This window comes from Micromys minutus (genome assembly GCF_963924665.1).
Source record: "Micromys minutus genome assembly, chromosome: 1".
In the NCBI taxonomy this organism is placed as follows: Eukaryota; Metazoa; Chordata; class Mammalia; order Rodentia; family Muridae; genus Micromys; species Micromys minutus.
Genome location: NC_137969.1, coordinates 255,362,946 through 255,651,303, shown reverse-complemented (window position 1 = coordinate 255,651,303; position 288,358 = coordinate 255,362,946). Strand labels below are relative to the sequence as shown.

General features: G+C 37.0%; 3 pseudogenes and 1 gene segment (V, D, J or C); all 4 read left to right on the top strand.

Annotated features, from left to right (window-relative positions):
* Positions 1-70,208: 70,208 nt before the first annotated feature.
* Positions 70,209-270,939, top strand: LOC308437885 (protein O-mannosyl-transferase TMTC3-like; annotated as a pseudogene). The gene is made up of 2 exons: positions 70,209-71,314; positions 269,681-270,939. The product of its transcript is annotated as a protein O-mannosyl-transferase TMTC3-like (transcript).
* On the top strand, positions 90,050-91,290 carry LOC308437195 (pyruvate kinase PKM-like; annotated as a pseudogene). Its single transcript has one exon. The product of its transcript is annotated as a pyruvate kinase PKM-like (transcript).
* Positions 122,677-124,227, top strand: LOC308437903 (pyruvate kinase PKM-like; annotated as a pseudogene). The gene has a single exon. The product of its transcript is annotated as a pyruvate kinase PKM-like (transcript).
* Positions 270,940-279,935: 8,996 nt separating the features above from the next.
* On the top strand, positions 279,936-280,247 carry LOC308418220 (Ig heavy chain V region 3-6-like). The segment is given in 1 exon: positions 279,936-280,247.
* The last annotated feature ends 8,111 nt before the right edge of the window (positions 280,248-288,358 follow it).

The following is a 288,358-nucleotide window of genomic DNA, read 5'->3' as shown; positions in this document are numbered from 1 at the left end:
TCCTAGTATCTTAGACTCTCACATTCCCACACAAAGTTCTACCTATTGTATTTTTCCTTAAAAGTTAAAATGTTTCTGTACTGAGGTCAAACTCAGCTGATTTCATATCTCAGATTAAGTGTTTCAGAGATGATTGATTGAGTCTGTCTCCACTGAGGTTTACTAAATCATGCTCTTGCTTGTAAAGTGATTAACATTTTTTGTGACAGGAAGTATTTTTTCTTTTATATGTTTTAAGTTAGTTTTTAAAAGTCCCCCTTTGAGCTTTCAGGTCCAATAACATTCATAACTCAAATCTCTACGTATAACTTAAACCACCTTTTCTGACCCAAAAACATATTCTCAGATCCCTCACAAATTAAGCTTTAATTACTATGTACAGACATTACATAAACATTGTATTTAATGTCTTTATATTGGATATTTCATGTACTTGCATTTAAAATGTTATCCCCATTCCAAATTTTCTCTTCTCCCATCATCTCCCATTTTTCTATTGAAATGCTCCCCCTTTTACCCACTAACTACAACCTCATCCTGCTTGCATTCCCCTACAGTGGGGATCAAACTTTCACAGGACCAAGGGCTTCTTCTCCTATTGATGTAAGTCAAGGCCAGTCTCTTGCTGACTGTTTGAAGTTGTCTTTCATTGTCATGATCAAGAAAGGGGTTGTACTTGTCAAAATTATATTTAGAAACTATCACCAGTGTCAAACATTTTTTTAATGATAGTAGCCCCTCAAAAGTTTATTCAGTTATCATAAATATCATTGGGAATGAGGATTAAAAAAACAGTTATTTAAAGCACACAACTTCTTGTAATCTGTAGATATGTTTTTTTTCTGAATAAGTTTTAGGAACCTGCATGCTATACAATCAATAATGCAGTGATGTATTCAACCCCTCCCCACCTACACACTCATATGATTCACAGATCAGAGGTATACACAGCATTTCTCAGTTTTCTGTTTATTTGCTTATGGATAATAGAGATATGACATGTCCTAAGGATATGTTTCTTTGATTTTGTTTATGTAGTGGATGACATTGATAGATTTCCATATATTGAAACACCTTTGCATACATGGTATGAAGCCTACATGATTGTAGAGAATGATAGGTTTGATGTGTTCCTGGATGTGTTTTGCAAGATTTTTATTGAGCATTTTTTCCATCAACATTCCTGTGGGATAATGGTTTAAAGTTCTCTTTCTTTGTAGGGTTTTTTGTGGTTTAGGGATTAGCATAATTGTGACTTTGTAGAATGAGTTGGGTCATATTCTCTGTTTCTAATCTGTGGATTAGTATGGTGAGTATTGTTACTAGGTCTTCTATAAATGTCTGATAGAATTCTGCACTAATCCTACGTGTACCTAGACTATTTTTTTGCTTGGTTAGGAGGTTATGGGGATTTTCAGATGGCATATTTGATCCTGATTTAAATTTTTACCTGGTGTCTGTCTAGAAAATTGTCCATTTCATATAGATTTTTCCAGTTTTTTGGTATAGGTTTTTGTAGTGGCATTTGCTGATTTTTTTAAATTTCCTCAGTTTTTTTTTTTATTATACTTTCCCTGTAATTTCTTATTTTGTTACTTGTTATACTCAATCTGTACACTCTAGTTAGTCTAAATAAGATTTTATTGACTTTCTTGATTTTCTGAAGGAACCAGGTCCTACATTTTAAAATTATTTTATAGTCCTTATTATTTTTAATCAGTTGATTTCTTCTCTGAGTTTGATTATTTTACTTTTCTTTCTACTTGATTGATTTCAGCTATGAGTTTGATTATTTTATGCCATCTCTTCCTTTGAGTGCATTTGCTTCTTTTTATTCTAGAGTTTTCAGATGTTTTGTCAAGTTGTTGGTGTATGGTCACTCTAATTTCTTTTGTAGACACTTGGATGAGTTTTCATCTTAGCTTCTCTCATTTTATCTCATATATTTGTGTACTTTGTTCCTTCCTTTTCACTAAATTCTAAAATGACTTTAATTTCTTTCTTTATTTCTTCCTATTTCAAGTTGTCATTGAGTTGAACATGGTTCAGCTTCTAAGCATGTCTTGCCTCTATCTAGTTTTTGCTGTTATTTCAGACCAGCCATAGTCCATGATTATCTGATAGAATGCGTGGATTTTTTTCAATATTCTTGTATCTATTGAGTTGTGTTTTGTGACCCATTATTGATCAGTATTTTACCATGAGGTACTGAGAAGAAGCTATATTCTTATGTTTTAGGATGAAATGTTTTATAGATGTCTTCTGTTAAATTCATTTCATTCATAACTTCTCTTAGTTTCCTTGTGTCTCTGTTCTGTTTTCATATCTATGATCTGTCTGTCCCTTCATGAGTGTGGGCCATTGAAGTCACCTACTATTATTATATTAGGTATAATGTATGCTTGGATCTTTAGTCAAGTTTCTGTTATGAATGTGGGTGCCGTAGCATTTGGAGCATTGATATTCAAAATCGAGAGTTCATTTTGATGAATTTTTCCTTTGATGTATCTTTTGATGAAGTTTCCTTCCTTATTTTTTATAATTTTTGTTAAAAATGATTTTATTTCATCTTAGAATGGCTACTCTAGCTTGTTTCTTGAAGCCATTTGCTTGGACAAAATTTTTCACCATTTTACTCTTTGGTAGTGTATGACTTTGTCATGGAGGAGTTTTTTATGTATGCAGCAAAATGTTGGGTTCTGTTTATATATGCAATTTGTGAGTCTTTGTCTTATTGTTGGGGAATTGAGTTCATTGATGTTAAAAGTTATTAAGGAAAATTTTGATACATTTTCCTGTAATTCTTTCAGGAATATTCTGTTTCCTCTTTAAGGGCTTCTACTTGTTTACCCATGTTCTCCTTATTTTTATGGTTATTAAAGTTCTTCTTAATATGCTCTATAATCATCATGAGATGTGATTTTTAAATACAAATCTCTCTTTTTAGTTGTGTTGGGCAATCAAGTATTTGCTGTTATAGGAGAACTGGGTTCTGATGATACCAAGTTCTCATGATTTTTGTCCCCTGGATTCTTGTATTTAGCTCTTGCAATCTATTTATGTCTAATGTTAGTTGGTCTTACTATCTCTGATTGGAGCCTGTTCCTCCTATGTGCTAGAAAACCTGTGAACTTGTAATTTTTTGGAGTGACGGCACTCCTGGCAGACCAGTTCTCTGCTGGCAGGATTTTGGGTACAAGAACTGTGAAACAGCTCCATCTCTGGTTGGAAATAAATACTGGAAAGAACCCAGGCTAGGACATCCTGCTGCCCCAAAGCTCTGTGCACTACTCGTGGGCCTCTTTATAAACAGTCAATGGTGAGAAAGAGGGGCCTCCTGGAAGACCAGCTCTCTGCAGCATGGTTTTGTGTCTCTGCTTCCTGCACATTGTTTTCCTCATCCACAGCAGCTGCACAGGCCTATTCTACAATGAGGGGCTTATGGTTCCATGTTGGCTTCTGCCATCACTACAGTCCTCATTTTCCACTAGTTTATGGGCCACAGTAACTGTGTGTTTGTAAACCAGCATGCCCAGCTGGATCTCAGCCACCCAATAGTTTTGCCTCTAACTTATTGTGCCGGTTGCTCATAGGTCCCACTCAAGTTCTGAGGAATCCAGCCTTGCTGCATAAATTTTAAGACTGCCTGTATTTTCTTATTTACAAATGGGAAACTAGATTTTGGAGATCATAAGTGTCTACAAATATATTTTATAACTCGAAATATATATATGATAAACTTCCTGATCCTAAAAGTTAGCATTACTTTAGGCTGGGAAATACCGAGAAGAAGATATAAAGTGTTAATAACAACCTATGTCTTCAGAATGGATACTTGCCAATTAATATATATATATATATATATATAACCCCTCATGATACAGCTAAACTATCACACACATACACCCCCTCACACACCACCAACACCACTACCACCACCACTACCACCAACACCAAGACCACTACAACCACTACCACCATCATTATTATCATCCAAGATCATTGTGTCAATTGGCCACAGAAGTAGAATAATAGATTGCAAAAAAAGCATGGTTCTTGGGAGAATGGGATAAGGGATGCCCCTGAGTATACAAAGATAAATGACACATCGAGGATTCTCATGGTTATAGAATGCAGGTGAAATCTCTATTCCTTGATCAAGGCTCTGAAGAAGAGCTATATGGACAGCATGTATTCTTATCATATTGTGGAGTGATCCAGTTTGTCAGAAAACTTTGCTATAGAAAAATGAGCCTGTTTGTTTATCTAGGTGATTACCAGTTTCTGTGAAGCTATCTAAGGATCAAAATTACACAAACACTGTGATTCTGACATTTTTCTTGAATAGACTGGACCATGTTTTAAATGATGGAGTTGCATTCTACCAAATGTTGACAATTATAAACCTTTTTCTAAATTTGCAAGCACCACTGAACTATTCTTATTTACACAAAACCAAATAAGTTAGAACACTATCAAATGTTTTTGAGCTGCTGCTATTTTCCCAATTAAAATTTTTTACATAGGCCTTAAAAATAAAAAACATTGTAATAGTAAATTTTACTAAAACTGCTGATCATTTTAAAATCATGAAACCCCAGTGTGTTTGCACAAAAATTAATTTTCAATATCCAGTCATGCTTACATGGCGCTGCTATGTGGTGCTACCACTCTCACTGCTGCAATAGGTTCAAAGTTGAATGTTAATCATTTTTAAAATAATAGAGAATTTTTTGTAGATTTCTTGAAATCAAGAATAACACAGAGAGGACAACCTAAAACTAAAATGGAAATCCTAAGATATTTGATACATGTTAGCTTTTTAGGAATGAGGTATTAGATAAATTTTATTCACAACTATTTGTAATAATTTTGAACAAAATATGAAATCACATTATTCAGTTTCTGATGGCACTGGAACAGCTGATGCTGTGTATCAGATTATCTTAAGATTTGTGGAATTAATTTGCCTCCTGCAAATCCAGAATGTAACAACAGAATATGTTTCTAGGGAATATTAAATATGTCAAGATAGAGAAAGTAGGGAAAATCTGAAATCAGCTCTGAGAAGGCAAGAGCAAGATGCTGATTGGCTAAGGAGAATTGTACTGTTTATTTGGGGGAAAGGAATATGTAGGAAGGTGCATCAGAAATCCACAATATAAAAACACATTTAGAACACTGTTATAAAACTTCACAATCCTAATGAGGAGAAGTCATGACCACCAGGAGGTGTTCAAACCAAACTGAGCCCAGTCAAAGAATATTAGAGCAAGTATGAACCTCTTTCTGGTGGCTGTTCCCTCTAGTAACTGTTTCAAGGAATGACATAGAAGAGGACATTGTTTTGTTTGTTCTTTACTAAATAGTGATCTTTCATTTTCTCCAAGTGTGATGTTCCAGGTGCAGCTTTGGGAGTCATGCCCTAGAAGATGAAGATGCAAAGTCACTGCAAGATGTCTGGCCACTCCACCACCAATCACTATTTCTGTACCTAGATCCACCAGAGCCCCAGAAAGGTCCTGTAGTTGTTGAGATGTATAACTATGGGAGGTGTTCACAGTGCACACTCAAAATGTCATCTTCATCATAGAGACATATTTAAAGCCCATTTTTAAAAGATACTAAACTGCATCACTACCGAAGATATATCTATGTATTCATGCACAGTTTAAAAAGACTGAAGTGTGTCTCTGAATTTAATTCTTATCTCTCCAGCATACAGAGAGGCCTGGGTGTCATTTTCTCAGACAACAATATAGAAATAACATATTTGTGTAAAGTAAAATAATAATTCTCTCCAAGGTGGTACAAACCACATCTTGGCATCTTGATTGAAATGGGTGATAAATTGAATGCACGTTTCATATGTACTCTGAGAAAAATGTTTATCCTAGCATCTACACAAAAATAACCATTGTTGCCCTGAACTCTCATACTGGGCAGGACTGTTTACAATAGCTAGCACAATGCATTAGAACAGTCATTTATTAGTTGTTGTGGAATATATGTATAATGAAATGCAGAAATTACCAAAATGATGAGTTTTGAGTTTCTGAAAACTTGGAAAAGACTGACTGTATTAAGATAAATTCCAGTCATCTTTTGAGGTTATAGTCTGTCCTTGTTTGGTTTATATTATTGTGATAAATACAAAGAACATAAGCAATATATGCATAAGGATTTACTGTGACTTATACTTTCCAGTAATAGCTCATCACTGTGTGAAGTCTGGTCATGTGTCAGGGTCTATGGAGAAATGCTGCACAGTACTTTACTCTGCTGGTTTTGCCTGGATAGTTCTCTCTTATAACTGAGACTCAGTTTTCCCAGAGGTAGTATCATTCACAATAAAATAATTCCTACTACTTGTGAGAATACAAATAAGAAAATGACCCCTGCATATGCCCACAGTCCAGGCTTATTCATGAATTTTTACTTCTAGTTTACATTAATTATAACATGAAAGGTACAAAAATCTCTAGACATTCATTCTTCATGCATCCACCAAGTGTCAAAGTGAAGGGTTGAAAAGATTGGCATTCTAAGAGTAATTAGAAAGTTTCCAAAAATGGAACTCTAATATATGTTGAGTTTATATTCAGGAATCTCCTATGGAAAACAAGAGCAAAAGTTGAGATTTCTATGTGATGACCACATATGTAATACTCATTGACCTCTGGGGAAGGGAACACTGCACACAGATTGAACATTTCCCAAAGAATTGATAAAAAGTATGAGACAGACAACAGTTTTTTTGTCTTGAATAGGACTGGTGTAGTCATAAGTTGGGTCTCTATATTCTGAGAGTATAATAAAGTACATACAAAATATATGTAAGTAATTCCCAGGGGATGAACATAACGTCTAGGAATAGCAAAAAAGAAGAGCGATAAAAGCAGTTCTGGAATCAACCCTACGATCGATCAGAAGTTTCAGAGCCTGTGCAGGTCAGGAAAGTTTGTGCTATGTATAGAGAATACAGACGGGATTTGGAGGAATAGCTGGCTCAGGAATGGCACTGGCCTTTGCTTATAAGTAAACTTCATAGTCTCTATTATAATAGAATACTTTATTCTACTGAAAGGACTCTCTAAAAATCATTGACACTACTAATCATAGTTTGATCTAATTTAGCCTTAAATCCGGTATCATGAAAACTTGTAGACAAGAAGATATACAAAACTCAGTGGCCCTTGTGTTGCAGAACCACTATTGGGTGGAAGGGTGAACTCTCATAAACAAGTCCCAGAAAAGGAAAGTAAGAAGACATGACTTGGAAGCCCCTGGCTGTCTCTCTTCTAAAACTTAGTAAAAAATCATGCAAACTGAGCTGAGAAAGAACATTTAATTCTGGGTTTTGTTATTTGATGGGCAATACACTTATAAAAACACATTTTGCATTGATACCTACAAATCATACATTTAAGACCTCTTTAAATAGTGACAAGCTAGTTTTAAATTTCTCATGTCTTTTTTCTTCCTGCCACATATGACTTGTCGATGCATAAAATTACCAGATATGTTACACGATTTATAAATTTTATATCAGTCTTACATCTAAAAAACCCAAGGTTTCTCTCAATAATATGTCTTTAATTTTTACCTTTGCCTCAGTGACAGAAATCATTGAATTTTTATTGGCAAATAACCTCAACTCAATTCTGACCAAGGGTGGATATTTGAGTTCCTTGACTCTAAGCCTATACCATCCATTTTCAGAATGCCTTTGATTTTAATAAATAAGTTATTGTGTTCAAATTATTTTGCTTACTTATATTAAGATTTAGAAAATTTGGGAAATCAGGTGCCACTCCCCACCAGGAACAGCAGAGACCCAGTGACACAGGCCTGGCAAGAAGGCATTCCAAGTAGCTGGGGTGCAGAGTGATCTCTGCCAAGCACACGGAAAGTGCGCCCCCATCTGCTTAGTTCAGAGAACCAGGAACCCTTTATCTGGCTGTCTGTTTACAGCTGGCATCCCTTGGGTGCAGAACAGAAGCTCAGGCTATCTGCCGCTAGGAACATCAGAGATTCAGGGACACAGGCCCGGTGAGAAGGTGTTCTGAGTAGCCAGGGAGCAGATAAATCTTTGCCTAGCACTAGGAAAGTGCGTGCTCCCCCACCCACTCACTGCTGCTTGATTCAGGGAAGCAGGAACCCTGCTTTGGGCTGTCTGTTATAAGCCAGCAGTCCTTGTGTACAGAATACATACTCAGGCCTTCTGTCACCAGGAACACAGGTCAGGTACAAGGGAGAAGATAGAAACAATCATTGACAACAAGACCACAAATAATTACAGACAACAAGATGGCAAGAGGAAAGCGAAAGAACATGGTTTTGCCAGGGAAACCAAGACAACCTGGCAAAACCAGAACCGAGCTCCCCCATCACTGCAAAGAGCAGAATGCCAAACACTCCAGAAAAAAAAAGACTCAGACACGAAATCTTACTCAAGATGATGATGGAGATCCTTAAACAAGAACAAGAGGAAAAGCAAAAATAATTAGAAGCTTTTAAAGAGGAAACAAGAAAAACACTCAAAGAACACAAAGAACTAGAGGAAAACAGAACAAAAGAGATGAAGGAATGGAAGAAAAAATTTAAAACAGAAATACACAGAATAAAAAAAAAACACTAAAACAGACAACCCTAGAGATAGAAAATAGAAAAATGAAATCAGGAGTCACAGATGCAAGCATCTCCAACAGACTACAAGAGATGGAAGAGAGAATCTCCAGGGCTGAAGACAACAATGGAAAAATAAACAAATCAGTCAGAGAAGATGCAAAAACCAAAAAGCTCCTAACACAAAATGTCCAGGAGATCCAGGACACAATGAGAAGACTAAACCTAAGAATAATAGAAATATAAGAATGCGAAGAATATCAAGTAAGAGGCACAGTAAATATCTTCAACAAAAATGTAGAAAAAAACTTCTCTACCTTTAATAATGAGATGACCATGAGCATAAAACAAGCCTACAGAACTCTAAATAGGTGGGGACAGAAAAAAATTCATCTGGACACATAATAGTCATAACACCAAGTATCCAAATCAAAGAGAGAATACAAAAAGCAGTAAGGGAAAAAGGTCATGTAACATATAAAGGCAGAACAAAAGGAAGCAGATACACCCAAGAGGAGTAGATGGCAAGAAATAATCAAACTTAGGGCAGAAATAGACCAAATGGAAAAAAAAAAAGAAGCATTAAAGAATCAACAAAAGCAAGAGCTGATCCTTTGAGAAAATTAACAAGATTGATAAACCCATAGCCAGACTAACTAGAGGGCAAAGAGAGAGTATCAAAATTAAGTAAATCAGAAATGAAAGTGGACACATAATAATTGAAACTGAGGAAATTCAAGAAATCATCAGATCCTACTAAAAAAGCCTATACTCAACAAAGGTGGAAAATCTCAAAGAAATGGATGAATTACTTGACAGATACAAGATACTAAAGTTAAACCAGGACCAGGTAAACCATCTAAATAATTCCATCACACCTAAAGAAATAGAAGCAGTCAACAAAAGCCTCCCAACCAATAAAAGCTTACGTCTAGATGGGTTCAGTACAGAATTTTATCAGATATTTATTGATGAACTAATACCAATTCTCTCCAAACTATTCCACAAAATAGAATCTTATGGAACATTACCTAACTCATTTTTTGAGGCTACAATAGCCCTCATTTCTAAATCACACAAAGACCCTATAAGGAAAGAGAACTTCAGACCAATCACACATAAGAACATTGATGCAAAAATACTTATCCAAGAACACATCAAAACTATAATTCACAGCCATCATCAAATTTAACAGTGGGAAAATTGAAGCAATCCCACTAAAATCAAGGACACAATAAGGCTGCCCACTATACCTCTACCAATTCAATATTTTACTGGGAGTCCTGACTGGAGCAATTAGACAGCAAAAGAAAATCAAAGGGATACAAATTGGAGAGGAAGAAGTAAAAACATCATTATTTGCAGATGACATGATAGTATATTTAAGTGACTCCAAAACTACACCAGAAAAATCCTACAGCTGATAAATAAGTTCAGCAAAGTAGCTTGCTATAAAATTAAGTCAAACAAATCACTAACCTTCCTCTACATAAAGGGCAAACATGTAGAGAAAGAAATTAGGGAAAAGATACACTTCACAATAGTCACAAAAACTATGAAATACATTGATGTGACTCTAACTAAGCCAGTGAAGGCCCTGTATGACAAGAACTTCAAACCTCTAATGAAAAATATCGAGGAAGATCTCAGAAAATGGAAAGATCTCCCATGCTCATGGATTGGAAGGATCAACATTTTAAAAATGGCCATTCTACCAAAAGCAATCTACAAATTCAATGCAATCCCCATTAAATACAAACCCAGTTGTTCATAAAGTTGGAAAGAGCAATGTGCAATTTCATCTAGAATGACCAAAGACTAAGAATAACGAAATCCATCCTCAACAACAACAACAACAACAACAAATCTGCAGGAATCACTATACCTGACTTCAAGCTATGTTACAAGGCAATTGTGCTAAAAACTGCATAGTACTGGTACAGAAATAGGCACGTGGATCAATGGAATAGTAGAGAAGATCCAGAAATGAGCCCTCACATACATGGTCACCTGATTTTGACAAAAAAAAAAAAAAAAAAAAAAAAAAAGCTGTATACATTCAATGGAAAAAGGACAGCCTATTCAACAAATGGTGTTGGTCCAACTGGCGCTCAGCTTGCAGAAGAAAGAAAATAGACCCTTTCTTAACACCTTGTACAAGGCTCAAGTGCAATTGGATCAAAGATCTCCACATTAAATCAGATACACTGAAACTACTAGATGAGAAATTAGGGAAAACGTTACAACACATAGGCACAGGAGAAATTTTCCTGAACAGACAACCAATGGCTTGTGCTCTAATGTCAAAGATTGAAAAATGAGACTTAATGAATTGGCAAGGTTTCTGTAAGTCTAAGGAAACTGTCAAGAAAACAAAACGGCAACCAACAGGGTGGGAAAAGATCTTTACTCACCCCACATCAGATAGAGGCCTAATATCCAAGGTGTACAAAGAACTCAAGAAACTAGACACCAGAGAACCAAACAACCCTATTAAAAAATGGGTACAGAGCTAAACAAAAAGTTCTCATTTGAGGAATATCGAATGGCTGAGAAGCATCTAAGTAGTGCTTGACATCATTAGCTATTAGGGAAATGCAAATCAAAACAACCCTGAGATTCCATCTCACACCAGTCAGATTGGCCAAGATTAAAAATATAGATGACAGCAGATGCTTCCAAAGATGTGGAGAAAGAGGAACACTTCTCCCTGTTGGTGGGGATGCAAACTAATACAACCACTCTGGAAATCAATCTGGCGGTTCCTCAGAAAATTGGACATAGTACTACCTGAAGACGCAGTTATTCTACTTCTGGGCATATATCCCAGAGACGCTCCAACATACATCAAAGACACATGCACCACAATGTTCATAGCAGCTCTGTTTATAATAGCCAGAAGCTGGAAGCAACCCAGATGTACTTCAGTAGATGAATGGATACACTAATTGTGGTATATTTACACAATGGAGTACTACTCAGCTACCAGAATCTATGATTTTACAAAATTCTTAAGAAAACAAATGCATCTGGAGAATATCATTCTGAGTGAGGTAACCCGGTCACAAAATATCAGACATAATATGCAGTCATTGATAATTGGATACTAAGCCCAGAAAGGTCTGACCACCTAAGAAACAACTCACAGACTATATGAAGTTTAAGAGAAGAAAAAAAAAAAGAAGAAGAAAAGAAAAAAAAAACCATTATGCTTAATCCTTACACACTTGGAAAATTTTTACTAATACAGGTTACATCCTGTTTTACATGTACTTTATGCTCACTGTAAGTAGTAAGATCTTAATGCACACTATCAAACCTTTACACAAAAAAGCACCCACAAAAATGTATTCTTGTACTTTTATGCAAAAATTCTTAAAATTTGTACATTTATCTTTTTTTGTAAAATAATGTGGTTAAGAAAAATGCAGAGCTGATCCAAGATGACAAAGAATGCTACCATCAGTCCTCTTACCTGCACCTTTAATATGAGAACAAGACAAACACATGAATGTGAATGAACCTCCTCACAACATTTGGTGTTCAAAATCAAGCAAAAATTAAATTTCCCAAAAAGTAATTCTTGGACTTCTTAGTATGTCATGATCTTTGTCTGTTAGCAGTAAACCTCTCAGAATTGGAGAGCAGCTGACAATCAAACCACCCTGTGCGCTGGCCCAAATGCTGTACACTATGGTTGTTTTGCACCTCCCCATTGGAGATTCCAATACACTGTGAATCTAACTCAGGCATTTCAGTTTAACTCTGCGCATTTTCCTTAGGAAAAAAATACAAAAACCTCACCCTGCTTTTATATGTGTATATTTTAGTGTTATTTAGATGTGGTTTTTCATTTCTTCTCTATTTATGAGTTATAATTTTGTGACTGCCTTGGAAGATAATGACTATAATGTCCTTAACATTATTAAATAAATAAAAGTTACCACTAAAAAAAAGAAAAAGAAAAATAGTTTGATATCCCTTGTGAAATTTTCATATATTCATTTTTATTTCCTGGGAAAAATGTTGAAGCAATCCCAATAAAATCAGAGACTAGACAAGGCTTGCCACTCTCTTCATACCTATTCAACTTGAAGTCCTAGTCAGAGCAATTAGGCAACAAATGGAGGCCAAAGGGATACAAATTGGAATGGAAGAATTCAAAATGTCACTATTTTCAGATAATAAGATAGTATATTTAAGTGACCTCACAAGTTTCACAAGAAATCTCCTAAATTTCATAAACAATTTCTGCAAACTAGCTGTATATAAAATTAACTCAAATCAGTAGTTTTCATCAACTCAAATCACAGATAGGCTGAGAAAGAAATTATGGAATCTATACCCTTCACATTAGTCACAAATAATATAAAAATACCTTGGTGTGACTCTAACCAAGCAAGTGAAAGATCTGTATGACAAGAACTTCATGTCTCTGAAGAAAGAACTTGAAATAGATCTCAGAAGGTGTAAAGAAGGTGCTCATGGATTGGAAGAATCAACATAGTAAAAATTGCCATCTTGCAAACAGTAATCTGCAGATTCAAAGCAATCCCAATCTAAATTGCAACTCAATTCTTCATAGAGATAGAAAGAGCAATTTGCAAATTCCTATGGAATCACAAAAAACTCTGGATTTCAAAAACCATTCTTAACAATAAAAGAACTCCAGGCAATAAAAGAACTACAGAGCAATCACAATAAAAACTGTATAGTTTCGGTACAGAAACAGGAGTTTAGATCAGAGGAAAAAAAAATTGAGGACCCCAAAAGGAACTCAAACACCTATGGTCACTTGATCTTTGACAATGTATCAAAAACCACCCAGTGGAAAAATAGACAGCTTTTTCAACATATGGTGTTGTTTCAATTCAAGGTCAGCATGGAGAAGAACATAAATCAGTCTATTTTTATCACATTATACAAAGGTTAAGACCATTTTTTGAAATTTTAATGTAATTATACCATTTTCCTCTTTTCTTTCTTCCTACAAAGTTTCCTTATTTTACTCATACTCTCTTTCAAATTTATTTCCCTTTTTACTTCAATTTAAATAATATTGCAAAGAGAAGTTTCCTTGATGCATAGAGATAACTATCTATTTGGGTATAAAAAATATTTAGAAGGTGGGTAAAGATTATACTGTTTAGTAAAGTATTGTTTATGGTTAATTTTCATGATCTCTGTCTTAAGTAACCTTAGGTAGTTGGCTAAGTTTTCATTGTCAGGTATAATATCCTTCTTGTTGAGAAATCTTTAAATCAAAATTATAATTTCATACCATTTCTTAATATAAACATTTTTTAACTTTTTCCAATATTTTAGCCAGGAATCTCATTCATAAGATGTTGTGATTTTTATACTTGTTCTAGTTTTCTAAAAATATTTACTTTGTATAATTTCAGTTTCACAAAAATGTCAGAGAATCATCTCACATAATATCTTCAAATTTCCCACTGTACTTTAATCACATACAGGACCTTTAACAAAAGGGAAGTGAAATGAATTATAATAAAAGAAATTCACACTCCTGGATGCACACATTTCTAGAGACACTTCTATAGATTCTTATCTAAACTTAGGAATGCTGTCATGTCACATAACTTTAACACAGAAATGGAGTTCCCAACCATGAGGCAGGAGCACACAGAGCTGGATCTGATTAAAGACTGTTATATTCATTATGGTTGAAGTCCAAACAGTATGGCCAGCTCACTAAGAAAACAGTTCCAGATCAGATAATAAACCAATTCTCACTGATATTTATAATTCTGGACATTTGCAAGTAACACCAAAATGCACTTTATTTGAAAAATAATAAAATAGATAGTAATCAGTGTTTACAAAACACTACATATAAAAACTCCCATTATTCTATTTATTGCCAAATCCCTTTATCAAATTTAAAAGCCTCCTAGGATTTGTCATCTCTGGGCCTGCTCAGTAGAGCTTGTTATATAGCAGGGAGACATGCAAATAAGGCCCCTGTCTTCTCATGAAAATGAGCCAGAGCTAACCTAGAATCTGACCAAAGGGAACCAGTCTGGGATTCTCATTCAGAGATCAACACTGAATACACATCCCTTACAATGGATGTGGGGCTGTTTGTTTTTCTTGTTGTCCTTTTAAAAGGTAATTCATGGAGAAGAGGTAAAAGTGTGTTAGTGGTCATGAGCAAGATGGATCGTGAACATATAAGGTAGTTTGCTGACTGGATTCTCTGTGTTTTCAGATGTCCAGTGTGAGGTGAAGCTTGTCGAGTCCGGAGGTGGCGTTGTGAAGCCTGGAGGATCACTGAGACTCTCCTGTGCAGCCTCTGGGTTCAGCTTTAGTAGCTACTGGATGAGCTGGGTCCGGCAGTCTCCAGAGAAGAGCCTAGAATGGATTGGAGAAATTAATCCATCTAGCAGCACAACAAACTATGCTCCATCTCTGAAGGATAAATTCACCATCTCCAGAGACAATGCCAAAAACACGCTGTACTTGCAAATGAGCAAAGCAGGATCTGAGGACACAGCTGTTTACTACTGTGCAAGGCACAGTGAGGGGATCTCAGTAGGTACCCAGACATGAACCTCATTGTGAGGCCGCTCATGACCACTAGGGGGCGGTGAAAAGCACTAGAAGGAGGTGATCATTCCAGGAAATAACGAAAATAGAATAAAGTATTTCTCTCACTAATTTTGGACTGCCATTTATCGCAGTTTCTAGTAATTCTCTATAAATAAATACTCAGACATATCCAGGGTCTTCAAAACATAACATGTTTTACTGGTATTATTTTAAAACTCTGAGGCACATTATTCCACGAGTAAAATGTATGACAGCTATGAGGACATAAAGGACTGATTCAGTCACAAGATCAGGAAGTTTATGAACACTCCTGTGTATTTTCTTTTCAAATTCTAGGTAAGTCCTTTGTCAGATGTCTTAATTAGAAAAGCACGCATGCACTGTTAACAAGACAAAATGACAGTCTACAGATTGGGAAAAAAAATCTTTACCAATTCTACTTCTGATAGTGGGCTAGTATCCAATATATACAAAGGAGTAAGAAAGCTAGACTATAGAGAATTAAATATTCCTGTTAAATTGGGGTACAGAGTTAAAGAAAGAATTCACAGGTGAGAAACTTAGAATGGCTGAGAAGCACCTAAAGATATACTCAACATCCTTAATCATCAGGGAAATGAAAATAAAAACAACCCAGAAATTCCACCTCACACTAGTTAGAATGGCTAAGATTAAAAAAGAAAAACCTCAGGTAATTACAGATGCTGTCAAAGATGCATAGAAAGAGGAACCCTCCTCCACTGTTGGTGGGGTTGTAAGCAGGTAACCACTCTGGAAATCAGTCTGGCAGTTCTTCGGAAAATTGGACATAGTACTACTTGAAAACCCAGATATTTCACTCCTTGGCTTATATCCTAAAGATTCTCTAACATATTACAAGAACACATGTTCTACCATGTTTATAACAGCCTTATGTATAATAGCCACAAACTAGAAAGAACCCAGATGTCCATCAACAGATGAACGGATACAGAAAGTGTTGTACATTTACACAATAGAATACTACTCAGTTATTAGAAACAGTGACTTCATGAAATTTGTAGGCAAATGGATTGTACTAGAGACTGTCATCCTGAGTGAGGTAAACCAGTCACAAAAGAACACACATAAAACTAGCAGTGCTTTTAGCTTATTCTGCTGATTGTTCTATCAACATCATCATTACTCCATCAAGGAAATTTGCACAAATTGAACCCTTGAGCATCTCCTGTTTCTATGTAGTCACACACATTCCCAACACATTTTGTCGTCTACTACTTCAGGAGATGACATTGCATCCCCGGTCTTTCTTTAACTTTTATCATGAAAGGGTGTTGGCATTGTCTAAGGCATTTTCTACTTCTATTGAGATGACAGTGTGAGTTTTTTCTTTCATGTGGTTGAAAGTATTTATCAATTTACCACAAATTATCACTTAGTGACCACTGAATTTCTGGATGAAGCCTTTTTGGTCATGGTGAATGACCATCTTGAAGTGTTTCTGGGTAAGGTTTTCTAGCAAATTATTGAGAATTGTTGCACCTAAATTTTTAGGGAAAATTGATTTGCGATTTTCTTTTTGGTTGTCAAGTAATCAGATTCAGGTATCAGGTTATATCGGGCCTCAAAAATTATTAGCTATAGTTCTTTTCAGTTACTATTTTGCAGAGTATTCTGAGCGATGCTAATATCAATTCTTTAAATAATTGATCACAAATTCTCCCTGACCCTAGAATATCTTTTATGTGGTGGTCAAGGGAGCATTTTCATTAGTGCTTCTGTTTTACTAGAAGCTATAAGTCTATTTATGTTTTATACATGGTTATGATTTAATGTGGCAGGATATATATGTCAACAAATTATCCTTGTCTTTTAGGTTTTTGACTTTGTTGAAATACAGACTTTAACAACATATTCTAATGACTCTATGCATTTCCTCACTGTCAATTGTGATATTTCATTTTCATCTATAATTTTATTAATTTAAAACTTAACATTCCACTTTTTAATGAATTTGGCTAAGTGTTTGTCAATGTTATTAATTTTGTTACAGAACCAGTTCTCCTATTAACTATTTGTTTATGTTATTGTTCCGTGTACTTCTATTTTATGGATTTGTTCATTGAGGCTGATTATTTCATGCCATCTAACCATGTGTCACTTTTTTTTTTAATCTAAATCATACAGGTTCATCTGTAATCAATAATATGTAATATGTAAAATTGTGTGTGTGTGTGTGTGTGTGTGTCTGTGTGTGTGTAGGTATTTAGTACTATAAACTTGCATCTTAGATCAGCCTTCATTGTGTCCCATGGGTTTGTTTTGTTTTCATATTCAATCAATTGTGAACAGTTTTTTTTTTTAATATTCTCTATTTAATTTATATCTTTTGCTTTCCATAGAGTTTTTCAGTTTCCATATGCTTGTATACATCTATTGTTGCAGTCTGACTTTCCTTACCCTGGAATAGACTGGGATTATGTGTTTATGGATTTGAAGTTTATTGAGCTACACAGACCTGTCTGTGGGTACACACTTTTCTGGATCTCAGTCTAATGAGGCAAGACTCAGTCTGTAAAATGGTCCACTTATATGAACCATAAGCACAAGTTTAGAATTTCCGTTTCCACGGGATCATGCATGTTAGCAAGAATGACAAGATATGAATATTTCACAAACCTGGGACACAGTTGCATTGCCTTGGTGTCACTATATGATCAGAGAAGGGAGCAGAATGCCTTACAGTTACAGAAACAGAACAATAGCAACTGAGTTATGGTTCCTTAAGTACAATGCATACCCAAGTCACAGGCTGACCTGTGTGTCAGGAATTTGCAAATATGGTTATTTTACACCTCATTCCCTGCTTGTCTTAGGTATTCTAGTACATCCAACCTCGCTTTCCTCTTCTATTTCTTAATAATTTTAGTTTGGGTATTTATAAATGAGCATTTGGTCACATAAAACAGAAAGGCAAAAAAAAAAATAAAATAAATAAACACCTGTTTTACTCAAGTAAAATTGGGTAACCATAAAGTAAGTCCTTTAAACAGACTCTAGCCTCTATTATGAATAGTCCTGAAGAGTTTACTAAAATAGAAAGCTGTTCTTTGTGATACTAAACAAGTCTAAGGGTGTCATGGTCTCTGGTATGTTAAGGTGAACAATAATTAGCTATTTGTCCTTCCTTCAAGAGAAAAAGAATGTGACACCTTCTGATAGAGGTGAACTAGTTTACTTTGAACCTACTATTTTAGTCTTTTAGGAAAAGGGTTGATCTACTCTTTTTTTGTAATGTATTTTCAGCTGAAAATCAAACATTGTTGTCAGGGCCCAGGAAAACTGAAATTCTGGTCAAAGTAAAGGAGAGGATTCAGAAACAATGGTGGTGTGATATTTCTTAGAAGCATCTTGTTAGCAGATCAGCTCTCAAGACTAAGAGCAATCACATTGGCTTGGCTTAGGGTGTTTCCTTAGTATAGTGGTCATCATGTTTGCCTAACATTAGCTTTGCTTGTTTATATAAGTATTTAGCAAGGGCGGGGCTCTACAATTTTGTAGGACCATCTAAAGCTGTTGTGCTGAGGTCACTTCCAAGCAGTTTGTAGTTCATAGCTGATTATGTCTATCACTTCAGTGACTGATATCCAAGAGAAGATATGTGGGGACAGAAATAAGCAAGGGACATAAAGCAAAGTTAAGGAGTTTGTAAAAACAAACAAAAATAACTATATTTGAAACATTCAGGCTTGTTGCATACTCATAAGATCAAGAGAAGGAAATGTCCAAATTCACTGATGGGCAAGAGGATTAAAATGATAAATTGTTGACTTATCTGATAGTCCTTATCTAGAGTCTGATCTTTAATAGATCTCTAATAATACTGAATCAAAGGAATGACTTTCTGAAATTCACATATATTTTCTAAATTCACAAAATGGTGAGAGTTTTAAATATAGCATGATTATTGTATGTAATCTGCATTGAAATATTCATTATAAGCAAAACACTTGTGAATTGTCTGTGGACAGCTGAAGTAGACTCATGCCCTCAAATCATAGCACAATATTGGGGCCCTAACAATGATTCTAGGAGAAAGCACAGATATTCTACCTCTATACAAAGGGCTTGAAATGTACATAGATTGGACAGAGATCATTTCAGCCTGATAAGAAGCATTTTTTAAGTTAAGATGTGAAGACAACCAAAGAAAATTTGAAAAATTGAGTGTGACCATATTAGTAACTAGTGCTTTTCTACAACTAAATTAACAACTTATTAGAACTGATTCATATATTAAAACTCTGAACTTTTGGAGTCTTAACTGAGACACTGGTGACTGGTGGTTGATTACTGAGAGCATATGTTGAAAAGCAAGTTTTTTTTTTTTTTTTTTTTTTAAATATAGGAATGGTAAAAAGTAAACCTTTAGTAAGTAATATCATCATGATACCTTGAGGTTTGATTGTTTGTTTATATGTTGTTTTTGTTTTTGTCTTTACATTGAAAACTGTTTATCATTTTAATGTAAAACCTGTCAGCAAGATAAAGATATCTGTGAGTTTGCCTTTCTAACAAAAGACCTGGTACTTCTAGGGAATGATGAAATTGACTGACCAGGTAGCTGTTGATAATCTGAAAAGGTTACACTTAACCATCAACAGTGTCAGAGGTCTGAGAAGGATAAATTAAAACATTAATAATAATAATAATCTAAATCGCCTCTATATGAAATAAAATTATACAGATGTACCTACTACTTAGATGGCTCTCCTAGTTTCTCCCTGTAGATCTTGATGGTTTCACTGGGGCCACAGTTACAAGAGCAGGGCCAGGGCTGTGTCAGTTTTGGCCATCACACAGAACAACAATATTGCTTTGGTTGCCACACTGGGCAGAATTGGCCTTTCACTCTCAGACCTAGAAAATCTAAGAGACTTTCTTTGGGGTTGAAAAACTTGTAATACTGGCCAACCCTGGTGAGGCGAAATAAGGTAATCAGTTCCCCAGAAGCCTGTTTGTACAGTTATGTCAGGGTTATGCTGATGCCTCAGATATATAGGATTGGTATTTGCCAATGATTAGTATTACCTCAATCCAGGTATAGTAATTTTCTATGTAGAATCCATTAGGACTTCCACTATATCAGACTATTTTAAATCTAGCATGGAAAGAATTACTTTCATTGAACATTTTAAAAGTCATATTTGTTAGGCCTCTAAAAATATTTTGAGGTTCATCTACCTAAAAGTTCCTGATCATAAATAAATATTCCATATTTTGGTAATTTGTTTTAATTTTATTCCTCAAAACTTATAAAGAAATCAATGCCTGTTATATTTGAACCATTAAATTTTGAGTGAAGATTTAATTGAAATCATTTAGCATCAAAAATGTGAATTTTCTAGCTTGTAATTACAACAACAATGGAGGACTAATACTCTTTCTCAACATCCACACCAGCACCTGGTGTCACCTCAGTTTTTGATCTTAGCTGTGCTGACTGATGTAAGGTGATTTACATTTCCCTGGTGACTAAGGATGTTGGGCATTTCATTAAGTGCTTTCTAGCCTTTAGAGATACCTAAGTTGATATTTCTCTGCTTCACTCTGTCCACCATTATTAATAGGTTTATTTGGTTTTCTGGAGTCCAACTTATTGATTTCTTTGAATATATTGAATATTACCTTTCCAAACAACCAACAAAAGTGTATACAGGGGACCCATGGCTCTAGCTGAATGTGGAGCAGATGATGGCCTTATCTGGCATCACTGGAAGGGGAGTTCCTTGTGGAGGAGAAATTTTATACCTACCTCCATTTCCGTCTGTATCTGCAAACTTTCTGTCTCTCATGGGAAGAGTATTTATTTCTAAAATATAACAACAAAATGAAACACAAAATATAATAATAAAAATAAAAATCAAACAACAAAAACACATCAAATTTGGAAAAGACAATCAAAAAGTTAATACATAAATAAATGAGCTGAATGAGAAGACAAAAGAAGAAAAGATGCAGTATTCCACATAAACTCTGGAGTCCCATACAAATAGTAAACTGAAGTTATAACATATTCGGCCTAGTATTGACATGTGTAGGACATGTGTTTGCTGAAAGTTCACATAGGCTCTGCTCAGTACATTTAGAGGCCCTTATTCTCCCGGTATCCTCAAGATACTATGTCTCTTCCACTCCTTATACCTTCCCTTCTGAGCTCTGAGGGGTGTGATTTGATTTTCACATGCCATTTAGAGCTGAGTGTTCCTAGGACTCTTTCTCAGCATAATGTCTGGCTTGCATCTGGATTTGGATTATACATTAATAACAACTTAAGCTACAAGCATTAGCTTGTTTCCCAACAACTCAGAACTTATTAACACATCCAAATTATTCTATGTCTTACGTGTTGTTAGTTACCTCTACCTCACTTTCAAGTGCTTAATTTTCTCAGTGTCCACTAATGATTCTATAGAGCAGATAAGACATTTAATAATTCTCTCCCTCAATTTTCTTTACAATATCACATTTCCTGGTAATATTTTGTAGGTAAGACTGCAATGTGACTCTGTAGCTGGGTTGATGTGCATGTATATTCCCTTTTTCAAAACATATTTTCATAGATCTTGAAAGAGTGATTTACAGATGCTTTTGGAAACAAGAACAATTCTGAATAGCTAAAGCAATGCAGAACAGCAAATAAACTACTTGATATCTCGCAATTTCCTATTTTCAGCTGTTCAATAATTATACACCAGAAAAAAAGAGCATTGTTATCAAGTGGTTCTACTCAAACTGGATGGCTACAAGTAGAAAAACCCAAACTGATCCAAACTTATTACCCTGAAATATTCTAATCAAATGAATCAAAACATTCAATTGGCAAAGTAGACAGCTGCCTGAAGAGAACTGTTAGAATGAACAACATTTATTTATTAAATAGAACATGGCAAATTTTAAGGGGTCCTCTAAGGAAACTACATCTTTATTAAATAAAGTTTTCGCCAATAAAATGGGGAGATATGTTTATCAACTCAGCATCCAATAGAGAGCTGATATCCCTCAATAGTTATTGGAAAATTTAATGTCCATACTACCATAACCTCTCTACTATTGGCTCATAAAACCAGGAGAAATTCCCCAGACAGAAAAAGCTTCCATAAAACAGTAAAATCAGTGAATTCAGCTTTTTTGATGGCAAATACCTCACTGGGGCAAATAGCATGAGATGAGAACAACTCAATCTTATAACAACTTTGTTCATATATAGATGCAGTTAGAGAAACATCCACGTACGTTTCAACCTTGTTTCCTCCTCAATCTCTGTTCTTTCCTTCTTTTCTGCTTTTCCAGACATTTTTTCTGTCCTAATCTCTGCTGTTCAATCATGTACTTCCTTGACTTCAACCTACAGTTTTCATGCTGCATAAAGTGATATTTAGCATTTGGAAAACAAGTAACCAGAATAAATGGTTTATGAACAGATGGAATCCTATTGCTGACCAGGGGTCAAGAAAAAGTTAAGACCACTTTCTGAAAGCTGAAGGTTAGCCCTATCTGTACACACCCTGGGTTTCTCAAGGATGAGTCAGGAAATGAGGAATTCCATCTCATATTTTATTGTACAGTGAGTCTGAAGGTTCAACCATAAAAATATGATTCCATGATAAAATTGATGTAGAAATGAGTCTCTTGGATAAAAACAGACTGCATGAAATCCAAAGTTTTTATGTGTGTAGAAGCAGTTAGTAACTCTACTGGAGTAGGTATAAAAAATGGTAAATCTACCAGAACCTGACCAGTGCCCTATCCCCCTATCCTATAATTCTGTGCACTTTACTCAAACCTCCCAATCATCCCCTGCACATTATCAACTGTCAATTATCTTATGTCTAACAGCTTCTGTCTATCACCTCGAGTCTATTATCCACCTGTACTCTTCTGTCACCTCCTGCCTGTCATCACAATCCATCATCTTGTGTCTGTCTTCTCCTGTCTATCATGCCATCTCATCTAGTTCTACACTCATTATCTATCCACGTATCGTACCTATTTATATATCTTTCATATGTTCATGTATTAATCATATATCTACAAAATATGACACACTTCAATCTGCTGAATCTATTCGTAGATACACCTTTGAAACCAAATAGACTAAATATTTGTTAACTGCTCCCTTAAGTTATTTCTTGAGAAGTGAGGAAAAAAAGGAACTCACAGAAAGAGTTTTCTGAAAAGTTGATTCCTCATACTTAAAAATAGTATAAATATATAGATGGAAAACCATCTGATGACTATTGGCTAAGTAATAATTATACAAGTTTTCTGCACACAATTTAATAATGACTTCTTTAATTTATATACTAAAAATAATACATACTTACACTATTGGTATTTATGTGTGTCAATTTATGTGTAGATAACTTGAAAATCAATTGAAATACAGGTTATTTACTGTCTGTAGTTTTGCATTTTATTCTCAAACCACCTGTTGAAGAAGGTCACACAAATGGTGTTCCAAAAAAATAATGAAATATTAAATCCAAAGAGAAAGAAAGAAAATAATTTCTATTAAAAACCCCAAATTATATCCTATATACTCTAGTGCAATTTACAGTGATACACAACCTCATTGAGGATAAGGTTCCCTGTTCTTCTTGTATCACATTTCATCTACTATAAACTTTGCTACTCCCTGTTGCTTCCAAGACCTCCACGATATGACCACTACTTTATTTGTTTATTTGGAATCGGAAATCCACACATTACCAGGAAAATGTCCCCACAGATTTCCATTCCATTCTCTCTAAGCAAAAACGTTCTCAGATACGTGGAGAGAAAACTGGAAATTCTGCCCTGCACTTCCTTTATCCTCTCAGGAACCTCCCCCAATGCAAAGCACCCCATATGCTCAGACTCAAAGACCAGGACAAACTGTGGAGCCTCATCTCCTTCTCACTAGAGCCTCCATCAGAACATGGCTGTCCTGGTACTTCTCCTCTACCTGGTGACCTTTCCAAGCTGTAAGTGTTTCAGGATTTCAGGAGAGGGACTCGGACATTTAATCTATAGTATTAATTACTGATATGGCTTGTCCACAGGTGTCCTTTCCCAGGTGCAGCTGAAGGAGTCAGGACCTGGCCTTGTGCAGGCCTCACAGACCCTGTCCATGACCTGTACTGTATCGGGGTTCTCATTAACCAGCTACCATGTACACTGGGTTCGCCAGCCCCCGGGAAAAGGACTGGAGTGGATGGGAGCAATATGGAGTGATGGAAGCACAGGTTCTAATTCAGCTCTCAAATCCCGGATCAGCATCAGCAGGGACACCTCCAAGAGTCAAGTTTTCTTGAAAATGAACAGTATGAAATCTGAAGACACAGCCATGTACTACTGTGCCGGAGATACTGTGAGGGAAGTCCAGTGTGAACCTGCTCAAAAACCTCCCTACAGGGATGTTGATGACCAGCAGGGGGCGCAGAGGACTAACAAGTTCTTTCCATGACACTTTAGTATCTAGGACATTCTGGCCTATTCTGTGTGAGCACGTGTTTTAATATTAAAGATGTGGACTCTTCTTCCAGCCAGGAAGTTTCTCTAGAACCTTCTCTTCCATGTCATATTCTGTTCAACTTCTCGTTGTAAGTCTTTATGTAGTAAATAAAGGCAGGCACAAGATAACCTGTGCCCTGTCATTGCACAGAATGGAATGGTAGGTGGGAATAAAGTGTAAGAAAGAGAAGGAGAAAGAAATAATATAGAAAATAAGCATGATAACCCCACCCATAGAGCCTTAATTAGACAAAGGTAGATATTACTATTTTATAATGGATAGATTTGTAAAGGATGATTTTTCTTATCTAGATTAAAAAAATATATCATACCATTTGGCTCAGAGTTTATGTGGACATTTTTGGAGTGTAAAATTTACTGAGTAAATCTGACATAAAGCCATAGATGAGTTACAAGTTTCTAGGATTTTGAATTTGTTGGGCTGGTTGGAGTGTGAGCACAGTTCACACCATCAAAAAAGCAGCCAGAAGAGAAACTAAACAGAGAGTGGCCACCCGTGAAATAAATATATATTAGATCTATATGGCCCTTCAGTGTCAGAACTAATGCCAGAGTACAGCATGGTAGGGTTCTAGACTAGAACAGTTGCAGACTGCACAGGTCAGAGAGTATCTGGGGCACAATAGAGCCTCTAAGAAGAATTAATGCCAGTTACATAGGGCCCTCTGATGCAAGAACTAATAATGTAGGTAAAATCAGTTTCTGGGGGCAGTGTGGAGCAGTGTCATGCTGAAATCAGTCCCTGTCTTTTTAATATTTACTGCAACACATTTATTTCTGCACACAATTGAAGCATTACTAAGTGGTCCTGTCATCCAATAGAGTAAAATAATAACATATTTTGTGTTGATATTCATGATGAAAACTAAGTGGAACAGCGTGGTGGTAAAAACAAACAAACAAACAAATAACAAAGAAAAAAAATCCAAAATCAGTTAGATTTGGTAATGTGTTCTTTCTCTCATGACTGCAGCTTTCAGTTTTAGTAACATTTCTACTGTTTACTTAAATGATGTTTGAAGACAATCGCATTCATCTGTTCTAACATAGTCTTCAAATGCAGGCCCATAATGTGATGAAGATATTGTCAGGATTTTGAGTGCTAGCTCTTAGTATCTTCTTTTTATATATAAAGAACATAATATCTGTTATTAACTGTGGTCAACAACATATATATTGGTATTGTATTAATCATTCCTATCTAAAGAAGAGCCTTCTCATTCTACACTGTGAAAGCTATCATAATCAGAATGGCATTGAGCAGTGAGAGTAATCCTGTTAATGTTGAGCTAAGGCTAGAAGACCTGGAGACTCAGAAGGAAGAAGAGATTTGCCTGCTCCTGGAACCAGTCATTCATCATTTAGATTCAGCCTTCTCCAGTCTGCCATAGAGATTTTTGGGGCCATCAGTCACTTAGCGCCATATCCTCAAGCCCTTCCACATGTAGATGACGCATGTCTAATCTTTCAGACATAGCCAATAGTAAGCACCCATTCTCAGACCCCAATCCATCCTGATACTGTATATAAAGATCCTGTCCAGAAGGGAAAAAAAAGGTGCGTGAGAAATACATCATCTTATGAAAACTTCTGTCATAAGACATGTAATACCACTTCCAAGAAAGAAAAGTTCTCTCCTGAAACACTGCACAGTGGTGGCCAGTGCAGCCTCTGGGAGCAATGGCAGCTACAGAAGCTGCTGCAACAGCAACAGCAGCAGCAGATGCCAGAGAGGCAGTGGAGGATTTCCCCCTCCATGCTCTTACCCTCTTTCCTCTGCTTGACCCTTCCATCTTCCTGGCTGGAGATCCCCATGGACACCCTCTGCTACACAGGCCCACCGTCAGCCTACAGTAATTTTACTTTACTTCATATCAGTTAGGGTTCCATGTGACAAAATGTTGCTTTGTTTGCTTGGAGCACCTCGACCAGGTGACTTTGTAAAGTTGCAAATGCTTCAGGCTTTCAGGAGAGGGAAACAGACTTGACACCTATGACATGTATGACTGATGGTGATGCTCTTTTCCCAATAGAGGTTCAACTGAAGTATTGAGGGCCTGACCTTCTGCATCCCTCACGGAGCCTGTCTCTCCCCTGCACAGTCTCTGGCTTCTCATTAACCATCTGTGGTATAAACTGGGTCCTGGAGCCTCTATGAAAATCTGCAGTGGATCCAGCAGAGTGAAGTGGTGAACACACAGCATATAATTCAGATCTTAGATCCTGAATCTGCATCAGCAGGGACACATCCAAAAGTCAGCTGTTCTTAAAACTGAACAATCTTCAAACTGAGGACACAGCCACCTACCACTGTGCTAGAGTAACAGTGAGGGGACTTCAGTTTGAAACTAAATAAATAATTCCTCTCCATGGAAAATGTTATGTCAAACAACATAATAAATGTTGAAAGGTCAAACATTGCTTGTTTCTGTCATGTGTATCACCTGCATTGTGTATAAGTGGCTCTTGATTTTGTGTTGTAGCTTTATGAACTAGAATGAGAACCTAGGAATAGGATACATATTAAGTGTGTGACAAGGATGTCCAAGGACAATAACATATTAGTGATGTGGGTGAGAAAAAAATGGAGGACAGAAACCAGAGAACTGGGTAAATTGGAAAAATACTCCTAAACTTAAATCAAACATCCATTTAATACTAATCATATTAGTTGGAGAAAAGGAAAACTAGCCAAAAAACAACCTAAATGCAGTTACATGTTACCTGTTCCAAATTTGCAAAAAGAAAATGGCGAAGGTTTTAAAAGAAATAAATGGAGAACTTCAGGATAAAAAACAACCAAATTTTCCTTAGAGGAAAAATGTTTCCAGAGCAAAATCTGATTGGTATAAGATAGGAACCAGGAATGAATAGAGTGCCTCAGTAAAAAGTGAGGACAGCATTCTCACATGCTTAGGTTAATTTCAAAAATGTTCTTGATCTCTTGAGTTTCAGTCCTGACTTCTTTGGTGATGAGCTTCATAGTCATGATGTTTTATGCAGGAATAGAAACCCTGAATAAGACAATTGCATTCTGGGATCATATGGATTATCACACTATAAAAGAATAAGTGGATATTGGAAGCCAGGGAATACTAATTGTTCAATCAAACATGATGATACCTGAGGAAATTATTTAAGTTTCTCAGGTTGTCCTGGTATTGTGTTGCCTGTATAAATGGCACAGCTGTGGCTGCAACATATTGGTGTTCTATATGTTCTCAAATATAAAATAGACAGTTCTGTTTTTGTGGGTACACCCATGAGGCAATGATCTGAAAGATGTGGGCAGGAAACATCGATTCAATTACAAACTAGTTCTACATTATTTGCTGCTATTCCATTATCTCGTCTACTCACCAGTGTGAGGACAAAGTTCTTAAAAGTGAAAAGAGGCTTTAGCATCAGGGCACAAAGCTTCTGCACTATAACTAGATTAGTGAATGACAAGATAACTGGATAATGTTGTTAACCAGGCTGATCCCTGGGACTGACAATGTCTCTTATTTCCCCTCAATTTCTAACACACTTAGATGCTTCTTCAGCACACAGTTATCACAGTCTTGGGACACTTATCATAAATATAGAAATGAGTCTGTGTCAAGTTCACAGTGAAGAGGCCTTGAATGAGTGAACTTGAGAAGAGCCAAGAAAGAAATCAAGCACAGAAAATGAGGCTTTGCTTTGATGATTTGTGCAGGAAGTGTTCGCATTGCTTTGCTGGGATGAGGCCTCTGGCACAATGACCAGGGCACGCTCCATCTGTGGGAATATTTCCTGACTCATTGATCTCATATAGAGTGGTGACCACTAGCTCAGACTAATTAAGAATTGTAAATAACAGTTTAAAGAATCAGAATCCACCATTTGAGAATCCCACTGCATGTTTGTATCTCTGTGGGAAATGGGTACATCTAGTTATTCACTTGATGTGTCTTAGAAAAGCCTCCTAATTAATAGAACTATTTTAGTCCCACATCTCAGCCACTGATATTCTTGTACTTTCCCTATGATATTCACAACTAAAACACCTGTGTCTCACATCTGAGATGAGTACAGTTCTTTCATAGGATCTTTCCTTCAACAATTCAACCAATATTTGCACAGTTCTGTGTTGATTCAGAGGTGTTTAATTTTTCCTGTCAACATTGCTGTGATTTCCAAGTATTTCCAACTGTAGGAAGCAAGTTCTTTGCTGTTTGTCTTAAAGATAAATCCTGTTGTCTGCAGAACCTTCAGGAAGGAAAACTGACCTCCATATTGGTAATGATTTCAGAGTTAATAAATCACTTATTAACAACAACTTGATACAACCAAAAATTTGGAAAAAATATTGCTGTTCTAAATATGTGGTCTCTCTGCAAAGTATTAATTGGCATCTACCCTGAGTGATAAATCAGTGGCCAAGGTTCATAACTTAAAAAACTAGATCTGAAATCATGTACCCGAAGTGCAACATGGTGGCATATAGAAAATAAAGATTAATTCTAAAGCACATTCATCAAAGTTGAGTACATATTAGATGCCAAAAAATCCAGGTGAATAATCACAGAGGTAACCACCAGAAGCATCCTGAAAACAACATCATAAAGCCTGAATTCACATCTATCAATTTCCAACATACTGTTAACACCATAAAACTCTCAAAGACAGACACACATGTACATTCTCCTTTCACTGAGTCATATGTCCTCATTCGTGCAGGAATCAGAATCACACTCATCCATTTCCAAGACATAGTGCCTCCTTTGCAACCTAATCATAGAGAATCAGGAGGAGCAATTGAATTTACCCAGGCTCACAGTCCCATTGTGGCAAATTGTGGAAGCACACTCGTTGTAGTCAACTCACAGAAACATCCAGCATATATATCAGGGCAGGTGCAGGCAGGGTGTTTGAGGTGTTTATGGCAGGTGACTCCATGTTTGCAGGTGTTTCTTCCTCAAGTACTGGTAGGAGTTTTACATATCAGGCCTCTGTACCCATAATAAAGATGAAATAGGGCATCCCCATTGTCACGCTTAGCCTCGTCCTGCAGTTTATTCAGGACTCCTTTCTTGATGCTTTCATGGATCCCGAGAGACCCAAGCCCGGAAGGCTTTCTCCTTTAATCCTCCCTGCCCATCAGATAGTTGACATGTCGTAGCATCATTGGTCAGTAATGTGGTGTAATACAGGCGCATGTGCTCTTGGGGTGTTTACTAGTAAGAGAGGGCAGACACCTGTGCCATCTTAGGGTGCGGCAGAGCAGCACTGCACGGGGTGCGGCTCCCTACACCCCCTATCCTGGGGATTTCACACAAGTGGCAATTCCATGACAGGGACTAAAGAATCAAAGGCTTTTAATTTTCATGATTGTGTCTCTAATTCTTGTTCTCTTTCCTAGGTTTTCCATCTCCCAATTCTCTCAGTTGGTGTTCACTTTTTAGTTTCTATATTTGAGTTCAATTCTTGGCAGATGTATTCATTTATTTTACTTATTTGAATGTATTCAAGTGCATTTCTTTACAGGATATATTCATTGCCGCTTTAAAAACACTCATTTATAAAATGGGTTTTAAGGACACTTTTTCTACTTTGTGTTAGAATTCTCAGGGCTGTCTGTTGCAGGATATCTGAGCTCTAGTAGTGCAAAATCTCCCTGGATGTTGTTAACTGTATTATTTATTTATTGGCATCAGGTTTTCTTTAGTAACAACTGGATGGTCTTAATGCTAGCAGGACATCTGAGAAATTCAGGGAGACTCATAGGCTAGAAAATGGTGGTCCAGGTTGCAGCACAAAGCTTACCTATGCTGGTTGTGACCGAGAACATACCTAACTAGCAGACTTGTGGGAGAAGATAGAGCTGGTTGATCCTCTGGAACCTACCTTCACCGTGGGCTTCCACAGGGAAACAGGCACCAACCTGCTCCTCAGTATGACAGTGCAAACATAGATCCATGTAATGGGAATCAGGGCATAAGAGAATTAGGAACATTCAGTCTAAACAATATTCCAAGGTCTCTCTCACTCTGTCTCTGTCTCTGTCTCTGTCTCTCTCTCTCTCTCTCTCTCTCTCTCTCTCTCTCTGAATGTGTATCTGTGCTTGTGTGTGCATGCACACACATGTGTGTTTCTATATTTGGTTTGCTTTCTTTTTTCTTTCTATTTCTACCTTCTTGATATTACTGTTCAGGATATTGGTTCTTTATTCTTCTCTTTCTTACGGGTGTTAAAATCACTTCTTAGTGGTGAGTGTCTCAAAAAGGGAACTTGAGGTTACTGCTCTTTATCTTATGATTGAATAAACCAGAACATTATTTTATATAGGAAATTGTGCTGTTATAAAATATAGGAGGGATACACATAAAGCTTTGTTACAGAGTGCTATCCTTGTTTGTGCAAAGTATTACATTCAAGATCCAAAACCACTGAAAAACAAAAAAAAATTATATAAATTTTGAACAAAATACATAATACTTAAATGAGGGAATCATATGTCTGGATGTGGAATGTGAGTCTGTAGACTTAAAAGCACAGATAGAAAGTAGTTGACAGGGAACAAGTCTAGAGTGAGTCACAACATTTCAGATCTGAGTCCCATAACAAACAGCTCAGCAATGTCTGTGCATCCCTAGTTTGAAATAATTACAAATTATGAGTCCAATGCAGGAAACGGGAATGTTTTCATGAATGGCAATGCTAATTGTCCAGAATTGGTTCACATATGTGCTTGTTTGGACATCCCTGTGGAGGCCCACCCAGCTTCTTAGCTATGTGGTAATGAGCAATGAGAAATACTCATTCAAATATGCTACCATTGTACCCCTAAGGCAACTCCTCAGCACTGGGTTTTATCACTGTGCAATGTACACATTAATAATAATAATAATATTGTAATCTATAACAAAACATATATATATGTTATATAAATACTTTTAAAGTTAACTTTGCATTGGTAACTATACATTTTTAAATCACTCATTGTCAATACGAATGATATAAGTCAAGTTCCTTTAATGTCCATGACAATGTAGGTGGTATATTTGGATAAGTTTGGGGAACAAAAGGATCTGATAATAAACGAGGTAAGAAAGAATAATAATTAGAATACATTGTAAGAAGAGCTGTTTAAATTATTTAATTAATTAATTTTAATTTTATTTTTATTTGTTTTTTTTTTTGATCACCCATATGTGATGTCAGGAATAGCGGGGCACACCTTTAATTCACTCATTAGAGAGAAAGTAGCAGTGTAATCAATCTTTGATAGTGTAAAACCAGATTGGTCTACATAGTGAGTCCAGCCCAACAACAGTGACCCTGACAAAGGAAAGGATTTTAAAAAGTCAGCCACTCTGCCTCTGAACATATATTTTTGTCTGTGAATGTAATGCTGTGTGTGTTTGTGTGTTGTGTGCATGCATGCACAGGTTTGTGCTCATAATGAAATATGTGCCTGTGTCTATAAATCTGACTGTGTGTATCAATGTGGTTGTAGTTGTGCAGACTGTCATGTCTGCTACACCCATGCTTTCATCGGAAGATTTTTCAATTGTCCTAGTTAATTATTTGTTGAGGTAATGAAGAACATGGCCAGAAGCAACATGGGAAGAAAAGAGTTTCTGCCATCAAAACTCTTACAGAATATAACAAAGGAAAATCAGGATATGAAGTCAGCACAGGAACATTTCAGTGCAAATGAAATCAGAAACCATGAAAGAATACATCTAACCAGTTGTCTTTCCATGTTAGTTCTGCATGACTTTTTTTCTTTCTTTCTTTTTCTTTCTTCCTTCCTTCCTTCTTTTCTTTCCTCCTTCTTTCCTTTTTACTTATTTATTTATTTGCTAGATGGCGTTCTAATACTACACAGGAACATCACATATCGTCATATTTAAAAATTATTCCCCACATGTTTGCATGAAGACCAATCTGATGGTGTCATTTTTTCCAAGTGTGGTTGTTCCCTGATGTCCATAGTTTTATGATGTTGATAAAATCTTAGCCATCACACAAATTGACAGGCTGGTATTGTCATACCAACATAAACTATTAAGTGAGTATCCATGTGTGCACTACATAGAGTGTCTATGTGTGCACTAGATAGAGTGTACATGTGTGCACCACATAGAGTGTCCATGTGTGCACTACATAGAGTGTCTATGTGTGCACAACATAGAGTATCCATGTGTGTACTTCATATAGTATCCATGTGTGCACTTCATAGAGTGTCTATATGTGTGCTACATATAGTATCCATGTGTGTACTACATAGAGTATCAATGTGTGCACTTCATAGAGTGTCCATGTGTGCACTACATAGAGTATCCATGTGTGCACCATATAGAGTGTCCATGTGTGCACTACATAGAGTATGCATGTATACACTACACATAAGTAAGCAAATGACTGAAGACAAACAGTAATAAGGATAAACTCTGAAATAAAAGAGAATTATAAATGATATGTGGATTTATAATGAACTTTTAATATAATGTTTTTCTAGTAACATTATTCTAGAGAGATTTAAGGAAAAGCACATTATGTGACAGAATAGGAACACAGATTATCTCTAAAGTAATCAATGGCAAAAACACTTGAATAAGTTGACTTACACCATATTACTCAATATAATACAGAAACGTGCATTTATCTTTGTGATACTCCTTTCCAATTTTTCTAAACAAAATGAAAATATCAGACAAATCCAATATAAGACCTACCAAGAATAATTTGTGAAAAATAACTTTTTAATCCTAAGAGTATCATGAACAAGAGGAACATAATACTAATATTATTAATGACTATTAAATTTGCACAGGAAGGCTTTTTATTTATTGATGTAACCTGTCACTACCAAAGTTACTCACAATGCAGAGATTATGCACAAAAAAATAAGTAAGACAAAATGTTGGGGCTCCAAGGCCAAGTAATAAATCCAGGACCTCTGATTTCTGCAAACATTAATACCACGCTTTACTTCTCTTCCTTTGTGTTTATGTGATGACAGCATGGGTAGAAATGCCACAATCTCTTACTCTCTGTGGTAAACAACTCAAGGCAAAAGGTTGCTCTTGTTCATTTCAGCCCCCTGCTCCACTTTGTTCCATCACTCAGTGATTTCTGGCTGACGATTTTACTTCAGTGAACATAACCGTAAACCTGGTCTCATGCCACTGAGTTTTACGAATTGCTATGAACAGCTGACATTCTCTTTACACTCCAATATATCATCATATTATGTACATTGATATAAAAGTACATGGATACAGAGAGCATAATATAAATCAAGACATATAAAGATTAGTTCCCAATTACAGTTTCTCTAAATAGGAAGGTAAAGTAACTCAGCCTAACAAAGGACACACATGAGTCACTAGAATCTATTCTCAAATAAACCTTTGAAAATAGTCGAAATATTTATTAACTGCTTCCTAAAATGTTATTTCTTGAGAAGTTATGAGATTAAGGTGACTCACAAAAAGAGTTTTTTTTTTTTAATAAAGTTTTTCCTCATACATAAAATAGTATAAATATAAAGTTGGAAAGCAATCTGATAACTATTTACTAAATAATAATTTTACAGATTTTCTGCACATAGTGGAATAATTGTTACTTCTATACTTTAAATAATAAAATAAACGGAATAATATGCACTTATGTTAATGATATCTATGTTTCTCATTTTATGTGTAGATAACATGAAACTCAATTGCAATGTGAAGCTCTTTACTGACTTAGGTTTGCATGTATATTCTCAACCCATCTAGTGAAGGCAACAGCACTAATGTTCAGACAAACGGGATAATGGTAAATAAAAACCTAAAAATAAAAAAGAAAAGAAAAAGAAAAGAATTTCTGATAAAAATGATCACTAATTCTATCCTGCATACTCTAGTGCAATTCACAGTGATATACAACTGCATTAAAGATAAGGTGTCCTGTTCTTGTATTGCATGAATGAGGATTCAACTACTATAAACCTCCTTTTGCTTCCAAGACCTGCACAATATGACTACTTTTTTCTTTTGTTTATTTGGAATTGAAAATCCACACATTAACAGGAAAAAGTTCCTGAGATTTCTGTTTCATTCTCCCTAAGCACAAAGGTTCTTAAGAACATGGGTAGGAAGTTGGGAATACTGCCCTGGGCTTGCTTTTATCATCTGAGGAACCTCCCACAATGCAAAGCAGCCCAGATGCTCACACTGAAAGCCCAGGCCAAGGTGAGGAGCCTCAACTCCTTCTCTCTAGAGCTTCTGTCAGAACATGGCTGTCCTGGTGCTGCTCCTCTGCCTGGTGACCTTTCCAAGCTGTAAGTGTTTCAGGGTTCCAGAAGAGAAACAAGGACATTTAATCTATAGAAAGAATAACTGATATTTCTTATCCCCAGGTGTCCTGTCCCAAGTACAGCTGAAGGAGTCAGGACCTGGCCTCTTGCAGCCCTCACAGAGCCTGTCCATCACCTGCACTGTCTCTGGGTTCTCATTAACCAACTATGGTGTACACTGGGTTCGCCAGCCCCCAGGAAAAGGACTGGAGTGGATGGGAGTAATATGGAGTGGTGGAAGCACAGATTATAATTCAGCTCTAAAATCCCGGATCAGCATCAGCAGGGACACCTCCAAAAACCAAGTTTTCTTGAAAATGAACAGTATGAACACTGATGACACAGCCATGTACTACTGTGCCAAACACACAGAGAGGGAAGTCCAGTGTGAACTTGAACAAAAACTTCTGTACAGGAATGTTTAAGACCAGCAGGGGGCGATAAAGAACAACATGTTCCTTCTATGATCACTTCAGGATCTAGGAAGTTCTGGCCTATGCCATTTGAGCCTGTGTTTTTATAGTAAAGTTTCAGACTCTTCTTCCAGCCATCGGAATTCCCTAGAGCCTTCGCTTTATATTCCACTAAACTTCTTGCTTTAAATTGTAGTCTTTGTGTAGTTGAAGGCAAGCACAAGATATAACGAGGCCTGTAATTGCACAGAAAGGAAGGATAGGTGGGAACAATGTCTTAGAAAGAGATGGAAAATCTAAGACAGGGAAAAGGAAGTTAAGATGGAAAACGAGGATGATAATCCCATCCATGTGGCCTTAGTTCACGAAAGGGAGATACGGATTTTTTATAAGGGTTTGATTTGTACTAAATGATTTGTCTTGTCTAGATGGAGAAGGTATATATTATATTATTTGTCTCAGAGTTTATGGTGTGGACATTTTGTAGAGTGTAAAATTTACTGAGTGATTCTTAATTGTGGCCATGGGTAAGTTATAAGCTTCTAGAATTTTTAATTTGTCAGGCTGTTTGGAGTGTGGGCAGAGTTCACACCATTAGAAACGCACCCAGGAGAGATATTAAACAGAAGTGGCCACAGTGGAGATAAATATATGTTAGACCTATATGGCCCCACGGTGCTGAGACTAATGCCAGGGAACAGCATGACAAGGGGCCACACTGGAACAGGTACAGACTTCCTGGGTCAGAGAGTCCCTGAGGCAGCATAGAGCCTCTGAGATGAATTGATGTTAGTCATATAGGACCCTTCAGGGCAAGAACTAATGTGTGTGAAACCAGCTGTATCGGAGACTACCCGGGGAGAGCGTTGGGCACTTTCTCTTTTTTAATATTTACTGTAATGTCTTGTTTCTTCGCACAATAGAAGTTTTATTAACAGATTCTATAATCTAATAGAGTAAAATAAGGACACATTTCAAGTTGATATTTATGAAGAAAAATTAGTGGAGCACTGTGAGGGTAAGAAAACCAGTGAGAGTTGATAATGTGTTGTTTCTCTCATGACTGAGGTTTTAGTTACCTTTCTATGCTTTGCTTACATGATGTTTGAAGACAATTCATTTATCTACTCTAACATAAGGTTATCAAATGCAAAACCACAACTTAATGATGAGACAATTTGAACTTTGAGTACTAACTCATTTTTTATGTATTAACTTATATTTTATTTCCTGATCTCTATATATCAAATTTTCTCATGATTTGTATTTTAATAAAATATAATTACATCATTATCCCTCTCCTCTCCCTCAAATATTTCCTATATTAGAAATGATTCCATTAAAATCAACACCTTCTTGTGCTTTAATAATTATTTTTACCCATATAACACTAAATACATAACTAGCTGTGTTACTTTAATTATGGATGATGACTTGGAATTGGATAACCACTAAAGGGGCTCAATCCTCAGGAAAACTATTTCACACTTTCTCAGTAGTCTTTTGTCTATTAACTCTTCCCATTGATAATTAGCTTATCCCTCTATTAACCTATTGAGAATTTTCAAACTGAGAGATAATATTGTTTTTTAATTTGTTTCTTCAAAAATGTAGATAATTAAACTAATTTCATTGATATGTGCAGAAAAATAAATATAAAACTTTAAAACCAATTTAAAAATCACCATAACTCTTAACTTTTTTCCATAGTGATTTTTTAAAATCACTTCCTTCCAAGTGATTTTTTTTTGAGCTTTAAACCATACTTTAATTTTCAATATCTGTAACCTAGTAGTAAAATGAACCAGATGTAGAATATTTAAGTGATTCACTATGTAGTGTGTCAAATCAATGATAGAATACATAGAAGTAAGATCAGTTTTGGAAGAGGTGTAAGGTGGTTAATGTGGAAACTTATAAATGCTAATTTTAATAACAAAAATAGTTTCAAATGTAAATGAATGTTAAATTAACACATTATAAAAGATAATAGCTTAAATAAATTGGGACTCACACATTACAATAGTAAAGTTAGAATAGAATGAACCAAAAAGATTCCATTGCTAATACAGCAATAAAAATACCTTTGGGTACTGACAGACTCCTTGGAGTATGTATATATAAAAATCACAAACTTGTATTCATGTTCTTTCTGTGATATGTTGTTCTACAATCCAGAATCGCTTTTGCACCATTTTTTTTTAAACCAGTTCCCCTCATTCCTTGCTGTTGGTACCAGAGTTGCTATAAATGACTGCTGCTTTAGGGGTTAAATATTTTGTTAGTGGAGATACAAACAACACTAAATTATGATAAACCTTTCTGACTGGGTGATAGGTAAATTTAGTTGGGCTATATTCAAAATTATTTTATTATCAAAGCCATACCATTTGTTTTACTGGAAAAGTGGTTTGCTTTTTACTGCTGGCTCATATTTTGTGTAGTAAAGAAATTCTTTGGCCAAGTGATTTTTAAAAACAATTTTTTCTCTCCTCGGGGTTCCAAGTGTCTTATGTGCACTGCTCTCCTTGAAACACGATGCCTGGTTGTGAGTGGGGATTCCTCATTTGTGGCTCAGAAGAAGTAATGCACAGAACCTAGAAATTGGGTAGATCATTCTTCTCAATGGCTGTGATGTCTGGTTTTCCGGCCCCTTGACACAAGCTGGAGTTAATACAGAGAAAGGAGAAGGAAATGCCTCAATGAGATACAGCTGTAAGGCATTTTCTGAACTACTGATCAAGAGGGGAACACCCAGTCCATTTTGGGTGGTGCCATCCCTAGGTAGGTAAACCTGGGTTCTATAAAAAGCAAGCTGAGAATTCCAATGACAATTTTATTTCCTTCTCTGAGTGAGATTAAAACATCCTTCCTTGGGCTCTCATTATTTAGCTTCTGTGTGTCCATGGATTGCAGCCATGATATCCTGTATGTTATAACTAATATTCACAAATAAGTACATTTTGGGTCTGTTTTACCTCACCCAGAATGATACTTTCTACACCGATCCATTTGATTGAAATTTCCAGGGCATGCTTCATTTTAATAGCTTTGTAGTACTCCATGGTGAAAAGGAACAACATTTTCTTTATCCATTTATCAGCTGAAGGGCATTTGAGTTCTTTCCAGTTTTGTGCTATTACAAATAAACCTGACATGAAGATATTTGAGAAATCGTCCCTTTGATATTGTGTAGCTTCTTTGGGGTATATGTCCTAAAATATTATAGCTAATTCTTGAGGTATCAATACTTCTAATTTTCTGGAAAACTGTCAAATTGATTTCCAGAACTGTAGTACAAGTTTGCCCTTTGACCAACAATGGAGGAGTGTTTCCTTTGCTCTAAATCCTCAACAGCATTTTTTTTTCACTTGAGTTCTTAATCATAAATATTATGATGGATCTAATAAATAATAATTGATTGAATATGCATGACCCAGATGAATAATTACATTGAGTATTTGTTTAAGTGATTCTCAGCCACTTGAGATTCTTCTATTGAGAATTCTCTGTTGAACATTGTACCCAATTTTTTACTCTTTGTTTTTTTTTTTTTATTTGTTTGTGTCTAACTTCTTAAGTTCCTTATGGCAAGGGGATTAAAGGGATAACATCTCAAAAGTAAATACAGAGTATCTAATAATAAAAGGGGGGAAAGAAAGTTTAATTTAATTGTATCATTCAACCTTGCTCTTTCTATATTGACTCCACACAGTTTTTTATGGCTACTGATCTATAGCAGAGCTTGAGACCAGGTGTTGAAACCTCAAGAAGTTGTTTTATTCATTTATTATTACACTTGCCAATGCATAGTCATTTTTAGAAACATGTTTTTAGGTTCTAAATTCTAAAACAAGGGACAAACTGAGATATATAAAAGTACATTGATACAGAGAAACTGACATAAATCAAGAGGTACAAAAAGTAGGTTCCAGCTATTGTCCCTGGACATGAAGGTTAAGACAGTCAGTGTAGTTACATCAGACTCATATAAGTCTCTTGGATCTACTCTCAGAATGACTTTTAGAAGCAAATGGACAAAAGATTTGTGAACTCCTCCCTGAGAAGTAATATTTTAAAAGTGGTGAAGATAATAAGATCACTTTTAAAAAGTGCTTTTAAAAAAGCTGACTCCTCATGTATAAAAATAATATAAATGAATAGCTTTAAAATAATGTAGTGCCTGTTCACTACTGACTACTTATAGTGTATTTGTGCACATTAATAAATAACTATTACTTTCAAGTTTTCATATAATGTAACAATGCAGATACTATTTTCTCATCCTACAACTATGTCTGGTTGTCAGTTTATGTGGGGAGGACTTAAACATCATGTGGGGTGAGATATGGGATGGTCAGCCAGTGCTGGGTCACTGGTCTCAGGGCCTGGGAAAAGGCCAGGGTCATTGGAAATCAGGTCTCCTCTTTACTCAAACACTGCTTGATGCCCTGGAAGGGATGGTACTGAGTATGGTGCCTGAGGATCTACCCTGGGGCTGAAGTGTAAGAGAGGAGTTCTGCCTGGTCTCAAACTAGGGAATCCTTGTCCTACAGGCAGTTGGTTGCTGTTTAAAGTCATTGCAGAAATTGGTTGAATAAAAACCATACACCACTTTTCCAGGTGGGCCTGGTATTAAATACAAGTTAATTAGTTGAGAAATTATCTGAATTCTCAAATAAAAATTTTATAACAACAAAGATGATATTTCATTTTCAAAACATTTATTATGAAGGATGATTTTGAATAATCACTAGAGATTACCATTCAGTGAATTGAGTGTCTTTTAAATGATTTGAAAATTTCCAAATATTAAATGTGTAGTACTATGAAGTTGATATAAGACTTTATAGCATGTAATTAAGACACATTGTACCTTTCCATGCACGTTAGCACCTCCGAACTCAAGGCAGTTTTTGGTTATTTCAAAGTACTGTTTAGTGCTTCTCAAATTCAGTAAAAAAGTAGAGAATATCCTAGTCCATGCAGTCTTATAAACATTCAGCTTTCCTTAGGAGGAAGTAATGGAAGTAGCCTAATTGAGCAATGCCAGAAAATGTCTACAATGTACAACATATATTGTGTATGTGTAATTGACTTAAACATTCCTTTTTTATAAATCTTGTATATAGTATTAGAAATAATTCACTCTCAGACATATAAAATCAATTATTGTGAGAAACTTGAAACTGGGAAGACAAGGGAAAACTTTATGAGAGGGAAATGCATTTAACCCATGATCTCACTGCAGCATCCTTTAAATAACTAATTGCTTTAATATAAGTTCCATGACAGTTCATAGGGCAAAGGAAGCATGTTCTTTCTGACAGGGTAGTTTAATGTGACACTACTGAACAACTGCCATTCAGAAAGTTTGTAGGAAATGCATCAAAGACTGAAGATATTAGGAAGCCATAACATGCTCAGGAATAAGATAGGACAGATCTTTATAAAAATAAATTTAGAAAAAGAGGAAGGAGATGAGCTGGAGGTCACATCTTCCATTCATAAAGAATCAAGGTGCTTCCCTCCCCCCTCTCTCTCCATGTGCTCATGGCCGGCCTCTACTACTCTATTCCCCTCTTTTCTCTTCTCTGCCTCTACTACCCTCTTAACTCCTCCAAAACCTGAGTAAAATCTCTCTGTACTATAAAAAAAAAAAAGAATCAAGGCAAAGAAAGATTCCCCACAATGATATACTGCCTCCTCATGACACAAAATTTTAATTACCAAACAGTTTAAATCTACACACAAATTTGATCAAACCTGGTCCCTTTTCAATTGTAAAAGTGTGATCTGGAGTTATGAACAGATCGGTGAGGTACATATTCTTGTTTCTGCTCTTCTCAGCAATGTGAGGTTTCTATCCCATGTTCAGCAGCATGATAAGGAAATGGTTTGGTAGAGTTCTTGTAGATACCATTCATCACATTGTTTCTGAATACTCACTCCTTTGTCCATTATTACTCTAATTGTTAATTTCATAAAGTACCATAGTAGAGTCTTAGGTTTATGAAGACATTGAAAACAATTGAGAAAACACACATCCCTTATCATAAACAGTTTATGTTAATGTTGTAAGGTACAATGAATAATATAAATTCTCCACAAACAAGAACATTCAAGTTTATTACCGGACAGTCACAGGAGTATGTAGACTGTGAGTAAGACCATGGACACACATATATTGAGAAATCCTCATACCCATCAGAGGACAGTGTATATCAGCATAACTTGAAGAAGTAAAAAGCAGAAGAAGCAAAAGAGCAATAAGATGTACACAGATTTCAAAAGCCTCCGTGCATGAGAAGAGATGAAAAGCCTACATTAATTTCACATCCAACATTGATGCCTTCAGAGCTTCCATATTGTAGTTGACAAATGAGGTTCCCATCTTAAATTATTCTAGAGGTTAATTGATGAATTATGAAATCACAAAGATCCAAATAGCTCCTGTCTTCCCATCAGATAAGAAACTGTGTCATGAATTATTTATCCTGAAAAGTTAAATATATGAATTCAAAATTTTTTATGTACACATATCATATATATGCATATTCACACAAATTCACATTCACATCCACGTGCATATATATATATATATATGTATATATATATATATATATATATATATATATATATATATATATATATATATATATGATGTATGCACGCACACACAAACACACACACACCCACACATACACACACAAACATACATATGTATTTTTTAGCATTATATATATGGTTAACTGATATGAGGTTTGGGAAGTACAACTGATAGGAGTTGGGAGCAACTTGTGCATGGTTCACTTTAACAAAGATGCATTCAGTGATAGTATATTCAGTGGGAAGAGGCAGTTCTACACAAATACCCCAGTGAATCAATAATACATTTCTTCAGACAGGTTTAGGACACAGATCTCACTAAGTGTATGGATGCCCACATGCACTACAGAACAACCACCACCCTAAGAGCTTTCTATTCACACTCCTTGAGCACATAAGTAACCAACATGACTTTAGCTGGATAATGAACCCTCTACCTGATGATACAGCCACAGAAAGAAGAGGCTCTAGGTCCAGGCTTTTATAAGAGAATAAAACTAAGATGAAAATGGCATGCTTTTTTTTAACTTCATACTTTCTTCTTTTTATATAAGTAAAATCAGTAAAAGAAAGACATCCTAACTATTTTGTTTATAAAGTGAAATGTACGACATGGTTCTACATGAGTACCAGCAGATATTGTTGTAGTTTTATATAGCATGACTGGCCTAGAGTCTTAAGCAGAATTTTCTAATAAGTTGAGATTAAAAAGACAGTCTCTGAAGATTCCAATTAAATGCAGCATCAAAATCTCTTCTACACACAATTTTCAGGGGTTAGTATCCCATTATCAGTGACTGCATATTATGTCTGTTATGTTGTGACTGGGTTGTCACACTCAGGATGATATTCTCTAGATGCATCCATTTCCTTAAGAATTTTGTTAAGTCATTGTTTCTGATAGCAAAGTAGTACTCCATTGTGTAAATGAACCACAATATTTGCATCCACTCATCTACTGAAGGACTTCTGGGTTGTTTCCAGCTTCTGGCTACTATAAATAGACCTGCTATGAGCATTGTGGTGCATGTATCTTTGTTGTATTTTGGCGTGTCTCTGGGGTATATGCCCAGAAGTGGAATACCTGGATCTTCAAGTAGTACTATGTCCAATTTTCTGAGGCAACGCCAGACTGATTTCCAGAGTGGTTGTACCAGTTTATAACCCCACCAACAGTGTAGAAGTGTTCTTCTTTCTCCACATCCTCCCCAACATCTGCTATCATCTGAGTATTGGATCTTAGACAATTTGAATAGTGTGAGGTGGATTCTCAGGGTTGTTTTAATTTGCACTTACCAGATGGCTAAGGATGTTGAGCACTTCCTTAGATGCTTCTCAGCCATTCAATATTCCTCAATTGAGAACTTTTTGTTTAGCTCTGTACCCCATTTTTAATAGGGTTGTTTGATTCTCTGGTGTCTAGTTTTTTGAGTTCTTCGTACACCTTGAATGTTAGGCCTCTATCTGATTTGGGGTTGGTAAAGAACTTTTCCTAATCTATTGGCTGCTGTTTTGTTTTTTTGACAGTGTCCTTAGCCTTACAGAAACTTTGCAATCTCATTAAGTCCCATTTGCAGATGACATGATAGTATACTTAAGTGACCCCACAAATTTTGCCAGAGGACTCCTACAGCTGATAAACAAGTTCAGCAAAGTGGTTGGATATAAAATTAACTCAAATAAATCAGTAGCCTTCCTATACTCAAAGGACAAATATGTGGAGAAAGATATTAGGGGAAAGATACCCTTCACAATAGTCACAAAAATATTAAATACCTTGATGTAACTCTTACTAAGCAAGTGGAGGATCTGTATGACAAGAACTTCAAACCCCTAAAGAATGAAATTGAGGAAGATATCAAAAAATGGAAAATTCTTCCAGGCTCATGGATTGGAAGGATCAATATTTGAAAAATGTCCATCTTACCAAAAGCAATCAACAGATTCAATGCAATCCCCATCAAAATACCAAATCAATTCTTCATTGAGTTGGAAAGAGCAATGTGCAATTTCATTTGGAATAACAAAAGGGCTAGAATAGTGAAATCCATCCTCAACAACAACAACAACAAAAAAAAAAAAAAAAAAAAAAAAAAAAAAAAAAAAAAAAAAAAAAACATCTGTGGGAATCACTAACTCTTTCCTCAAGCTATATTACAAGGCAATTTTGCTAAAAATTTCATGGTGCTGGTATAGAAATAGGCATGTAGACCAATAAAGTAGAATAGAAGATCCAGAAATGAGCCCTCACATATATGCTCACCTGATTTTTGACAAAGAAGCTGTATACATTCAGTGGAAAAAAGACATCTTATTCAACAAATGGTGTTGCTCCAACTGGCAGTCAGTATGCAGAATAATTAAAATAGACCCTTTCTTATCTCCTTGTACAAATCTCATGTGCAAGTTGATCAAAGATGTCCACATTAAACCAGGTACACTGAAACTATTAGATGAGAAAGTAGGGAAAACCTTAGAACACATAGGCATAGGGGTCTATCTGTCTGTCTGTCTATCTATCTATCTATCTATCTATCTATCTATCTATCTATCTATCTATCTATCCTTTGGTAATTATCTGCTTATGTCAATTTTCAGTGCTTGTTGGGCCTCTCAGAGGACAGCCATGCTCGGCTCCTGTCTGTATGCACACCATAGCATCAGTAATAGTGCCAGGCATCAGAGCTTCACATTGAGATAGATTCTCGTTTAGCAGGTTACTGGAACTGCTTTCTTTCTGTGTCTTCTCCATTTTTGCCTCTGCAGTTGTTTTAGTCAACAACAATTCTGGGTCAGAGTTTGAACTGTTGTATGACAACACCATCACTCTTGATGCCCTGTCTTTCTACATGAGGTGGACTGTAACAGCTCCTTTACCCCACTGTTGGACATTTCATAAAATGTGCCTCCCTTTGAGTCATGCATGTTACCTGCCAAGATTCTGAAACCTTCTAGAGTGTATACTCTTAGCTACTGAGATTGCCTATTTCCATTCTTTTATTCTGGTCCTCAGGGATTTAATTATGTACCCTACACAATAGCTGATCATGTTCCTCTTTTCTCCTCTCTGTTCCCTCTCCCACACAGATCCTTCTCTCAATCTGTCATTGTGACTGCATTCCTTTACATCCCAAGTTGTATTGAGGCATAATTACTTGGTTCCTTCTACTTTTTAAATGTCTTGAGTTCTACATATTTGGAATCACCATTTCTGACTTCAAGATATACTACAGAGCTTTAGTGATAAAATGAATGGTATGGGTACAAAAATAAACATATTGACAAAAGTTATAGAAAGGATGACTTAGAAAGGAAACCACACACTTATGGACACAATCTTTGAAAAAAGAATTAAAAATATAAAATGGATAAAAGAAAGTATCCTCAATCAATGCTTCCAGTTTTACTTGTAGTCTATATGTAGAATGAACATAGATCCATATATGTCATCTTGAACAAAGCTCACGTCAAAGTGGACCAAGCACCTTCAACTAAAACCAGACACACTGAACCTGATAGAAGGGAAATTGGAGAAAAGCCTGTAGTTCAGTGGCATGGGGTGGAATGAGAAGAAGAATTTCATAAAAAAAAAAAAAGAAAAACTCAAATGGAGTAGGATTTAAGATCAAGTGTGGGAATTGGGACCTTATGAAACTTAGAAGCTTCTGTAAAGCAAAGGCTATAGGCAATAGGACGAAACAGCAACCTACCAATTGGGGATTTTTTTCATCAATAACCCCATATATATCTGAGGAAAAATATACTAAAAATCAGAAAAAAACATAAAACAAAAAAAAAAAAAAAAAGAAATGTGATATAGAAATAAATAGAGAACTAAAAATAGAGGAATCTTTAATGGCCGAAAGGCACTTTATGTTACTTTCCTTGATCTACTTATGAGACGATATCTATTTCGAACATTGATTTTTCTTGCTTTGGTAATTAAAGAAATAAAGTCTTCACTATGCCTCTGTTGACCCACATATCTTTGTTCCTAAGAATACTTTTTTCTCGTTATCACTTTTGAGTCAATATCATCTACCTCTTTTAGTCATTTATATGATATATATTATGTAGACATCATCCTCTGGTCTAGAAAACATACTTTGTGTAGAAAGAATTAATACAATTCATATACACCAACACAGTTGTAAAATTTTATTTTATACACCATGGCTATCTGCCCACTGACAACCAAGAGGAAAAGCAGCTGAGTTCATGACATGGGATACAAATGAGGCTACAAAAAAGTACTAGGGCTGTAGTCTCCCTGAAACTTCCCCAGGACACTTTCAACAAAGTGCAAACACACAAAAAAAAAAAAAAAAAAAAAAAAAAAAAAAAACTTCTCTAGAATGCATACTTTATAGAAGTCTCCTGTGTAAAGAAGGTGACAGATCCTGGTCAGTGATGGACATTGTGTTGGGATTCTGTAAACCCCACTCCTCAGTTACCTAGCAACAGCCAGGTATGCCCCACTTCTCAATTACCCAGCAGTGGCCAGGTATACTCCACCCCAGTGACCTGACACTACAAAAGGTGCTGCTTGCCCCCTCCTCTCTCTCTTGACCTCTCTTGCCCTTGTGCTCTTGCAGTCTTGCTTTCCCACCCCTACCCCTTCTCTTCCATTTCCCTTCCCCCCTCTGTCCCACATGCTCATGGCCGGCCTCTACTCCTCTACTCCCCGCCCTCTCTTTGCCTCTATGGACCTCTTAACTCTCCCATGACCTGAATAAACTCTATTCCATACTATACCATTGTGTGGCTGGTCCCTCAGGGAAGGGATTCCCAACTCAGACCCCCCAGAGGCATCTCCCTTGCCCCAGGCCTCATTGCACCTCCATGGGCTATATGCCCCCCTCTCTCTTCATCCTTCCCCTAACATTGTTGCTGTGACTCTGATCGTCATCCTTTCACAACATTGGTGCCCTGTGACTTTTCCTTTCAGTGACTTTTCCTTTCATTGGTGCCCCATCATCTTTTCCTTACACATTGTACTGTGGGTTTTTTTTTTTTTTAACATGGAAGATGTTCCTGAAGAGAAAAATAAGAAGTTGAAGACATGAGGAACAAATTATATTTAGAATATATAATGAGATTTGTTGCAAAAACCAAGAGGAGCATCAGACTCTCAAGAGGCCCATGGAAAATAGGATGTCTTTAGTATTTTTGTCTTCAGGCGTTTTTTAGTGTCCATTACACATCTGCTTGTATGGAATTATCATACATGAAAACTGTGTTGGCTTTAAGTCAGGAGGTTATGAAGAATGAATGGAGTCTCTGAATAATATTCTTAGGATGCAGAGAGCCAAACTTCTGTTATCAGCATGTGTTTTTGTATGTAACACATGACAGAACACAGGCCTAGGTCTAATTTGAGATGTTTAGCAAAGAGCTGAATAATACATCCCAGGTTATAATATACTCAGAATATTTGTTTGGAGATAGTATGATTGAATATATCATATCTAATATTAAATTCCACAATTAGCTCAGTTGTATTCAGCATTTGTTTGTTCTAGAGATTCATCAGGTGTACATGAGGGAATACTCACCCTGTAGGCATTAAAGCAGCAGAGCCTCATATATTGGGAGGGCATTGTACTTGACAAAAATGTACACATTTTTCTCTGCAATGACTAATAGTCAGTTCTTACTATGGGTTAAATGGGAGAGACTTGTTCTTACAGACTGGTGCTGCATACAACATCTTACTTCATCAGGGTGCAAGGAATGCATCCTTCACTCCTGACCCACATGTTTTGGTGCTAATATATTTACGTAACTAAGCAGGTGTTCCCATTGTGACATTGAAGCATAATCAATGAGGAACTAATTAAATAAAAAAAAGTAGAAAAATATTAGGCAACATGAGTCCCATGTGTTGTTAGGAATATAAGGGCATACTTAGATGTGTGTGAAAGCTGACTATTAAAACCTGAACTTTTTTGATGAAATCAAGGAAATAACCATAAATTTCAGAGATGTTTCTCTAAACATACATAAATAAACCTGTTACTTTCCTCACAGATTTCTTAGTACCTTTCTCTGTCTTCATTTTCTATAAAGTTAAAAAAGACATTAGTGAAAAGTTTATGAAATGACTTCTTTGGAATAAAACTTACTTATGGTGCTCAATGATGTACCAGAATATACTCTTACTCTTTTGTGAATTGGACATACTTCCCACTGTGGACCTGGATATGACCTCTCATCCAGAAAAGTGTGAAGATGGGTGATTTCCTTTGAGTTTGGTTCTTCCTAATAGAGTTAATCTTTCTTTTCTTTGCCCATTTTAATATTCTGTCATTTCTCTTTTTATAGAGATAAACTGATACACACCATGATAAAGATAAAAGTATATGAAGTGAATTATTAAACAGATCATTTCAGGCACTTTATAACTAGATCCATGACTCACAGATTATCTTTTTGCAATATACAGACAGTCAATTGCTATAAATTATAAGGACATTTTGATAAATTATCCATTGAAAAATCAAATATATTTTCAAAATTTTACCAACCATACATCTTGAAAATCACTCTAGGTTGATATAGATTCCATGCCCTCCCTCCAAAAAGCAACAAATATTTTATGATGTTCTTAATCTGCTTCAATGCAGCTCTGACTGTAAATAAGATGGGAAAGCATTGGAAAAGCTCCAGATACAATCATGATCTGAAGGATTGTTTTGGTTCAGACAGAGGCAGCATTCTGTACATGTTATAGAGTGAGGTTAGATAAAAAAAAAAAAAAAGAGTGGATTATTCACTGATTTTTCTGCACAGCCCACAGTAATCTACCCTGAGTGTTGAAAGCCAAAAATAAATGGATTCAACAGACAGACAAAAGATATGTTGAAAATTTTATAGTCTCTTTGAATAATAAAATAAGCACAAAGCACATATATACTAATCATGTTTTCAAGTTTTTAACTTGTTGGTTTATTAGGAAAATGTAAATCAATAAGGTAGTTTAAAATATCAAATCTGAGCCATAATGTTATTGGTAAAAGGGAAAACATGATGAATGGTTGGTTAAACTTGTTTTAGTTCCAATTGAACTTGATCTTGAACTTGTCTCAAAGAGTAAAATTATAAATATAATGTGAAATGCCTATATCAAGACTGTAAATACTGCTAAAATTTCTCTACTGGAAACATTACAGATTATCTGTGTAACAACAATAAGATATTATACTATGTTTTAGGAAAGATTATAATGCATATTCAGGTAGGAAGAGAGAAGAAAATTGGAAAAATAAGGTAGACTTATTATTAAGAAAGTAGGAAGTCAGGAACCCAAGTATGAATGGAAGTTTGGGACAAATTGAGAGTGTAAAATCACAGGGTCAGAAAAGTGTGGGAATGTTGGTCTAGGATAGGAAGGTGGGATCATGTCTAGATGCGTTTCCTGTAATTCCTAAAGTCCTCATGCATTCTTAATCCAGATTCACAATATTGGAAGCTAGAGACAGTGAAGGTCTTATTTACATAAACAAGTGCTGTCAGTATACATCTTCCCCAATTATGAAGGTAAGGTTGCTTTCCACATGCAAATGCATCTTCTACCTCTAAGTTAAATCCCCTCCTGGGCTGAGCCAGCTCTCATATCTCTCACTGGAGGCTGATCGCTAAAGATTAAAGGGAGGAGCCTAAAAGATGAGGGAGTTGGGTTTTGTGTACCTGTTGACAACTCTTCCTGGTGAGTGTTGATATTTCATACATATGTCTGTGAGAGTTTTTATTTTTCTGTGTGATTAACAGAATTGCCTCTCTTGTCTGAAGGTATCCTGTCTCAGGTGCAGCTTCAGGTGTCAGGACCTGGCCTTGTGAAACATTTTCAGTCACTGTCCCTCACCTGCTCTGTCACTGGCTTCTCCATCACCAGCAGCAATTATTACTGGAGCTGGATCCGGAAGTTCCCAGGAAATAAAATGGAGTACATGGGACGCATAAGTTATGATGGTAGCACTAGATACAACCCATCTGTCCAAAGTCGAATCTCCATCACTAGAAACACATCCAAGAACCAGTTCTTCCTGCAGTTGAACTCTGTGACTACTGAGGACACAGTCACATATTACTGTGCAAGAGGCACAGTGTGTGTTCTTCAGTGTGAACAGACATAAACCTCCTTGTAGAGCAGCTCTGCACCAGCAGGGGGCGTGCAGCACACACCAAGCTCAGGGAGTCTACTTTAGAGTGTGTAGAACTTTTCTTGCACAAAAGTCTGGCACAAGGATAATGCTGCACAAGAAGAAACACTGAGGCTAAGATCTTCAGTTAATATAATGTACACAGAAACTCATTTGTGCCTGAGTATCTTTAAGGGTACCCCTTCACGAGGTTCCACATCACAGCCAGCAATCCTACCTCCAGGCAACTGTTCTCTTTGAGGATATTTCAGTAGTAGAAACTCAAAAGTTAAAGTGAGAAGCCCAGAAGCCACATTAGTATCTAGAACTCTACTGGCCATTTTTGTTCTCTGAATCCCAAAAACTAAAAGCTAACAAAAAAAGCAACAGAGGTTACTTAGTACACAAAAATTACAATGTAGGCCCATTCTGGACCTCAAATATAATCTCAGAAACCATCTCCTATGCCTATAAAAATCCCATAGCCATATAAAGTGTGGGCAGCATTAGACCAAAATTTACGAGAACCTGTGCTATATGGTAACATTAGAGTCCATTTATTCAACTACAGCAAGCCCTGGGTACTCCAGCACATTTGAAGTACAAGTAAATAATCTTAAATATAACCTTATGAATGTGATAAAGTTCATTAAAAAGGTAATGAATAAAGCTCTTTGAGAAATCCAGTAAAGACAAACATGAAGGTAAACTGTCAGAGACAAATTCTTTTTCTCTCTATCTTGAAGGCAGCAGCTGTGGGGAAGCATTTATGGTTTGGTGTCATGCTGGTTGGAGACTAAAGCCAGGTGCCAACAAAGCATCATTTATAGGATTTATTCTACTGATAAAAACCAAAGTAAAAACAAAAAAACAAACAAACAAAAAAGAAAAAAAATAACGTAATCACCTGATGCTGGTAAGAATGACCAGTGTGAAATTCTATACTCTATTAACTGTTTTATTATTATTAATTTTACTTATTTATAGTATATCACTCTCACTGTCCCACTTCAGGTCACCCTTTTCCCCTAATACTCTGAGATGGTGTTGGGATAATGGTGGGGTCCTGTGTCTTCTCCACCATAGGCCACAGTTGTTAGGAGTGGCAGAAAACAGGATGTTTGGTCTAGGTTATCCCACATGTTTTCAAAGAGTGTGTAGGATTCTGGGAAGCTGCAGTGCACAGGTTTCAGGGTGAGAAAGCATTGTCTGAAGTGTGGAATTGTCAGCTTGAGCATACTCAGGGATCTCCATGGCTGGGGTAAGACTGGGGCCATCTGACTTTCAGGCTTTCTCTATACCCAGAAACAGTTGGATGCTCTTGAAGAGATGCTATGGATAGGGAGGTGGTTGATGACTGGATCTATCCTGGGGTTGAAGAGCAAGAAGGAGAGCTCTGGCTGGTCCACAGTGTGAAGTCCTTCTCTTGTCAGCAGTTGGCTTCAGGCTTGGTATTGGTGGTAGCCACTACTGGGAACACAGAAAAGATTTCTATAGGATATTAGAGGTCAACTCTATAGGTAAAGAGTTTCTCCACTGCTCCCATGGCTGATCCTGATGAAAAGAGAAAGACCATGGATTTAAGACATTCACTGTCATGGCAAAAAGTGTATGAATAAAAGCCATACATAACTTCTCAAGGTGGGCCTGAGATTAAATACCATTTGGAGGGAGGAGTGTCTGGGAAGGAAAGATAATTGGCTAAACCAGGCTTTAAGTAACTCATTTTAATGAATATCTGTCTTGAGTCTTCATGACCTGCAGCCATTTTCTCTCCCAGAGGAGAAACTTGGGGTGTTGCCCTTATGTGAATAATGGTATAAAATCTATAAGGGCTGTTGTAGTGACAGGGGCCGCATTTGTTGGGAGTTTAGGGAAATGCCTAACATCACTTAGTGTCACCAAGGTTTCAAACCTCATCTCAACCAGGAACAAGGGTGCCTTTCATGTTCCCACAGTAAGTTCCCCTCCCCATTTTTATCTTCCCACCCTAGCACATTAAGACCCCATGATGTAAGGAGCCTCCGCTCACATTGAGTACAGACAAGGCAAACCAGTTAAAATAATTTATTCCACAAACAGAAAACAGTTTTAGTGACTGTCCCCATTATACTTGTTCAGGACCCACATGTACACCAAGTAACACATCAGCTAAAAATCTGCTGGGAGGCCTAGATCCATCCGGTGACTGCTTTTTGGTTGGGATTTTAGATTTGAAAGCCACAAGAATCCAGGTTAGTTGACACTTTTGTTCTTCCTGGAGATTTCCTATCACCATTGAAGCCAGCAATTGTTCACCCTATTCTTTCCTAAGATTTCTGAAGCTCCATCCACTGTTTAGCTGTGGGTATCTGTATCTGTCTGAGTCAGATGCTGGGAGGAACCTCTCAATGAATAAGTTTCCCCTGGTTTCAAGCAAAAAAAAAAAAAAAATATGTCATTAATAGTGTAAGAGTTTGATGTTTGTCCATGGGATGGGTCTCAATTTGAGCTGGTTATTTGTTGGCCATTACTTCAGTCTCTGCTCAATTCCCCATACAGACAACTTTTGTAGGCAGGACAAAATTTGGATTGAAAATTTTGTGGGTGGGTTTTTTGATTCCAGTGGTATCCCTGCTTAGTTTCAGGAGTTGACTAATTCAGGTTCCAAATCCACTAAGTAATGAGTCACAAATACTTGGGTGCCTCCTTTTCTCAGTTCTCTTTCTTGTTCTGGAATTGACCCTACCTCCTCACCCCAGTCAGTGGTAGATTTCTATTCATTTTCATGGCCACATAGCCATCTCCCCAGTCATTCCTTACACTTGATCCCGACTCCAGCCATTTATTTTCCCACACCTTCTAGTTCCCTGCCTCCTTCTGCCTAATATGACTTTGATTTTCCCTTCTAAGCAAGATACAATCATCTTTGCTTTTTACTACTTTTTTGTTTGCTTCCTGGCACCTATGGAATATAACATGGTACCTGTATTTTATGACCAATATCTATCGACTATAAATGAGTACATAGCGTTCATGCCTGGGTTATATCACTCAGAATGTTATTCTCTGCACTCTCAATACTTGGGTTCAAAATTTATGATGGGTTTGCTAGTAATAGCTGAATCTTATCACACTGTGTAAATGTATTAAATTTTCTTTATACATTATTTTTGATGGATATATAGAGTGTTTCTTCTTTCTGTTTCTTATACATAAGACTGCTATAAACAGAGTTTTTTCAAGTATCTTCAGGGAAGTTAATTTGTGGTGCATATGGCCAGTAATGATAGAGATATGCTATGATATAGAAGCATTTCCAGTTTTCTGAAAAACTGACAAATTGATTTACCCAAATGATTTTACAAGTCTGTACTCCAATCAATAATGAAGAAGTCTAATGTAATAACCATGTGAATTTTTTCTTCAGTTTATATAATTGGTTACCTTGATGGATTTCCATATATTGAACTATCCCTGCATTAGTGAGGTGAAACTTGCTTGATCATTGATGTTTTGACATACTCTTAGATTTGAAATGTGAGTAATTTATTCAGTATTTTTGCATCGTTATTTACAAGAAAAACTGGTGTTTGTTCACTATTATTTTGGTTTAAATATCAGGGTAGTATGGCATCCTCATAGAAGGAGATTGGCAGTGATCCTCCTCTTTTTATTATTTTTTTTGTAAATTAATTTATAAGATATTGTCTTTATTTAAATTTCAAATATTATCCCCTTTTCCCCCACCCACCTCATCACTGCTCACCCTCCCCTTGTTTCAATGAAGGTGCACACAATCTCCCAACCACTCCACCTGAATGCCTTGGCAATCCTACACTATGGAAAAATGTGCCTTCACTGGAATTAAGTCCTCCTCTCCCATTGATGCAGTACAATGCTATCCTTGCTTCTTATGCTACTGGAAACATAGGTCTCTCTGTGAGTGATAAGTTTGGTTATTTAATATGTGAAAATTCAGGAGGGTTTCTTTGGTTTATAGTGTTGTTCTTCCCATGGGATTGCAAAGCCTTTTAGCTCCTTCATTTCTTACTTCATCACCTTCCTTGAGGTCCCTGTGCTCAGTCCGATGGTTAGTTAAAAAAAAAAAATCATGCTCATTTGTATCTGTTTGATTATTTGCTTCTGGCAGGGCCTCTGAGGAGGAGTCCATATCAGGTTCCTGACAGTAAGCACGTTTTGCATCAGCAATAGTGCTTGGGTTTGGTTCTGCATATAAGATGAGTCCCCAGGTAACCCAGTCCCTGATTGATCTTTTCTTCAATCCCTGCTTCTCTATTTGAGCTTGTATTTCCTATTCTGAGTGTTTTGTTCTCCATTCTAAGAAAGATTGGGGAATCTTCATTCTGACACTCCTTCTATTTGAGCCTCAAAATATCTGTGAATTGTTTCTTATACATTCAGAGCTTTTACAGGCTAGTATTCACTTATCAGTGAGTGCACACAATGTGTATTGTTTTGTGACTGTGTTACCTTACTAATGGAGATAGTTTCTAGTTCCATTTGCCTATGAATTTCATAATGTAGTTGTTCCTAATAGCTGAGCAGCACTTCATTGTGTAAATGTACAACAATTTCTGTTTCCACTCCTCTGATGAAGGACATCTGGGTACTTTCTAGGATCTGGCTAATATATATATATATATATATATATATATATATATATATATATATATATATATGTGTGTGTGTGTGTGTGTGTGTGTGTGTGTGTGTGTGTGTGTATGTATATATGTATGTGTGTATATATATATATATATATATATATATATATATATATATATATATACGGGTGCTATGAACATGATGGAGCATGTGACCTTGCTATTTGTTGGGGTGACTTATAGGTATATGCTCATGAGTGGAATAAATAAGTCTTCAAGTAGTACTATGTCTAATTTTCTCAGGAACCACCAGACTGATTTCCAGAGTGGTTGTATTTGCCTATGATCACAACAAAAATGGAGGAGTGTTTCTCTTTCTCCACACGTTCTACAGCATCTGCTCTCATCTGAGTATTTGATCTTCTCTATTCTGACTGATATGTGGGGGAATCTGAGTGTTGTTTTGATTTGTATTTCCCTAATTGCTAGTGATGTTTAGTATTTCTTTAGGTGCTTCTCAGCCATTTGTTATTGCTAAGGTGAGAATTCTTTTTTGGCTCTGCATCTCATTTATTAATAAAATTGTTTGATTCTCTGTAGTCTCACTTTTGAGTTGTAGTATATATTGGATATTACACCAATATCAGATGTAGGATTGGTAAAGCTCCTTTTACAATCTTATGATTTCTATTTTTTTAATTGACAGTATCCTTAGCCTTACAATAACTTTGCCATTACAAAAGGGCCCATTTCTCAATTTTGACCTTAGAGGATAAGCTATTGGTATATTTTTCATGAAATTTCACCTTGTGCCAATGTGTTCTAATCTACACTTTCTATTTTAAAAGTTTCAGTGTACCTGTTTTTAGGTGGAGGTCTTTGATCCACTTGCACTTGAGCTTTGTAAGAGTAGATTAGAATGGATTGATTTGCATTCTTCTGCAAGCTGACTACCAGTTGAATCAAATCATAACCATTTCTTAATGAAGATGTCCTAATACCATTGCATGTTTTAGCTCCTTTGTCAGATATCAAGTGACCATATATGTGTGCGTTCATTTCTGGGTCTTAAATTCTGTTCCATTCATCTACCTCTCTTTCTTTTGCTCAATGCCATACAATTTTGTGGCTTTGAAAATGAGTTGGGTAATGTTCTTTCTGTTTCTATTTTGTGCAATATTTTGAAGAGTATTGGTATTATGTCTTCTATGAAATTTTGATAGAATTCTGCAATGAACCCATGTGGTCCTTAGCTTTTTTTTTTCCCCTTGAGACACTTTTGATGCCTGCTTCTACTTCTTTAGGACTTATGAGTTTGTTTGGATGGTTTATATGATCCTAATTTAACTTTGTTACCTGGTATCTGTCTAGAAAGTTTTCCATTTCCTTAGATATTCCAATTTGTTGAGTATAGGTTTTGTAATTGGATCTGATAATTTCTTAAATTTCTTTGGTTTGTATTGTTATGTTTTCCCTTTTGTTTTTGATTTTGTTAATTTGGATACTCTTTCTGTGTCCTCTAGTTAGTCTGGCTAAGGGTTTATTAATCTTGTTGATTTTATCAAAGAACCAGCTACTAGTTTTGTTGATTTGGATACTATTTTGCTGTCTTTTGGCTAGTTTTTCTAAGGATTTTTCTACCCTGTTAATTTTCTCACATGACCAGTTCTGGCTTTCATTGATCTGTCTTGTTTTATTTATTTTTTTCTAACTGATTGAATATCTCCCTGATTTTGATAAATTACTGTCTTCTGCTCCTTCTTAGTTTGCTTTCTTTTATTTTCCAGTGCTTTCATTTTACATTTAAATTTCTGCTATAAGAATTTTCCAATCTTTTATGAGGGCACTTAATGCTACAGACTATAATTTTAGCAGTAGTTTCATTGTGTTACATGGATATGGATATGAAGATCTTCATTTTGTTGATTCTAAAAAGGCTCTAATGTTTTTATTTATTCGTTGAGATATATATCATGGAGTAGATAATGGTTTATACCATGATTGTGTAAGCTTTTCAGTGTTTTTGTTCTTATTGAAGTCCAGAATTAATGGAGGGATCTCTGATAAGATACATGGAGTTACATCAAATTTCTTATATCTCTGGAAGCTTGATTGGTCACTGACTATAAGGTCAACTTTTGAGAGGAATGCCTGAGGTTGAGGAATACATAATTTTGTGATTATGTGCAATGTTCTACAGCATCATGGTTTCTTTTAGTTTCATTTTTGTTCCTATTTTGTGAATGGATATCCTATCAATTCATGAGCTTGTTGTGCTAATGTTTCTCACTACTATTCTGTGGTATTTGATCTGTGATTTAAGCTTTAGCAACTTTTACTTAACAAATGTGTATGCCAATAATAAATTTGTCTTTTATGAAAATGGTATCCTTAACAGTCTCTTTTAATTTTTGTTAAAAGTTTATATAATCAGATATTAGAGTAGATACACCAGCTTGCTTCATAGCAATGTTTAATTAGAAAATATTCTTCAAACCTTTACTCTGAGATGATGTCTACACTTAGTGCTCTGGTGTTTTTATGCAGCAGAATGAGAGATTGTTTTTTACATCTTTTTCCTTGAAATTCTAGAAATTCTTTCCATGGATTGTAAGAATTTTAATGAACAGTGAATGTTATTTTCTGGTATGTTAATGTTGACATCTCCCCCTCTTTCTTTTCTGCCTCACTTCTGTCCCTCTCTCTCTCCCTCTTTCTCTCACCCTTCCCCTCACCTCCCACTCCCTATCTGTGGGGTGTGATTTTTTTGGCTTTTCTGGTGTGCAAATAATTATTTCCTATATATTCATGTCATAGATGAAATTATTTTCATTTTGTTGCAGTTTTGCTTCTAATAATTTAGGTTGGGCTGGAGTAGTGAATAGATATTTTTTGAGTATGAATGTGTCTTGAAATATCTTGGTTCCTCCATTTATAGTGACCGAACCATTTACTAGATATAGTAATCTAATTTGGCACCTGTGGATTTTTAGAGGCTATAAGATATCCTTCTGTGTCTTTCTCACTTTTAAAATCTTAGTGGAAAAGTCTAGAGTAATTCTTCTAGGCATGCATTGTATGTTACCAGAAAGATTAATTATAGTTTTTAAAATTTCTTTGATATGTACATCTTGTAATTGTTTATTATTTGACAAAACAATTTCTTTCTGTTCCTGTCTACTTGGTGTTTTATAAGTTCCTTTTGTTTGTAGGTATCTATTTCTATAAGCTTGGAAAAATTTCTTCTACAATTTCCTTGAGAATACATCTGGGCCTGGAAACTGGGAATCTTCAACTTTTCTCTTCTTTTATTCTTATATTAGGTATGTTCATGTTGTTCCACATTTTGTGGATGTGTTGTGTCTGGAATTTTTCAGTATAGTATCTTCTTTGACTGATGTGTCAGTTTCTTCTATTGTCTCTTGTATCCCAGGAATTCTATGTTCTACTTCCTCCATTGTGTTGGTTATGGTTGCAGCTATTGTTCTTGTTCTCTTCCCTAGTTGATTTCATCTCTTGGTTTTCCTCAGTCTGTGGTTTCTTTATTACTTCTATTCCCACTTTAAGGACTTGCACAGCTTTATTTTCTTCACCAGTTTAATTGAATTTCCTGAATATCTCTAAATTATTTTTTTTTTTTGCTTTCTCAAGTCCCATAAACATTTTAATTTATTTTTTGTATTTTAAAAGATTTATTAATTTCCTCCTTAGAAGCCTCTAGTATCCTTATTAGATCTGATTTAATGTCATTCTGTTGTGTTTCCATTATGTGAGGATATCCAAGATTTTCTCTAGTTGGATAGATTTGTTTTGGATATGTAGTATTGGCTTGGTATTGATGATTGTGTCATTTGAGGGATTTTTGACTTCTCTTGATTTTGGTCCGTTATTTTCCTGATGTAATCAGTATTAAGAAGCAATCATACTGAGATATTCTTGGCATTGCAATCCTCTGATGGGTACAATTGAATTGTGTGGTGCAGGAGCTTCAGGTGCAATGAACTTGGGCTCCAAAGGAGCTGAAAGAAACAGTGAGATAACTCCTAGACTAGCAGTCTGCTCAACACACCTTTGCTTGTCTCAGAAGGCTCAGGGTGTAGGGATGATGAATTAGAGAAAGGAAGTTTGTGGTACTGTTTCGGCCTCACTTCTGGGTTGTCAGGTTGACACTGCTCAGAGAGGCAAAACACAGAAGAACTAGGCTACAGTCCTTTTTGGTAATTGAGGGTGCTGTGGTCCTGGATGTAGATACCTGCTTAGTGGAGACAAAATTTATCCTTTAGAAAGCCCTAGCTTTTATTTCTCTGGGTTTGAAATAGTTAAGGTTGAGAGCAAGAATGTGCTTCTTAACATCCTAGGAACTCAGACATTGCTGGGAACTCCAAAGTGTTGAAGACAGAGATTTGCAGTTGTGAGATGAGCTCAAATCTGAAAATACAGTGAAACTGGCTTAACTAAGGGTGAGTGCCTTGAGTACAGAGGGGCCTTCTGCAGGGGAAATAGCTCCTCTGGGTGTGATGATGGCTTCCACACATTGTTGGTTCAAACTGTTTACATATGTTGGAAAGAGAATGCATAGGACTTACTAAAAGTAGGCCAGACTATATCTATATCTATATCTATATCTATATCTATATCTATATCTATATCTATATCTATATCTATATCTGTATCTATATCTATATCTATCTCTATCTCTATCTCTATCTCTATCTCTATCTCTATCTCTATCTATCTATCTGTATCATCTATATCTTTCTAACTGTTTATCTATCTATCTAGATAGATAGATGATTGATAGATAGATAGGTAGATAGAGAGATAGACATAGATATATGTGTATGTATATATGTCTATATATATATTGAAGCGAGAAATAGCCGGGAGAAAGATGTTTACTGGAGAACACCTCATGGTCCATATAAACATCACATAATCATAGCTTTATGTTACGTGACTCTTTCTCATGGTCCTCCTAGTTTGGTGATTATGGCCATGAGCTTCATGACTAGAATCTGCCTGGAGCAGATTTCAGCACTTAGTTTGCTCAATAATGACAGTTTTTGGGATTCCTTAATGTATTTGACCCTACCAAATTTACTGTCTGTTTCCATAGTTCCAATTGGCCCACAAATGTTTAGCCATATGGTTTGGTTGTGTGATGAATGTGGAGGAGAGGTAGTGGGCAGTAGAGGTTCCTCTGGTATAGTTGACTGCTCAGGTGTTGTTAACTTGGTTCAGATGTCTTAACAAGAAGAAAATGTCGGTGGAGGAAGGAAGGTTAACTGGCTTGGTTCAAAAGTATGAGGTCTGATGGGGGTGGTAGAACAGGCAATGAGAGAATGGAGGTTCCACTGGGACAATAGTCAACTCAGGTCAGCTTTACCTGACCCAGGAGGCTCAGAGAGCAGGAGTTAAGGGTGTGAAAAGGAAAGCTTACTTGTATAATTCAGGATTCTGAGAAAGGTAGAGTAGAGGTGGAAGGAGAGTGGGGGTCTCCTGGTATAGTAGGGAATAAAGGTTCTCTTATAACTCTTAACTGTACTTGTATAGAGGCAGAAAGGTAGATATACATTTGATAATTAACTCCTCCTGGCAATAGCAAGAAATTAAATGATGTAATAATTGTTTGAATTCCCTTTTCTTCTGGTCAGATACCTTGTCTCTTTCTAGCTTGGAAAAAGGAAGGATTGGTGTTTGATGACTCATTTTGAAACACATAAAGTAAATAATGCTTGCAGAAAGAATATTTTAAACAAGCAAGTATGTTTACACACACAAACACACATACACACATTCTGATATGGCACAACAATCTCTATCATCAAATTAAATACACAAACACACACACGAAAACACAAAGACATACAATTATGTGTGCATTTTAATGTGTGTGGATAAATATTTGGTGAATGTAGCAAAACAGCAATGAGTGTTGTCATTGACCAAACCCCAGGATAGAAAGTGCTCTCTCATTCTAGATGAAAATTAAGCTCTAGTCTTTATTTCTCTGTGAAAGGAAAAAAAAATCCTTTCATCCTATTGATGAATAAAAAACTGGAGAGAGCATACACTACTTGATAGCACACCTGAAATCTCTAGAACAAAAAGAAGCAGATACACCCAAGATGATTAGACAGCAGGAAATAATAAAACTCAGAGCAGAAATAAACCAAATGGAGTAAAAATGCACTATACAAATAATCAACAAAACCAAGAGCTTTTTTTGTTTTGAGAAAATCAACAAGGTCAATAAACCCCTAGTCAGACTAAATTGAGGTCACAGAGAGGGTATCAAAATTAATAAAATTGGAGACATAACAATACAATCTGAAGAAATTTAAGAAATTAAAAGAGCCTACTACAAAAGCCTATACTCAGCAAAACTGGAAAATCTGGAAAAAATAGATGAATTTCTAGACAGATACCAGGTACCTGGCCAGAGCAATTAGACAACAAAAAGAAGTCAAAGGTATTTACATTGGAAAGGAAGAAGTCAAAATATCACAGTTTGCAAATGATATGAAGGAGAGTAACTGATCTTTCTAAATCCACAATGGTTCAGAATTCTGTCATTGCATGTCAAAAAAAGAAAGAAAGAAAGCCAAAATGCATGTAATATTGCATTTCCCAGTCTACATAGGACATAAAAATTTTGGTTTTCAAGACTAGAAATTCAAGGAAAATATACTCAAAAAGATGACATGTCTCTGCAGTGTTTCCAGTAACAGAAATTCAAATTTTTGTGCTGATTTGTTGTGGATCTTACTTCAGATCTGTACTGTGTTTCATTCACCATCAGATTTTTAAACAGTAGAAGCTCCAGGAGGATAGGAGTTTTTAACAAATATTTAGATCTCTTAACTGCTAATCCATTATTGTGGGAGATTCTTGGGAGCACTCAGGGCCAAGAATAATAGAACACTGTGTAGTTTGTAGAAATTTGCTATGTAGTCAGAGTGATAATGTCAGTAAGAGTATGCTCAAATAAGAGGACCATGGCAAAGGTTTCACCATAAAAAATTTAGGCTGTAGAACAAGTTACTCTTCTTAATTCACAGATATGGATCAGTCACATGGATTTGATAATGTGCAAGCTATAGTGAGCATAAAAACTCAAGATTAGGGACAGGTTTTAAACGCAAAATATTTAACTTTGATGGTGTACAAATGAGAGACCAAACCATTCAACCTAATGTCAGGTAACTAATATGCCATTAGCCTTACTTGCAATAAAGAAATGACACTAAATATGATTAACCATATATACACCAAACTATTGAACTGTTGCATGTTTGAATGCCTCATGAGAGTTCAAGAAATTGAACATCATGAGATAAGCAGATAATCTTCCACCATCCAAAATTCTATAACCTCTAAAACTGAGCAAGTAGGGTTGAATATGCTGCAGATTATTGTGGTCTGTAAAAGGAAGAAATAGTTCAGAATATCTTATGAGTGTGTAATTGAAATCTTTCACACCTTTCTCTGTGACATAATTCAAATATGCACAGAATTGTGAGGTTGTGTCATGAATGGGAATGATTAATAAGGACCCAACTGACAACTTAAATGGCCATGATATGCCTTATGAACACTTTTGTTATAAATATGGTGTTTTTGGATTTAACATACCTATGGAGCATAGTTGTAGACTGCTGCACGTATGGTTAGCCACACTGAGAAAATTCACATAGAGATTTAAGGCAAAGCAAAGCTGTGCACAAGAATATGGAAAATCTATAGTTCATCAACTACTAAGGTAGCATTAAATCTCCACTTCTTACTTCTTGCTTAGAGTTTGTTCTTTCTCGTTCTGTTTTCTTTGTTACAGAGCATTTATCATTCTGAGAATGCTCCAGAGTTTAGGTAAGCTTGCATCTGATGGTTTGTTATATTAATTATGGAATAAGCAACCCCATTAATTAAATGTGATACAGCATGGGTGGATTCATCAACAGTGACACAAAGGTAACTTCTATGCCATAATAAATCATTTCTTCTATATGTCACTTGTAGAAGATTTCAAAGCCATCAAAGCAGTTATGAGGAACAGAAGGCATGACCCATCTCAGCATCTGAAATTTGGTTTCAGTCTGTATCTATGTATAGTTTCCAGGATGCAGTTTAGCTTACATTTTCCCTACCAATAAACATAAAAGTATTTTGAAGTAATTTGAATGATGCCTATAAATACATCTCAATTGTTCTAATGTTAATCATTATTCTAATGTTTTTTGATAACATTTCTTTTTCTGCCTGTAAGGTTTGTTTTGTTTTGAGGTGGTGATAAGAAAATGTCAGAGACTGTGTTTTATGAAAGAAAGGTTTTATATATATATATATATTCTGAGACTGAGATACCTATATTAATGTTGATTCTGTTGTAGACTCATGGTACTTGACCACATGCCTAAATGCCATATAAGGTTAAAAAATGCACAGAGTGAAGGAGATTCAACCAATCTACTTTATAAAACATGCCAGTACTGCAGTCTCAGCATATTCGCACAAAAAATATATGACATATTTCTAAGCACCATATTGACCATTGACTAAGCACTCTGTTCTTTGATATACCCTAACACTGCCACCATGAAGATGAATTTTGCAAAAAAAAAAAACATTCTTGTACAGAAACCTGGAGTCAGAGTTAATCCATAAATGAGCAATGGCATGTGCTCTTGATGTGAAGAAACTTATCTTCCTGTTATGCAGCAAGTATTTTTATCTTTATTTAATGGCCTTAATATGATGCCTGTATATGGAATGTATATCAATCAAATGTGAAAGTTAAAAGTTGTGTATTTGAAAAGTGACAAATCCCTTCTATTTTATTATTAAAGAACTTTAAAAACCAAAGATAAATGTACAAATTTTAAACATTTTTGCATAAAAGTATATGAATACATATTTGTCATTGCTTGGATTTTTTTAAAATAAGGTTTGATAGTGTGCATTCAGATCTTACAAGTTACACTGAGCATAAAGTACTTGTAAAACAGGATATAACCTGGAATTAGTCAAGGATTTCTTGGTGTGTAAGGATTAAACATAATGGTTTTTTCTTTTCTTTTTCATTAACTTGATACACTCTGTGAGTAGTTTCTGGGGTGTTCACAGCTTTCTGGAGTTAGTATTCAATTATCAGTGACTGGGTTATCTTGCTCAGGATGATATTCTCTAAATGCATCCATTTTCTTAAGAATTTCATAAGGTCATTTTTTCAGTCTGTCAAATGCTTACTTATTTTAAATTATGAGCTGTGTCTGAACAGAGCTATTGGTTCACCTTTCATTGTTTTGTTCTTCCTTTGAAAGAAGAGAAAGAGATGTTGAGTGAATTAAAAGACATGAATAAAAAGTAGTTTGAACCCATGTAACAGGTTTTACCTGGGTTTAATTGGAAACCAAATTTGTCTCAATTTAGAAAAGAAACCCTAGCAGTAGTTTGGGAATAAGAATGTAACCAAAATCACATTCCCTATTAGAGTTCAGAGTTGAATAATATAAAATATTGATAAAGTTTCTTAATATATTAACTTGATACATTGTCATTATGAAATTGTTTTCCAAATCTGGTAATCTTTGAATTTAGGCAAAGTACATGCAACAATATCACTAGAAGAGAAACTAACATTCTTTCAAATTATTACATATTATATGTATGTTGTCCTCATAGGAATAGGATATTAAACACAGATAATACCATACATATCTCAAAGGCTTAAGATAATATTTGAATCATAAGACAGCCCATTTACCCAGTCTTGTTGATCCTGACACTGATGTGCCTTGGATCTCTTGATGTCTCAGGGTACAAATCATCCAGTAACAGTATGCACAAAAAAAGGTGTCAGTAATCAAGTTCCTAGAAGACATGAACCACACCTCGTAAGATGAAAAGGAGAGAGCTGGACAGTACTGGAAACAGCCCTGAAGAGGCAAGAACAAATATGTGAAAAAGTAGTTTCTTTACTGAGACAAGTCCTTAAAAAAGTTTCAGGGAAGTGGATCTGGATTCAGCTATATAACATCAAACACTAATAAACTTCCAGCCACTCTAAAATAATCAACTCCTATTTTTTTTAGGTTTTCTCAAATTCAAGTAAAACCATACATCTCAGAGCAATGAAAGTCTAGGTACACTATGATGTATTACCCACCTCAGCTCTTAAGAGAATTCTTCTTATAACAGTTTATCTTCATAATTAATTTTAAACTGATGTGTGTGTGTGTGTGTGTGTGTGTGTGTGTGTAACTATGTAACCTTACATCTCATCACTGACAAACATTTTTTCTTTAATTTTATTGGATATTCTCTGTATATACATTTCAAATGTTATACCCTTTCACCCCAACCCCCCTTCCTCCTCCCACACAACTTGATTCCATGAAGTTGCTCCCTCTCCCAATCACCCCTATACCTTAGTGCCTTGTCTGATGATAATATTGTTCTTTCCGTAAGGGTACAGATCTTTAAGCTATTTTTGGTCCTTTCTCTAGCTCTTTCATTGGGGACCCCTTGTTCAGCATGATATTTAGCTGCAAGAAAAGACATCTTTATCTGCATGACTCTGGGAGAGCCTCTGAGGAATCATTCATGGCTGGTTTCTGTCAGTAAACACTTCTTTGCATCAGCAATTCTGTTTGGGTTTGGTGGCTGCATATGTGGGGCTTCTGCGGGTGAGACAGTCTGTAGATATTTTCTAAAATATCTGCTCCTCTATTTGACCTTGTATTTCCTCCACTTTTTTGTTGTCCCTTCTAAGACTGAGACATACACATTTTGTTCTTCCTTCTTTTTGAGATTCATAACATTTGAGTATGTTTTCTTGGGTATTCTGAACTATTTTTTTTTTGGAGGGATCTAGTACTCACTTATAAGTGAATACATATCATGAGTTTTCTTTTGTGATTGGGTTATGTCACTCAGGATGATAGTTTCAAGTTCCATCCATTTGCTTAGAAATTTTATGAACTCATTGTTTTTAATATCTGAGTAGTACATTATTGTGCATGTGTACCACAACATCTGAATCCAGTCCTCTGTTGAGGGACATCTGAGCTTTTTTTTTTCAGTTTCTGGTTATTATAAATAAGGCTGCTATGAACATTATTGAGCATGTGTCCTTGTAAGATATCAGAGCTACTTTTGGGTACATGCCCAGGTATGGTATAACTGGGTCCTCAGGTAGCCCTATGTCTAAGTATTTGTAGAACGGCCAGATTGATTTTCAGAATGATTGTACTTGTTTGCAGTCACACCAAACATAGAGGAGTGTTCCCCTTTCTCCACATCCTAGTGAGCATCTGTTGTCACCTGAGTTTTTGATCTTAGTTAGCCATTCTGAATGCTGTGTGGTGGAATATTAGGGTTGCTTTGATTTGCGTTTCCCTGATAGTCAACTAGGGATGTTACTCATTTCTTTAGATGATTCTCCAGCATTGATATTCTTCCACTGAGTCCTCTATGTATAGCTCCATACACCATTTTTAATAAGATTGTTTGATTCTCTAAGGTATAGCTTCTTGAGTTTCTTGTATATATTAGATGCTAGCCCTCTATCAGATGTAGCGTCGGTAAAGATCTTTTCACAATCTGTTGGCTGCCATTTTGTTCTTTTGACAGTGTCCTTGGCCTTACAGAAACTTTGCAATTTTATAGTGTCCCATTTGTCAATTCTTAATCTTAGAGCATAAACCATTATTGTTCTGTTCAGGAAAATTTCCCCTATGGCTATGTGTTCTATGCACTTTCCCACTATCTGTTCTATTAGTTTCAGTGTATCTGGTTTTATGTGGAACTCTTTGATTGACTTGGAATTGAGCTTTGTACAAGGAGATAAGAAGGGATTTATTCATATTCTTCTGCATGCTGACTGCCTACTGAACCTGGATCATTTGTTGAAGAGGCTGTCCTGTTTTCCACTGAATGATCTTAGCTTCTTTGTCAATGATCATATGAACATAGGTGGATGAGTTGTGGGTGTTTGTGTGTGTGTGTGTGTGTGTGTGTGTGTGTGTGTGTGTGTGTATGTGTATGTGTGTGTGTGTGTTTGTGTGTGTGTGTGTATGTATGTGTATGTGTGTGTGTGTTACCTTGCACGTCATATCTCATCACTGAGATACTTTTAATTCTAAACAAATTTGAATCTACACTGATTCAAATTGAAAGAAAGTAAAAAGATATCTTTATAAACAAAGAGATGTAAGTCAACAAAGGCATAACACAGAATAAAAGGCTAATCACCAGAGCAATAAAAATTATAATCTGAAGGACTTATCACCTCATATGTGGATATGCTCATGATACAATATGTGTTTATGTCTGTGGCAATGTTGAGAGCTGCACAAGTTTCCCTGTGTATAGATGCTTAGCAGGTGAGATTGTACTTGTGCAGTTATGTAAAGTCACATTTATTTGATTCAAAAATAATACATGTTCATATTTTTATGAACTAGAATGATTCAAAATGAAAATTTACCTGTCAAATTGAGGGGAATTTTGGAACTTCATCAGACAAGCCATCCTCTGACAAAGTGCTGTCTCAGACAAAAGCTGCACAAAGCAGGGGAAGCACAAATCTGCACGGAGGATCAAACTCCAGCTGTGAGCCACACCTGGAAATGTGACAGTGAGATGCTGATCAAATTTCATATTTACAAAAGACAGGACATAGCCACATATAATTGAGACAATTGTCAATGATAAAAATAACCCTCACATCTACTGTAAGCAATGTTTCCTTACAAACTTCCACCCCAGACATGCTATATAGCAACAGGATATGCAAATAGAAACTTCTGCAACTCAACAAAATCAGCCCAGGGCTAAACCTCACATAGAGCAGAGGATCTCAGTCCTAGATTCCAGCCAGGTCTTTCCACTGTGTGATTGGCTTTGAATAGCAAGTACTCACAATGGAGCTGGGATTGAGATGTATTTTTATGTTCTCTATTTTAAAAGGTAATGCATGTAGAAGAGACTCTGTTTATGTAGAAGGACACCCATAAGAGGGACAGTGGTTATGTGTGATAGTTTTCTGACTGTGATTCTCTCTCTTTTTCAGGCATACTGGGTGACATTCAGCTGGTAGAATCAGGAGGCAGCTTGGTTCAGTCTGGAGCATCCCTTAAACTCTCTTGTGAAGCTTCTGGATTCACCTTCAGTGATTACTGGATGGACTGGATTCGCCAAGCCCCAGGGAAGGGGCCGGAGTGGATAGCAAATATAAAATATGATGGGAGTGTACAAAACTATGCAGAATCAGTAAAGGGAAGATTTGTCATCTCCAGAGACAATTCTAAGAACTTATTGTATCTACAAATGAACAGTCTGAGAAATGAGGACACTGCCATGTACTACTGTGCAACAAACACAGTGAGGAAATTTAATTGTGGGCTCAGTAAAAAAACCTCTTCCCAAGGGGCTTATGGCCAGCAGGGGGCACTGCGCACACAGAGAACTCCAGGTCAACAGAGTGCTAATGAGAAGTTAAAAGAAAGGACTGATGGAGTAGAAAGGGTTCCTTGGAAGAACAACAGTATCATCCAACCAGATCCCCAGAGCTCCCAGGAACTAAAGAAGCAACCAAAGACTATACACTGAGAAACTTGTTTTTCCATCTGCATATGTAGCAGAAAATGGCCTTTTGTGGCTTAAATGAAAGAAGAGGCCCTTGGTCTTGTCAAAGCTTAATGACCCAGAGTAAAGGAATGTCAGAATGGGTGGTAGAAGAGATTGGGAGGGTGGGTGATGACCTGCATAGAAGCAGGGAAAGGGGATTGGAAATGAGGGTATTCAAAATGGGAAACTGGTATAAGGAATGACATTTAAAATTCAAATAAAAATAGTCAATAAACACATATGCATTACACACATTATACCTTCTTAGATTGTTAATGCTGTTACTTGTGTTGTACATTATCTTTAGGGTACGTTTTGTATTTCAGTGTATCCATGAGCTGAATGTAATATTATTTTTTAATTAAATAATAAGTGTAAAATAAAAGTACTTTACATCTGAATGATCTCAAATATATACACATTGCACAAAACCTCTCCATACTCACAACTCCTACTAATATTTGAAATAACAAATATCTTACCAAATATGTCTATAATTCTGATATACATAATTAAACACAAGATACAGTGTGACATGAACAAAACACAGAGCAAGACCAGGGCAGATGGGACTCAGATGAGGACACCAGGAACTCATCCTGTGGGAATAAGGAACCAACAAGTAATCAAATGAAGTTGGAAGAAGTGGTTATTGGATGTAACTGACAGTAAAAATCTGTTACATGTACATCAGCATCACCTGTGAGAATCCAAACACAAGTGCACTGTGAGACCTTAAGTAATGGCCTGGGAAATACAATCAAGTGTATGTTATGCTCAGAATATTTGTTTGGAAATTTTATTATTGGATAGTGTAACCAATACTTAATCCCACAGTCAGCTCAGAGGTAGTCTCCCTTCCTATTTGTCAGATATTTGACAGCTGAGCAAGAGGAAAACACTAACCCTGTATGAATTAAAGCTGCAGAGAAGGCTATAACAATGTGGTCATGTACTTGTTGAGCTTGTATACCTCTGCAATGAATTATTCTCAGGTCTAAATCTGATTTAAATAGGAGATGCTTGTTGTTCTGACATACTGGTTTTGCAGGCAACAGCTTAACACCTCTGCTTGAGAGAATGCATCTTTCACTCTTGAGTCACAAGAGTATGTTTACATAAATGTTTGCATAGAGTCATTTAAGTATAATAAAATGGGAACTGAAGTAATAAAGAAGTTGAAAAATGTAGACAAGAACTCATAGGCACAGGAGAAAATTTCCTGAACAGAACACCAGTGGCTCTTGCTCTAAGGTCAACCATTGACAAATGGGAGTTAATGAGATTGCAAATTTTCTGTAAGGCTAAAAACAATGTCAAGAAAACAAAACAGCAGCCAATAGAGTGGGAAAAGATCTTTACCAACCCCACATCAGATAGAGGCCTAATATCCAAGGTATACAAAGAACTCAAAAAGCTAGACACCAGAGAATCAAATAACCCTATTAAAAAATGGAGCACATGTTCGGTGTTGAGGCTGTGCATACTGGGATTAGAAGTTTTAGGAAGAGCTGAGTGTTCCCGGCGTGCCATGGGAGAGGCTGCGGCCGCGCTGGAAGAGCTGGGGAAGGATCAGGAGCCAGGGGGAGCAGCAACTAAAGTGTGGCCGCCCAGGAGCCCGAGTGTGGAGGACTATGTTATTTCTGCAGATTCCTTTTCTGGTCCACCATCTCGGAAGCTTTCCTGAACCATCTCTCGGTGGAGCCGCCCTCAGTTTTGCTGATCAGTGCTTGAAGGAAAGATGGCAGATATTAACTTCAAAGAAGTGACTTTGATAGTCAGTGTGGTTGTTGCCTGCTACTGGAACAGTCTGTTCTGTGGCTTTGTTTTTGATGATGTTTCAGCAATACTGGATAATAAAGACCTGCATTCATCTACACCTTTAAAAACTTTATTTCAGAATGACTTCTGGGGAACTCCTATGTCTGTGTATATGAAGTATTTGTGGCCCAAGGGTACACGTTGCCATTGCTGTGTACCGTGGCTGCACAGTTTCTCCGGGGAAGGGTAGCATTCCATTTTCTATGACACAGACATTAATAAAACTCGTTGTCTTGATGTTCAGTACTTTACTACTTGTCGTGATCAGAGTCCAAGTTATTCAGTCACAACTTCCAGTGTTTACAAGGTTTGATAATCCAGCTGCTGTAAGCCCGACCCCCACAGGACAGCTTACTTTTAACTACCTCCTTCCTGTGAATGTGTGGCTTCTATTGAATCCTTCTGAGCTCTGCTGTGATTGGACCATGGGAACAATACCACTGATAGAATCTTTTCTAGATGTTCGAAATCTTGCCACTTTTTTTTTTTTTTTTTTTTTTTTTTTTTGCTTTCTGGGGGCTTTGGGAATATTCAGTCTCAGATACTTTGGTGACTCCTCAAAGGCGGTCCTTATGGCGCTCTGTTTAATGGCCTTACCATTTATTCCTTCATCAAACCTGTTCTTTCCTGTTGGATTTGTTGTTGCTGAGTGAGTACTATATGTTCCTAGCATGAGGTTTTGCATTTTAGTAGCCCATGAATGGCAAAAGATTTCAAACAGAAGTGTACTGAAAAAGCTCTCATGGGTTTGTCTATCCATGGTGATACTAACCCATGCCTTGAAAACACTCCATAGGAATTGGGACTGGGAGTCAGAATATACATTGTTTATGTCAGCCTTAAAGGTAAATAAGAATAATGCCAAATTATGGAATAATGTGGGTCATGCTCTGGAAAATGAGAAAAACGATGAGAAAGCTTTGAACTATTTTTTGCAGGCCACCCATGTTCAGCCAGATGACATTGGTGCCCACTTGAATGTAGGAAGAACTTATAAAAACTTAAACATAACTAAAGAAGCTGAAGGCTATCAAGTTACAACCTGACTTCAGAAGTGCTTTGTTTAACCTGGCACTCCTGTAATTACGGACTGCTAAGGAGTTAAAGGCATTGCCAATCTTAGAAGAGCTCCTCAGATACTATCCTGACCATACCAAGGGTCTCATTTTAAAAGGAGATATTCTGATGAACCAAAAGAAGGATATACCTGGAGCTAAAAAGTGTTTTGAAAAGATATTGGAAATTACGTCTCATTTGTCAATATTTGACCTTAGAGCAAGAGCCATTGGTGTCACTGATTTTGTATTTTTTTTTTTTTTTTTTTGGAAGGAAATATTTTGGGTCAAAAGTTTTGTAGGTCGATTGATGTAGGTGGACCTGTTTGGCAACTAGAAGTGGTCTCCTCAGTTCCCATATTCACACTGTTGATCCGTTTGACAAGGGTCACCCACAGTGAGTCCTGGAGCCTCCCCATGAATAAAACTTTGTAATGTGTGTACTTAATGATTTTTTTAATCCCATTGATAGTTTTATGTCTCTCATTTGATCCCCAATTTTATTAATTTGTTTTTTCTGTCCTTTGGTTCTCTTTCCTTTATATTTGTCAATCTTCTTTATATATCAAAGAACCCATTTCTATTTTCTTTGATTTTTCTCTTATCTGGTCCATTGTCATCATTTCAGTTTCAGGCAAGTTTTTTATTATAGCTTCCCACCCACTGCTTCAGGGTTTGTTTGTTCATTTTGTTTCTCAAGGGCTTACAGTGGGAAATCATAATAGTTATTGAATTAATATTATGTAAATTAATATATACTTTATTATTAATCTAAATATAGTATTAATATAAATTAAATTTTAATTTAGGTACTTTGCACTATAGTATTCTGTGATTATATGTGATTCTATTCTAGGAATTTGCAAATGTACTCCCTTTGAATTATTTCTGGACAGTGATGTCATTTACAGTGTATTGTTAATTTTTATGAGTTGATGAATTCCCTATAATTTTCCTTACTATTTATATTATTATATTGCAGTCAACTAAAATGCTGTATGTTATTTCAAACTTTGTATATTTTTTGAGAGTTGTACATCTTAACGTGTTTAGTTATGTTTAAATAGCCAATGTGATAAAACACTATGTGCATTAGAGACAATTAATTTCACCTAACAATTCTAAGTGACAGTTCATCATTGAGGAAGGTCTGACAAGTAACCTGAAAATGGAAACTGAGGCAGCAGCTGTGGTAATTTCAGCATGCTGACCTGTTCCCATGCCTTCTGCAGTCTAATTCCATATACCATCCAAGATGACCCATAGCGTGAGCAACTGCCTTCTTCAGGATGAACGACCGTCAGCTATCTTCATTCAAGTATGTGTGGTCCAGGCTTGATCAGCAGCCAATCAGCTTGAAGCATTTTCCTACTGGAGTTATTCCACCCAAAAAATTGACTCTGCCTTTGTTTAGTTTGATATTTAAACTATCTAACACATATGCAATTTTGAAGAAAATTTCCTATACTATCATTGTTGGGTTGGAGTGTTCAGTAGACGTCTACGGATTCCATGTCTGTTACATGCCAATTTTCGTCAATGATTCTCTTACTAGATTTTGTCTAAATAAACATTGTATCAGTACAGTAGGTTATTAAATTCTCCCAAGGACAGACAATGCAGTGCTTATAATCTGTGCTTTTAATAATGATAGTATACATTTTTGTACAAATTTTGCTTTATATATTTAGAATTTTAATAGTATTTTAATGGAATTTTCTTGAATAAATATGAAGTGGTTTCCTTTAACTTTTCTAACTAATTTTGTATAGTGATGCTTTCTAATTTCTTAATTTTATTTTGTTGGAGTATCTTTTTTGAAATTTACCATCTAAGATAGACAGAGATGTCTGTTTTTAATGGTACCAACAAGATTTCTTTCACAGTTGAATCCCAAAGCTAGTCTGATTTTTAATTAAAAAATTTTGACAATTAGTGATAAAAGATATTATTAAAATGTGTCAAAAATTCTTGTCATTCTATTTGTCTTGGTGCTTTTTTAGAACTCAGAAATAGCTGTTCTGGAATTATGCGTGTATTCCCTATGATTTTGGATGTGTTTATTCACTTCAGCACTGACAATTCATTAATAAGTTTTAAGGATTTATTTGTTTGTTTATTTATTCAATGTTTGTTTGTTCGTTGTATATGAGCACAAAAAAAAAAACGTATCAGATTACATTGTAGATGGTTGTGAGCTGCAATGTGGTTGCTGAATATTTACTTCAGGTCCTCTGGCAGAGTAGACCCCAACTCAGTTATTATTTGTGTCTTTATTAATTTTGGTAGAATACATAAAGTGCAATTTTTTTCCTTTTTATATTTGGTGTTCTTTCATCCTCTTGTATGTAGATGGGTTTGGTACTTTTTTTAACTGTGTTATTGGCACATTTTTTTGCACTAGTTTGCTGGAAAGTTTCTCTGGGTTTTAGCCATGGTGTTCTACTCTTTCTCCCCTGCTATAACACAAAGATTGGCTAGGTCTCTTCATAGCATCCACAACATTTATATGCCATATTCATACACAGTTAAAATATTCACATTTGTCTTTGCTGAGTGACTCAGTACTTGTACTTTATGTTTTGACAATGACTCTCAGATGTTTTTCCAGGATGATGTCTATTGATGAAATGTGCCAGTGAGGGATTTTTGTTTTTATACTTATTAAGAATTTTATTTCCAACATCATTTTAGTTATTCTTTACTTGACATAGTATTTTCATAGCATGGATTACTTCCTCTTCATTCAGTTCTTTTCTAAATTCTTGTCATAGAAGATGCTGTTGTCTTAGAGTATAATTCTTATATTTTGTTTTGTTTGAGTATTGTTCAATCATTCTTTCAAAACCTTTGCAGAATTATTGTCTTACAAACTCAATACAAGAAAAGAAAGAAAACTAAAAAAGAAAAGAAAATGAATGAAAGAGAAATCAAACAAAAAGAAAAGAAAATGTATCAAGTAAAACATACAAAGCCCCAGTAAGCATGTAAAAGACAGCATTTCTTTTTCTTTTAAATATTTTCTTTACTTATTTTTCAAACATTATATCTTTTCCCAGATTCCCATCTCGATTAAAAGTATTACATCCCCACTCTCTCTGCCTCTATGAGACTGCTCACAAACCAACCAATCCCTTTTACCCCATCCCCACCCCAAAGCATTCCCCAACACGGAGGCATTGAACCTTCACAAGACTAGGGTCTCTCTTAACTGTGATGCCTAATAAGGCCATTCTCTACTACATAGCATCTGGAGTCCTGGATCTCTCAAGGTATACTCTTTTTGTTGGTAGTTTAGTTTTTGGCATCTCTGGGTGGTCTGGTTGTTTGATATTGTATTTCTTCCTATGTAGTTGCAAAGCCCTTCAACTCCTTCAGTCCTTTCTCTAACTCGTCCATTAGTGACACTGTTCTCAATTCAATGATTGGCTGAGAGCATCTTCCTAGGTATTTGTAAGACTCTGGCAGAGCCTCTCAGAAGACAAATATATCAGGTTCCTGTCAGCATGCTATTCTTTGCAACCACAATATTGTCTGGATGTTGTCACTGTATGTAAATGGATCCCCACTATGTGATAATTAGTTCCTCTCATGATGCTTCTTTACAAATCTATCCATTATGAAGAAGTGGCCTTCTTCACTGCTGACCCATGAAAACACAGTTTTCAATGTCTTTAAATCACCAAATGAATTAACACTAATTATAGCCTAATTCTTGTCCTATAGTGAATCAACTACTCTCCCTTCAGTTATCCTTGGGTTAAAGTCTGGATAAGCCTTGACATTTCACTTCCTCGACTAGAGCACAGTGGTATGGAATCTTCCATGACACACTTGACATTTCCTGAAGTTGTTATGCTTCTAGCTTTTTTTTTTTTTTTTAGAAATAATATATATTTATTAAAGGCATCTTAAAAAAGAATAGTTAGAGAGTTTATACCTCTTATATTCAAAACAGTCAATAGAGACAGAATGATCCAACAATCAATTACTGACTTGATGATGGATGTGTTTGTCAATAGGGTGTAATTGAAAGTCAAATACAAATTTATTTTGAAATTGTCATGTGTAGCTTAACTGATAACCTAGGGAGGCGAAATCACTGGAGTTTCTTTGGAAAACATCACCTTTGTAAGCCAGCTGGGTACTATACTCCAGGGTGGGTGGTAACTGATTTTCTAATAAAGTGACAAAATGATCCTATAATTATTTGAATTATCTTAATAATATTTAAATAACTCAATTTTATAATTTTTAATTTCATATATTTTAACTTTATATTTTTATTTATAAATCATTTATAAGTTTAGGAATTTTTATAGGTTTCTCCTTAAGACTTAAATTATTTATATGTCTATGTAGTATCACTATAAGACAGTACATCTTCATAGATCTGCTCTAAAGGGGTGTGCTATAACTTAATGATTGTTATGTTTAAGAATATAGGAAAATCATACTAATGGCAGGAATGTTTTGTAAAATGAATCCCTTACAGCCTTGCTGAATAAGGGTGGACCAGTTACAGATTATATAATAATCCGAGGCAGACTATCTCAGGATAATCACCTGCTATTTATTAGCTCATTACATTATGGCTCCCAACACATCAGGTAAAAGAATTTTCAACTTAGTATCTTAGAAATTAATGAGGGCAGCTGTTGACATAGCTGCATGACTATATCTTAAAAGCTTTTCAGAATACTGCTGTAGATTCCACTAGAAGAGCTCTGACATCTTTTCTAGGCAAGAGACCTGAATCTTCTGAGAGTCCATAAGAAAAAAATTGTGAGTACCAATAGAAGCATGAATAGCAATATGGGTTTATCAAGATAACCGAGTTCAGGGCATGGAGAGATGGCTCAATGGTTGAGAGCACCAGCTGCCCTTTCTTAAAATAGGTTTAGAGGTTGGCAGAACTAAAAGGTTTAAAAATTACAGGCATAAAATATATCGGCCTTTAAACTTTGATTTTGCTATCATTATTAAACTATAGCACTTTTTTAATTGAAAATTACAAAAATGTTACATTCTATAACAATACAGGATATAAAGGTCAGAAGCTTTACCAATCTCCTTATGGACTATATTTATGAGTTTAAAAGTTTTGATACTAAGAGTATATCAATATAAATTGTTAATTTGTGTCTAAATAAAGTGAGGATAAAAACTAAGTCTTAATCTTTATGAAAGCCACTAAATTACTGTAAACTGCTAATAGACACCTTACACATAACAGAATTCTTCAATGTGTTCAGAATTATGTTTATAGTCATGCTAAATACTAAAAAAACAGAGAAGGATCATTTAACTCCAATATGCTTGGTATGTTCCATCCCTCAGTGAGGTCAGAGATCTACTAAATAGGGCATTTAAGATGTTTAAACTTATAACAGAGACTCTCAGATTCTAGCAGTGACATTCCACACATGAAGGTCCCCAAGAAAACAATGGGCACCATGACAAAGGACTTCACTTGAATTATGGTAATACTATTAATTCTGTAACAACAGTACATAAGTCCTCTATATAAACAGTCCAACTGAAGGCTTAGGGAGAGAAAAAGGAAATAACCAAACAACCATACATTAGGATGGGTGGTATAAAATATTTGAGTTTTTGACACAAAAAAATTATTAGACACTAAATTTAACAGGAAGATTTGTTTCTTGCTTACAAACAACAATAAATTAAAATAGTCCTAAGTACATTGTAGATAGGTGGAAGTTTATGATGCCCTATCCCTGGCTGATGACACTTGGATACTTTGTTCTTCCTGAGGAGAGGCAATTATTTATGTGTATATGGAATCTGACAGAGTGTCAATGCTCTAGAGTATTGACCTATCCACATGAGCCTATTATAGATAACCAAACTGTGCACTGGGTTATTGATGAATTGAGACGAGGACCTGAACTTGGAAGGACACATATTGGTAGTTCTAGGAAGTGTGAGGAGGATAATAAGAGAGGTGGATATCATATGTGTGTGTGTGTGTGTGTGTGTGTGTGTGTGTGTGTGTGTGTGATAAAATATATACATATTGGTATGATATTTTCCAAGATATAATTTAACAAAACCATTTGAAATATATAATGGGAGAACCTGTTTGAGTTATTTTTAAGTGATTGGGCATATATAATCACAATATTTTAAAATCAAGAAATTAAAAATATTTGAGGCAAAGATTCACATACCATTTGAAAAGATATAATGTAATTCCTGAGCCTCAGCTATTGTATTCAAAAATAATGTTTCAACATTCCACCAAATGTCATGATAATTGGTTTCTTTCTTTTTTTACTGACAAATCCAATTGCAGTGTTTATATACATCACAGCTCTTTTGTAAATTCAATAGGTCATGAACATCCAAGCTAATTCCATCCAAAACTAGTTTGAGTAATTATTAAACTTACCACATTAAATTTGAGTTCTTTTGGAAGTCATCACACTTATTTTCATAAAACTCATACTAATTAACCCTCCCACCAATAATAACTAAATACTGTACTTTACACAAATTGGTAGCGTATAAATATCTTTTCAATGTATATTATTTTTCAAGTATAATTTTGAAGAATATTGGTAGATAAAATCTATAGTAAGATAAAGGTTTAACTAACTAATAATATCAAAAATAGAAGAGTTAAACCCATATCTTTAAAAACATGAATGCCCAATACATATATCAACCAGTGTTCAATATTGTTAAACATCAGAGAGAAGAAAATGAAAGGTGACATTATAACATCTCAGTTAAGAACTGTTTTCAAATCATCTAGATTTGAAACCATACACACCTGGGGATCCACCACATATGCAGCTACTAAACCCAAGAACTATTGCTGGTACAGAACACAAGCACTATTGCTGACACCTGGCCGGAATCTGATATGGATGCCTTCTCAGAGGCTTTGCCAGACACATAAGGATACAGAGGAGGATGCTTGCAGCTAACCATTGGACTGAACATAGGACCACAAGGAAGGAGTTAGAGAAAGAACTGAAGGAGCTGAAAGGGTCTCCAACCCCATTGGAAGAAGAAAATTTTCAACTAGCCCAGCCCACCAGAGCTCCCATAGACTAAAATAGCAACCAATGAATTCCCACGGCTCCAAGTGCATATGCAGCAGAGGATAGCATTCTCTGGCATCAATGGGAGGAGAGGCCTTTGTTTCAGTGAAGGCTGATTTTTCCAGGATAGTTCTCCTACACTGAAGTGGGAAAGGGTAGTTGGAGAGGGACCACCTTCATGGAGGCTATTGTAAGGGAAGGCGGGATGGTACTGGGGGAAGGGCATAACATCTGAAATGGAAATACAGATGATATTCAATAAAAAAATAGCTACTATTATTAGGAAACTCAGAGTTCCCAGTTTTATGTGTTATTGATGTTGTTAATAAGGTAATTTAAAAACAGAAGAAGCTGACAGACATTCTAGGACTATTAAAGTTTGAGAAAAAGGAGAAGTAGGGGAAGGAGGAGAAAAAGAGGATGAGGAGAATGAGGAGTGGAGGAGGAACCAGATAAGCTGAAAATTTCAGCAGCTGCCCTAAAGATAAAGGTGGACTTTAGTCAAGGAGAAAGCCATGTGTTTGGCACAAAAGGTCAGCAAACCGGCTAATGGCAGAAAGGGTGAAGGGGCTTCAGATGTCAGTCACCCCAAAGTGTCAGGGAGAGCATGCCTGTAAGACAAAAAAAGTGTGCTTGGAATTCTTGGAAAAGACACAGTAAAAATGAAAAGAGGGTGAGGAGCTTCTAATGCATTGGGATCTTGGAAGGATACCTGCATTAGCTCAGCTAGAGAAACTGGTCAGGTAGTTTAGGGGCAGGGACCCTCAAATGAAATGGTTGTAATTCCTGTCTTTAACTGAAAGCTGGAAATGTCCTTGGTTTTGTCCTAATGAAAACCCAGAAAAGACAAAAGAGAGCTCTGCTTTCCTGTTCTTTCACTTCTCTAGTACACAGGAGAGTGCACCATTGTCATTTTATAACAAAATAATTTCTCCTGGTATCTTGTCAATAAAGAAACTCAAGTAAAATACAATCACTTATTAAACATTTCACAATGCTCAAAAAGAAAATAATCAAGATATCTGGTGTAAATACAAAGACAAAGAATTATTACATATTTCCTGGTAGAAAGGTGTACTGGTTAAATCAAAATAAAATGTTGAAGGTAGTTATCATAGATGATAGACAATCTAATAATGCTGCTCTTGCGACCGAACTCATCCATTTCATTAGTGAATTCTGTAATAACTGCACCCCTAGAGCTTCAGCCCATGAGCTGGTGCTACAGCGGGAAGATATGCTAATTGGGACCCACTCCCTTCTCTTAAAACCCTGTCCATACTCTAGCTCTAGCAGAGGGGCCTCATCCTGATTTCCTCAGCCTCCAGTTTCCAGATTCAGTTGAGAGCCCTGAACACGGACCTTTCACCATGAAGTTGTGGCTGCACTGGATATTTTTTGTAACACTTTTAAATGGTAATTTATAATGAACAAGAGGTGCTGAGTGACTGAGTGTGTGTAAAAATTAAGGACCTTGGATCTGTATGACATTTTCGTGAGCAGCATTCTCTACTATTGCAGGTATCCAGTGTGAGGTGAAGCTGGTGGAATCTGGAGGAGGCTTGGTACAGCCAGGAGGTTCTCTGCGACTCTCCTGTGCAACTTCTGGATTCACCTTCACTGATTTCTACATGAGCTGGGTCCGCCAGCCTCCTGGGAAGGGACTTGAATGGGTGGGTGCTATTAGAAACAAAGCTAATGGTTACACATCAGAGTACAGTTCATCTGTGAAGGGTCGGTTCACCATCTCCAGAGACAATTCCAGAGGCATCCTCTACCTTGACATGAACTCCCTGAGAGCTGAGGACACGGCCACTTATTACTGTGCAAGACATGAACACAGTGAGGAGACTTCAGTGTGACTCCAGACACAAACCTCCTTGCAGTGCTGCTCAGGACCAAAAATGGGCACACATGACCAGAGAAAAAGACAGTGCATTGTAGCTCCATGCACTACTTTACAAGGGGAATATTCACTGTAACTTAACAATACTTTAGATACACAGATTTTCTGTATTGGAAAGTGACAACTGAAGACAGTTTTTAATCTATGAGAAACTGTAATGTGGGTGCAAAGTTCTTTTTGGCAAGAGGGAAATTTTGAAGTCATGAACACAGATATGTTCTTTTCGTATTATATGTTGTATTTAGAGATATTGATCTTAAACTCCTTGGTAATTAATTTAATGATTTGAACATTTAGCATGATCGGCAGCTCTAGTTTTCCTTCAGAACATTACAGTCTTACTGTACATCAAAGTTTGGGGACTTGGCAGGCTATTGGAAAAATTATTGCTGTATCTCAGTTGTAATACTAGATATGTATTCATATGATATGCAGGTATTGCTCTAAACAGGAAGATAGGATTTGTTTATAAACTGTGTTCTAATGGATAATAATTTTCCTTTTTTGAAGAAAAACAGATTTATATTATACATCTTACATTAAAGTCATTTATAGAGTTCCCAGAGATAAAGGCCTGGTGAGAAGGACATCCAAGTTGCCAGGGGGCAGAGAGATCTCTGCCTAGTGCACACGGAAAGCACACCCCTGCCCTGCCTTATGCAGGGAACAGGAATCCAGCATTGGGACCTCTGTTCCCACCAGGCGGCTTTGGGGTGCAGAACAGGTCTCGGCTCATCTGCCTCCTGGACCAGCAGTTCCCAGAGATAAAGGCCTGGTAAGAAGGATATACGAGTTGCCAGGGGGTAGAGGGATCTCTGCCCAGTGTGCACAGACAACACACCCCTGCCCTACCTGATACAGGTCCAGACGGGTTCAGTGCAAAATTTTATCAGACATGTATTGCAGACATAACACCAATACTCTCCGAATTATTCCACAAGATAGAATTAGATGGAATACTACCTAACTCATTTTTTGAGGCTACAATAACCCTCTTACAAGGAAAGAGAACTTCAGACCAATCTCACTTATGAACATTGATGGAAAAATACTCAGCAAAAACCTTGCAAACCTAATTCAAGAACACATCAAAATAATCATTCATCATGACCAAGTAGGCTTCATCCCTGGGATGCAGGGATGGTTTAATATAAGGAAATCCATCAATGTAATCCACCATATAAACAAACTCAAAGAACAAAATCACATAGTCTTCTCTCTATATACTGAGAACACATTTGACAAAATTCAACACCCCTTCATGTTAAAAGCCCTGAAAAAATCAAGAATCCAAGGACCAAACCTAAACATAATAAAAGTAATATACAGTAAACCAACAACCAACATCAAACTTAAAGGAGGGAAACTTGAAGCAATCTCACTAAAATCATGGACTTGACCTGGCTGACCACTCTCCCCCCACCTATTCAACATAGTACTGGAAGTCCAGGCTGGAGTAATTAGATAGCAAAAGTAAATCAAAGGAATACAAACTAGAAAGGAACAAGTAAAAACATCACTCTTTGCAGATGACATGATAGTGTACTTAAGTGACCCCACAAATTCCACCAGAGAACTCCTACAGCTGATAAACAAGTTCAGCAAAGTGGACGGATACAGAATTAACTCAAACAAATCAGTAGCCTTCCTATTTTCAAAGGACAAAAATTTGGAGAAAGAAATTAGGGAAAAGATACCCTTCACAATCATCACAAAAACTATGAAATACCTTGGTATGATTCTAACTAAGCAAGTGAAGGACCTGTATGACAAGAATTTCAAACCTCTAAAGAAAGAAATCGAGGAAGATCTATAAAAATGGAAGATCTCCCATGCTCATAGTTTGGAAGGTTCAACATTTTAAAAATGGCCATCCTACCAAAAGCAATCTACAGATTCAATGCAATCCCCATCAAAATTACAACCCAGTTCTTCACTGAGTTGGAAAAATCAATGTGCAATTTCATCTGTAATAACAAAAGACCTAGAATAGCAAAATCCATCCTCAAAAACAAGAAAACATCTGTGGGAATCACTATCCCTGACCTCAAGCTATATTACAAGGCAATTGAGCTGAAAACTGCATGGTACTGGTACAGAAATAGGCATGTGGATCAATGGAATAGAATATAAGATCCAGAAATGAGCCCTCAAGTATATGGTCACCTGATTTTTGACAAAGGAGCTGTAAACATTCAGTGGATAAAGGACATCCTATTCAACAAATGGTGCTGGTCCAACTGGCACTCAGCATGCAAAAGAATAAAAACAGACCCTTTCTTATCTCCTTGTACAAGGCTCAAGTGTAAGTGGATCAAAGATCTCCACATTAAACCAGATACACTGAAACTATTAGATGAGAAAGTAGAAAAAAACTTTAGTACACATAGGCACAGGAAAAAAAAAATCTGAACAAAACACCAATGGCTCAAGCTCTAAGGTCAAAGATTAAAAAAATTGGAATTAATGAGATTTCAAAGTTTCTGTAAGGCTAAGGACATTGTCAAGAAAACAAAACAGCAGCCAATAGAGTGGGAAAATATCTTTCCCAACTCCACATCAGATAGAGGCCTAATATCCAAGGTATACAAAGAACTCAAAAAGCTAGGCACCAGAGAATCAAACAACCCTATTAAAAAATGGGGTACAGAGCTCAATAAAACGTTCTCAATTGAGGAATATGGAATGGCTGAGAAACATCTAAGGAAGTGCTCGACATCCTTAGCCATCAGGGAAATGCAAATCAAAACAACGCTGAGATTCCACCTCAATCCAGTCAGATTGGCCAAGATCCAAATCTCAATGACAGCAGATGCAGGCAAGGTTGTGGAGAAAGAGAAACACTTCTTCACTGTTGGTAGGGTTGAAAACGGATACAACAATTTTAGAAATCAGTCTGGCGATTCCTCAGAAAATTAGATAGAGTACTACCTGAAGATCCAGATATTACACTTCTGGGCATATACCCCAGAGACACTCCAATACCACAATGTTCATAGCAGCTCTATAATAGCCAGAAGCTGGAAAGAACCCAGATGTCCTTCAGTAGATGAATGGATACAAAAATTGTGGTACATTTACACAATGGAGTACTACTCAGCCATCAGAAACAATGACTTAACCAAATTCTTAAGAAAATGTTTGCATCGAAAAAATATCATCCTGATTGAGATAACCCAGTCACAAAAGAACAGACATAATATTCAGTCACTGATAATGGGATGCTAACCCCAGAGGCTCAGACTGCCCCAGAAACAATTCACAGATTGTGTGAATCTCAAGAAAATAAGAAAAGAAAACAAAACAAACAAAGAAACAAAAAAACCATTATGCTCAATCCTTACACACCAAGAAAACGTTGGCTAATTCAGGGTTACATCCTGTTTTACATGTACTTTTCGCTCATTGTAACTAGTAAGACCTTAATGCAGAATATCAAACCTTAAAAAAAAAAAAAAAAAAAAAAGGAAAAAAAAAAAGCCAAGCACTGACAAAAATGTATTTGTATATATTTATGCAAAAATGTTTAATTTTTTTTCTGTTATCTTTGTTTTTTAAAATATAGTTTAAAAAAAAGAAAGAAAAAAAATAAAATAAAAAACAGGGAGATGTAAGGAGCGGCTTGGTGGCCCTAAGAAAATGGTGCTGACATCTGGCTTGGTAAGAAATAAACAACCTGACTGCATTTACATAACTGCTTCTGGTGCTAAACATGCCTGCAAGCCATTATGCTAATAAGGTGATCCCTGCTCCACCAATCCTCAGAGGAAAAATCACATAACCTCAGTCAGAGAAAAATAAAAGTAGGGTGTTCTAGGCACTCTGGGTTCCCCTATTAACTTTGAGGTGTTCCTGAATAAAGGCTGTTGAGAAGAATCTGGAGTATTGTATCTTCCTTACTGGTCAAGTAGGGCATGAGACACAACACACACACACACACACACACACACACTCACACACCCATATATATATATATATATATATATATATATATATATATATATATATATATATATATATTATTTCTGCTACTCACCAAAACCACAGTGCTGAGCCTCACCTGTGAAGAAGAAACACAGGTTTGAACTCCAGCCAGGACTTTCCATCTAGTGATTGTCACTATATATATACTACTCATCTTGGACTTGCTTTGCCAACATAATGGAAGAAGCTAGAATGGTAAACCGATATAAAATATGAAGCAAGTCCAAAAATGTATGAAGTGTGCTTGAAGAACAGATTTTCTGTCTCCAAAGACTATTCTAAGAACTTAGTGAATCTATTAATTAACAGTCTGAGGAATTTGAATTGACAGTGACATGTATTATTCTCTACGAGGTGCTCATGACAAGCTGGGGACACTGGTCCATAGGTAGCTCCAGGACAAGAGAAGTGGAGTAGGAAGGTGAACGCTAAAATTACTCTGAGCATTTTCAAATAAATGTGAGTTTAATTCTGATCAAACTGTTTAAATACAGGATGCATTTTTTTCATAACCAAATGAGGAGCATTTACAAAGCTGATGTGATTCCGCTGTGAGCATCAGAATCTCATCGTGAGGAGTCATGAAACAAAATTAGATTTAAAGCCAGTGAACTTGCGGGAATGGGGTGTATGAATTTTTCTGATAATATAAACCAAGCTATGGATTCCAGAAGAACCTGGGAGAATCCAGCCATAGGTGCATTATGAGACCTTCAGTAAAGGACTGAATAATACATCCCAGGTTATAATATACTCAGAATACATGTTTGGACATAGTATTATTGAATATAGTATATCTAGTGTTAATTTTTACAGTAATCTATATTGTATACTGCATTCATTTGTGCTAGAGATTTGTCAGCTGTTCAAGAGGAAGATACCCACCCATTATGCTTTAATCCATAAGAAACTTATATATTGAAAGGAGGTTGTCCTTGACAAGAATGTACACTTTATTTTTCAGTGACTGATGGTCGGTACTTACTATGGGTTTAAATAGGAGAGACATGTTGTTTTCATATACTGGAGCTGCATGCATCCTCCTCCTTGTGCAGTCCTTTCACACATGGCCAAGATTCTGCACTCCTTTAGTCAGGGGATTAAGCTGGTATTCTCATTATGGCATTGTAGCATAGCAGGGAGTAACTGAAGAAATACAAATGTAGAAGAAATTTAGGCAGGCTGGATCCCAAGTGTTGTTGGGAATATAAGTGTATCTTTAGAATGTGGGAAAACAGACTGTTAAAATGTTACTTTTGCTAATGAGATCAAGAATATCACAACAAATATAAAGAATGTTCTTTGAACATAGATAAGTAAAACTGTCACTGTCTTCACACATATATCTTGTCTTCATTTTCCATAAAGTCTCAGACAGACATTAGGAAAACGTTCATCAAAGGATTTCTTTGAGATAAATGTATTTATAATATTTAATGACTCATCAGTGTATAAACTCATTGTTTCATAAGATGGACAAAACTCTCACGGTTTACACAGATATGGACTCTCTTCATTAGGAAGTCAAAGCAGAGTGAGAAAGCATGATTTCCTGTGTGCATGTTGTCCTCTGCCTCCTGTAGTTCATCCTCCTTCTCATTGACCATTTTATTATTTGTTCATTTCTCTTTTGATATGGAGGAGCTCATACAGAGCACGATAAAGAACTGAAGTGTATGTAGGGGAGTTATCAAATCTATTGTCTCAAGCTATTTAAACTAGAGCTATCACCCAGAGATTATCTTTCTGCAATGAACAATCTACTTTTGTAAATAACAAGAGCTTCATCAAACAGTACACATTTCAATATCAGATATATTGTCAGAATTCTTCTGACCTGGCAGGTTAATGAAGCACCCCATGATCATGAAGATTCCAGCCTATCCCACACACAGTTATTGCGATGTTCCTAAATCAGCTTCTATGCAGCACTTACTCTTAAGAAGATGACAGAGAATTGAAAATGCTGAAGCTAGTATCGATAGTTGAAGAACTGTATTGGATTTATCTTCATCACACATGAAGAGTTTTTATGTCTAATACAGAGTGAGAATAAATAGAAAAAATATTTAGTGATATGTCTACCAAATTTAATATTCTGTCATTTGTCTATGGTAGGAACTTATACACACCATGATATTGATGGAAGTGTATGTAGGGAGATTATAAAATATATGGTTTTAGGCTCTTTCTACTTAGACAAATCATCCAGAGATTATATTTCTGTGAAGTAATGTGATTCAATTACTGTCAAATATAGGAGCTTCATGAGAAAATATCTATTCCAATATCAAATATATTATCTGAAATCTACTTATCTGGCATAATAAAAGACCACACTATGATTAGAAACATAGCAATCCCACACCAATAAAAAAAAAACCAGTCACTGTGATGTTCCTAAATCTGCTAATATGCAGCTATGACCCTAAGGAAGATGATATAGCATTGAAAATGCTGCAGCTACAACCATGAGATCAAGACTATGCTGGATCAGGAATGAAGCTCATTCTAGACCTTATGTAGATCGAGATTAGATAGAAAAAATAGGAAGTGTTTTACTGATTTTTCTGCACAAGCCACAGAATTCTGCCTTCATCTTTGAAAGTCCAGAATGAATGGATTCAAGAGGCAAGTATCAGATATGTTGAAAATTTTACAGGTTTTTTAACAATGAACAAAAGGGCATAAAGCATATAAATACCAAACATATTATCAAGTTTTCAACATGTTGATCAAGAAAATGTAATTCACTAAGGTAGTTTGAGATTTCACCTAATCCATGAAACAATGACATTTATTACAGAAACAATTACACAAAATTCTGATGAGATGTTGGTGAAGAGTGTAACATAATGAATGGTTATTTTAACCTTCTGTAGTTACACTTGACCTATATGTTGATGTTTTCCCAAAGGGCAAAATCACTAATGTAATGTGTCATGCCTGTATATCTACTGGAAATATAACAGAGTTTCTGTGCTAAAAAGTTAAAATATTATAACAAGTTTTAGGACACATGATAATGTATATTACAGGTAGGGGAATGGAAGAAAACTAGGAACAGGCTGAACTTGCAAACAAAAAAGCATGAAAGTCAGGAAGCCAAGTATTAATGGAAGTTTGGCGCTGATTGAGTCTCTACAAACACATGATGAAAAAAGTATCTGTGGGAAGTTGGTGTAAGATGGGAAGTTGGGATCATGTCCAGATGTGTTTCCTGTGAATCCTACAGTCTTCCTGAACTCTAATGCCAGATTCACACTGTGAATGATGAATGATGAAAGACTGTGATGGTCTTATTTAAATAGCCAATGCCGGTCTCTATACAGCTTCCCCAATTATGAAGGCCAATTTGACTCCCATATGCAAATGCATTTTCTACCTCTAAACTATATCTCTCCTGCAATGGGTTGATCACATATCTCTCACTGGTGACTGATCTCTAAAGAAAAGGAGGAGTAGCCTAAAAGATGAGGGAGTTGAGTTTTCTTTACCTGTTGACAGCACTTCCTGGTGAGTGTTGAGATTTCTTACATGTGTCCATGAGGATTTTTATTTTTCTGCATGATTAACAAAATCCACTCGCTTTTTTGAAGGTATCTTTTCTCAGGTGCAGCTTCAGGAGTCAGGACCTGGCCTTGTGAAACCTTCTCAGTCACTGTCCCTCACCTGTTCTGTCACTGGATACTCCATCAGCAGTGGTTATACATGGAACTGGATCCGGAAGTTCCCAGGAAATAAAATGGAGTGGATGGGATACATATACTATGATGGTAGCACTAGATACAACCCATCAGTCCAAAGTCGAATCTCCATCACTAGAGACACATCCAAGAACCAGTTCTTCCTGCAGTTGAACTCTGTGACTACTGAGGACACAGCCACATATTACTGTGCAAGTGACACAGTGTGTGGTCTTCAGTGTGAGCCCAAACATAAACCTCATTGTAGAGCAGCTCTGCACCAGCAGGGGGCGTGCAGCACACACAAAGCAGAGGGAAACTACTTCTGTTAAAATAACCAAAAAAAAAAAAAAAAAAAAAAAATCTAAAAGACAAACAAGCAAAACAAAACAAAATTGTCCAAAAGTGTAACACCAGCCTTCTATTGTAGAGGAAGAAACACTGATGATGTTAAATTATCTGATCTTCAGGTGATATAACACTAGAGCTCACTGAAACTCATTTATGCCTAGAAATTTTCAATGACATCTCTCCCTGAGGCTCCACATTCCAGCCAAACATCTCACCCAATACAACTTTTCTCCTGCAGGATAAATCACTACTAGAAACTCTACAGATATAGTCAGAAGCTTAGAATCTACATTAGTATCTAACATCCTAATTGGCATCTCAGCTCACTGAACAGTAAAACCCCAGAGCCAAATTATAACCCCCTATGGTTATTAAGGCCACAAAACCCCATTGTAGGCCCATACTGGACCTGAATACTCTCTTGCCACTAGAAGAACAGAACAAACAGGGAAGAACACAAGAAGAGAGACAGAAAACATGGGGGAAAAGTTCATCCATTAAAGATAAACTCTGAAAATGGGACCTATGCTCATTAAAATCTCATAGTCAGATGACTAGTCAGTGGGCAGCATAAGAACAGAATTAACAGGGACCAGCGCTATATGAAAACATTAGATTCCATCTATCCAGCTCAATGAGCCCTGGATATTCCAACACAGTTGAAAGACAAGTAAATATTCCTAAATATAATTTTATAATGAGATAAATTCCGTTAACCAGTGAAATAATAACATTTGTTGGGAAATACAGTAAAGGCAAACATGCTTTGAGTCTGAGAGGCACACCACATTCTTCTTTCTATCTCTCTTAAAGGCAACATTTGTAGGAGAAACATTGCTGTTTTGGTGTCATGCTGTTGGGAGTCAGAGTCCAGGTGTCAGCAAAGGATTATCCATGGTGTTAATACTACTGGCAGAAAAAAAAAGAAGTCTTAATTATTAGGATCTGGGAAGAATTTCCAGTGCAAAATTCTGAACTCTATCAACATTTATATTATTAATATAATTTTATTATTAACATTATATCACTATCACTGCCCCACTTCAAGGCTTCCCTTTCCCATTCATCCCTAAGAAGGTTTTGGGTTAATTGTGGGGACTTTTGTCTGCTTCACCACAGGACACTACTGCTAGTGTTGGTAGTAAGCAGGAAGTTTGGTCCAGCTTGTCCCACACATTTGTAGGGAGGGTGTGGGGCTGTGAGAAGCTGCAGAGCACAGCTTCATCGGTGAGGAGCCATGGGGTGAGATATGGGATGGTCAGCCAGTGCTGGCTCACTGTTCTCAGGACCTGGAGATAGACCAGTGCCATTGGCACTCAGGTATCCTCTTTACCCAAACAACACTCGATGCCCTGGAAGAGATGATATATAGTATGGTGCCTGAGGATCTCCCCTGGGGATAAGTGTAAGAGAGGAGTTCTGGCTCGTCCCACAATAGGGAGTCCTAGACATGCATGCAGTTGCTTACTGGCTTGTTTTTGGTTGAAGCCACAGCTTCGGACACAGAAAAGCCTTCTATGGGACATTAGAGGGCAGCTTTGTAGGTGAATTGTTTCTCCACTGCTCCCCATCGCTGATTCCCATGAAAAGAGAAAGTCTATGGATGAAAGACATTTACTGTACAGCAGCAAAGCATCCTGACTGTACAGACGTCCGCTTTAGGTATTGCAACGGGATCTGAAGTACGCCCGAAAATCTCAGGAACCATGCCGAAGCCACACAGTGAATCAGGGACTGCCTTCTTTCAGACCCAGCAGCTCCATGCAGCCATGGCTGACACATTCCTGGAACACATGTGCGGCCTTGACATTGACTCCACACCAGTCACATCCCACTACACTGGCATCATTTGTATCATTGGCCCTGCTTCCTGGTCTCTGGAGATGCTGATGGAGATGATTAAGTCTGGAATGAATTTCTTGTCTGAATCTCTCTCACGGAACCCTTGAGTCCCATGCAGAGACCATCAAGAATGTCCGTGCAGCCACAGACAGCTTTGCATCTGATCCCATCCTCTACCGTCTCTTTGCGGTGGCTCTGGACACGAAGGGGCCTGAGATCCGGACTGGACTCAACAAGGGCACCAGTACTGCAGAGGTGGAGCTGAAAAAGGGAGCCACTCTGAAGATCATCCTACACGGAGAAGTGTGACGAGAACATCCTGTGGCTGGGTAGCAAGATCTACGTGGATGACGGGCTCATCTCTCTGTACGTGCAGGAGAAAGATGCTGACTACCTGGTGACAGGGGTGGAGAATGGTGGCTCCCTGGGCAGCAAGAAGGGCGTGAACCTACCTGGAGCTGCCGTGGACCTCCCCACAATGTCAGAAAAGGACATCCAGGATCTTAAGTTTGGGGTGGAGCAGGATGTGGAGATGGTGTCTGCATCTTTCATCTGCAAGGCCGCCTATGTGCACAAAGTCCAGAAGGTCCTGGGTGAGAAGGGCAAGAACATCAAGATCATCAGTAAAATCGAGAACCATGAAGGTGTTCGCAGGTTTGATGAGATTTTAGTGGCGAGTGATGGGATCATGGTGGCTCGAGGTGACCTGGGCATTGAGATTCCCGCAGAGAAGTTCTTCCTGGCTCAGAAGATGATGATAGGACGATGCATCCGAGTTGGGAAGCCTGTCATCTGTGCCACACAGATGCTGGAGAGCATGATCGAGAAGCCACGTCCCATCCGTGCTGAAGGCAGTGATGTGGCCAATGCAGTCCTAGATGGAACAGACTACATCATGCTGTCTGGAGAGACAGCCAAAGGGGACTATGCTCTGAAGGCTGTTCACATGCAGCACCTGATATAGAGAGAGGCAGTGGCAGCCATCTACCACCTGAAGTTATTCTATGAACTCTGCCACCTGGCGCCCATTACCAGGGACCCCACAGAAGCTGCTGCCTTGGTATTAAATACATTTTGCAGGAAGACGTCTTTTAAGGAAAGTTAATTGGCTAAGCCTCCAGGCTTCAGGTACCTCATTATAATGAAGATCTGTCTTGTGCCTACATGACTTGTGGTCATTTCTTCTCATTGTGAAGGGGCTTAGGGTATTGCCCTTATGTGAATAATGGTCACTAATATATGGAAGGCTGTGGATAGTGTCAGGGGCCTGGTTTCCTGGAGTTTAGAGGAATGCCTACCATCTCTTAGGTTCACCAGTGTTTCAAACCTCATCTCAACCAGGAACCAGGATACCTTTTATGTTCCCATAAAATTATTAGATATTTTGTATTTACATTTGAGATATTATCTCCTTTCCCTAATATGATGCCCTCCCTGACCATTTGCCTTCACATAGCTGCACTCCATTCTAAGCACAATCTCCATCCAATTGCTTGGCATTCCCCTACATTGAGAAAACATGCCCACCCTGGGCCGATAGCCTCATCTCATATTGTTACTAGGCACTGCTATCTTCAGCTACATATGCAACTGAATCAATGTCTCTCAATGTGTACACAAAGGTTAGTTTATTAGTTCATGGGAGTTTTGGAGGGTTTGATTTGTGATAATGCTGTTATCTTCCCATGAGGTTGTAACCCCTTTAAGCTCCTTAGGTCCTTTCTTTAACACTTAGGACCCAGAGTTCAGTCCAATGTTTACCTCCAAGCATACTCAGCTATATCTTTATGATTCAAATATTGTTGCTGAGGAGGCATCTCTATCTGGTTTCTGCCAGTAATTACTTCTAGAGATCAGCTATAGTGTTTGGATTTGATGGCTACATGTAAAGTAGATCCGAAGGTGGGATGCTTCTGAGTTATCATTTGTACAATCACTGTTCCTCATTTTACCCTGCATTTCCTCCTGTGAGTGTATTGTTCTCGCTTCTAAGAAGGACTTAGGCATCCCTATTTAGGCCTTTCTTCATTTTTAGCTTCATAGTGTCTGTGAATTGATTATTGGGTATTTGGATTTTTCTGGGGCCAGTATCTGCATATCAGTAAGTGAATACCACATTGTGTGTGTGTCTGTGTTTGTGTGTGTGTGTGTGTGTGTGTGTGTGTGTGTGTTTGTGTGACAGGGTTACCTCACTCAGGATGAAAGTCTCTATTTCCATCCATTTGCCTACAAATTTCATGAAACATTTTTATCTAATACCAGAGTAATACTCCATTGTGTAAATGTACCACATTTTCTGTATCCATTCCACTGTTGAAGGACCTCCAGGTGGAACATCTCAATGAACAAGTTGCTTGTGGCTGCCAGAATAGCAGATTATCATTGGTAGTATAAGGGATTGGTGTTTGTCGATGGCATGGGACTCAATTTGAGTTGTTTAATTTTTGGCCATCCCTTCAGTCTTTCCCCATGCCTGCAGTTTTTGTAGGGAGGACACATTTTGGGTTGAAAATTTTATGAGTGGGTTTTATCACTCCAATGTGATTCCAGCTTGGCTTCAGGGGTTGACTTCTTCAGGTTCCAAATACACTAAGTAATGAGTCACAAATACTTGGGTGCCTCCTTTTCTCGGGTCTTTTTCCTGTCCTGGAGTTTAGCTTCCCTTCTCACCCCACTCAGATGCAGATTTACATTCATTTTCATGGTGAACTAACCATCTCCCCTGTCATTCCTCACACTTGATCCTGAAACCCACCAATATATTTTCCACCCCTCCCAGTTCCCTGCCTCCTTTTGCTTCTTATGACTTCTACTTGTCCTTCCAACTGATATTCAATTTTCTTTGCTTGATCCTCTTTTTCTTGTTAGCTTAAATACATCTGTGGAGTATAAAGTTTTACCTGTATTTTGTGACTTATATCCATCCACTTGTAAATGAGTACATATCATTTGTGACTGGGTTATATCACTCAGGATGATATTATCTCCATTCTCCAGATTGGCCTTCAAAATTCAAAAAATGACAGCTTTGCTTGTAGTAGCCTAATCATATTCCATAGTGTAGGCATAATTATTTTTTTCCTTTATACATTACTTTTTATTGATATATAGGTTCCTTTACCTTTCTTTCTCTAATGAATGACGCTGCTATGAACAGAGTTAAACAAATGTCTGTGTGGGGTGTTAATTTGGGGCATATGCCCAGGAAAGATATAGCTAGGTCATGAGGTGGAACTATTTCCAGATTTCTGAGAATCTAGCAAATTGATTTTCTAAAATATTTGTGCAAATTGTACTTCAAACAAGAATGAAGAAGTCTAATGAGATAATCATGTGAACTTTTTCTTTATGTAATTAATGACCGTGATGGATTTCTATATATTGAACTATCCCTGCATCACTGGAATGAAGCATGCTTGACTGATGATTTCTATGACATGCTATCAGATTTGGTTTGTAGGTAATGTATTATGACCTTGCATCAATATTTATAAAAAATCGGTATTTTTGGTTATTATTGTGGTTTAAATATCAGAATTATTGTAATCACCCTCATAGAATAAATTTGGCAGTGTTTCTTATCTTTCTTTTTCTATAATAATTTCAGTAGTTTTAGCATTAGCTGTTTAGAAATCTCATAGATCACATACTAAAACAAACTGTCATTGGGTTTTTTCCATTTGGTTTGGAGCCTTTTAATAATGCTTCTATTTCTTTAGGGTCTGTTGGATTATTGATATAGTTCTTCTTAACTTTAATTTGAAAACTGGTATTCGAATAGAAAACTGTCCATTTTTTTTTTTTTTTTTTTTTTTTTTTTTTTTTTTTTTTTTAGGATTCCAATCATGTGGAGAACAGATTTTGAAAGTAGGACTTCATTACCCTTTGAATTTCCTCAGTGTCAATTAATATGTACATATTTTCATTACTAATTTTGTTAATTTGGATACTATTTCTCTATCTCTTGTTTAGTTACACTAAGGATTTTATTTCCTGTTATATTTCTGAGAGAACCAACTATGCTTTTATTGATTTTTATTGCTCTCTTTGTTTCTAACTCATTGATTTCATCACTGATTTTAATGAATTTCTGCCTTCTACTACTCTTTGGTGTGCTTGCTTTTATTTTCCAGTTCTTTCAGATGTACTTTTATTTTTTTCTATGAGAATATTCTAATTCATTCATGAAGGCACTGAGTGATAAGGACGATAATTTTAGCAGTATTTTAACTGTGTCACATAGGTATGGGTATGTTGGGCCATTATTTTCTTTGAATTATATGACATCTTTTACTCCTTTTTTATTTCTTTCTTGACACATTTATTATTGAGTAGAGGGTAGTTTAATTAATATGAATGTAAAATTTCCAGCATTTCTGTTGTTATTGGTGTCCAGAATTAATTCAGGAAGTTCTCATAAGATACAAAAGATTACTTCAAATTTCTTGGATCTTTGGAGGCTTGATTGGTTGCTAACTTCAAAGAAACTATTTGAGAGGAATCCATAATGTGTGGAGAAGGTATTCTTTTGTGCTTGTATGAAATATTCTGAGGAACAGCAGAGATCAAGGAACACAGGTTTGGTGAGACAGCACTCCAAGTAGCCAAGGAACAGAGAGGTCTGTGCTGAAGACTCAGAAAGTGCACCCCTCCATTGGTTCAGGGGAGCAGGAAACCTGCCTTAGGATGTCTATTTCCAATCTGCGGCCTCTGCTTGCAGAACTGATGCTCAGGCCATCTGCCACCAATAACAGCAGAGATCCAGGGACACAGACCATATACAAGGGAAAAACTAGAACCAATCACTGAAAACAGGACCACTTATAATCACAGACAGCAAGATGGCAAGAGGAAAGTGAAAGAACATACCCCCAGGGAAATGAAGACAACCTGGCAACACCAGAACCCAGCTCTCAAATCACAACAAACGAAGGAATGCCAAACACTCCATAAAAAGAAGACTCATATCTGAAATCATACCTCAAGATAATGATAGAGATCTTTAAACAGGAACGGGAGGAAAAGCAAAAAGAATTAAAAGCTTTTAAAGAGGAAACAAGAAAAACACTCAAAGAATTCAAAGAACTCGAGGAAAACAGAACCAAAGAAATGAAGGAATGAAAGAAGTAATTTAAAATGGAAATGGACACAATAAAGAAAACACTAAAAGAGATGACCCTATAGGTAGAAAACCTAAAAAGGAAATCAGTAGTCACAAATGCAAGCATCTACAACAGACTACAAACGATGGGAGAGGGAATCTCCGGGGCTGAAGATAACATTGAAAACATAAACAAAAGAGTGAGACAAGATGCAAAAACCAAAAAGATACTAACAAAAATTGTCCAGGAGATCCAGGACACAATGAGAAGACAAAACATAAGGATAATAGGAATAGAAGAGAGTGAAGAATATCAACTAAGAGGCACAGTAAATATCTTCAAAATATCATAGAAGAAAACTTTCCTACCCTTAAGAATGAGATGACCATGAGCATCAATAAGCCTACAGAACTCCAGATAGAGTGTACCAGAAAAGAAATTTGTCCTGCCACATAAGAGTCAAAACGCCAAGTGCCCAAAGCAAATATGTATACTAAATGCAGTAAGGGGCAAAGGTCATGTAATGTATAAAGGCAGACCAATCAGAATCACACCGCATTTTTCTAAGGAGACTATGAAAGTTAGAAGATCCTGGACAGACATCATGCAGACCTTGAGAGAATTCAGGTGTCAGCCCAAACTTTTATACCCAGCAAAACTCTCAATCACCATGAATAGAGATAACAAGATATTCCAAGACAAAACTAAATTTACACAATATCTGACCAGAAACTCAGCATTAAAATGAATTATAGGTGGAAAACCCAATAAAAAGAAATAAACACCATACAAGGAAAAACAAAAAAATACCTAAGCAAGAAAACCAAAAGAAGAAAGACACACAGGTACAATTCTACCTCCAAAATCAAAAATGGCAGGAAACAGCAACGACTATTCCTTAATTAACATAAATTGATTATATTTCTCAATAAAAGGATATAGACTATCAGACTGGATACATAAACAAAACCCATCATTTTGTTGCATACAGGAAACTCATCTCAGAGGCAAAGACAGACACTATCTCAAAGTAAAAGGTTGGGAAAAAAACTTCCAAGCATATGGTCCCAAGAAGCAAGCTGAAGTGGCCATTCTAATATCGAATAAAGTATATTTTCTGCCAAAAGTTATCAAAAAAGTTAAGGAAGGACACTTTTTACTCATTACAGGGGCAATTTATCAGGAGGAACTCTCAATTCTTAACATATATGCACTAAATACAAGAGTACCATATTTATAAAAGTAACCCTACTAAAGCTCAAAATATACATTGCACCCCACAGTATAATAGTGGGAGACCTCAACACTGCACTCTCAACAATGGACAGATCATTGAAAAAGAAACTGAACAATGACACACAACAACTAGCAGAGGTTATGGACCAATTTGAATTAATAGATATCTACAGAACATATCATCCTAAAACAAAAGAATACATATTCTTCTCAGCACCTCACAGTAACTACTCCAAAATTGACCATATAATCAATTACAAAAGAAGCTACAATAGATATAAGAAGATTGAAATACTCCCATGAATTCTATCAGATCACCATGAACAAAAAAAGACAAAAAAAGTCCAATTACACATAAAAACTAAACAACTCTAATAAGCAATAGTAGGGATAAAGAAGAAATAAAGAAAGAAATTAAGGATTTTATAGAATTTAATGAAAATGAAAACACAACATACCCAAAACTATGGGATTCAATAAAAGCAGTACTGAGAGGAAAACTCATAGCTCTGAGTGCTTCCAAAAAGAAACTGGGGAACGCATACATCAGCAACTTGACAGCACAGCTAAAAGCTCTAGAACAAAGGAAAACAGACACAACCAAGAGGAATCTGGAAAGGACCAGTTGTTCTTCAGTAGATGAATGGATGCAAAAAATTTGGTATATTTACACAATGGAGTACTATTCAGCTATCAGAAACAATGACTTAAGAAATTCTTAAGAAAATGGATGCATCTAGAGAATATCATCCTGAGTGAGATAACCTAGTCACAAAAGAACAGGCATACTATGTAGTCACTGATAATTGAATACTAACACCTGAAAGCTCAGAACACCCCAGAAACAGCTCACAGACTATATGAAGTGCAATAAAAAACAAAGGACATAAGGAAATAAAGAAAAAAAAAAAGAAAATGAAAAACCATTATGCTTAACCTTTATACACCAAGAAACCTTTGACTAATTCCATGTTACATCTTGTTTTAAATGTATTTTATGCTCATTGTAACTAGTAAGATCTTAATGCACACTATCAAATATTTAAAAAAACCAAGTACTGTCAAAAATTTATTCCTATACTTTTATGTAAAAATGCTTAAAATGTGAATATTTATCTTTCTTTTTTAAAATAAATTTGTTCAACTAAAAATTAAACAAAATTAGAGAAAAATAGGAAGTGGGCTGGTGAGGGAGTGAGGTAGATTAAAAAAGGAGACACTTTTACAGTTGTAAATACTAATTTTCATAGTTAAATCTCAATTGACAGATTTTGCAGATCAGAAATGGCTATAATGTTTCCAGTTATAAGGCCTAGCTAGAGTTCCATTTGTAATAACTCTACTTTTTCATTGGGTATCTTAATAATTATAAACTTCTTTCTTGTTTTCATATTTGGGTGAGCTGATTAAACAAACAGTGAAATATAATCTTGATATTTTCTTCATTGTGTATTTTTTTAATTTCATATGTCCAAGTTACAAGCTTAATGTTTGCCTTCAGGTAAATTGTTTCTGTTTTGAAATTGAAAAGAAACCACTAATAAATCCTTTGTCTATTTTCAGTCCACTCTATATTGTTTTATTTTGTTATAGAAAACTTCTGAGATACTCACTTAGAAATATTTAATTCCCATTTCAACCATACCTTCTTTGTGTCTACACTCTAATTTGTGGAAATATTGTGGTAGATAATGCTTTCTCACTGTGTGAAATACCAAACCAGTTATCTAAGGGAGCTTATCTTCCTAAAAAGAAAATTTGTGCTAAAAGTGGTTTTGTTGCTTTTACAATACTCAGTATGAATCATGATGGCCAATGATCATTGCCATTCTCACTTCATCATATTGAGAGTACATAAATCTACTGTACATAAATCCTGCCGACAGTGTCCATCTTTCCTAATGCACATAGATACAGTTTTACAGTGTTTCTTTTTGTTTTTGATTTTTTTGTTTATTTACCTTTCAAATGTTATCCTTGTTTTGAATTCCCCACCAAAATCCCCTATTCTCCCTACCCTGCTTCTATGAGGGAAATCCATCACTCCCACAACCAGTTAACCCCCCTGGCATTTCCCTATAGGGGAGCCTTCAGGATCTACAGGACAGAGTCTCTCTGTCCCGCGCAACCGTCTGGCCAGCAAGAACGATGCGGCACACAAAATAGGATTCTTCTGAGGTAAAGCTTTAATGCTCTCGAGACGCAGAGCATAAGCTTGCAACATGTGAAGACGAAGACCCTGAACTATCTAGCCCATCCCCTTATATAGGAATCACTCCTTGCCTTGGACATGGAGCCCCCTGAATGGTTGAAACTCATCAGGCCTTATGAGGCCACGGGAGAGGCAGGGCTCAAGGAGTGGAAAGTTACCCAGCGCCTGCGAACATGACTTGTTTACTGCTAATTCCAGCCAGATGTCAGCGCCATCTTGTAATGGAGAATGTGCAGGCAGTGACCCACATCTCCCCCTTTCTTTTATTCTTTAAGCAAAGTAGGACACCCATATTAGGAGGGCAGAGATAGAAGTCAAATCCTCATTAAGGTGTATAAAGACCATGTACAGGAGTAACCGCTAGGCTTTTTGTAGACCATAGTACTCTTGACCTGTCACTCTGCCATTTTTCTGAGGGAGGGATACTGGGGCAGGCAACCCTCACGCCAGATGACATATCTCCCAGAGATACCCCGCGACAAGGGGCTCTCAGTGCGATACTTTACTTGGCATCCCTCATGGGCTGCTCAAACCAGACACTCTAATCCTGTGCAATGAACTGAAGTTCTAGGAGTGCAAGAGCTGTCTGGCTGGTGACCTACTGCTTAAGCATAGACAACCAGATATCAGCTGATGCTCCATGTTCTAGAGCGACAAGCGCTTGGGCAATAACCACCTTGTCTCTTTTTGTTTGGGCCTTGAGCTTACAAACCAGTCAGAGAAGCCACACAAGTCCGCATCAAAGGATTGCTCCAAAGAGTCCCACCCCCACCCAAGTTGATATCAGTGGTGAAAAACTTAGGGAAGACTGTAGCATCGTGTTCCACTGGAATTGGTTTCGGGAATGTTGACAGAATCGCCCATCTCGCCTCTCCTCTGACTCTCTGGTTCCAAAGCATCAGGAGCAGGGCTGTCATCAGGAGTCTCCACCATTTTTCGAGTGAGCCTCTTGGGGACCCAGAATGGATTATTTTCATCCTGAGGGAAAACACAAACAGCTCCCCTGGATCTGATCAACACAAGATCTGGTCCTTTCCATTTATTAGTTATGACATCTTTCCATTTCACCATCTCTCTTGGTTTGTCCATTGGTAAAAAATTTAAGGTGAATAGTGCCATGGATGTTGCAGTTCTAGGCACAGGGGGTAGAGCTTGCATAATTCCCCCTTTTTGTTTTATTAAACAGGATTTGAGGGTGCGGTGAGCACTTTCGACGATGCCTTGCCCTTGTGGGTTTTAAGACAAACTTGTGAGATGTGTCACAGCCATGTGGCTACAAAATTGTTGGAAGTTTTGTGAGGTATAGGCCACGTTGTATAGGGCCAAGCAAATGCATTTGTTCATTGATGGCTCTCAATTCATGCAACAATCACCATTTTTCTGATTTCTTTTTAATCACAAAAATGGGGGTATTCCAAGGTGAAGTAGAGGGTTCTACATGACCCAATTGTAGTTGTTCTCTAATCAATTGGGTAACAGCTTCTAATTTTTCGGAGGTAAGGGGCCATTGAGGATCCCATACCCGATCCTCCGTTTTCTATGGTATGGGCCATACTGCCTTAATGGCACTTTGGAAAAGCCCAGACCCTGCCTTTCTTTGGGTCCAAGCCTTCTCACTCATCATCATCTGAAGTCTCGGGGCTATCAATGTTAAGAGCCTCAAGGTCCTCTACAGGGTACAAGCTTACTCTCCTTTTCTTAATATTAGAGGGCATAAGGGAATGAAAATCTGAAGGTTTGTGGATAACAACTCTCCCACTGTGCAGTGTACCTGGAGGTCCATTTTCCTTAGAGGGAGAATATCTTTTCCTGCATGCACCCATCCTCTCGCTTTGTTCGGCTTCTGATAGTCTATCCTAGACTTCACTCAATGCCTCTTGCCCCGTAGCGATAGCGGGCCTACAACTCTCATCTTTTAAACAATTTTGTACCATCATCCAAATGGCCATGGTCCTGGGACTGAGGTTTCCGGCAGTCTGTGCACAGTCTAAATCTCTACCCAATTTTTTCCATGAGGTTGGTGAGAGAGACCCAGAGACTGCAAATCAAGGGGCAGCACGCTCTACCTCTTTTATGAAACGCTGTAAGATCCAGGTGGGCAATTCTAGATCTCTCTGCTTAAGAATTGTCTGCAGGGCTGTAACGGTCCAGTGTGAAGAGCCCATCACAGGGATGTAATGCCCCAGGCTTATTTACATTGTGGCACAAAGTGAAACTGAAAGGTGAGTAAGCACAAAACTAACACCAGCCCTGTTGGACACAAGAGGAAATTAAGAGGAAGACAATAAAAACTGCACTGACAAAGACCAGAGCCTCTACGGACACTTCCCACGGCCGTGGAAGATTTAAACCAAATTTAAAGAAAGATCCAGGGGCAGACATACCTTGCCAAACTTATCTCCCTGCAGTTCTGGATCCTCCCTGCCCAGAGACAAGGGGTCTTCGGTGGTGCAGACGATGGAGTGGTCGAGTTCCCGGGTTCAGGCACCAGATGTCCTGCACAACCGTCTCACCAGCAAGAAGGACACGGCACATGATATAGGATTCTTCTGTGGTAAAGCTTTAATGCTCTCGAGACGCAGAGCATAAGCTTGCAACACGTGAAGACGGAAACCCCGAACTATCTAGCCCATCCCCTTATATAGGAATCAGTCCTCGCCTTGGACATGAAGCCCACTGATTGGTTGAAACTCATCAGGACCTATGAGGCCACAGGAGAGGCAGGGCTCAATAAGTGGAAAGTTACCCAGTACGCGTGCACATGACTTGTTTACTGCTAACTCCAGCCGGATGTCAGCGCCATCTTGTAATGGAGAATGTGCAGGCAGCGCCCCACATCTCTCCACTCATTTCTTCCAGATAAGGCAGTTCTCTGCTGCATATGAATCTAGAGCCATAGGTCCCTCCATTTGTGTGCTTTAGCGGATGTTTTAGTCCTATAAGCTCAGATGCAAGGGATCTAGTTGATCGACATTATGGTTCTTCCTATGGTGTTGCCAACACTTTCAGATATTTCAGTCCTTCCCCTTTCTTCTCCATTAAGGTCATTGTACTCAGTTAGATGGTTGGTGAAATTTTCTAATATATGTATAAGACTAAGACATGGACTGATAACAAGGACATAGAAATCACCTGTCTATTCATACTGTGATGAGGACACATACATCAAGTATGGTTTTGAGAGTTAAGTGTGTGTCAGAAGCTCATTGGGACGCTGTCTAGGTGTAATTGACACATTTCCTTGTGTCTTTACACTATCACACTCAAACAGAATCCTATTGTACATAAATCCTGCTGACAGTGTCCATCTTTCCTAATGCACATAGATGCAGTTTTCAGTTTTTGGAAATACATATTTATTCTACTAAGAATTATTTTTTATACTCTGCCTCAAATCAACAACTTAAAAATGTGAATATAAAAAAATCTTCTAAAATGATGGGTAGGTCTATGATCAGATACAGTTGTCTGTGTAGAGACACAAAGGACTCAATTTTTAAATGCATGGATTGGGCCTACTTATTGACAGTAGATTAGTGAGCAAAGTTCTACAAAATTCAGTGTATGCTCATAAGTAGAATCTAGTACATGTTAATTGTACTACATTGCCCATGATTCATCCTCAAGGAATCCAAGAGTAGAAAATGGAGTAGTCCTACTCACTGATGCCTTAGTGTCCCAACAGGTAAATATTTGCTTCCTTATCTATGACCCTGTATTCTGTAGTTCGACAATTCTTGCTTTTATTGGAGAATAACTTTATTCCTGAAAGATGAAAACAGTTTCATCAACCTGCAGCTATGACATTTTCTTGGTCACTGGAAGGTTCTTGATGCCCTTGATTCATCTAATAAAAAATGAATTTATGCATATAATTTCGCTACAGCTAAAAACTGTATTTCTGATATATAATAATCTACTATTTGTGATCTGATTAAATTTATATTCACATTTAATGTCGACTTCTCCTTTAGTGTAGACAAAAATTATTGATAGCCAAACTGTATGTATTACTGCATTGTAAAGGCTTTGATCATATTATGTCTAGCTGAATATGAAAATTCAGAATGTAGTTCAGAGATGATTCTATGCAGTGGTACTATGGTCTGATATGTAACATATCTCCAGCCTTATAATGTGTTATGTAATGAACAGAATTGCTACAGATATTCCTGTTCTGTGCAGTTAAAGAGGGCAGCTAATTTCCCTGCTGTTTTCCAGGAAGGATAATGCTATTAGGAGTCAATCTGCTGCTTCACATAGGATCACTCATTGAAAGTATAGAAAATCTTAAAAGAAGCATGAAACTTGATATCTGTATTTCTTATGTCTGTAAATATCCCCTGTGGTTCCAGGACAACTTTCTAGGAATATTTAACTTTCATGTCAAGTGAGCCTGAGTAACTAAATTAATAAGATAGGCCTGAGCTCTTAAGAGCCGGAAGTATAGCCTTCTTCTCTGGAGAGTTGAACTGGGGCATCTAGAAGCTTGTCTGCAAGTACAGCATAGTGTTAGTACTAGTGTCTGTGACTGGAGACTACCCATGATTAGACCCAAATTGGGCTTGACACTGGTCAGCCATTCCTTCAGTTTCTGCTTGTTTCTTTCGCTGATTTTTTTCTGTAGGAAGAAAATATTTTGGGTCAAAAGTTTTGTAGGTGTATAGTTGCACCTATACTTCCAAGGGGGACCTGTTTGGCAACTGGAAGTGGTCTCTTCAGGTTCCATATTCACACTGTTGATCCGTTTGACAAGGGTCACCCACAGTGAGTCCTGGAGCCTCCCCATATGTAAAAGTTTGTAAAGTGTATGCTTAATGGTTTTTAATCCCATTGATAGTTTAATGTCTCTCATTTGATCCCCAATTTTATTAATTTGTTCTTTTTGTCCTTTGCTATCTTTCCTTTATATTTGTCAGTCTTCTTTATATATCAAAGAACCCATTTCTATTTTCTTTGATTTTTGTATTATCTGTTCCATTGTCATCCTTTCAGTTTCAGGTGAGGATTTATTATAGCTCCCAACCCACTGCTTCAGGATTTGTTTGTTTTTTTGTTTCTCAAGGGCTTATGATGCAAAATCATAATAGTTATTAAATTAATATTATATAAATTAATATATATACTTTATTATTAATATAAATATAGTATTAATATAAATTAAATTTTAATTTAGGTACTTTGCACTATAGTATTCTGTGATTATATGTGATTCTATTCTAGGAATTTTCAAATGTACTCCCTATGACTTATTTCTGGACAGTGACATCATTTACAGTGTGTTGTTAATTTTTATGCGTTGTTGAATTCTCTATAATTTTCCTTACTATTTAGCTTTATTATATTGCAGTCAACTAAAATGCTGTATGTTGTTTCAATTTATTGTATATTTTTTGAAACTTGTAGTACATCTTAACATGTTTAGTTATGTTTAAATAGCCAATTTGATAAAACACTGTGACCAAAATATCATGCATTAGAGAGAATTAATTTCACCTAATAATTCTAAGTGACAGTTCATCATTGAGGGAGGTCTGTCCAGTAACCTGAAAAAGGAAACTGGGGCAGCAACTGTGGTAATTTCAGCGTGCTAACCTGTTTTCTTGCCTTCTGCAGTCTGATTCCATATGCCATCCAAGATGACCCATAGCGTGTGTCACTGCCTCCTTCAGGATGAAAGACCGTCAGCTATCTTCATTCAAGTATATGTGGTCCAGGCTTGATCAGCAGCCAATCAGCTTGAAGCATTTTCCTACTGGAGTTATTCCACCTCCCAAAAATATTGACTCTGTCTTGCTTTAGATTGATATTTAAACTATCTAACACATATTCAATTTTGAAGAAAATTTCCTGTACTATCATTGTTGGGTTGGAGTGTTCAGGAGACATCTATGGAGTCCATGTCTGTTACATGCCAATTATCATCAATGATTCTCTTACCAGATTTTGTCTAAATAAACTTTGTATCAGTACAGAAGGTTATTAAATTCTACCATTGACAGGCACTGCAATGCTTGTAATCTGTGCTTTTAATATATATAGTATACATTTTTGTACAAATTTTGCTTTATATATTTAAAATTTTAATAATATTTAATGGATTTTTCTTGAATAAATATGAAGTGGTTTTTTTACCTCTTCTAACTAGTTTTGTATATTTATGCTTTCTAATTTCTTAACTTTATTTTGTTGGGGTATCTTTTTTCAAATTTACCATTTAAGATAGACAGAGATGTCTGTTTTTAATGGTACCAACAAGATTTCTTTCACAGTTGAATCCCAATGCTAGTCTGATTTTTAATCAAAAAATTGTGACAATTAGTGATAAAAGTTATTATTAAAATGTGTCAAAAAATTCTTGTCATTCTATTTGTCTTGGTGCTTTCTTAGAACTCAAAATTAGCTGTTCTGGAATTATGCGTGTATTCCCTATGATATTGGATGTGTTTATTCACTTCAGCACAGACAATTCATTAATAAGTTTTAAGCATTAATTTTTTTGCTTATTTATTCAATATTTGTTTGTTTGTTGTATATGAGCACAAAAATAATGTATCAGATTACATTGTAGATGGTTGTGAGCGGCAATGTGGTTGCTGAATATTTACTTTAGGTCCTCTGGAAGAGTAGACCCCAACTCATTATTTGTGTCTTTATTAATTTTGGTAGAATAGATAATGTGCAATTATTTACCTTTTCATATTATGTGTTCTCTCATCCTCTTGTATGTAGATGGGTTTGGTACATTTTCTAACTGTGTTATTGGCACATTTATTTTGCACTAGTTTGCTAGAAAGTTTCTCTGGATTTTTCCCATGATGTTCTACTCTTTCTCCTCTGCAATAACACAAAAATTGGCTAGGTCTCTTCATAGCATCCCACAACATTTATATGCCATATTCATACACAGTTAAAATATTCACATTTGTCTTTACTGAGTGACTCAGTACTTGTACTTGTCATGTTTTGAACATGACTCTCAGATGTTTTTCCAGGATGATGTCTATTGATGAAATGTACCAGTGAGGGATTTTTGTTTTATACTCATTAAGAATTTTATTTCCAACATCATTTTAGTTATTCTTTACTTGACATAATATTTTCATAGCATGGATTACTTTCTCTTCATTCAGTTCTTTTCTAAATTCTTGTTGTAGATGATGCTGTTGTCTTAGAATATAATTCTTACATTTGGTTTTGTTTGAGCATTGTTCAATCATTCTTTCAAAACCTTTGCAGAATTATTTTCTTCCAAACTCAATACAAGAAAAGAAAGAAAACTAAAAAAGAAAAGAAAATGAATGAAAGATAAATCAAACAAATAAGAAAGAAAATGTATCAAGTAAAACATACAAAGCCCCAGTAAGCATGTAAATGACAGCATTTCTTTTTTGTTTTTTGTTTTTTTTTAAATTTTCTCTACTTATTTTTCAAACGTTATTTCTTTTCCCAGATTCCCATCTCAATTAAGAGTATTAAATCCCCACTCTCCCTTCCTCTATGAGACTGCTCCCAAACCAACTAATCCCTTTCATCCCACTCCAACCCCACAGCATTCCCCTACACTGAGGCATTGAACCTTCACAAGACCCAGGGTCTCTCTTAACTGTGATGCCTAATAAGGCCATTCTCTACTACATAGCAGCTGGAGCCCTGGATCTCTCAATGTATACTCTTTTGGTTGGTACTTTAGTTTTTAGGATCTCTGGGTTGTCTGGTTGTTTGATATTGTATTTCTCCCTATGTAGTTGCAACGCCCTTTAACTCCTTCAGTCATTTCCCTAACTCATCCATTAATGACACTGTTCTCAATTCAATGATTGGCTGAGAGCATCTTCCTGAGTATTTGTCAGACTCTGGCAGAGCCTCTCAGAAGACAAATATATCAGGTTCCTGGCAGCATGCTATTTTTTGCAACCACATTATTGTCTGGATTTTGTCACTGTATATGGGGTGGATCCCCACTATGTGATAATTAGTTCCTCTCACGATGCTGCTGTACACATCTATCCATTATTAAGGAGTGGCCTTCTTCACTGCTGACCCATGAAAACACAGTTTTCAATGTCTTTAAATCACCAAATGAATTAACACTAATTATAGCCTAATTCTTGCCCTATAGTGAATCAACTACTCTCCCTTCAGTTATCCTTGGGTTAAAGTCTTGATAAGCCTTGAGGTTTCACTTCCTCGACTAGAGCACAGGGGTATGAAATCTTCCCATGACACCTGACATTTCCAGAAGTTGTTATGCTTCTAGCTTTTTTATAAGAAATAATATATATTTATTAAAGGCATCTTAAAAAGGAACAGAGTTAAAGAGTTTATACCTTTTATATTCAAAACAATCAATAGAGACAGTATGATCCAACAATGAACTATTGACTTGATAATGGATGTGTCTGTCAATAGAGTGTAATTGAAAGTCAAATACAAATTTACTTTTCAATTGTCATGTGTAGTTTAACTGATAACCTAGGGAGCCAAATCACTGGAGTTTCTTTTGAAAACATCACTTTTGTAAGCCAGCTGGGTATTATACTCCAGGGTGGGTGGTACCTGATTTTCTAATAAAGTGACAAAATGATCCTATAATTATTTGAATTATCTTTATCTTAATAATATTTCAAAAATATATTTTATAATTTTTAATTTCATATATTTTAACTTTATATTTTTATTTATAAATCATTTATTAGTTTAGGAATTCTTATAGGTTTCTCTTTAAGACTTTAGTTATTTATATGTCTATGTAGTGTCACTACAAGACAGTACATCTTCATAGATCTGCTCTAAAGTGGTGTGCTATAACTTAATGATTGTTATGTTTAAGAATATGGGAAAATCATATTAATGGCAGGAATGTTTTGTAAAATGAATTTCTTACAGCCTTGCTGAATAAGGGTGGACCAGTTACAGATTATATAATAATCCGAGGCAGACTATCTCAGGATAATCACCTGCTCTCTATTAGCTCATTCCATTATAGCTCCCAACACATCAGGTGAAAGAATTTTCAATTTAGTATCTTACAAATTAATGAGGGCAGCTGCTGACATAGCTGCATGACCATATCTTAAAAGCTTTTCGGAATTCTGCTGTAGATTCCACTAGAAGAGCTCTGATATCTTTTCTATGCAAGAGACCTGATTCTTCTGAGAGTCCATAAGAAAAAAGTTGTGAGTACCAATAGAAGCATGAATAGCAATATGGGTTTATTAAGATAACAGAGTTCAGGGCATGGAGAGTTGGCTCAATGGTTGAGAGCACAAGCTACCCTTTCTTAAAATAGGTTTAGAAGTTGGCAGGACTAAAAGGTTTAAAAATTACAGGCACAAAATATATCTGCCTTTAAACTTTGATTTTGCTATCATTATTAAACTATAGCACTTTTATTAATTGAAAATTACAAAAATGTTACAATCTACAACAATACAGGATATAAAGGTCAGAAGCTTTACTTATCTCCTTATGGACTATATTTATGAGTTTAAAAGTTTTGATACTAAGAGAATATCAATATAAATTGGTTTTTTTGTGTCTAAATAAAGCAGAAATAAAAACTAAATCCTAATCTTTATGAAAGCCACTAAATTACTGTAAACTGCTAGGGACATGTAAAAAGTGCAGGTTAATAGACACCTTACACATAACAGAATTCTTCAATGTGTTCAGAATTATGTTCATTATCATGCTAAATACTAAAAAACAGAGAAGGATCATTTAACTCCAATATGCTTGGTATGTTCCATCCCTCAGTGAGGTTAGAGTTCTACTAAATAGGGCATTTAAGATGTTTAAACTTATCATAACAGAGACATTCAGATTCTAGCAGTGACATTCCACACATGAAGGTCCCCAAGAAAACAATTGGCACCACGACAACGGACTTCACTTGAATTATGGTAATACTATTAATTCTATAACAACAGTACATAAGTCCTCTATATAAACAGTCCAACTGAAGGCTTAGGCAATATCATGGAGAGAGAAAGGAAATAACTAAACAACCATACATTAGGATGAGTGGCATAAAATATTTGACTTTTTGACACAAAACAATCATTAGACACTAAATTTAACAGAAAGATTTATTTCTTGCTTACAAACAACAAAATCAAAATAGTCATCAGTACAGTGTAAATAGCTGGAAGGTTGCTGATGCTCTATCCCTGGCTGATGACCCTTAGATACATGGTTCTTCCTAATGAGAGGCAATTATTTATGTGTATATGGAATCTGACAGATTGTCAATGCCCTAGAGTATTGACCTATCCACATGAGCCTATTATAGATAACCAAACTGTGCACTGGGTTATTGATGAATTGAGATGAGGACCTAAACTTGGAAGGACACATATTGGTAGTTCTAGGAAGTGAGAGAAGGATAATAAGGGAGGTGGGTATCATATATATATTCATGTGATAAAATATATACATATTGGTATGATATTTTCCAAAATATCATTTAACAAAACCATTTGAAATATAAAATGGGAGAACCTATTTGAGTTATTTTTAAGTGATTGGGCATATATAATCACAATATTATAAAATCAAGAAATTAAAAATATTTGAGGCAAAGATTCACATACCATTTGAAAAGATATAATGTAATTCCTGAGCCTCAGCTATTGTATTCAAAAATAATGTTTCGACATTCCACCAAATTTCATGATAATTGGTTTCTTTTTTTTTACTGCCAAATGCAATTGCAGTGTTTATATACATCACATCTATTTTATAAATTCAATAGGTCATGAACATCCAAGCTAATTCCATCCAAAATTAGTTTGAGTAATTATTAAACTTACCATATTAAATTTGAAATAATTTACCCTCCCACCAATAATAACTAAATACTGCACTTTACACAAATTGTTAGCATATAAATATCTTTTCAATGTATATTATTTTTCCAGTATAATTTTGAAGAATATTGGTAGATAAAATCTATAGTAAGATAAAGGTTTATCTAAATAATAATATCAAAAATAGAAGAGTTAAAAACATGAATATTCAATACATATATCAACCAGTGTTCAATATTCTTAAACATCAGAGAGAAGAAAATGAAAGGTGACATTATACTATCTCAGTTAAGAACTGTTTTCAAATCATCTAGATTTGAAACCATCCACACCTGGGGATCCACCACATATGCAGCCACTAAACCCAAGAACTATTGCTGGTACAGAACACAAGCACTATTGCTGACACCTGGCAGGAATCTGATATGGATGCCTCATCAGAGTCTTTGCCAGAGACATAATGATATAGAGGTGGATGCTTGCAGCTAACCATTGGACTGAACATAGGACCCCTAGGAAGAAGTTAGAGAAAGAACTGAAGGAGCTGAAAGGGTCTCCAACCCCATTGGAAGAAGAAAATTATCAAATAAGCCAACCCACCAGAGCTCCCATAGACTAAAATAGCAATCAATGAATTCCCATGGCTCCAAGTGCACATGCAGCAGAGGATAGCATTCTCTGGCATCAATGGGAGGAGAGGCCTTTGTTTCAGTGAAGGCTGGTTTTCCCAGTATAGTTCTCCTACACTGAAGTGGGAAAGGGTAGTTGGGAGAGGCAGCACCTTCATGGAGGCTATTGTAAGGGAAGGAAGTTGGGACTTGGGGAAGGACATAACATCTGAAATGGAAATACAGAGGATATTCAATAAAAAAAGAAATAGCTACTATGATTAGGAAACTCAGAGTTCCCAGTTTTTTGTGTTATTGATCGTGTTAATAAGATAATTTAAAAACAGAAGAAGCTGACAGACATTCTAGGACTATTAGAGTTTGAGAAAAAGGAGAAGTAGGGCAAGGAGGAGAAAAAGAGGATGAGGAGGATGAGGAGTGAAGGAGGAACCAGATAACCTGAAAATTTCAGCAGCTGCCCTAAGGATAAAGGTGGATATTAGTCAAGGAAAAAGCGACATGTTTGGCACAAAAGTTCAGCAAACCGGCTAATGGCAGAAAGGGTAAAGGGGCTTCAGAAGTCAGTCACCCCAAAGTGTCAGGGAGAGCATGCCTGTAAGACAGATAAGGTGTGCTTGGGGGTTTTGGAAAACACACAGTAAGAAAGAAAAGAGGGGGAGGAGCTTCTAATGTATTGGGATCTTGGAAGGACACCTGCATTAGCTCAGCTAGAGAAACTGGTCAGAAAGTTTAGGGGCAGGGACCCTCAAAGGAAATGTTTGTAATTCCTGTATTTAACTGAAAGCTTGAAATGTCCTTGTTTTAGTCCTAATGAAAACCCAGAAAAGCCAAAAGAGAGCTCTGCTTTCCTGTTCTTTCACTTCTTTAGTACACAGGAGAGTGCACCATTGTCATTTTATAACAAAATAATTTCCCCTGGTATCTTGTCAGTAAAGAAACTCAAGTAAAATATAATCACTTATTAAACATTTACAAAATGCTCAAATAAGAAAATAATCAAGGTATCTGGTGTAAATACAAAGACAAAGAGTTCTAACATATTTCCTGGTAGAAAGGTGAACGTTGAAGCTAGTTATCATAGACAGATGATACACAATATTGTAATGCTGCTCTTGCGACCAAACTCATGCATTTCATTAGTGAATTCTGTAATAACTGCACCCTTCGAGCTTCAGGCCATGAGCTGGTGCTACAGCGGGAAGATATGCAAATTGGAACCCACTCCCTTCTCTTAAAACCCTGTCCATACTCTAGCTCTAGCAGAGGGGCCTCATCCTGATTTCCTCAGCCTCCAGTTTCCAGATTCAGTTGAGAGCCCTGAACAAGGACCTTTCACCATGAAGCTGTGGCTGCACTGGATAGTTTTTGTAACACTTTTAAATGGTAATTTATAATGAACAAGAGATGCTGAGTGACTGAGTGTGTGTAAAAATTAAGGACCTTGGATCTGTATGACATTTTCCTGAGCAGCATTCTCTACTATTGCAGGTATCCAGTGTGAGGTGAAGCTGGTGGAATCTGGAGGAGGCTTGGTACAGCCTGGAGGTTCTCTGCGACTCTCCTGTGCAACTTCTGGATTCACCTTCACTGATTACTACATGAGCTGGGTCCGCCAGCCTCCTGGGAAGGGACTTGAGTGGGTGGGTGCTATTAGAAACAAAGCTAATGGTTACACAGCAGAGTACAGTTCATCTGTGAAGGGTCGGTTCACCATCTCCAGAGACAATTCTAGAAGCATCCTCTACATTGACATGAACACCCTGAGAGCTGAGGACACGGCCACTTATTACTGTGCAAGAGATAAACAAAGTGAGGAGACTTCAGTGTGACTCCAGACACAAACTTCCTTGCAGTGCTGCTCAGGACCAACAGGGGGCGCACATGACAAGAGAAAAAGAGAGTGCATTGCAGCCAAGCACTACTTTACAACTGGAAAATTCACTGTAACTTAACAATGCTTTAGAAACACAGAGTTTCTGTATTAGAAAGTGACAACTGAACAGAGTTTTTAATCTATGAGAAAGTGTAATGTAGGTGCAAAGTTCTTTTTGGAAAGAGGGAAATTTTGAAGTCATGAACACAGATATGATTTTTCCTATTATATGTTGTATTTAGAGATGTTGATTTTAAACACCTTGTTAATCAATTTCAATGATTTGAACGTTTAGCATGAACGGCAGCACTAGGTTTCCTTTTGAACATTACACTCTTACTGTACATCAAATTTGCGGACGTTGCAAGATTATTGGAAAAATTATTGTTGGAACTCAGTTGTAATACTAGATATGTATTCATATGATATGCAGGTATTGCTCTAAATAGGGAGATAGGATTTGTTTATAAAGTTTGTTCTAATGGATAATAATTTTCCTTTTTTGAAGACAAACAGATTTATATTATACATCTTACATTAAAGTCAATTATAGAGTTGTCAGAGATAAAGGTCTGGTGAGAAGGACATCGAAGTTGCCAGGGGGCAGAGAGATCACTGCCAAGTGCACACGGAAAGCATGCCCCTGCCCTGCCTTATGCAGAGACCAGGAACCCAGCACTGGGACCTCTGTTTCCACCCGGTGGCTTTGGGGTGCAGAACAGGGCTCGGCTCATCTGCCACCTGGACCAGCATTTCCCAGAGATAAAGGCCTGGTAAGAAGGATATACGAGTTGCCAGGGTGCAGAGGGATCTCTGCCCAGTGTGCACAGACAGCACGCCCCTGCCCTGCCTGATACAGGTCCAGATGGGTTCAGTGCAAAATTTTATCAGACATTTATTGCAGACATAACAGCAATACTCTCCAAACTATTCCAAAAGATAGAATCAGATGGAATACTGCCTAACTCATTTTTTGAGGCTACAATAACCCTGGTTCCTAAACCACACAAAGACCCTACAAGGAAAATGAACTTCAGACCAATCTCACTTATGAACATTGATGCAAAAATACTCAACAAAAACCTTGCAAACCTAATGCAAGAACACATCAAAATGATCATTCTTCATGACAAAGTAGGCTTCAGCCCTGGGATGCAGGGATGTTTTAATATAAGGAAATCCATCAATGTAATGCACCATATAAACAAACTCAAAGAACAAAATCACATAGTCATCATTCTGTATACTGAGAAAGCATTTGACAAAATTCAACACCGCTTCATATTAAAAGCCCTGGAAAAAACTAGAATCCAAGGAGTAAACCTAAACATAATAAAAGTAATATACAGCAAACCAACAGCCAACATCAAACTTAATGATGGGAAACTTGATGCAATCCCACTAAAATCATAGACTCGACAAGGCTGCCCACTCTCCCTACTCCCCACTTATTCAACATAGTACTGGAAGTACTGGCTGGAGTAATTAGACAGCAAAAGAAAATCAAAGGGATACAAACAAGAAAGAAACAAGTAAAAACATCACTCTTTGCAGAAGACATGATAGTGTACTTAAGTGACCCCACAGATTCCACCAGAGAACTCCTGCAGGTGATAAACAAGTTCAGCAAAGTGATTCAAATGAATCAGTAGCCTTCCTATATTCAAAGGACAAAAATTTGGAGAAAGAAATTAGGGAAAAGATACCCTTCACAATAGTCACAAACTGTATGAAATACCTTGGTGTGATTCTAACTAAGCAAGTAAAGGACCTGTATGACAAGAATTTCAAACCTCTAAAGAAAGAAATCAAGGAAGATCTCAAAAAATAGAAAAATCTCCCATGCTCATGGATTGGGAGCCTCAACATTTTAAAATGCCCATCCTACTAAAAGCAATCTACAGACTCAATGCAATTCCCATAAAAATTCCAACCCAGTTCTTCATTGAATTGGAAAGATCAATGTGCAATTTCATATGGAACAACAAAAGACATAGAATAGCAAAATCCATCCTCAATAACAAGAAAACATCTGCGGGAATCACTATCCCAGACCTCAAGCTATATTACAAGGTAATTGTGCTGAAAACTGCATGGTACTGGTACAGAAATAGGCATGTGGATCAATGGAATAGAATAGAAGATCCAGAAATGAGCCCTCAAGTATATGGTCACCTGATTTTTGACAAAGGAGCCATAAACATCCAATGGAAAAAGGACAGCCTATTCAACAAATGGTGCTGGTCAAACTGGAGCTCAGCATGCAGAAGAATGAAAATAGACCATTTCTTATCTCCCTGTACAAAGCTCAAGTGTAAGTGGATCAAAGATCTCCACATTAAACCAGATACACTGAAACTATTAGATGAGAAAGTAGTAAAAACCTTAGTACACATAGGCACAGGAGAAAATTTTTTGAATAAAACACCAATGGCTCAAACTCTAAGGTCAAAGATTAACAAATGGGACTTAATGAGATTGCAAAGTTTCTGTAAGTCTAAGGACATTGTCAAGAAAACAAAACAGCAGCCAACATAATAAGAAAAGATCTTTACCAACTCCACATCAGATAGAGTTCTAATATCCAAGGTATACAAAGAACTCAAAAAGCTAGACACCAGAGAATCAAACAACCCTATTTAAAAATTGGGGTACAGAGCTAAACAAAAACATTCGCAATTGAGATATATAAAATGGCTGAGAAACATCTAAGGAAGTTCTCGACATCCTTAGCCATCAGGGAAATGCAAAACAAAACAACCCTGAGATTCCACCTCACACCAGTCTGATTGACCAAGATCCAAAACTCACATTACAGCAGATCCTGGCAAGGTTGTGTAGAAAGAGGAACACTTCTCTACTGTTGGTGGGGTTGTTAACTGATACAACCACTCTGGAAATCAGTCTGGTGATTCCTCAGAAAATTGGACATAGTACTACCTGAAGATCCAGCTATTACACTTCTGGTCATATACCCCAGAGACACTCCAATATACAACAAAGATACATGCACCACAATGTTCATAGCAGCTCTATTTATAATAGCCAGAAGCTGGAAAGAACCCAGATGTCCTTCAGTATATGAATGGATACAAAAATTCTGGTACATGTACACAATGGAGTACTAATCAGCCATCAGAATCAATGACTTAACCAAATTCTTAAGAAAATGGTTGCATCTAGAAAATATCATCCTGAGTGAGATAACCCAGTCACAAAATAACAGACATAATATTCAGTCACTGATAGTGGGTTGCTAACCCCAGAGGCTCGGACTACCCCAGAAACAACTCATAGATTGTGTGAATCTCAAGAAAATAAGAAAACAAAACAAAACCAAAAAAAAACAAAAAAACATTATGCTCATTTTTTGCACACCAGGAAAACCTTGGCTAATTCAGGTTTACTTCCTGTTTTACATGTATTTTTTGCTCATTGTAACTAGTAAGACCTTAATGCAGAATATCAAACCTTAAAAAATAAAAAAAGGAAAAAAAATGCCAAGCACAGACAAAAATGTATTTGTATATCTTTATGCAAAAATGTTTAATTTTTTTCTTTTATTTTTGATTTTTAAAATAAAGTTTAAAAGAAAAAAAAATAAAAGAAAAAAGGGAGATGTAAGGATCAGCTTGGTGGCTCAACCAAAATGGCGCTGACATCCTGCTTGGTTAGAAATAAACAACCTTACTGTGCATGTACATAACCGCTTCTGGCACCAAACATGCCCACAAGCCATTATGCTAATAAGGTGATCCCTGCTCCACCAATCCCCAAAGGACAAGTCACATAACCTCAGTCTGAGAAGGATAAAAGTAGGGTGCTGTAGGCACTTGGATTCCCCTATTAGCATTGAGGTGTTCCTGAATAAAGGCTGTTGAGGAGAACTGTTAGAGGCCTAATATCTAAGGTAAACAAAGAACTCAAAAAGCTAGACACCAGAGAATCAAATAACCCTATTAAAAATGGGGTACAGAGCTAAACAAAACATTCTCAGTTGAGCAATATCGAATGGCTGAGAAATATCTAAGGAAGTGCTCTACATCCTTAGCCATCAGGGAAATGCAAATCAAAACTACCCTGAGATTCCACCTCACTCCAGTCAGATTGGCCAAGATCCAAATCTCAGACGACAACAGATGCTGGCGAGGTTGCTGAGAAAGAAGAACAGTTCTCCACTGTTGGTGGGGTTGCAAACTAATACAGCCACTCTGGAAAACAGTCTGGCGATACCTCAGAAATTTGGACATAATACTACCTGAAGACCCAGCTATTCCACTTCTGGGCATATACCTCAGAGACACCTTAGTACACAACAAAGATATATGCACCACAATTTTCATAGCAGCTCTATTTATAATAGCTAGAAGCTGGAAAGAACCCAGATGTCCTTCAGTATATGAATGGATACAAAAATTCTGGTACATTTACACAATGGAATACTACTCAGCCACCAAAAACAATGACTTGACCAAATTCTTAAGAAAATGGCTGCATCTAGAGAATATCATTCTGAGTGAGATAACCCAGTCAGAAAAGAACAGACATAATATGCAGTCACTGATAGTGGGATGCTAACCCCAGAGGCTCGGACTGCCCCAGAAACAACTTACAGACTGTATGAAGTCCAAGAAATAAAGAAAACAAAACAAAACAACAAAAAAAAAATCTCTATACAACAAGAAAACTTTGACTATTTCCATGTTACATTTTGTTTTACATGTACTTTATGCTCATTGTAACTATTAAGTTTTCAATGCATACAATCAAACCTTTAAAAAAATCAAGTACTGACTAAAAATATATATTCATACAGTTTTATGTAAAAATTATTTAAAATCTGAAAAAATACTGACAAAAATGTATTGTATAACTTTATGCAAAAAATGCTTAAAATCTGTACATTTATCTTTGTTTTGTTAAATAAAGTTGTTAAAAAGAAAAAGAAATGGAAAACTCTCTCCTCCCATTGTTTGACTGAGAAATAATAAATTAATAGTTTTGGGAAAAAAAAAGAAACTACTCATTTGGACTTGCTTTGCCAACCTAATGGAAGAAGCTAGAGTGGTAAACCGATATAAAATATGAAGCAAGTAGAAAAATGTGTGAAGTGTGCATGAAGGACAGATTTTCTGTCTCCATAGAATATTCTAAGAACTTAGTGAATCTACTAATGAACAGGCTGAGAAATTTGAATTGACAGTGACATGTATTATTCTCTACGAGGTGCTCATGAGAAGCCGGAGTCACTGGTCCATAGGTAGCTCCAGGACAAGAGAAGTGAAGTAGGAAGGTGAACGTTAAAATTACTCTGAAAATTTTCAAATAAATGTGAGTTTAATTCTGATAGAACTGTTTAAATACAGGATGCATTTTTTCATAACAAAATGAGGAGCATTTACAAAGCTGATGTGATTCCGCTGTGAGCATCAGAATCTCATCCTGAGGAGTCATGAAACAAAATCAGTTTTAAAACCAGTGAACATGGCAGGAATGGGATGTATTAATTTTTCTGATAATAGAAACCAAGCTATGAATTCCAGAAGAACCTGGGAGAATCCAGCCATAGGTGCATTATGAGACCTTCAGTAAAGTGCTGAATAATACATCCCAGGTTATAATAACTCAGAATGTAAGTTTGGCCATAGTATGATTGAATATAGTATATCTAGTGTTAAATTCCACAGTAATCTATATTGTATACTAAATTCATTTGTGCTAGAAAATTGTCAGCTGTTCAAGAGGAAGATACCCACCCTTTATGCATTAATCCTGAAGAAACTTATATATTGAAAGGGAGTTGTCCTTGACAAGAATGTACATTTTCTTTTTTCAGTGACTGATGGTCAGTACTTACTATGGGTTTATATTGGAGAGACATGTTGATATTACATACTGGAGCTGCATGCATCCTCCTTCTTGTGCAGTCCTTTCACTGTTGGCCAAGGTTCTGCACTCCTTTAGTCAGGGGATTAAGCTGGTATTCTCATTGTGGCATAGTAGCATAGCAGGGAGTAACTGAAGAAATACAAATGTAGAAGAAATTTAGGCAGGCTGGGTCCCAAGTGTTGTTGGGAATATAAGTGTATCTTTAGAATGTGGGAAAACAGGCTGTTAAAATGTTACTTTTGCTAATGAGATCAAGAATATCACAACAAATATAAAGAATGTTCTTTGAACATAGATAAATAAAACTGCTACTGTCGTCACACATATACCTTTGTCTTCATTTTCCAAAAAGTCTCAGATAGACATTAGGAAAACGTTCATTAAAGGAGTTCTTTGAGATAAATGTATTTATAATATTTAATGACTCATCAGTGTATAAACTCATTGTTTCATAAGATGTACAAAACTCTCACTGTTTACACAGATATGGACTCTCTTCATTAGGAACTCAAAGCAGAGTGAGAAAGCATGATTTCCTGTGTGCGTGTTGTCCTCTGCCTCCTGTAGTTCATCCTCCTTCTCATTGACCATTTTATTATTTGTTCATTTCTCTTTTGATATGGAGGAGCTCATACAGAGCATGATAAAGAACTGAAGTGTATGTAGGAGAGTTATCAAATCTATTGTCTCAAGATCTTTAAACTAGAGCTACCACCCAGAGATTATCTTTCTGCAATGAACAATCTACTTTTGTAAATAACAAGAGCTTCATCAAACAGTACACATTTCAATATCAGATATATTGTCAGAATTCTTCTGACGTGGCAGGTTAATGAAGCACCCCATGATCATGAAGATTCCAGCCTATCCCACACACAGTTATTGCGATGTTCCTAAATCAGTTTCTATGCAGCACTTACTCTTAAGAAGATGACAGAGATTTGAAAATGCTGAAGCTAGTATCGATAGTTGAAGAACTGTATTGGATTTATCTTCATCACACATGAAGAGTTTTTATGTCTAATACAGAGTGAGAATAAATAGAAAAAATATTTAGTGATATGTCTACCAAATTTAATATTCTGTCATTTGTCTATGGTAGGAACTCATACACACCATGATATTGATGGAAGTGTATGTAGGGAGATTATAAAATATATGGTTCTAGGCTCTTTCTACTTAGACAAATCATCCAGAGATTATATTTCTCTGAATTAATGAGATTCAATTACTGTCAAATATAGGAGCTTCATGAGAAAATATCTATTCCAATATCAAATATATTGTCTGAAATCTACTTATCTGGCATATTAAAAGAACACACTATGATTAGAAACATAGCAATCCCACACCAATAAAAAAAAAACCAGTCACTGTGATGTTCCTAAATCTGCTACTATGCAGCTATGACCCTAAGGAAGATGATATAGCATTGAAAATGCTGCAGCTACAACCATGAGATCAAGACTATGCTGGATCAGGAATGAAGCTCATTCTAGACCTTATGTAGATCGAGATTAGATAGAAAAAATAGGAAGTTTTTTACTTATTTTTCTGCACAAGCCACAGAATTCTACCTTCATCTTTGAAAGTCCAGAATGAATGGATTCAAGAGGCAAGTATCAGATATGTTGAAAATTTTACAGGTTTTTTAACAATGAATAAAAGGGCATAAAGCATATAAATACCAAACATATTATCAAGTTTTCAACATGTTGATCAAGAAAATGTAATTCACTAAGGTAGTTTGAGATTTCACCTAATCCATGAAACAATGACATTTATTACAGAAACAATTACACAAAATTCTAATGAGATGTTGTTGAAGAGTGTAACATAATGAATGGTTATTTTAACCTTCTGTAGTTACACTTGACCTATATGTTGATGTTTTCCCAAAGAGCAAAATCACTAATGTAATGTTTCATGCCTGTATATCGACTGGAAATATAACAGAGTTTCTGTGCTAAAAAGTTAAAATATTATAACAAGTTTTAGGACACATGATAATGTATATTACAGGTAGGAGAATGGAAGAAAACTAGGAACAGGCTGAACTTGCAAACAAAAAAGCATGAAAGTCAGGAACCCAAGTATTAATGGAAGTTTGGCACTGATTGAGTCTCTACAAACACATGATGAAAAAAGTGTCTGTGGGAAGTTGGTGTAAAATGGGAAGTTGGGATCATGTCCAGATGTGTTTCCTATGAATCCTACAGTCTTCCTGAACTCTAATGCCAGATTCACACTGTGAATGATGAATGATGAAAGACTGTGATGGTCTTATTTAAATAGCCAATGCCGGTCTCTATACAGCTTCCCCAATTATGAAGGCCAATTTGACTCCCATATGCAAATGCATTTTCTACCTCTAAACTATATCTCTCCTGCAATGGGTTGACCACATATCTCTCACTGGTGGCTGATCTCTAAAGAAAAGGAGGAGTAGCCTAAAAGATGAGGGAGTTGAGTTTTGTTTACCTGTTGACAGCACTTCCTGGTGAGTGTTGAGATTTCTTACATGTGTCCATGAGGATTTTTATTTTTCTGCATGATTAACAAAATTCCCTCTCTTTTGTGAAGGTATCTTGTCTCAGGTGCAGCTTCAGGAGTCAGGGCCTGGCCTTGTGAAACCTTCTCAGTCACTGTCCCTCACCTGTTCTGTAACTGGATATTCCATCACCAGCAGAGGCTACTACTGGATTTGGATCCGGCAACATCCAGGAAATAAAATGGAGTGGATGGGACACATACGTTATGATGGTGGCACTTACTACAACCCATCATTCCAAAGTCGAATCTCCATCAGTAGAGACACATCCAAGAACCAGTTCTTCCTGCAGTTGAACTCTGTGACTACTGAGGACACAGCCACATATTACTGTGCAAGAGGCACAGTGTGGAGTCTTCAATGTGAGCCCAGACATAAACCTCCTTGTAGAGCAGCTCTGTACCAGCAGGGGGCATGCAGCACACACAAAGCAGAGGGAAACTACTTCAGTTAAAATAACCAAAAAAAAAAAAAAAAAAAAAAAAAAATCTAAAAGACAAACAAACAAGCAAAACAAAACAAAATTGCCCAAAAGTATAACACCAGCCTTTTATTGTATAGGAGGAAACTCTGATGATGTTAAATTATCTGATCTTCAGGTGATATAACACTAGAGCTCACTGAAACTCACTTATGCCTAGAAATTTTCAATGACATCCCTCCTTGAGGCTCCACATTCCAGCCAAACATCTCACCTAATGCAACTTTTCTCCTGCAGGATAAATCACTACTAGAAACTCTACAGATAATAGTCAGAAGCTTAGAATCTACATTAGTATCTAACATCCTACTGGGCATCTCAGCTCACTGAACAGTAAAACCCCAGAGCAAAATTATAACCCCCTATGGTTATTAAGACCACAAAACCCCATTGTAGGCCCATACTGGACCTGAATACTCTCTTGCCACTAGAAGAACAGACCAAACAGGGAAGAACACCAGAACAGAGACAGAAAACATGAGAAAAAAAGTTCATCCATTAAAGATAAACTCTGAAAATGGGACCTATGCTCATTAAAATCTCATAGTCAGATGACTAGTCAGTGGGCAGCATAAGAACAGAATTAACAAGGACCAGCGCTATATGGAAACATTAGAGTCCATCTATTCAGCTCAGTGAGTCCTAGATATTCCAACACAGCTGAAGGACAAGTGAATATTCCTAAATATAATTTTATGAATGAGATAAATTCTGTTAACCAGTGAAATAATAGAGTTTGTTGGGAAATACAGTAAAGGCGAACATGCATGGAGTCTGAGAGGCACACCACATTCTTCTTTCTATCTCTCTTAAAGGCAGCATCTGTAGGAGAAACATTGCTGTTTTGGTGTCATGCTTGTGGGAGACAGAGGCCAGGTGTCAGCAAAGGATTATCCATGGTGTTAATACTACTGGCAGAAAAAAAAGAAGTCTTAATTATCAGGATCTGGGAAGAATTTCCAGTGCAAAATTTTGAACTCTATCAACATTTATATTATTAATATAATTTTATTATTAACATTATATCACTATCACTGCCCCAACTTCAAGGCTTCCCTTTCGCATTCCTCCCTAAGAAGTTGTTGGGTTAATTGTGGGGACGTTTGTCTGCTCCACCACAGGGCACTACTTCTAGGGTTGGCAGTAAGCAGGAAGTTTGGTCCAGCTTGTCCCACACATTTGTAGGGAGGGTGTGGGGCTGTGAGAACCTGCAGAACACAGCTTCATGGGTGAGGAGCCAGGGGGTGAGATATGGGATGGTCAGCCAGTGCTGGCTCACTGATCTCAGGGCCTGGGAAAAGACCAGGGCCAATGGCACTCAGGTCTCCTCTTTAGCCAAACACTGTTTGATGCCCTGGAAGGGATGATATGGAGTATGGTGCCTGAAGATCTACCATGAGGCTGAAGTGTAAGAGAGGAGTTCTGGCTGGTTCCACAATAGGGAGTCCTAGTCTTGCAGGCAGTTGCTTGCTGGCTTGTTTTGGATGGAAGCCACATTTTGGGCACAGAGAAGTCTTCTATGGACATTAGAGGGCAGCTTTGTGTTTGAATTGTTTCTCCACTGCTCCCCATCGCTGATTCCTATGATAAGAGAAAGTCCATGGATTAAAGACATTTACTGTACAGCAGGGAAACGTCCTTACTGTACAGATGTCCACTTTAGGTATTGCAATGGGATCTGAAGTACGCCCAAAAATCTCAGAATCCATGCCGAAGCCACACAGTGAAGCAGGGACTGCCTTCATTCAGACCCAGCAGCTCCATGCAGCCATGGCTGACACATTCCTGGAACACATGTGCCGCCTTGACATTGACTCCGAACCTGTCACAGCCCGCAACCCTGGCATCATTTGTACCATTGGCCCTGCTTCCTGGTCTCTGGAGATGCTGATGGAGATGATTAAGTCTGGAATGAATGTGGATCGGCTGAATCTCTCTCATGGAACCTATGAGTTTCATGCAGAGACAATCAAGAATGTCCGTGCAGCCACCGACAGCTTTGCATCTGATCCCATCGTCTACTGTCCCATTGCGGTGGCTCTGGACATGAAGGGGCCCGAGATCTGGACTGGACTCAACAAGGGCAATGGCACTGCACAGGTGGAGCTGAAGAAGGGAGCCACTCTGAAGATCATCCTACACGGAGAAGTGTGACGAGAACATCCTGTGGCTGGGCAGCAAGAACTATGTGGATGACGGGCTCATCTTGCTGCATGTGCAGGAGCAAGGTGCTGACTACCTGGTGACAGGGGTGGAGAATGGTGGCTCCCTGGGCAGCAAGAAGGGCGTGAACCTGCCTGGAGCTGCCGGGGACCTCCCTGCCGTGTCGGAAAAGGACATCCAGGACCTGAAGTTTGGGGTGGAGCAGGATGTGGACATGGTGTCTGCATCTTTCATCTGCAAGGCCGCCTACGTGCACGAAGTTCAGATGGTCCTGGGAGAGAAGGGCAAGAACATCAAGATCATCAGTAAAATCGAGAACCATGAAGGTGTTCCCAGGTTTGATGAGATTTTACTGGCAAGTTATGGGATCATGGTGGCTCGAGGTGACCTGGGCATTTAGATTCCCGCAGAGAAGGTCTTCCTGGCTAAGAAGATGATGATAGGAGGATGCAACCGAGCTGGGAAGCCTGTCATCTGTGCCACACAGATGCTGGAGAGCATGATCGAGAAGCCACGCTCCATCCTTGCTGAAGGCAGTGATGTGGCCAATGCAGTCCTAGATGGAACAGACTGCATCATGCTGTCTGGAGAGACAGCCAAAGGGGAATCCGCTCTGAAGGCTGTTCACATGCAGCACCTGATTGAGAGAGAGGCAGAGGCCGCCATCTACCACCTGTAGTTATTCTAGGAACTCTGCCACCTGGCACCCATTACTGTGACCCCACAGAATCTGCTGCCATGGGCACTGTGGAGGCTTCCTTCAAGTGCTGCAGTGGGACCATTTTTATGCTCACCAAGTCTGGCAGGAGTGCTCACCAAGTGGGCAGGTACCGCCCTCGTGCCCCTATTATTGCTGTGACCTTCAATCTCCAGATGGCTCGCCAGGCCCATCTGTACTGCGGCATCTTCCCTGTGCTGTGTAAGGATGCTGTACAGGAAGCCTGGGCTGAGGATGTTGACCTCCGTGTAAACTTGGCCATGGATGTTGGCAAGGCCCGAGGCTTCTTCAAGCAGGGAGATGTTGTCATTGTGCTAACCGGGTGGCGCTCTGGCTCTGGCTTCACCGACCTCATGTGTGTACTGCCTGTACCTTGAGGATCCTCTGGAGCCCCTCTTCTAGCCCCTGTCCCTCCCCCTCCCCTATCCTCTCCATTAGGGCAGCAATGCTTGTAGTGCTCACTCTGAGCCATGATGTGGCGCTGGTGGGCTGGGACCCCAGGAGAAGTTAATGCCTCTGAAACATGCAATAAAGTCAAGCAGTTTCTCATGGGTCTACCTATGCCAGGGGTGAAGGAAGAACACAGGTGGAAACCCTCTGAGTATCACAGAAGGACAGCAGCGTCTCTGTGGACTGTGCTCCTGAAGAAAGTTGTTCAGAGGATTTCCAGACCAAGCCTGGAGTCAGGAGGCAACAGTAGGGGCGGAGGGAATGGGGCCCAGGATTCCATGTAGGTGACTTAGCCCTGTCCCTGACTTGTATTCCCAACAGCTTTGTCTTCCCCTCTCCTCCTCCTTGTGCTCTCCATTGCTGTCACTGCAGACACTGTGCTCTGCACCTTTTTTTTTTTTTTTTTTTTTTTTTTTTTTTTTTGCAGCTTCTCCAGGCCTGTTGCTATAGTGCCACCTGAATGTCAATAAACAGCAGTTGAAAAATAAATTACTGTCATTGCAGAAAGTGGATGAATAAAAAAACATACACCACTTTTCCAGGTGGGCCTGGTATTAAATACATTTTGCAGGAAGATGTCTTTGAACGAAAGTTAATTGGCTAAGCCTCCAGGCTTCAGGTACCTCATTACAATGAAGATCTGTCTTGTGCCTACATGACTTGTGGTCATTTCTTCTCAGGTGGAGGAGCTTAGGGTGTTGCCCTTATGTGAATGATGGCCAGAAATATATGGAGGGCTGTGGATAGTGTCCGGGGCCTGGTTTCCTGGGGGTTTAGAGAAATGCCTACCATCTCTTTGGTTCACCAGGGTTCCAAACCTCATCTCAACCATGAAGTGGATGCCTTTCATGTTCCCAATGTAGGTTCCCCCTGCCCATTGCTATGTCCCCACCCTAGAACATTAAGACCCCATAAGGTTAGGGGCCTCCTTTCACTGAGGACAGGCAAAGCAGCCCAACTAAAATATGTTCCACAATCAGGCAGCTGTTTGGTGATTGTTCATATTTATACTTGCTCAGGAACCACATGAAGACCACATAACACATCAGCTACATAGGTTCTGAGTGGGAGGCCTCGGTCCATCCTGTATATGCTTTTTGGTTGTGGTTTCAGAATGTGATAGCTCCAAGGATCCAGGTTCTTTGACTCTAGTGTTCTTCCTGGAGAGTTCCTCTTACCAGTGAAACCAGTGAAATAGCATTTGTTCACCCTATTCTTTCATAAGTCTCCTGAAGCTCCAACCACTGTTTAGCTGTGGGTATTTATATCTTTCTGAGTCAACTGGTGGGTGGAACCTCTCTTTTTTGCTTCCTTATTTAATTATTAGATTCTTTGTATTTACATTTGAGATGTTATCCCTTTTTCCCACTCTAATCCCCTCAACCCCCCCTCCATTTGCCTTTACAAAGGTGTACTTTATTCTATCACACCCTCCACCTCATTGCTTGCCATTCCCCTACACTGAGAATACATGCCCTCCCTGGGCCATAGGCCTCATCACCCATTGCTGCCAGGCACTGCTATCTTCAGCTACATATACAATTGAATCAATGTCTCTCAATGTGTGCACAAAGGTTAGTGTTTTAGTTCATGGGAGTATTGGAGGGTTTGGTTGGTTGATAGTGTTTTTGTCTTCCCATGAGTTTGCAACCCCTTTCAACTCTTTACGTCCTTTCTTTCACACTTAGGTCCCCGAATTCAGTCTGATGGTTAGCTGCAAACATGCTCAGATTCTAACATAGTCTCCAAGGAGGCATCCAGTTTCTGCTAGTAATTACTTCTTGGGATCAGCTATAGTGCTTGGATTTGATGTCTGCATATAAGGTGAATCCCAAGGTGGGACACTTCTGAGTGATCTTTTCTACAATCCCTGTTCCTCTATTTTACCCTGCATTTCCTACTGTGGGTGTTTTGTTCTCCCTTCTAAGAAGGACTGAAACATTCCTATTTAGGCCTTTCTTCATTTTGTGCTTCACGTGTGTGAATTGTTTCTTGGTTATTTGGAACTTTCTGGAGTTAGCATCTGCATATCAGTAAGTGCATATCATATGGTTTTTTTTGGTTGTTTGTTTGTTTTTTGACTGAGTTACCTCACTCAGGATGATAGTCTCTAGTTCAGTCCATTTGCCTACAAATTTCATGAAACCATTTTTTTTTCTAATAGCAGAGTAGTACTCCATTATGTAAATATACCACACTTTCTGTATTCATTCCTCTGCTGAAGGACATCTGGGTGGAATCTCTCAATTAACAAGTTGCTCCTGGCTCCCAGCATGACAGATTATCATTAGTAATGTAAGGGATTGGTGTTTGTCCATGGCATTGGACTCTATTTGAGTTGTTTAATTCTTGTCCATCCCTCCAGTCTTTGATCCATTCCCCATGCCTGTATTTCTTGTAGGGAGGATAAATTTTGGAATGAAAATTTTGTGAGTGGGTTTTATCACTCCAATATGATTCCTGCTTGGCTTCAGTAGTTGGCTTCTTCAGGTTCCAAATCCCATAAGTAATGAGTCAGAACAGCATTTCTGTTGTTATTGCTGTACATAAAATTCAGAAAGTTCTGATAAGATACAAGGGGTGACTGAAAATTTCTTGTAGCCTTGTAGGCTTGACTGGTTGCTAACTATGAGGTCACTATTTGAGAGGAATCCATAAGGTATATAGAAGCTAAACTTTTGTGCTTGTATGAAATATTCTATAGATTCATGGTTTATTTTAGTTCCTTTATTTTTCTTAGGTTTTGATTTCTGTATTATTCATGGATCTCTAGGGTCAGAGAACTTATGTATAGTCTCTATATAGCCAGGAATTTATTGATGACTTACATTCTGTAGTCCAACTCCATAACAATGGCCAGCAGCAGCTGTGAAGTTCAAGGATCTAACAGATGCTCACTCCCACAGGCAGGCAGACAAAGTTCCACAAGGCAGGAAGGAAGAGTACCAAAAGGCAGGCAGGCAAAGAAAGACAGCCTTCCTTGTCTCAGTGTTCTTAAGAAAGTCTCCAACTGAATTTGTGTCCCAGATTAAAGGTGTGTACCACCACACCTAGATCTAGGATTTGCTTTATCCCAGATGACCTTGAGATCAGCGATCTCCTTGTCTTAGTTTCCTGAGATTCACAGCCTCCATGCCTCAAGATCAGGATCAATGGTTGGCCCCCCAATTCTGGATCATTGTTCATTCCAGGTATAGTCAAGTTGACAATCAGAAGTAGCCACTTCAACTGTATATGCTATCAATTCATTAGCAGGTTGTGCTAAAGTTTTTCATTATTAATCTGTGGAATTTGATCTGTGACTTAAGATTTAGAAATTTTTATTTAACAAATTTGGTTGCTTTTGTGTTTGGGAACTGATTTCAGAGTGTAAAAACATATTATCAGAAAAGTGTCTGTGGGAAAGTTGTTCTAGGATGGAAAGGTGGGATCATGTCCAGATGTGATTCCGGTGAGTCCTACAGTTCTCACGCACTCTAACTCTAGACTCACACTATAGTTACCCAGAGACAGTGTTGGTATTATTTCAAAAATCAAGTGCAGGCCCTATGCACCTTTTCCAATTATGGAGGCAAGGCTGGCTCCCACATGCAAATGTTTCTTCTAGCTCTAACTTAAATCTCCTCCTAGGCTGTGCCTACTCACATACTTCTCATTGGATGCTGATCTCTGAAGAAAAGAGGGTGCAGCCTAAAATATGGTACTATTAAATCCATTGTGCCTGTTAACAGTTTTTCCAGGTAAGTGTTGCCCTTCTATAAATGTTACCCTAAGGGTTTTTTTTGGGGGGGGGGTGTTTACTGCTTGAGTAAGAGAATCGCCTCTGTTGTCTGTAGGTATCCTGTCTCAGGAGGAGCTTCAGGAATCAGGACCTGCCTTGTGAAACCTTCTCAGTCACTGTCCCTCACCTGTTCTGTCACTGGATACTCCATCACCATTAGTGGTTATACCTGGAACAGGATCTAGAAGTCCCCAGGAAATAATGGAGTGGATGGGATACATAAGCTCTGGTGGTAGCACTGACTACAATCCATCTCTCAAAAGTCAAATCTCCATCACTAGAGATATGACCAAGAATCAGTTCTTTCTGCAGTTGAACTTTATGACTACTGAGGACACAGCCTCATATTATAGTGCAAGAGACACAGTGCAGACACTTTATTGTGAGCACAGACATAAACCTCTTTGTAAAGCACCTCTGTACCAACAGGGGGCATGCAGACCTACCAAGGATCAAAGTGTTTACTTAAGTGCAGGTGAAAAAAATTTCCTAGCCAAAACTATGGCACAGGACTCCTGCTGTACCAAAAGAAACTCTGGTACTAAGATCTTCAGTTAAGGTGGTAGCATAGAGAGGTCAAGTGACATGAATGTGTGATTTACTGGGTCAATCCTACTGACAGAACAAAACTTAATTTTGGGGCCCTAGCAAAAATGCACTGGGGAAAGCACTGAAGTATCACCTTTTCTCTTGTTTTTATTTTATTTATTCACAACCTACTGACTACCCCCCTAAAGTTTATTCCCTTCCACAATCCTCTCCCTTTCCCTCCTTCCCTTACCAACTGCCAGCCAAGTGCCCTCTCTATATCACTCCTTACACGCATACTTTAAGTCTCTGAAAGGTCAGGTACTTTCTCTACCATTGTGACCACACTAGGAAGCCAAGTTAAAAGAACACACCACACATACAGTCAACAACTTTGGGGATAACAGCCATAAAACTTGTTCTGAATCCATAGGAAGACCATGTTGCTCATGTACTGCATGTGGATGGGAAGGCCTTGGTACAGCCTGAATATGGCTGTATTTGGAGGTTCAGACTCTTTCAGACCTAAGCACCCGGATGAAGGATACTTGCAGCTAACCATTGGACTGAACACAGGGACCCCAATGAAGACACTAGAGAAATGACTGAAGAAGCTGAAAGGGTTCGCAACCCCATGGAATGCACAAAACTGTCAACCAACCAAAGTCAACACAGCTCCCAGAGCCTAAAATAGCAACCAGTTAGTATGGATGGAAATACCTATGACTCCAGGTGCATAGGCAGCAGAGAATAGCATTGTCTGGCATCAATGGAAGAAGAGGCCTTTGGTCCAGTGAAGTCTTATTTGGATAGAATAGGGGAATGTCAAGGCACTGAGGTGGTGTAGGGTGATTGGGAGTGATAAGACATTCATGGAGGCAATTAGAGAGAAAGAGGGGTTTGGACTGGGGGCAAATGAGATAGCATCTAAAATTTAAATACGGACAATATTAAACAAGTGAACTAAAAATAAATTTCAAAGGTTTAACATCAGTGAGAAATTTATATATCTCATAAATTTAGTGTCCTTGAAAAACTCATTTCTACATAGGGTATCTCTATAAATTTCCTCTTCTCAGGTTTCATTGAATTCTAAAGAAGTTGTAACAGAAATTTTATTAGCATCAAAATGACTGGACAATACCAAGGGGAACAGAAAGTCTACACAAGAATCGATTAAGAGACACATGAGCACAATGTCTGTGACAATATGCACAAGGCTGGGTAAGATCCTAGAGCTGAGATGAGAAGTGAACTCAAGCCAGTGTCCCTAACCCAGAATCATCTCCAACTGACCACCAAAAGAAAAAAAAATAGTATTTTTCCAACACAATCTACCAGGTTAGATTTTTTTTTTTACCTAAACATGAAACCAGATACACTGTATCTAATAGAAAAGAAAGAAAGAAATAGCCTAGAAAACATCAGCCCAGGTAAATGCTTCCTGAAGATATACCAATAGCTCAGGCTCTAAGATTGACAAGTGATAAATGTGACCTCATGAAACTAAAATCATCTGTAAGGCAAAGAACACTCTCAATATTAAACAGCAGAAACCTAAGATTGGCCAATGGTCTTCACTAACTCTACATTTGATAGACCTAATATCCAAATTATATGAAGGACTCACAAAGCTAGTTTCCATGGACAAAATAACCAAATATTAAAATGGTATACAGAACTAAAAATATTATCAACAAGGAACATGTCATGTCCCAGAAGTACTCAAAGAAATGTTAAATAGCTTTAATCATTAGTGAATCTCAAATCACATAAACCATGAGATGCATCTTTCAAATATAAGAATGACCAAAATCAAAATATCAGTGAAAATATATTGTTGTAAGGATGAACAGAACGGGTTATACTCCTCCATAGCTGGTGGGCTTACAAACTGGTACAACAACTCTTGAAAGTAAGCTGGTGGTTCATTAGAAAATTGGAAACATTTCTAACATAATACCCAGCTGTGCCCCTCAAAAATCCAGGTAGGAAACATGTTCCTCTATGTTCATAGCTACTTATTCATAACAGCCAGAAGCTTTAAGCAATTCAGGTGTCACTCAATTGAAGAAATGCTGAATAAACGTGTTTCATCTACACTGTGGAGTACTATTCAGCTCTTAAAAAGAGGGACATCGGGAAGTTTGCTGGCAAATGGATGGAACTTAAACCTACAGCTTGCTTCAAGTAACCAAAACCCTAAAGGAAGTCAATGATACATACTCAATGAAAAGAGAATATCATCCAAAAATCGAGGTCTCCTGTGTTATATCAATATCTGTAAAATGCTATATATAAATATTTTATTAGACCCATTTTTTAATTATCACCAGGAGTAACCTATAGTAGTGGTTTCCAAGTATCTATAACAAAAAAAAAATTCAAGAAGTCATGATTCTGAGGCATAATCTAAAATTCTCTGAAAATTATAAATCCTGAATTTCATCTTCTCCAAGTCTAAATCATGGTGTTGCTTTAAGAAAGAGGTAAACAATGTGAAGAAGACCATAATGAAGCTCTGACTATAATAGTTGAAGCTTTGTCATGCTACAGGGTTGAATTCATACAGCAGGGGGTGCCATATTTCCAGATTTCATCCATATCTTTGAACAGCTGCATAAAAGCCCCAAATATTTCCTCTCAGTCCTGCCCTTCCTCTTCCTCCTTAGGGCACAGAACAAACAGCCAGTGTAAGGAGCAGCTGTTGACTCCTTTGTCACACAGCATCTGTCCTCTGGGAACTGGGAAGAGCAGCACAGAGTCGGGTTGAAGCCCAGCACTGTTGTCCTTCCACTGCTTCGCTCATTCCCACTGCTTATGTCCCGCCCATTGTAACTGTGTGTCCTGAATCCTCACCATCCACACAGAATGAGGTGAGCATAACAACAGTATTGTACTTTATGTCAGATACAAGACAACATTACTTTATCAGCTCTGTTCATACTCTGGATTCTGATAAATATATGTTAATGTAACTCAGTAACATTTCTTTTGGTGTCTCATCATGTACACTTATGGGGAAGTATTAAATGTGGAAATAAGCAGAATAAGATTCCTCATATGATACTTAGTCATTTGCTTGGAATATAAAAGAGCAAAAATAATATTAAAATGAGAAAATGAATTTTTATGGGAATCTTGAAACATATATGTGCTGCATTTTCTTCATGTTAGAGCATAAAGATTATCAGTTACAAAACAAAACAAATCAATCCAAGCTTTTACTTTACTATTTGAATTTTCACATATGTTGATATACTGTTTAGGCATTCTTTCTATTTAAATGTCTACTTTTTAATAATGAATCTTTGTTGTTGCATAGGTATGTGCACATGAGTGCAGATACCTTAGAGGATAAAAACTGTTGGCTTATGCACAACCTGATGAAATAGGTAGTTTCAGTGCTAGAAATAAAACTCAAGCCCTTTCAAGTGCAGAACATGTGTTTGCCCATCGATCCATCTCACCAGATCTCTAAACACTTTTTATTATACCATCTGCTTCCCCATTATTTATCATAAAAATTTAAAATTTTCATATTAATATAAGTATACAATTTCTTCCAAATCTTTTTATCTACCCCATTTTACATTCTTAAAATTGTACATTTACTATATGATGTATGCAAAGTTAAATCACCTGCTTTATAGTTGAAAAGGCTGTATATTAATTCTAAAAATGTTATCAGAAATTGTCAGTTCATAATATTTGAATTCAGAGGAACATAAAAAAGTTTAATAATAGTTTCCATTTAGACTCTGCAGGCAAGGAATTACTGATATAAATTCTCAATATGCAGAGGGTGGAGTGCACTGGAAAGGATGTAGTCCTTGAATTGGAGAACAGAGCAGGGCAACCAACTCATGAGTGGTTGCTGTAGGCCATTTTTTCACATTTTATGTATCAGGATCACGTTTAGGCTCTGAGACTAAGAGGTTTGTGGATGAGAACATCAGGGTGTAAATCCAGCTCAAGTAGAGAACTTAGAGGACAAAATAATCAGTGAGAAGTCAGGAAGAGCAGATAGTGTAAGACACAGGCTCAGCTACCAAGGATCAGAGATCCTTTTATTTCTAATTGTGTTTCCGGTTTAGTATAATATGAGTTAGGAAGCCTAGTCATATGCAAATCTATAGAAGAGTTTAGAGTAGAAATCTGTGGTTCACCTCATATACCAGCAAGAGAGTACCCAGTTATTCTCAAGGAACCACTGAGCCCAAATCATATATATCATGAATTGGGTGTGGATCTGGCTTTTTCTGATGGCAGCTGCCCAAAGTAAGACATCAGAAATAAATGCCCCAAGGGAACCAAAGATGTTACATGAATCTTCACTCCACTCTGTTCTCTTCCCAGGTACCCAAGCACAGATCCAGTTGGTGCAGTCTGGACCTGAGCTGAAGAAGCCTGGAGAGTCAGTGAAGATCTCCTGCAAGGCTTCTGGGTATACTTTCACAGACTACAGAATGTACTGGGTAAAACAGGTTCCAGGAAAAGGCCTGAAGTATATGGGCTGGATCAACACTTACACTAGGAATCCAACATATGCTGATGATTTCAAAGGACAGCTCATCTTCTCTTTGGAAACCTCTGCCAGCACTGCATATATGCAGATCAACAACCTCAAAAATGAAGACACAGCTACATATTACTGTGCGAAAAACAGTGTGAGAACAACGTCCTGAGGGTGTCAGAAACCCTGAGATGAATGTGGTTAAGCTGTGCCCAGATGAAAACAGAGAAAAAAATTCTCTCCTTGATCCTTGACCAGAAGTAATATTTTAGTATAAAACAGATAGAAAATTGATACATCGTGAGCTACAGAATATTCTAAGTGGGGTTCTCACAGACTGGCTTCTAGAAAGGAAGAGGAACCATTTTGCTGAATATTTTGGTATATGAATACTATTAATATGACAAATATCAATATGCATTTACTAAACTATCAACATGGAATTCTAAAAAACCTAAATTTCATAGCCAAATCTGAATTTTCAGATCTTACAGATCATATATGGTTGTCCTGTTTCCTGTTCTCAGACCTCAGCTAGGGTTTCATTAATAATAACTGTACACTTCATTTTTATCTTAATAATTATTAAGTTCTTTTTTACTTTCATATTTATGTGTGCTTATTAAACAACTGACTTTTATCTTCATGCATTATTAGTCTGTATTTCTTTTAATTTCAAATGTTTAAATTACAGGTTTAATATTTGTCTTCACATAAGACAAATATTATTTTGTTCCTGTTTCGATATTAAAAGAAAAATATCAGACTAATATATCCTTTGTCTGTTTTTTGTTCTCTCAATATTGTTTTATTTTGTTATGGAAAATTTATAAAATACTGACACAAAAACTTTTGATTCCCTTTTCAACTCCCCTCAATGTGTCTACACTGTAATTTGTGGAAATATTGTGATAGATACTGTTTTCTCACTGTGTGAGATAGCAGACTAGTTATCTAAGGGAGCTTATTTTCCCAAAAGGAAAATTTCTGCAAAAAATGATTTCATTGCTTTTACAAAACACTCAGTATGAATCTTGATGTCCAATGACCATTAACATTCTCACTTCATCATAGTGAGAGTATTGTAAACTTGTGTTTCTGATTTGTTATTTCGTTTATTTACCTTTCAAATGCTATCCTTATTTTTCAATTCCCTCCCACAAACCCCTATCCCCCCCTACACGTGCTTCTATGAGGGTACTCCCCCACACAACCACAACCACTTCAACACCCTGGCATTTCCCCCATACTGTAGCCTTCAGGTACCACAGGACAAAGAGCCTCTCCTATTATATCTTCCAGATAAGGCAGTTCTCTGTTTCATATTAACCTGGAGCCATTGGTCTCTCCATGTGTGTGCTTTAGTGGGTGTTTTAGTTCCATAAGCTCAGATGGGAGGGGTCTAGTTGTTGATATCATGGTTCTTCCGATGGGATAGCCAGTACATTTAGATTTTTTAATCCTTCCTCTCTGTCCTCAGTTAAGGTCATTGTTCTCAGATTGTTGGTAAAATATTTCCAGTATATGTATAAGACTAAGAACTTAACTGTTAACAGGGACACATAAATCAGGTCTCTGTTCATACTGTGATGTGGTCACATACATCAAGTATGGTTTTGAGAGTTGAGTGTGTGCCAGAAACTCTTGTGGACACTGTCTAGGTATGACTGACACAGTTCCTTGAGGCTCTACACTATTATACTCAAACAGTAACAACTGTACAAAAGTGCTGCCAACAGTATCCAACTGTCCTAGTGCACATATGTCAGGTTTTGTGTTTTTTGCCATACATATTATTTATTCTACTAAGAATCATCTTTTTATACTCTGCCTCAAATCAGCAATTAGAATAAATGTGAATATATAAATAAATCTTCTAAAAGTATGGGTAGTTCTGTGAACTTTTACAGTTGTCTGCATAGAGACTCAAAGGATTCAATATTTAAATACATGGTTTTTTTTTTTTTGCCTATTTACTGACAGTAACTTAGCAAGCAGATTTCTACAAAATTCACTTTAAGCTCTTAAGTGAATCTAGTACATGCTAATTGTACTACAATATCTGTGATTAATTCTCTAGGAATCAAAGAGTAGGTAATGGAGTCATCCTACCAACTGGTGCCTCAGTGTCCCAACAGTAAATATTTGCTTTCTTGTTGAAGACCCTATATTCTATGGTGCTACAATTCTTGCTTCAATTGGAGAGTACTATTTATCCTGAAAGATGAAAACAATTTCATCAACCTGGAGCTATGGAAATCCCTTGATCATTGGACGGTTCTTGATGCCCTTGATTTATCAAGGGGGAGAGAGAGAGAGAGAGAGAGAGAGAGAGAGAGAGAGAGAGAGAGAGAGAGAGAGAGAGAGAGAGAGAGAATTTTATATGTGAGTTCCTAATTCTACAAGGGTATCCCTGATTTATAATAATCTATTATTCATGATCTGAATAAGTCTATATTCAAAGGCCTGACTCTCCGAGGCATACACACTGTGATTTTGCTGGCATGTAGGCCACATGCTGTGAGTTATAAAGACATGTGTTAATCCTGGTGAACAAGTATAAACTCAGGTTCAATTATTTTAGTGGAAAGTTGCAGATGGATGATCTGGTATGATTTTGTTCATGTTGCTAAGTCATGTTAGACTGGGTTGAAAAATATGGCTTTGGACAGATGAATATGAATAATTAGCAGAAGAGGAAAGAACCTCATAAAAAGTTGGTAGAAGAGGGACTGGGTAACTATTGACATTTTAATGGGAACTGGAGGGTTGATTCTAGCTTAAGACCAAGTACATCTTTGTGAGGAGGCTCTTATTCATTGTTCAACTATCTCTGTGTCAAAATAAAGAAAAATCATCCCTTCAATTTTAAGACAACTGTATTAATGAATAAAAGATAAGAGAAACTTTTGAAACTTTCTTTTCCTAAGTGATGGAAGCTTTGAATAAAAAAGATTCTTCAAGAGGAAGCTGCAAAAATTATAATTGGACAGCTTGCTTTTGAAAAGATTCCACCTCACACCACTTAGAATGGATAAGATAGAAAACTCAGGTGACAGCAGATGCTGGTGAGAAAGCAGAGAAAGAAGAACACTCCTGGGGTTGTAAGCTGTTACAATAACTCTGAAAAACAATTTGGTCTTCCTCAGAAAATTGAACAAAGTACTATGTGAAAACCTACCTTTTTCACTCCTGGGCACATACTCCAAAGATGTTCCAACATATAACAAGGAAACATGCTCCATGTTTTTAGCAGCCTTATTTATAATAGCCAGGACCAGGAAAGAAACCAGTTGTCCCTCAACAGAATAATGGATACAGAGAGTTTGGTACATTTATAAATGGAGTGCTACTCACTTATTGAAAACAATGATGTCATGAAAATTGTATGCAAATGGATGGAACTAGAGACTATCATCTTCAGTGAGAGAACCCAGTCACAAAAGAACACACATGGTATGCACTCCTTGATAAGCAAGTACTAGCCCCAGAAAACTCTGAATACCCAATGTCAAAGAAACAATTAACAGACATTATGAAACTCAAAAAGAAGGAAGGCCAAAAGGGCAAGGTCTCAGTCTTATTTAGAAAAAAGATCAAAACACATCTGGGAGAAAATGCAAGGTCAAATAGAGGGGCAGTGATTGAAGAAAAGATCAATGAGAGGTTGCCTCACCTGGGGATCCATAACATATGCAGTTATCAAATCCAAAAACTATAGCTGAGCTCTAATAGTACATAAAGGCAGGAACCAGACAGAGATGCCCCATCAGGGACCATGCTAAAGTCCTATAGAAACAATTGAGTATGCTTGCAGCTAACCTTTGGTCTGAAATCGGGGATCCCAATGAGGTTGTGCAAGAAAGGACGTAAGGAGCAGAAAGGGGTTGAAACCTCATGGGAAGATAATATTATCAACCAACCAAACACTCTTAACCTCCCATGGAGTAAAATATTAACCTTTGTACTCACTGTGAGAGACCTATTGATACTGTTGTGTGTAGGTGAAGATACTAGCGTCTGACATCAATGTGAGGAGAGGCTTTATTCCAGAGAGGCAATGGTTTTCCAATGTAGAAAAAAGATAGGTTAATGGGATGCAAAGAGTAGATCAGAGTTGAGGGTACCTTTGTGAAGGGAACTAGAGAGAAAGGAGGCATTAGAGTAGAGGTGGAGAACAAGGATAATATCTCAAATGCAAACACAGAATATCTAATAAAAAAAGAGAGAAAAAGAAAAGAAAAATAAAAAAGAAAATACAAACTGTACTTGTCAGACTGCTAAAGGCAACTAAAAAACAGAAGATATTAATGAATTAACTGAATGGAGCTGAAGACTATGTTCTGAGATATAAACAGATTAAGCAAGTTGTGACCTTGAAGCAAGTTTCAGCATGGTGGTGTCCATGTTTCATCCAAAGAGACACAGGCAAGCATACCTCTGAAATCTAGGGCATCCTGGGGAAGAGCAAGTTCTAGGTGACAAAACATTTAAATCTAAGTGTGGTCGCACACACTGTTAATCGCAGCTTTCAGGGGAGAGGTATGAGTTCATTCTCAATCTATAGAGAAGGTTTTGGGAAAGATAAGCAAAGGCAGTGAAGGAGCTAGAGAACAGAAATCCTGTGATAATATAATGGAACAATGGAGCAATGTAGAAGCTTCATCTAGCAGCAGAACTCACCATTATTGGCCATGTGATTCTTGTTAGAGTAAACAAATGAACAAACAAACAAACAAAACTACTACAGGTACCATTGATGCTGGTTAGCTGGTTGTTAAGAAGAGACAAGCATCATTAGGGAAAAATCTAGCAAGTACTTTCTGAGAGCACAAAAAAGCTGTGTACCTGAGATAGTTAAGGTTGTACCTCATGCTGCAGAAGGATATGGTGATGTTAAAGAGTCAGGCAGGTGGCACTGATTTTTTGAAGGTGTGAAGAGGTCATCTAGGACAGATGAAGTGTGGCATTGTGAGAAGCCAGGGAAGGTCATTGTTAAAGGTGCCGCCTCTATTGCAGTTGATGGTCCAGGATGGGAGGTGTCATGCAAAGAAAGTGAAGCTTGGCAACATGAGAGCCTTTGAGAGGCTATTTGTGAAGCCTAGTTGCAGGGGAAGATGCCAGTGTACTAGAGATGTCAATACCGTAGGGTGATCATCAAGGACAGCAGCAGCAGTAGAGTGTTGTCATCCAGAGCCTAAAGTGTTACAGAGAGCAGAGCTTAAGAAGTGATTCCAAACCTCTTGAGAAGCACAGAGGATCATGTGTGGATCTCAGACACTAGAAAAAGAAGTTGTTATTTGGTGATGCCGTGGATACACCAAGATGTTTGAGATGTCAGAGCTGTGGTATAACTTCTCAGGAAAGCTGCTAACAAGAAGTGGTACAAACCCCAGATAATAAAGTATTGTGCTGTTGAATGTCAGATCTGCCAACAATAATCAAAAAGGGTGAAGGATGTTGGAGAAATGAAGACTGTTTTGACAGAAGACATGGAGATTTGCCCAACTGGTTTTCTGTCTTGCTTTGGTACAATATTTTTGACTTTCTCTGAAATTACAGTTAAGAGACTGCTTGAAGTTCAGAAGAGATGATGAGCTTTAGATTTTTAACAATGTTGAGTATGCTATAGAGTATATGGACCTTTGACAAGATATGATGTCATTCATGGTAAGTCTGTTCCTTGCATGTTTTATATCCTAGTGCCATTAGCTTGTGACATAAAGAGTTTTATAGAGCCTATTACATTGTGTCCAGGACATAATTTCTCAGGACACAAATCATTATCTTCCTTCATCTCCACTGCACATTTGGATGTAATGTAGTAATTTATAATTTCTTTCAGACTGCAGTTTCCAAGTGAGTTTATTACAAAATGGATCCTTTTTGGTGTATTATCAATTGTGTGTGGGAATAATTTTAATTTTTATATTATCTTTCATTAAATCTGTGACTGACATCAAGGACTGCATTTCTTTTCTCAGTCTGAGACCATCCTAATGCAGCTGCAGCATTTCATCTCTGGGTAGTCCCTGACATACATTAGCTAAACAAATTCTAATGCTATTACTAAGAAAATAAACTAAGAAACCTAGAAGTTAGGACATGAAGTATAAAAGGAATGTTGGAACTGACTTGAGAGTTTAAAAACATCATCAGAATAGTGTCTGTGGGAAGGTTGTTCTAGGATGGAAAGGTGGGATCATGTCCAGATGTGATTCCAATGAGTCCTACAGTTCTCACACACTCTAACTCCAGATACACACTATAGGAACCCAGAGACAGTGTTGGTATTATTTCAAAATTCAAGAGCAGGCCCTAAGCACCTTTCCCAATTAAGGAGGGGAGGCTGGCTCCCACATGCAAATGTTTCTTCTACCTCTAAATTAAATCTCCTCCTAGGCTGTGCCCACTCACATTCTTCTTACTGGATGCTGATCTCTGAAGAAAAGAGGGTGTAGCCTAAAATATGGTATTATTAAATCTCTTGTGCCTGTTAACAGTTTTTCCAGGTAAGTGTTGCCATTCTATAAATGTTCCCCTGACGGCTTTTGGGGTGGTTGGTTACTGCTTGAGTAAGAGAATCGACTCTGTTGTCTGTAGGCATCCTGTCTCAGGTGGAGCTTCGGGAATCAGAACCTGCCTTGTGAAACCTTCTCATTCACTGTCCCTCACCTGTTCTGTCTCTGGATACTTCATCATCAGCAGTGGTTATACCTGGAACAGGATCTAGAAGTTCCCAGGAAATAAAATGGAATGGATGGGATACATAAACTACAGTGGTATCACTAGCTACAATGCATCTCTCCAAAGTTGAATCTTCATCACTAGAGACACATCCAAGAACAAGTACTTCTTGCAGTTGAACACTGTGATTACTGAGGACACAGCCAAATATTACTGTGCAAGGCACACATTGTGTGGTCTTCATTGTGAGCCCAGACATAAACCTCTGTACCTATACTTTTGGTTGGGAGCCTAGCCTTTAACGGCTGAGCCATCTCTCCAGCCCTAAACCTCTGTACCTAAAGAACACATCGAACACAGGGATTCTATTTTAGAGCAGGTGAATAAAAAATATTTCCTTCCCCAAACTATGGCACAGGACTCCTAAAAAACAGGAAGAAATTCTGGTGCTAACATCTGCAGTTAAGTTGGTAGCAAAGAGGCCCAGTGAGAGGAATGGGTGATTTATTGGGTTGAAATTACTGACAGAACAAAACTCAATTGTTTGCCACTAGCAAAATGACCAGAAAAAAATTGCTGAAGTTTCACCTTTTTAGCTTTATTTTTATTTTATTTATTCATAATACAGCCCACTCACTACCACTGATAAAGGTCACTCACTTCCATGATCCTCCTCCTTCATCTTCTCCCCTTATCTACTGCCAGCTGGATGCCCTCTCCTTATCAACCCAGACCATGAAACTTTACGTTGCAGTTACTCCTGAAAATCAATGTCGCCCTCTTGAAAATCTATAGAGTCATAAATGACACAATTACAAATGTCTTATCATTAAGAAGACCATTTATTGTGAGTCCAAGTATAACAATGTTACCATGAAGTTATGTTTGACCACAAATTATCCTGTCCCATGTTTGTTGGGTAGTGAGCTTTAGGGAAACATTAAAATACTGTATAGGGAGTGAGAAAATGCAGCCTAGGATGTAGGAAGCAGAAGGTTTGGCAAGCAGGCTCCCAGGAATGGAGTTGCCACCAGAAAACCACAAGAGAAATTGCAATGACTAAATAGGTTTCTAAAGGTCAGAGACAACACCAGAACTGGAGACTCCCAATCCTCTTGACCACCAAGCACTGCTGAATTGAGTGGGGTTGGTAAGAAAGTAAGGAATCTGCAGACTGAGGATGAGCCCAGATCCAGAAGAATGGGAACTCTGTTTATACTTAGCTTGGCAGCAGTTGTCTGACAACATAAAGGGGCCTTCTTCAGGTGGCAGAGGCTGTAGTTCTGTAAGCAAAGGCCATTTCCATGCTTGCCACAGCTGTGCTTGATGAAAAAGACAGTCCATGTATATCCACACTGTATATTAACTATTCATCATGAAATTGGATGCTTAATAACTCCTCATGAGAGATCATAGATAAAATGCATGTGCAGAACAGAATGTTCTAGAAAGAAAATTTTACTAGATAAACTGTCATGGGTGTTATACCCCTTATTAGCATGGAGAATTGTGCTCTGGTCTACATGTTAATAGGTCACATTTTTTTAATCTTTTTAGAAAATATTTTATTGTATATTTTCTGTATTTACATTTTAATTTGAAATTACATTTCAAATGTTATACCCTTAACCCCTAACTCTCCTCCCTCTTCCCCTTCAACTTGCTTCCATGAAAGTGCTCCCTCTCCCAATCACTTTTAGCACCTCAGTGCCTGGGCTTGTTGATGTTGTTCTCCCTTTAGGTTGCAAACCTTTCAGCTCCTCCAGTCCCTTCTGTAGTTATTTCGTAGGAGTCCCTGTGTTCAGATATATGTTTAGCTGCAAGCTTCCTCATCATTATCTATATGACTCTGGCAGAGCTCTGAGGAGACTTTCATATCCTCTGATGATTCATCCAGCCAGTAAACACTTGTTGGCATCAGCAGTAGTAATTGGGTTTGGTGGCTTCATTCAGGGTGGTTCTCAAGGAGAGGCAGTCTTTGAAGATCTTTTCTTCAATCCCTGCTCCTCTATTTAACCTTGTATTTTCTCCCCTGATTGGTTCTCCTGTCTAAAAAGATCCGAGGCACCTGCAATGTGAGCTTTATAAGATCTATGGATAGTTTCTTGGGTATTCTAACCTTATTTGTGGAGGTGAAGGCTGGTATCCAATTATAAGTGAGTACATACCATGAGTGCTCTTTTGCTACTGGATTACATCACTCAGGATGATAGTTTCAATTTCCAGCCATTTGCTTAGGAATTTCATGAATTTCCTTTTTTTGTATATTATATGAGTAGTACTCCATTATTTTTTTATGTACCACAATTTCTGTATTCATTCCTGTGTGTGAGAAGTTTGTCATGTAGTATGAATGCCTCAAGTGAAAAAAAATTGGAGAGACTATTCACTTGTTGAGTCAGTATAAATGTTTACACACATCAAGTTGAATGAGTCTCATACATTGTGATTTTCTAGGAAGGGATCAGGAAAGAAAGGATGAAAATAGAGCATGGACTAGAATGATGACTCTAAATTTCTCTTCATCTTTCTATACTCACAGATATGTTCCTTTATTTTTGAAAATATTTTAAAATATTTACCTGTTCTAGGCAAGTGTTATGTAAGTGTATATATATATATATATATATATATATATGTATATATATATATATATATATATATATATAAATACATAAATTATATAACATTAACTTACAAAACTGGATATTGCACATGAGTCTTTTTCATAATTCACTACAGTCTACATATTTTAAACTAATTACTTTAATTTATTATTTGTTTCACGTTTCTTGATCCTTGTAATTTTTCCTAAAATTATCAACAATATATGTAGCAGGACACTAGGCATTTTGGGTTCTTCTTTTTTTTTTTCCATTTCTCTTTTTTCTGCCCTTCAAATCCCATAACACTGTATAGAATAGAAAAAAGGATAGAGTTGACACAGCAATATTATGTTTGTACTACTTCCTGCTAATTAGGCATGTGGAATTTTTTGACTCAGATTTATCCTTTAACTGAAAGAGATTTAATTGTTTCTTCTTTGCCCACTAGTTCTTATTAAACACAAAACAACTGCAACTAAACACCATCCCCCACCAAAAATAAATAGCATTGACCAATTCTACCTCTCAGGGTTCTAGCATGTATATACCCTATGAAAAGTTCCCAGAATTCCAAATGTTACACACATGCACAAACCATCGGTAGTTAAAAAAGGCATGCCTCTGCTGGACAACAAGTTAAATCTTAGCAGCATGGGACAGGCTGAAAATGTTTGATCTCCTACACTCGGGATTAAAACAAAAACTAGTCTTATAACAATTTTGTGGTTTTGAAAAGAAACAAATTCTCACTAAAACTGTATTATAAAATACATAAAGCATAGAGTGGTGTATTTGTTGTCAAAAACAAAATAAATAAGAGATTCGATTATACTACAAATTCACATTAAATAATACTCACTTATTAATTCTTTACCCATTCTTAGTTTTATTTACTAAACTGTTCTATGTACTCATAATACTAATGATTTTAATTCACAGCTCAGAATAAGTGGGAAATATAAACAAGGCCTCTCTATTCATGAAAACCACAACTATTCTGACCTTGCAGCTCTGACAGAGGATGGAAGACGTGGATTCCCAGGTTTTTCCATTCAGTATAGCAGGACACAGTCCACTCAGCGTAATGTTGGAAATGAAGTGAAATTTCTCTCACAATTTTTCTAACTTTTAATTCAAATATCTTTTTGATGTTCTTACCTGAATACTGTACACATCAATATTCCCACTGGAATCCCATCTCTTATCCATTGTTCACTTCCTCTCAAATTCAGGACCTCTTTATCTGCATTTTCCATTATTTTAATTATTTCACTTTTATATCCTGATACCTGCTCCCTTGGTTACTATCCTACCAACTAGGCTCATGATGTTTCCGCAAGATTAAGTGGAACATGCTACACAGAGCCCAGAAAAGGGAACAAAACCCATAGAAAAAATATAGCTTTAGTGAAAGCCCCTGCTCAGGTTAATTGAGTTCTTAGTTATTTGGAGGTAGTCCTAGGTATAAGGTCAAAATTTATAAATAAATAAATGTGATCGTTATCATTATTCCGGAACTGGGGCAGGTAGAGAGAGGCCCTGGGTCACAGAAGAATAACCCTGCTGCAGGAGGAATGGGGCCAGCAGGTGGCGCTCACTTCACTCACAGGTAGAAACTTGAAGAGCAGATTATAGACACAATCAGCAGGGGGTCTTTAACATTCCATCAGAATTTCCTCCTCAATGAACCACATGTGATAAAATTTACCAGTGTATCCCTCTAGAAGCCATTCCCTAATGAGTTGTAATATTTTTTCCTGACAGATCCAATCCAACTAAGAGTAGAGATCACTATCATATACCCTTTAATTTAAATTATTTTCCTGGGACTTTCACAGGGATAAAAGGTCACAATCTACAGCAACACTTGAATACCAAAAACTCACTTGTTCTCATAGTGGAATACACTCTTCAATCACAGAGAAGCAAAATTGATTTGGTTAAGGAGAAATGGGCAAATATTTCAACAAACTTAATCTTAAAATTTAACTTACAACTCCTACAGAAGTAATATATTCTCAGATAGAATATGGGAAGGTGAATTTTTAACATGGTCTGAGATTCACGATAAAGACACTTCTCCAAACTCTTGTGTTCATACATATGGCACATTTACTTAGTTTTTGGTTATTAAATAGTGATTTGACTCCTAAGGATGTTAACTCAAATATACCCCATGAAAAGATGTTCACATGTAGATATATAGATATAGATGATATAGAAAGTGACAGGAAGAAGTTCATAATATAGATATTTGTGTGTGTGTGTGTGTGTGTGTGTGTGTGTGAGAGAGAGAGAGAGAGAGAGAGAGAGAGAGAGAGAGAGAAAGAGAGAGAGAGAGAAATAGAGAGAGAGAGAGAGAGAGAGAGAGAGAGAGAGAGAGAGAGAGAGAGAGAGAGAGAGAGAGAGAGAGAGACAGAGAAAGAGAGAGAGAGACTTTCTAGGTTATTTCATTATTAGAAAATATGTTATAATATTAATTATTCCATTAATCAGTATTAACGTTAAATTCAATCACTGTACAATGCAAAGTTACTGGGTTATAATATTAAAGCTTGTGAGATATATATATATCATGAACCCCTTATTTATCAGGAAGTCAGACAAAATTGTCTCAACTGAAGAAATGTGAACCAGCACTGATCTTACAGCTATGGAAGAGAACATGAAACCTCGATTCTCATGTCTGCCGATTCATGGATCAGCACTGGACACAGACCATTTAACATGCATTTATCAATCAGCTTGACCTTGCATTTGGCTCTTTAAAAATTAATGCCTTCAGGATATTCCATGAGTTAATGGAAATTTTGATGTGTGTGGCAGGTTCCTAACCAGAATTCTATGTGTCTGCATGTGTTCACAATGAGGTCTAGCTTGTGAAGTGTGCACATGTATAAGTGATTTCTCTGTGATCCAGGAGATTGTTATGAAACTTCTCATCCACATCAAGCAGCTTTGACTGGCATTGGATCAAGGAGATCAAAGGAGGGTTTTCAGTCATGAATGAAAACTGCAGGGGATTAACAAAAATAGTTTTTACAAGAAAACTTAAAACTACACATATGTTTAGAATTTTTATTAGAAACATATTTTGTAGTGGGTATATCCTCTGTGATATCAACATATCTTTCTCTTGTCCTTAATATTCCCATTTGGTCAATTTTTCAAGTAGAAAGTTTGTTGTCCCTTTGTTGAGTGTTTGGACGCACAGTTGTTTCTAACTGGACAATATCTATTGCTGACACCTGTGTGACTCATCAATATCTGTGTTTCTGTTAATATCTTAATTGACTTAAGAACATTGAGTTCCATATTTATTACAGAATAACACATTCTGCTGAGCTGTATGTGTAGCATATTTAGTTTATTAATCTTTTGTTGACTGACATGTTGTTTGGTTCAGTGATTTAGCTGTTAAAGGATGCTGAATAAACTTTGCACATATTTCTGAGGCAGGTTCACCTGTTGTCATTTGTGTTATATTTAGTGTGACACATTCTGGAAAGGCCACTATTCTCATGTATATGAAAGAAGTTTGTAAACTCTTATAAATGAGGATTTTTTTTTCATTTCCAGTAACCATTATCCTCATACCTACTACACTCAATGTTGACACCAAGACAAGTAAATGTCTCAGGTTATTATTCCATTTTTAAAATTGAAAAATTATGCTTTGATATGAAATCTTAATGGCCTGCACATGTCTCAGAGAAAGTTTCTCAGATAGAATTAGGATTTGGATATCAGCATCCTGTTGACTGACCAGGTGTACTATACTTCCTTCTTCTCCAGCTGGGATGTCCTTATGTAAGAAATACCCTGGCTCATGAATATGCAAACCATGGAAGTCTATGATGATAAATGCAGAGATATCCACACCAAACAACAACATATGAGCACTGTTTTCTCTACAGTCACTGAATCACAGGGTCCCTACCATGAAATACAGCTGGACCATCTCCTTCCTGATGGCAGTAGCTACAGGTAAGGGACTCCCATGTCCCAAATTTAAGAGACCTTAGACTCAGGTGACAGTGCCAATCATTTCACATTTCTCTCTACAGGCGTGCATTCAGATGTACAGCTGCAGCAGTCTGGACCTGAGCTGGTGAAGCCAGGATCCTCAGTGAAGTTGTCCTGCAAGGCTTCTGGCTTCAACATTGCTAGCACCTATATACACTGGGTGAAGCAGAGGACTGGACAGGGCCTGGAGTGGATTGGAAGCATTGATCCTGCAGATGGTGAAACAAATTATGCTCAAAAGTTCCAAGGCAAGGCTGCACTGACTGTAGGTAAATCCTCCAACACAGCCTACATGCAACTCAGCAGACTCTCCTCTGAGGACTCTGCAGTCTATTACTGTGCAAGGCACAGTGTTGCAACCACATCCTGAGTGTGGCAGAAACCACAGAGGAAAAGAAATCTGCCCTGGGACTGAGATGGCTGACAATATTATCTTATAAACCCACCCAGAATTAGTCATTTTGAGTGTCCATGTGTCTGCCTCCTTCTCATAGTCCTTCACGGTATTTGGCAACTTTTCTAAATGATGTCTCCAAATAAAATGATGCTGATTTGGGAGACCCTTAGAGTACACTCTATGTAGACAAGTTCTTTATCAGTTAGCATCTTAATTGTCATGCTATTTTTATTAAAAAACAACAAAATATATTGCTGCAATACATTAATATATGGATGTTTTCCAAATATAAGAAGTTTTTAATTGTTGCTAAATTAGACACAAACTATACTATGAATATTGCAAGTAAATTCAATTTAACAACATTTAGGCACATATCAACAGCTTTCATTGCCCAGTTATATAGGATGAAAATTTACTACACTGAGGATGATTAGCAAGTTTTAATTTCTTTATTTTCATATATGGCCTTTTATTCTTCCTCATTAGAAACATGGAGAAAGACAAAGAATATTGCCATAACTGATTCTTATGTTCCAAATTTTTACATGACTTAATCAAATAATCAATAATATGAGAAGTATTAGCAACTACAGATTTTACAACTAAAATTCTCATTTTCAGTAATGGAGAAAAGAGAAAATGTAGAAACTTCTTCAGTATTTTTATGTTCCTAAGCAAAATTTTGTAGATGATCAAAAAATTCCTAAAGGGCTGTGAAGTTTTTTGTCTGATACTGTGAAAGAAGCTTATGGGAACATTTATATCAGGAACTTTATTTCAAACTATTTATAAACTTCGATAATAATCACTTGGGATGAGAAAAATTTTTTGCACTCTGTTTGGATGTTTTCCTAGATAATTGGCTGGTGCCTTTGGTTGTGAGAGTCAGTGAGCAGATATTCATCTATTTGTCACTGAAGCCACAGACTAAACTTTTGGGTTCGAGAATTGATTTATAATGGTTTGCTAGTTAAAGAAATTTATTCCATAATACTTGTCATAATGTCTATTATTCATGTAGTGAGATGACTTTCAATCCCATTCTATATAACACTTTTGTAAGATCACCATTTATGACAAAGGATAGCTTCATGGGTGGTGTTATGTCACACTTCAGTAATGACTGAAAATTTTGCTGCCTGAAAAGTGTGTATAAAGTATTTTAATGAACCTGGGTTGATAATACATTAACATTGGTCTGGAAATCATACATAATAGATGCAAGAGAGGCAATAGAGAAACAGATTTCTGGTATTTCCTTTTCTTTTATTGAGACCATATATAACTCAACTTGATTCCAAAGTACTAAATGATTTAGTAAAACTGGTCTCATAAACCAGAACCATCAATCATTAATGTTCAAACAAAATTCAGAAAGAATTCCATGCTCCAGACAACGTGAATATTTCTTGATAACTGTCAAGAGTTGATGAGTTTATCTTATTTGTACTTAATCCAATTCATTTATGTAACATTTCCTTTTTCTTCTTTTCAGGTACCAGAACCACTTGTAAGGTAGAATTCTATTGGAAAAGCAATTTAGAGTCAAGATGAGAAATCACTTTAGGTCAATAACCAAGGGCAAGCTCAGATCTGAATTCTCTATTCTGAATTCTTTATTCTTTATTTTATTTTAAATATTTTTTGTTATATCAGTCTGATCTATGAGTTTGAAAGTCTCTCTCTCTCTCTCTCTCTCTCTCTCTCTCTCTCTCTATCTATCTATCTATCTATCTATTTATCTATCTATCTATCTCTCTCTTTCTCTCTCTCTCTCCTCCCACCTGCTTCTGTATGTGCAATCCCATTTACAAAGAACTTTAATCTGTATCCATTAAAGAGCACAGAAAATGTTCCTTGGGAAAAATGGGATGCTTTATAGATATCTTAGGCACAGTTTTATAAGGGAGATTCCATGTTGCTCACTTCAACTGATCCAAGTAATAGGAAATAATTCAAATATTATTGTTTATGAAAAATACCTCTACAACGTTTCAACAATCTTTAATATTCATTTCATGAGATTTTTGAAACCTATATTTTGTTTTTTCAACAAATGATTACAATAAATCAACTACATAAGCATCAGTCGAATCAGGAGGTTGGGGGAGTACATAACTTCAGATTTGAGATGTGCATTTTTAGCAAAAAAAATAGTTGATCATTTTGGAATCTCTGACAAAATAGAGCTAGGATTTTAAAATTGTATTAGTATTTGTTTTTTTAATTGAACAACTTTGTTTTTCATAAAATATGAACTCAGATATTGTGTTTTTCTGGAGTACTTTTAAACTGCAAACTCTTCTAGCCTAAAAGCAGGAGGCCATAAAATAAGTGTGCTTGCTTATAGGAAGACACTATTTAGGTTGATTTTAATATTCATTTTACTGTATATTTTATGTGTTTTCATTTCAAATGTTATACTGTTTCTCCCCTCTCTCATGCTTTTCTCCCCCAGCTTCTATGAGGATGCTCTCACTCCCACTCATTGACTCCTAAGTCAACACCCTGGCATCCCCTACACTGCGGAAATGAGCCTTCACAGAACCAAGGGCTTCCTCTCTTATTTTTGCCAAATATATTTATACTCTGCTCCATATGCTGCTAGAGCCATGAGTCCATCCAAGTGCTCTCATTGTTTGGAAATATAGTCCCTGAAAGCTCTTTGGTGTTTGAATGTTTAATATTGCAGTCCTTCCTATGGAATTGCAAACCCTTCAGCTATTTAATCTTTCCTTTAACTACTTGAGTAGGGTTGTTTCTTGGGGTGTTTAGAGCTTTCTGAGGTTAGTATCCCATTATCAGTGAGTGCATATTATGTCTGTTCTTTAGTGACTGAGTTATCTCACTCAGGATGATATTCTCTAGATGCATCCATTTTCTTAAATATTTTGTTAAGCCATTTTTTCTGATATCTGAGTAGTACTCCATTGTGTAAATGTACCACAATTTTTGTATCTGTTCATCTACTGAAGGACATCTGGGTTCTTTTCAGCTTCTGGTTATTATAAATAGAGCTGCCCTGAACATTGCGGTGCATGTGTCTTTGTTGTGTGTTGGAGCGTCTCTGCAGTAAATGCCCAGAAGTGGAATAAGTGGGTCTTCAGGTAGTACTATCTCCATTTTTCTGAGGAACCACCAGACTTATTTCCAGAGTGGTTGTATCAATTTAGAACCCCATCAACAATGGAGAAGTGTTCCTCTTTCTCCACATCCTCAACAGCATCTATTGTCATCTGTGTTTTGGATCTTGGCCAATCTGACTGCTTTGAGGTGGAATCTCAGGGTTGTTTTGATTTGCATTTTCCTGATGGCTAAGGATGTTGAGCACTTCCTTAGATGTTTCTCAGCCAATCGATATTCCCCGATTGAGAACTTTTTGTTTAAGTCTGTACTCCATTTTTAAAATGGTTGTTGGGTTGTCTGGTGTCTCTCTTTTTGAGTTCTTTGTATACCTTGGATATTAGGCTTCTATACAATGTTGGATTGGTAAATACCTTTTCCCAATCTGTTGGCTGCTCTTGTGTTTTCTTGAAAGTGTGATTAGCCATACAGAAATTTTGCAATCTCATTAAGTCCCATTTGTCAAACTTTGACATTACAGCTCGAACTATTGGTGATCTGTTCCGGATATTTTCTCCTGTGCCTATGAGTTCTAAGTTTGTTTTTTTCCTAATTTCTCTTCTAAAAGTTTCAGTGTACCTGGTTTAAGGTGGAGATCTTTGATCCACTTGCACTTGAGCTTTGTACAAAGAGATAAGAAAGGGTTTATTTTCATTCTTCTGCATGCTGAGTGCCAGTTGGACCAACACAATTTGTTGAATAGGCTCTTATTTTTTCTTTGAAGTTTTACAGCTCCTTTGTCAAAAATCAGGTGACCATATATGTGAGAACTCATTTCAGAATATTCTATTCTATTCCATTGTTCCACGTGCCTATTTCTGTACCAGTGCCACACAGTTTTCAGCACAATTGCCTTGTAATATAGCTTGAGGTCAGGGATAGTGATTTCTGCAGATGTTTTCTTGTTGTTGAGGTTGGATTTCACTATTCTAGGTGTTTTGTTATTCCAGACGAAATTGCACATTGATCTTTCCAACTCAAGAAACAACTGGGTTAGAATTTTGATGGGGATTGCATTGAATCTGTACATTGCTTTTGGTAAAATGGCCATTTTTAAAATGTTGATCCTTCCAATCCATGAGAATGGGACATCTTTCCATTTTCTGAGATCTTCCTTGATTTCCTTCTTCAGAGGTTTGAGTTTCTTGTCGTATAGTTCTTTCACTTGCTTAGTTAGAGGCACAACAAGGTATTTCATAGTTTTTGTGACTATTGTGGAGGATATATTTTCCGTAATTTCTTTCTCCACATTATTGTCCTTTGAATACAGGAAGTCTACTGATTTGTTTGAGTTAATTCTATATCCAGCCACTTTGCTGATCTTGTTTATCAGCTGTAGAAATTCTCTGCTGGAATTTGTAGGCTCACTTAAGTACACTATCATGTCATCTTCAAATAGTGATGTTTTAACTTCTTCCTTTCCAATTTCTATCCCTTTGATTTCCTTTTGCTGTCTAATTGCTCGGGCCAGGACTTCCAGTATTATGTTGAATAGGTAGGGGGAGAGTGGGCAGCCTTGTCTAGTCCCGATTTTAGTGGGATTGCTTCAAGTTCCCCATCGTTAAGTTTGATATTGGCTGTTGGTTTGCTGTAGATTGCTTTTATTAAGTTTAGGTATGGTCCTTTTATTCCTGTTCTTTCCAAGACTTTTAACATGAAGAGCTGTTGAATTGTGTCAAATGCTTACTCGGCATCTATTGAGAAGACCATCTGATTTTTTTCTTTGACTTTGTTTATATTATGTATTATGTTGGTGGATTTCCATATGTTAAACCATCCCTGAATCCCAGGGATGAAGCCTATTTGATCATGGTGAATGATTATTTTAATGTGTTCTTGCATTCTGTTTGCAAGGATTTTGTTGAGTATTTTTGCATCAATGTTTATAGTTGAGATTGGTCTGAGGTTCTTTTTTTTTTAAGGGTCTTTGTGTGGTCTAGGAACGAGGGATATTGTAGCCTCAGAAATGAGGTAGGTAGTGTTCCATCTGAATCTATTTTGTAGAATAGTTTGAAGAGTGCTGGTATTATTTCGTCAATAAATGTCTATTAAAATTCTGCACTGAACCCATCTGGTCCTTGGCTTTTGTTCTCTGGGAGGCTTTAGATGACAGCCTCTATTTTTTAGGTGTTATGGGACTATTTAGATGGTTTACCTTGTCCTGATTTAACTTTAGTATCTTGTATCTATCTAGGAATTCATCAATTTCTTCCAGGTTTTCCAGATTTGTTGAGTATAGGCTTTTGTTTTTTGGATCTAATGATTTCTTGAATTTCCTCAGTATCAGTAGTTATTTCTCCACTTTCCTTTCCGATTTTGTTAATTTGGATACTCTCTCTTTGCCCTCTAGTTTGTCTGGCTAAGGGTTTATCAATCTTGTTAATTTTCTCAAAGAACCAACTCTTGGTTTTGTTGACTTTTTCAATGGTTCGTTTTGTTTCTATTTGGTCCATTTCTGACCTATGTTTGATTATTTCTTGTTGTCTATTCCTCTTGGGTGTATCTGCTTCCTTTTGTTCTAGAGCTTTCAGATGGGCTGTAAAGTTGCTGATGTATGCTCTCTCCAGTTTCTTTTCGGAAGCACTCAGATCTATGAGTTTTCTTGTCAGTACTGTTTTCATTGCTTCCCATAAGATTAGGTATATTGTGTTTTCGTTTTCATTGAATTCTATAAAATCCTTAATTTCTTTCTTTATTTCTTCTTTGACCCTGCTATCATTTAATAGAGCATTGTGTAGTTTCCATGTGCATGTGGGCTTTTAGTTGTCTTTGTTGTTATTAAAGACCAGCCTTGGACTATGTTGATCTGAAAGGATGCATGGGATTATTTCAATCTTCTTATATCTATTGAGGCTGATTTTGTGACAGATTATGTGTTCAGTTTTCGAGAAGATGCTATGAGGTTCTGAGAAGAAGGTGTATTCTTTTGTTTTCGGATGACATGTTTTGTAGATATCTATTAATTCTAGTTGGTTCATAACCTCTGCTAGTTTTCCAATGTCCTCTTTCAGTTTCTGTTTCCATAATCTTTCCATTGGAGAGAATAGGGTATTGAGGTCTCCCATTATTATTGTCTGGGGCACAATGTATTTTTTGAGCTTTGCTAGGGTTTTTTTTATAAATATCAGTGCTTTGTATTTGGAGCATATATGTTAAGCATTGAGAGTTCCTCCTTATAAATTTCCCATGTAATGAATAAAAAGTGTCCGTCCTTATCTTTTTTATTAACTTTTGGTATAAAATATGCTTTATTCAATATTAGAATGACCACGCCTGCTTGCTTCTTGGGACCATTTGCTTGGAAGGTGATTTCTCAAACTTTTACTCTGACATAGTGTCTGAGATGAGTGTTCTATATGCAGAAAATTACTGGGTTTTGTTTCTGTTTCCAGTCTGATAGCCTATGTCTATTTATTGGGGAATTGAGTTCATTTATGATAACAGATATCAAGGAATAGTGGTTGATGTTTCCTGCTATTTTTGATTTTGGAGGTTGAATTGTGTCTGTATGTCTTTCTTCTTTTGGTTTTCTTGCTTAGGAGTTTTCTTGTTTATATTAGGATGTAGTTCCCCTCATTGTATTAGGTTTTCCCCCTATAATACATTGTAGTGCTGGGTTTGTTGTCAGATATTGTGTAAATTTAGTTTTGTTTTTTTGTTTGTGTTTGCTTGTTTTTTTTTTGGTTTTGTTTGTTTTTTTTTTTTCTTTCTTTTTTTTTTTTTTTTTTTTTTTTACAATGAGCAAAAAGTACATGGAATACAGGGTGTAACCCGGAATTTGTATATGTGTTTGGTGTGTTAGGATTGAGCATGAATTTTTTTTTTCTTTTCTTTCTTGAACTTCACACAGTCTGTGAGTTGTTTCTGGGGCAGTCCGAGCCTCTGAGGTTAGCATCATACTATCAGTAACTGCATATTATGTCTCTTCTTTTGTAAGTGGATCAATGATCTCCACATTAAACCAGATACACTGAAACTATTAGATGAGAAAGTAGGGAAAACCTTAGAACACATAGGCACAGGAGAACATTTTCTGAACAAAACACCAATGGCTCAAGCTCTAAGGTCAAAGATTAACAAATGGGACTTAATGAGATTGCAAAGTTTCTGTAAGGCTAAGCACATTGTCAAGAAAACAAAATGGCAGCCTACAAAATGGGGAAAGATCTTTACCAACTCCACATGAGATAGAGGCCTAATATTCAAGGTATACAAAGAACTCAAAAAGCTAGACACCAGAGAATCAAACAACCCTATTGAAAAATGGGGTACAGAGCTAAACAAGACGTTCTCAATTGAGGAATATCGAATGGCTGAGAAACATCTGAGGAATGCAAATCAAAACAACCCTGAGATTCCACCTCATACCAGTCATATTGGCCAAAATCCAATACTCAGATGACAGCAGAAGCTGGTGAGGTTGCGGAGAAAGAGGAACACTTCTCCACTGTTGGTGGGTTGTAAATATTTACAAGCACTGTGGAAATCAGTCTGGTGATTCCTCAGAAAATTGGACATAGTACTACCTGAAGACCCAGCTATTCCACTTCTGGGCATATACCCCAGAGGCACTTTAATATACAACAAAGAGACATGCACCACAATGTTCATAGCAGCTCTATTTATAATAGCCAGAAGCTGGAAAGAACCCAGATGTCCTTCAGTAGATGAATGAATACAAAAATTGTGGTACATTTACACAATGGAATACTACTCAGCCACCAGAAACAATGACTTAACCAAATTCTTAAGTAAATTTAGTTTTGTCTTTGAATATCTTATTCTCTCCATCTATGGTGATCGAGAGTTTTGCTGGGTATAGCAGCGTTGGCTGGCACCTGTGCTCTCTTATGGTCTGCATGATGTCTATCCAGGCTCCTCTAACTTCCATAGTCTCTGCTGAGATATCGGGTGTGATTCTGATTGGTCTGACTTTATATCTTACCTGTCCTTTTTCCCTTACTTCTTTTAATATTTTTTCTTTGCTTTGGGCATTTGGCGTTTTGACTATTTTATGTTGGGAGAAATTTCTTTTCTGGTCCAATCTATTTGGAGTTCGGTAGGCTAGTTTTATGCTCATGGTCATCTCGTTCATAAGGATAGGAAAGTTTTCTTCTATGATTTTGTTGAAGATATTTACTGTGCCTCTTAGTTGATATTTTTCGCCCTCTTCTATTCCCATTATTTTTAGGTTTGGGCTTCTCATTGTGTACTGGGTCTCCTGAACATTTTGCGTTAGGAGCTTTTTTGGTTTTTGCATCTTGTGTGACTGTTTTGTCAATGTTTTCAATGTTGTCTTCGGCCCCCAAGATTCTCCCTTCCATCTCTTGTACTCTGTTGAAAATGCTTGCATCTCTGACTCCTAATTTCTTTTTTAGGTTTTCTATCTCTAGGATTGTCTCTTTTAGTATTTTCTTTATTGTGTCAATTTTTGTTTTAAATTCCTTCTTCCATTCCTTCATTTCTTTGGATCTGTTTCTCTAGTTCTTTGAGTTTTTTTCTTGTTTCCTCTTTAAAATCTTCTGTTTCTTTTTCCTTTTCCTCCCGTTCTTGTTTAAGGATCTCTATCATCATCTTGAGGTATGATTTCAGGTCTGCATCTTCTTTTTCTGTAGTGTTTGATAGTCTGCTGTTTGCTGTGTTGGGAGAGCTGTGTACTGGTGTTGCCAGGTTTTCTTGGTTTCCCTGGGGTACATTCTTTCCCTTTCCTCTTGCCATCTTGTTGTCAGTCATGTGTCTCTGGATCATGTTTGATCACAAGTGTCTCATTCCTGTTCCAGTCCTGTATACCTGGATCACTGCTGTATCACCACTGGCTCACTGCTGCTCCAGTCTTGTGTCCCTGGCTCAATGCTGGCTCACTGCTGTTCCTGGTGGCAGATGGTATGAGTGAGTGTTCTGCACTCAATGTGGTCCGGCTGGGAATAGAGCTCAGGCATCGAGGGGGAACTGGGAGAATGACTCCTCACCAATCCTGGGTCCCTAGATCACCACTGGATCACCGCTGACTCACTGCTGTTCCTGGTAGAGGATGTTCTCCCTCACTTATTCAAAAGTGTCCTCTCTCCAATTGCTGGAGGCTAATATAATCTACTGCACAACCATGACCTGAGCCTCTCTTTATCTAAGAAGTCACCTTTATCTTCTATGTACCACAACATTTGCACAACTCTCTCCTTAATAAAACATGGTCTTCTATTTTTATGGTAAATATTAAAAAATAAACTTATACTTTCACTAGGGCTAGCACCTATGGGGTTGCATGAATCTGCAGGAATCTCTAGCTTGGCAGCTCCACCATACCTCTAAAAACTCAGTATGTGTGTGCATGTGTGTGTGTGTATGTGTGTGTGTGTGTGTGTGTGTGTGTGTGTGAGAGAGAGAGAGAGAGAGAGAGAGAGAGAGAGAGAGAGAGAGAATGAAAGAGAATGAGAGAGAGAGGGAGGGAGGGAAGGAGAGGGAGGGAGGGAGGGAGGGAGGGACGGAGAATATTAGTTAAGCCAGCCCAAGGAGAGGACTTAGAAGACAACAAAATAGGCATGAAGCTATGAACAGCAGATACTTTAATCCATAGGCTCTGCCTCTCAAAGTCAGTGATACTTGTATATCTAATTAGGTATCTTGTTTAGTCCAGTGTGAGTTATGGAGCCCAGATATAGGTAAATATATAGAATAATTTAGAGTAGAAATCTGAGGCTCACCTAAAATACTAGTAAGAGAGGGCCTAGTTAGTGTTAAGGAACCCATAAGAGCCAAACTGTAAAATCATGGATTGGTTGTAGAACTTTCTATTTCTGATGGCAGCTGCCCAAAGTAAAATATCAGAAACAAATTTTCCAAGCAATCAAAGAATTAAAATAAATCCTCACCCCCAGTGTTCTCTTCACAGGTGCACAAGCACAGATCCAGTTGGTGTAGTCTGAACCTGTGCTGAAGAAGCCTAGAGAATCAGGGAAGATCTCATGAAGGCTTCTGGGTGTACCCTCATAGACTATAAAATGTGCTGTGTTATACAGACTCCAGCAAAAGGCTTTAAGTGGCTGGGCTGGATCAACACCAACACTGGGAAGTCAACATATGCTGTTGACTTTATGAGATGGTTAGTCTTCTCTGAAAACATATGCCAGCACTGCATATGTGTAGATCAGCAACCTCAAAAATGAGGACATGGCTACATATTTCTGTGCAAGACAGAGAGTGGAAACCACATCCTGAGGGTGTCAGAAGCCCTGAGAGGAATGTGGTTTAACTGAGCCCAGACTAAAACAGAGAATACATTTTTAAATAGAACCACTATTATCAGGCTAATATAAGACAGACAGAAAATTGATACATGGTCAGCCATTGAATATACTCAGTGGAGTTGTGAACATACAGTTATAAGAAAGGAAGAGGGACAATTTTATTGAATCTTTATTGTGATATATAAATTCTTTTAATATTACAAATATCAAAATATGTTTACTAAATAATCAACAAATGATTCTGAAAATCATATCTTCGAAATAGTAGCAACGGATCATATTATGCTTTCATTTAAAAAAGGAAAAAAATACAAACTTTTATAGGCTTATGAGAGTTTGAAAAGGGAGAGAACACAGCCAAAGGAGGAAATGTTGGCCTACAAACCACCATTGTAGAGAACAGATGTCCAAAGACAATCATACCTACCAGCAGTAATTCTGTTTACTTGTCTTGCACCATATACAAATATTTTCAGATAAAAAATATATTTACCAAAAGTAAATACTTGTAGGTTCTCACAAGTATACTACACTTAAATGGGAAAAGCAATAAAATATTAGTATTTGAAGAAATCATTATTGTACAAATAATTTTTAAAAAAATCTAAAATAAGACAGTCCAGCAATAGAAAATACCTATTTTCTGTCTTGAATCTGAATTTTCAGATCTGGTATTTCAGACATGCTTGTCATAATCCAAGTTCTCAGGACTAAGCCATGCCTTTATTAATATTAACTGCATATTTTTATTTCTAATCTCAATTATTATATAATTGTTTCTAATTACGTTTCAAGGTGAGTTTATTAACTGCAAAATTCCATCTTGGTATATCATTTATTGTCTATTAATTTTAGTTTCAAATGTCCAAATTACATGTTTACCATTTGCCTTCAGTAAATCCTCTTCCTTTTTTGAAATGAAAATGACAAACACAAAAACAAAATCTCAGACTCCTAAACTTTTTGTCTCTTTTTAGACTTCTCTATATTGTTTTATTTTGCTATAGAAAACTTTCAAAATATTAACACTCAAACATTCTGTTACATTTTCAACTGCCTCCACCACCCAACTGCATTGTCAGTTGTCGAAATGTTGTGATAGATATTGCTTTTTCCTTGTGTGGGATAGTGGATCACTTATCTAAGGAAACTTATTTCACCAAATGGGAAATTCATTGCTTTTGCAAAATATTCACCATATATCTTGATGGCCAAAGATAATTAGCATTCTCCCTCTATTATAGTGAGAATATTTTGAAATATGTTTTATTTGTATTTTATTTATTCACATTAAAACTGTTATTCCCCTACCTTGTTTTCCCTCTGCATCTTTTCTTCACTTCTATGCAGGAGTTCTCACTCCCTAGCATTCCACTGCAGCATTGGAGATGCACGGGACAAAGAGCCATATCTCCCAGTGATGGTATGGAGTGGGGTCCTGGGTGCTGCCTCTACCCTGGGGCTGAAGGACAAGAATGGGAGCTCTGCCTGCTTTAGCAGTGGGGAGATCTTACCTTGTCTGCAGTTGGTTGCATATTTACTTTTGGTGGTGTTTAAAGTTCCAAGTTTAAACATGTAGATCTATCAGGAAAATGTAGATTAATAAACTAGTTTAAGATGACATATAATAAAAAAAATGACATTTGTTAAGGAAACATCAGGAAAAAATGCTGATGAGGATGTGGTGAAAGTTGAAATATAATACATGGTTGGCATAAGCTGTTGTAGTTTCTATGGAATTTTGCCTAGATGATATCTGAAAAGGTAACATTACAAATATTATGTGATCAGCCTATATCAACCCTGTGCATACAGCTAAGACCTATACACCTGAAAGATACCAGATCATCTTTGCAACAACAATAAGAGAGTTCACAAAATTTAGGAAGGATAATGACATATACTATGGGTAGGGAGAGAGAAGAACAGGGTAGAATTACTCATAAAAAACCTAGATATCAGGAACCCATATATGAAAGGAAGGTTGGCACTGACTTAAGAGTGTAAAAACACATTATCAGAAGTGTCTGTGGGAAGATTGGTCTACAATGGGAAGGTGGGATCATGTCCAGATGTGTTTCCTCTGATTCCTACAGTCCTCATGCAATCTAACTCCAGATTCACACTATTGGAAGCCAGAGACAGTGGTGATCTCAATTTAATAACAAAGTGTTGTCACTATAGCTCTTCTCCAATTATAAAGGCAAGGCTGGCTCCCACATGCAAATGCATCTCCTAGGTTTAAGTTAAATCCCCTCCTAGGCTGGCCCCACTCACATATCTCTCACTGAAGGCTGTTCTCTGCAGAGAAAGTGGTGTAGCCTAAAAGATGAGGGTGTGGAGTCTTCTATACCTATTCACAACTATCCCTGGTGAGTGTTGATATTGCATGCATGTCTCCAGTAAGTTTTTTGATTTGTTTTTGTTTTTGTTCATTTTTTGACTGTGTGATTAACAGACAGAATTGCTCCCCTTTTTCTGTAGGTCTCCTGTCTCAGGTGCAGCTTCAGGAGTCAGGGCCTGGCCTTGTGAAACCTTCTCAGTCACTGTCCCTCACCTGTTCTGTCACTGGATACTCCATCAGCAGTGGTTATTACTGGAGCTGGATCCGGCAGCATCCAGCAAATAAAATGGAGTGGATGGGATACATAGGCTCTGGTGGTAGCACTAACTACAACCCATCTCTCAAAAGTCGAATCTCCATCACTAGAGACACATCTAAGAACCAGTTCTTTCTGCAGTTGAACTCTGTGACTACTGAGGACACAGCCACATATTACTGTGCAAGAGACACAGTGTGGAGTCTTCAGTGTGATACCAGACATAAACCTCCTTGTAGAGCAGCTCTGCACCAGAAGGGGGCATGCAGAACAAATCAAACACAGGGATTCTATCTTAGAGCAGGTTAATATATATATTTCCTGCCCCAAGCTTTGGGACAGGAATTCTAATATATAGGAAGAATCTCTGGTCCTAACATCTTGAGTTAAGGTGGTAGAAAAGAAATCCAGAGACAGGAATGGGTGATTTATTGGGTCAAAACTACTCACAGAGCAAAACTTAATTTTTGTGCCCTAAAAAATGCCCAGAAAAAAATTGCTGAAATATCATCTTTTTAGTTTGGTTTTATTTTATTTATTCACATCACAGCCCACTCACTACCCCCACTAAAGGTCACTCACTTAGATGATTCTCTGTCTTTACCTCCTCCCCTTATCCACAGCCAGGTGGTAGCCCTCTCCTTATCAACCCAGACCATGATACTTTATGTTTCTGGAAGGCTATGTTCTTCATCGCCCACTGTGGCCAGACAAGGAAGCCAAGTTAAAAGAATATGACTTATATACAAGCAACAGCTTTTGGGATAAAACTCAAAATAATTGTTCTGGACCAATATGAAGCTTGCTTCCCAAGTCCAGCCAGAGTATGTGCTGCATTTGGAGTTTCAGACTCTGAGAACCCCAAGAATCCAGGTTAGTTCATGCTGTTGGTCTCCTGTACAGTTCCTATTCCCTTCAGTACCCTCAATCTTTCCCCCTGTTCTTATATAAGAGCCCCTAAGCTCTATACACTGTTTGGCTGTGAATGTCTGTGTCTGTTTGAATCAACTGTGTTGCAGAGCCTCTCAGCTGACAGTTATTCCAATCTCCTGTCTGCAACCTGAACAGAGTAAAATTAATAGAGTGAGGGATTGTTGTTTGATAATGGGATGTATCTCATGTCTGTATCTGTTTTAGGTAGGATCTCCTCCAAGACTAGTGATATTTGTGGACAGGTTGTGTCTCTGGACTTACACTGGCATTCCTGCCTTGCTAGAGGAGGTGGCTTCTTAAGGTTCCAATACATCAATGTAGTAGATCAGATTTAAGTTCACCCCCATTGACTCTTGGGCACCTCCCATATCACAGGTTTCTGGTTTATCTTAGTGACATCCCCATTATCACTCCTACAGTTGTGTATTTCCATTCCTTTTAATATCCATTTAGCTACCTCAACTGTCTTTTTCCAGACATATGATTGTAAACCTCCCATTCTCTTCCACATTTATGCTCCCCACCCCCAGTTTCCTCTCTTCATCCTTTTCTTATGACCATCTAATACCCACGTGTAAGTGAGAATCAAGGTTTCTCCCTTGAGCCTTTCTTCTTGTTTAGCATCTTTTGTTCTGTGAAGTATAACATGATACCTTTATTTCATGACTAATATAAAACTTTAAGTAAATACATTCCATGAATGTGGATCAAAAGCAGATTAGCACACTCAGGATGATATTCTCAAATTCCCACCATTCACCTGCAAAATTTGTGATGTCTTCATTTATAATAGCTAAATTTTATTCAATTGTGTAAATACACATTTAATTGTCTATAGTTATATTGGGGCACATCTAAGTTCTCTCCACTTACTGGCTATTACATATTTAATATCTGTGAACAGAGTTGAAAACTGGTCTTTCTGGGATGATTGAACATTTGTAGGGTATATTCCCAGTAGCAGTGTAGGTTCTTGAGTTATTTCATTCAGTCTTCTGAAAAACCACCAAAATATCATCCAAAGTATTTGCAGTGGTATGTACACCCAACAGAAATAAAGAAGTGACCTTTTGCTCCATTTCCTAGCTAGCATGTGCTATCTTTTAAGTTTTTCATCTTAGCCATTCTTATGGGTACAACATAGAACCTGAGAGATGTTTTGAATTTCATTTCCTTGAAAATTAAGCACTGTGAACAGTTTTTTAAATGCTTCTTACTAACTTCTCTCTTGAATTTCTCTCTTGAGAATTCTCGGTTTAGTTCTCCATTTTTTAATTAGATTTACAATAATTTACATTAGTATTTACAATCCGAATGTTATCCCTTTCCCCCAACCCGATATTCATCCCTGCTGGTCCTCTACTTGTCTCCATGAAGGTGCAGCCTCTCCCATTCTCCTCAGTGCTTTGTCTTTCCCCTATATTGGGAAAATTTGCCCTCCCTGGACCAAAGCCTTCTTCTCACAATGATGCCAGACACTGCTATGTTGTGCTACATATGCAATTGGAACCATGGGTCTCTCCATTTGTGCTCAGTGGTTGGTGTTTTAGTCCCTGGGAACTTTCTGGGTTTGTTTGGTTGATAATGTTGTTCTTCCCATGAGGTTGCAAACCCTTTCAGCTCTTTCAGTCCTTTTTTAGCACATTTTTGGGGGTCACCATGCTCAGTCCAGTGGTTAGCTGCAAGTATGCTTAGCTAGTTATTTGGCTTGTTGATTTCTATTGACTTTATCCTATTGAAAATGTCCTATGAGCTACAGAATCTTTATAGTTCAGGAGGCTCCATGTATCAGCAGTTGTTTTCAGAGTCTGAGGCTTTGCTATTATCTTCAGGAAATTGTCTCCTGTATTTATTTTTAAAGATTCTTATTAATTTTTGTTGTAGAGGTACAATATATTCTGTTTTATTTTGAGGTCCTTCATCCACTTTAACTCCAGTTTTGTGATGAGCATGGATCTGTTTTTGTTTCATATATATATATACAGGTAGTCCAGTACCATTTATTGAAGATGCCTTCCATTTTCCATTATATAATTTTGGCTTTGTTATGAAAAAATTGAGTATACATAATTTTCTGAATTTAATTTGAGGTTTGTATTTCTAATTCATCGATCGATGTTTATATTTCTATACCAATGCCATGCGATCTTTATCACGATTTCTCTGTAGTACAGATTGAATACTTTGATGGTGATTGCTCTGTATATTATTGTTCAGGATTGTCTGGATTATCTTGGGATTTTTGATTTTCTATATGAAGTTGAGAATTGCTCATTCTATTACCTATTGGAATTCTCTAGTAGAATGTTTTGGGTTTCTTATGTATACAATTATATCACCTGCAAATAACATTACATAGGCCTCTTCCTTCTCACTTTTTATCTCATTGATCTCCTTTGATTTTCTTAATGCTCCAGACAGAACATAAAGTAGTATATTGATAGAGAGGGACAGCCTTGTCTTGTCTCTGATTTTACTAGAAATACATTCAGTTCCTTTTCACTTGGATGCCAGTGTGGTTTTATGTTGCTTTGATTGTATTTACACATGGGCAATGTATCCCACATACTCTAATACCCTAACATGAAAGAATGTTGGATTATTTCAAAGTCTTCTCAGTATCCAATGAGATAACCATTTGATTGTATCCCAGGTGAGGGCAGATGCTGACAAGGACATGAAGAAAGAGAAAACTCCTTCACTGTTAGTGGGATTTTAAGCTGGTATAATAACATTTAAATTCATTCTGGCAGTTCTTCAGAAAATTGGACATAGTACTATGTGAGGCCCCAGCTCTACCCCTCCTGGACATATACTCAAAGGAATCTCCAATTTCTAACAAGGACACATGCTTCACAATGTTTATAGCAGCCATCATTATAATAGCCAGAAGCTAGACAGAAACCAGATGTCTTTCAATAGAGAAATGGATATAGAAATTTTGGTACATTTCCACAATGGAGTACTTCTCAGCTATTAAAAACAATGACTTCATGCAATTCCTAGGAAAATGGAAGAAATTGGAAGCTATCATCCTGAGTGAAGTAATCCAGTCACAAAAGAATACTCATGATATATACTCACTGAATACCCTATTAAAAAAATGTGGTACGGACTTAAACAAAAAGTACTCAATTGAGGAATATCGAATGGCTGATAAACATCTAAGGAAATGCTTGACATCATTAGCCATCAGGGAAATGCAAATCAAAACAACGCTGAGATTCCACCTCACACCAGTCAGATTGGACAAGATCAAAAATATAGATGACAGCAGATGCTTGCGAGGATGTGGAGAAAAAGGAACACTTCTCCCTGTTGGTGGGGATGTATTCTGGTACAACTACTCCAGAAATCAGTCTGGCAGTTCCTCAGAAAATTGGACATAGTACTTTTTGAAGACACAGTTATTCCACTTCTGGACATTTACTCCAGAGATGCTCCAACATACAACAAAGATACATGCACCACAATTTTCATTGCAGCTCTATTTATCATAGCCAGAAGCTGAAAAGAACCCAGATGTCCTTCAGTAGATGAATGTATACAAAAATTAGGGTACGTTTACACAATGGAGTACTATTCAGCTATCAGAAACAATGACTATATGTAATTCTTAAGAAAATAGATGCATCTAGAGAATATCATCCTGAGTGAGATAACCCAGTCACAAAAGAACAGACATAATATGTAGTCACTGATAGTGGGATAATAAACCCAGAAAGCTCTGAACGCCCCAGAAACAACTCACAGACTGTGTGAAGTTCAAGAAAAAAAAAAAAAGAAAATCCATTATGTTTACTTCTTACACACCAAGAAAGTTTCGATTAATTCCAATTACATCCTGTTTTACATGTACTTTATGCTCATTGTAACTAGTAAGATCTTAATGCACACTATCAAACCTTAAAAAAATGCCAAGCAATGACAAAAATGTATTTGTATACTTTTATGCAAAAATGCTTAAAATTTGTACGTTTATCTTTATTTTTAAAATAAAGTTTTTCAATAAAAAATAAATAAAAAATGATCTTACTAGTTACAATGAGCATAAATTACATGTAAAACAGGATGTAACCTGGCATTTGTCAAAGATTTCTTGGTGTGTAAGGATTAAGCAAACTTGTTTTAAATTTCTTTTAATTTTTTTTCTCTTCTTGAACTTCATAAGTCTGTTAGTTGTTTCTGGGGTGTGCAGAGCTTTATATGGAGGAGCTCATACACAGCATGATAAATAACTGAAGTGTATGTAGGGGAGTTATCAAATCTATTGTCTCAAGCTCTTTAAAATAGAGCTATCACTCAGAGATTATCTTTCTGCAATGAACAACTTATTTTGTAAAACCCAAGAGCTTCATCACACAGTATACATTTCAATCTCAGATATATTGTCAGAATTCTTCTGACCTGGCATGTTAAAGGAGCACTTCATGATCAGGAAGATTCCAGCCCATCCCCCACACACAGTTATTGTGATGTTCCTAAATCAGCTTCTATGCAGCTCTGACTCTTAATAAGATGACAGAGAATTGAACATGCTCCAGCTACAATCAATAGTTGAAGAACTGTATTGGATGCATGTCCATCATACGTGGAGAGTTTTCATACATAATACAGAGTGAAATTAAATAGAAATAAATTTATTTGGTGATTTGTCTATGAAATTTAATATTCTGTCATTTCTCTTTGGTAGGAGCTCATACACACCAAGATTAAGATAGAAGTGTATGTAGGGGGATTATAAAATGTATGGTTTCAGGCCCTTTCTACTTAGACCTGTCACCCATATTTCTGCAATGTAATGGGAGTCGATTTCTGTCAAATATAGAAGCTTCAAGAGAAAGTATCTATTTCAATATCAAATATATTTTTTGAAATCTACTTATCTGGCATATTAAAAGAGCACCCTATGATTAGAAACATGCCAACCCCACACCCATACAAAACCCAGTCACTGTGATGTTCCTAAATCTGCTACTATGCAACTATGAACCTAAGGAAGATAACATAGCATTGAAAATGCTCTAGCTATAATCATGAGATGGAGAACTATATTGGATCAGAAATAAAGAGCATTTTATACCTTATGTAGATTGAGATTACATAAAAAAAATTGGAAGTTTTTCACTGATTTTTTTCTACACAATCCACAGAATTCTACCCTCATCTTTGAAAACCCAGAATGAATGGATACAAGAGGCAAGTAGCAGATACATTGAAAATTTTAGAGTTTTTTTTAACAATGACAAAAAGAGCATAAAACATATAAGTACTAAACATATTTTCAAGTTTTCAACATGTTGATCAACAAAATGAAATTCAATAAGGTAATTTGAAATTTCACCTAATCTATGAAACAATGACATTTGTTGCAGAAACAATTATGCAAAATTCTGATGAGATATTGGTGAAAAGGGTAACATAATGAAAGGTTATTTTAACATTTTGTAGTTACATTTGAACTATATGTTGTTGCCTCGAAGGGCAGAATCACTAATGTAATGTGACATGCCTGTATATCTACTAAAATATAATATATCATCTCTGCTAAAAAAATAAAATATAACAAGTTTTAGGAAATATGATAATGTATATTACAGGTAGGAGTATAGAATAAAACTAGGAACATGGTGGACTTGCAAATAAAAAAGCATGAAAGTCAGGAACCCAAGTATTAATGGAAGTTACTTGTGATTCAAAGTACTGATTAGTTATTTTTACCTTTGTTCAGGTTGATCTTGACAGATCCTAGTAAATGAATGTAGTTCTGTATTTTTAATGTAACTGTCAAAAATCCCCTTTTATTGCTAATAAATAATTACATTAGGTCTCTGACTTAATATATGAAATAATTAATGTCTAAATAATTTTCTGTAATTTGTATTTTAATAACTTTTACCCTACTCAGTATTCAAGGGCCACTGAAAAATCATTCCTTGCTTGTTATTAGCATAATAGAATTTCTGCACAAATCAATAGTCATTAGCCTAAAGAAAAAAAATGTATTTCTGCCCTCCCACTGCTGCCTTGGTTGTTCTGTGCTTTAAAAAAAATCCTATAACAGGATCTCGCTCAGTACTTGCCAATGGGGTGCAAGTGAAGCTACAGCAGCAATATATTATTCCCCTATGGGGAAGTGGGCAGTGCTATCAGAAAGCAAAGCTGGTAGGCCAGGCAGATTCCTGAATCCCAGCAATTCTCATAATTCATCAGTCAGGTTAATCTCCCGGAACACGTGACCATGACACCACACTGAGAAGACTGTGAAGATCAATCAGCAAGGGGACATACCCGAAATCCTTCCACATGCAGATGACTCATTCCTAATATGTCAACTTCCCAATAAAAGGCATCTACCTTTAGATCCCAACCCACTCACAAATACTTATAAGGTCTTATCCACAAGGAAAAAAGAGAACACGTTACTTCACCAAAGATCATCTGATGGTGTCTGTTTTATTGAGCTGTAATACTCCAAGGAAGAGTTTTCTCTTCTAAAATAATCTTGCTGGATATTGATTCCGTCCAACAAGCTGGGTGTGTGCACTTGCCCGAGCCTGCTCCCTTCTTGCTGGCTCTAGCTTCAGCTCCCAGCCATGTCTTCTGGACTTTGCCACTCCTTAACAACTCCAGGGCCCTGGCCACTCCAGAATGGGTCTGGCAGCCTGCCTTACTCCAGGCTCCCCTTGGAGAGCAGTAACTTTTTGGCCACTCTGGCCAGGCTGAAGCACCATGTGTTAAACCTACAGCAGCCAGTATGAAAACAACTAGCACGCATAGGTGGGGCAAGAACAGGTGGTGTGCCATAATGCATATCCATGAGAATTCAATGAGACCTCTGATTCTTCAGGAAGGGTGACACCCCTCCCCCCATTTACACAAGCAACCTGTCCTTTTTCTGGGGTGCTTTCAATCAACTCCATGGCATGGATATGGACTAGCTAAAGGGACAATTTATGTTTATGGACCAAATACTCTCTGGTATGAATGGAGAGTCATTTTCGTCTGTCTGAAACACAACAGTTCTTAATAGGTATTGGTAAAGACAGTCTATTAAACTGCTCCTTAAAACAACAATAACAACCAAAAAAAAAGAAAGAAATAAAAGAAAAGATAGCCTCAGTCCTTCTTAGGGAGAAAAATAAATGTATAATACCCTCTCAGAGTGTGGTGTGGTAGACCTAGACCTCAAACCATTAATAATCCAAAAGCTAAGATAATAGCCATGTGGTAATTTTTGGTATTCACAGATCATTATGCTTAATCTATACCCAACAAGGAATCTGTTTCCATGATACGTTCTGTCCTACATGTACTTCATGCTTATGGTAACTAGTGGGATTTCAATGCACGCTATCAAACCTCTAAAAGAATTAAGTACTGACAAAATTATTCATATAATGTTATGTCAAAATGCCTTTAAAAATCTTTATATGTATTCCTCTTTTTCTTTTAAATAAAGTGGTAAGAAAAAAAAAAAAAACAACAAATATCACAATGCCATAGCAACTTAAAGACATGAAACTTCTGCCAGTTCTTAAACCTGCAGAAAGGCTCAGCATTTTAGAACTCTGTGGAATCCAACAAAACCAATAGGCCAAGGTAACATTGCTATTGGACAAGGCAATTCTTTCCTCTTTTCTGTCATGGGCAACTCCATATCACATTAAAAATATCCCCAGTACCCCAATGATTCCATTTGAATTTCAGAGTGGCCTCTTTCAAGGGAGAATATTAAAATCATCACACAACTGGTCAAAGAACAGCTTCTGTTAAAACATATCTGTCCACACTCCATGGAACACCCCTGTATTTGCTATAAAATAAAAAAAGAAAAAATAGCTCAAGGGGATGGAAACTAATATAGTATATGAGGGTGATTAATAAAACCAATTGCTCCTGGCTGTTTAGCTCTTTGAGGGCAGGGAGTAAGTACTGATACTGGTGACTCTGTTCTTTCTCTGTGGGCTCAGTTGAGAGAGTGCTGGTGAAGCTCTTCTGGGTGCTCAGCTGTTCATGGGAAGGTCCTTAGTTCTGGTGGTGGTGGTCCTGCTCTCTCTCTGGAATGTAACAGAACCGTTCTCAGAAAGCAGCAAGAGTTTCTGGCAGGTCATGAGTACTGATGGCAGTGACCCAGTTCTCTCTATGAGCCATAAGGAACACATTCCCAGAAAGCACCAAGCTTCCTGTGCTCTGAGAGTTGGTTCCTCCCTGGAGAGCCAGTGGGGGTGTGGCAGGCTCACCATGGGCTCAAGTAGGAAAGCAATTGTGAGGTTGTCCTGGGAGCTCAGTCTTCTGTGAGCAGGTCATGAATCCTGATGGTGGTGACCTCACCATCTTTTAATTCAACACTTTCTACATACAATGAAAAATTACCTACCATATATAGCCTCAGGATCAAGAAATAGAAGAAATAAAACATAAAACACTAAAAGCCCAACTTCTGAACAAAAAACAACCACCTAACCCCTGATGTACAATTAACAATCGTTCTGACTATACTAAACTATCATGTATAAGAACTACAAACACCTCCATTGGCATTCACCAAAATCAACACCCCCTACACTAGTATAACAGCATCATACTTTGGATGAGATTTGGAAGGGACAAGACTTCCTCCTTACAAATTGGAGGAGTTTTTTTTTCCCACAGGACCAGCCTAAGCTTGAGTAGATTTCCACCAGAATTTCTGATACCATGTCACCTACCAAGATGATAGACTGCCTCCTGCTGACTGATTAAGGACAGAGGAGGAGGGAGAGGATGATGTAGGACCAACTTTGTTGAGAATCATGAACAATGCAAGCAACCAAAGTTTATGGCCATATTATATTTTATTATTTTTTATTTAGTTGGTATTTGAATAGATATATTTTATTTACATTTCAAATATTATAGCCTTTCCCAATTTCTCCTTCATAAACCCTATACCCATCCCTTGCCCAATGTTCTATGAGATTATCCTCCCACCCACCTACTCCCACCTCCCTGCCCTGGCATCAGCCTACACTGGGGCATTGAGCCTTGACAGGACATAGAGCTTCTCTTCCCACTGATGCCCAACAAGGCCATCCTCTGCTTCATATGTGGCTGGATCAAGGGATCCATTCATTTCTACTCTTTAGATAGTGGTGTAGTCCCTGGGAACTCTAGTTAGTTGGTATTGTACTTATAGGGTTGCAAGCCCCCTCAGCTCCTGTAATCCTTTCTCTAACTCCTCCATTGGGGCCCCCCATTCTCAGTTCAATGATTGTCTATGATCATCTAACTCTGTATTCAGGGAAATGCAAATAAGAACAACCCTGAGACTGTACCTCACACCAGACAGAATGTTAAGATAAAAACTTCATGCATGGGAGGATGTGGAGAACGAGGAACACTCCTCATTGTTGGTGCAACTGCAAGCTGGTACAACCACTCTGAAAATCAGTCTAGATACTCCTCAGAAATTTGACATAGTCCTACATGAGAACCCAGCTATATCACCCCTAGGGGTACACCCAAAAGATGCTTCAATATATTGTAAGGACACATGCTCCATTGTGATTATAACAGCCTTATTTATAAAAGGCAAAAGCTAGAAAGAGTCCAGATGTCCTCCAACAGAGGAAAAGATACAGAAAATATGGTACATTAATCAACTACTACTCCGCTATTAAAAATAACGACTTCATAAAATTCTTAGGCAAATGGAAGAACTAGAAATTATCATCCTGAATGAGGTCTCTCTCTCTCTCTCTCTTTCTCTCTCTCTCTCTCTCTCTCTCTCTCTCTCTCTCTCTCTCTCTCTCTCTCTCTCTCTCTCTCACACACACACACACACACACACACACACACAAACACAGTATGCACTGAATGATAAGTGGATATTAGCCTAATACTCTGATTAACCAAGATATAAGTGCCAGACCACATGAAACTCAAGAGGAAGTAAGACCAAAATTTAGATGCTTCAGTCCTTTTTTGGATGGAGGGGGGGAGAATATCCACAGGAGGAAATATAGAAAAAAAGTTTGAAGCAGAGACTGAAGCAAAGGTCATCAAGATATTTCACCCCCTTGAGTTATAGCTCATATAAAACCACCAAACCCAGATAATGTTGCTGATTCCAAGACATGCATGCCAACAGGATCCTGACATAGCCATCTCCTGAGAGCCTCTGCCCGATGATGGCCATATTCTAATTGATGCACATCACTCTAGATTTTTGTGTTCTGACTTCTTCCTGTGTGAGGATTGTAGTAAAATGTTTTGTTCTTTGGAGTAGCATGCTTTTGTATCCTAAATAAAAAGTCATACTTTTTGATGATGGTTTTCCCTGATAATGCCATCTTGAACTGAAATCACTATGAATATTTGAATTATTTTTGTATGCATTTTCTCTGTATAAGTTTTTAATGCTTTATTTTTTCTCTTTACACTTAAATGAAACTTGATTTGGACAAATGCTTACATTATATTTCATATTTTTCATCCAATCATTTTGACAAATGATTCCTACTTAATGTTTTGTGGCATTTCTAGAAACCTTTAGTGTAATAAACTTGAGTTGAAATCAAGAATAAAATGCATTTTTTAGTGTTGATTCTTTTTTTCTTTCTATTAACACCTGTTTTAATTTAGGCAGCTACAATGCATGTGTTTGATGACTTATTCACCTAATCCTCCTTTGTCAATTTTATTCATTCACTTGATATTTTCAAATGGTATTATTCTATTTTGTTCCATGTTAACTGCTTTCGTGTTTTCCAGAACTGTATATTAGGTCTTCCTCTTCATTTTATATAATTACAGTATAAAATTGTTTTATTTCTTTTCTCTACAATAATAATAGTTTCAATATTATGTTTATTTATGTGCTGTGTGTGTGTGTGTGTGTGTGTGTGTGTGTGTGTGTGTGCATTTGCAATTGCATTGTTTGGCAATGAGAGATAAACATTTTAGAAGTTCACATTTACTGAAACAGGATATCTTTGTTTTTCCTCATGTGCAATTTATACCAGGCTTACTTAGATGGCCCATGAGTTTGTTGTTAATCTTCTTGTCTAACCTGTTCCTCTCTGTAGCAGCATGCTTTGATTACACATATCTGAAACCACAAGATGAATTCTTACCTGGGTTCAGGACTGAGGTTAGGTTGTTATGAATGCTTATCACTGCTTTTACCTGATACAGTCTTTTAGTTCCTTGACAACACTTATCCTTTAAAAGAATTACAATGACATTTAACCACTTCCAATTCTCCTCAGTTCTCTGTAGGCCTGAGCTTCTGATCAGATCCAGCAAGCATGGTAACCTGGGCACAGCATTTATTGAAGAATGTGTTTTCTGATCCTATGTCACTCAATATCTGAGTCTCTGAGACGAGATTGTTCAAGCAGAGTTATTTGTATGCTATAAGCTCCTGTCATCTGTTGATTTTTGTTCAAACTCTTGATTCCTTTGACAATTCTCTTATACTTTGTTAAGAGTACATAATATTAGAGTACCTTCAGGATTGATATCCTTCTCAATTTTAATAGGTTACCTGCTTGTAGACCTGTGTGTGCGTGTGTATGTGTATATGTGCATGTATGTGTGTGCATGTGTGTGAGTGTGTCTGTGTCTGTACATCTGTGTGTACCTGTGCATGTCTCTCTCTCTCTCTCTCTCCCTCTCTCTCTCCCTCTCTCTCTCTCTCTCTCTCTCTCTCTGTGTGTGTGTGTGTGTGTGTGTGTGTGTGTGTGTGTGTGTGTGTGTTTGTGTGTGTGTGTGTGTGTGTGTGTGAGAGAGAGAGAGAGAGAGAGAGAGGGAGAGAGAGAGAGAGAGACATGGTCTTGTTATTCTCAAATCCTTGAGTGTAAAATTGGATGACTATCATTGGGTAGAGTCTTTCTTCAGATATTTGTGCCTGACATATCTATATATCTAATGTTTTCTCATTTATATTCTGGGAATATAATGCAATAACTTTGATATCCAATATTGCCTTTCTGCTCTCATATATGCTCTGGCCTCTTTTCACCATTTTGTGGAATAATATACTGAAGGATTTATTATGTTTTATACTTGTTATCACATCTGACCTTAAGGTAATGGAGAGGAATATTCTTTGCTTTGCTGAAACCTTTTTTATACTTTCATCTCACTTTTTTACCTGGCTTGGTTTCCACCATATTCAGTTACTTTAAGCTGTTCAGTTCCTACTGTGATCCTGATTTTCTAATTTCCTTGAATCAAAGCTTCCATCCTTCAGTGTCTATTCTCAGATTTTCTCTCTTTCCCCCAATCTAGTGAACAGATCTTCAATTTGCTTGCCTTTGCTCTTTTTTCTAAACAATGAGATGAACATTGTTCGCAGGTGATATTCCAAACCTCAGTTGGTTTACCTTCAGTGCAGGAAACTGAAGCCCATTCAAACCTGAATCAGTTAATTGAATGATAATTAACCATTTGTGTAGTTTTTCAGTCTAATATCAGTCACCATTAAAGCAGAGAAGCAAAACAGAGCAAGCTTCAGTCAAATAACAATCTTTTTCAATGAGAAGTCAAACAGAAATTTATCTTGGATGTCTATGTTTATGGCCTCTAGAAAGGGGGGATCAAACTTAGTAATATTTAGAATATAACTGGTAAATTCCTGTGGTGTGGCATACTTCAACTGTGTGGGAAGTGAGTTCAAGGGAGGTATGTGTGGAGTGAGGTCATTCCTTTTGTAGCTCAGGGCATGCACACATTGAAAATTTATAGAAGTGTAACTATGGCCTTACTTTGAAATTCAGTTTACCACTCACTCCAGTTTCTAGTGATCAAACAGAAATATGCAGAAAAGGAAGAAATAAAATATGTAATAACTAAATTCACAGACTCCTGGGTGCACATGGCTTTGACAACCATTTTCTGTTCTTATTTGTACATTGAAATGCAGGAATTGGCATATGTCTTCTATGCAGAAAGAGTGTTCACAACCTGATGAAGCAGCTGCCCTCAGACATGGAGGTGACTAGGGCATCTGCATGTTTATCAGTGACTAAGCGTATGGAACTAAATCCTACAGAAATGAGTATTTTATAAATGAATGCCAGTCCCTTTTTCAACCCAGGGAATGAAAATTTGATTTGAAACAAACACCAAAATGCAAATCTTGTGTGCAAATATAAAAGAAATTAGATGGTAATTAATCAGTTTCTTTGAAGGAAAAATGATGAAATTCCAATATTAACATCATAAACTGACTTGTCCAGTATATTTACAAATATTCTCTGACTCATCACCTCTTGTCTCCCGCTACATATCATGTGTATAGCAGGAAGACGTGTAAATAAGACTGTTTTCTACTTGTAAAATCATATGAACCTAATCTTGCAGTTCTGTGAGAGGAGCTCTGCACTAGATCCCAAGACTTCTCATTTATTCTTCAACAAGGAGTTGGAAATAAACTTACTTTTTATTTTTGCTCTTTTAAAAGGTAATTTTTTGAAAAGCAATAGATGCTGGATTTGTAAGTTGACATGATTAAGAGAAACAATGTGCACGTGTTAGCAGTATTTGACCAGTATTTCCTGTACTTACAGATGTTCAGTGTGAAGTGCAGCTGGTGGAGACTGGAGGAGACTTGGTGTAACCTGGGGTCTCTGAGACACTCTTGTGCAGCCTCAGGATTCACTTTCAGTGACTACTGGATGAGCTGGGTTAGTCAGATGCCTGGAAAGACTCTGGAGTGGATTGGAGAAATGAAATATGATGGCAGTTATACAAACTATGCACCATCCATAAAAATCGTTTCACCATTTCCATGCGAAAATGCCAAGAGCACCCTGTACCTGCAGACGAGCAATGTGAGATCTGAGGACACAGCCGCTTATTACTGTGCTAGATACATAACGAATTATCTTCATTGTGAATCTAGACATAAACCTCACGGTCAGGCCACTCTGAACCACCAGGTGATACACAGTGCATATCACCTGGTGAACAGTGCATATCAATGTGACTATATAATCACATTAAACTAACAATATATTCATACCTGGGCATAGTTTTCAGCATTTTTCATGTTCTCGTTGTTTCAAGTTACACTAACTATGTGATGGATATTCCAGTTTGTATAGGAAGGAGGAGGCCAAGATTTTAGCAGTGAGAGATGTGGGTGGCATGACATTTTGCTTTCTTCTTTCTAAATTTATTTTAATATAACTATTATTGCTTTACAGAAATTTATCTATGCTGTAGCTCACTGATGTTTTTAGTTTATTGGTTGTGGGTTTTTTTGGGGGGACTGTAATATCAGAATGCCTGATTATTTTTAGTATATTAGTTCATGTCATCTGAACTATTAAATTGGTCTGTAGAGAATTGATGGCCCCATGTAAGGGAATGCAATGCTAGGGAAGAGGGAGTAGGTTAGTGGGTGGAGGAACACTCTCATGGAGGCAAGGGGAAGAGGGAGAGGAGGGATTGGAGAGGGTAACCAGCAGGAGGAATATTATTTGAAGTGTAAAAAAAAGTGATAAATAAAAAATTTATTTGTATGATATAAAACTATTACTATAAATGAAATGAATGATGGGGATTTATTATACAGTGTTGGCCATGTATAAAAAAGAATTGCTATCAGTTAACAAAAAATCTATTTCATATTAATTACGCTCAAATAATTCTATAGTTCAATTTTATCATGGACTTTCCCACACTGAGGAATATAAAATTCTGTCATAATATTAAAATAATTGAACAACAAAATTTATTACAAATTTTCTTGGTACTTTATTAGTTTTATATAATGACATTAGCTAATAGATCTTACTTTCTTAGTTTATTTCAATGAATGCTTTCTGTATAGTTAATCTCCTAATTTGTTTAATGTGAAAAAGAAGGAGAAATAGAAGTGGGGAAGAGGAGAAAGAGAAAGAAGAAGAGGAAGAGAAGAAAATTAATTAATGCTTAATGAAAAAACTTTTATAGGAACAGACACTAAAACCAAAGGTTAGTTTTAAGTTTTTTCCAAAAGGATTTACTGGCTTTAATTCTTTAGTTTGTTAACTTAAGACAAATGGTAATTTTTTGATTGATTATTTTTCTCAACTTTTTCCAGATATTTTAAAACAGGTCATAGTAAACCAATATAACTAGAAGTTCCTTGCAATGCAAGCAAATAGTTAAGTCTTCCTTAACTACTGAAATATTAGTGCATTTGTAAGTAAAAATAGTAATTAAAAAGTTAGTGTATAAAATAATAAGATTTTTTTTCAATTTTTTATTTAACAATTTATTTAATTTGATTAAATTGAAATAATAGTAGCTTGGAGAAACATAAATAAATTCCTTGGAATATGACTCGTGCTAAATATTTTCAATAATTGTGTGTTAAAGTAGTCATTGGTTATTGAATGTACAAAGCTTCACTTTAGATATTATAATTTCCACATTAAATACAATTTTTAAACTGTCTTTAATCATTTTTACAGTCCAGTTGTTATTTCTCTCACAGTCTTCCCTCTAACAGTTCCTCATCCTATTTCTCCTCCCCAGTCCCAAGAGGATGTCCCCAAACCCCTATTCCACTAGACCTCCTCACTCCCTGGGGCCTTCTCTCGAGGGTTAGGTGTATCTTCCCTCAGGGAGGCCAGACCAGGCAGTCCTCAGCTCTATATGTGTCAGGAGCTTTGGATCAACCAGTATATGATGCAAGGTTGTTAGCTCACTGTCCGAGATCTAGGGGGTTTAGGTTAATTGAGACTGTTGATCTTCCTATGGGGTTGTTCTCCTGTAGAACTTCGTACATCTTTTCCTTGCTTAATCCACAGGGGTCTCTCTGGTTTCTGTCTATAATTGGGTGTAAGTATCTTCATCTGTCTCATTTAGCTGCTTTTTGAGCCTCTTCTAGGCTCCTGTCTGTAAGCACAACCTATCAGCAGTAATAGTGTATGTAAAACCATGGAGCCTCCCCGTAAGATAGACCCAAATCTGTACCTGTAATTGAACCTTTTTTACCCTGTCTCTTCTCCATGTTTGTCCCTGTAGTTAATTTAGGCAGGGACAATTCTGGGACAGATCTTTTGACTGTGGGATGTCAAACCCATTCCTCCATTTAATGCTCTTTCTACTGAAGGTGGAATCTATAAGTTCCCTCTCCTCACTGTTGGACATTTCATCTAAGATCTGCTCTTTAAGTCCAGAGTGTCTCTCCTAGGTTTCTGGTATATTCTAAAGGGTCCCATACCTACCTACCTACTAAGGTTGCTGTTTTACATGTTTTTTCTCCTGGCCCACAGGACGTTAAACCTGTAAACCAACAATACCTAATCATGTTCCCTGTTTCCACTTCCTGTCCCCTCTCCCACTCAGATCCCTTTATCCTGCTCCCCCATGATATCTATCTTCTACCTCTCAAGCAGGATTGAGGTATCCTCACATGGGTCGTTTGGCTGCTAACCTTCTTCAGTTCTGCAGAGTGTATCCTGGGCATTATGTATTTTTTTGGCAAATATGCACTCATTAGTTAATATTCACTTATCACAGAAATGAAAATCACAATGTCCCTGAGATTCTACCTTACACAAATCTGCATGGCTAAGATCAAAATCTCAGGTGAGAACACACATTGACGAGGGTGTGCAGAAAAAGAAACACTCCTCCATTGGTGGTGGGATTGCAAACTGGTACAACTACGCTGGAAATTAATCTGGAAGATCATCAGAAAATTGGAAATAGAAATATCTGAAGAGCCAGCTTAACCAGTCTTGGGTATATACCCAAAAATGCCCCACAGTGCCACAGATGTCTGTCCTTTTGGGTCTGAGTTACCTTACTCAGTATGGTATTTGCAATTTCTATCCAGAAAAACACATGATATCCTCCTTCTTATTAGTTAGATAATATTTCAATGTTTTAATGAACCATATTTTATCCACTCTTTCATTGTGGGACATCTGGGCTCTTTTTGACTTTTGGCTATCTCAAAATATTCATAATGAATATAGTGCACAGGTACCCCTGTGGCATGGTGGGGCATCTATTGTTTGTTTTGTTCATTTTGTTTCATTTTTACTGTGCTTCTCATCTTACTAATTGCACTGAGGCTTGGGGTCATTTCTATCTGATATAAAAATAATGTTTCTTGGTAATTCAATTATATTTATTTTCACTATGTCTGTCAAGATTGTTTTGTTATTGTGATTAAAATATTGCCATCTGAGCATATCTTATTTTAATATTTTTTATTTTAATATTTAATATTTAATATTACATATCTTGTTTTAATATTTTTTATTTTAAAACAACTTTTTAAAACTCAGACAACCTCAGCATGTTAGTATCTTTTAACAATAAAATATTAATTCCAAATTTGATTGCTTACACCTTTTACACTGAGAGACCTCAGTATGATGGGGCACATTCTAGACTGCTTACACAATGCGCTTGCTGTGATGCCTAGGAAAGGAAATAGTGAGCTATATGAAAGTGTATAAATCATTACAACATGATTTCTACCCTAATATACACACCAAGAGATTTCCTGGAGTCAGGTGTGTATGGATAACATACAAAATTCCTATGGTCAGTAGTTACTGCAGCAAAATAAGAATTATTTTGTGCAAGCATTTAGTATCAGAATTTAAAAAAAGATATTTAATAAATACTTAAGGGTTCATGGTGATAATGACAGTTTTTAAAACTGTCAGAAAAGAATCCAACTCTGACATAAAAGATAATTGAAAGTAATGGACATGAATGCACTGTAACCTGAACCGTTAAAGGGTGGTCTGTATTTTGTGATATTGTCTAGAAAATGTCATTGGAATAACCCAAATATAGATCCTGAATCACAGTGCCTCACCCACGTATTCAAAGTAAAACCACAAAGTAAGTCTTCTTATAATACATGTGTGTGTGTGTGTGTGTGTGTGTGTGTGTGCCTGTGTGTGTGTGTGTAACATGAGTCACATTCAATAATTCAATTTTGTGATATTTGGCCAAATTTTTTGACCATTAGAAAATTTGAGACAAAAAGAGGAGATATAATGCTTGAAATAAACACATAGTGTGTTTAACAAAGTAGCACAGCACACAAAGAGATGAGAGTAACTCAGAAACCACACTGGACACTTGCTTCTCCACTGTTAAGATCTGTACCCACCACTGATTACAATAGATTAAACATAAGCAAAAACCAAGGACTCAAGGGATAGACATACAACTACTCAGGAAAGTCCCACAGAATGTAAGTCAGCTTTAAAGAATCAACAATGATAGCCATGTGTCTGATTCAGTAGTGCAAAGTAATCATGGGAGAAAGGCATTGCCGGGTAAATGTACAAAGAAGAGGTCATCTTCATGTTCACAGAGCAATATCTATATGGTGGCACGATATAGGTCATTTCTTGTTTTTTTCTGGCAGTACAGGGATAAGGTGGGGATTAAAAATTATTGCTGAAGTCTTTGTCTTTAGTTCCTCTGGGTAATTCAAAGTAAATTGCGCTGTCAGATAGGGACAACTGACCAGTGATCTGCCACCTTTTATATCCTATGGATGGATGCTACCTGACTCAGAGCAGGCACCAGTCTTGGGCTGAAAGTCTGGTCTTGGCCAATGTGCATCAATTTCTAGTTCACATGAGCATCTATTAAATTATGTATGTCCTTTTACTTTTTTCTTTCTATTTTCTTTGTTTGGAATGGAAACTTTGGATTTACATTTGATATATACCATACCTTTACCTCACCCAACACCCATCTCCCCAACCGCTCCAGTTGCCTTCGAAAAGATGCAATCTGTCTGAGAACAATTGGAACTCCCAAAAGGTCTACCCGAAACCAGAGTGAGGATTGAAAGAAAAGACAAGTTAGTTAAAGCTGCAGCTAGACTTGAGGCCTAAGCCTTGAGGCTGAAGTGAAGCCTTTTTTTATTTGTCCTCTTTTTAAACCATTTTAATTACATGCAAAAAATGGTAACAACTGTTCGGGGATCAAATGAGTTAACAATCTTGGAGGTCAGCTAAAAAAGGTCAGAGACAAAAATGGATACTGCTGTGCCTACATTCCAAAATCCACCCTGCCCTAAACTGCATTTCTAAGGATACTGCCTGGAGCATCAAATATGAATGTCCTCCCTTATGCTGCATTCTAAAAGTCCCTACCTCATTCTACAGATATAAATGGACTTCATTAAAGCATTATTCTTAGAACCTGCCTAGGGCTACAGATGCAGATGTGCTTGATAATAGCTCTTACAGAGAGTAGCAGAGGCCAGATTCCTGCCTCCACTAGCCCCAAAATGTCCTGGGATAATATTAACAATACTCTGTCATCAACTGTTCTGAAATGCCAAAACGGCTCTCCACAGCAATCTCTTCTGACCCCCCTTTCTACCCCATTGCCTTGTCATTCCCCTACATTGGGACAATGTGCCCACTTTGGAACAAAAGTGTCTTCTCACATTGATGACAGACACTGCTATCTTCAGCTACATATGCAACTGGATGAATAGTCTCTCAAAGTGTGCACAAAGGTTGGTGTTTTATTCCATGGGAGTTTTGGAGGGTTTGGTTGGTTGATAATGTTATCTTCTCATCAGTTTGCAACCCCATTCAGTACCTTAGATCCTTTCTTTATCAGTCTTATTGGGATGCCTGAGTTCAAACTGATGGTTAGCTGAAGCATGCTCAGCTGTATCTATATGACTCTAGCATAGTCCCAAAGGGAGCACCTTGTATGGTTCCTGCTAGTAAATACTTTTGGGGACAAGCTATAGTGCTTGGATTAACTAACTGCTTAATTGGTTGATCCACAGGTGAGGCTGCTTCTGAGTGATTTTTTCCTTCAATCCCTGCTCCTCTATTTGACCTTGCATTTCCTCCCATGAAAGGATTTTTTTTTTTTTTTTTTTTTTTTTTTGCTAAGAAAGACTGAGGCATCCCCATTTTATCTGTTCTTCTTTTTGGGCTTCAATATGTCTTTGAATTGTTTTTTGGGGGGTACTGGGTACTTTCTGGAGCAAGTTTCAGCTTATCAGTGAGTGCATACTATGTGTGTTCTTTTGTGATTGGGTTACCTTACTCTAGATGATAATATCTAAGTTCCATCCATTTGCCTATGAATTTCATGAAGTCATTGTTTCTAATAGCTGAGTAGCACTCCATTGCATAAATTTTTATACACATTTCTCTGTTGATGGACATGTGGGTTCTTTCCAGCTCTTGGCTGCTATAAACATGGTGCAGCATGTAGCCAACTTACACATTGGGGCATTTTTGGGGTTTTGCTCAGGAATGGAATGTCTGGATTTTCAGGTAGTAATATGTTTAATTTTCTGAGGAATGCCCAGATTGATTTCCAGGATGGTTATACCAGCTTACAAGCCCACAAACATTGGAGGAATGTTTCCCTTTCTCCACATCCTCAAAGGCATCTGCTATCTTAGACATTCTAACTGGTGTGAGGTGGAATCTCAGGGGTCTTTTAAATTGCATTTTACTGATGATTAGGGATGTTGAACATTTCTTTAGCTTACATGGTGCTGCCATGTGGTGCTACCACTCTTACTTCTGCAATAGATTCAAAGTTAAATGTTAATCATTTTTGAAATAATACAGATTTGTTAGTAGAAGTGCTTGAATTCAAGAATAAGACAGAGGAAATCCTAAAACTAAAACAGAAGAGTTAAGGTATTTGATACACAATAGTTTTGTAATAATGAGGCATTAGATAATTTTTATTCAAAACAATTTGAATAATTTTTAATAAAATATAAAGTCACATTATTCAGTCTCTCATGGCACTGGAACAGCTGGCCCAGTGTACCGGATTGTCTTAAAAATGTGGAATTCATTGGTCTCCTGCTAATCCAGAATGTAACAACAGAATATGTTTCTAGGGAACATTAAATATGTCAAGAGAGAGAAAGTAGGGAAGCTCTGAAATCAGCTCTGAGAAGGCAAGAGCAAGATGCTAATTGGCTAAGCAGAATTACATAGTTTATTTGGGTGAAAAGGGAATATTCTGGAAGGTGTATCAGAAATCCACAATATAGAAACACTTTGAGACAGGTGCCTTATTTATAAAAGTGATATGGAATGTCACAACACTCCCTTGAGGAGAAGTCGTGACCACCAGGAGGTGCTCAAACCACACCAAGCACAGGCATGCAACATTAGAGCAAATATGAGCCTCTTTCTGGTGGCTGTTCCCTGAAGTAAATGTTTCAAGGAATGACATAGAAGAGGACATTGTTTTGTTTGTTCTTTACTAAATTGTGATCTTTCATTTTCTCCAAGTATGATGTTCTCGGTGCAGCTTTGGGAATCATGACCTAGACAAATGAAGCTTCAAAGTCACTGCAAGATTTCTGGCCACTCCACCACCAATAACTATTTCTGTACCTAGATCCATATGAGCCCTAGAAAGGTCCTGTAGTTGTTGAGATGTATAACTATGGAAGGTGTTCACAGTGCAAACTCAAAATGTCATCTTCATCATAGAGACATATTTAAAGCCAATTTTTTTAAAGATACTAAACTGTATCACTACCGAAGATATATCTATGTATTCATGCACAGTTAAAAAAGACTGAAGTGTGTCTCTGAATTTAATTCTTATTTGTCCAGCATACAGAGAGGCCTGGGTGTCATTTTCTCAGACAACAATGTAGAAATAACATATTTGTGTAAAGTAAAATAATAATTCTCTCCAAGGTGGTACAAACCATATCTTGGCATCTTAATTGAAATGGGTGATAAATTGAATGCAGGTTTCATATGTACTCTGAGAAAAATGTTTATCCTAGCATCTACACAAAAATAACCATTGTTGCCCTGAACTCTCATACTGGGCAGGACTGTTTACAATAGCTAGCACAATGCATTAGAACAGTCATTCATTAGTTGTTGTGGTATATATGTATAATGAAATTCAGAAATTACAAAATGATGAGTTTTGAGTTTCTGAAAACTTGGAAAAGACTGACTGTATTAAGATAAATTCCAGTCATTTTTTGAGGTTCTAGTCTGTCCTTGTTTGGTTTATATTATTGTGATAAATACAAAGAACATAAGAAACATATGGATGAAAGGATTTACTGTAACTTATACTTTCCAGTAATAGTTCATCACTGAGTGAAGTCTGGTCATGTGTCAGGGTCTATGGAGAAATGCTGCACAGTACTTTATTCTCCCAGTTTTGCGTGTATAGTTTTCACTTATAGCCCAGACTCACTTTTCTCAGTGATGGTATCACCCACACAGGGATGATTCCTAGTACTCGTGAGTTAACAAATGAGAAAATGACCGCTGCATATGCTCACAGGCCAGCCTGACAAATGAAATTTTTCTTCTGGGTTACATTAATTATAACATGAAAGGTACAAAAATCTATCAAATTTATTCTTCATGCATCCACCACGTGTGTAAGTAAAGTGTTGAAAAGATTGGTATTCTAACAATCATTAGAAAATTTCCAAAAATGGAACTTTAAAATAAGTTGAGTTTAGGTCCAGAAATCTTCTATGGAAAACAGGAGCAAACGTTGAGATTTCTATGTGATGACCACATATATACTGCTCATTGTTCTCTGGGGAATGGAACACAACACACGGATAGAACATTTCCCAAAGGGTGGAAGGAAAGCATGAGATATCAACAGTTTCTTTGGTCTTGGACAGATCTGGTGTAGTCATACTTGGGTCTCTAGATACTGAGAGTATAGTAAATTATATACAAAAAAATTGTAACCAATTGCCCGGGTATTATACATTATAACTAGGGACAGGAAAGAAGAAGACCAATCAAAAACAGTTCTGGATTCAGCCCTAAGATTGGGAGCAAGTTCCACAGGCTGTGTAGGTCAGGAAAGATTTAGCTGAGTATAGAGATTACAGATGGGACTTAAAAGAATAGCTGGCTCAGGAATAGCATTAGTCTTTGAATCATTAGGAAAATTCATAGTCTCTATAATAAGAGAATACTTTATTATATAGATAGGAATGTCCACAAAACATTGACACACCTAAACATTAGTTTGATTTAATTTAGCCTTAAATCCAGTATCATCAAAACTTGTAGCTAAGAAGAATTACAAAACTCAGTGGCCCTTGTGTTGCAGAACCACTATTGGGAGAAGGTTGAACTCTCATAAACAAGTCCCAGAAAAGGAAAATAAAAAGACTTGACTTGAAAGCACTTTACTGTCTCTATTCTAATTCTTTTTAAAAATCAGGAAAACTGAGCTGAGAAATAACAATTAATGCTGGGTTTTGTTATGTGATGAGAAGTACAGGTCCAGCTCCTGACATTTATAGGAGGAGAGGAGACATTCCTCACAGGGGACAGAAGGACATAAGGCTGTCTGATCTCAGCCCTTCTCTGGGTATTTAAAAAGAATATTCCATATGCAAATTAATCTACAGGCTCTAGATGAAATACCCCCTTCCTGTGGTAGCTCACAGGTCTCTGCCCAGACAAAGCTGGCACCTTAGGAAAAGCAGCTTTGTGTTCTAGAAGATGAGACTACTAGGATTCCTCCTGTGCTTGGCAGCAGCTCTGCACGGTGAGTATCACTAACTGGGTCTCCTATGTTACACATGGCTCCTGTGGGAATGTATGACTCCAGGAACTAACTGAAAACAACTCTGATTTCAGGTATTCTGTCCCAGATTCAGCTTAAGGAGTCAGGACCTGCTGTCATCAAGCCATCACAGTCACTGATCCTCACCTGCACAGTCTCTGGATTCTCCATTACCAGTAGTGCTTATTGCTGGCACTGGATTCGTCAGCTTCCAGGAAAGGGGTTAGAGTGGATAGGGCACATATGTTATGATGGTTCGATTCATTATAGTCAGTCCTTGAAAAGCCGCAGCACCCTCTCCAGAGACACATCACTGAACACATTCTCTATCAAGCTGAGTTCTGTGACTGCTGCGGACACAGCCATGTACTACTGTTACAGGGAAACCACAATGTGGGAACCTCATTATGAGTCCAGACATAAACTTCCTGTAGCAATGGTGAGGATCAGTAAAGTACTCAGAGGATGCACTAAGTATAGGTTCACCTTCATGAAAAGGAACAGAGAAAGTCTTAACACTCTGAATCTATTGTTTTTTTTTTTTTCTTTTGTTTTGTTTTGTTTTTTTTAATCCTAGTATCTTAGACTCTCACACTCCCACACAAAGTTCTACCTATTGTATTTTTCCTTAAAACTTAATATGTTTCTGTACTGAGGTCAAACTCAGCTGATTTCATATCTCAGATTAAGTGTTTCAGAGATGATTGATTGAGTCTGTCTCCACTGAGGTTTACTAAATCATGTTCTTGCTTGTAAAGTGATTAATATTTTTTATGACATGAAGTATTTTTTCTTTATATGTTTTAAGTTAGTTTTTAAAAGTCACCCTTTGAGCTTTCAGGTCCAATAACATTCATAACTCAAATCTATACACATAATTTAAAACACCTTTTCTGACCCAAAAACATTTTCTCAGATCCCTCACAACTAAAGCTTTAATTACTATGCACAGACATTACATAAACATTGTATTTAATGTCTTTGTATTGGATATTTCATGTACTTGCATTTCAAATGTTATCCCCATTCCAAATTTTCTCTTCTCCTGTCATCTCCCATCTTTCTATGGAAATGCTCCCCCTTTTACCCACTCACTCCAACCTCATCCCCCTTTCATTCCCCTACAGTGGGGATCAAAGTTTCACAGGACCAAGGGCTTCTCCTCCTATTGATGTAAGACAAAGCCATTCTTTTGCCAAATGTTTGAAGTTGTCTTTCATTGTCATGATCAAGAAAGGGGTTGTATTTGTGGAAACTATATTTAGAAAATATCAACAGTGTCAAATATTTGTTAATGATAGTAGCCCCTCAAAAGTTTACTCAGTTATCATAAATATCATTGGGAATGAGGATTAAAACACAATTATTTAAAGCACACAACTTCTTGTAATCTGTAGATATGATTTTTTCTGAATAACTTTTAGGAACCTGCATGTTATACAATCAATCATGCAGTGATGTATTCAAACCCTCCCCACCTACACACTCATATGATTCACAGATCAGAGGTATATACAGAATTTCTCAGTTAGCTGTTTATTTGCTTATGGATAATTGAGACATGGCATGTCCTAAGGATATGTTTCTTTGATTTTGTTTATGTAGTGGATGACATTGATAGATTTCCATATATTGAAACACCTTTGCATACATGGTATGAAGCCTACTTGATTGTAGAGAATGATAGGTTTGATGTGTTTTTGGATGTGTTTTCCAAGATTTTATTGAGTATTTTTTCCATCAACGTTCCTGAGGGATAATGGTCTAAAGGTCTCTTTCTTTGTAGAGTCTTTTTGTGGTTTAGGAATTAGCATAATTGTGATTTTGTAGAATGAGTTGGGTCATGTTTTCTCTGTTTCTAATCTGTGAATTAGTATGGTGAGTATTGTTATTATGTCTTCTATAAAAGTCTGATAGAATTCTGCACTAAACATATGTGTTCCTAGACTATTTTTTTTTTTTTTTTTTTTGGTTGGTTGGGAGGTTACGGGGCTTTTCAGATGGCATATTTGATCCTAATTTAAATTTTTACCTGGTGTCTGTCTAGAAAATTGTCCATTTCATATAGATTTTTCCAGTTTTCTGGTATAGGTTTTTGTAGTGGTATTTGGTGACTTTTTTAAAATTTCCTCAGTTTTTTTATTATGCTTTCCCTGTAATTTCTTATTTTGTTATTTGTTATATTCAATCTGTATACTCTAGTTAGACTGGATAAGATTTTATTGACTTTGTTGATTCTGAAAGAACCAGGTCCTACGTTTTAAAATTATTTTATAGTCCTTATTATTTTTAATCAGTTGATTTCTTCTCTGAGTTTGATTATTTTACTTTTCTTTCTACTTGGTTGATTTCAGCTATGAGTTTGATTATTTTATGCCATCTCTTCCTTTGAGTGCATTTGCTTCTTTTTATTCTAGAGTTTTCAGATGTTTTGTCAAGTTGTTAGTGTATGGTCACTCTAATTTCTTTTGTAGACACTTGGATGAGTTTTCATCTTAGCTTCTCTCATTTTATCTCATAAATTTGTGTACTTTGTTCCTTCCTTTTCACTAAATTCTAAAATGACTTTAATTTCTTTATTTATTTCTTCCTTTTCTAAGTTGTCATTGAGTTGAACATGGTTCAGCTTCTAAGCATGTTTTGCCTCTATCTAGTTTTTGCTGTTATTGAAGATCAGCCATAGTCCATGATTATCTGAGAGAATGCGTGGATTTTTTTCAATATTCTTGTATCTATTGAGTTGTGTTTTGTGACCCATTATTGATCAGTTTTTTACCATGAGGTACTGAGAAGAAGCCATATTCTTATGTTTTAGGATGAAATGTTTTATAGATGTCTTCTGTTAAATCCATTTCATTCATAACTTCTCTTAGTTTCCTTGTGTCTCTGTTCTGTTTTCATGTCTATGATCTGTCTGTCCATTCATGAGTGTGGGGCATTGAAGTCACCTACTATTATTATATTAGGTATAATGTATGCTTGGAGCTTTAGTCAAGTTTCTGTTATGAATGTGGGTGCCGTAGCATTTGGAGCATTGATATTCAAAATCGAGAGTTCATTTTGATGAATTTTTCCTTTGATGTATCTTTTGATGAAGTGTCCTTCCTTATTTTTTATAACTTTTGTTAAAAATGATTTTATTTCATATTAGAATGGCTACACTAGCTTGTTTCTTGAAGCTATTTGCTTGGACAAAAAAATTTCACCATTTTACTCTTTGGTAGTGTATGACTTTGTCATGGAGGGATTTTTTTCTGTATGCAGCAAAATGTTGGGTTCTGTTTATATATGCAATTTGTGAGTCTATGTCTTATTGTTGGGGAATTGAGTTCATTGATGTTAAAAGGTATTAAGGAAAATTTTGATACATTTTCCTGTAATTCTTTCAGGAATTTTCTGTTTCCTCTTTAAGGGCTTCTACTTGTTTAGCCATGTTCTCCTTATTTTTAAAGTTATTAATGTTCTCCCTAATATGCTCTATAATCATCATGAGATGTTATTTTTAAATATAAATCTCTCTTTTTTGTTGTGTTGGGCAATCAAGTATTTGCTGTTATAGGAGAACTGGGTTCTGATGATACCAAGTCCTCCTCATTTTTGTCCCCTGGGTTCTTGAATTTGCCTTTTGAAATCTATTTATCTCGAATGTTAGTTGGTCTTACTATCTCTGATTGGAGCCTGTTCCTCCTATGTGCTAGAAAACGTGTGAACTTGTAATGAAGACATATCGATGTATTCATGCACAGTTTAAAAAGACTGAAGTGTGTTTCTGAATTTAATTCTTATCTGTCCAGCATACAGGGAGGCCTGGGTATCATTTTATCAGACAACATTGTAGTAATAACATATTTTTGTAAAGTTAAATTATAATTCTCTCCTGGGTGGTAAAAACCATATCCTGACATCTTATTTGAGATGGGTGATAAATTGAATTCAGGTTTCATATGTGCAATGAGAAAGATATTTTTCTTACCATCTACACAAAAATATGCATTGCTGCCCTGAACTCCCATATTGGGCAGAACTGTTTACAATAGCTACCTACCACAATGTATTACCACAGTCCTTCATTAGTTTTTATGGGATATATCCATAATGAAATGCAGAAATTGCCAAAATGATGAGTTTTCAGTTTCTGGGAACTTGGAGAAGAATGCTTGATATTTTGTTATATAAATACCAGTCATCTTTTGAGGTTCTATTCTGTCCTTGTTTGGTTTATATTATTGTGATAAATACAAAGAACATAAGCAACATGTAGAGGAAATGATTTACTGTTACTTACAATTTCCAGTAATAGCTCATCACTGAGTGAAGTCTGGTCATGTGTCAGGGTCTATGGAGAAATGCTGCACAGTACTTTACTCTGCTGGTTTTGCCTGGATAGTTCTCTCTTATAGCTGAGACTCAATTTTCCCTGGGGTAGTATCATTCACAATAAAATAATTCCTACTACTTGTGAGAATACAAATAAGAAAATGACCCCTGCATATGCCCACAGTCCAGGCTTCTTTATGAATTTTTACTTCTAGTTTACATTAATTATAACATAAAAGGTACAAAAATCTCTAGACATTCATTCTTCATGCATCCACCAAGTGTCAAAGTGAAGGGTTGAAAAGATTGGCATTCTAAGAGTAATTAGAAAATTTCCAAAAATGGAACTATAATATATGTTGAGTTTAGATCCAGGAAACTCCTATGGAAAACAAGAGCAAAAGTTGAGATTTCTATGTGATTACCATATATGTAATACTCATTGACCTGTGGGGAAGGGAACACTGCACACAGATTGAACATTTCCCAAAGAATTGATAAAAAGCATGAGACAGACAACAGTTTCTTTTGTCTTGGATAGGACTGGTGTAGTCATAAGTTGGGACTCTATATTCTGAGAGTATAATAAAGTACATACAAAATAAATGTAAGTAATTCCCAGGGGATGAACATAACATCTAGGAATAGCAAAAAAGAAGAGCGATAAAAGCAGTTCTGGAATCAACCCTATGATCGATCACAAGTTCCAGAGCCTGTGCAGGTCAGGGAAGATTGAGCTAAGTATAGAGATTACAGATGGGACTTGGAGGAATAGCTGGCTCAAGAATGGCACTAGCCTTTGTCCATAAGTAAACTTCATAGTCTCTATTATAAGAGAATACTTTATTCTACTGAATGGAATATCTACAAATCATTGACACTACTAATCATAGTTTGATCTCATTTAGCCTTAAATCTGGTATCATTAAAACTTGTAGATAAGAAGAAATAGAAAACTCAGTGGCCCATGTGTTGCGAAACCACTATTGGGTGGAAGGGTGAACTGTCATAAACAAGTCCCAGAAAAGGAAAGTAAGAAGTCTTGACTTGGAAGCCCCTGGCTGTCTCTCTTCTAAAACTTAGTAAAAAATCAGGCAAACTGAGTTGATAAAGAACATTTAATTCTGGGTTTTGTTATTTGATGGGCAGTACACTTATAAAAACACATTTTGCATTGATACCTACAAATCATACATTTAAGACATCTTTAAATAGTGACAAACTAGTTTTTAATTTCTCATGTCTTTTTTCTTCCTGCCACATATGACTTGTCGATGCATAAAATTACCAGATATGTTACACGATTTATAAATTTTATATCAGTCTTACATCTAAAAAACCCAAGGTTTCTCTCAATAATATGTCTTTAATTTTGACCTTTGCCTCAGTGACAGAAATCATTGAATTTTTGTTGGCAAATAACCTCAACTCAATTCTGACCAAGGGTGGATATTTGAGTTCCTTGACTCTAAGCCTATATCATCCATTTTCAGAATGGCTTTGGTTTTAATAAATAGGTTATTGTGTTCGAATTATTTTGCTTACTTATATAAATATTTAGAAAATTTGTGAGAACAGGTGACACCCCCCACCAGGAACAGCAGAGATCCATCGACACAGGCCTGGCAAGAAGGCATTCCAAGTAGCTGGGGTGCAGAGAGATCTCTGCCGAGCACACAGAAAGTGTGCCCCATTCTGCTTGGTTCTGGGAACCAGGAACCCTTTATCTGGCTGTCTGTTTACAGCTGGCAGCCCTTGGGTGCAGAACAGAAACTCAGGCTATCCATCACTAGGGACATCAGAGATTCAAGGACACAGGCCTGGTGAGAAGGCGTTCTGAGTATCCAGGGAGCAGATAAATATTTGCCTAGCACTAGGAAAGTGTGTGCTCCCCCACCCACCCACTGCTGCTTGATTCGGGGAAGCAGGAACCCTGCTTTGGGCTGTCTGTTATCAGCCAGCAGTCCTTGTGTACAGAATACATACTCAGGCCTTCTGTCACCAGGAACACAGGTCAGGTACAAGGGAGAGGATAGAAACAATCACTGACAACAAGACCACAAATAATCACAGACAACAAGATGGCAAGAGGAAAGCAAAAGAACATACCAGAGGGAAACCAAGACAACCTGGCAAAACCAGAACCGAGCTCCCCCATCACTGCAAAGAGCAGAATGCCAAACACTCCAGAAAAAAAAAGACTCAGACACGAAATCTTACTCAAGATGATGATGGAGATGCTTAAACAAGAACAAGAGGAAAAGCAAAAAGAATTAGAATCTTTTAAAGAGGAAACAAGAAAAACACTCAAAGAACACAAAGAACTGGAGGAAAACAGAACCAAAGAGATGAAGGAATCGAAGAAAAAATTTAAAACAAAAATACACACAATAAAGAAAACACTAAAAAAGACAACCCTAGAGGTAAAAAATATAAAAAAGTAATCATGAGTCACAGATGCAAGCATCTCCAACAGACTACAAGAGATGGAACAGAGACTCTCCGGGGCTGAAGACAACAGTGGAAAAATAAACAAATCAGTTAGAGAAGATGAAAAAACCAAAAAGCTCCTAACCCAAAATATCCAAGAGATCCAGGACACAATGAGAAGACCAAACCTAAGAATAATAGAAATAGAAAAATGCGAAGAATATCAACTAAGAGGCACAGTAAATATCTTCAACAAAATTGTAGTAAAAAACTTCTCTACCTTTAAAAATGAGATGACCATGAACATAAAACAAGCCTACAGAACGCTAAATAGGTGGGGACAGAGAAAAATTCCTCCGGACACATAAAAGTCAAAACACCAAGTATCCAAATCAAATAGAGAATACAAAAAGCAGTAAGGGAAAAAAGTCATGTAACATATAAAGGCAGAACAAAAGGAAGCAGAAACACCCAAAAGGAGTAGATGGCAAGAAATAATCAAACTTAGGGCAGAAATAGACCAAATTGAAACAAAAAGAAGCATTAAATAATCAACAACAGCGAGAGCTGGTCCTTTGAGAAAATTAACCAGATTGATAAACCCGTAGCCAGAATAACTAGAGGGCAAAGAGAGAGTATCAAAATTAACAAAATCAGAAATGAAAGTGGACACATAATAACTGAAACTGAGGAAATTCAAGAAATCATCAGATCCTACTAAAAAAGCCTATACTCAACAAAGGTGGAAAATCTCGAAGAAATAGATAAATTACTTGACAGATACCAGATACTAAAGTTAAACCAGGACAAGGTAAACCATCTAAATAATTCCATAACACCTAAAGAAATAGAGGCAGTCAACAAAAGCCTCCCAACCAAAAAAAGCTTACGTCCAGATGGGATCAGTACAGAATTTCATCAGGCATTTATTGATGAACTAATACCAATACTCTCCAAACTATTACACAAAATAGAATCTGATGGAACACTATCTAACTCATTTTTTGAGGCTACAATAACCCTTGTTCCTAAACCACACAAAGACCCCACAAGGAAAGAGAACTTCAGACCAATCACACTTCAGAACATTGATGCAAAAATATTTGCAAACTGAAACCAAGAACACATCAAAACTATAATTTACCATGATCAAGAAGGCTTCATCCGTGGGATGCAGGGATGTTTAAATATACAGAAATAAATTAATGTAATCCACGATATAAAGAAACTCAAAGAAAAAAAAAAAAAAACATCATGGGCATCTCAGTAGATGCTGAGAAAGCATTTGACAAAATTCAACACACCTTCATTTTAAAAGTGTTGGAAAAAACAAGAATCCAAGGCCCATACCCAAACATAATAAAAGCAATATACAGCAAACAAACAGCCATCATCAAATTTAACAGTGGGAAAATTGAAGCAATCCCACTAAAATCAGGTACACGATAAGGCTGCACACTATACCTCTACTTATTTAATATATTACTGTGAGTCCTGACTGGAGCAATTAGACAGCAAAAGGAAATCAAAGGGATACAAATTAGAGAGGAAGAAGTAAAAACATCACTATTTGCAGATGACATGATAGTATATTTAAGTGACCCCTATAACTCCACCAAAGAAATCCTACAGCTGATAAACAAGTTCAGCAAAGTAGCTTGCTATAAAAATAACTCAAACAAATCAGTAACCTTCCTCTACACAAAGGACATATATGTGGAGAAAGAAATTATGGAAAAGATACGCTTCACAATAGTAACAAAAGATATGAAATAACTTGGTGTGACTCTAACAAAGCCAGTGAAGGCCCTGTATGACAAGAACTTCAAACCTCTAAAGAAGAAATTGTAGGAAGATCTCAGAAAATGGAAAGACCTCCCATGCTCATGGATTGGAAGGATCAACATTGTAAAAATGGCCATGATACCAAAAGCAATCTACAAACTCAATGCAATCCCCATAAAATACAAACCCAGTTGTTCATAGAGTTGGAAAGAGCAATGTGCAATTTCATCTGGAATGACAAAAGTCCGTGAATAGCGAAATCCATCCTCAACAACAAAAACCATCAGCAGGAATCACTATCCTTGACTTCAAGGTATATTACAAGGCAGTTGTGCTAAAAACTGCATGTTACTGGTACAGAGATAGGCATGAGAATCAATGGAATAGTAGAGAAGATCTAGAAATGAGCCCTCACATATATGGTCACCTGATTTTGAGAAAAAAAGCTATATACATTCAATGGAAAAAGGACAGCCTATTCAACAAATGGTGTTCGTCCAACTGGCACTCAGCTTTCAAAAGAAAGAAAATAGACCCTTTCTTATCTCCTTCTCCAAAGTTCAAGTGCAAGTGGATCAAAGATCTCCACATTAAACCAGGTACACTGAAACTACTAGATGAAAAATTAAGGAAAACATTACAACACATAGGTACAGGAGAAATTTTCCTGAAGAGAACACCAGTGGCTTGTGCTCTAAGGGCAAAGATTGAAAAATGAGACTTAATGAGTTTGCAAAGTTTCTGTAAGTCTAAGGACACTGTCCAGAAAGCAAAAAGGCAGCCAACAGGGTGGGAAAAGATTTTTACTAACCCCACATCAGATAGAGGCGTAATATCCAAGGTATACAAAGAACTATAGAAGCTAGACACCAGAGAACCAAACAACCCTATTAAAAAATGGGTACAAAGCTAAACAAAATGTTCTCAATTGAGGAATATCGAATGGCTGAGAAGCATCTAAGGAAGTGCTTGACATCATTAGTTATCAGGGAAATGCAAATCAAAACAACCCTGAGATTCCACCTCACACCAGTCAGATTGGCCAAGATCAAAAATATAGATGACAGCAGATGCTTCCGAGGATGTGGAGAAAGACGAACACTTCTCCCTGCTGGTGGGGTTGTAAACTGGTACAACCACCCTGGAAATCAGTCTGGCGATTCGTCAGAAAATTGGACATAGTACTACCTGAAGACCCAGTTATTCCACTTCTGGGCATATACTCCGGAGATGCTCCAACATACAACAAAGACACATGTACCACAATGTTCATAGCAGCTCTATTTATAATAGTCAGAAGCTGGAAAGAACCCAGATGTCCTTCAGTAGATGAATGGATACAAAAATTGTGGTAATTTACACAATGGAGTACTACTCAGCTACCAGAATCTATGACTTTACAAAATTATTAAGAAAATGGATGCATCTGGAGAATATCATTCTGAGTAAGATAACCCAGTCACAAAAGATCAGACATAATATGCAGTCATTGATGATTGGATACTAAGCCCAGAAAGCTCTGACCACCTCAGAAAGAACTCACAGACTATATGAAGTTCAAGAGAAGAAAAAAAAAAGGAAGAAAAGAAAAAAAACATTATGCTTAATCCTTACACACCTGGAAAAATTTGACTAATTCCAGGTTACATCCTGTTTTACACATACTTTATGCTCATTGTAATTTTTAAGATCTTTATGCACACTATTAAACCTTAAAAAAAAAGCACCCACAAAAATGTATTCGTGTACTTTTTTGCAAAAATCCTTAAAATGTGTACATTTATCTTTTTTTGTAAAATAAAGTGGTTAAGAAAAATGCAGAGCTGGTTCAAGATGACAAAGAATGCCACCATCAGTCCTCTTACCTGAACCTTTAATATGAGAACAAGACAAATACATGAATGTGAATGAACCTCCTCACAACATTTGGTGTCCAAAAGCAAGCAAAAATTAAATTTCTCAAAAAGTAATTCTTGGACTTCTTAGTATGTCATGGTCTTTGTCTGTTAGCAGTAAACATCTCAGAACCCGAGTGCAGCTGACAATCAAACCACCCTGTGCACTGGCACAAATGCTGTACACTATGGTTGTTTTGCACCTCCCCATTGGGATTCCAATACACTGTGAATCTAACTCAGGCATTTCAGTTTAACTCTGAGCATTTTCCTTAGGAAAAACAAAAACCAAAACCTCACCCTGCTTTTATATGTGGATATTTTAGTGTTATTTAGATGTGGTTTTTCATTTCTTCTCTAGTTATGAGTTATAAATTTGTGACTGTCTTGGAAGATAATAACTATAATGTCCTTAACATTATTAAATAAATAAAAGTTACCACTAAAAAAATGAAAAAGAAAAAAGAGTTTGATATCTCTTGTGAAATTTCCATGCATTCATTTTTATTTCCTGGGAAAAATCTTGCAGTAATCCCAATAAAATCAGGGACTAGACAAGGCTTCCCACTCTCTTCATACCTATGAAACTTGAATACCTAATCAGAGCAATTAGGCAACAAATGGAGGCCAAAGGGATACAAATTGAAATGGAAGAATTCAAAATGTCACTATTTGCAGATAATGAGATAATATATTTAAGTGACTTCACAAGTTTCACAAGAAAACTCCTAAATTTAATAAACAACTTCCGCAAACTAGCTGTATATAAAATTACCTCAAATCAGCAGTTTTCATCTACTCAAAGCACAAACACGCTGAGAAAGAAATTATGGAAACTATACACTTCACATTAGTCACAAATAATATAAAAATACCTTGGTGTGACTCTAACCCAGCAAATGAAAGATCTATATGACAAGAACTTCATGACTCTGAAGAAAGAACTTGAAAAAAATCTCAGAAGGTGTAAAGAAGGTGCTCATGGATTGGAAGAATCAACATAGTAAAAATTGCCATCTTGCAAACAGTAATCTACAGATTCAAAGCAATCCCAATCTAAATTGCAACTCAATTCTTCATAGAGATAGAAAGAGCAATTTGCAAATTCCTTTGGAATCACAAAAAACTCTGGATTTCAAAAACTATTCTTAACAATAAAAAAACTCCAGGCAATAAAAGAACTACAGAGCAATCACAATAAAAACTGTATAGTTTTGGTACAGAGACAGGAGGTTGGATCATTTGAATAAAATTGAAGACCCCAAAAGGAACTCAAACATCTATGGTCACTTGATCTTTGACGATGTATCAAAAACCACCTAGTGGAAAAATAGACAGCTTTTTAAACATATGGTGTTGTTTCAACTCAAGGTCAGCATGGAGAAAAACATAAATCAGTCTATTTTTATCACATTGTTTAAAGGTTAAGGCCATTTTTTGAAATTTTAATGTAATTATACCATTTTTCTCTTTTCCTTCTTCCTACAAAGCCCCCTTATTAGACTCATACTCTCTTTCAAATTTATTTCCATTTTACTTCAATTTAAATAATATTGTAAAGAGAAGTTTCCTTGATGCATAGAGATAACCTTAGGTAGTTGGCTAGGTTTCCATTATCAGGTATATTATCCTTCTTGTTGAGAAGTCTTTAAATCAAAATTTTAATTTCATACCATTTCTTAATATAAACTTTTAAAAAGCTTTTTTCAATATTTTAGCCAGCAATCTTATTCATATGATGTTGTGATTTTTATACTTGTTCTAGTTTTCTAAAAATATTTACTTTGTATGATTTCAGTTTCACAAAAATGTAAGAGAATCAGCTCACATAAAATCCCCAAATTTCCCACTGTACTTTAATCACAGTGATTTACATAATACATGACACACATATTTGGTTCAATGTCACTGTTTTAATAAACCCCAGTTTATATTGAATGTTACAAGATTCCTACCACATTCTTTCTCTTAGCCAAGATCTGCTACAACAGTCTGAATGTATAGTTAGCTTTCTGCCTCATGGTTCTATGTCATTATGTGATCGATCACATCTTATAGACACAATTTGACTGCTGTCTCTCTCAAGATCTCTGCCTGACAGTTTGTTATGTATTTACAATACAGAGAAGATCCTTCTACTTGTTAGGATGATTGGATTGTTTCTTGTATGCATAACAGTGTAGAAATATTTTTAAAATATGGGGTAATATATTCCTATGTCTTACTTAATAATTCTAGTTGGTTGATAATGGTTTTATCTGATGACATCATCTTTAACTAAAATCAGTATAGACAATAAAATCTTCCATTGATCTATATTTTATCATAAAAATCATCATTCTTTCCCTTCATAGTTAAAGAAAATTTTATTTGGAAAAATTACAAAATGGATCTTTTATATTTTTAAGCAATTATTTTGACAAATTCTGTACTGGATTGTTCACAGCACTTCTAGAAGTATTAACTGTGGCAAACTCACATTAGATGCTTTTTCCATTGTCTTCCTTCTCCGTTTTTTCTGCCAACAATGCTTTAATTTAGATTGCCAAAATACTTTGAGTTTACTGAATTATCCTAACATTTCTTTTTGTCACTTTCCCTTCTTTACTTAATGTTTACAAAGTGTTATTGAGATCTGTTTCCAGCGTAACATCTCTCAACCGCCCTTGATAGTGTGTAGTTTGCAGAGGTGTGAAAATATGTTCTTTCTCATATTGTCAATATTTTCTATACTGTATACCATTTCTATACTTTTAACATTTTGGTTATTGATGAGTGTGTGTGTGTGTGTACGTAAAACTAGCTTTCACATCTTAAGCAAGTATAAGAGGGATAATGAATTAGCAACTGGAGGCTGGTACTGAAAGTACAGGCAAGGGATCATACAGATAATAGCAAGCAACTGGAGAAAGGTAAAAATGAAAAGAAAGACACACAGAAAAGCAGACACACAGACTCACAGCCATAGACAAATAGACACAGACATGCACACAGGCACACACACACACACACACACACACACACACTGAGTAGATGAGTTAAAGCAAGATCCAACAACTTCACACATAAACATATATGCTTATACACACACATGCATTGAGTGGTGAATGAATTAATAATTCAACCAACTGTATGTCTATAATATATACATGTATACATATTTGTGGCATGGAACAAACTCCAAAGAGCAGACTGTAGCAATTTTATTCTTTCTCCCACACCTTGTTAGTCCCAGGAAAGTCTTTCAAACAGTATTGAGTTTACAGTGTGATTGCCATCCTGTTTCTTTTAGTGAAATACTATGAAAAAGAAACAGTATGTTCCCCAATACTATTACATGAAAACTATTTTATTTATAACAGGAGAAGAAGAGAAACTATCTTCAAGAACAAACTTACATTAATAACTAAGAAAGCTATTATAAATTAAGTAAGTGTGAGTAGGCATGTTAACTTTCTAAGCAAGGTTCTCTTACTGGCTGGTTGCAACCAGAGTCTATGAAGAAAGGAATAATTATTTCATTATTTTCCTTAAAATGTAATCTTATAGAAAATTTAAGAGTCACAGATCGAAACTTTTACATAAAAAGATCAGTGATTTCTATTTTAAATCCTAAGAGTACATATCTACCAATTAAATGTTTTCTTAAATTTTATCAGGAAACAAAGGGGAAATATAGGTACAAGAAATTAGTCACAACCTTGATCTTGCTATAGTGAGACTGCAAGCAGGACTGATCAGTCTGACAATGTTCCTTTTTGCAGACCTTAAAGTCTCTTTTTCAACTCAATGTTTTCTGAACTTCAAATTTTTCTCTAACGTTTTCCTCATCAAATCCACTAACAGAAAACTTCTAGACTTAACTTCACTAGCAATCTATTGCTTCAAATACTGTCAAAAGGTGGAGGACTTTGTTGACAACATATATGTCTAGTTCACTCCTATGGAGGTGACTGAATCAGTCATCTTCTCCAACCACAATACCTGAAAGAGATCAAGAAATACTACTCTGAATGTCAATAATACTGTATAAAGAAGGGCTAGAAACCTCTCAGAATTTTCATATAATTCTTAGATTAACAGAGACAAAATTGAAACAAGCAGTGGAAACCTCCACAATTTTTCTGTACTCTTCCTCTCTAAGGGAGCTACACCAACTGTGGTTGAGCTAACCATTATTGGACTTCAATTCTAAAGCTGTTTTTTCATAGAGGACCTTTAAGAAAAGAGAAGTGAAATGAATCATAATACAAGAAATTCACACCCTGGATTCACACAGTTCTAGAGACACGTCTGTAGATTCTTCTCTAAACTTAGAAATGCTGTCATGTCACATAACTTTAACACAGAAATGTAGTTCCCAACCAGGAGGCAGGAGCACACAGAGCTGGATCTGATTAAAGCATGTTATATCCATTATGGTTGAAGTCCAAACAGTATGACCAGCTCATTCAGAAAACAGCTCCAGATCAGATAATAAACAAATTCTCAGTGATATTTATAATTCTGGACATGTGTAAATTACACCAAAATGCACTTTATTTGAAAAATAATAAAATAGATAGTAGTCACTGTTTACAAAACACTACATATAGGTTTGGGTATGTTGTGTTTTCGTTTTCGTTGAATTGTAGAAACTCCTTAATTTCTTTCTTTATTTCGTCTTTGACCCTGCTATCCTTTAACAGAGCGTTGTTTAGTTTCCATGTGTATGTGGGCTTTTTGTTGTCAACGAAAACGAAAACACAACATACCCAAACCTATGGGATGCAATGAAAGCAGTATTGAGAGGAAAACTCATAGCCCTAAGTGCTTCCAAAAAGAAGCTGGAGAGAGCTCACATCAGAACCTGACAGCACAGCTAAAAGCCCTAGAACAAAAGGAAGCAGATATACCCCAAAAGAGTAGACGGGAAGAAATAATCAAAATTAGGGCAGAAATAGACCAAATAGAAACAAAAAGAACCATTGAAAAAATCAACAAAACAAAGAGTTGGTTCTTTGAGAAAATCAACAAGATTGATAAACCCCTAGCCAGACTAACTAGAGGGCAAAGAGAGAGTATCCAAATTAACAAAATCAGAAAGGAAAGTGGTGACATAACAACTGAAACTGAGGAAATTCAAGAAATCATCAGATCCTGCTACAAAAACTTATACTCCACAAAATTGGAAAATCTGGAGGAAATGGACATTTTCCTAGACAGATACAAGGTCCAAAAGTTAAACCAGGACCAAGTAAACCATCTAAATAACCCTATAACACCTAAAGAAATAGAAGAAGTCATCAAAAGCCTCCCAACCAAAAAAAGCCCAGGTCCAGACGGGTTCAGTGCAGAATTTTATCAGACATTTATTGGGGATATAACACAAATACTCTCCAAAATATTCCAAAAGATAGAATCAGATGGAATATTACCCAACTCATTTTTTGAGGCTACAATAACCCTCGTACTTAAATCACACAAAGACCCTACAAGGAAAGAGAACTTCAGACCAATCTCACTTATGAACATTGATGCAAAAATAGTCAACAAAATCCTTGCAAACCGAATCCAAGAACACATCAAAACGATCATTCATCATGACCAAGTAGGCTTCATCCCACAGATGAAGGGATGAAGGATGGTTTAACATAAGGAAATCCATCAACGTAATCCACCATATAAACAAACTCAAAGATCAAAATCACATGGTCATCTCACTAGAAGCTGAGAAAACATTAGACAAAATCCAACACCCCTTCATGTTAAAAGTCTTGGAAAGAACAGGAATCCAAGGCCCATACTTAAACATAATAAAAGCAATATACAGCAAACCAACAGCCAACATCAAACTTAATGGCGAGAAACTTGAAGCAATCCCACAAAAATCAGGGACTCGACAAGGCTGCCCACTCTCCCCCTACCTATTCAACATAGTACTGGAAGTCCTGGCTGGAGCAATTAGACAGCAAAAGGAGATCAAGGGGATACAAATCGGAAAGGAAGAGATAAAAACATCACTCTTTGCCGATGACATAATAGTGTAGTTGAGTGACCCAAAAATTCCACCAGAGAACTCCTACAGCTGATAAACAAGTTCAGCAAAGTGGCTGGATACAAAATTAACTCAAAAAAAATCAGTTGCCTTCCTGTAATCAAAGGACAAACATGTGGAGAAAGAAATTAGGGAAAACGTACCCTACACAATCGTTACAAAAACTATGAAATACCTTGGTGTGACTCTACCTAAGCAAGTGAAGGACCTGTATGACAAGAACTTCAAACCTCTAAAGAAAGAAATTGAGGAGGATCTCAGAAAATGGAAAGATCTCACATGCTCATGTATTGGAAAAATCAACATCTTAAAAATGGCCATCCTACCAAAAGCAATCTACAGATTCAATGCAATCCGCATCAAAATTCTAACCCAGTTCTTCATGGAATTGGAAAGATCAATGTGCAATTTTATATGGAATAACAAAAGACCTAGAATATCGAAATCCATCCTCAACAACAAAAAAACATCTGCAGAAATCACTATCCCTGACCTCAAGCTATATTACAAGGCAATTGTGCTGAAAACTGCATGGTACTGGTACAGAAATAGGCATGTGGATCAATGGAATAGAATAGAAGATCCAGAAATGAGACCTCATGTATATGGTCACCTGATTTTTGACAAAGGAGCAGTAAAAATTCAATGGAAAAAGACAGCCTATTCAACAAATGGTGCTGGTCCAACTGGCACTCAGCATGCAAAATAATGAAAATAGACCCCTTCTCATCTCCTTGTACAAAGCTCAAGTGTAAGTGGATCAAAGATCTCCATATTAAACCAGATACACTGAAAGTATTAGATGAGAAATTAGGGAAAACCTTAGAACACATAGGCACAGGAGAAAATTTCCTGAACAAAACACCAATGGCTCAAGCTCTAAGGTCAAAGATTAACAAATGGGACTTAATGAGATTGCAAAGTTTCTTTAAGGCTAAGGACATCGTCAAGAAAACAAAACGGCAACCAACAGAATGGGAAAAGATCTTTACCAACACCACATCAGATAGAGGCCTAATATCCAAGGTGTACAAGGAACTCAAAAAGCTAGACACCAGAGAATCAAATAACCCTTTTAAAAAGTGGGTTACAGAGCTAAACAAAACGTTTTCAGTTGAGGAACACTGAATGGCGGAGAAACATCTGAGGAAGTACTCCACATCCTTAGCCATCAGGGAAATGCAAATCAAAACAACCCTGAGATTCCACCTCACACCAGTCAGATTGGCCAATATCCAAAACTCAGATGACAGCAGATGCTGGCGAGGCTGCAGAGAAAGAGGAACACTTCTCCACTGTTGGTGGGGTTGCAAGCTAATACAACCACTCTGGAAATCTGTCTGGCGATATCTCAGAAAATTGGATATAGTACTACCTGAAGACCCAGCTATTCCACTTCTGTGAATATACCCCAGAGACACTTTAATACACAACAAAGATATATGCACCACGATGTTCATAGCGGCTCTATTTATATTAGCCAGAAGCTGGAAGGAACCCAGATGTCCTTCAGAAGATGAATGGATACAAAAATTGTGGTACATATACACAATGGAATGCTACTCAGCCACCAGAAACAATGACTTAACCAAATTCTTAAGAAAATGGCTGCATCTAGAGAATATCATCCTGAGTGAGATAACCCAGTCACAAAAGAACAGTCATAATATGCAGTCACTGATAGTGGGATGCTAACCCCAGAGGCTTGCACTCCCCCAGAAACAACTCACAGACTGTATGAAGTCCAAGAAATAAAGAAAACAAAACAAAACAAAAAAAAATTTACAAAACAAGAAAACTTTAACTATTTCCATGTTACATTTTTTTTACATGTACTTTAGCTCATTGAAACTATTAAGTTTTCAAGGCATACAACCAAACCTTGAAAAAAATCAATACTGACTAAAAAATATATTCATATAATTTTATATAAAAATTATGTTAAAATCTGAAAAAAGTACGGACAAAAATGTATAATTTTAAGCAAAAAATGTTTAAAATCTGTACATTTATCTTTGTTTTGTAAAATAAAGTTGTTTAAAAAAAGAAATACAAATAGAGAAAAAAACACTACATATAAAATCTCACTTTTTTTTTTTTTTTTTTACTGCCAGATCCCTTTATCACATTTAGAAGCCTCCTAGTATTCTTCATCTCTGGGCCAGCTCAGTAGAGCTTGTTATATAGCAGGAAGACCTGCAAATAAGGACACTGTCTTCTCATGAAAATGAGCCAGAGCTAACCTTGACTCTTAGCAAAGTGAACCAGCCTGGGATTCTCACTCAGAGATCAACACTGAATACACATCCCTTACAATGGATGTGGTGTTGTTTGTTTTTCTTGTTGTCCTTTTAAAAGGTAATTCATGGAGAAGAGGTAAAAGTGTGTTAGTGGTCATGAGCAAGATGGATCGTGAGCATATAAGGTAGTTTGCTGACTGGATTCTCTGTGTTTTCAGATGTCCAGTGTGAGGTGAAGCTTGTCGAGTCCGGAGGTAGCGTCGTGAAGCCTGGAGGATCACTGAGACTCTCCTGTGCAGCCTCTGGGTTCAGCTTTAGTAGCTACTGGATGAGCTGGGTCCATCAGTCTCCAGAGAAGAGCCTAGAATGGATTGGAGAAATTAATCCATCTAGTAGCACAACAAACTATGCACCATCCCTGAAGGATAAATTCATCATCTCCAGACACAATGCCAAAAACACCTTGTACTTGCAAATGAGCAAAGCAGGATCTGAGGACACAGCTGTTTACTACTGTGCAAAAGACACAGTGAGGGGATCTCAGTATGTACCCAGACATGAACCTCATTGTGAGGCCCCTCACGACCACTAGGGGGCGGTGAAAAGCAATAGGAGGAGGTGATCACTCCAGAAAATAACAAAAATAGAATAAAGCATTCATCTCACTAATTTTGGACTGCCATTTTTTTAAGTTTCTAGTAATTCTCTATAAATGAATACTCAGACATATCCAAGGTCTTCAAAACATAACATGTTTTGCTGATATTGTTTTAAAACTCTGAAGCACATTATTTCATGAGTAAAATGTATGACAGCTATGAGGACATAAAGGACTGACTCAGTCAAAAGATCAGAAAGTTTATGAACACCCCTGTGTTTTTTCTTTTCAAATTCTAGGCAAGACCTTTGTCAGATGTCTTAATTAGAAAAGCATGTATGCACTGTTAACAAGACAAAATGACAGTTTACAGATTGGGAAAATAAATCTTTCCCAATCCTACATCTGATAGAGGACTAGTATCCAATATATACAAAGGAGTCAGAAAGCTACACTATAGAGAATCAAATAATCCTGTTATAATGGGGTACAGAGATAAAGAAAGAATTCACAGGTTAGAAACTTAGAATGGCTGAGAAGCACCTAAATATACACTCAACATCCCTAATCATCAGGGAAATGAAAATAAAAACAACCCTGAAATTCCACCTCACACTAGTTAGAATGGCTAAGATTAAAAAAAAAAAAAAACTCAGGTAATTACAGATGCTGTCAAAGATGCATATAAAGAGGAACCCTCCTCCACTCTTGGTGGGGTTGTAAACAGGTAACCACTCTGGAAATCAGTCTGGCAGTTCCTCAAAAAATTGGACATAGTACTACTTGAAAACCCAGCTATTCCACTCCTGGGCTTATATCATAAAAATTCCCTAACATATAACAAGAACACATGTTCTACCAAGTTTATAGTAGCCTTATTTATAATAGCCACAAACTGGAAAGAACCCAGATGTCCATCAACAAATGAATGGATACAGAAAGTGTTGTACATTTACACAATAGAATACTACTCAGCTATTAGAAACAATGACTTCATAAAATTTGTAGGCAAATGGATTGAACTAGAGACTGTCATCCTGAGTGAGGTAACCCAGTCACAAAAGATCACACATGGTATGTATTCACTGATAAGCAGATACTAGCCCCAGAAAGCTCTGAATACCCAATACCTAAGAAACAATTCACAGATATTATGAAGCTCAAAAGAAGGAAAGCCAAAATGAAGATTCCTCAGTCCTTCTTAGAAAAGAGAACAAAACTCTCATGGAAGGAAATGCAAAGTCAAGGAGAGGATAAAGGGATGAAGAAAAGATGACTCAGAATCTGCCTCACCTGGGGATCCAACACATATGAAGTCACCAAATCCGAGCACTATTGCTGATCCAAAAAAGTACTTATTGGCAGGACCCAGACAGAGATACCCCCTCAGGGACTATGCTAGACTCATATAGATACAGCTAAGCATGCTTGCAGGAAACCATCGGTCTGAACTCTAGGATCCCAATGACTTTGCTAAAGAAAGGATCTAAGGAGCTGAATGGGGTTACAACCTCATGGGAAGATAACATTAGCAACCAAACAAACACTTCAAATTCCCATGGAGTTTCACACCAACCTTTGTCAGCACTGTGAGAGAGCTATTGACCCAGTTGTGTATATGGCTGAAGACAGCAGTGTATGGTATCAGTTTGAGAAGAGGCTTTTGTTCCAGAGACAGCATGTTGTCCCAAGGCAATGGGGTAGAGACAGTGATCAGAAGCAAGTGTACCTTTGTGAAAGCAAATGGGGGGGTGAGAAGCAATGGGAGCTGGGCAGTGTAAAGGGATATCATCTCAAATATAAATACGGAGTATCTAATAAAAAAGAGATAAAAGTAGACAAGTATACATGCTGAAATAAACACAAAGTGGAAGTTTTATAATAGCAGTACTTTTAGCTTACTCCGCTTATTGTTCTATCAACATCATCATTACTCCATCAAGTCATTTTGCACAAATTAAACCCTTCAGCATCTCCTGTGTCTATGTAGTTATACACATTCCAAACACATATTGTCTTCTACTACTTCAGGAGATGATATTACATCTCTGGCCTCTCTATAACTTTTTATCATGAAAGGTTGTTGGCATTGTATAAGGCATTTTCTGCTTCTATTGAGATGACAGTGTGGATTTTTTCTTTAATGTGGTAGAAAGTATTTGTCAATTTAACACAAATTATCATTGAGCAACCACTGTATTTCTGGATGAAGCCTTTTTGGTCACAGTGAATGACCATCTTGATCTGTTCCTGGGTAAGGTTTTCTAGTAAATTATTGAGAATTGTTGGACCTAAGTTTTAGGGAAAATTGATCTGCGATTTTCTTTTTGGTTGTCAAGTAATCAGATTTAGGTATCGGGTTATATCGGTTATCAAGAATTATTAGGTATAGTTCTTTCAGTTATTATTTTGCAGAGTATTTTGAGTGATGCTAATATCAATTCTTTAAATAATTGATCACAAATTCTCCCTGACCCTAGGATATCTTTTATGTGGTGGTCAAGGGAGCATTTTCATTAGTGCTTCTGTTTTACTAGAAGCTATAAGTTTATTTATGTTTTATACATGGTTATGATTTAATGTGGCAGGATACATATGTCAACAAATTATCCTTGTCTTTTAGGTTTTTGACTTTGTTGAAATACTGTCTTTAACAACATATTCTAATGACTCTATGCATTTCCTCGCTGTCAATTGTAATGTTTCATTTTCATCTATAATTTTATTAATTTAAAACTTAACTTTTAACTTTTTAATTAATTTGGCTAAATGTTCGTAAATGTTATTATTTTTTATAGAACTAGCTCTCATATTAACTATTTGTTTATGTTATTGTTCCGTGAACTTCTATTTTGTCGATTTCTGCATTGAGATTGATTATTTCATGCCATCTAACCATGTGTCACTTTTTTAAAAATCTAAAGATTACAGGTTCACCAATAAATCAGTAATATATGAAATGTAACATTGTGTGTGTGTATGTGTCCGTGTGTGTGTGTGTGTGTGTGTGTGTGTGTGTGTGTTTGTGTGTGTGTGTGTGTGTGTGTATGTATGTATGTAGGTATTTAGTACTGTAAACTTGTCTCTTAGATCAGTATTCATTGTGTCCCAAATGTTTGCTTTGCTTTCATTTTCAATCAATTGTGAACTTTTTTTATTCTCTACTTAATTTATATCTTTTGATTTCCAGAGTTTTTTAGTTTCCATATGCTTGTATACATCTATTGTTGCAGCCTGACTGTCCTTACCCTGGAATAGACTGAGATTATGTGTTTATGGATTTGAAGTTTATTGAGCTACACAGACCTGTCTGTGGGTACACACTTTTCTGGATCTCAGTCTAATGAGGCAAGACTCAGTCTGTAAAATGGTCCACTTATATGAACCATAAGCACAAGTTTAGAATTTCCGTTTCCACGGGATCATGCATGTTAGCAAGAATGACAAGATATGAATATTTCACAAACCTGGGACACAGTTGCATTGCCTTGGTGTCACTATATGATCAGTGAGGGGAGCAGAATGCCTTACAGTTACAGAAACAGAACAACGGCAAGTGAGTTATGGTTCCTTAGGTACAATGCATACCCAAGGCACAGGCTGACCTGTGTGTCAGGAATTTGCAAACATGTTTATTTTACACCTCATTCCCTGCTTGTCTTAGGCATTCTAGTATATTCAAGCTAGCATTCCTCTTCTATTTCTTAATAATTTCAGTTTGGGTATTTATAAATGAGCATTGGGTCACATAAACAACAAGACAAAGAAAACACCTGATTTTCTCAAGTAACCATAAAGTAAGTCCTCTAAACAGACTCCAGCCTGTATTATGAATAGTCTTTAAGCCTTTAATAAAATAGAAACCTGTTCTTTGTGATACTAAAAGTGTCTATGGGTGTCATGGCCTCTGGTATGTCAATAGGAACAATAATTAACTATTTGTTCTTTCTTCAAGAGAAAAGGAATGTGACACCTGATAGAGGTGAACTAGTTTACTTTGAACCTACTATTTTAGTCTTTTAGGAAAAGGGTTGATCTACTATTTTTCTTGTAATGGATTTTCTACTGAAAAAAGAACATTGTTGTCAGGGCCCAGGAAGGTTGGAATTCTGGTCAAAGGAAAGGAGAGGATTCAGAAAATATGGCGGTATTATATTTCTTTGAAGCATCTGGTTAGCTGATCATCTCTCAAGAGTAAGAGCAATCGCATTGGCTTGTCTTAGGGTGTTTCCTTAATATAGTGGTCATCATGTTTGTCTAACATTAGCTTCACTTGTTTACTTTAGTATTTAGCAAGGGCAGGGCTCTACAATTTTGTAGGACCATCTAAAGCTAGTGTTGTGGGGACAATTTTAAGCAGTTTGTAGTTCATATCTGATTATATCTGTCACTTCAGTGTCTGTCATCCAAGAGAAGATATGTGGGGACAGAAATAAGCAAGGGATATAACGCAAAGTTAAGGAGTTTGTAAAAACAAACAAAAATAAGTATATTTGAAACATTTAGGCATGCAGCATACTGATAAGATAAAGAGAAGAAAAATATCAAAATTCACTGATAGGCAAGAGGAGAAGAATGATAAATTGTTGACTTATCTGATAGTCCAAATCTAGAGTCTGATCTTTGATAGATCTTTCATAATAATAAATTAAAGAAATGACTTTCTGAAATTCACATATATTTTCTAACTTTACCAAAAGGTAAGAGTTTTAAATATAACATGATTACTGTATGTAATCTGCACTGAAATATTTATTATAGGCAAAACACTTGTGTATTGTCTATAGGCAGCTGAAGTAGACACATGCCCTCAAGCCATAGCAAAATATTGGGGCCTTAACAATGATTTTAGGAGAAAACACAGATATTCTACCGCAATCTAAAGGGCATGATATGTATATAGATTGAACAGAGATCATTTCAGCCTGATAGGAAGCATTGTTTTTTAAGTTCAGATGTGAAGACAACCAAAGAAAATTTGAAAAATTGAGTGTGACCCTATTAGTAACTAGTGTTTTTCCACAACTAAATTAATGACTTATTAGAACTGATTCATATATTGAAGCTCTGAACTTTTGGACTCTTAACATTATGGGCCACTGAAACATTGGTGACTGGTGGTTGACTACTGAGAGCATATGTTGAAAAGCAAGGTGTTTTTTTGTTTTTTTGGTTTTTTTTGTTTTGTTTTTTTTTTTTTTGTTTTTTTGTTTTTTTGTTTTTTTGTTTTTGTTTCTTTTTTTTAATAAATGAATGGTAAAAAGTAAACCTTTAGTAAGTAATCGCAGCGTGATAGCTGGAGGTTTGATTGTTTGTTTATATGTTGTTTTTGTTTTTGTTTTTAAATTGAAACCTGTTTATCAGTATAATGTAAAACCTGTCAGCAAGATAGAGATATCTGTGAGATTGCCTTTCTTACCAGATGAACTGGTACTTCTATAGAATTATGAAATGGACTGAACAGGTAGCTGTTGATAATCTGAAAAATCTACACTTAACCATCAACAGTGTTAGAGGCCTGAGAAGGATAAATTGAAACATAAATAATAATAATCAAAAATACCTCTATACCAAATAAAATTATACTGCTGTATGTACTACTTAGATGACTATCCTAGTTTCTCCATATAGATCTTGATGGTTTCACTGGGACCACAATTACAAGAGCAGGGCCAGGGCTGTGTCAGTTTTGGCCATCACAAAGAACAACATAATTGCTTTGGTTGCCACACTGGGCAGAATTGGCCTTTCACTCTCAGACCAGAAAATCTAAGAGACTTTCTTTGGGGTTGAAAAACTTTTAATACTGGCCTACCCTGGTGAGGCCAAATAAGGTAATCAATTCCCCAGGAGCCTGTTTGTACAAAGTTATGTCAGGGTTATGCTGATTCCTCAGATATATAGGATTGGTTTTTGCCAAAGGTTAACATTACCTCAATCCAGGTATAGTAATTTTCTTTGTAGAAGCCATTAGGACTTCCACAATATAATACTTTTAATCTAATATGAAAAAATTATTTTCATTGGGCATTTTAAAAGCCATATTTCTTAGGCCTCTAAAATATTTTGAGGCTCATCTACCTAAATGATCCTGATTATAAATAAATATTCCACATTTTGGTGATTAGTTTTAATTGTATTCCTAAAAACATATAAAGAAATCTATGTCTGTTATATTTGAACCATTAAATTTTGAGTGAAGATTTAATTGAAATTGTTTAGCATCTAAAATGTGAAATTTCTAGCTTGCAATCACAACAACCATGGAGGACTAATATTCTTTCTCAACATCCACACCATCATCTGGTGTCACCTCCGTTTTTGATCTTAGCCCTGCTTACTGATGTAAGGTGATTTACATTTCCCTAGTGACTAAGGATGTTGGGCATTTCATTAAGTGCTTTCTAGCTTTTACAGATACCTAAGTTGATATTTCTCTGTTTAGTTCTGTACACCAATATTAATAGAGTTATTTGGTTTTCTGGAGTCTAACTTATTGATTTCTTTGAATATATTGAATATTAGCCCTCTAAAAAACCAACAAAAGTGTATACAGGGGATCCATGTCTTTAGCTGAATGTGGAGCAGAGGATAGCTTTATCTGGCATCACTGGAAGGGGAGTACCTTTTGGAGGAGAAATTTTACACCTACCTCCATTTCTGTCTGTGTTTGCAAACTTTCTGTCTCTCATGAGAAGAATATCTATTTCTAAAATATAACAGCAAAATGAAACACAAAATATGATGTTAAAAATAAAAACCAAACACCAAAAAACACAACAAATTTGGAAAAGAAAATCAAAAAATTAATATATAAATAAATGAGCCAAATGAGAAGACAAAAGAAGCAAAGATGCAGTATTCCACATAAACTCTGGAGTCCCATACAAATAGTAAACTGAAGTTATAACATATGTGGCCTAGTATTGACCTGTGTAGGACATGTACTTGTTGAGAGTTCACATAGGCTTTGTTCAGTACATTTAAAGGCCCTTATTCTCCCAGTATCCTAAAGATACTATGTCTCTTCCACTTCTTATACCTTCTAACTGAGCTCTGAGGGTTGGGATTTGACTTACACTTGCCATTTAGACATGAGTGTTCCCGGGTCTCTTTCTCAGCATAATGTCTGGCTTAGGGTTTGAATTTGGAATATATATAAATAACAATTTAAGCTACAATCTTTGGCTTGTTTCCTAATAACTCAGAACTTATTAACACATCCAAATTACTCTGTCTTACATGTGGTTAGTTATCTCTACCTCACTTTCAAGTGCTTAATTTTCTCAGTGTCCACGTAATGATTTTATAGAGCAGATAAGATGCTTAATAATTCTCTCTCTCCCTCAATTTTTTATTTACAATATTACATTTCCTGGTAATATTTTTTAGGTAAGACTGAATTGTCAATATGTAGCTGGGTTAATGTGTATGTATATTCTCTTTTTCAAAACATAGTTTCATAGATCTTGAAAGAGTGATTCACAGATTCTTTTGGAAACAAAAACAATTCTGAATAGCTAACAAAATGCAGAACAGCAAATAAACTACTTGATATCTCACAATTTCCTATTTCTAGCTGTTCAATAAATACGCATCAGAAAAATAAAGAGCATTGTTAACAAGTGGTTCTACTCAAACTGGATGGCTACAAGTAGAAAAGCCCAAACTGATCCAAACTTATTACCCTGAAATATTCTAAGCAAATGAATTAAGACATTCAACATTAAGCTTGATATGCAGAAACCAAAAAATGAGAGAACTCATTGGCTAGGTAGACAGTTGTCTGAACAGAACTGTTAGCATGACCACTAACATCAACATTTATTTATTAAATAGGACCTGGGAAATTTGAAGGGGTCCTCTAAGGAAACTACATTTTTATTAAATAAAGTTGTCACCAAAAATTGGGGAGATATGTTTATCAACTCAGCATCCAATAGAGAGCTGATATCCCTCAATAGTTATTGGAAAATTTAATGTCCATAATACCATAACCTCTCTACTATTTGCTCATAAAATCAGGAAAAATTCCCCAGACAGAAAATGCTTCCATAAAACTGTAAAATCCATGAATTCAGCTTTTTTGATGGAAAATACCTCACTCGGGCAAATAGCATGAGATGAGAACAATTCAATTTAAAAAAAAAATCTATAAATGCAGTCATCGTCATAGGCATATAAATACAGCACATATAAATTACTCTCAAGAAATGAAGCTGGTTAAAACACAGTTGGCTGGACTTCGGTTTGTTCTCAGGGTCACAGTGTTCTCTTGCAGTAAAAGTAAGAGGAAGATAACCTTTGATCCCACTCTTGGGCAGGCATCAGGGGGCTACATGACAGTGAGGATATTGTGAACTGAGCAGCTCCATGCTGCCTCTAAGAACTCAGACACGGTTCAGTCCACAGCTCCTGTGTGTTGCTTTTACTCACTTCCCCTTGGAGTGCTTTTGCCTAGCCTGGCACACACTCCTACCACATCCCTGAAAGGCTTTTGTTTTCTGCCACTATACTCTTGAAAATCAATTAAGTCATCACATCAAAGAACACACCAAAATTCCCTGATCCAATATGTATAATAAATTTGCCCACCAAACAAGTCAAAAGATCTTGTACAATCCCATCCCTTATAAAACACTTATAACAACTTTGTTCATATATAGATGCAGTTAGAGAAACATCCATGTCTTTTTCGACCTTGTTTCCTCCTCAATCTTTGTTCTCTCCTTGACTTCTGCTTTTCCAGACCTTTTTTTCTGCCCTAATCTCTGCTGTTCAATCAAGTACCACCTTGACTTCAACCTACAGTGTTCATACTGCATAAAGTGATATTGAGCATTTGGAAAACGAGTCACCAGAATAAATGGGTTATGAACAGATGGGATCCTATAGCTGATCAGGGGGCAGGGAAAAGGTAAGACTGCACTTTCTGAAAGCTGAAGGTTAGCTCTATCTGTACACACCATGGGTTTCTCAAGGATGAATCAGGAAATGAGAAATTCCATCTCATATTTTATTGTGCAGTGAGTCTAAAGGTTCAACCATAAAAATATAATTCCATGATAAAAGTGATGTGGGAATGAGTCCCTTGGATAGAAACAGACTGCAGGAAATCCAAAGTTTTTATGTGTGTAGAAGCAGTTAGTAACTCTACTGGAGTAGGTATAAAAAATGGTAAATCTACCAGAACCTGACCAGTGCCCTATCCCCCTATCCTATAATTCTGTGCACTTTACTCAAACCTCCCAATCATCCCCTGCACATTATCAACTGTCAATTATCTTATGTCTAACAGCTTCTGTCTATCACCTTGAGTCTATTATCCACCTATACTCTTCTGTCACCTCCTACCTGTCATCACAATCCATCATCTTGTGTCTGTCTTCTCCTGTCTATCATGTCATCTCATCTAGTTCTACGCTTATTATCTATCCACATATCATACCAATTTATATATCTTTCATATCTTAATTTATTAATCATATATCTACAAAACATGACACACTTCAGTCTTCTGAAACTACTCATAGATACATCTTTGAAACCAAATAGACTAAGTATCTGTTAACTGCTTTCTTAAAAGATATTTCTTGAGAAGTAAGGAGAATAAGGAACTCACAGAAAGAGTTTTCTAAAAAGTTGACTCCTCATACATAAAAATAGTATAAATATATACTTGGAAAACAATCTGAAGGCTATTATCTAAGTAATAATTATACAGGTTTTCTGCACATAATTTAATAATGACTTCTATAATTTATATACTAAAAGTTATGTTCTAATACTATTGGTATTTATGTCTGTCAATTTATGTGTAGATAAATTGAAAATCAATTGCAATACAAGGCTATTTACTGTCTGTAGTTTTGCATCTTTATTCTGAAACCACCTGGTGAAGAAGGTCTCACAAATGGTGTTCCAAAAAAATAATGAAATACTAAAACCAAAAAGAAAGAAAAAAAATAATTTCTAATAAAAAAAGATCTCCAATTCTGTCCTACATTCTTCAAAGTAATTTTCAGTGATATACAACTGCATTGAGGATAAGGTTCCCTGTTCTTCTTGTATCACATGAATGAGGATTCATCTACTATAAACTTTGCTACTCCCTGTTGCTTCCAAGACCTCCACGATATGACCACTACTTTATTTGTTTATTTGGAATCAGAAATCCACACATTACCAGGAAACTGTCCCCAAAGATTTCCATTCCATTCTCTCTAAGCACAAAGGTTCTCAGATACATGGAGAGAAAACTGGAAATTCTGCCCTGCACTTCCTTTTATCGTCTCAGGAACCTCCCGTGATGCAAAACACCCCACATGCTCAGACTCAAAGCCCAGGTCAAATTGTGGAGCCTCATCTCATTCTCACTAGAGTCTCCATCAGAACATGGCTGTCCTTGGGCTGCTCCTCTGCCTGGTGACCTTTCCAAGCTGTAAGTGTTTTAGGATTTCAGGGGAGTGACTTGGGTATTTTATCTATTATTAATGACTGATGTGACTTGTCCCCAGGTGTCCTTTCCCAGGTACAGCTGAAGGAGTCCGGGCCTGGCCTTGTGCAGCCCTCACAGATGCTGTCCATCACCTGCACTGTCTCTGGATTCTCACTAACCAGCAATGGTGTAAACTGGGTTCGCCAGCCCCCAGGAAAAGGACTGGAGTGGATGGGAGCAATATGTAGTAATGGAGGCACAGATTATAATTCAGCTCTAAAATCCCGATTGACCATAAGCAGGGACACCTCCAAAAGCCAAGTTTTCTTTAAAATGAGCAGTATGAAATCTGAAGACACAGCCATGTACTACTGTGCCGGAGACACTGTGAGGGAAGTCTAGTGTGACCCTTTTCAAAAACCTCCCTACAGGGATGTTGATGACCAGCAGGGGGCGCTGAGGACTAACGAGTTCTTCCCATGACCACTTTAGTATCTAGGACATTCTGGCCTATTCTGTGTGAGCATGTGTTTTAATATTAAAGATGTGGACTCTTCTTCCAGCCAGGAAGTTTCCCTAGAACCTTCTCTTCAATGTCATATTCTATTCAACTTCTTGTTGTAAGTCTTTATGTAGTAAATAAAGGCAGGCACAAGATAACCTGTGCCCTGTCATCGCACAGAATGGAATGGTAGGTGGGAATAAAGTGTTAGAAAGAGAAGGAGAAGCCATACTCAGGGAGGAGAAAGAGAAGATAGAAAATAAGAATGATAACCCCACCCATGTGTTTTTAATCAGCCAAAGGTAGACATGACTATTTTATAAGGGATAGATTTGTACAGGATTATTTGTGTTATCTAGATTTAATATATATATATATATATATATATATATATATATATATATATATATATATATATCATACGATTTGGCTCAGAGTTTATGGTGTGGACATTATTGGTGTGTAAAATTTACTGAGTAAATCTGACATAAAGCCATAGATGAGTTACGAGTTTCTAGGATTTTGAATTTGCTGGGCTGGTTGGAGTGTGAGCACAGATCACACCATCAGAAAAGCAGCCGGATAAGATACTAAACAGAAGGTGGCCACATGTGAAATAAATATATATTGGCTCTATATGGCCCTTCAGTGCCTTAACTAATGCCAGAGAACAGCATGGTAAGGTTCTACACTGGAGCAGTTTGCAGACTGTACAAGTCAAGGAGTACCTGGGACAGCATAGAGTCTCTAAGGTAAATTAATGCCAGTTACATAGGGCCCTCTGATGCAATAACTAATGTAGGTAAAATCAGTTTCTGGGGGCAGTGTGGAGCAGTGTCATGCTGAAATCATTCCCTGTCTTTTTAATATTTACTGCAATCCATTTATTTCTGCACACAATTGAAGCATTACTAAGTGGTCCTGTAATCTAATAGAGTAAAATAATAACACATTTTGTATTGGTATTTATGATGAAAACTAAGTGGAGCAGTGTGGTGGTTAAAACAAACAAACAAACAAACATAAAAGAAATAAAAACACAAAAGCTGTGAGATTTGGTAATGTGTTCTTTCTCTCATGACTGCAGCTTTCAGTTTTAGTAACATTTCTACTGTTTACTTACATGATGTTTGAATGCTACCTCTTAGTATCTTCTTTCTATATAAAAAGAACATAATATCTGTTATTGACTGTGATCAACATCCATATATATTGGTATTGAATTAATCATTCCTATCTAAAGAAGAGCCTTCTCATTCTACACTGTGAAAGCTATCATAATCTGAATGGCATTGAGCAGTGAGAAGTATCCTGTTAATGCTGAGCTGAGGCGAGAAGACCTGGAGACTCAGAAGGAAGAAGAGATTTTCCTGCACCTGGAACCAGGCCTCCATCATTTAGACTCAGCCTTCTGTAGTCTGCCATAGAGAGATTTGTGGCCATCAGTCACTTAGGGCAATACCCTCAAGCCCTCCCACATATAGATGAGTCATGTCTAGCCTTTCACACATAGCCAATAGGAAGAACCCACTCTCAGACCCCGATCTATCCGATACTGTATATAAAGATCCTGTCCAGAAGGAAAAAAAAGGTGCGTGAGAACTACATCATCTTATGAAAACTTCTGTCATAAGACATTTAATACCACTTCCAAGAAAGAAAAGTTCTCTCCTGAAACACTGCACATTGGCGGCCAGTGCAGCCTCTGGGAGCAATGGCAGCTACAGAAGCATTTGGAAGCTACAGAGCAATGGCAGCTACAGCAGCAGCAGCAGCAAATGCCAGAGAGGCAGTGGAGGATTTCCCCCTCCATGCTCTTACCCTCTTTCCTTTGCTTGACACTTCCATCTTCCTGGCTGGAGATCCCCATGGACACCCTCTGCTACACAGGCCCACCATCAGCCTACAGTAATTTTACTTTACTTCATATCAGTTAGGGTTCCATGTGACAAAATGTTGCTTTGTTTGCTTGGAGCACCTCGACCAGGTGACTTTGTAAAGTTGCAAATGCTTCAGGCTTTCAGGAGAGGGAAACAGACTTGACACCTATGACATGTATGACTGATGGTGATGTTCTTTGCCCAGTAGAGGTTCAACTGAAGTATTCAGGGTCTGACCTGCTGCATCCCTCATGGAGCCTGTCTCTCCCCTGCACAATCTCTGGCTTCTCATTAACCATCTGTGGTATAAACTGGGTCCTGGAGCCTTTAGGAAAGTCTGCAGTGGATCCAGCAGTGTGAAGTGGTGAACGCACACCATATAAATCAGATCTCAGATCCTGAATCTGCATCAGCAGGGACACATCCAAAAGTCAGCTGTTCTTAAACCTGAACAATCTTCAAACTGAGGACACAGCCACCTACCACTGTGCTAGAGTAACAGTGATGGGACTTCAGTTTGAAACTAAACAAATAATTCCTCTCCATGGAAAATGTTATGTCAAACAACATAATAAATGTTGAAAGGTCAAACATTGCTTGTTTCTGTCATATGTATCACCTGCATTGTGTATCATTGGCTCTATATTTTGTGTTGTAGCTTTATGAACTAGAATGAGAACCTAGGAATAGGACACATATTAAGTGTGTGACAAGGATGTCCAAAGACAATAAAATATTAGTGATGAGGGTGAGAAAAAAATGGAGGACAGAAAACAGAGGACTGGTTAAATTGGAAAAATAATCCTAAACTTAAATCAAACATCCATTTTATACTAATCATATTAGTTGGAGAAAAGGAAAACTAGCCAAAAACAACCTAAATGTAGTTACATGTTACCTGTTCTAAATTTGCAAAAAGAAAATGGTGAAGGTCTTAAAAGAAATAAATGTAGAACTTCAGGATGGAAAACAACCAAATTTTCCTTAGAGGAAATATGTTCTCATAGCAAAATCTGATTGGTATAAGACAGGAACAAGGAATGATGAGAGTGCCTCAGTAAAAAGTGAGGACAGCATTCTCTCATGATTAAGTTAATTTCAAAAATGTTCTTGACCAATTGAGTTCCAGTCCTGACTTCCTTTGGTAATGAGCATCTTGGTCATGATGTTTTATGCAGGAATAGAAAACCTGAATAAGACAGTTGCATTCTGGAATCATATAGATTATCACACTATAAAAGAGTAAGTGGATATTGGAAGCCAGGGGTTACTAATTGTTCAGTCAAACATGATGATACCTGAGGAAATTATTTAAGTTTTTCAGGCTGTCCTGGTATTGTGTTGCCTGTATTGATGGCATAGCTGTGGCTGCAACATATTGGTGTTTTATATGTTCTGAAATATTTAAAATAGAGATATCTGCATTTGTAGGTATAACCATTAGGTCCCTGCTATTCCATTATCTCGTCTATTCACCTGTGTAAGGACAAAGTTCTTGAAAGTGAAAAGAGGCTTTAGCATCATGGCACAAAGCTTCTGCGCTATAACTAGATTAGTGAATGACGAGATAACTGGAAAATGTTGTTCACCAGGCTGATGCCTGGAACTAACAATGTCTCTTATTTCCCCTCAATTTCTAACACACTTAGATGCTTCTTCAGAACACAGTTATCAGAGTCTTAGGACATTCATCATAAATATAAAAATGAGTCTGTGTCAAGTTCACAGTGAAGAGGCCTTGAATGAGTGAACTTGAGAAGAGCCAAGAGTGAAATCAAGCACAGAAAATGAGGCTTTGCTTTGATGATTTGTGCAGGAAGTGACCTCATTGTTTTGCTGGGATGCGGATTCTGGCATGATGACCAGGGCACCCTCCATCTGTGGGAACATTTCCTGACTCCTTACTCTCATACAGAGTGTTGACCGCTTCCTCAGACTAATTAAGAATTGTAAATAACTGTTTAAAGAATCAAAATCCACCATTTGAGAATCCCACTGCATGTTTGTATCTCTGCAGGAAATGGATCTAGTTATTCACTTGATGTGTCTTAGAAAAGCCTCCTAATTAATAGAACTATTTTAGTCCCACATCTGAGCCACTGATATTCTTGTACTTTCCCTGTGATATTCACAACTAAAACACCTGTGTATCACATCTGAGATAAGTACAGTTCTTTCATAGAACCTTCCTTCAACAATTCAACCAATATTTGTACAGTTCTGTGTTGATTCAGAGGTGTTTAATTTTTCCTGTCAACATTGCTGTGATTTCCAAGTATTTCCAACTGTAGGAAGCAAGTTCTTTGTTGTTTGTATTAAAGATAAACCCTATTGTCTGCAGAACCTTCTAGAAAGAAAACTGACACTCATATTGTTAATGATTTCAGAATTAATAAATCACTTATTAACAACAACTTGATACAACCAAAAAATTGGAAAAAATATCTCTGTTCTAAATTTGTGGTCTCCTTTCAAAGTATTAATTGGCATCTACCCTGAGGGATAAATCAGTGGCCAAGGTTCATAACCTAAAAAATTAGATCTGAAATCATGTACCCAAAGTGTAACATTGTGGCATATAGAAAATAAAGTTTAATTCTAATGAACATTCATCAAAGTTGAGTTCATATTAGATTCCAAGAATCCAGGTAAATAATCACAGAGATAACCCCCAGAAGCATCCTGAAAACAATATCATAAAGCCTGAATTCACATCTATCAATTTCCAACATACTGTTAACACCATAAAACTCTCAAAGACAGACACACATGTACATTCTCCTTTCACTGAGTCATATGTCCTCATTTGTGCAGGAGTCAGAATCACACTTATCCACTTCCAAGACACAATGCCTCCTTTGGAATCTAATCATAGAGAAGCAGGAGGAGCAATTGAATTTACCCAGGCTCACAGTCCCATTGTGGAAAATTGTGGAAGCACACTCATTGTAGTCAACTCACAGAAACATCCAGCATATATATCAGGGCAGGTGCAGGCAGGGTGTTTGAGGTCTTTATGGCAGGTGACTCCATGTTTGCAGGTGTTTCTTCCACAAGAACTGATACGAGTTTTACATATCAGGCCTCTGTACCCATAATAAAGATGGAATAGGAAATCCCCCTTGTTCTGCCCAGCATCGTCCGGCAGTTTATTCAGGACTCCTTTCTTGATGCTTTTGTGGATCCCGAGAGACCCAAGCCCGGAAGGCTCTCTCTTTTTATCCTCCCTGCCCATCTGATAGTCGTTATGTCATAGCATCATTGGTGAGTAATGTGGTGTGATACAGGCACATGTGCTCTTGGGGTGTTTACTAGTAAGAGAGGGCAGACACCAGCGCCATCTTGGGTGCGGCATAGCAGCACTGCATGGGGCGCAGCTCCCTACACCCCCTATGCTGGGGAATTCCTACAGGTGGCAATTCCATGACAGGGACTAAAGAATCAAAGGCTTTTAATTTTGATGATTGTGTCTCTAATTCTTGTTCTCTTTCCTAGGTTTTCCATCTCCCAATTCTCTCAGTTTTTGTTCACTTTATAGTTTCTATATTCAATTTCAATTCTTGACAGATGTATTCATTTATTTTACATATTTGAATGTATTCAAGTGAATTTCTTTACAGGATATATTCATTGCCACTTTAAAAACACTCATTTATAAAATGGGCTTTAAGGATACTTTTTCTACTTTGTGTTAGAATTCTCAGGGCTGTCTGTTGCAGGATATCTGAGCTCTAGTACTGCCAAATCTCCCTGGATGTTGTTAACTGTATTATTTATTTATTGGCATCAGGTTTTCTTTAGTAACGACTGGATGGTCTTAATGCCAGCAGGACATCTGAGAAATTCAGGGAGACTCATAGGCTAGAAAATGGTGGTCCAGGGTGCAGCACAAAGCTTACCTATGCTGGTTGTGACCGAGAACATACCTAACTAGCAAAGACTTGTGGGAGAAGATAGAGCTGGTTGATCCTCTGGAACCCACCTTCACTGTGGGCTTCCACAGGGAAACAGGCACCAACCTGCTCCTCAGTATGACAGTGCAAACATAGATCCATGCAATGGGAATCAGAGCATAAGAGAATTAGGAACATTCAGCCTAAACAATATTCCAAGGTCTGTCTGTCTGTCTGTCTGTCTGTCTGTCTGTCTGTCTATCTGTCTCTCTCTCTCTCTCTCTCTCTCTCTCTCTCTCTCTCTCTCTCTCCCTCCCTCCCTCCCTCTCTCTGTCTCTGTCTCTGTCTCTGTCTCTCTCTCTCTGTCTCTCTCTCTTTCTCTGAATGTGTATGTGTGCTTGTGTGTGCATGCACGCACATGTGTGTTTCTATATTTGGTTTGCTTTATTTTTTCTTTCTATTTCTACCTTCATGACATTACTGTTCAGGATATTGATCCTTTATTCTTCTCTTTCTTATGGGTGTTACAATACCACTTCTTAGTGCTGATTGTCTCAAAAAGGGAACTTGAGGTTACTGCTCTTTATCTTATGATTGAATGAACCAGAACATTATTTTATATAGGAAATTGTGCTGTTATAAAATATAGGAGGGATACACATAAAGCTTTGTTACAGAGTGCTATCCTTGCTTGTGCAAAGTATTACATTCAATATTTAAAACCACTGAAAAACAAAACTAAATTATATAAATTTTGAACAAAATACGTAATACTTAAATGAGGGAATCATATGTCTGGATGTGGAATGTGAGTCTGTAGACTTAAAAGCACAGATAGAAAGTAGTGGACAGGGAACAAGTCTAGAGTGAGTCACAACATTTCAGATCTGAGTCCCATAACAAACAGCTCAGCAATGTCTGTGCATCCCTAGTTCGAAATAATTATAAAGTATGAGTCCAATGCAGGAAACGGGAATGTTTTCATGAATGGCAATGCTAATTGTCCAGAATTGGTTCAAATATGTGCTTGTTTGGACATCCCTGTGGAGGCCCACCTAGCTTCTTAACTATGTGGTAATGAGCAATGAGAAATACTCATTCAAAGAGTCTATCATTGTACCACTGAGGTAATTACTCAGCACTGGGTTTTATCACTGTGCAATATACACACTAATAATAATAATAATAATAATAATAATAATAATAATAATAATAATAATAATAATAATATTGTAATCTATAAAAAAACATATATATATATATATATATATGTTATATAAATACTTTTAAAGTTAACTTTGCATTGGTAACTATACATTTTTAAATCACTCATTGTCAATAGGAATGAATGATATAAGTCAAGTTCCTTAAATGTCCATAACAATGTAGGTGGTATATTTGGATAAGTTTGGGGAGCAAAAGGATCTGGGAATAAACGAGGTAAGAAAGAATAATGATTAGAATACATTGTAAGAAGAGATGTTTAAATTATTTAATTAATTAATTTTAATTTTTTTGATCACCCACATGTGATGTCAGGAATAGCAGGACACACCTTTAATTCACTCATTAGAGAGAAAGTGGCAGGATAATCAATCTTTGATAGTTTAAGACCAGATTGGTCTACATAGTGAGTCCAGTCCAACAACAGTGACCCTGACAAAAGAAAGGATTTTAAAAAGTCAGCCACTCTGCCTATGAACATATATTTTATTCTGTGAATGGAATGATGTGTGTATGTGTGTGTGTGTGTGTTTGTGAGTTGTGTGCATGCATGCACATGTTCATGCTCATAATGAAATATGTGCCTGTGTCTCTAAATCTGACTGTGTGTATCAATGTGGTTGTAGTTGTGCAGACTGTCATGTCTGCTACACCCATGCTTTCATCGGAAGATTTTCAATTGTCCTAGTTGATTATTTGTTGAGGTAATGAAGAACATGGCCAAAATCAACATGGAAAGAAAAGAGTTTCTGCCATCAAAACTCTTAAAGAATATCACAAAGGAAAATCAGAATATGAAGTCAGCACAGGAACATTTCAGTGCAAACAAAATCAGAAACCATGAAAGAATGCATCTAACCAGTTGTCCTTCCATGTTAGTTCTTTATGACTTTTTTTCTTTCTTTATTTTTCTTTCTTTCTTCCTTCCTTCCTTCCTTTCATTCCTCCTTCTTTCCTTCTTACTGATTTATTTATTTGTTAGATGGCTTTCTAATACTACACAGGAACATCACATATCGCCATTATTAAAAATTATTCCCCACATGTTTGCATGAAGACCAATCTGTTGGTGTCATTTTTTCCAAGTGTTGTTGTTCCCTGATGTCCATAGTTTTATGATGTTGATAAAATCTTAGCCATCACACAAATTGACAGGCTGGTATTGTCATACCAACATAAACTATTAAGTGAGTATCCATGTGTGCACTACATAGAGTGTCTATGTGTGCACTAGATAGAGTGTCCATGTGTGCACCACATAGAGTATCCATGTGTGTACTACATATAGTATCCATGTGTGCACCACATAGAGTATCCATGTGTGTACTACATAGAGTAACCATGTGTGCACTACATATAGTATCCATGTGTGCACCACATAGAGTATCCATGTGTGTACTACATATAGTATCCATGTGTGCACCACATAGAGTATCCATGTGTGTACTACATAAAGTGTCCATGTGTGCACCATATAGAGTATCCATGTGTGCACTACATAGAGTATCCATGTGTGCACTACATAGAATATCCATGTGTACACCATATAGAGTGTCCATGTGTGCACTACATAGAGTGTCCATGTGTGCACTATATAGAGTATCCATGTGTGCACCATATAGAGTGTCCATGTGTGCACTACATAGAGTATCCATGTGTGCACATACACATAAGTAAGCAAATGACTGAAGACAAACAGTAGTAAGGATGAACTCTGAAATAAAGAGAATTATAAATATGTGGATTTATAATGAACTTTTAATATAATGATTTTTAGGAACTTTATTCTAGAGAGATTTAAGGAAAAGCACATTATGTTACAAAACAGGGACACAGATTATCTCTAAAGTAATCAAAGGCAAAAACACTTGAATAGGTTGACTTATACCACATTACTAAATATAATACAGAAACGTGCATTTATCTTTGTGATACTTCTTTCCAATTTTTCTAAACAAAATGAAAATATCAGACAAATCCAATATAAGACCTACCAAGAATAATTTTTGAAAAATAACATTTTAATCCTAAGAGTATCATGAACTAGAGGAACATAATACCAATATTATTAATGACTATTAAATTTGCACAGGAAGGCTTTTTATTTATTTATGTAACCTGTCACTACCAAAGTTACTCACAATGCAGAGATTGTGCACAAAAAAATAAGGAAGACAAAATGTTGGGACTCCAAGGCCAAGTAATAGATCCAGGACCTGTAATTCCTGCAAACAGATTAATACCACGCTTTACTTCTCTTCCTTTGTGTTTCAGTGATGACGGTATGGGTAGAAGTGCGAAAATCTCTTACTCTCTGTGTGAATAACTCAAGTCAAAAAGGTTGCTCATGTGCATGACAGCCCCCTGCTCCACTTTGTTTCCTCCCTCAGTGATCTCTGGCTGACGATTTTACTTCAGTGAACATAACAATAAACCTGGTGTCATGCTACTGAGTTTTACGAATTGCTATGAACAGCTGACATTCCCTTTACACTCCGATATATCATCATATTCTGATATACTTTTTATGTACATTGATATAAAATTACATGGATGTAGAGAGCACGACATAAATCAAGACATACAAAGATTAGTTCCCAATTACAGTGTCTCTAAATAGAAAGGTAAAGTGACTCGGCCTAACATAGGACACACATGAATCACTTGGATCTATTCTCAAATAAAGCTTTGAAACCAAATAGTCTAAATATTTGTTAACTGCTTCCTTAAAAGTCATTTCTTGAGAAGATATGAGATTAAGGTGACTCACAGAAAGAGTTTTTTTTTTTTTTTATAAAGTTGTTCCTTATACATAAAAATGGTATAAATATAAAGCTGGAAAACAATCTGATGACTATTTCCTAAGTAATAATTATACAGGTTTTCTGCACATAGTGGAATAATTGCTACTTCTATATTTTATATACTAAAACACATAGAATAATGTGCACTTATCCTAATGAGATATATGTTTGTGAGTTTATGTGTAGATAACATGAAACTCAATTGCAATGTGAGGCTCTTTACTGACTTCGGATTTACATCTTTATTCTCAACCCATCTGGTGAAGGCAGCAGCACTAATGTTATGACAAAGGGGATATTGGAAAGTAACAATCTAAAAATTAAGAAGAAAAAAAAAGAAAACAATTTTTGATAAAAAATGATCCCTAATTTCACCCTGCGTATTCTAGTGCAATTCACAGTGATACACAACTGCATTAAAGATAAGGTGTCCTGTTCTTGTATTGCATGAATGAGGATTCATCTTCTATAAACCTCCCTACCCCTGTTTTGCTTCCAAGACCTACAAAATATGACTACTACTTTCTTTTGTTTATTTTGAATTGGAAATCCAAACATTACCAGGAAAAATTTCCCCAGGTTTCTCTTCTATTCTCTCAAAGCACAAACGTTCTCAATAACATGGGTAGGAAGCTGGGAATACTGCCCTGCGCTTCCTTTTATCATTTCAGGAACCTCCCCCAATGCAAAGAAGCCCAGATGCTCAGACTGAAAGCCCAGGCCAAGCTGAGGAGCCTCATCTCTTTCTCACTAAAGCCTCCATCAGAGAATGGCTGTCCTGGGGCTGCTCCTCTGCCTGGTGACCTTTTCTAACTGTAAGTGTTTCAGGGTTCCAGTAGAGAAACAAGGGTATTTAATCTACAGGAAGAATAAATGATATTTTTTGTCCCTAGGTGTCCTGTGCCAGGTGCAGTTGAAGGAGTTAGGACCTGACCTCGTGCAGCCCTCACAGAGCCTGTCCATCACCTGCACTGTCTCTGGTTTCTCATTAACCAGCTATGATGTAAACTGGGTTCGCCAGCCCCCGGGAAAAGAACTGGAGTGGATGGGAGCAATATGGAGTGATGGAAGCACAGGTTCTAATTCAGCTCTCAAATCCCGGATCAGCATCAGCAGGGACACCTCCAAGAGCCAAGTTTTCTTGAAAATGAACAGTATGAAATCTGAAGACACAGCCATGTACTACTGTGCCAGAAACACAGAGAGGGAAGTCCAGTGTGAACTTGAACAAAAACATCTGTACAGGAATGTTCAAGTCCAGCAGGGGGCGCGAAAGAACAACATGTTCCTTCCATGACCACTTCAGGATCTAGGAAGTTCTGGCCTATGCCATTTGAGCCTGTGTTTTTATAGTAAAGTTTCAGACTCTTCTTCCAGCCATCGGAATTCCCTAGAGCCTTCTCTTCATATTCCACTAAAGTTCTTGCTTTAAATTGTAGTCTTTGTGTAGTTGAAGGCAAGCACAAGATATAAGGAGGCCTGTAATTGCACAAAAGGAAAGATATGTGGGAAAAATGTCTTAGAAAGAGATGGAAAATCTAAGACAGGCAGAAGGAAGTTAAGATGGAAATCGAGGATGATAATCCCACCCATGTGGCCTTAATTCACGAAAGGGAGATATGGATATTTTATAAGGGTTTGATTTGTACTAAATGATTTGTCTTGTCTAGATGGAGAAGGTATATATTATATTATTTGTCTCAGAGTTTATGGGGTGGACATTTTGTAGAGTGTAAAATTTACCGAGTAATTCTTTTACGTGTGGCCATGGGTAAGTTATAAGCTTCTAGAATTTTTAATCTGTCAGGCTGTTTGGAGTGTGGGCAGAGTTCACACTATCAGAAACGCACCCAGGAGAGATATTAAACAGAAGCGGCCACAGTGGAGATAAATATATGTTAGACCTATATGACCCCTCGGTGCTGAGACTAATGCCAGGGAACAGCATGACAAGGGGCCACACTGGAACAGGTACAGACTTCCTGGTTCAGAGAGTCCCTGGGGCAGCATAGAGCCTCTGAGATGAATTGATGTTAGTCATATAGGACCCTCCAGGGCAAGAACTAATGTGTGTGAAACCAGCTGTATCAGAGACTACCTGGGGAGAGCGTTGGGCACTTTCTCTTTTTTAATATTTACTGTAATGTCTTGTTTCTTCACACAATAGAAGTTTTATTAACAGATTCTATAATCTAATAGAGTAAAATAAGGACACATTTCAAGTTGATATTTATGAAGAAAAATTAGTGGAACACTGTGAGGGTAAGAAAGCCAGTGAGAGTTGGTAATGTGTTGTTTCTCTCATGACTGAGATTTTAGTTACCTTTCTATGCTTTGCTTACATTATGTTTGAAGACAATTCATTTATCTACTCTAACATAAGGTTATCAAATGCAAAACCAAAACTTAATGATGAGACAATTTGAACTTTGAGTACTAACTCATTTTTTATGTATTAACTTATATTTTATTTCTTGATCTCTATATATCAAATTTTCTCATGATTTGTATTTTAATAAAAAAATAATTACATCATTATCCCACTCCTCTCCCTCAAATATTTCCTATATTAGAAATGATTCCATTAAAATCAACACCTTCTTGTGCTTTAATAATTATTTTTACCCATATAACACTAAATACATAACTAGCTGTGTTACTTTAATTATGGATGATGACTTGGAATTGGATAACCACTTAAGGGGCTCAATCCTCAGGAAAACTATTTCACACTTTCTCAGTAGTCTTTTGTCTATTAACTCTTCCCGTTGATAATTAGCTTATCCCTCTATTAACCTATTGAGAATTTTCAAACTGAGAGATAATATTGTTTTTTAGTTTGTTTCTTCAAAAATGTAGATAATTAAACTAATTTCATTGATATGTACAGAAAAATAAATATAAAACTTTAAAACCAATTTAAAAATCACCATAACTCTTAACTTTTTTCCATATTGATTTTTTAAAATCACTTCCTTCCAAGTGATTTTTAAAAACAATTTTTCCTCTCCTTGGGGTTCCAAGTGGCTTATGTGCACTGCTCTCCTTGAAACACGATGCCTGGTTCTGAGTGGGGATTCCTCGTTTGTGGCTCAGAAGAAGTAATGCACAGAACCTAGAAATTGGGTAGATCATTCTTCTCAATGGCTGTGATGTCTGGTTTTCCGGCCCCTTGACACAAGCTGGAGTTAATACAGAGAAAGGAGAAGGAAATGCCTCCATGAGATACAGCTGTAAGGCATTTTCTGAACTAGTGATCAAGAGGGGAACACCCAGTCCATTTTGGGTGGTGCCATCCCTAGGTAGGTGAACCTGGGTTCTATAAAAAGCAAGCTTAGAATTCCAATGATGTGGGGTGCCGCCCACACATTCCCACACATTCTCCATTACAAGATGGCGCTGATATCCGGCTGGAGTTAGCAGTAAACAAGCCATGTGCGCACGTGCTGGGTATCTTTCCACTTCTTGAGCTCCGCCTCTTCCGTGGCGTCATAGGGCCTGATGAGTTTCAACCAATCAGGGGGCTCCGCGTCCAAGGCAAGGACTGATCCCTTTATAAGGGGAAGGGCTAGATAATTCCGCCCCTTCCCCTCTCGTTGGTCCCTCTCCCGGTGTTCCCGTTCGTGGTCTGGTTCGTGGGCTCCTCTGTCTTGTTCGTCTTGTTCGTCTTTTGGTTTTCTCCGTCTTCTTCATCTTTTCATCACGTGAAGCAAGTGCTGGTTTTTGAGAGCAATAAAGTTTACCGCAGAAGGATTCTATTTTCTGTGCTGCGTCGTTCTTGCAGGCGAGACGGTTGCGCGAGACATCTGGTGCCTCAAACCCAGGAAACTCGACCACTCCATCGTCTGCACCACAGAAGACCCTTTGTCTTTGGGCAGAGGGAATCCAGAACTGCGGGGAGATTAGTTCGGCAAGGTATGTCTGATCCTAGATCTTTCTTTAATTTGGTTTAAATCTTCCACGGCCGTGTGAAGGGTCCGTAGAGGCTCTGGTATTCGTCAGTGCAGTTTTTATTCTCTTCCTCTTAATTTCCTCTTGTGTCCAACGGGGCTGGTGTTAATTTTGTGCTTGAGCTGGACGTAGATAAGCAGAGGCACCCCTGCGTTCCATAAGTCTTTGTAGAAAAAAAAAAAAAAAAAAAAAAAAAGGCAGGAACGCGCTTAGACTTGCCTTTCAGTTTCACTTTGGGCCGCCACGCAAATAAGCCGTGGGCATTACATCGCTGTGATGGGCTCTTCACACTCGACCATTACAGCCCTGCAGTCAATTCTTAAGCAGAGAGATTTAGAATTGCCCACCCGCATTTTGCAGCATTTCGTAAAAGAGGTTGAGCGTACTGCCCCTTGGTTTGCGGTCTCTGGGTCTCTCTCACCAGCCTCATGGGAAAAATTGGGTAGAGAATTGGACTGTGCGCAGAATGCGGGAGACCTCGGGCCCGGAACCATGGCCATTTGGACGATGGTACAAAATTGTTTAAGAGATCAGAGTTGTAGGCCCGCCGTCGCTGCAGGGCAAGAGGTATTGAGTGAAGTCCAGGATAGATTATCAGAAGCCGAACAGAGTGAGAGGATGGGCGCGCGCCAGAAAAAATATCCCCCCCCTAAGGAAAAAGGACCTCCAGATACGCTGTACAGCGGGAGAGTAGTTACCCACAAATCCTCAGATTTTCATTCCCTTATGCCCTCTAATGTTAAGAAAAGGGGAGTCAGCTTGTACCCTGTAGAAGACTTTGAGGCTCTTAACATTGATAGCCTCGAGACTTCAGATAATGATGATGAGCGAGAAGGCTTAGACCCAAAAGAAGAAGCAGAGCAGAAAAAAAATATAAAAGCTGCTAGATATGAGGAAGAGAGGCATCACCCTGATGAGCGGCGCAAACCTCTGCGTGCTCCATTAGCCGTTCCAACAGCACCTCCTTTACCAACAGCCCCTCCTCCTTATGAGACACGCGCACCTTTGAAAGCCTTCTCATTCCTCCCAGAGAGAGTAAAGAAACAGGTGCGTCTTGCATTATGCCACAAAAATTTGATGATTTTAAAAGAGGCATTTCCTATATTGTTACAGGCCCTAAAAAGTAAGGGCCTATATATTGCCACAGAAAAGCTCCAGATTTTTGATACTGGTCAATTCCTAGGGTCTGTGGTATTTATTCACTGATAAGATTGTCCCTCAAAAGCTTGAGATAAGAAGAGATCACCTCCACACTCTTAATGATTTCCAAAAATTACTGGGAGACATCAATTGGCTTAGACCTTTTCTTAAGATTCCTTCTGCTGAACTTAAACCCTTATTTGATACTCTAGAAGGAGATCCTCATGTCTCCTCACCTAAAAGTTTGACCCTGCAAGCAGAAAGAGCGTTACAGTTGGTAGAAGAAGCTATACAGGATGCACAATTGGTTCGCATAGATTATGATAAACCTTTTTCATTATGTGTTTTTAAAACGAACAGGCTCCCTACTGCTGTGCTTTGGCAACAAGGACCATTATTGTGGGTACATCCTAATGCCTCGCCAGCTAAAATAATTGACTGGTATCCAGATGCTGTGGCACAATTGGCGCTGAGGGGATTAAAATCTGCCATCACGCATTTTGGCACTGAACCACAGCTGTTAATAGTTCCCTATAATGCCATGCAGGTTTCCACTCTTGCTGCCACTTCGAATGATTGGGCTATCTTAGTCACTTCCTTTTCGGGGAAAATAGATAATCATTACCCAAAACATCCAATTTTACAGTTTGCTTTAACTCAACCTGTAGTTTTTCCCAAAGTAACGTCCTGTAGTCCCCTAAAAGAAGGGTTAGTTATTTATACTGACAGCTCCAAGACCGGGCTGGGGGCTTTTGTGGTTAATGGGCAGGTCTATTCGAGGCAGTATACAGAAGCCTCTCCACAAGTGGTAGAATGTCTAGTGGTTCTTGAGGTTTTACAACGTTTCTCAGAGCCTATAAATATAGTGTCTGATTCATCTTATGTTGTTAATGCTGTCAATTTGCTTGAGGCGGCTGGCATTATTAAACCGTCTAGCAGAGTTGCCTCAATTTTTGTGCAAATTCAAAACTGCCTTCTAGCCAGAAGATCACCCTTTTATATTACTCACATTAGAGCTCATTCTGGATTGCCAGGACCTATGGCTCAAGGCAATGATTTGGCAGACAGGGCTACAAAAATAATTGCTATAGCCATGTCTTCGCCTCTAGAGGCTGCTAAAAGTTTTCACAAAAACTTTCATGTAACTTCTGAAACTTTGCGGCGCCGCTTTTCCATTTCCCGAAAACAGGCTCGCGATATTGTTGTCAATTGCCAAAATTGCAGTCAGTTTCTGCCTGCGCCCCACTCGGGAGTTAATCCTCGGGGCATCCAGCCTCTTCAAATATGGCAAATGGATGTTACCCATGTGTCCTCTTTTGGTAAGCTGCAATATGTACATGTATCTATTGACACCTGTTCGGGAATAATTGCAGCCACTCCCTTATCTGGAGAGAAGGCCTCACATGCCATCCAACATTGCTTGGAGGCTTGGAGTGCCTGGGGTAAGCCAAAGTTCTTAAAGACAGATAATGGGCCGGCTTTTACCTCACAAAAATTTCAACAATTTTGTAGCCAGATGGCTGTGACTCATCTTACAGGTTTGCCGTATAATCCACAAGGACAAGGTATTGTAGAACGTGCTCACCGCACCCTTAAATCATATCTAATAAAACAAAAAGGGGGCATTATGCAGGCTCTACCCCCTGTGCCTAGGACCGCAGTATCCATGGCACTGTTCACCTTAAATTTTTTAAATCTTGATGACCATGGCCATACGGCAGCTGAAAGGCATTGCCTACCCATGGACAAACCAAGAGAGATGGTAAAATGGAAAGATGTCATAACTAATAAATGGAAAGGACCAGATCTTGTGTTGATAAGATCCAGGGGAGCTGTTTGTGTTTTTCCTCAGGATGAAAATAATCCTTTCTGGGTTCCCGAGAGGCTCACGTGAAAAATGGCAGAGACTCCTGATGACAGCCCTGCTCCTGATGCTGTGGAACCAGAGTCAGAGGAGAGACGAGATGGGCGATTCTGTCGGCATTCCTGAAACCAATTCCAGTGGAACTTGATGCTACAGTCTTCCCTAAGCTTTTCACCTCCGATATTAACTTGGGTGGGGGTGGGACTCTTGGGAGCAATCCTTTGCTGCGGACTTGCGTTGCTTCTCTGGCTGGTTTGTAAGCTCAAGGCCCAAACAAAAAAGAGACAAGGTGGTTACTGTCCAAGCGCCTGTCGCTCTAGAACATGCAGCATCAGCTGATATCTGGTTGTCTATGCTTAAGCAGTAGGTCACCGGCCAGACAGCTCTTGCACTCCTAGAACTTCGGTTTATTGCACAGGATTAGAGTGTCTGGTTTGAGCAGCCCATGAGGGATGCCGAGCTAAGCATCGCACTGAGAGCCCCTTGTCGTGGGGTCATCTCTGGGAGGTATGTCATTTTGCGTGAGGGTTGCCTGCCCCAGTGTCCCTCCCTCAGAAAAACGGCAGAGTGACAGGTCAAGAGTACTACGGGCTACAAAAAGCCTAGCGGATACTCCTGTACATGGTCTTTATACACCTTAATGAGGATTTGACCTCTATCTCCGCCCTCCTAATATGGGTGTCCTACTTTGCTCAAAGAATAAAAGATAGGGGGAGATGTGGGGCGCCGCCCACACATTCCCACACATTCTCCATTACAAGATGGCGCTGATATCCGGCTGGAGTTAGCAGTAAACAAGCCATGTGCGCACGTGCTGGGTAACTTTCCACTTCTTGAGCTCCGCCTCTTCCGTGGCGTCATAGGGCCTGATGAGTTTCAACCAATCAGGGGGCTCCGCCTCCAAGGCAAGGACTGATCCCTTTATAAGGGGACGGGCTAGATAGTTCCGCCCCTTCTCCTCTCGTTGGTCCCTCTCCCGGTGTTCCCGTTCGTGGTCTGGTTCGTGGGCTCGTCCGTCTTGTTCGTCTTGTTCGTCTTTTGGTTTTCTCCGTCTTCGTCTTTTCGTCACGTGAAGCAAGTAATGGTTTTCGAGAGCAATAAAGTTTACCGCAGAAGGATTCTATTTCGTGTGCTACATCGTTCTTGCAGGCGAGACGGTTGCGCGGGACACAATGACAATTTTATTTCCTTCTCTGAGTGAGATTAAAACATCCTTCCTTTGGCTCTCATTATTTAGCTTCTGTGTGTCCATGGATTGCAGCCATGATATCCTGTATGTTATAACTAATATTCACAAATAAGTACATTTTGGGTCTGTTTTACCTCACCCAGAATGATACTTTCTACACCCATCCATTTGATTGAAATTTCCAGGGCATGCTTCATTTTAATAGCTTTGTAGTATTCCATGGTGAAAAGGAACAACATTTTCTTTATCCATTTATCAGCTGAAGGGCATTTGAGTTCTTTCCAGTTTTGTGCTATTACAAATAAACCTGACATGAAGATATTTGAGAAATAATCTCTTTGATATTGTGTAGCTTCTTTGGGGTATATGTCCTAAAATATTATAGCTAATTCTTGAGGTATCAATACTTCTAATTTTCTGGAAAACTGTCAAATTGATTTCCAGAACTGTAGTACAAGTTTGCCCTTTGACCAACAATGGAGGAGTGTTTCCTTTGCTCTAAATACTCAGCAGCATTTTTTTTTCACTTGAGTTCTTAATCATAAATATTATGATGGATCTAATAAATAATAATTGATTGAATATGCGTGACCCAGATGAATAATTGCATTGAGTATTTGTTTAAGTGATTCTCAGCCACTTGAGATTCTTCTATTAAGAATTCTCTGTTGAACATTGTACCCAATTTTTTACTCTTTGTTTTTTTTTTTTTATTTGTTTGTGTCTAACTTCTTAAGTTCCTTATGGCAAGGGGATTAAAGGGATAACATCTCAAATGTAAATACAGAGTATCTAATAATAAAAGGGGGGAAAATAATTTAATTGTATCATTCAACCTTGCTCTTTCTATATGGACTCCACACAGTTTTTTTATGGCTACTGATCTATAGCAGAGCTTGAGACCAGGTGTTGAAACCTCAAGAAGTTGTTTTATTCATTTATTATTACACTTGCCAATGCATAGTCATTTTTAGAAACATGTTTTTAGGTTCTAAATTCTGAAACAATGGACAAACTGAGATATATAAAAGTACATTGATACAGAGAAACTGAAATAAATCAAGAAGTACAAAACGTAGGTTCCAGCTATTGTCCCTGGACATGAAGGTTAAGACAGTCAGTGTAGTTACATCAGACTCATATAAGTCTCTTGGATCTACTCTCAGAATGACTATTAGAAGCAAATGGACAAAAGATTTGTGAACTCCTCCCTGAAAAGTAATATTTTAAAAGTGGTGAAGATAATAAGATCACTTTTAAAAAGTGCTTTTAAAAAAGATGACTCCTCATGTATAAAAATAATATAAATGAATAGCTTTAAAATAATGTAGTGCCTGTTCACTACTGACTACTTATAGTGTATTTGTGCACATTAATAAATAACTATTACTTTCAATTTTTCATATAATGTAACAATGCAGATACTATTTTCTCATCCTACAACTATGTCTGGTTGTCAGTTTATGTGGGGAGGACTTAAACATCATGTGGGGTAAGATATGGGATGGTCAGCCAGTGCTGGGTCACTGGTCTCAGGGCCTGGGAAAAGGCCAGGGTCATTGGAAATCAGGTATCCTCTTTACACAAACACTGCTTGATGCCCTGGAAGGGATGGTACTGAGTATGGTGCCTGAGGGTCTACCCTGGGGCTGAAGTGTAAGAGAGGAGTTCTGCCTGGTCCCACAGTAGGGAATCCTTGTCCTACAGGCAGTTGGTTGCTGTTTAAAGTCATTGCAGAAATTGGTTGAATAAAAACCATACACCACTTTTCCAGGTGGGCCTGGTATTAAATACAAGTTAATTAGTTGAGAAATTATCTGAATTCTCAAATAAAAATTTTATAACAACAAAGATGATATTTCATTTTCAAAACAATTATTATGAAGGATGATTTTGAATAATCACTAGAGATTACCATTCAGTGAATTGAGTGTCTTTTAAATGAATTGAAAATTTCCAAATATTAAATGTGTAGTACTATGAAGTTGATATAAGACTTTATAGCATGTAATTAAGACACATTGTACCTTTCCATGCACGTTAGCACCTCCGAACTCAAGGCAGTTTTTGTTTATTGCAAAGTACTGTTTAGTGCTTCTCAAATTCAGTAAAAAATAGAGAATATCCTAGTCCATGCAGTCTTATAAACATTCAGCTTTCCTTAGGAGGAAGTAATGGATATAGCCTAATTGAGCAATGCCAGAAAATGTCTACAATGTACAACATATATTGTGTATGTGTAATTGACTAAACATTCCTTTTTTATAAATCTTGTATATAGTATTAAAAATAATTCACTCTCAGACATATAAAATCAATTATTGTGAGAAACTTGAAACTGGGAAGCCAAGGGAAAACTTTATGAGAGGGAAATGCATTTAACCCATGATCTCACTGCAGCATCCTTTAAATAACTAATTGCTTTAATACAAGTTCCATGACAGTTCATAGGGTAAAGGAAGCATGTTCTTTCTGACAGGGTAGTTTAATGTGACACTACTGAACAACTGCCATTCAGAAAGTTTGTAGGAAATGCATCAAAGGCTAAAGATATTAGGAAGCCATAACATGGCCTTGAATAAAATAGGACAGATCTTTATAAAAACAAATTTAGAAAAAGAGGAAGAAGATGAGCTGGAGGTCACATCTTCCATTCATAAAGAATCAGGGTGCTTCCCTCCCCCCTCTCTCTCCATGTGCTCATGGCCGGCCTCTACTCCTCTATTTCCCTCTTCTCTCTTCTCTGCCTCTACTACCCTCTTAACTCCTCCAAAACCTGAGTAAAATCTCTTCTGTACTATAAAAAAAAAGAATCAAGGCAAAGAAAGATTCCCCACAATGATATACTGCCTCCTCATGACACAAAATTTTAATTACCAAACAGTTTAAATCTACACACAAATTTAATCAAACCTGGTCCCTTTTCAATTGTAAAAGTGTGATCTGGAGTTATGAACAGATCTGTGAGGTACATATTCTTGTTTCTGCTCTTCCCAGCAATGTGAGGTTTCTATCCCACGTTCAGCAGCAGGATGAGGAAAGGGTCTGGTAGATTTCTTGTACATACCATCCATCACATTGTGGCTGACTACTCACTCCTTTGTCCATTATTACTCTAACTGTTAATTTCATAAAGTCCCATAGTAGAGTCTTAGGTTTATGAAGACATTGAAAACAATTGAAAAAACACTCATCCCTTATCATAAACAGATTATGCTATTGTTGTAAGGTACAATAAATAATATAAATTCTCCACAAATGAGAACATTCAAGTTTATTAATGGACAGTCACAGGAGTATGTAGACTGTGAGTAAGACCATGGATATACTTATATTGAGAGATTCTCATACCCATCAGAGGACACTGTATATCAATAAAACTTTAAGAAGTAAAATGCAGATGAAGCAAAAGAGCAATAAAATGTACATGGAGATTTCAAAAGCCTCCGTGCATGAGAAGAGACAAAAAGCCTACATTAATTTCACATCCAACATCGATGCCTTCAGAGCTTCCATGGTGTACTTGACATATGAGGTTCCCATCTTAAATTATTCTAGAGGTTAATTGATGAATTATGAAATCACAAAAATCCAAATAGATCCTGTCTTTCCATAAGATAAGGAACTGTGTCATGAATTATTTATCCTGAAAAGTTAAATGTATGTATTCAAAATTTTTATGTACACATATCATATATATGCATATTCACACATATTCACATCCACATCCATGTGCATATATATATATATATATATATATATATATATATATATATATATATATATATGCACGCACGCACACACACACATACACACACAAACATACATATGTATTTTTCAGCAACATATATATGGTTAACTGATATGTGGCTTGGGAAGTACAACTGATGGGAATTGGGAGCAACTTGAGCATGGTTCACTTAAACAAAGTTGCATTCAGTGATATTATTTTCAGTGGGAAGAGGCATTTCTACACAAATACCCCAGTGAATCAATAATACATTTCTTCAGACAGGTTTAGGACTCAGATCTCACTAAGTGTATGGATGTCCACATGTACTACAGCACCAACACCACACTAAGAGCTTACTATTCACACTCCTTGAGCACATAAGTACCCAGCATGACTGGAACTTGATAATGAACCCTTTACCTGATGATACAGCCACAGGAAAGAGAGGCTCTAGGTCCAGGCTTACATAGGAGAATAAAACTAAGATGAAAATGGCATGCTCTGTTTTTTTTTTTTTTTTTTTTTTTTTTTTGGATTCACTTCATAATTTCTTCTTTTTATATAAGTAAAATCAGTAAAAGAAAAACATCCTAACTATTTTGTTTATAAAGTGAAATATATGACATGGTTCTACATGAGAACCAGCAGATACTGTTGTAGTTTTATATAGCATGACTGGCCTAGAGTCATAAGCAGAATTTTCCAATAAGCTGAGATTAAAAAGACAGTCTCTGAAGATTCCAATTAAATGCAGCATCAAAATCTCTTCTACACACAATTTTTAGGGGTTAGTATCCCATTATCAGTGACTGCATATTATGTCTCTTCTGTTGTGACTGGGTTGTCACACTTAGGATGATATTCTCTAGATGCATCCATTCCCTTAAGAATTTTGTTAAGTCATTGTTTCTGATAGCAAAGTAGTACTCCATTGTGTAAATAAACCACAATATTTGTATCCACTCATCTACTGAAGGACTTCTGGGTTGTTTCCAGCTTCTGGCTACTAGAAATAGAGCTGCTATTATCATTGTGGTGCATGTATCTTTGTTGTATTTTTGGCGTGTCTCTGGAGTATATGCCCAGAAGTGGAATAACTGGATCTTCAAGTAGTACTATGTCCAATTTTCTGAGGAAACACCAGACTGATTTCCAGAGTGGTTGTACCAGTTTATAACCCCACCAACAGTGGAGAAGTGTTCTTTTTTCTCCACATTCTCACCAACATCTACTATCATCTGAGTTTTGAATCTTGGACAGTTTAAATACTGTGAGGTGGATTCTCAGTGTTGTTTTAATTTGCACTTACCAGATGGCTAAAGATGTTGAGCACTTCCTTAGATGCTTCTCAGCCATTCGATATTCCTCAATTGAGAACTTTTTGTTTAGCTCTGTACCCCATTTTTAATAGGGTTATTTGATTCTCTGGTGTCTAGTTTTTTGAGTTCTTCATACACCTTGGATATTAGGCCTCTATCTGTTGTGGGGTTGGTAAAGAACTTTTCCCAATCTATTGGCTGCCGTTTTGTTTTCTTGACAGTGTCCTTAGCCTTACAGAAACTTTGCAATCTCATTAAGTCCCATTTGCAGATGACATGATAGTGTACTTAAGTGACCCCAAAAATTTTTCCAGAGAACTCCTACAGCTGATAAACAAGTTCAGCAAAGTGGTTGGATATAAAATTAACTCAAAAAATCAGTAGCCTTCCTATACTCAAAAGACAAATATGTGGAGAAAGATATTAGGGAAAAGATACCCTTCACAATAGTCAGAAAAATATTAAATACCTTGATGCAACTCTTACTAAGCAAGTGAAGGATCTGTATGACAAGAACTTCAAACCCCTAAAGAATGAAATCGAGGTAGATATCAAAAAATAGAAAATTTTTCCAGGCTCATGGACTGGAAGGATCAACATTTAAAAAATGTCCATCTTACCAAAAGCAATCTACAGATTCAATGCAATCCTCATCAAAATACCAACCTAATTCTTCATTGAGTTGGAAAGAGCAATGTGCAATTTCATTTGGAATAACAAAAGAGCTAGAATAGCGAAATTTATCCTCAACAACAAGAAAACATGTGTGGGAATCACTCTTTCCTCAAGCTATATTACAAGGCAATTTTGCTAAAACTTTCATGTTACTCGTATAGAAATAGGCATGTAGACCAATGGAATAGAATAGAAGATCCATAAATGAGCCCTCACATATATGCTCACCTGATTTTTGACAAAGAATCTGTAAACATTCAGTGGAAAAAAGACAGCTTATTCAACAAATGGTGTTGCTCCAACTGGCAGTCAGTATGCAGAATAATTAAAATAGACCCTTTCTTATCTCCTTGTACAAATCTCATGTGCAAATTGATCAAAGATGTCCACATTAAACCAGGTACACTGAAACTATTAGATGAGAAAGTAGGGAAAAATTTAGAACACATAGGCACAGAAGAAAATTTCCTGAACACAACACCAATGGCTCCTGTATGCTTTATAAAGATCTATATGTATATATTCAGCTGCACAGCAGTTTGAACTTAAACTGTGTAGTCTTAGTAATCAAAAAATGTGCTGCAAGGATTTTAGGAACCTTCCATATTTCCTAGATAGATTTGATGAGGATAGGCCTGCACATGGGGATGAACAGATTGTAAGCACAGTAACAAGCAATGTAAGCAAAATCTGAGGACATAAATTCCAGAAAAGAGTCACACCAGAAATAGACACAATGTTCAACTCGGTGTATATGGAGGTCAACAGACTGTCATTTTAGGACTCTGCCATCCATTACAGTACAAGACACAAAATTTTAGTGCAGTTGCTTGTAATACACATTCATATCATCCTCCCCAAAAATTTTTCTATGAGAATCCATACACTTAGTTCCTGGAGACCTTCTCTCTGTTTGTTCTAATAGGAAAAATAACTATTTTTAGAGCCAAAGACTGGGCAGAGAAGAAATAAGAAAGACTTGGGAATTTTCTGGACATGTAACTAACAGAGAGAGAGAGAGAGAGAGAGAGAGAGAGAGAGAGAGAGAGAGAGAGAGAGGTGGGAGAGAGGGAGGGGAGGGAGGAGGAAGGGAGTGAGGAAGGAAGAGAAAGAGAGAGAGAGAAAGAGGTGGCAAGCCTAGGCAATATGTGGAGATAAGAGGCAAGGACAGGATGATTCACCAATACAGGTGAGTACAGAATAGAGGAGACATGATGAGAGAGCTGTGAGAGTGCAGCCCTTTTGGTCTAGAGCACACTGGAAAGAATACAGACATTAGTAAACCATAACTTATATTCTTGGCAGGAGGTGGATTGGCCATCTGGAAGATGGGTCATGGCTCAGCTATTGCACTATTTAAGGCATATCAAAATATTAGGGCTGTGTGGGTTTTTAATTTCTGAAAGCAGACCATGGGTCACATACCAAAACCTCACACTGAGATATTATTACTGCAGTTATGATAAATATTACATTGAATCTTTTGATTCTTTTTAGTAAAAAGTATATTTTCCTGTTTTAATCTGACTGATTCAGGTCTTTAGGAGATCTTTCCATCTTCTGATAATATTCACATTCTTTATTTGTGTCCTGGTACTACTTGTCATAGAAGACAGTAAGGTGTTTAGTTATTTTAAGTTTTGTGTTGTGAATGAAAATAGGCTCATTGACATAATTTCTTTCCCTGTCTGATTTTCATTTGTATACAGAAAGTGTATTGATTTTTTTAGTTAATTTTTTATTCGACTACATTGCTTATGGTGTTTATCAGCTCTTGGTATTCTCTTTTATAATTTTTAATCTTATTTATTTATAGTATCATGTTATCTGCAAATAGCAATACATTGACTTCTTTCTCATTGATATCCAATTAGATTTTCTTTAGTTTTCTTTTTAATGCTATTTTGTTTTGTGTATTTATTTATTTATTTATTTATTTATTCATTTATTTATTTATTTATTTTTATGTAGGATTGTTTTTACTAACACTTCAAATGTTTTTCCCTTTCCCGTTTTCTCTTCTGGAGTCCCCTCATCCCATAACTTCTCCCCATGCTTTTATGAGAATGTTGCCCCACCTACCTGCCCCCTCCCATCTCTCCGTTTTGGCACTTCAGTACACGATCATAATGAGCCTTCACAGGATCAAGAAAGAAACACCTCTTCTTTTTGCTATCTGATAAGGCCATTCTCTACTACAAATGTTGCTGGAACCATGGGTCCCTCCATGGATATTTTACTCTGTTCTACATTATGTAAAGATGAGCTCATTCCGAGTTTCTATTCCGCATCAGAAGTCAGGTGTGGCACTTAGAATCTTAATATAACATATCTTCAATGAAATATTGGTCATATGGTTGCTGTCGGTGTCAAATAAAAAAGTCGAAGGTTCTGGGGCCATAACACTCTAAATACCCCAAGCCTCCTCTAAAGAAGAGGTTGAGTATCAGACTCCAGGGGATGATGACTGTACTATCCAAGCATGATGTGACCTTAGGAAACTGCCTCTGACTGTCATATTTCATGGACCTGTGTTGCCTGTGAAAACTGTCTAACAGCACATAGCTTTCCTGTGAGATCTAGAAAAGTAGAAGGAAGGGTCTCTGTTTTTCCTGGGATTGCAAACATGACAATGATCAAGAAGAATCTGGCAGGAACCACAGTGTGTTATTCTTCAAAGTGATACTATATACTCTGTCCTTCTCTGCTATCTTTAGACTGATCCATCTGTGTGAGAACAGTATCTGCAAGGGAGATGAAGCTTTACACCAGGCCCACAAGATCTTTACAGTCACACATGCAGTAGTGATCGACTGGTAAACTAGAAACTTTGGTCCAGACAGATGGAGGATGCCTAAAACTCACATTTTGCTTATTTCATATTAATTTCCCACAAGCATTTATTAATGGATTCTATTTTTTGGTAATTGATGTCTTCTCAGAGCCAAATATGAACATTTTTATAATTTTATATGCTTGTAAGATAAATATGCCTATATTCACAACAATGTAGAGGAAGACACATGGAGAATAGAGGAGAAGATTGCAGCTCTAAAGCAAATGAGAAGTGGAGTCAAATATCACAAAATTCCTGTATTTCCATAAAAGTTATAGCAATAGGACTGAGCTGTCTACAATATGTAGGCTATCAATAATGACCACATTTTACTTCCTTGAAATGTGTTCCCTTGATGCTCATTCACTAGCCAAAGCAGTGTTAGGATTAGTGACCACAAATGTTTCTTTTACTGCTATTTCTCAGAGGTTACTTCAGTCCACTATGGCTCACTTGGCACAATATCCTGTTTGCATACAGGTGAAGAATCAACATGCTGTTATGTCATGAGAGTTTATAAAGCTATATACTCAATGCAAGTGAGCAGTTCAGGGTTTTCATCCTTTGCTTTCAGCTCTGTGAGTGATGAACTAAATACAAAAAGTGTTTATTTTTTAATTGTTCATGTTCTGTGCACACCAGTAGTGAAGATGACAGACACTTCACTTGAAAAAAAAATGAACAGAGCCAAGGTGCTGATGCTGAGTGAAAAAACCAAGTATCTCACATTTGAGCTAGAAAAGTGTTATTGGGAGTAGCAGTGTTGTCTATTGGCTCAATCTTAATGGATAATCAAAGTGAGGCAGGTTTGGAAGTCAGACTGTGACATTATTAGATTCTTGAATCTGAACATACAATAGTAAGTTGAGCAGCTCCACGTAATGTTCAACACAAAGCATCTGATGTCATATTGTAGAGGTCCAGGCTGAGGTTCAGTCTGCCGGTGAAATATGGTGAACATCAAGTGGGTTAGGCTTAAATCTATATCAAACCCAACCTGTAGACTACTAATTCTTGAGGACTTCGCTTTTGATATAGAATATGTAGACTGTGTTACTGAGGATTATGGAAGATTGATGATCTTTGGCATATAGGAAGTCCCAATACTTGGATGTATTGTCTTTTTGGAATATATGTAGTCCTGATAGAGGAAGTACTTCACTATGGAGGTAGAGGGTGCTATGGTCTTATGCTCAAGTTCTGCCCAGAGCAGAAGAGAACCCTGTCCTCTATGACTGAAACAGAGGCAGAGATCCAAAGCCAAACAATGGAAGGGTTTTTGTGTCTCCGATCAAAGACTTAGCTGAAGAATTTACTCTTTGAGGTGGAATTACACACCACAAAGGGGTCAGAGAAAAAGACTATCCTATGCTCACAGGCAAAAGGAGACATATCTTGTACCATCTTGAATTTTTCTGACAATAGGGCAGCCTTTTATTGTAAAATACATATGATCTGACAGTGGTGTTAATTAAGCATGGAGGGTATTGCCACATTAGTACACAACTCTGTCTAGCTTTTCTGTCATTGTCAAAGTTTGCATCAAGGTCATTGCCATTATATTTGCTTATTCTACATTTTCCTAGATGATAGCAATGATGGCAAACAAAGGAAAAATCATGTTTGACCTGCATTCGGGCTTGTAGGTTGGCTTTAGCCATTAAAGTAAAAACAGGGAGGAGTTTCAATAGTCACACTCATAATTATCTCAGCAGGGGGACTGCAAGGTTGATGTGTTGGGTCCAGCTCTAGACTTGTTGGCATAGAATGTTAGATTAGTTTAGCATTTCTTTGATGTCAGAAGTGTTTTGAGAGGGAAAGGGAAGTAAACACACACTGGGATAGGAAACTGGTTAATGCAGGAGTTCATAATTATCTCCACATCCAAACCATCACCACCAGCTGGATCAGTGAAAGTTCCATTAAAGATTCAATAAACATTTCAACAGGTGCAGGACAATACATCTGAGAGCTCCAAAGGGCACCCGATTCCCAGAAATCATTTTTTCCACAAAGAACTCATTCATAAGAGTCCAGGTTAGATGACAGTTCTTATCGTTTTATGAGGGCCCTTTCTTCACAGCTTCCTTTTCCCAATTCAATCACAGGGGCCTATCTGTCTATCTATCTATCTATCCATCTATCTATCTATCTATCTATCTATCTATCTATCTATCTATCCTTTGGTAATTATCTGCTTATGTCAATTTTCAGTGCTTATTGGGCCTCTCAGAGGACACCCAGACTTGGCTCCTATCTGTCTTCACATCATAGCATCAGTAATAGTGCCAGGCATCAGAGCTTCACATTGAGATGGATTCTCGTTTGGCAGGTTACTGGAACTCCTTTCCTTCTGTGTCTTCTCCATTTTTGCCTCTGCAGTTGTTTTAGTCAACAACAATTCTGGGTCAGAGTTTTGACTGTGGTATGACAACACCATCACTCCACTTGTTGCCCTGTCTTTCTACATGAGGTGGACTGTAACAGCTCCTTTACCCCACTGTTGGACATTTCATAAAATTTGCCTCCCTTTGAGTCATGCATGTTACCTGCCAAGACTTTGAAACCTTCTACAGTTTATACTCTTACCTACTGAGATTGCCTATTTTCATTATTTTATTCTGGTCCTCAGGGATTCAATTATGTACCCTACCCAATAGCTGATCATGTTCCTCTTTTCTCCTCCCTGTTCCCTCTCCCACATAGATCCTTCTCTCACTCTGTCATTGTGACTGCATTCCTTTACATCCCAAGTTGTATTGAGGCATAATTACTTGGTTTCTTCTACTTTTTAAATGTCTTGAGTTCTACATATTTGGAATCACCATTTCTGACTTCAAGATATACTACAGAGCTTTAGTGATAAAATGAATGGTATTGGTACAAAAATAAACATGTTGACAAAAGTTATAGAATGGATGACTTAGAAAGGAAACCACACACTTATGGACACAATCTTTGAAAAAAGAATCAAAAATATAAAATGGATAAAAGAAAGTATCCTCAATCAATGCTTCCAGTTTTACTTGTAGTCTGTATGTAGAATGAACATAGATCCATATATGTCACCTTGAACAAAGCTCATGTCAAAGTGGACCAAGCACCTTCAACTAAAACCAGACACACTAAACCTGATAGAAGGGAAATTGGAGAAAAGCCTGAAGTTCAGTGGCATGGGGTGGAATGAGAAGAAGAATTTCATTAAAAAAAAACTCAAATGAATTAGGATTTAAGATCAAGTATTGGGAAGTGGGACCTTATGAAACTTAGAAGCTTCTGTAAAGCAAAGGCTATAAGCAATAGGACAAATCAGCAACCTACCAATTGGGGATTTTTTTCCTCAATAACCCCATATATATCTGAGGAAAAATATACTAAAAATCAGAAAAAAAACATAAAACAAAAAAAAAAAAGAAATGTGATATAGAAATAAATAGAGAACTAAAAATAGAGGAATCTTTAATGGCGGAAAGGCACTTTACGTTAGTTTCCTTGATCTACTTATGAGGTGATATCTATTTCGAACATTAATTTTTCTTGCTTTGGTAATTAAAGAAATAAAGTCTTCACTATGCCCCCGTTGACCCACATATCTTTGTTCATAAGAATACTTTTTTCTCGTTATCACTTTTGAGTCAATATCATCTACCTCTTTTAGTCATTTATATGATATATATTATGTAGACATCATCCTCTGGTCTAGAAAACATACTTTGTGTAGAAAGAATTAATACAATGCATAGACACTAACACAGTTGTAAAATTTTATTTTATACACCATGGCTATATGCCCCCTGACAACCAAGAGGAAAAGCAGCTGATTTCATGACATGGGATACAAATGAGGCTACAAAAAAAATACTAGGGCTGGAGTCTCCCTGAAACTTCCCCAGGACACTTTCAACAAAGTGCAAACACAAATTAAAAAAAAAAAAAAAAAAAAACTTCTCTAGAATGCATACTTTATAAAAGTCTCCTGTGTAAAGAAGGCGACAGATCCTAGTCAGTGATGGACATTGTGTTGGGATTCTGTAAACCCCACCCCTCAGTTACCTAGCAACAGCCAGGTATGCCCCACCCCTCAATTACCCAGCAGTGGCCAGGTATGCTCCAGCCCAGTGACCTGACACTATAAAAGGTGCTGCTTGCCCCCTCCTCTCTCTCTTGACCTCTCTTGCCCTTGTGCTCTTGCAACCTTGCTCTCCCACACCTACCCCTCCTCTTCCTTTTCCCTTCCCCCCTCTGTCCCATGTTCTCATGGCTGGCCTCTACTCCTCTACTCCCCCCCCCCCCTGCCTCTACGGACCTCTTAACTCTCCCATGACCTGAATAAACTCTATTCCATACTATACCATTGTGTGGCTGGTCCTTCAGAGAAGGGATTCCCAACACAGACTCCCCAGAGGCATCTCCCTTGCCCCCAGGCCTCGCCGTACCTCCATGGGCCATATGTCCCCCTCTCTCTTCATCCTTCCCCTAACATTGTTGCTGTGACTCTGATCGGCATTCTTTCACAACATTGGTGCCCTGTGACTTTTCCTTTCAGTGACTTTTCCTTTCGTTGGTGCCCCCATCATCTTTTCCTTACACATTGTACTGTGGGTTTTTTTTTTTTTTTTTTTTTTAACATGGAAGGTGTTCCTGAAGAGAAAAATAAGAAGTTGAAGACATGAGGAACAAATTATATTTAGAATATATAATGAGATTTGTTGCAAAAACCAAGAGGAGCATCAGACTGTCAAGAGGCCCATGGAAAATAGGATGTCATTAGTATTTTTGTCTTCAGGCTTCTTTTAGTGTACATTACACACCTGCTTGTATGAAATTATCACACATGAAAACTGTGTTGGCTTTAAGTCAGGAGGTTATGAAGAATGAATGAAGTCTCTGAATAATATTCTTAGAATGCAGAGAGCCAAACTTCTGTTATCAGCATGTGTTTTTGTATGTAACACATGACAGAACACAGGCCTAGGTCCATTTTGAGATGCTTAGCAAAGGGCTGAATGACACATCCCAGGTTATAATATACTCAGAATATTTGTTTGGAGATAGTATGATTGAATATATCATATCTAATATTAAATTCCACAATTAGCTCAGTTGTATTCAGCATTTGTTTGTTCTAGAGATTCATCAGGTGTACATGAGGGAATACTCACCCTGTAGGCATTAAAGCAGCAGAGCCTCATATATTGGGAGGGCATTGTACTTGACAAAAATGTACACATTTTTCTCTGCAATGACTAATAGTCAGTTCTTACTATGGGTTAAATGGGAGAGACTTGTTCTTACAGACTGGTGCTGCATACAACATCTTACTTCATCAGGGTGCAAGGAATGCATCCTTCACTCCTGACTCACATGTTTTGGTGCTAATATATTTACGTAACTAAGCAGGTGTTCCCATTGTGACATTGAAGCATAATCAATGAGGAACTAATTAAATAAAAAAAAGTAGAAAAATATTAGGCAACATGAGTCCCATGTGCTGTTAGGAATATAAGGGCATACTTAGATGTGTGTGAAAGCTGACTATTAAAACCTGAACTTTTTTGATGAAATCAAGGAAATAACCATAAATTTCAGAGATGTTTCTTTAAACATACATAAATAAACCTGTTACTTTCCTCACAGATTTCTTAGTACCTTTCTCTGTCTTCATTTTCTATAAAGTTAAAAAAGACATTAGGGAAAAGTTTATGAAATGACTTCTTTGGAATAAAACTTACTTATGGTGCTCAATGATGTACCAGAAAATACTCTTACTCTTTTGTGAATTGGACATACTTCCCACTGTGGACCTGGATATGACCTCTCATCCAGAAAAGTGTGAAGATGGGTGATTTCCTTTGAGTTTGGTTCTTCCTAATAGAGTTAATCCTTATTTTCTTTGCCCATTTTAATATTCTGTCATTTCTCTTTTTATAGGGATGAACTGATACACACCATGATAAAGATAAATGTATATGAAGATGAATTATTAAACAGATCATTTCAGGCACTTTATACTAGATCCATGACTCACAGATTATCTTTTTGCAATATACAGACAGTCAATTGCTATAATTTATAAGGACAATTTGATAAATTATCCATTGAAAAATCAAATATATTTTCAAAATTTTACCAACCATACATCTTGGAAATCACTCTAGGTTGATATAGATTTCATGCCCTCCCTCTAAAAAGCAACAAATATTTTATGATGTTCTTAATCTGCTTCAATGCAGCTCTGGCTGTAAATAAGATGGGAAAGCATTGGAAAAGCTCCAGATACAATCATGATCTGAAGGAATGTTTTGGTTCAGACAGAGGCAGCATTCTGTCCATGTTATAGAGTGAGGTTAGATAAAAAAAAAAAAGGAGTGGATTATTCACTGACTTTTCTGCACAGCCCACAGTAATCTACCCTGAGTGTTGAAAGCCAAAAATAAATGGATTCAACAGACAGACAAAAGAGATGTTGAAAATTTTATAGTCTCTTTGAATAATAAAATAAGCACAAAGCACATATATACTAATCATGTTTTCAAGTTTTTAACCTGTTGGTTTATTAGGAAAATGTAAATCAATAAGGTAGTTTAAAATATCTAATCCGAGCCATAATATTATTGGTAAAAGGGAAAACATGATGAATGGTTGGTTAAACTTGTTTTAGTTCCAATTGAACTTGATCTTGAACTTGTCTCAAAGAGTAAAATTATAAATATAATGTGAAATGCCTATATCAAGACTGTAAATACTGCTAAAATTTCTCTACTGGAAACATTACGGATTATCTGTGTAACAACAATAAGATATTATACTGTTTTAGGGAAGATTATAATTCATATTCAGGTAGGAAGAGAGAAGAAAATTGGAAAAATAAGGTAGACTTATTATTAAGAAAGTAGGAAGTCAGGAACCCAAGTATGAATGGAAGTTTGGGACAAATTGAGAGTGTAAAATCACAGGGTCAGAAAAGTGTGGGAATGTTGGTCTAGGATGGGAAGGTGGGATCGTGTCTAGATGCGTTTCCTATAATTCCTAAAGTCCTCATGCATTCTTAATCCAGATTCACAATATTGGAAGCTAGAGACAGTGATGGTCTTATTTACATAAACAAGTGCTGTCAGTATACATCTTCCCCAATTATGAAGGTAAGGTTGCTTTCCACATGCAAATGCATCTTCTACATCTAAGTTAAATCCCCTCCTGGGCTGAGCCAGCTCTCATATCTCTCACTGGAGGCTGATCTCTAAAGATTAAAGGGAGGAGCCTAAAAGATGAGGGAGTTGGGTTTTGTGTACCTGTTGACAACTCTTCCTGGTGAGTGTTGACATTTCATACATGTGTCTGTGAGGGTATTTATTTTTCTGTGTGATTAACAGACTTGCCTCTCTTGTCTGAAGGTCTCCTGTCTCAGGTGCAGCTTCAGGAGTCAGGACCTGGCCTTGTGAAACCTTCTCAGTCACTGTCCCTCACCTGCTCTGTCACTGGCTTCTCCATCACCAGCAGCAATTATTACTGGTGCTGGATCCGGAAGTTCCCAGGAAATAAAATGGAGTACATGGGACGCATAAGTTATGATGGTAGCACTTACTACAACCCATCTGTCCAAAGTCGAATCTCCATCACTAGAGACACATCCAAGAACCAGTTCTTCCTGCAGTTGAACTCTGTGACTACTGAAGACACAGCCACATATTACTGTGCAAGAGGCACAGTGTCTGTTCTTCAGTGTGAACACAGACATAAACCTCCTTGTAGTGCAGCTCTGCACCAGCAGGGGGCGTGCAGCACACACCAAGCTCAGGGAGTCTACTTTAGAGTGTGTAGAACTTTTCTTGCACAAAAGTCTGGCACAAGGATCATGCTGCACAAGAAGAAACACTGAGGCTAAAATCTTCAGTTAATATAATGTCAACAGAAACTCATTTGTGCCTGAGTATCTTTAAGGGTACCCCTTCACGAGGTTCCACATCACAGCCAACCATCCTACCTCCAGGCAACTATTCTCTTTGAGGATATTTCAGTAGTAGAAACTCAAAAGTTAAAGTAAGAAGCCCAGAAGCCACATTAGTATCTAGAACTCTACTGGCCATTTCTGTTCTCTGAATCCCAGAAACTAAAAGCTAACAAAGAAAGCAACAGAGGTTACTTAGTACACAAAAACTCCAATGTAGGCCCATTCTGGACCTCAAATATAATCTCAGAAACCATCTCCTATGCCTATAAAAATCCCATAGCCATATAAAGTGTGGGCAGCATTAGAAAAAATTTACAAGATCCTGTGCTATATGGTAACATTAGAGTCCATTTATTCAACTACAGCAAGCCCTGGGTACTCCAGCACATTTGAAGAACAAGTAAATAGTCTTAAATATAACCTTATGAATGTGATAAAGTTCATTAAAGAGGTAATGAATAAAGCTCTTTGAGAAATCCAGTAAAGACGAACATGAAGGTAAACTGTCAGACACCAATTCTTTTTCTCTCTATCTTGAAGGCAGCAGCTGTGGGGAAGCCTTTATGGTTTAGTGTCACGCTGGTTGGAGACTAAAGCCAGGTGCCAGCAAAGCATCATTTATTGGGTTAATTCTACTGATAAAAACCATAGTAAAAACAAAAAAAAAAACAAACAAACAAACAAAAAAGAAAAGAAAATAACGTAATCACCTGATGCTGGTAAGAATGACCAGTGTGAAATTCTAAACTCTATTAACAGTTTTATTATTATTAATTTTACTTATTTATAGTATATCATTCTCACTGTCACACTTCAGGCCACCCCTTTCCCCTAATACTGTGAGATGGTGTTGGGATAATGATGAGGTCCTGTGTCTCCTCCAACATAGTCCACAGTTGTTAGGAGTGGCAGAAAACAGGATGTTTGGTCTAGGTTATCCCACATGTTTGCAAGGAGTGTGTAGGATTCTGGGAAGCAGCAGTGCACAGGTTCCGGGGTGAGAAAGCATTGTCTGAAGTGTGGGATTGTCAGCTTGAGCATACTCAGGGATCTCCATGGCTGGGGTAAGACTGGGGCCATCTGAGTTTCAGGCCTTCTCTATACCCAGAAACAGTTGGATGCTCTTGAAGAGATGCTATGGATAGGGAGGGGGTTGATGACTGGATCTATCCTGGGGTTGAAGAGCAAGAAGTAGAGCTCTGGCTGGTCGACAGTGTGAAGTCCTTCTCTTGTCAGCAGTTGGCTTCAGGCTTGGTTTTGGTGGTAGCCACTACTGGGAACACAGAGAGGCTTTCTATAGGATATTAGAGGTCAACTCTATAGGTAAAGAGTTTCTCCACTGCTCCCATGGCTGATCCTGATGAAAAGAGAAAGGCCATGGATTTAAGACATTCACTGTCATGGCAAAAAGTTTATGAATAAAAGCCATACACAACTTCTCAAGGTGGGCCTAAGATTAAATACCATTTGGAGGGAGGAGTGTCTGGGAAGGAAAGTTAATTGGCTAAACCAGGCTTTAGGTACCTCATTTTAATGAATATCTGTCTTGAGTCTTCATGACCTGCAGACATTTTCTCTCCCAGAGGAGAAACTTGGGGTGTTGTCCTTATGTGAATAATGGTCTAAAATCTATGAAGGCTGTTGTAGTGACAGGGGCCACATTTGTTGGGAGTTTAGGGAAATACCTACCATCACTTACGGTCACCAAGGTTTCAAACCTCATCTCAACCAGGAACAAGGGTGCCTTTCATGTTCCCACAGTAGGTTCCCCTCCCCATTTTTATCTTCCCAGCCTAGCACATTAAGACCCCATGATGTAAGGAGCCTCCGCTCACATTGAGTACAGACAAGGCAAACCAGTTAAAATAATTTATTCCACAAACAGACAACAGTTTTAGTGATTGTCCCCATTATACTTGTTCAGGACCCACATGAACACCAAGTAACACATCGGCTAAAAATCTGCTGGGAGGTCTAGATCCATCCTGTGTGTGATTTTTGGTTGGGATTTTAGATTTGAAAGCCACAAGGATCCAGGTTAGTTGACATTTTTGTTCTTCCTGGAGATTTCCTATCACCATTGAAGCCAGCAATTGTTCACCCTATTCTTTCCTAAGATTTCTGAAGCTCCATCCATTGTTTAGCTGTGGGTATCTGTATCTGTCTGAGTCAGATGCTGGAAGGAACCTCTCAATGAATAAGTTTCCCCTGGTGTCAAGCAAAAAAAATGTCATTAATAGTGTAAGAGTTTGATGTTTGTCCATGGGATGGGTCTCAATTTGAACTGGTTATTTGTTGGCCATTACTTCAGTCTCTGCTCAATTCCCCATAAAGACAACATTTGTAGGCAGGACAAATTTTGTATTGAAAATTTTGTGGGTGGGTTTTATGACTCCAGTGCTATCCCTGCTTAGTTTCAGGAGTTGACTAATTCAGGTTCCAAATCCACTAAGTAATGAGTCACAAATACTTGGGTGCCTCCTTTTCTCAGGTCTCTTTCTTGTCCTGGAATTGACACTGCCTCCTCACCCCAGTCAGTGGTAGATTTCTATTCATTTTCATGGGCACATAGCCATCTCCCCAGTCATTCCTTACACTTGATCCCGACTCCCGCCATTTATTTTCCCACCCCTCTTAGTTCCCTGCCTCCTTCTGCCTCATATGACTTTGATTTTCCCTTCTAAGCAAAATACAATCATCTTTGCTTTTTCCTACATTTTGTTTGCTTCCTGGCACCTATGGAATATAACATGGTACCTGTATTTTATGACCAATATCTATTGACTATGAATGAGTACATAGCATTCATGCCTGGGTTATATCACTCAGAATGTTATTCTCTGCATTCTCAATACTTGGCTTCAAAATTTATGATGGGTTTGCTAGTAAGAGCTGAATCTTATCACACTGTGTAAATCTATTAAATTTTCTTTATACATTATTTTTGATGGATATATAGAGTGTTTCTTCTTTCTGTTTCTTATACATAAGACTGCTATAAACAGAGTTTTTTCAACTATCTTCAGGGAAGTTAATTTGAGGTGTATATGGCCAGTGATGATAGAGATATGCTATGATATAGAACCATTTCCAGTTTTCTGAAAAACTGACAAATTAATTTTCCCAAATGATTTTACAAGTCTGTACTCCAATCAATAATGAAGAAGTCTAATGAAATAACCATGTGAATTTTTTCTTCAGTTTATATAATTGGATACCTTGATGGATTTCCATATATTGAACTATCCCTGCATTAGTGAGGTGAAACTTGCTTGATTATTGATGTTTTGACATACTCTTAGATTTGAAATGTGGGTAATTTATTCAGTATTTTTGCATCGTTATTTATAAGAAAAACTGGTGTTTGTTCAGTATTATTTTGGTTTAAATATCAAGGTAATGTGGCATCCTCATAGAAGGAGATTGGCAGTGATCCTCCTCTTTTTATTTTTTTCTTTTGTAAATTAATTTATTAGATATTGTCTTTATTTAAATTTCAAATATTATCCCCTTTCCCCCACCCACTCATCACTGCTCACCCTCCACTTGTTTCAGTGAAGGTGCACACAATCTCCCAACCACTCCACCTGAATGCCTTGGCAATCCTACACTACGGAAAAATGTGCCTTCACTGGAATTAAGTCCTCCTCTCCCATTGATGCAGTACAATGCTATCCTTGCTTCTTATGCTACTAGAAACATAGGTCTCTCTGTGAGTGATAAGTTTGGTTATTTAATATGTGGAAATTCAGGAGGGTTTCGTTAGTTTATAGTGTTGTTCTTCCCATGGGGTGCAAAGCCTTTTAGCTCCTTCAGTTCTTACTTCATCACCTTCCTTGAGGTCCCTGTGCTCAGTCCGATGGTTAGTTAAAAAAACAATCATGCTCATGTGTATCTGTTTGATTATTTGATTCTGGCGGGGCCTCTGAGGATGAGTCCATATCAGGTTCCTGACAGTAAGCACGTTTTGCATCAGCAATAGTGCTTGGGTTTGGTTCTGCATATAAGATGAGTCCCCAGGTAACCCAGGCTCTGATTGATCTTTTCTTCAATCCCTGCTTCTTTATTTGAGCTTGTATTTCCTATTCTGAGTGTTTTGTTCTCCATTCTAAGAAAGATTGTGGAATCCACATTCTGACACTCCTTCTATTTGAGCCTCAAAATATCTGTGAATTGTTTCTTATACATTCAGAGCTTTTAGAGGCTAGTATTCACTTATCAGTGAGTGCACACAATGTGTGTTGTTTTGTGACTGTGTTACCTTACTAATGGTGATAGTTTCTAGTTCCATTTGCCTATGAATTTCATAATGTAGTTGATCCTAATAGCTGAGCAGCACTTCACTGTGTAAATGTACAAAAATTTCTGTTTCCATTCCTCTGATGAAGGACATCTGGGTGCTCTCTAGGATCTGGCATATATATATATATGTGCTATGATCATGATGGAGCGTGTGACCTTGCTATCTGTTGGGGTGACTTATAGGTATATGCTCATGAGTGGAATAAATAAGTCTTCAAGTAGTACTATGTCTAATTTTCTCAGGAAACACCAGACTGATTTCCAGAGTGGTTGTATTAGCCTATGATCACAACAAAAATGGAGGAGTGTTTCTCTTTCTCCACACGTTTGACAGCATCTGCTCTCATCTGAGTTTTTGATATTCTCTATTCTGACTGATATGAAGTGGAATCTGAGTGTTGTTTTGATTTATATTTCCCTAATTGCTAGTGATGTTTAGTATTTCTTTAGGTGTTTCTCAGCCATTTGTTATTGCTAAGTTGAGAATTCTTTTTTGGCTCAGTGTCTCATTTATTAATAATATTGTTTGATCCTCTGTAGACTCAATTTTGAGTTGTAGTATATATTGGATATTACACCAATATCAGATGTAGGATTGGTAAAGCTCCTTTCCCAATCTTATGATTTCTATTTTTTTAATTGACAGTATCCTTAGCCTTCCAATAACTTTGTCATTACAAAAGGGCCCATTTCTCAATTTTGACCTTAGAGGATAAGCTATTGGTATATTTTTCATGAAATTTCACCCTGTGCCTATGTGTTCTAATCTACACTTTCTATTTTAAAAGTTTCAGTGTACCTGGTTTTAGGAGGAGGTCTTTCATCCACTTGCACTTGAGCTTTGTAAGAGTAGATTAGAATGGATTGATTTGTATTCTTCTGCAAGCTGACTACCAGTTGAATCAAATCATAACCATTTCTTAATGATGATGTCCTAATACCATCGCATGTTTTAGCTCCTTTGTCAGATATCAAGTGTCCATATATGTGTGCGTTCATTTCTGCGTCTTCAATTCTGTTCCATTCATCTGCCTCTCTTTCTTTTGATCAATGCCATACAATTTTGTGGCTTTGAAAATGAGTTGGATCATGTTCTTTCTGTTTCTATTTTGTGCAATATTTTGAAGAGTATTGGTATTATGTCTTCTATGAAATTTTGATAGAATTCTGCAATGAACCCATGAGGTCCTTAGCTTTTTTTTTTTCCTTGAGATACTTTTGATGCCTGGTTCTACTTCTTTAGGACTTATGAGTTTGTTTAGATGGTTTATATGATCCTAATTTAACTTTGTTACCTGATATCTGTCTAGAAAGTTTACCATTTCCTTAGATTTTCCAATTTGTTGAGTATAGGTTTTGTAATTGGATCTGATAATTTTTTAAATTTCTTCAGTTTGTATTGTTATGTTTCCCCTTTTGTTTTTGATTTTGTTAATTTGGATACTCCTTCTTTGTCCTCAAGTTAGTCTGGATAAGGGTTTATTAATCTTGTTGATTTTATCAAAGAACCAGCTACTCGTTTTGTTTATTTGGATACTATTTCGCTGTCTCTTGGCTAGTTTGGCTAAGGATTTTTCTACCCTGTTAATTTTCTCACAGGATCAGCTCTTGCTTTCATTGGTCTGTGTTGTTCTTCTTGTTTTTAACTGATTGAATACCTCCCCGATTTTGATAAATTACTGTCCTCTGCTCCTTCTTAGTTTGCTTTCTTTTATTTTACAGTGCTTTCATTTTACATTTAAATTACTGCTATAAGAATTTTCCAATCTTTTATGAGGGCACTTAGTGCTACAGACTATAATTTTAACAGTAGTTTCATTGTGTCACATGGATATGGATATATTAGATCTTCATTTTGTTGATTCTAAAAAGGCTCTAATGTTTTTATTTATTCGTTGAGATATATATCATGGAGTAGATAATGGTTTATACCATGATTGTGTAAGCTTTTCAGTATTTTTGTTCTTATTGAAGTCCAGAATTAATGGAGGAATCTCTGATAAGATACATGGAGTTACATCAAATTTCTTATATCTCTGGAAGTTTGATTGGTCACTGACTATAAGGTCAACTTTTGAGAGGAATGCCTGAGATTGAACAATACATAATTTTGTGATTATGTGCAATGTTCTACAGCATCATGATTTCTTTTAGTTTCATTTTTATTCTTATTTTGTGAATGGATATCCTATAAATTCATGAGCTTGTTGTGCTAATTTTTCTCACTATTATTCTGTGGTATTTGATCTGTGATTTAAGCTTTAGCAACTTTTACTTAACAAATGTGTATGCCTATATAAATTTGTCTTTTATGAAAATGGTATCCTTACCTGTCTCTTTTAATTTTTGTTAAAAGTTTATATAATCAGATATTAGAGTAGATACACCAGCTTGCTTCATAGCAATGTTTAATTAGAAAATATTCTTCAAACCTTTACTCTGAAATGATGTCTACACTTAGTGCTCTGGTGTTTTTATGCAGCAGAATGAGAGATTGTTTTCTACATCTTTTTGCTTGAAATTCTAGAAATTCTTTCCATGGATTGTAAGAGTTTTAATGAACAGTGGATGTTATTTTCTGGTATGTTAATGTTGACATCTCCCCCTCTTTCTTTTCTGCCTCATTTCTGTCCCTCTCTCTCTCCCTCTTTCTCTCACCCTTCCCCTCCCCTCACACTCCCTATCTGTGGGGTGTGACTTTTTTGGCTTTTCTGGTATGCAAATAATTATTTCCTGTATATTCGTGTCATGGATGAAATTATTTTCATTTTGTTGGAGTTTTGCTTCTAATAATATAGGTGGGGCTGGAGTAGTGAATAGATATTTTTTGAGTATGAATGTGTCTTGAAATATCATGGTTCCTCCATTTATAGTAACTGAAACATTTACTAGATATAGTAATCTAATTTGGCACCTGTGGATTTTTAGAGGCTGTAAAATATCCGTCTGTGCCTTTCTCACTTTTAAAATCATAGTGGAAAAGTCTAGAGTAATTCTTCTATGCCTGCATTGTATGTTATCAGGAAGATTAATTATAGCTTTTAATATTTTCTTTGATATGTACATCTTGTAATTGTTTATTATTTGACAAAACAATTTCTTTCTGTTCCTGTCTACTTGGTGTTTTATAAGTTCCTTTTTTGTAGGTATCTATTTCTATAAGCTTGGAAAAATTTCTTCTACAATTTCCTTGAGAATACATCTGGGCCTGGAAACTGGGAATCTTCAACTTTTCTCTTCTTTTATTCTTATATTAGGTATGTTCATGTTGTTCCACATTTTCTGGATGTGTTGTGTCTGGAATTTTTCAATATAGTATCTTCTTTGACTGATGTGTCAGTTTCTTCTATTGTGTCGTCTATCCCAGGAATTCTATGTTCTACTTCCTCCATTGTGTTGGTTATGCTTGCCGCTGTTGTTCTTGTTTTCTTCCCTAGTTGATTTCATCTCTTGGTTTTCCTCAGTCTGTGGTTTCTTTATTGCTTCTATTCCCACTTTCAGGACTTGCACAGCTTTATTTTCTTCACCAGTTTAATTGTATTTCCTGAATAGCTCTAAATTATTTTTTTTTACTTTCTCAAGTCCCATAAACATTTTAATTTATTTTTTGTATTTTAAAAGATTTATTAATTTCCTCCTTTAAAGCCTCTAGTATCCTTATTAGATTTGATTTAATGTCATTCTGCTGTGTTTCCATTATGTGAGGATATCCAAGATTTTCTCTAGTTGGATAGATTTGTTTTGGATATGTAGTATTGTCTTGATATAGATGATTGTGTCATTTGAGGGATTTTTGTCTTCTCTTGATTTTGGTCCCTTAATTTCCTGATGTAATCAGTATTAAGAAGCAATCATACTGAGATATTCTTGGCATTGCAATCCTCTGATGGGTACAATTGAATTGTGTGGTGCAGGAGCTTCAGGAGCCATGAACTTGGGCTCCAAAGGAGCTGAAAGAAAAAGTGAGATAACTCCTAGACTAGCGGTCTGCTCAACATACCTTTGCTTGTCTCAGAAGGCTCAGGGTGTATGGATGATGAATTAGAGAAAGGAAGTTTGTGGTACTGTTTCGGCCTCACTTCTGGGTTGTCAGGACACTGCTCAGAGAGGCAAAACACAGAAGAACTAGGCTACAGTCCTTTTTGGTAATTGAGGGTGCTGTGCTCCTGGATGTAGATACCTACTTAGTGGAGACAAAATTTATCCTTTAATGGAAGCCCTAGCTTTTATTTCTCTGGGTTTGGAATAGTTCAGGTTGAGAGCAAGACTGTGCTTCTTAACATCCTAGGAACTCAGACATTGCTGGGAACTCCAAAGTGTTGAAGACAGAGATTTGCAGTTGTAAGATGAGCTCAAATCTGAAAATACAGTGAAACTGGCTTAACTAAGGGTGAGTGCCTTGAGTACAGAGGGGCCTTCTGCAGGGGAAATAGCTCCTCTGGGTGTGATAATGGCTTCCACACATTGTTGGTTCAAACTGTTTACATATGTTGGAAAGAGAATGCATAGGACTTACTAAGAGTAGGCCAGACTATATCTATATCTATATCTATATCTATATCTATATCTATATCTATATCTATATCTATATCTATATCTATATCTATATCTATATCTATATCTATATCTATATCTATATATCTATATCTATCTCTATCTCTAATTCTATCTCTATCTATGTCTATATCTACATTTATCTATCTGTATTATCTATATCTTTCTAACTATTTATCTATCTATCTAGATAGATGATAGATAGATAGATAGACATAGATATAAATGTATATATATATGTATATATATGTATATATATATATATATATATATATATATATATATATATATATATATATATATTGAAGCAAGAAATAGCCAGGAGAAGAGATGTTTACTGGAGAACACCTCATGGTCCATATAAACATCACATTATCATAGCTTTATGTTACGTGACTCTTTCTCATGGTCCTCTTAGTTTGGTGGATGTGGCCATGTGCTTCATGACAAGAATCTGCCTGGAGCGGATTTCAACACTTAGTTTGCTCAATAATGACAGTTTTTGGGATTGCTTAATGTGTTTGACCCTACCAGATTTTCTGTCTGTTTGCATAGTTCCAATTGGCCCTCAGATGTTTACCCATATGGTTTGGTTGTGTGATGAATGTGGATGAGAGGTAGTGGGCAATGGAGGTTCCTCTGGTATAGTTGACTGCTCAGGTGTTATTAACTTTGTTCAGATGTCTTAACAAGAAGAAAATGTCGGTGGAGGAAGGAAGGTTAACTGGTTTGGTTCAAGAGTATGAGGTCTGATGGGGGTGGTAGAACAGGCAATGAGAGAATGGAGGTTCCACTGGGACAATAGTCAACTCAGGTCAGCTTTACCTGCCCCAGGAGGCTCAGAGAGCAGGAGTTAAGGGTGTGAAAAGGAAAGCTTACTTGTATGATTCAGGATTCTGAGAAAGGTACAGTAGACGTGGAAGGAGAATGGGGGTCTCCTGGTATAGTAGGGAATAAAGGTTCTCTTATAACTCTTAATTGTACTTGTATAGAGGCAGAAAGGTAGCTATACATTTGATAATTAACTCCTCCAGGCAACAGCAAGAAATTAAATGATGTAATAATTGTTTGAATTCTCTTTTCTTCTGGTCAGATACCTTGCCTCTTTCTAGCTTGGAAAAAGGAAGGATTGGTGTTTGATGACTCGTTTTGAAACACATAAAGTAAATAATGCTTGCAGAAAGAATATTTTAAACAAGCAAGTATGCTTACACACACAAACACACATACACACATTCTGATACGGCACAACAATCTCTATCATCAAATTAAATACACAAGAACACACACAAAAACACAAAGACATACAAATATGTGTGCATTTTAATGTGTGTGGATAAATACTTGGTGAATGTAGCAAAACAGCAATGAGTGTTGTCATTGACCAAATCCCAGGACAGAAAGTGCTCTCTCATTCTAGATGAAAATTAAGATCTAGTCTTTATTTCTCTGTGAAAGGAAAAAAAAATCCTTTCATCCTATTGATGAATGAAAAACTGGAGAGAGCATACACTACTTGATAGCACACCTGAAATCTCTAGAACAAAAAGAAGTAGATACATCCAAGATGATTAGACAGCAGGAAATAATAAAACTCAGAGCAGAAATAAACCAAATGGAGTAAAAATGCACTATACAAATAATCAACAAAACCAAGAGCTTTTTTTGTTTTGAGATAATCAACAAGGTCAATAAACCCCTATTCAGACTAAATTGAGGTCACAGAGAGGGTATCAAAATTAATAAAATTAGAAAGAAAATTGGAGACATAACAATACAATCTGAAGAAATTTAAGAAATTAGGAGAGCCTACTACAAAAGCCTATACTCAGCAAAACTGGAAAATCTGGAAAAAATAGGTGAATTTCTAGACAGATACCAGGTACCTGGCCAGAGCAATTAGACAACAAAAAGAAGTCAAAGGTATTTACATTGGAAAGGAAGAAGTCAAAATATCACAGTTTGCAAATGATATTAAGGAGAGTAACTGATCTTTCTAAATCCACAATGGTTCAGAATTCTGTCATTGCATGTCAAAAAAAGAAAGAAAGAGCCAAAATGCATGTAATATTGCATTTCCCAGTCTACATAGGACATAAAAATTTTGGTTTTGAAGACTAGAAATTCAAGGAAAATATACTCAAAAAGATGACATGTCTCTGCAGTGTTTCCAGTAACAGAAATTCAAATTTTTGTGCTGATTTGTTGTGGATCTTACTTCAGATCTGTACTGTGTTTCATTCACCATCAGATTTTTAAACAGTAGAAGCTCCAGGAGGATAGGAGTTTTTAACAAATATTTAGATCTCTTAACTGCTAATCCATTATTGTGGGAGATTCTTGGGAGCACTCAGGGCCAAGAATAATAGAACACTATGTAGTTTGTAGAAATTTGCTATGTAGTCAGAGTGATAATGTCAGTAAGAGTATGCTCAAATAAGAGGACCATGGCAAAGGTTTCACCATAAAAATTTAGGCTGTAGAACAAGTTACTGTTCTTATTTCACAGATATGGATCTGTCACATGAATTTGATAATGTGCAAGCTATAGTGAGCATAAAAACTCAAGATTAGGGACAGGTTTTAAACGCAAAATATTTAACTTTGATGGTGTACAAATGAGAGACAAAACCATTCAACCTAATGTCAGGTAACTAATATGCCATTAGCCTTACTTGCAATAAAGAAATGACACTAAATATGATTAACCATATATACACAAAACTATTGAACTGTTGCATGTTTGAATGCCTCATGAGAGTTCAAGAAATTGAAAATCATGAGATAAGCAGATAATCTTCCACCATCCAAAATTCCATAACCTCTAAAACTGAGCCAGTAGGGTTGAATATGCTGCAGATTATTGTGGTCTGTAAAAGGAAGAAATAGTTCAGAATATCTTATGAGTGTGTAATTGAAATCTTTCACACCTTTCTCTTTGACATAATTCAAATATGCACAGAATTGTGAGGTTGTGTCATGAATGGGAATGATTAATAAGGACCCAACTGACAACTTAAATGGCCATGATATGCCTTATGAACACTTTTGTTATAAATATGGTGTTTTTGGATTTAACATACCTATGGAGCATAGTTGTAGACTGCTGCACGTATGGTTAGCCACACTGAGAAAATTAACATAGAGATTTAAGGCAAAGCAAAGCTGTTCACAAGAATATGGAAAATCTATAGCTCATCAACTACTAAGGTAGCATTAAATCTCCACTTCTTACTTCTTGCTTAGAGTTTGTTCTTTCTCGTTCTGTTTTCTTTGTTACAGAGCATTTATCATTCTGAGAATGCTCCAGAGTTTAGGTAAGCTTGCATCTGATGGTTTGTTATATTAATTATGGAATAAGCAACCCCATTAATTAAATGTGATACAGCATGGGTGGATTCATCAACAGTGACACAAAGGTAACTTCTATGCCATAATAAATCATTTCTTCTATATGTCACTTGTAGAAGATTTCAAAGACATCAAAGCAGTTATGAGGAACAGAAGGCATGACCCATCTCAGCATCTGAAATTTGGTTTCAGTCTGTATCTATGTATAGTTTCCAGGATGCAGTGTAGCTTACATTTTCCCTACCAATAAACATAAAAATATTTTGAAGTAATTTGAATGATGCCTATAAATACATCTCAATTGCTCTAATGTTAATCATTATTCTAATGTTTTTTGATAACATTTCTTTTTCTGCCTGTAAGGTTTGTTTTGTTTTGAGGTGGTGATAAGAAAATGTCAGAGACTGTGTTTTATGAAAGAAAGGTTATATATATATATATATTCTGAGACTGAGATACCTATATTAATGTTGATTCTGTTGTAGACTCATGGTACTTGACCACATGCCTAAAGGACATATAAGGTTAAAAAATGCACAGAGTGAAGGAGATTCAACCAATCTACTACATGTTTTTAAAACATGCCAGTACTGCAGTCTCAGCATATTCGCACAAAAAATATATGACATATTTCTAAGCACCATATTGACCATTGACTAAGCCCTCTGTTCTTTGATACACCCTAACACTGCCACCATGAAGATGAATTTTTCAAAAAAACATTCTTGTACAGAAACTTGGAGTCAGAGTTAATCCATAAATGAGCAATGGCCTGTGCTCTTGATGTGAAGAAACTTATCTTCCTGTTATGCAGCAAGTATTTTTATCTTTATTTAATGGCCTTAATATGATGCCTGTATATGGAATGTATATCAATCAAATGTGAAAGATAAAAATTGTGTATTTGAAAGGTGACAAATCCCTTCTTTTTTATTATTAAAGAACTTTAAAAACCAAAGATAAATGTACAAATTTTAAACATTTTTGCATAAAAGTATATGAATACATGTTTGTCATTGCTTGGACTTTTTAAAATAAGGTTTGATAGTGTGCATTAAGATCTTACAAGTTACACTGAGCATAAAGTACTTGTAAAACAGGATATAACCTAGAATTAGTCAAGGATTTCTTGGTGTGTAAGGATTAAACATAATGTTTTTTTTTCTTTTCTTTTCTTTTTCATTAACTTGACACAGTCTGTGAGTAGTTTCTGGGGTGTTCACAGCTTTCTGGAGTTAGTATTCAATTATCAGTGTCTGGGTTATCTTGCTCAGGATGATATTCTCTAAATGCATCCATTTTCTTAAGAATTTCATAAGGTCATTTTTTTCTGTCTGTCAAATGCTTACTTATTTTAAATTATGAGCTGTGTCTGAACAGAGCTATTGGTTCACCTTTCATTTCTTTGTTCCTCCTTTGAAAGAAGAGTAAGAGATGTTGAGTGAATTAAAAGACATGAATAAAAAGTAGTTTGAACCCATGTAACAGGTTTTACCTGGGTTTAATTGGAAACCAAATTTGACTCAATTTAGAAAAGAAACCCTAGCAGTAGTTTGGGAATAAGAATGTAACCAAAATCACATTCCCTATTAGAGTTCAGAGTTGAATAACATAAAATCTTGATAAAGTTTCTTAATATATTAGCTTGATACATTGTCAATATGAAATTGTTTTCCAAATCTGGTAATCTTTGAATTTAGGCAAAGTACATGTAACAATATTACTAGAAGAGAAACTAACATTCTTTCAAATTATTACATATTATATGTATGTTGTCCTCATAGGAATAGGATATTAAACACAGATAATACCATACATATCTCAAAGGCTTAAGATAATATTTGAATCATAAGACACCCCATTTACCCAGTCTTGTTGGTCCTGATGCTGATGTGCCTTGGATCTCTTGATGTCTCAGGGTACAAATCATCCAGTAACAGTATGCACAAAAAACGGTGTCAGTTATCAAGTTCCTAGAAGACATGAACCACACCTCATAAGATGAAAAGGGGAGAGAGAGCTGGACAGTCCTGGAAACAGCCCTGAAGAGGTCAGACCAAATATATGAAAAGGTAGTTTCTTTACTGAGTCAAGTCCTTAAAAAAGTTTCAGGGAAGTGGATCTGGATTCAGCTATATGGCATCAAACACTAATAAACTTCCAGCCACCCTAAAATAATCAACTCCTATTTTTAGGTTTTCTCAAATTCAAGTAAAATCATACACATCAGAGCAATGAAAGTCTAGGTACACTGTAATGTATTACCCACCTCAGCAATATTAAGAGAATTCTTCTTATAACAATTTATCTTCATAATTAATTTTAAACTGATTTGTGTGTGTGTGTGTGTGTAAAACTATGTAACCTTACATCTCATCACTGACAAACATTTTTTTCTTTAATTTTATTGGATATTCTCTGTATATACATTTCAAATGTTATACCCTTTCGCCCCAACTCCCCTTCCTCCTCCCACACAACTTGATTCCATGAAGTTGCTCCCTCTCCCAATCACCCCTATACCTTAGTGCCTTGTATGATGATAATATTGTTCTTTCCATAAGGGTACAAATCTTTAAGTTATTTCCAGGCCTTTCTCTAGCTCTTTCATTGGGCACCCCTTGTTTAGCATGATATTTAACTGCAACCAACCACATCTTTATCTGCATGACTCTGGGAGAGGCTCTGAGGAATCATTCATGGCAGGTTTCTGTCAGTAAACACTTCTTTGCATCAGCAATTGTGTTTGGGTTTGGTGGCTGCATATGTGGGGCTTCTGCGGGTGAGACAGTCCCTGTAGATATTTTCTACAATATCTGCTCCTCTATTTGACCTTGTATTTCCTCCACTTTTTTGTTGTCCCTTCTAAGACTGAGACATACACATTTTGTTCTTCCTTCTTTTTGAGATTCATAACATTTGAGTATGTTTTCTTGGGTATTCTGAGCTATTTTTTTTTTTGGAGGGATCTAGTACTCACTTATAAGTGAATACATATCATGAGTTTTCTTTTGTGATTGGGTTATGTCACTCAGGATGATAGCTTCAAGTTCCATCCATTTGCTTAGAAATTTTATGAACTCATTGTTTTTAATATCTGAGTAGTACATTATTGTGCATGTGTACCACAACATCTGAATCCAGTCCTCTGTTGAGGGACATCTGAGCTTTTTTTTTCAGTTTCTGGCTATTATAAATAAGGCTGCTATGAACATTATTGAGCATGTGTCCTTATAAGATATCAGAGCTACTTTTGGGTACATGCCCAGGTATGGTATAACTGGGTCCTCAGGTAGCCCTATGTGTAATTATTTGTGGAACGGCCAGATTGATTTTCAGAATGATTGTACTTGTTTGCAGTCACACCAAACATAGAGGAGTGTTCCCCTTTCTCCACATCCTAGTGAGCATTTGTTGTCTCCTGAGTTTTTGATCTTAGCCATTCTGAATGCTGTGAGGTGGAATATTAGTGTTGCTTTGATTTGCATTTCCCTGATAGTCAACTAGGGATGTTACTCATTTCTTTAGGTGATTCTCCAGCATTGATATTCCTCCACTGAGTTCTCTATGTATAGCTCCATACACCATTTTTAATAAGATTCTTTGATTCTCTAAGGTATAGCTTCTTGAGTTTCTTGTATATATTAGATGCTAGCCCTCTATCAGATGTAGCGTCGGTAAAGATCTTTTTCAATATGTTGGCTGCCATTTTGTTCTTTTGACAGTGTCCTTGGCCTTACAGAAACTTTGCAATTTCATAGTGTCCCATTTGTCGATTCTTAATCTTAGAGTATAAACCATTATTGTTCTGTTCAGGAAAATTTCCCCTATGGCTATGTGTTTTATGCACTTTCCCACTATCTGTTCTATTAGTTTCAGTGTATCTGGTTTTATGTGGAACTCTTTGATTGACTTGGACTTGAGCTTTGTACAAGGAGATAAGAAGGGATTTATTCATATTCTTCTGCATGCTGACTGCCTACTGAACCTGAATCATTTGTTGAAGAGGCTGTCCTGTTTTCCACTGAATGATCTTAGCTTCTTTGTCAATAATCATGTGAACATAGGTGGATGAGTTGTGTGTGTTTGTGTGTGTGTGTGTGTGTGTGTGTGTGTTACCTTGCACGTCATATCTCATCACTGAGATACTTTTAATTCTAAACAAATTTGAATCTACACTGATTCAAATTGAAAGAAAGTAAAAAGATATATTTATAAACAAAGAGATGTAAGTCAACAAAGGCATAACACAGAATAAAAGGCTAATCACCAGAGCAATAAAAATTATAATCTGAAGGACTTATCACCTCATATGTGGATATGTTCATGATACAATATGTGTTTATGTCTCTGGCAATGTTGAGAGCTGCACAAGTTTCTCTGTGTATAGATGCTTAGCAGGTGAGATTGTACTTGTGCAGTCATGTAAAGTCACATTTATTTGATTCAAAAATAATACATGTTCATATTTTTATGAACTAGAATGATTCAAAATGAAAATTTACCTGTCACATTGAGGGGAATTTTGGAACTTCATCAGACAAGCCATCCTCTGACCAAGTGTTGTCTCAGACAAAAGCTGCACAAAGCAGGGGAAGTACAAATCTGCATGGAGGATCAAACTCCAGCTGTGAGCCACACCTGGAAATGTGACAGTGAGATGCTGATCAAATTTCATATTTCCAAAGACAGGACATAGCCACATGTAATTGAAACAATTGTCTATGATAAAAATAACCCTCACATATTCTGTAAGCAATGTTTCCTTACAAACTTCCACCCCAGACATGCTATATAGAAACAGGATATGCAAATAGAAACTTCTGCAACTCAACAAAATCAGCCCAGGGCTAAACCTCACATAGAGCAGAGGATCTCAGTCCCAGATTCCAACCAGGTCTTTCAACTGTGTGATTGGCTTTGAATAGCAAGTACTCACAATGGAGTTGGGATTGATATGTATTTTCATGTTCTTTATTTTAAAAGGTAATGCACGTAGAAGAGACTCTGTTTATGTAGAAGGACACTTATAAGAGGAACAGTGGTTATGTGTGATAGTTTTCTGACTGTGATTCTCTCTATTTTTCAGGCATATTGGGTGACATTCAGCTGGTAGAATCAGGAGGCAGCTTGGTTCAGCCTGGATCATCCCTTAAACTCTCTTGTGAAGCTTCTGGATTCACCTTCAGTGATTACTGGATGGACTGGATTCGCCAAGCCCCAGGGAAGGGGCCGGAGTGGATAGCAAATATAAAATATGATGGGAGTGTACAAAACTATGCAGGGTCAGTAAAGGGAAGATTTGTCATCTCCAGAGACAATTCTAAGAACTTATTGTATCTACAAATGAACAGTCTGAGAAATGAGGACACTGCCATGTACTACTGTGCAACAAACACAGTGAGGAAATTTAATTGTGGGCTCAGTAAAAAACCTCTTCCCAAGGGGCTTATGGCCAGCAGGGGGCACTGCGCACACAGAGAACTCCAGGTCAACAGAGTGTGAATGAGAAGTTAAAACAAAGGACTGATGGAGCAGAAAGGGTTCCTTGGAAGAACAACAGTATCATCCAACCCGATCCCCAGAGCTCCCAGGAACTAAAGAAGCAACCAAAGACTATATACTGAGAAACCTGTTTTTCCATCTGCATATGTAGCAGAAAATGGCCTTGTGTGGCTTAAATGAAAGAAGAGGCCCTTGGTCTTGTCAAAGCTTAATGACCCAGTGTAAAGGAATGTCAGAGTGGGAGGTAGAAGGGATTGGGAGGGTGGGTGATGACCTGCATAGAAGCAGGGAAAGGGGATTGGAAATGAGGGAATTCAAAATGGGAAACTGGTAAAGAGGAATAACATTTAAAATTCAAATGAAAATAATCAACAAACAAAAATGCATTAGACATATTATACCTTCTTAGATTGTTAATGCTGTAACTTGTGTTGTACATTATCTTTAGGGTACAATCTGTATTTCAGTGTATCCATAAGCTGAATGTAATATTATTTTTTAATTAAATAATAAGTGTAAAATAAAAGTATTTTACATCTGAATGATCTCAAATATATACACATTGCACAAAACCTCTCCATACTCACAACTCCTACTAATCTTTGAAATAACAAATATCTTACCAAATATGTCTATAATTCTGATATACATAATTAAACACAGGATACAGAGTGACATGAACAAAACACAGAGCACTACCAGGGCAGATGGGACTCAGATGAGGACACCAGGAACTCATCCTGTGGGTATAAGGAACCAACAAGTAATCAAATGAAGTTGGAAGAAGTGGTTATTGGATGTACCTGACAGTAAAAATCTGTTACATGTACATCAGCATCTCCTGTGAGAATACAAACACAAGTGCACTGTGAGACCTTGAGTAATGGCCTGGGAAATACAATCAAGTGTATGTTATGCTCAGAATATTTGTTTGGAAATTTTATTATTGGATAGTGTAACCAATACTTAATCCCACAGTCAGCTCAGAGGTAGTCTCCCTTCCTATTTGTCAGATATTTGACAGCTGAGAAAGAGGAAAACACTAACCCTGTATGAATTAAAGCTGCAGAGAAGGCTATAACAATGTGGTCATGTACTTGTTGAGCTTGTATACCTCTGCAATGAATTATTCTCAGGTCTAAATCTGATTTAAATAGGAGATACTTGTTGTTCTGACATACTGGTTTTGCAGGCAACAGCTTAACACCTCTGCTTGAGAGAATGCATCTTTCACTCTTGAGTCACAAGAGTATGTTTACATAAATGTTTGCATTGAGTCATTTAAGTATAATCAAATGGGAACTGAAGGAATAAAGAAGTTGAAAAATGTAGACAAGAACTCATAGGCACAGGAGGAAATTTCCTGAACAGAACACCAATGGCTCTTGCTCTAAGGTCAAGGATTGACAAATGGGAGTTAATGAGATTGCACATTTTCTGTAAGGCTAAAAACACTGTCAAGAAAACAAAACAGCAGCCAATAGAGTGGGAAAAGATCTTTACCAACCCCACATCAGATAGAGGCCTAATATCCAAGGTATACAAAGAACTCAAAAAGCTAGACACCAGAGAATCAAATAACCCTATTTAAAAATGGAGCACAAGTTCAGCGTTGCGGCTGTGCATACTGGGATTAGAAGTTTTGGGAAGAGCTGCGTGTTCCCGGCGTGCCATGCTAGAGGCTGAGGCCATGCTGGAAGAGCTGGGGAAGGATCAGGAGCCAGGGGGAGCGGCAACTAAGGTGGAGCCTCCCAGGAGCCCGAGTGTGGAGGACTATGTGTTTTCTGCAGATTCCCTCTCTGGTCCACCATCTCCGAAGCTTTCCTGAACCATCTCTCGGCGGAGCCGCCCTCAGTTTTGCTGATCAGTGCTTGAAGGAAAGATGGCAGATATTAACTTCAAAGAAGTGACTTTGATAGTCAGTGTGGTTGTTGCCTGATACTGGAACAGTCTGTTCTGTGGCTTTGTTTTTGATGATGTTTCAGCAATACTGAATAAAGACCTGCATCCATCTACACCTTTAAAAACTATTTCAGAATGACTTCTGGGGAACTCCTATGTCTGTGTATATGAAGTATTTGTGGCCCAAGGGTACACGTTGCCATTTCTGTGTACCATGGCTGGACAGTTTGTCCGCGGGAAGGGTAGCATTCCATTTTCTATGACACCGAGATTAATAAAACTCATTGTCTTGATGTTCAGTACTTTACTACTTGTCGTGATCAGAGTCCAAGTTATTCATTCACAACTTCCAGTGTTTACAAGGTTTGATAATCCAGCTGCTGTAAACCAGACCCCACAGGACAGCCTACTTTTAACTACCTCCTTCCTGTGAATGTGGGACTTCTATTTAATCCTTCTGAGCTCTGCTGTAATTGGACCATTATAACAATACCACTGATAGTATTGTTTTCCAGATGTTCTAAATCTTGCCACTTTTTTTTTTTTTTTTTTTTTTTTTTTGCTTTCTTGGGGCTTTGGGAATATTCAGTCTCAGATACTCTGATGACTCCTCAAAGACAGCCCTTATGGCGCTTCGTTTAATGGATTTACCATTTATTCCTGCATCAAACCTGTTCTTTCCTGTTGGATTTGTTGTTGCTGAGTGAGTACTATATGTTCCTAGCATGGGGTTTTGCATTTTAGTAGCCCATGAATAGCAAAAGATTTCAAACAGAAGTGTACTGAAAAAGCTCTCATGGGTTTGTCTATCCATGGTGATACTAACCCATGCCTTGAAAACACTCCATAGGAATTGGGACTGGGAGTCAGAATATACATTGTTTATGTCAGTCTTAAAGGTAAATAAGAATAATGCCAAATTATGGAATAATGTGGGTCATGCTCTGGAAAACGAGAAAAACTTTGAGAAAGCTTTGAAATATTTTTTGCAGGCCACCCATGTTCAGCCAGATGACATTGGTGCCCACATGAATGTAGGAAGAACTTATAAAAACTTAAACAGAACTAAAGAAGCTGAAGAATCTTATATGTTGGCAAAATCACTAATGCCCCAGATTATTCCTGGTAAAAAAATATGCAGCCAGAATTGCCCCTAATCACCTAAATGTTTATATCAACCTGGCCAACCTTATTAGAGCAAATGAGTCCTGCCTGGAGGAAGAGGATCAGCTGTACTGGCAGGCAATTAGCATGAGGCCAGACTTCAAGCAGGCTTACATTAGCAGGGGAGAGTTGCTTTTAAAAATGAATAAGCCTCTCAAAGCAAAGGAAGCATATCTTAAAGCACTAGAGCTGGACAGAAACAATGCAGATCTGTGGTACATTTTGGCCATTGTTTATATTGAACTTAAAGAACCAAATGAAGCTCTGAAGAACTTTGGAATCTAAAGCTTTGGAACTAAACCCCAAACATAAGCTAGTGCTGTTCATTTCTGCTATTCTAATGCAGGAATCAGGTGAAGTTAGACTCAGACCTGAAGCTAAAAAACGGCTTCTGAATTACCTAATTGAAGAACCACAAGATGCCAATGGCTATTTCAATTTGGGGATGCTTGCCATGGATGACAAAAAGTATTCTGAAGCTGAGACTTGGATGAAGAAGGCTATTAAGTTACAACCTGACTTCAGAAGTGCTTTGTTTAACCTGGCACTCCTGTATTCACAGACTGCTAAGGAGTTAAAGGCATTGCCAATCTTAAAAGAGCTCCTCAGATACTATCCTGACCATACCAAGGGTCTCATTTTAAAAGGAGATGTTCTGATGAACCAAAAGAAGGATATACCTGGAGCTAAAAAGTGTTTTGAAAAGATATTGGAAATGGATCCAAGCAATGTACAAGGGAAGCACAATCTGTGTGTCATATATTTTGAAGAGAAGGACTTACTGAAAGCTAAAAGATGCCTAGTTGAAACATTGGCATTAGCACCTCATGAGGAATATATTCAACACCATTTGAGTATAGTGAGGGATAAAATCTCCTCTTCTGGTATTGTGGAGCAGCCACTGTCCCCAGTTGATAAGACTTCAGGTACAGAAAAAAAAAAAAAAAGATGAAATCTGTTCTGAGGATGTAAAAGAGATCAGCAGTGAATCCAGACCAGCACAAATCATAAAAACAAATGATAGCGGAAATTCTAAGTCCAACAAGCAGTCAACAGAAAATGCAGACCAAGATGTTCCCCATAAAACAACAAAAGACATCAAAGAAATTGAGAAGAAAAGAGTTGCTGCTTTGAAAAGGCTAGAAGAGATTGAAAGGATTTTAAATGGAGAGTAACACTAATTCTATATTGTGTAACAATGTATCCAAGAGCTTCAGACTATACCATGTGTTTGCTGAAACTGAAAAATGTCAAGCAGAAATTACATAAGATCCTCTAATAGTATCAAAATGAGATTTTCATTGAAGAACTATCTGTCCCAGGATATGTTTTATAAGATAGGATATAAGTTTTAATTTGAGTGACTATAAGAGAAATCACAATTCCAGTTCACAACTTGAAACTTATTATAGAAAGAGAAAGATGTGGGTTTATTATAGAAAGAAAATGGTGGGGGAGTACTGGTGTTTCTGCTAATCTGAATTGAAATAATATGGGGTATCAAAGAAGAACCTTTGGAGATAAATCCAGAATGTACTGGGGTTTGTGAATTCCCATTTATTAACTCTTTTTTTTTCTTCCATGGATTCAGGAATGGACTGATACTCATTTAAGACGTTCATTCTTCAAAAAGCTGCTCGAACAGGCTGAGCAACTGGTGAGTGGGAGACCTAGGCTGCGGGGGAGCAGAGGGATCTCTGCGGAGTGCACACGGAAAGGGCACCCCCTTCCCTGACCTGCCGTGTCCTCCCCGATCCAGTGACCTGGAACAGATCTTAGGAACTTTTGTTCCCACCCGGAGACGACTTCAGGACACACAGCAGAGCCTGGCCCAACAGCCAGCCGGAAAGGCGGCTCGAACAGGCTGAGCAACTGGTGAGTTGGAGACCTAAGCTGCAGGGGAGCAGAGGGATCTCTGCGGAGTGCACACGGAAAGGGCACCCCCTGCCCTGACCTGCCCTGTCCTCCCCTATCTAGTGACCGGGAACAGATCTTAGGAACTTCTGTTCCCACCCAGAGACAACTTCAGGACACAGAGCAGAGCCTGGCCCTACCTGCCAGCCGGAAAGGTGGCTCGGAGAGGCTGAGCATCTGTGACCAGGAACAGATCTTAGGAACGTCTGTTTCCACCCGGAGGCGACTTCAGTACGCAGAGCGGAGCCTGGCCCAGCTGCCACCCGGAACCTGGGCTGCCGAGGAGTAGAGAGATCTTTGCGAAGTGCACACGGAAAGTGTACCAGGGACACAGACCAGATACAAGGGAAAGGCAAGAACATATCACTGACAACAAAATGGCAAGAGGAAAGAGAAAGAGTATATCCCAAGGAAACCAAGACAATCTAGCAACACCAGAACCCAGCTCTCAGATAGTAGCAAACATCGGAATTCCAAACACTCCAGAGAAAGAAGACACAGACCTGAAATCATGCCTCAAGATGCTGATAGAGTTACTTAAACAAGAAAGGGAGGAAAAGCAAAAAGATTCAGAAGATTTTAAAGAAGAAACAAGAAAAACACTCAAAGAACTCAAAGAACGAGACGAAAACAGAACCAAAGAAATAAAGGAATGGAAGAGGGAAATTAAAACAGAAATTGACACAATAAAGAAAGTGCTAAAAGAGATAACCCTAGAGTCAGAACACCAAAAAAAGAAATCAGGAGTCACAGAAGCAAGCATTTCCAACAGATTACAAGAGATCGAGGAGAGAATCTCGGGGGCAGAAGACAACATTGCAAACATAGACAAAACAGCCAGAGAAGATGCAAAAACCAAAAAGCTCCTAACCCAAAATGTCCAGGAAATACAAGACACAATGAGAAGACCGAACCTAAGGATAATAGGAATAGAAGAAGGAGAAGAGTATCAACTAAGAGGCACAGTAAATATCTTCAACAAAATCATAGAAGAAAACTTCCCTACCCTCAAGAATGAGATGACCACGAGCATAAAAGAAGCCTTCAGAACTCCAAATAGGTTGGACCAGAAAAGAAATACCTCCCGACACATAATAGTAAAAACATCAAGTGCCCAAAAAAAGAAAGAATACTAAAAGCAGTAAGGGAAAAAGGTCAGGTAACATATAAAGGCAGACCAATCAGACTCACACCCGATTTCTCAACAGAGACTATGAAAGCTAGAAGAGCCTGGACAGACATCATGCACTCCTTAAGAGAGCACAAGTGCCAGCCCAAGCTGCTATACCCAGCAAAACTATCAATCACCATCGATGGAGAGACAAAGATATTTCAAGACAAATCAAAATTCACACAATATCTGACCACAAACCCAGCACTACAACGAATTATAGGTGGAAAACCCAATACAAGGAGGGAAAATACAGCCTAGTAAAAACAAGAAAACTCCTAAACAAGAAAACTAAAAGAAGAAAAAAACACAGACACAACTCAACCCAAAAAAGCAAAAATGGCAGAAAACAGAAACAATTATTCCTTGATATCTATTAACATAAATGGTCTCAACTCCCCAATAAAGAGACATAGACTATCAGACTGGATACATAAACAAAATCCAGCCTTTTGCTGCATACAGGAAACTCATGTCAGAGACAGAGACAGACACTATCTCAGAGTAAAAGGGTGGGAAAAAAACTTCCAAGCAAACAGCTCCAAGAAGCAAGCTGGAGTGGCTATTCTAATATCGAATAAAGTAAATTTCCAACCAAAAGTTATCAAAAAAGATAAAGAAGAACACTTTTTACTCATTACCGGGGAAATCTGTCAGGAGGAACTCTCAATCCTTAACATATATGCTCCAAATAAAAAATCACCCACATTCATAAAAGAAACTCTACTAAAGCTCAAAAAATACATTTCACCCCACACAATAATAGTGGGAGACTTTAACACCCCACTCTCACCAATGGACAGATCAGGGAAACAGAAACTGAACAAGGACACTGCAAAACTAGCAGAGACTTTGAACCAACTAGAATTAATAGATATATACAGAATATACTGTCCTAAAGTAAAAGAATACACCTTCTTCTCACCACCCCATGGCACCTTCTCGAAAATTGACCACATAATTGGACACAGAACGAGCCTTCATCGATATAAGAAGATTGAAATACTCCCATGCATCCTCTCAGATCACCATGGTCTACGGCTGGTCTTTAACAACAACAAAGACAACAAAATGCCCACATACACATGGAAACTAAACAACGCTCTGTTAAAGGACAGCAGGGTCAAAGAAAAATAAAGAAAGAAATTAAGGACTTTTTAGAATTCAACGAAAATGATAACACAACATACCCAAACCTATGGGATGCAATGAAAGCAGTATTGAGAGGAAAACTCATTGCCCTAAGTGCTTCCAAGAAGAAACTGGAGAGAGCTCACATCAGCAACCTGACAGCACAGCTAAAAGCCCTAGAACAAAAGGAAGCAGATATACCCAAAAAGAGTAGATGGCAAGAAATAATCAAAATTAGGGCAGAAATAGACCAAATAGAAACAAAAAGAACCATTGAAAAAATCAACAAAACCAAGAGTTGGTTCTTTGAGAAAATCAACAAGATTGATAAACCCCTAGCCAGACTAACTAAAGGGCAAAGAGAGAATATCCAAATTAACAAAATCAGAAAGGAAAGTGGTGACATAACAACTGAAACTAAGGAAATTCAAGAAATCATCTTATCCTACTACAAAAACTTATACTCCACAAAATTGGAAAATCTGGAGGAAATGGACGAATTCCTAGACAGATACAAGGTCCCAAAGTTTAACCAGGACCAAGTAAACCATCTAAATAACCCTATAACACCTAAAGAAATAGAAGAAGTCATCAAAAGCCTCCCAACCAAAAAAAGCCCAGGTCCAGACAGGTTCAGTGCAGAATTTTATCAGACATTTATTGGGGATATAACACCAATATTCGCCAAACTATTACAAAAGATAGAATCAGAAGGAATATTACCCAACTCATTTTTTGAGGCTACAATAACCCTCGTACCTAAGCCACACAAAGACCCTACAAGGAAAGAGAACTTCAGACCAATCTCACTTATGAACATTGATGCAAAAATACTCAACAAAATCCTTGCAAACCGAATCGAAGAACATATCAAAACCATCATTCACCATGACCAAGTAGGCTTCATCCCTGGGATGCAGGGATGGTTTAACATAAGGAAATCCATCAATGTAATCCACCATATAAACAAACTTAAAGACCAAAATCACATGGTCATCTCACTAGACGCTGAGAAAGCATTCGACAAAATCCAACACCCCTTCATGTTAAAAGTCCTGGAAAGAACAGGAATCCAAGGCCCATATTTAAACATAATAAAAGCAATATACAGCAAACCAACAGCCAACATCAAACTTAATGGCGAAAAACTTGAAGCAATCCCACTAAAATCAGGGACTCGACAAGGCTGCCCACTCTCTCCCTACCTATTCAACATAGTACTGGAAGTCCTGGCTGGAGCAATTAGACAGCAAAAGGAGATCAAGGGGATACAAATCGGAAAGGAAGAGATAAAAACATCACTCTTTGCCGATGACATGATAGTGTACTTGAGTGACCCCAAAAATTCCACCAGAGAACTCCTACAGCTGATAAACAAGTTCAGCAAAGTGGCCGGATACAAAATTAACTCAAACAAATCAGTAGCCTTCCTATACTCAAAGGACAAACATGTGGAGAAAGAAATTAGGGAAAAGGTACCCTTCACAATAGTTACAAAAACTATGAAATACCTTGGTGTGACTCTAACTAAGGAAGTTAAGGACCTGTATGACAAGAACTTCAAACCTCTAAAGAAAGAAATTGAGGAGGATCTCAGAAAATGGAAAGATCTCCCATGCTCATGGATTGGAAAGATCAACATCTTAAAAATGGCCATCCTACCAAAAGCAATCTACAGATTCAATGCAATCCCCATCAAAATTCCAACCCAGTTCTTCATGGAATTGGAAAGATCAATGTGCAATTTCATATGGAATAACAAAAGACCTAGAATAGCGAAAACCATCCTCAACAACAAAAAAACATCTGCGGGAATCACTATCCCTGACCTCAAGCTATATTACAAGGCAATTGTGCTGAAAACTGCATGGTACTGGTACAGAAATAGGCAAGTGGATCAATGGAATAGAATAGAAGATCCAGAAATCAGCCCTCATGTATATGGTCACCTGATTTTTGACAAAGGAGCAGTAAACATTTAATGGAAAAAGGACAGCCTATTCAACAAATGGTGCTGGTCCAACTGGCACTCAACATGCAAAAGAATGAAAATAGACCCTTTCTTATCTCCTTGTACAAAGCTCAAGTGTAAGTGGATTAAAGATCTCCACATTAAACCAGATACACTGGAACTATTAGATGAGAAAGTAGGGAAAACCTTAGAACACATAGGCACAGTAGAAAATTTCCTGAACAAAACACCAATGGCTCAAGCTCTAAGGTCAAAGATTAACAAATGGGACTTAATGAGATTGCAAAGTTTCTGTAAGGCTAAGGACATCGTCAAGAAATCAAAACGGCAACCAACAGAATGGGAAAAGATCTTTACCAACACCACATCAGATAGAGGCCTAATATCCAAGGTGTACAAGGAACTCAAAAAGCTAGACACCAGAGAATCAAATAACCCTATTAAAAAATGGGGTACAGAGCTAAACAAATCATTTTCAGTTGAGGAACACCGAATGGCCGAAAAACATCTGAGGAAGTGCTCGACATCCTTAGCCATCAGGGAAATGCAAATCAAAACAACCCTAAGATTCTACCTCACACCAGTCAGATTGGCCAAGATCCAAAACTCAGATGACAGCAGATGCTGGCGAGGCTGCGGAGAAAGAGGAACACTTCTCCACTGTTGGTGGGGTTGCAAGCTAATACAACCACTCTGGAAATCGGTCTGGCGATACCTCAGAAAATTGGATATAGTACTACCTGAAGACCCAGCTATTCCACTTCTGGGCATATACCCCAGAGACACTTTAATACACAACAAAGATATATGCACCACAATGTTCATAGCGGCTCTATTTATAATAGCCAGAAGCTGGAAGGAACCCAGATGTCCTTCAGAAGACTAATGGATACAAAAATTGTGGTACATATACACAATGGAATACTACTCAGCCACCAGAAACAATGACTTAACCAAATTCTTAAGAAAATGGCTGCATCTAGAGAAGATCATCCTGAGTGAGGATACCCAGTCACAAAAGAACAGACATAATATGCAGTCACTGATAGTGGGATGCTAACCCCAGAGGCTTGCACTCCCCCAGAAACAACTCACAGACTGTATGAAGTCCAAGAAATAAAGAAATAAAAAATATGCATATATTCACAAAACAAGAAGACTTTGACTATTTCCATGTTGCGTTTTGTTTTGCATGTACTTTACGCTTATTGCAACTAGTACGTTTTCAATGCATACTGTCAAGCCCTTGAAAAAAATCAAGTACTGACTAAAAAACATATTCACATGGTTTTATGTAAAATTTATTTTAATGTCTGAAAAAACAGTACTGACAAAAATGTATAATTTTAAGCAAAAAATGTTTAAAGTCTTTACATTTATCTTTGTTTTGCAAAATAAAGTCGTTTAAAAATAAAAAAAAAAAAAGAAAATGGATGCATCTAGAGAATATCATCCTGAGTGAGATAACCCAGTCACAAAAGAACATACATAATATGTATTCACTGATAATTGGATACTAACCCCAGAAAACTTTGAACACACCAGAAACAACTCACAGACTGTGTGAAGGTCAAGAAAAAAAAAAAAAGGAAAACCATTATGTTTACTTCTTACACACCAAGAAAACTTCAACTAATTCCAGGTTACATCCTGTTTTACATATACTTTATGCTCAATGTAACTAGTAAGATCTTAATGCACACTATCAAACCTTAAAAAAAAAAATCCAAGCAATGACAAAAATTTATTTGTATACTTTTATGCAAAAATGCTTAAAATTTTTATATTTATCTTTGTTTTTAAAATAAAGTTTTTTAATAAAAATAAATAAAAAATTAAAAAAAAAAACGATCTTACTAGTTAAATGAGCATAAACTACATTTAAAACAGGATGTAACCTGGAATTAGACAAAGTTTTCTTGGTGTGTAAGGATTAAGCAAAATTGTTTTTTATTTTCTTTTATTTATTTTTTTTCTTTTCTTGAACTTAATATAGCCTGTGAGTTGTTTCTGGGGTGTTCAGAGCTTTATATGGAGGAGCTCATACACAGCATGATAAATAATTGAATTGTATATGGGGGAGTTATCAAATCTATTGTCTCTAGCTTTTTAAACTAGAGCTATCACTCAGAGATTATCTTTCTGTAATGAACAACCTATTTTTGTAAATCCCAAGAGCTTCATCACACAGTATACATTTCAATATCAGATATATTGTCAGAATTCTTCTGACCTGGCATGTTAAAGGAGCACCTCATAATCAGGAAGATTTCAGTCCATCCCACACACACAGTTATTGTGATGTTCCTAAATCAGCTTCTATGCAGCTCTGACTCTTAAGAAGATGACAGTGAATTAAACATGCTCCAGCTACAATCAATAGTTGAAGAAATGTATTTGATGCATCTCCATCATACGTGGAGAGTTTTCATACATAATACAGAGTGAAATTAAATAGAAAAAAAATATTTGGTGATTTGTCTATGAAATTTAATATTCTGTCATTTTTCTTTGGTAGGAGCTCATACACACCAATATTAAGATAGAAGTGTATGTAGGGGGATTATAAAATATATCGTTTCAGGCTCTTTCTACTTAGACCCATCACCCAGAGATTATATTTCTGCAATGTAATGGGAGTCGATTTCTGTCAAATATAGGAGCTTCATGAGAAAGCATCTATTCCAATATCAAATATATTGTCTGAAATCTACTTATCTGGCATATTAAAAGAACACACTATGATTAGAAACATACCAACCCCACACCCATACAAAACCCAGTCACTGTGATGTTCCTAAATCTTCTACTATGCAACTATGATCCTGAGGAAAATAACATAGCAATGAAAATGCTCTACCTATAATCATGAGATGGAGGACTATATTGGATCAGAAATGAAGATCATTCTATACCTTATTTAGATTGAGATTATATAGAATAATTGGAAGTTTTTCACTGATTTTTCTATACAACCCACAGAATTCTACCCTCATCTTTGAAAGCCCAGAATGAATGGATACAAGAGGCAAGTAGCAAATATGTTGAAAATTTTACATATTTTTTAACAATGAAAAAAGAGCATAAAACATATAAATACTAAATATATTTTCAAGTTTTCAACATGTTGATCAAGAAAATGTAATTCAATAAGGTAGTTTGAGATTTCACCTAATCCATGAAATAATGACATTTATTACAGAAACAATTATGCAAAATTCTGATGAGATATTGGTGAAAAGGGTAACATAATGAATGGTTATTTTAACCTTCTGTAGTTACACTTGAACTATATGTTGTTCTCTCAAAGGGCAGAATCATTAATGTAATGTGACATGCCTGTATATCTACTGGAAATATAATATATCATCTCTGCTAAAAAGATAAAATATTATAACAAGTTTTAGGAAATATGATAATGTATATTATAGGTAGGAGGATAGAAGAAAACTAGGAACAGGGCAGACTTGCATATAAAAAAGCATGAAAGTCAGAAACCCAAGTATTAATGGAAGTTTGGCATTGATTGAGACTCTACAAACACAGGATGAGAAAATTTCGTGTAGGATGGGAATGTGGGATCATGTCCAAATGTGTTTCCTGGGAATCTTACAGTCCTCCTGCACTCTAAGTCTAGATTCACACTGTGAATGATGAATAATAAAAGACTGTGATGATCTTATTTACATACCAATGACTTTCCCTATACAGCTTCCCCAATTATGAAGGCAAATTTGGCTCCCATATGCAAATGCATCTTCTACCTCTAAATTAAATCTCTCCTGGAAACGGCTGATAACATATCTCTCACTGGTGGCTGATCTCTGAAGAAAAGGAGGAATAGCCTAAAAGATGAGGGAGTTGAGTTTTCTGTACCTGTTGACAGCACTTCCTGGTGAGTGTTACCAGTTCATACATGTGTCCATGAGGATTTTTATTTTTCTACTTGATTAACAAAATCGCCTCTCTTGTCTGAAGGTATCATGTCTCAGGTGCAGCTTCAGGAGTCAGGACCTGGCCTTGTGAAACCTTCTCAGTCACTGTCCCTCACCTGTTCTGTCACTGGATACTCCATCAGCAGTGGTTATGGATGGAACTGGATCCGGCAGCATCCAGCAAATAAAATGGAGTGGATGGGATACATAGACTATGGTGGCAGCACTAGCTACAACCCATCTCTCAAAAGTCGAATCTCCATCACTAGAGACACATCTAAGAATCAGTTCTTCCTGAAGTTGAACTCTGTGACTACTGAGGACACAGCCACATATTACTGTGCAAGAGGCACAATGTGATATCTTCATTGTGAACCCTGACATAAACCTTCCTGTAGAGCAGATCTGCACCAGCAGGGGGCATGCAGAACACACCAAGTAGAGGGAAACTACTTTAGTTAAAATAATAAAAAACCAAAAAGCAAAACAAAATAAAAAACAAAAAAACAAACAAAACGAAACAAAGTTGCCCAAAAGTATAAGACCAGCCTTCTGTTGTCGAGGAAGAAACACTGATGATGTTAAATTATCTGATCTTCAGTTAATATAATGCCCCCAACTCACTGAAACTCATTTATGCCTAGAAATTTTCAATGGCACCCCTCCCTGAGGCTACACATTTCAGCCAAACATCCCACTTAAATGCAACTTTTCTCCTGGAGGATAAATCAGTACTAGAAACTCTAGAGATAAAGCAAGAACCTTGGAATCCACATTAGTATCTAGAATCCTACTGGGCATCTCAGTTCACTGAACAAAACCCCAGAGCCAAGTTATAACCCCTGTGGCTTTTCAAGCCACAAAACTCCATTGTAGGCCCATACTGGACCTGAAACAGGCATAACCTAGTTAACCAAAAAAAAAAAAAAAAAAAAACTTTTGAAGGCAATTCCTCAATGACTTGAAATTATTTTCTTAAATGTCCCAAAGCAGATGTAGCTGGAGATCAGCATTGTGAGACACTTGAATCTCAGTCACTCTCCTGAAATGCCACAAAAATAGAAGTGTCACAAACTATAGAAACATTTTGTCACCACAAGCACAGTTCCTCTCACAATGGAACATATCTTCAATCAAAAAAACAAAAAAACAAAAAAGAAAACAAAAAAGAAACAAACAAACAAACAAAAACAATATGAAGCAGTAATGTTTATATCACAGAGATCTGGATAGATATTTTAAACACTGCAATTTCCATATCCTTAGGTAGACTGGAGAATAAAAGCACATGGTAACATGAATATAGAAGTAAATAAATAAATAAATGGGGGAGAAAACAGAAATAAATACGCCGAGAAATACTCTACTAACTGTTCTGATCATGCCTACAGTACCTTTGTATACTTTGAGGACATTAAATAATGAATTGATTCCTAAATTTTTTTTACTCAAATACACCACAAAATATATGCATTATACATATAATATATGTATGTGTTTTATGCATATGTATATATATTCACAAATTATTTACTTTTATTATTAATAAAATATAGTTTAATTATTTTAAATTAACTCCAACACTCTATGTTAAATTACTAAACTATAAAGTCCATCAAATTGTTATATATATTTATTTAATATCATTTAGCTTTATGTTGAATTTCCAAAACTATAAACATTTTATTATTTTCTCTGAAGCAAGTAAAACAACAGAGATGTACTACGGACCAAAAACAAAAACAAAAAAAAATAACCCTTATGATTATTATGTATCATTGCCATAGACTTCTTCATTTCATATCTGCCATTGCACTTCTGTCATTTAAATTCCAGTTCCAGAACTCCTCCTTTAGCAAGGAGACATGCACACAAAATCTTCTTTTGTGCATGGAAAGCAGAACACTCTGATCCTTCAGCTCTGGCAGCCTAGAGAACCAACCTACATTTCCAGGTCTTTACATTCAGTGAATAGCACCAAACCCAGACCTCTGGACTTCAGACTCATGAGGAATTCCTTGTTACTCTCTTAAAAGAAGAGCTAAAAAGTGTGTTAGAGGATGTGAGGGAAAGTGAAGTTGGAGAGGTGTAACAGTTTCATAATCAGATTTCTTTGTGTTTGAAGAGGTTCAGCTGGTTGTATCTGAAATCTGTTTGAGTGATGTCTGCAGAATCCATGAGACACCGTGTACATCTTCTGAACCCACACCAAGCAGTTTCACAAGCATTGTGTTAAGGAAATAGTTTGGGGTGAGCTACAGGAGCTTATAATGCTAATAGTGAGTACTAGCCGATTCTTTGAAGGGCTGAGCCACCACTGTCAGCAGAGATGATTCTCAGAACATTGTATATCTGTAAAGTCTAAAAATTGAGAATTATATTACTGACTACTGTGTGATACAGTGAGCAGACATCAGTGTGAGCCCAGAACAGACATTTCTAGTGCACACTTAGAATCTACACTGTGAGGCAAGCACTCTCAGAGTACAGGATTTAATAAAAGAAAAAAGTTTGCTCTAGATAAAAGTGTCTTTCCTTTTTTAAGTGTCTCTTTGTAGATCCCTAGGCCTGTATGGTTTTGTCACAAAGCACTATCACTTCCTGTAGAGAAAAAAGTTCCTTGCTTTTCTCTCATACCCTCAGCAGCCATAGAACATAAATATTTTTCAGTAATTAATGTCTTAGAGAGACCTAGATTTCCTCTCATAATATGTATAAAATTATATATTGTGTCTTGGATAATACTTGTGGGGAGAACACTGACCTGATTACCATATGTCCATATGTGAGACTCTACTCAATTTTTTGGGTCCTACTGACAGTTCCTCAGGGTTACCTGCCTAAGAGATAGAGCCAAATTGTGCATGATGGGTTGTGGGAACATGGAGATTCCTTATTTTTTGGTGTTTTGTGCTATTTTTGGGTTGTTTATAGAATTCAAATTTTAAACAATATATATGCCCACAAGAGTGAAGAAAAAGTGATTTGTATAAAATACAGTGCTAATTGGTGAGCATAATTAAGATTTAATCATGTGCTAATTATGTAGAAAAATACAGTCCACACTATATTTTCTTCTGCAGTAGGCATTACCTTTGCCACAGAAGAACACTTTAATGCTTTATGTCTAACTAAAAATCCTGTCAGAGGTGATTATCTTCTTGTTTTTCATCTCCTTAATTACTATCATGTCTTTATGGCTCAGCAAGTCACTAAGGACAGAATTGTATGTATTTTTGTTTTGTTACCTCTTGGGATTCACTAATACCTCATGTATTCATCTATTTATGGCTACTCTGTGACAGAAATTCCCCAGGTAGTTGTACTTTTGACAATCTTTCAGGGAACATTGGAGTGTATCCATCTTTAGACAAAAGATCTCTCATGTTTGTCATGTGCATATAGTCGGAGAAAGGTCCTTATGATGCTTCTGTTGGACACATTTGGCAGCCTCCAATTTTGTTGCATTAGTTTAAATCCATACAAATAATGCATGAGGGTTGATCTGTATCTCTCTAACTCCTTCCTTCTCTCAGTCATTTGGGTGACATTCATATAAAGTTTGAAACAATACCTCTCTTGGGTTTCATTCTCATGTGTCTATGATGTGTTAGTAGAACACTACTTATGTCACTGTAACACTTTTTCTTAGGTCCTCTGACATGTGTATAATGTTTTGATCTATGGACTGATCTATTTCATTGCTACTGACTACGAAATTATTTGTATATCCCTGATTCCAACTCATTGTTGGGTTTTCCTTTCTGTATATAATCTCACTATTTTAGGTTGTTTCATTATTTTATTAATTTACTTTTTGTGCAGAAACTTTGACATACAATCTTTGATGTGCAACTTTGATTGGTTTGATGCAATACCATTATTTTTTCTGTTCCCTTTGTTTTAGTATTTTAATATATAAAACACTAACCAAAAGTTTTTAATGATTTTTGTGAGTTTCCCAGTCTGTGATATTATGATTCAATGATGAATTTCTTTGTTGTTGTTCACAAACAAACATTACAAAATAAAATATATAATACAAGATATAACTTTGACGTTGGATAAGGCAAATCAGTTTCTAGAAAAATAGCCTCAGTAAGTACTCTCTTGTTCACACATGCAGAATTTGTATAGAAATACTACTTTAATATGGATATATGTATATGTTTATGCAGAAGATCTTCTATAGATACATATAAAACAGTGCCTTGGCTTTCAACATTAGTCTTTGTCGGCTCTTATTAGCTATTCTTATTTAGTTAATAGGGCCTTGTTCTCATCATACCATTTATCCCTTCTTTCTGTCTTTTTCCACATGGTTCTTTGAGCTCTGAAAGAAGGAATTTAATAGAGACATTTTATTTAGGAATAACTGTTTCAAGGTATTTCACTCCCTGCATATTTTTCAGGTGTGTGTTTCTGTATTTATTTTCCCCTAGTGTAGAGTTGGTCTCCTTAGATGATGGATAAATAATGCTCTGTGATGCACTCTTCATATATTGAGAAATGGGAATTTAAACTTCTTCAATTTGCAATGTTAAAGTTAACAAAATAATCAAAGATAAATTGGCATCACATATGTAAATGAACACCAGACACTATTTTCTATCATGTGTAAGAACCAATTCCTGACTATTAATAATACTTTTTGATGCTTTCAGACAAGGTCCTAGGATAACATTCCTTGGAGATCTCTACTCTACAACTGATTAAAACAGTTAAAGAGACCCACACCCAAACATTAGGTGCAGCTTAGAAAGTCTTGATGAAGAGTTCTTGGAATGACTAGTGATATGAAGAGCATAGGTGTGCCACAGGAAGACCAATAAAGTCAAATACCGTGGACACTTGAGAGCTTCCTGAGCCTGAACCACCAAGAATGAGGAAGCATGAATTGGGCATAGGCCCCACAATAACCTGTACATAGCAGATTGAAGCTTGGTCATCATATGTGTTCCCCAACAAGTGGAGTGAGTGCTACCCCTGAATTTGTTACTTGCTTCAGTATTCTGCTCCCTTAACAGGAGAGAGATGGGATTACTCCTCGGATGATGTGCCGGGGCAACTATGAGTAAGGATAAAATCTTCAAATTAAGGATGACTAACATAATTATACATATGGAGGCCATGAGCTATCTATGGATTGTCTAAATGAAGGATGACAAAAAGGAGGCAAGACAGAAGATACAAAGAAGCACCCTAATGAATAGGATATCCATGGATTCCAAGATGCTAAGGACTGAGCAATGTTTCAGTCATTCAAGTGCTTCTGGAGCACACACTAAAAAGCCAGCTAACATAGCAGGTGCAAGAAAAAGACTAGTTTCCTGTGTGTAAAAATAATCTTTTACTAATATATGTCTTGTACAAACATTTTTAGAATTATATTTTATATTAAATTTTCAAAATAACAGCAATTAATTTCCAGGCTTGCTTCAAATTTGCTATTATAAGTATTATCTTTCACTTCTGATAATTTTAAATCTCCTCCTGAGTTGTGAGGCATTCAAGTTGACCATAACAGGGGACTTTATAAACTATTGAGATATGAATTTTTGTTATGTGCTTGCTAAGACATAACTCTGAAAGCTAAATTCTATCCCAGGTAGAATTATATTATCTTTATGTCTCTCTTTTAAAAGAAAAAAAAGAGTTTGAAATCCATTGTGAATTTTTTATGTTTATTTTTATTTCCTTGGAAAAATCTTGAAGTAATCCCACTAAAATCAGGGACAGACAAGGCTTACCACTCTCTCTGTACCTATTCAACTTGAAGTCCTAGTCATGGCAATCAGACAGCAAAAGGAGGCCAAAGGGATACAAATTGAAATGGAAGAAGTCTAAATGTCACTCTTTGTAGATGATAAGATAGTATGTATAAGTGACCTCAAAAATTCCACAAGAAAACTCCTAAATTTCATAAACAACTTCTGCAAACTAGATAGATATAAAATTAACCCAAATCAGTAGTTTTCATCTACTCAAAGTACAAACAGTCTGAGAAAGAAATTAGGGAAACTATACCCTTCACAATAGTCACAAATAATACAAAAATACCTTGATATCTAACCAAGCAAGTAAAAGATGTGTATGACAAGAACTTCATGTCTCTGAAGAAAGATTTTTAAAAAGATCTCAGAAGGTGGAAAGAAGGTGCTCATGGATTGGAAGAATCAACATAGTAAAAATTGCCATCTTGCCAAAATTAATCTACAGATTCAAAGCAATCCCAATATAAATTGCAACTCAATTTTTCATAGCGATAGAAAGAGAAATTTACAAATTACTCTGGAATAACAAAAAACTCTGGGTTTCAAAAACTATTCATAACAATAAAATAACTCTAGGCAATACAATTACTACAGAGCAATCACAATAAAACTGTATAGTTTTGGTACAGAGAAAGGAAGGTGGATCAATGGAATAAAATTGAAGACCCCAAAAGGAACCCAAACACCTATGGTAATATGATCTTTGACAATGTATCAAAATCCACCCAGTGGAAAACTAGACAGCTTTTTCAACATATGGGGTTGTTTCAACTCAAGGTCAGCATGGAGAAGAACAAAAATCTGTCCTTTTTTTCACATTGTACAAAGGTCAAGACCATTTTTTGAAATTTTAATGTAATTATACAATTTCCCTCTTTTCCTTCTTCCTACAAAGCCCCCTTATTAGACTCATACTCTCTTTCAAGTTTATTTCCCTATTCACTTCAATTTAAATAATACTGCAAAGAGAAGTTTCCTTGATGCATAGAGATAACTACCTATTTGGGTATAAAATATTTATAATGTGGGTAAAGATGATTATGTTTAGTATTGTTTATAGATTCATTTTCATGATCTATGTGTTAAGTAACCTTAGGTAGTTGGCTAGGTTTCCATTACCAGGTATAGTATCCTTCTTGTTGAGAAGTCTTTAAGTTGAAATTATAATTGCATGCCATTTCTTTTTTTTTTAACTTTATTTAAAAAAAAAACAAAGATAACAATATTTAAACATTTTTGTATAAATGTATACAGATTCAATTAGGTCAGTGCTTGGCTTTCTTTTTTTTCTTTTTTCTTTTTACAATGAGCAAAATGTACATGTAAAACAGGGTGTAACCCGGAATTTGCCAATGTGTTCTTGGTGTGTAAGGATTGAGCATGACTTTTTTTTTGTTTATTTGTTTCCTTTTCTTTTTTTCTTGAACATCACACAGTCTGTGAGTTGTTTCTGGGGCAGTGCGAGCCTCTGGGGTTAGCATCCCACTATCAGTGACTGCATATTATGTCTGTTCTTTTGTGACTGTGTTATCACACTCAGGATGATATTCTCTAGATACATCCATTTTCTTAAGAATTTGGTTAAATCATTGTTTCTGGTGGCTGAGTAGTATTCCATTGTGTAAATGTACCACAATTTTTGTATCCATTCATTTACTGAAAGACATCTGGGTTCTTTCCAGCTTCTGGCTATTATAAATAGAGCTGCTATGAACATTGTGGTGCATGTATCTTTGTTGTATATTGGAGTGTCTCTGGGGTATATGCCCAGAAGTGGAATAGCTGGATCTTCAGGTAGTACTATGTCCAATTTTCTGAGGTATCACCAGAGAGATTTCCAGAGTGGTTGTATTAGTTTACAACCCCACCAACAGTGGAGAAGTGTTCCTCTTTCTCCGCAACCTCACCAGCATCTGTTGTCATCTGAGTTTTGGATCTTGGCCAATCTGACTGGTATGAGGTAGAATCTCAGGGTTGTTTTGATTTGCATTTCCCTGATGGCTAAGGATGTTGAGCACTTCCTCAGATGTTTCTCAGCTATTCGATATTCCTCAATTGAGAACATTTTGTTTAGCTCTGTACCCCATTTTTAAATAGGGTTGTTTGATTCTCTGGTGTCTAGTTTTCTGAGTTCTTTGTATACCTTGGATATTAGGCCTCTATCTGATGTTGTGTTGGTAAAGATCTTTTCCCAATCTGTTGGCTGCCATTTTGTTTTCTTCACAATGTCCTTAGCCTTACAGAAACTTTGCAATCTCATTAAGAATGCCATTTCTTAATATAAACTTTTGTAACTTTTTCCAATATCTTAGCCAGCAATCTCATGCATAAGATGTTGTGATTTTTATACTTGTTCTAGTTTTCTAAAATATTTACTTTGTATGATTTCAGTTTCACAAAAATGTAAGAGAATCATCTCACATAAAATTCCCAAATTTCCCACTGTACTTTAATCACAGTGATTTACATGAAACATGACACACATATTTGGTTCAATGTCACTGTTTTAATAAACTCTAGTTTATATTGAAAGTTACCAGATTCCTGCCACATTTTTTCTCTTAGCTAAGATCTGCTACAACATTCTGAATGTATAGTTAGCTTTCTGCCTCATTGTTCTATGTCATTATGTGATCGATCATATTTTTTAGACACAATTTGACTGCTGTCTCTTAAGAAATCTCTGCACGATATTCT